The following is a 207,375-nucleotide window of genomic DNA, read 5'->3' as shown; positions in this document are numbered from 1 at the left end:
CTGGGTCATGGGAAGGTGAAGGTGAAGGAGGGGTTGTGGGCTGGGACCCATAGTCTGGGACAACCTAGCCATGAGTTTCAGTGGCTGTGGGTCACTCACAAGGAAGGACTCCAGAGAGTCTACACTTAGACTCAAGATAAACATTGGGCCTCCAAGTCCACTATGAACTCCAAGAGCCACTTCTTCTCTTTACCACTCAGCAGCTCAAAAGGAGAAGGGAAGAGCTCTGCTTGTGCCTTCAGCCTTCACTGCAAGAACACCACTCTGGAGTTTGTTGCATCCATGTGGACAAATGATCTGCACATGTGCAGTGCATCAAAACTGCTGAAAAAAATCCACATAAAAAAATCCACAGCATAAACCCCTGCTCTGGCTGGGAGCAGCACAGAGCAGGCAGGGCCGGTACATGACCTTCTTTGATTAAGCTCTCAGTGGGGGCAATGGTCAGGGCTGTTTACAAGTTCCATGGAGCGAGGGTGCTGTCCCTGCATGCACTGGCTGGCCCAAAGGAGGAAGGGGACCATCTGCTGGCAAACAGCCCCCCCAGGGTGCTGAGTCAGCGCTGGGGCAGGAAAGGAGATTTTTTTTGTGGGCACTGACACTGAGCAGCTCCCTGGGTACTTGGGGTACGTGGGGTAGCCTTGGATGCAGGGGAGGCACAGAGGGGTGGTTATGGTGTCAGAGGCTGGATTTGGGATTGCTGCTATGGAACTTGCAGCTGCTGAGGTCTTCTTTGGGGTCATTTGGCTAAAGTCAAGCAGATCCAGGTTGGTAGCTCTCAGATAGCCTATGGCAACAAGGAACTGGCCACAGGGCACAAAGCCCATGAATCCTGCAAGGCTGAAAGTACACAGCAATGTGTATGTGACATTGGGACAGTATGGGACAGTACTGGAGCTGTGACCGAGTGGCCCTGCTGGTGGCCTGGTCCTGGAGGGTCAGCTGTAGGATCCTGATGGGAACATGAGCCTATGAGCTCCGTCAGGGTCATGCTAAACAGGAAGAAGAGACACTGAGTGACCATAGATACTCATCATGGGGGCTCCTGCTCTCTGGGGACACTGCTGGTCCAGGCCCCTCCTATGTCTTGAGGTGCAGAGCCAGGCCAGTGGCAGCTCTGGAGCAGCACCAAGATGCAGTCAGTCCCACCTGTCTCAGCGGGCAGCAGCAGCAGTGTTCTCCTCTCCTTCTCCTTGCAGGTATCACTGAGCTGCTGCTCAGCAAAGTTGCTCCTGTCTTCCTTTCAGATCTCAAAAGCAGGTCTTAGCAAAGAACTGCTGGGCTCTGTGGGTGAACCCTGGGAGCAGAGATTCATCATGTAGAGCCCAGAGATTCATCAAAAAGGAGCCCAGTTTCATGGTACAGGAATTTGCTCTGCATGCTACAGAAGCTGGGGGGGATGACCCACATGACTGTGGGACCCAGTGCTGGCAGGAGTAAAGTCATGGGGTAAAGACGCAAGGCTGGGGCAGATTTAGGGTGCAATAGGAGTCCAGATGTGCATGACAATCTGAGGGACATGTGCCAGCTGAGAGGGGGGGACACCACCTGCACTGGTGTCAAGTGGTAGGGGGTCCTGGCAGATCCCTTTGGACCTTCTATACCTAGGTCATCAGGACCTGGCTCATCCTCAGGTCAAAGCCTCTGACCATGGACCCTGGGTGTCAGTGCTGAAGGAACTCTGGAATGCATATATCCAATGGAAAGGCCTGATACATACTGGAAAAGAGAGGGGAATGCCTTTCCTTCTATGCCCCTCCTGGCGGCCAGATCCCATGCTCAGACTGTCAGTGTGCAGTGGGCAGTGACACACACAATTCATAAAATCAAAGAATGGTTTGGGTTGGAAGGGACATTAAAGATCATCTAGTTCCATGCCCACTACTGTGGGCAGGGATGCCACTCATCAGACCAAGTTGCTCTAAGGCCCATCCAATCCAGCCCCATCCTTGAACAGTTGAAATCCCAAAAGTTTCCATTCAGCAGCTGCACCATGATGGGCAGGGGCTGCCAGGCTGGGGATGAGGATGCAGGTGACTCTGGCATATTTGTGGCCACTAGTTTGGGGTCATAAAACTAAGTACAAGCTTATATTAACCCTCATATTAAAACAGCTGAACATCCAGCTTTTGGGCCAGCCCATCTGCAGCCTAGCCTGGGGAGAGGCCAGCTCCCTGCACTGTCTCTGTCCCAGCCCAAAGTCACCAAAGCCATTTCCAAGGTCCCTGGCCAGTGCAACTGTACTTGCGGCAGCAGGCCAGGAGTGCTGAGGCCTCCTCCAGCTGGAGGAAGGACAGTGCTGCTTTTGCGGCACCATCCTGGGGCTCGGCACTGAAATTGGCTCCTGCCGTATTGACTTTCTCCCCTGGGCCCTTCTCTGACTCTGCCTCAGTGCCTCCAGCTGTACCCATTGAAACCCACAAGGCCTCCTCGGAGTGAACTGCAGTGGCGGCATTGCCCATGAGTGACATTCACAGCCCAGGGCCCTTCTCCCCTGGCTGGGACGTTCATGGGGCAAGGGCCAGTCTAGTGCCAGCAGCTGCGTGTGTTCATTGTCAGGGGAGGGCTGGCAAGCTAGATGCCACTCCTGGAGAGTGTCATGCAGGGGAGGATCATGTATGGGTGCAAGCACTGACTTCCAGCTGCAGGCCAAGACCTTTCAGAAAGTGGTTTCTTCTCTTTAGTGACCAGTGACAGGACCTGAGGGAATGGGCTGCAGTTGTGTCAGAGGAGGTTTAGGTTGGGTATTAGGAAAAGGTCTTCACCCAGAGAGTAGTTGGGCACTGGAACAGGCTCCCCAGAGAAGTGTACACACCACCAAGCCTGACAGAGCTCAAGAAGTTTGGACAGTGCCCTCAGGCACATGGTGTGACTCTTGCAGGAGTCCTGTGTGCAGCAAAAATTTGGACCTGATAATCCATATGGGTCCTTCCCAGCTCAGCTATTCTATGATTCTGTGATTCTCCAAGGTATGGCCTCAGTGATGGGGTCCCTGCTTCAGAGGAGAGATGCAGACCTCTTTGCACCATGAATACACCTTTGGGAACAGAAATCCCAAATGAAAGAAAGGAGCAGGGTGTAGTGCTACTGCTGTTGGCCTTCAAGCATTTTTGTGACTGGTTTGCAATACCAGGCAGGGGCAAGCGTGTGGCTTTCCACATGCACCACAAGCCTGGGAGGAAGATAGAGAACTGCTCTGGGCAGGAAATATGGGTCGAGCATGTTCCCAGGAAAGGGCTGCCTGCTGGTGACAGCCACAACATGCTTTGTTTCTATGACATTGTGTAATTACCAAAGACTGAAAAATCCAGGCATATCTTAATCAGCATCAAAAAGGGGAAATATGTGGAAATGAGGGAACAGATAAAGCAGCACCGTCACAGTGTCCAGGAAAGAGTTAAGGCAGCCTTTCAAAGTTCCTGGAATCAAAAGGTAGAGACAAAGTAGCAGGAATAACCACCAGGGCCGTAGGTTATTCAAAACAGAGAGGTTCCTTCAAAGAGAAGAAGTCATGTCTAGAGGACAAAAATAGTATCAGAGAGATAAGATGTAAATTCTTGATAAGGCAAACAAAAAAGTGAGCAAAGAACAGCCTGTAGAAGCAGCCAGCAGCCCTTTTTGCAAACACTTCAACTGCAGATCTGCCACAGTGTCTGTAGGGTAGACAAGAGAACATGTCTTCACAGCAGAGTGACGTCCCTGGGGTGACATGATTGCTGCAAAAATGGGTCCAGTGCCAAAGCCCTGGAAGGTTTGTGGTGAAATGGAACACACTGCTGACAGCTTGCCTGGACCCTGGCATTGCAGCAGGATGCAGCTCCTTACCTACATCTGCTGAGATCCAGCCTGCTCATCCTTTCAGCTGAGCCAGCCCTGCTGTGGATGCAGCTGTCTGTGTGGCTTTCAGTTTGCCTGGTGTGACCAGAAGGCATTGGACCCTCCAGAGAAAGCAGAACTGATTTGCAACACCCCTCCATCCTCCCTGCCAGAGCCTGGGTTACACCCAAGGCTGAATTTTTGTGATGTGGAGCAAGGGGAAGTGTGAAGAATTAGAAAGTTTCCTGACAACTTGCTTTGCCCATGGCTTTTGAGGTTTCATGTGGGGCTATGAAGGATTTCCAGAGATGCCAGATACTGGTGACATAGGAGCTGAGAGCCATTGTTCTGTTAGGATTAGTGCAGAGTGGGACCAGGGATGTGATTTTTTAGACTTTTTTAATGTATGGAATTCTCCTACTCCTTTTGCAATGAACTTCCAAACTGAAAAACCTATTCCTACTGACACCATTTGCTTTTGCAGCTCTTTAATTTTTTTCTTGAAAGGCCTAGACACACAAAGGGGCAGGGTGAGGTGACCTCTGAGTTGCTGCTGTTGCTGGAGGCAGAGCAGAAGTTGCTTCCCTCCACTCCCCAAACCTCCCAGACACCTGAGACAGAACACACCAACCTCCCAAGGGCCTCCCAGGCTGTGCTCTGCTGCCATGCCAGGGTCCTGTCTGTGTACTTGCAGCCCCAGGACACCTTTTCCAGGGCAAATATGTTTGAGGACAGTGAACTCTCTGTGGGTGAGCTTCATATTTGAGCAAAGGAAATAAAAAAGCAGGTTCATGGAGGTGGGAACTCCTGGCCCTGCCAGCTCTGTTGCAGGAAGAGGTGAAACATAGACAAAGGAGACTGAGTCTAGAAGGGAATGTGGCTGGGCAGTCTCCTGTTCTGTCCCTTAGAGGTAAAAGACTGCAGGAGTATCTGCCCTCAGGCAGCTCCTATACTGGCAGAAAAAGAAGAAAACAAGAATTCTACCATGATTTGCTCATGGTTAGTTTTTGAGCTGGGAGGCATATATTTGGAGACAGCCACACTGCACTGGCCTGCTCAGTGCTGCTGAATAAAGGTGTGCAAATCAGCAGAAAGCAAAGCCTGACCCCAGGAGTGCAAGCACCAGTCCTTGCTGAGGAGCACAACAGAGGAGAACATCACAAGGGAATGCAGCCTGGCTGTGAAGCCTCAGAGAAGACTTGAGGGCTTGTTTTTCTCCTAATTCTGTGTTTCAGTTGGGATGCAGGCCAGGTACATCCAGCAAGGTGGCTGGTGTGATAGACTTTATGCTGTCTGTTACTCAAATCATAAGATATTGAGAAACCTATGCTGTCTATTACTCAGATGACAAGACATTAAGCAATTTTGTAAAACTTGCAAATGCTATTTTCAACAATTTTATGCCATTGGGTAACCAAATCACAAGTGCTACTTTTAACCGCAAACATTTGCAATATCAGCAAGCCTAATACAGACATACCCAAAAAAGATTGTATAAAATAAGCTGTAATGCGCATGAGCCAGAAGAAGGTCACCCACCGGGCATGTTGAGGAAGACCTCTGCCTTCATCCCCTCGACCACCAGGAGGCAGAAAACGACCCCCTAGCAACAGGAGAACACATGTGCAGAGTACAAGAAGAAATGACATGTAACCAGGAGAAAGAACTGTATAAAAGACCTGAGTCGAAAAGTGGAAGTTGCGTGCTGTTGGTAGAGCAGGAGACTCCCCGGCCGCCCAGCACTGTTTTATTTACTTGCCGCTTGCTTAATAAATTACTTGATTGATTTATACCTAAATTGGGCTGTTGGTCATTTCAATCTATGGTCATTGAAATGGTCTATGGCTGTTGGTCATTTCAAACAGCTGGGAAAACACAATTTCATCAGCTCCTGCCCTGGACCTCCTCTAATGGTTGGGTCTGCTGCTGTGGCCAGTGCCATCAGCCTCCAGATGCACAGACAGCCTCACCAGGCTGCCTGTCCCTTTACTGCCCCACTGCCTGTGCTGGCCTCCCACCCCTTCATGTCATGTCGGCTCCCATCAAGGCTTGACAACACAATGTGCCACAGAAGCTGAGCTTGAGGCCTCCAGGGTTCTTGTCCCCTTCTGCTGAAACATCTGCTCTCAGGCCAATCCTGAGCACCCAACCACTCCTGCCAAAACCTTGGCTTTCCCATCCATGGCACACACTGCCAGGTAATTAAGATCATCTGTGCCCTTCAGAAGTCCCTTTTATCACAATACTTATCACTGCAGTAAAAAGGTGAGGATTGTCCTGATATAGTCACTGCTTGAATATCTGGGTGGGTATGGAAGGCACATCTTCCTGCTAAAGCCCAGCATGAACCAGAACACCTCACAAGTCCCCTTGAGATCTGTGCTGGGAGAGGAGGCATCCCAGCTGTGGTTAATAGCTGGTCCTGACAGAAGACTTAAAAACTGTGACAAGAAATTAGAGACAGCAAAATTGCAAAAGGGTCATGGAGCTGAAAGAGAAAGAAGGCTGTGCTGACACTGGCGGAGTTTCCTCTTCAGTGAGGAAGTTTCTTGCACCATATGTGATTTCTCTGTTTGCCTGTTTCCTTTCCGTGCTCACAACACTCACAATCAGATGGGTGTGCAGTGAGACAGCCAGGGTAGCTAAGACCTCAGTCCTGCCCTGGGAGCATAGGCAAACATGGCCCTGCAATGGATGGTTCTCCTGCTCCTCACACCTCTGCTGGCAGCACAAAATCGTGGTAAGCCCTATCCCAACAATTATGGAAAACCCCAGGGAAGAGGTAAGTAGTGCTCCCTCCTCTGCCCCCAAGACAAGGTTTTACTGTGCTCCTTTTGCAGAGCTGCTGTGCAACTTTATGGCATGCAGGATACAGCAGCTGCATCAGAGAAGTCTGATGTCCAGACTGAGGCCCAAGTCTACCAGTTGGGTTGTGGTTAAGCAGAGCTCTGTTTGGGGATGGAGGGCAAAGCTTGGGGCACTGGGAAAGCCTCTGCAGAGTCTGTAATGTTCCTCCATGGAGCTGCAAATACAAGGTGTCCGTCTGTCTTTGCACAGTGTCAGGGTGCCATGTCCTCACCACAGAGGAGATGGGTGCCAGTGCGTGACAAACACCTGGGGAGCCATGAGCTGAGCCCCTGGTTTTCCAGGCGAGCCTGGGGACAGGTCTTATAATATTCCGGGACTGCTCTTCAGTGCACTTCCTTGGTGCTGGAAGGATCAGGGCACCCCCAGGGTTCTGCTGGGCTCTTCCTTCACTGGCTGCACACTTTGATGTCAGCAGAGTCAGTGGGAATTTGCAGGCTCACATGTTCTCTGTCCTCCCAGGAGGCTGCACTGTCTGGCAATTGAACTGTGGGTCCAGGAATTGTGACCTTGCATTGTTCTCTAACTGTCTTGGAGCATTTCTCTAAACTAATTTTCTTGGAGCTAGGTGATAAGAATCATTAAACTTGGAGCTAGGTGATAAAAACCATTAAACTACCATCTAATCCTGTCATCTTGGTCCGCTCTGGTGTTGTATCTGGGTGGATGCAGGCTAGAGAAAACAGCTGATCTAGTGGCTGTGACAGAGTACAGGGAATGGGATCAGAAACTTTAATTGCTGATGTGAAGTGACATCAGGGTCTGTACCATGTGAGAGGTGTCACGGGAGCCCGTTTCTAGGGAAAATGTGTGTGGTTGCAGAGAGTGTAAGCACAGCACACTGTCATGCAAAAAAAATAAGGGCTAAAACTGCAACAGAGGATATTCTTCTGCCCAGAGTGTCTTCCCATTCCCAGATCCCTGCTGAAGCTGTTCTCCCAGGCCAGCATGTGCAACCATGGCTTTCCTGTTTGTTTTCAAGGTGCACACTAAGACCAGGATCTGTCTGTGTCGTGTACAATGGGATGCAACAGGGACCTGCAGGCCTGCAGATTCTTGTCACACTCTGCAGATCTCAGTCACCCAGCCATCCCCAGAGGAGTCTGGCGCTGCCTGTGACACAGATGATAGTGCTGACTTTGCACCTTGGTGCTTGTGAAAAGAGGAACCAAGCCAAAAACATGTGATGGCCACACCCAATTGTGTGAGCAGTCCCGCCTGCATCCTCAGCATGTGGGCTCATCCCATCCTGGCACTTCTGCTGAGCTCCAACCTGAGGGATCAGGGTCCTTCTCTTGCAGAGGGACAGGGCAAGGAAGATGGCCCGAGTGAGGCAGGAGGGTCTCTCCTATCCCTGCTAGGGTGGTATGGGCTGACAGTGGCAGTGGGGCCAGGTAAAGCTGTTGGACAGAGGGAGGGAACAATAGGCTGGGATCCCTGAGCATATCTCCTGGCAGATACAAAATAGAACCCGTTATGCATAATGAAACAGAGAACAGTGTAGGGAACAGCAGTGCAGTCACAGGTAGACGATGTGGTTTGCATGTGTGGTTGGCTTTGCTGCTCAGCTCACCCCATCATGGGGACCCTGTGCACTGAGCAGGGTGCATTGTGTCGTTGTCCCATTGCCACCTTATTGTCTTGCTGTGCTGCTCTCACAGGGCGTTTTTCCTCCCTGAAATGCCATACCTGTACAAAACTCTCCTCCCCTTAAAGTCCCAGTGCATCTGGAAGGCAGATGGGGAAGCTTCTAGGGCACATATCCTGTGCAAAGGAAGGGTCTGGCATCCAAGCTGGCCCTGACCCCTTTTTCATCAGCCTTGCTGGACACTGTGTAGTGATCTAGTGGCAGCTGACAAGATGTTCTAACAAAGAGCACAGTTGCAATGACCAGGGGTGGGAGAGTGGTGGCTAAAACTAAGCCATAGCCAATCTGAAAGGTTTTGTGTCAGCTGAATTCCAAACAGTGCCTAGAGTAGATCTTATGGGGAACATGAGTGCTAAGAGGTACTGCAGAGGAGTGCCTCGGGCTTGGCACCCAAGGCTGGTGAACTGTGTGTTCCACAATGCTCCCACTTCCCATCACCAGAGCACAGATTCAGGAAACACAAATTTTGCCTTCTGTTCTTAGACATGTCCTTTAGCATCTGATGGACCAGTACAGGTTAAAGTGCCACCATTTCCCAGCTCTTCTCACAATGCCTTGTTCAGTGACTTGCTTTGCCACCCCTTCCCCTGCCATGACTCCCAAGCAGAGCATCCCCAGGGTCTCTCTGCTCCATCACTCTTAAACACCTGCTCAGCAGCTCTGGTGGTTAGTGAGGAGTACAGAGATGGTCTGAGACCCGTGTTTGTGTTCTCAGTGCCTTGCAACACATCTCCCCACTGGTGGAAAGTGTGATTGCTTTTCTTAGCTCCTCTCAGCAAGCACATGGCATCAAACACAGCAAGACTGCAGTGCACTTTGCTGTCACCTCTCTCAGCTGCTGAGCTGCCCTGCCAAAAGGGTTGAACTTTGCCTACTGCTTCTTAGATTTCACCTTGTCCTTTATTCTTTGAGTGTGAGATAATATAGTGTAAAAAAGAACACCCTTTGCTGTTAAGCAAAGGGCTGAACCCAGGAGCCTGACCTGAATTATCTGTTTAATTATTAACTGTTTCTCCTTTCTCCTGACCCTCCCCTTCTGGCCCATGCTAGGGCTTTGTTTACCCTGCCAGGCTCATAACTCCTTGAAGCAGGGACAGGCAGTCCAGACATTTCTGAAAAAGGCTTTCTAAATTCATGAGTAATAAAAAATATCTGAAAGTATTCATTTAATAGCATCAACTAGGAAAAAACTCAAAACAGTAAATATCTGCCTTTGGAGGCAAATAGACCAACCTTTTGTTACCACTCCTGTCTCAGGCATTCAGTATTTCTCATTTCACAGTGAGCACACGTTGCACATTACAAAAGGTGCCTATTTGGTCACATCTACTCTATATTTTCATTGCTGAAATTTCACTTGACTCAGCCTCCTTTCTCTAGCTGGGGCAGAGAGCCTGTGGGCGGCTCTCTACATATTACTGTGCAGGTAAAAAACAGTGCCTGAGAACTGTTCCATTACTCTTAGTTGCTGTTAATCCCTACAAGATTGGAAGCCGAGTGTTTCTTTCCCCTTTCTGTCTGAGTACTCTCCTTTCACCATCATAGCCCCACAAATACATCCAACTGCTTTGCACTAGTGGGGGGTTCCATCTCTCCAGTGGAGGTCCCTTGACAGATTCCCATGGACACCTCCAAAGCACACAAGAAGCCACCCTTGGTTAGAGCACAGGCTCCTTTGCTCCAAGGTGCCCTTTTCTCACAGCAATTTTTATTTAATTACTTGGAAACGAGTGTAAGGAGCATGAAGTCAGAGGTGTCCCTCCCAGACTGTGCATCCTGACTGCACCTAGCAGCCATGGATTAGTTTCTCCCAATGAGCCTCAAGTGATAATCACATGCCTGACAGGCTTGGACTAATTGGAGATATAAGGCCAAGCTGGATTGTAATCAACAGTGTTCTTGAGATGAAAGTAGGCATGGACTGAAAGTGTCTTCTCTTCCCCATTTTGCAGAGAAGCAGAGCTTTCTATGCTTTATTCTCAAACAATCATCAGAAATGCCACAAGGAGGGATTCTGAGCAGCTGTAGATGCCAGGATGCAGATGGTGTCAGTGCTGTGACAGGGGGTTCAGCTCCTCTGCAGCAGTAGGAATGTGGGCAGGAGGCAAGCCCTGGAGGGGCTGTGATGTTTGGACACTGCTGGCAGGGTGCTCTGTGTGCAGGAGGTAAATAGGATTTGGCAGTCCCTCAGGCTGCCCTGCTGGTGTACACTGCCCCTCTGCAAGGCAAGTAAGCTTTTTTTGCTATACCCATCCCTCTGTCAGACACTTAACTCCCAGGATAATTTCTGAGGCTGGTGCATTCCCATGTAGTGGTATTCTCCAGTCACTGGATTCCTTGAGCATGGGAATGATCTGTGGGCTCTGCCTGCCTTTTCTCATCTCTCCCACCCAGCCCTTGGGCTCTGCTCAGCATGGTCCATGTCCCACTTGGATGTGGGTGCTGTATCAGCCTCTGTTTGCCCCTGAGCACAATAGGGGCACATCTGGCAGGTCAAAGGGCACAGGGGAGCCTGTGAGGAATTTAAAAAGTGGGGCCAAATGATCTCCTCCATTCCTAAATTCAGAGAGATGCTGTAAGACCCATGTTTTGTTCTCAGTGGCTTACAGTGCAACTTTCCAGTGCAACTAGAAAAACAGTGTTTTTCTCTGTGGAAACAGTGGTTGTTTTTCTCAGCTACTCTCAGCAAGCACATGGCATCAAGCACAGCTCAGATAACTTGGGAAGGAAAGGATGAGTCGCAGAGGACAAGAATCCCCCTGGTGCTTGCAAGGGACCCTGTGGGCAGAAAAGCAGCAAGGAGGGAGCAAGAGGGTTTGCCTGCAGGACTGCTGTCCTGTGTAGTCTTTGTGTCCGAAGGGCAGACACACTGCTGGCACACGTGTGGTCTTTGCAGAAGCACATTTCACCTGCTTACCCTTGCCTGAGGCTGCACTGGAATCCACGCTGCATCCCAGCAGCATCCCAACATTCCAGCTCAGCACACAATGACAGGAACACTGAGGAAAACCTGGATCAGGTCTGCACATCTCTGGAGGCCTTTTCACCTGAAACAAAGACAACAGAGAAGAGGCCGATGTTCCTGCAAAGGATTAAGTCTGATAAGTGCCTAGGTCTAAGAGAAATTATTGGCTGGAGTCCTGGTGAAGGTGGACACCTCGTCAGAAATGTGTGGCTGTTATGCCCACTCAGTTCATGCAATCCCTTCACACCCGCTTCCAGCCCAGGAGTCGTATGCAGCACCTATTTCCTTGTGCCCATAACCAAGGAAAGGTAACCTGAGTTGCAGGGGACAAAAGAAGGGACTGGCAGAATGAAGACCATCCTGCTGTAGGAAAAGACAGGTTTCAGACCATCTGAGTCACCTGAAGGTGCACAAATCCATGGGATCTGATCAGATGTATGTGTGGGGCAAGAGGTTGGAGGAAGTGGCAGAGACACTATCCATCATAGCTGAGAAGTTGTAGCTGGCAACTTCCAGTAAAGCTCCCACTGACTGTAAAAGGAGAAGCACAACCCCCCTTTTAAAAAGGGGAAATGAGGGAGACCCAGGGAACTACAGGCCAGTCAGTCTCCCTTTGGTGCCGGGCAAGATAATGGAGCACTTCCTGCTAGAAATTATTCTGAGGCACATGGAAATTATTTGTGATGGCTTCACAAAGAACAAATCATACCTGAGTAACTTGCTGGCCTTCTATGGTGGAGTGACAACGTTTGTGGATAAGGGAGGAGTGACTGACATCATCCACCTGGACTTGTGCAAGGCATTTGACACTGTCCTGCATGACATCCTTGTCTCCAAACTGTGAAGGTGTGGATTTGATGGATGGACCGCTCTGTGGGGGAGGAGTTAGCTGCAACACTCAAAGTGTGGCAGTCAGTACTTTGATATCCACTGGCACGGGATGTCCAGTGAAGCTGTGCATGTCCCATCCCTGAAAGTGTTCAAGGCCAGACTGTGGATGGCTTTGGACAACCTGGTGTAATGGAAGGTGTCCCTGTGCATGACAGGAGGGCTGGAACTAAGTGATCTTCCTTGGGAACCTTCCAGCCCAAGCCCTTCTATGCTTTTATGAAAAACTGAATGAGTCCAAAGTGCCTGTAAAAATAATTAGCATAATGCTGCAGATGCCTGATTTCAGTTGTGCAGAAGTAGAACCTTTTAGTAAAAGGAAAAATGACAAACTTTAAACAAGGACTAGCTCTCATTTTTGCTACAGTAAGTCTGCTTTGTATTGCATCTCTAAAGCAGCAACCATGAGGTGTAGTTTTTTCACACACAGAGTTACCCCTGCCCCTGCAAGGAAGCCTGGCAAGTCTAGAGAGCTTCACTCACAGTTATTTCAGCAGTAAGAGCTTTGCTCTATGAAAAGACTCAGGGAGAGCTGCAAGCAAGGCAGACCTCTGTTGTGCAGCTGCAATCACCCTTGCCAGCACAGCATCCATGTTTGTGGAAAGACGCTGTCCCAGATACCTCTTGAAATCTGCACCTGTGTCAGCAGAGTGCCTGCAAAGGAGAATTTATCTTTTCCTCCTGCTTTCCTGCCCAGCAGCTTGCCATGTGTGGTGCTGCCAGTGGGTTTTGAGTGCTGTGGGAGCTCTCACAGCTACCAGGAGGTGTGGAACAGTTACAAAAGGAAAAATGGTGAGGCCTCCTCACACTGAACTCAAGAATGGGGCCTTGTGGGAGAGGCCAGACATGCTTGTGAGCATTCACAACCCCCTCAGCTCCTAAGGCTGCCTCCACTGCAGAGTTTCCATCCCCTCAAACTGCTTCTTGCTTTAGGCCAGGCCCCACATGACTCTTTTCAAGCAACTGTTGTTCACATTTCTGTGGTACCTCTAGCATCAAAGAATACCCATCAGTGAATAGTCTTCCTATAGGCAAAATTCAGTGGCCTGAAATGCAAATTAAAACATGGGACGTGCTTTCATGAGTAACTCTCACCTGCCTGAAATACTTGATGCTCAATTTGCCAGTCTGGGGGTATTTTTTTCCACTAGTTTGTCAGGGGTTCCATCCTGTCTGGGCAGGTGCAGCTGTTGTGGTCCACTACTGCATGAGGTATGCAGACCACTCCTGGTTTCCTAGGGAGTCCTGATGCCACTTGGATGGAAGCAGTGCAAACTCTCAGTGTTTGTTCCTGACTGCACCCTGGTAACTTTGGACAAAGTTTGGGCAGCTACAGCTAAATCTGAATGGTGGAGGAACACTCACAGAGAGTTAAAATTCTTATGTGAAAAGTGGGATCTGATCAGAGGGTAGAGACCCAAATTAGGGCCATGCAGAGAGCCAGCAGCACTGCTGTCTAGAATTTAATGAAAACAAATATGAAGATTTATTTCATGTAGGTTTGGCAATCAATTGCCCAATCTATGTGTCGCAAAAGACAACAAAATGTGCAGCTGGTGTAATACCTATGTGTTGTTAAGCTCCTTCTGCCAACTCAGACGAGGAGATGTCACTCCTCTTGGGTGAGGAGGTAGCTGCTCCTAGGAGCCAGCAGATATTTTGTAAGAGCGTTAGAGCAGAGGAAATTGCCACAATGTCCACCAAGAGTCTTCTTGGTGCTTCCCTGCTAGCTTCGACACAGCAGCTGCAGGGCATGCCCTTCTGTGCTCAGGAATGCAGAAGAGCAGCTAAGGGTTATGAGCCCTTACCTAGGAAGGCACTGCTGGCGACGGTGAGGGAACTGGGAGAAGACAATCCAGGTTGTATAAAGCCAAGGTTTATTGCTAGCTCCGGGGAGCTCCTGGCCTCAGGGGATACAATGCTGGAAAGCCCCTGAGGAGCCCAGAGCAGCCCCTTTTCTTAGGGGTTGGAAACAAGGGAAGGGTTTGGCTATCCACCAACGGGGGGATAGAGGGGAGTGGGACACGAAGTAATTGACAAGCAGGACAACATATCGGGGAGCTGAGGAGGGGAGACCCCTGACCCTTGGCCAATCACTCGATGCCCTACATGGAAGCTTCTAGAGAGATGGGCTGGAGAGTCAAGTGACAGACAAGGTGCCAGAGAGGGGATATGGGGATTGAGAAGGAAATTTCTAGGGATTTGGGAGGAGTGGGGATGGGATTGACATTTAGGGAAGGGGAGACAACTTGGGATGAAACCATAAACGAGGGAAAAACAGGGACAAAGCAAATAATACAATACAACACAACAGGAGATAACAAGTGTAACATCCTAACCAAAAGCAAAGTGGCAACTTGAGTGGGATTTTGCTGCAAGCAAGTGTGCCTGTGGGTGTCAGCAGATCATGTCCAGCAGAATGACAGGAATGCCAATGAGTGGTGCCAGCAGAGAGTCTGGTGCACTGCCCCTTCATCTGTGGGAGAGAGCAACATACCCCAGGCTGCTGGGTCCCTCTGGCTGGGCTGTCTCTGCAGCAGCGGGTGGGCAGGATAACCCTGTGGATAACCCTCCTTCACTGCCCTTGAGGGTGTGAGGAGGGATAAAGCATCTGGGGGATGAGGCTCATCCTGGATGGTGCCACCCCACCGGGTGGAACTCCCTCATCCTCATGGATGCTGCTGGAGCCCAGTGACCCTCAGGCTCTGCCTCCTGGTCATTGCACACAGGAAAATGTAAAGCTCCCTCAGACTGGGACACCAAACTGCGGTTTTCCCCAAGGAAGAGCAACTATGCCTTGAACAAAGTGGTGCAGCTCAGCTGTGCTGGGAAGATTCCTGAGAAGTTTGAACCATCTGTCCCACATATCCAATGCATTTCCAGAGGGGACCAGATCCTGTGGAATGAGACTGCCACCTGCAAGGGTAAGCACAGCCCTGCACCACCCTGACTCAGGGTCCTGAGCTGGTGACAGACCCTCTGTGACTTGGTCATGCACATGACAGTGCAGGAATGGCAGACCTGGATGCCTTGGCTTTCCCCCATGTCCTGGCAGTGACAATGCTCTTTTTGTCTCAGCACCTTGCTGTAGGCACCTGCTGGGCTCTGTGCTCCTGGGAGGGGTTCAAAGGCAGGAACAAGGATCCCTGCACTGGGGGCTACTGCAAGCCCTGTGCCTTCAAACAATGACTGGGTGTATGGCCAAGGTGGTGGGAGGGGATAAAAGTCTGAGTGAAGACTTGGAAGGAATTCAGTCCTTGCCCAGCCTTTTCCAAATGGAGCCTGACTTGGAAAGCCTGCAAGACTGTAGTGGGCATGGATGGAACTGCTCCATGGGTGGTCTGCTGCCACCAATAACTCTGTTCTAGGCTGCAAGAGAGGGATCAGCAGTTGAATGTGGTAACCAAAGGACACGGGCCCTGTCAAAATTAGAGCAAGGGATATCTCAGCAGACCACTTCCCTTCCTGCTTACATGAGCTCCTTCTCCTCTCCTGTGTGCAGAGAGGTGCCAGCAGCCCCAGTGGGACTCACAGCTCCAGTTTAGGCCAAACCAGAGATTTTACTGGGTCAGTGAAGTGGTAACACTGAGCTGCTGGATGAACGACGCTCCTCCCCTTGCAATGATCAGATGTGCAAACTGGAAGGATGCCTGGGAGGTGTTGGACATTTGGGGAACATGGCATAGGTTAGCAGAGAAACTGATCTGCACCACGGGTAAGTTGGGAACCAGTAGGTCTCCCCTGCTACATGCACTTCTCACTCTGCATGGGACCTGGACATCCTGCCATATCTGTGAGACACCTTGGGCACAGCTCAGAGTCAAGTCCCAGTTGGGAGCAGTCTCCAAGGTGGGAGGGTTAGAAGCCTTCAATGTGGGACAGGTTTTCTCTATCCCTGTTGCATCCCTGCATCTCCCAATCTATTTCTGAGTTGTATGTCACCGGGAAGTCAGAGGCGGACAGATCCTGCCCCTCAGTTTTCACCTCTCCCAGTGTCCTGTATCACCTCCTTGCCCAGGCACATGCTTTTTTTCTGCTCTTGGGGCTCCATGGGTTTCCTCATTGTGTTGAGGAACATTAACCATGGTTCATCATGGAAAAGCCTTGGTCCCTTCTCCTGCCTGAGCATTCCCTCACTGAGAAGGACTCTCACACTTTCTCCCTGACAGCAAAATGCCCAAAACCTCTGTGGGATGCAAGACTTCAGTTTTTGGAGAATGAAACCGAATTCCCACAGAATAGAGAACTGACACTGACCTGTGCCAAAGCTCTTGAGCCCTCCTTCCCCGAGGTCAAATGTACAAAGGAAATTCAGGGAGTGAGTTCTGGAAAACCCGTCTATGTGGATGCCTGGTGGGGCAGGAACAGCACAGGTGCCTGGACACGCATTGAGAGGGATGTCCTGTGTATGGGTAAGTGAGGCTGCAGCAGCTCTCCCGTGTCTCCCCTCTACCCTCACCCTCCTTGGGGCTCTGTTGTCTGTGCAAACTGCTGAAGAGGACAACCCAGCCAGGAGACAACAGACCAGGCAAAACCAGCTGGGCTAGCTGAAATCTCCTGCAGTGATTCCTGAGCAGGCCAAGTCTAGGGCTCCCAGCTGGGTGTCCAGGCCATGGGCAGGATCCAAGGCTACTACCCAGGTGCCAATGGAAGTTCCATTATCTTTGCTGTGGAATCACAGATCTGCTTGTCTCCTGCTGGCTCATGGATAAGGGACCTGGGGAACATCTCCTGCACCTGCAGGAACTGCAGCAGAAGGGAATGAAGGGAGCCCTGATGATGCAGGGCTGGTTTAGCCCTTGGCACTGGGACAGGAGGCTGTATGGGATGGACCTGGGGAAGGAGCAATGCCATCCATCAGGGGATGGAGATGCAAAGCTGTCCCTGGCAGAGACAGACCTGTGCTCAGTGGGGGCATGGCAGTACATGGCAGTGCTCTGGAGAGATGCACAGGGAGACATAAGATGGGAATCTCCCTGCTTTGGGCTGTGGGAGGTGGATAGAAGTGTCCACAGCAAGAAGTGGATGGTTAGAGACAGGTTCATCGATGAGTGATCCTTCACACTTTACAAGTACAAGGAAAGCCCCTTTCCAACAAGGCTTGACCTCAGATCACGTCCCAGCAGATGGATGTGTCACCTTCCCTCTCCCTTCATTGCTTGGATGGGTTGCTGGGGATTTCTCTCCCACCACTCCCTCCTATCTCATCTCATCACCTCCAGCCCAAATAACACCCTCTTTCACCTCTGACAGCAATGTGCCAAAGGCCCCTGTGGGACTCCACACTCCAACTGGCACCAGACCAGGTGAATTATAAGAAGAATGAAGAAGTGAAGCTGAACTGCCCTGAAGGTTTCCAGCCATCCTTCACCCATGTCAAATGTTCGAGCGAAGTCCAGTCCTTCACTGGTGGGAAACCTGTATACAGAGAAGTCTGGACTGGAAAAAACTCCCGAGGTGCCTGGGTCCACATTCGGTCCAGCGTGGAGTGCAGCGGTAAGGAAGGGATCCGGAGCCCTCTTGGCTGCCTTGCTTTGCCCTTCCTGAGCAGGGAAACCAGGGTGTGGGGCACAGGAGGTTTTGGGGTCCGTGCTGCCCAGGGAAATGGCAGGTGTCAAGTCCAGCCTGCAGGTCACCCCTGAGAGTGTTGATGATAAGGGTCTCCCTGAGGGCTTCTGGCGAGAGCATGTGCACAAAGGGGAAAAGCATGGGAGAGGGATTTGTGGTGAGGCTTGTGGCCAGCACATGGCACCACTGTTGGAGCAGGATGAGAGGGCTTTGCTGCCTGTGTCCTCTCAGATGGTGTGGCAGTGAGTACTACGGCTTGCTCCATGTGAGCTGGGCCCCTCCAGGTTGTGCAGCATGGTGGGTTCAGGCTTAGCACTCTCTTCTCACAGCTTAGGGCATTCAAGTTCCCTCCATGGTGGAACAGAGCTGTACCTGAGGGATTGTAGAGATTCTGGGAGGCACATACACCTCAGTTTTGAATCAATGGGGAAAATTTCTTGAGCAGTAATAGTCCACTCATTTGCCCACATTCATTCCTGTTCAACTCCTCCTGCTCCCCTTTGAGAGAGCTGCAGTGACCACCTTCAGATTCTTCCTTTCCCTCCCAGTGGGCTGGGTGATGAGCAAAGTTGTCTGACGGCAGCATCCTTGCATGGCTGGGAGTGGAAAGGGAATAACGTGACCTTCTGGCAATCTTTCCTTCACAGAAGTGCTCCAGGTTGACCCTGAGACCTTTGAGATTTCCAGCACCAGCATCAAACTGAAATGGACCTGCAGGTTCCCTGATGCCTGCCAGGGCATGAGGGCCATGTGCCGGCTGGCAGCGCCTTCCTCCCCTCCCTGTGAGGCTGAGGAGGTGAATGGAGAGCAGATGTTACATGGCCAGGAGGGAACATTCACCTGCTCCCCTTTGCAGCCCTTCACTGAGTACAGTGTCACCATTGATTTGCCCCCCAACACAACCCTGTTCTCATGGTTGTTCACGACAGAGGAAACAGGTTCGTGCACAGAAGTATCAGAGACAAGGAACAGTCCAGGGCTGTGTCACAGGGTGGATAGATGTTCCCCTCACCTGTCAGCTCAGCCTGATCATTTGCTCCATGCAGGGATGTGCCTGGGATCAGAGCTGCTTGGGTCCTGTGGAGCTCTGGGGAAGGGGCTGGGAGAGCCCTGAGCAGGGCACACCCCGTTCTCATTGTCCCACTCCACACCACGCTGTTGTGCTTCCCACTGCTGCAGCACACGCAGCCTTTGCAGGGGACAAACCCTTTGTAGGGAGTCCCTTTGCAGCCTGTCCCTTGGCCAGGAGCTGCTGCAGCCTCCTCTGGCCTCAGCCCCTGCTCATGGCCCTGTGTGTGACCCAACTGTCTGTGCTTGCAGTGCCGGACAAACCGGAGCAGCTGTGGCTGGATCCCGACAGGGGCTCTCTCAGGTGGAGCTCGCTGCCCTCCTGCAAAGGGGAGATCATCGGATACCAGGTACCAAGGGACCAGGGCAGACCCTCACCTCCCGGCCTGGAGCTCTGTGCAGACACAGTGGGAAGTGTGGGAAAGGGACAGCTGAGATGAGCCACAGTTCCCAGCCAGTAAATATCTGGCTGTGATGAGCACAAGGATTTTCTGTGTCATTCTCAACATTCTTTATGCTGTGGAGATGCCCAGAGAGGTGTGAGTGCTCCATGTTCTCTGGGCTTACTTCCTAGGTCTTCTTTGCTTTGAGTCTGGCAGGCTTTTGGAGGTTGGTGTGCAACACATGGTGACGTGTCTTCTGGGGTGTCATCCCAGGGTTTCCTGTGCCTCTTGAATACTTATTTCTGGTTCCTGCCACAGAAAAACTTGTGGCTTGAGTAATCCTCTGAAAGTTCCTCCTGAAAGCCCCTTCTCCAGAAAGCTACACCATTCTGTTGAGTTTTCCTCAATGCATGGCTAGAAGCATCTCCTCTGTCTCTGGATTTGGGACATGTTCCACAACAAAACCCTGCTCTCCAGCAGTGGGAGGGGGTGTGACATTGTTCTCAGAATGCTCTAGGTACTCTCTGAGGACAGAGGTCTCCACAGTATGACAAGGACCTTGCAAGCTGTTTCTTAGCTCTGTCCTGGAGAAACTGTCACACAAACTCTTGACAGCACTGTGAGTCTGTTCAGCTGGTTTCCTGCTCCCAGACACCAGTGCTCATTAAAAGAATCCTTTTGTTCCACTTTCAGTTGCCTTCACTTTTGCGTAAGTCCAGAATACATTTCTGTAAAGACAGCAAGTGAGAATGGCCAGGAATCTCGTGACAAATTCAGATGATGCACGGGCAAATGAGGACCCTTCATCTCTATTACTCATGGAAACCTTAGCCATTCTCTTTTTCTCTTAGAGAAAGCCTTCAGAGTCCAGCTTTACACAAGAGAAAAGAGAAGCTTTTCTCTGGTGGAGAATGTCACCACAGTGCCTCTGGTGTTGCAATACACCTGGGGTGCCCTGTCCTCAGGCTCAGTACATGTATCTACAGCCCTTCAAACGAGCAGCCTCCCTCTTCCCTTCTCAGAGGCTCAGCCCTTTGCTCACAGAGGTTGCTGCTCCCACATCCTGAGTGTTGGCTCCAAATTCCTCCTCTCCTCTGTTTTGAGCTCCCCGCATTGGGCCGAGGCTCCTGCCCGTTCTTGTCCGGAGCCTTCCCCAGGCACAGCAGGCAGGCACAGGGAAGGGCAGGCTGGCAGGGACGTTGCCAGCTGCGGGCACCTTCCCAGCGGGCAGCCGCGAGCTGCTGCGTTCCAGCTGTGTCTCCTGTCCGCAGCTGAGCATCACAGCCAGGAATGTCGGGGACAGCAGCGTGCTGGAGACGGAGCGGCTGCGGCTCAATGGCTCCGTCACCGAGCACCGGCTGCCGGAGCACAGCCCTGGCAGCAGCTACGCCGTGATGATCCAGGGACTGACGGCTGCTGGAGCCGGGGCTGCGCTGATGAGGGAGTTTCACGGCAACAGCAGCTCCGGTGAGCTTTGCTGTGTGGCCGGGCCAGGAGCCTGGGCACGGGCGAGCCGTGCTCGGCAGCCTACGCTGCCCGGGGCTGCCCCTGCTGCTCGCCCAACCCTGCCGATGCTCATTCCCCGGCTGTTCCCCTGCAGACACCCCGCGCCCCGAGGGCATCAGCTGCCGCAGCGTCCGCGACATCGCCCCATCGCAAGGGACGGCCGTGCTTCCCCTGAGACCCATCGCCCGTGGCTCTGAGGCCGCCAGGTGAGGGCAGCTCCCCACCCCCCGCCCCCTCCCCGCCGCTCTGCAGCCCCGCCATGGCTCTCCCCACGCCAGCGCTGGCCTGCACACGCCTCCCTTCCACTGGCCCCTGGGCCCGCGTCCCACTGCCTTTGGGCCCTGCAGGGAGCACCAGCTGATCGTGGCCGCGACGCACAACGGCTCGCTGATCGAGAGCATCTGCTCGGGGCAGCCACCGCTCTCCAATGCCAGCGTGTACCTGGCCGCTGTTCTCAACCTCACCAACCCCACGGACTTCGTGCTGGGCGACGGCAGCCGCGGCCAGGGCCAGCACAACGCTGCCCTCCGCCCGGGCCGGGACTACACGGCCCTTCTGCGCCTCGTCCGCCTCGGCCCGCAGGTACCATCGCGGGGCTCCTGCTCTCTGGGGATGCTGCCGGCCGGGGCGGGGCTGCGCCCCTCGCTGCCTCTGCGCTGGCTGGGAGGCCACGCTCCTGTCCCGTGCCTCGGCACGATGGTGTCCCTGGTCTCCTGGGCCACAGCCGGGTCACTGGGTGGGTGTGGCTAGGCTAGTGCTGCAGGAGTGGGCTGAGCTCTCCCTCCTGTCTCCTCCAACAGGCAGAGAAGTTCACCTGTGTCTGCTACAGCTTCTCTGTTGGTAAGTGTCTCCTTGGGCTCCTGGTGCCCAAGCCTCTCTCCTGCCTCTTCCCTTTTGCCAGCCTGGCAGATTCTCTGGAAATGAGCTGACCCAGGGCAGATGTAGTGGGGTATTGCCGTACTTTTGTCCTCACAGAAGTTGTCTATGTCCTGAGGCTATCTGTGGTTGATGGGCTTTGGACATTCTCAGCACTCTTGGATATGTGGGTCCCAGTGACCACTGGACATTGTACATCATCCCTGCCATCACCACATGTTTAGTCCTAGTGCCAGTAGTCCCCTGCTGTATGTACAACCACTAAATGCAGATACCTCACCTGGCAGATCCCTGGGACCTTCAGGGACACCTGGCCCACAACAGAGGGTATCACACCATGGAAGCACCTGCTGCTTTTGCCCCAGCTTAGCTTTTCTCTAATGCAAAGCCTGGGGTGGAAGACAAGGGAAGTTGCTTTTCTCTCCATGTCCCTGTGGGATGTCCCAATGCTTGGTTCAGGCTGTGCAGGAGCCTGAACCTAGGCTGTGCTGCTTGCAGGGCAGGAGCCACCATCTCTGCTGGACAGCAAGCTGGTGGTTATGGCAATAGCACTGACTGTTGCATTCCTGGCACTGGGGATTTTGCTGCTTTTTGTGATCTTCAGGTCAGTATGTGCCTCACCTCTCCTGCCCTCTGTGACGCATTCAGCAGCTTGCAGTGGCCCAGAGTGTCCAAGTGGAGCCTGAGATGAGGCAGGGTGGTTAGATGGGCAACATCTACTCGTCTGTCTCTCTCTTCTGCTGGTCTGTGCACCTGACTTGCTGTTTTGCAGGCTAAAGCGCAACTGTTCAAAAGGCTCGGAGAACAACAGCACTATACCCCTGAGAAGATGTCAGAAAGGTGAAGTATGAGCAAGGGCCCTGTGTGCCTTGTCTAGACAGGCTGTCTGTTAAAAGCACAGGCAGGATGATTGCAGGTTCCACAAGTTCCTTGCAGGAATAAGGTGATCAGAGCTGGCTGGCACAGGGAAAGGGACTCCTCCCAGGAGAAGGGACCTCTGTGGGAAGGGACAGTCTAAGGTTTGGAGAAGTTCTGGCTGCTGCAATGCCATCTCAGCCCCAGTTGCAGAGTTCCAGGACTGGCCAGTTTAGCACCAGTTGGATGCTGAAGTCCTGTCCTTGTGGTCTCTGCAGATGTATGCAAGCCAAACACACAGATCCCAGTGGAGGAACTTCTGGAGGCTCTGAAGATGTTTAAGAGAGAAGAAATAGAGGCAGAACAGACAGATGATGAATCAGTCAATAGGCATGGTGCTGGGCTTCTTAGAGAATATCAGGTCTGGTTTAGCTTTGCTTTCCCACCTGGCTGCACTGCCCACTCCTCAGCCCTTCCCTGGTATGTGATGCAGCTGGCCTTGGCCAGCCCCAGAATACATCCCAGTGCTAAGTGGGTTTGTTTTCTTCCTCTGCAGCAATTGTCCTCTGCTTTGTTGCACCCCTGCACTGCTGGCAAGGAGCTCTCTAATCAAAACAAGAACCGCTACAAGAGCATCATCCCATGTAAGCAGAGCTCTCCAGGGATTGGCTCAGGCTCTTGGAGCTGGCTGGGGTAGCACAGAATGCTGGGCTGGTGTAGGTGCCCCTCCAGCACTTCAGAAATACTGACTGCTCATCTCATCCTCCATGGCCACTGAAACCCAGAGGCATTTCTGGCCCCACTCTTTTATATCCTGTTGGAGCATCCTTGTTCTGCTCTTCAAATCCTCCTGCAAATTTAACCAAACATCATATTCTAATGTTTCTGATGCTAGTCATTGCTGAACATTGCCATGTCCTAACCAGAGGCAGGTATTTTGGAAAAGTGGAAGGAGTGACTAATTTCTTTCAAACTTTAAAGCTCCTCTGGGCCCCACATGGCGTGTACATTTGGCCATTTCAAAATCTTCCTTAAAACTCCATTGTACTTCCTGCTGTGCCATGTCACCCTTTGTCTCATCAGCTGTTCTTTAACCCTGAACATGTCCTGAGGCCTGGGGTGCTGCTGAGGAGACAACAGACAATTACAGACTTTAATAAATTATGCCTTTCCCCTTAATTAGTCTCTTTGTTCCTGCCCTAAAGCATCAGTTCACCTCCCTTCTCTTTCAGATGATCACAGCCGTGTGGTGCTGCAGCCCTCTGACACCGGGAATGGCTACATCAATGCCAGCTATGTGGATGTAGGTAGTGAGGAATTGTTACCCTGGGAAGGGTAGGAAAGGTGCCTGGCTGTGCTGGGTGAGGACAGCCCTGCTCACACTGGGAGGGGGGGGAGCTGAGGTCTGGTACTTTTTGCCCTTAAGCTGGCAGATTTTGAGATGTCACTTCCCCTGAATCCTCTCTGAGCTTCCTGGAGTAGTCTGGGTTTGTGTGCAGTTCTCATCTCTAACAAAAAGGGACCCATGTGAGGGGGCAGGAACTGAGATGCAGCCCCTGGGTACCCACTGTCTGTGCTGGCCAGGAGAGGTGCTGTGGGACACACTGTGCTGAGAGTTCCGGGCTTTGGTACCTGGGGGATGGATCCTTTATTTCATTCCCTGTTAAACATCTAACTCATGTGATCAGAGCAGTTTGAATCTCTCTCCTGCAGACCTACCGAAGTCCACACTTCTTCATTGCAGCTCAAGGTAGGTGCTCCCAAACCTCATCCTCAGGAGATGCCATTCACTGCCCTGAGCAATCTGGGAAATGGGGAACTGGGATAGCAGCCAGGGAGCTGTGAATGGCTCACTCCAAGTCCCTGTATCTCCAGGATCTCTATCCTGAACAGTTGTTACAGGTGCTACAGGGCATGGAAGGTCTCAATGGTAGCTTGGCAGCAGCTGGAGCTGGTGTCTGTACTGCCCAGTATGAAGACATGGTCCTTCCACTCTCAAGCCTAGTTTGTTCCCTTTGTCAGCTGGCATGACAGGGACAATCCTACAAATGCCTGGCATGCCTGCACGCAGTGTACTCAGATACAGTCTCCCTGCAGAGCTGCAGAAATGCTCTTTGGAAAATAGGGCCCCAAATGTGGGAGCAGCTGACAGTCATTTCAAGGGTCTGCATGCTAAAGCCCCTAAAACAGCAGTGAATCCCTGACGTGGGCTCATTTTCTCTCCCTTTCTAACATGATGATGAAGCTGATGTGGCCAGCACCCCCTTCAGGTGCTATGTCCCCTGGCTGTGCCTTTGTGTCTAGGCAGAGGAAAGCCTGGGAATTTCCAAACTGTGCCTGGGAACGCATCTCTATGACTTGGACACTGGCATAGGACTCTCCTCTTCTTTCCCAAGGCCCCTTGGCTGGGACAGTGGTGGATTTCTGGCACATGGTCTGGCAGGAGAAGACCTCAGTCATTGTGATGCTGACGGGCATAGTGGAACAGAACAAGGTAGAGAAAACCTCTCAGCCCATGCTCAGCTTGGGCATTACCAGAGCCCAGGCTTCCTCACCTGCTGTGCTCCCAGTGCAGCTGTCAGTGGGGGCAGGGAGCAGCTCTGCAACCCTGCAATGCTCTCCTTGTGAGTTTTCCTGTGCACAGAGGTTTCACTGCTGTTGACAGACCAAGTGTGAGCAGTATTGGCCGGAGCACGAGCAGGTCTATGGTGACTTCACCGTGACACTCAACAACACCTGGACCACCACAGGTCTTGTAAAACGCATCTTCTGCCTGCAGAAGGTAAGCCTGGCATGGAGCTGAGGTGGGAATGCAGGATGTGTTTGGGTTCCAGCAGCTGGTGGGAGCCTTCAGACATGGACCCAGTGAGGAGCCCAGCCTCCAGCACAAAAAGGAAGGGTGTTAGCATGTTGCTATAAATGGAATCCATGCCAGGGCATCAGTCCCAGGTTTCTGTGGCAGGCAAAGGCAGTCAGTCAGCTCCAGTGGTCACCCCAGACGAATCTGGACTGACGTTGCACATGGGAATATTGTAGATTCTTGAGGGCTTGAGTGAGGTGATTACAAAGGGTATAAAAGCAGATAAAGGGTATAGAATGGAATCTCTGCACATCCAGGATGATGGGACAGGTGCCTGCCTGTCACCTGAATCAATCTGCAGAAGGTCCACACTGAAGAGCCTTGGTCACTTACAGCCCTAAACCAGGGCAGGTAGTTGATGGTTTAAGATAACCTACATAAGGTCATTTCCCAGGATGTGTGCTCCTGCTGAAGTTACACCTCACATAAAGGGCAAAAAGTGAAGGAGTTACAAGGAGGGAAAACAGGTACAATATAAAGAAATTGCAGTTATGCATATTCCTGTCCTTTCTTGTCTTGCCCAGAGCAATATGTAGCTGAAATCTAAAGTTCCAAGAGCACCTGATGGCAAGATGTAGCATTAGTTCATGCCAAGTGAATGTGATGTTTAGAAAAAATCAGAATGGGCTGGTAACAAGTGACTACATTCACATTAGTGTAGTAACAGCCTTAGGATATATCTTTTCTAGGCAAGGCAGGGCTTTTTGATGACTCTGGAAATCAAATCACCCTAAGCTGTGATTTTTATCATTTTCCTCTGGGGCACAAGCTGCTTTCCCTGCTTTGCGTTCACTGTTCATGGTGAAGCAGAGAACAAAATTAATTGGGTGGCTGTGTGATGGATGAATCTGCCCTTTACTGTCTGAGGAGCTGTAGTGGAGCAGTCCTTATGGTGTGATGCTAGAGGGAGCACTCTGTGCTGGTGCCCCTCTCAAGTGGTTTTTTCCACTGCTGCCTCCTTGTTGGCATGCAATCACTTCACACAGGTTTCCTGGTCGCTTCCAGCTCCCTGTTGCCAGCCATGTCTCCTTTTTTGCAGGCAGGCTGTGCTCTCCCAAGAGCAGTAGAACAGTTTCACTACCTGCTGTGGCCGGACCACGGGGTGCCCAGAAACCCATCGCAGCTCCTGTGCTTGGTGGAGGTGGTGAACAAGAGGGTGTTGGAAGCACCTGCTGGACCCGTGTTGGTGCACTGCAGGTGCCGGGCTGAGGGTGTTTGGGTGCTGGGGCACAGCCAGCAGGGCAGCACTGATGTGCAGTTTTCTGTGTCCTCAGTGCAGGCATCGGGCGCACAGGTACCTTCATCGCTCTGGACTTCCTCTTGAAGATGGGGAAGGCTGAGGGGAAGGTGGATGTGTTTCACTGTGTGCAGCAGCTGCGGGAGCAGCGGGTCAGCATGGTGCAGACCAAGGTGAGGAGAGGTATTTGCTCCCTCCGCACCTCGGGCTGCAGATCCAATTTCCACCTGTGGGAGTCGACACAGGCGGGTGGCCAGAACAACCACAAAACCATGGCTGAAATGCCAAGAGTAAATTTGTTGCAATACCTTGCTAGCTGGAGGATGCCAGCAGGTAACACATAAGTGGGAACATCAGCACCATCAGGCTCAGTTCCTCCTGGGGGACAGTGGGGCTGCTCTTTTCACCCATTTAACAAAGGCCCGTGCACGTGTAGTTTACCAGCTGGGCTGTGATCCCCTCTGTGTTTTTGTGATCTCTGGTCTTTTATCTGTCCCAAAACAGGGAGCTCAACCATGTTCATGACAATGGGCTCCAGGTCTCTGTAAACACCTGTGTTCCCTCTACACACATTCTACTCCCCAAAGCAGACAGAGGATAAACAGCAGTAGGCTGTTTATACACAAAACATAGGATTTCTCACACTGTCATTTTCCAGACCTTGGTATTCCCAGCTGTAAGGCCACTTGAGAGAATACGCCCTGCTCCTTCTGAATGAAAAGCCATTCTTCTGCTTTTAACCCTTTGCTGTCAACACCACCCTTCCCAGGGATGTGGCATGCAAAGCCACATTAGCCATGCTGTTCCTGATCTAGCCACAGGGACTTGGGCTACCAGGTGATGGAGACTGAAGGATCTTTTTCAATGCTGTGTCCAAACCTAGCTGGAATCTGCATTTCCCTGAGACTCTCTGAGGTATCAGCAGCATTTGTTTGTATGTGTCACCCTGACACAGAAGGGCTGTCTTGTAGGCATGGATAATGACTGGGAGTCCACCTGTCCCTCTGGCTTTCAGGATGTCTGCCCTCCTGGCAGCTCCTGGGCAGCAGTGTCCTGGCCTAGGGACCGTGTCCTCATGATCTGCCTAGTGCTGGGCTCCTTCAGAGAAAACTCACTTGGGCTGGACCAACCAGCCTCTTGTACGAGGTCTAGTTAGTCTGCAGGTTTTCCAGGCTGCCTTCCCCAGAGCAGGGGTCTGCTCTGAGAGGGAGCATTCAGCCTCAGGAAGATGATCTTGTCTGGGTTGCTGGAGTTGCTGGCTGTGTCCCGAAGCAGGGCTGCCTGCAATGAGAAGTTCCTGGCAGCAGGAAGGTGAAGGATGAACCTGGCTCACTTCTGGCACAGTTTGAGGACAGCTGGTGATCTGGAGTTCTAGGGTTCCTCCTGGACTGGCTCCAGACTGCGCAGCTGACCCGTGTCCTCACACAGGAGCAGTACAGCTTCCTGTACGAGGCGCTCCTCGAAGGCTTGCTCTGCGGCAACACCGGGGTCCCAGTGGAGAGCATCACCACCCTCGTCCACTGCCTTCGAGAAGATGAGACCTCAGGCCACAACAGTGTCCTAGAGAAGGAGTTCAAGGTACCACCAAGAGACAGTACACTGGTGCTGTGAGGGCTCATCTGTGATGCCAGCCCCCTCCCTGCTCCCCTCCCCAGCAGTGGGATGGAGATGGGGGATCATTTCTCTGCAGTGGCCCAAGAAGGTGAGTTGCTGACAGGCAGGACTGACTTGGATGAATCATCTCTACAGGCCCTGCAGAGATTTTCTGAGTTGTTCCAGCTCCTGCCATGCAGAGAAGCAGAGAAACCCAGAAACCAGCCCAAGAACCGCAAGCCAGGGATCTTGCCAGGTAACACTGGCAGGGCTGGGCAGCCTCTTGCTCTAAAACCAGTGCCTGAAAGCAGCACGGGGGGAACGATGCTTTCCTGCTGCTTCCCTCCCTAGCACATGACACTGACAGGTTGGGCTCAGGGTCCAGTCGTTGTTTTCTGCTTAGTAGCTAATAAATACAGATTAGGCTGATTCCCTCTGAGCCTGTTGGAGGTACATGAGGTACACCTGGGATAAATATGTCCCTGGTCTAAACTTTCCCAGTGGAGAAGCTCGGATGAGGCACATCAAGGAGCAATGAGGAGGGTGGATCAGCCTTAGGGTTTTGGGCATCCCTTAATCAGGGTGCCCTGAGTAGTCACAGCCGTGGGTGTAGTGGTGCCTGTCCGTTCAATCTTCTCCAGCCCACTGACTGCAGTTGTTGCAGGAGAAGGGCAGGGGACTTCTGTAGGGAAGAAGTTCTGTAGGACTCTCTGTAGGGAGAGAATGACCCATCATTTCCCTCTCTCTGTGCCTTGCCTCTGCAGCAGATTCCTGCCGGCCCATCCTGATGTCCTCGGTGAACGCAGATGGCTCACCAGCTTACATCAACGCCGTGTTTGCCAGCGTAAGGCTCCGGCCGCGGCGAGAGCGGGAGCTGCTCGGGGCAGCAGGGACCCTCCTGCGCAGCTCTGCTCAAGGGCAGGCTAGAGCACCCCGCCCGGGCTGAGGTGTGACAACCCTCGGACTCCTTCACGGTGACTGCTGGCCCTGCTGCCAGGAGATGGCCCCCGCGATCGCGATCGGCGGAGCACTACCTGCCCAGGCAGCGCAGCAGCGTGTGCCAGCCGCAGCCTGCTGGGAGCTGAGCCCGGCTGTGATGAGCTGAGAGGGCAGCGGGGCGCAAACATGAGCTGCTCTGAGCAGGGCTGGGGTGGCCTGTGTCTTCTCCATCTCAGCAGGGCGGGAGGGAGCCTTTCCCGCTGTGGGGATTGTGGGACTCTCCCCCCACACACATCGTCGTGTCTTTTGCAGACGTACACCGAGGAGGAGAGAATCATCATCACCCAGCTGCCTTTCCCCACCACGCTGGTGGATTTCTGGGCTCTGGTCTGGGATTACACTTGCACATCGGTAGTTGTGCTGAATCAACTCCACGAGCTGGACAAGGTCAGCAGCCCAAGCACAGCTCTCCCCTCTCCTGGTTCCCTGTGGGGCTAAGTAGTGTGATTTCTGCCTTTGCCCCTGCATGGATCTTACCATGAGAACCCTGCTCGCACCAGAACTTACTGCAAGCTTGTGGGGCTCCACCTGGGAGAGCCCTGAGGACAGTGGCAGCACCACAGCTCCACAGCAGTGGGCAGTCCTTGGTTTCACTGCAAATGAGCATCCCTCAGGTTTTGTTGATCCCTACCCAGGTGTCCTCTCTGATGCAGTGTTATTTTCTGGCTGCAGCACTGGGTTGGTGCCCACCAAGTGTCTGGCAGAGCCATGTGCATGCGGCTTATGGGCAAGGGGATGGTGTGAGCCCACCCACGTGAGGGGCCGAGCTCTGCCCTGCGTGCAGGTGGGGGCCATGTGTGATCATGCACCTCTCGCCCTCCCCCAGACATATGTGCACTTCTGGCCCACCCAGGGCGAAGATGACTATGGCCGTTTCCGTGTCCAGCTCATCTCAGAGGAGCCTGGGGCTGGCTTCACAACCTGGACACTTGTCCTCAGCAACAGGCAGCAGGTGGGCCCTTTGCTCAGAGCTGGCAAACTCCTTTGAGAAGAATCTTTGCAAGAGCTGGGAAGAGCAGCTGTCAATAGGCTTTAATTTGGGGTCAAAGTCACAGCTAGAGATGGCAGAGGGATCTGGTGGGGTCCTGGCAAGGCATGGCCAGAGCAGAGTCTTTTGCCTTGGCAGAGAGGTTAATCCCAAGAAAGTGAGGCTGCAGGCAGAGGTACAACTCAGAGGTGTTTTTGTGTACCTTTCCAACTGGAGGACAGCAGCTGTGGATGGAGTTTGTGCATCTCAGTGGTTCATGGAGGAGGAACTACTGCAGGCAGCTGGACACAGGACTAGTGTCAGTCTGAGCTGCAGCTGGTGCTCACCTCTTCGCTTATGCTCTGTCTGTCTGTTGCTCTCAGAGCACTTGGTGGAGAAGAGCAAAATCTGGAGTGGCATGTCCCACTGTGGAGCTGCTCTCTTGATCCAGTGTGCATGGCTGGACTGGCATGCACTGTCCCTCCCCTTCCCTCCATGAAGCCAATAGGTCTCTGCCGTGTCTTTCTTCCCCACTAGCCCAAGAAATCTGCAATGGAAATCCGGTTACATCAACTGACAGACTGGCCCATGCAGCAGCACCTTCCTCCACACCCTGGCACCATCATCAGCCTGCTAGGGAAGGTGGAGACACACCATCGGCAGAGCCAAGACGGACATATCCTTGTCACCTGCTGGTGAGTGATGTCTCCTAGAGGAGCAGCCATGACACAGAGCTGTGTCAGTGACATTGGTGATAGTTCCATCTCGGGTGGATGTATGGATATGAATTCAGCTATGTTAAGGGAGGAAGGCTTCTCTGTGGAGGCTGGTTGGGTGTGGCATCTGTGGCCAAGATCATCCTGAGAGTGTGGGGGTCTAGGGGGACACCTCTGAGGCTCAGCCCTGCCACCTGCCATCGCAGAGCAAATGAAGCTCCCCTTGCCCTCCTCCACAGGGATGGAGCCAGCCGGAGTGGGATCTTCTGTGCTGCTGGTTTCCTGTGTGAGCAGATCCAAAGCGAGGGCATGGTGGATGTATCCCAGGCTGTGAGGATGCTGAAGAGGAGGCGGAGACAGTTCATTAAAAATGTGGTAGGTGCTGACTTCAAACCCAGCTGGTATGGCAACACCAAAACAAGAGCCATATCTTACATTGCCCCAGTAGCTGCCCAAGCCCTTCTGTGCTCAGATCATCCTGACGCCAGGTGCTGATGAGATCTTTGAAAACTCCATTTTCTGCTGCTGGGACATACCCACTCCCTCAGTGGCAGGTTCTGCAGAACTGAACGGGCACCAAAGTATCCTGCATGATGAGTGGCCCCTTTCTGGTCCACCTGCCTACTTAACACTTTGTGTCGTGGAGCTTGGCTCTCCTGCCAAAACCAGCTGGTTCCAGTGCTGGTGTAGTCCATCCTTCCAGCTCCTGGAGCACATGCCTGGATTCCTCAGCAGGGGAAGGTGGACTCCAGCTGGGAGGAGGAGGGTGGACTGCACCTGTGTCTGGCATGCTGTGTGTCAGGAAGCTGTTGGAGACCAATGCTGACATGCCACTGCAGGTGTTGGTCCACCAGAGTCTCATGTGCATCCTTTTATCCACAGGAACAGTATGGGCTCTGCTATGAACTAGCCCTCAGTTATTTGAATTCATTTGAAACCTATGGGAATTTCAAGTAGGGGCATGACCACGGCCTGTCTCTGGATGGGACTTTGACTCCCTGGACAGCCCTTCATTAGTAACAGATGAAGCAAGAGGGGGAAAAAAGGGATGTGCATGACTCCAAGATGCTTCACTCCCCTGAGAAACCACCCCAAGGGTCCTCTGTGGTTGGAGAACACAGACTAGACTGTCTCCAAATTTTGGCCAGGTGTTGAAATGGGAACCTGACCCTGTGCCCAGCATTTTATGAAGGAACTTATCTGAATCACAGCCTGAGTATGTAGACCAGAGCAGAGGCACCAAGACTTCACCTATTCTCCCTTGCCAAGGATGAAGAGAAGAGCTGTCCCATCCAGGTTCCCTTGTGCCCTCAGGAAGCCCAAGGAAAGTGAGGTAGCACCAACACCCACATTGTGTTTGGTCAGAGAAGTCTCAAACTGCTGTAAAATCCATGGTGCTCAGGAGCACAGGATACCTGTCCTACTTTGGGAGAAGCATGAAGCCCAAAGTCAACAAGAGCCAAGAGTGGGAAAACCCATGGTTCTGCAGGGCTAAACTGGTCCTTCAAACCCCACACAATCTCTTCCTGGTGCTGCTCCAAGTGCCACAATCCTACCAGCTCCACAGAGGCTCTCTCATCGGCCTGTGGCTGCACAATGGCAATCCCAGGTTACAGTGGCTTGACCTGAATATCCTGGATGTGGTTCAAGCAGCACCACAGAAACAGGTTCTGTCTTTGCTGCACAAAGGCAGGAGACTTCAGAACCAGGAGTGACCCCGTGGCTTTCTGTCCTGTGTCTCACCAGTAAAGGCCATGGTGGTGGTGACTGTTGATCTTTGCTTTTCTTCCAGGTTTGACCTGGCACAGGGGCAACAAGGGAGCTGAAAGCCCAGAGATGCCACAGCATGGGCACAGAATACACTCTTGGCCAAAATGTGTGTGGAGGGCCATCACCCTTGATGGATTCCCACCACACATCTGCTCCAAACTCACATTAGAACTGTCCAGCGCAGCTCAGTAGGTCAGAAAAGCTGTAAGGTACCTCTAGGGGAATACAGGGTCACAGCAGCCCTGCTTGTGGCTCCCCTCAACAAGGCACTGTCAGCTCCCTGCAGGGGAATATGACCTGACGGGGGCAATGAGGGGACCAGGCAGAAGCTGTGTAGGACAGGCAGCCCCTCCAATCCATAAGCCTTTATTCCTTATTGACAGAACAGGCAGAGTCACAAAGCAGTTGAGCCAGGCCAAGCAAAGCCCTGGGTTTGGCTGAATATCAGCAGAGGGGGCAGAAGAGTTGGGAACCCAGAGGACAGCAGGAGAATGCCATCAACCTGAGCCTGTGTGAGTCTGGGACTGGGAAATCCAGCATACAAGCCCTGCCTCCAGGAAAGCAAAGCCTGAAAAAAAGGATTACAGAAAGCCCGATTCAAAGGCCTTACAAAAGCAGTAAGCAAAACCTGGGAGGTGAAGGGGCTGAGGAATGAAAAGCTCAGCTCTCCTCAGCCTTCTGTTTTCCTCTTGCCCTGCTGAATTTGATGAGTTTCATGGGACTCCCGTGCTGGTCAGAGTCACAGGAGAGCCAGGGGACATGGCAGCCATCAGCACTGGGCTGGGGTCATCCTTCCCATTTTCTCCATGTCCCCTTTGCTCAGGATGTCTCCATGGTCCTGGCTGGGGCTGAAGTGACTGATCTCCAGCCTAGCCAGCTTTACCTGTGGAGAAAAAGGACACCCAGTGTCAGAGACAGGCTGGAGCACATGGCAGTGCCTGACACAGCCCAACCCTTTCATCCCAGCTGTGCCCAACCACAGGGCCCTGGAGGTGCCTGTCAGTGCTGAGGTGAGAGCAGCAGCCCCTCAGCCTGACCCTCCTGAGACCCCTCCCTGCAGATTCCCGGGAGGGATGGCACAGACATGGGTCACTCAAAGACCTGAGCCCTTGGAATGCTCGTCTTCGCTCACCTTGTCCCTGCTCCAGGCAGGGAGCACTACCTGGGACCAGGCTCTGCCTCCATGTGGGGCTCAGTGGGCAGAGCCATCCTGACCATCCCCAGCTAAGGCAAATCAGGAGATGTGTCAATGCAGTGTACAAACTGCTGCTTCTCCTGAAACTCAGGTTCTCCTGGGAGATTGCTGCTCTCATCCCACCTGCCCCATAGCCCGATAGTCCCTTCTGTGATGGTTGTCTGCAGAATTGCATTTTCCTACCTTTTAAATTATCCTCCTTAGTTTTGCTGGGCAAGTACTTCCTTTTTCTGTAAAGGCAAAGGGGAGTCCTGGGTAAGAAACTGGCATTGTGTATGTACCTGCTGAACCTGTCCCCTTCCCACTCACCTGGAGACCACAAGCCACAGGATGACTGCAGCCACAAGGAGGACAGCCAACAGCACAACCAGTCCAATCACAATCCAATGCCACTGGCCCGCAGTCTGCTCTGCAACTAACATAGTGTGTATGCCTGTGTCCTGGATGAGGTTTCTTCTGGGAGGGAGGATCACCCCGTGTGTGGGGAGTTTGTTCTGTTCCACGTAAGACCCAAAAGCTCTTGCATTGGGTCAGCTCATTTCCAGAGAATCTGCCAGGCTGGCAAAAGGGAAGAGGCAGGAGAGAGGCTTGGGCACCAGGAGCCCAAGGAGACACTTACCAACAGAGAAGCTGTAGCAGACACAGGTGAACTTCTCTGCCTGTTGGAGGAGACAGGAGGGAGAGCTCAGCCCACTCCTGCAGCACTAGCCTAGCCACACCCACCCAGTGACCCGGCTGTGGCCCAGGAGACCAGGGACACCATCGTGCCGAGGCACGGGACAGGAGCGTGGCCTCCCAGCCAGCGCAGAGGCAGCGAGGGGCGCAGCCCCGCCCCGGCCGGCAGCATCCCCAGAGAGCAGGAGCCCCGCGATGGTACCTGCGGGCCGAGGCGGACGAGGCGCAGAAGGGCCGTGTAGTCCCGGCCCGGGCGGAGGGCAGCGTTGTGCTGGCCCTGGCCGCGGCTGCCGTCGCCCAGCACGAAGTCCGTGGGGTTGGTGAGGTTGAGAACAGCGGCCAGGTACACGCTGGCATTGGAGAGCGGTGGCTGCCCCGAGCAGATGCTCTCGATCAGCGAGCCGTTGTGCGTCGCGGCCACGATCAGCTGGTGCTCCCTGCAGGGCCCAAAGGCAGTGGGACGCGGGCCCAGGGGCCAGTGGAAGGGAGGCGTGTGCAGGCCAGCGCTGGCGTGGGGAGAGCCATGGCGGGGCTGCAGAGCGGCGGGGAGGGGGCGGGGGGGTGGGGAGCTGCCCTCACCTGGCGGCCTCAGAGCCACGGGCGATGGGTCTCAGGGGAAGCACGGCCGTCCCTTGCGATGGGGCGATGTCGCGGACGCTGCGGCAGCTGATGCCCTCGGGGCGCGGGGTGTCTGCAGGGGAACAGCCGGGGAATGAGCATCGGCAGGGTTGGGCGAGCAGCAGGGGCAGCCCCGGGCAGCGTAGGCTGCCGAGCACGGCTCGCCCGTGCCCAGGCTCCTGGCCCGGCCACACAGCAAAGCTCACCGGAGCTGCTGTTGCCGTGAAACTCCCTCATCAGCGCAGCCCCGGCTCCAGCAGCCGTCAGTCCCTGGATCATCACGGCGTAGCTGCTGCCAGGGCTGTGCTCCGGCAGCCGGTGCTCGGTGACGGAGCCATTGAGCCGCAGCCGCTCCGTCTCCAGCACGCTGCTGTCCCCGACATTCCTGGCTGTGATGCTCAGCTGCGGACAGGAGACACAGCTGGAACGCAGCAGCTCGCGGCTGCCCGCTGGGAAGGTGCCCGCAGCTGGCAACGTCCCTGCCAGCCTGCCCTTCCCTGTGCCTGCCTGCTGTGCCTGGGGAAGGCTCCGGACAAGAACGGGCAGGAGCCTCGGCCCAATGCGGGGAGCTCAAAACAGAGGAGAGGAGGAATTTGGAGCCAACACTCAGGATGTGGGAGCAGCAACCTCTGTGAGCAAAGGGCTGAGCCTCTGAGAAGGGAAGAGGGAGGCTGCTCGTTTGAAGGGCTGTAGATACATGTACTGAGCCTGAGGACAGGGCACCCCAGGTGTATTGCAACACCAGAGGCACTGTGGTGACATTCTCCACCAGAGAAAAGCTTCTCTTTTCTCTTGTGTAAAGCTGGACTCTGAAGGCTTTCTCTAAGAGAAAAAGAGAATGGCTAAGGTTTCCATGAGTAATAGAGATGAAGGGTCCTCATTTGCCCGTGCATCATCTGAATTTGTCACGAGATTCCTGGCCATTCTCACTTGCTGTCTTTACAGAAATGTATTCTGGACTTACGCAAAAGTGAAGGCAACTGAAAGTGGAACAAAAGGATTCTTTTAATGAGCACTGGTGTCTGGGAGCAGGAAACCAGCTGAACAGACTCACAGTGCTGTCAAGAGTTTGTGTGACAGTTTCTCCAGGACAGAGCTAAGAAACAGCTTGCAAGGTCCTTGTCATACTGTGGAGACCTCTGTCCTCAGAGAGTACCTAGAGCATTCTGAGAACAATGTCACACCCCCTCCCACTGCTGGAGAGCAGGGTTTTGTTGTGGAACATGTCCCAAATCCAGAGACAGAGGAGATGCTTCTAGCCATGCATTGAGGAAAACTCAACAGAATGGTGTAGCTTTCTGGAGAAGGGGCTTTCAGGAGGAACTTTCAGAGGATTACTCAAGCCACAAGTTTTTCTGTGGCAGGAACCAGAAATAAGTATTCAAGAGGCACAGGAAACCCTGGGATGACACCCCAGAAGACACGTCACCATGTGTTGCACACCAACCTCCAAAAGCCTGCCAGACTCAAAGCAAAGAAGACCTAGGAAGTAAGCCCAGAGAACATGGAGCACTCACACCTCTCTGGGCATCTCCACAGCATAAAGAATGTTGAGAATGACACAGAAAATCCTTGTGCTCATCACAGCCAGATATTTACTGGCTGGGAACTGTGGCTCATCTCAGCTGTCCCTTTCCCACACTTCCCACTGTGTCTGCACAGAGCTCCAGGCCGGGAGGTGAGGGTCTGCCCTGGTCCCTTGGTACCTGGTATCCGATGATCTCCCCTTTGCAGGAGGGCAGCGAGCTCCACCTGAGAGAGCCCCTGTCGGGATCCAGCCACAGCTGCTCCGGTTTGTCCGGCACTGCAAGCACAGACAGTTGGGTCACACACAGGGCCATGAGCAGGGGCTGAGGCCAGAGGAGGCTGCAGCAGCTCCTGGCCAAGGGACAGGCTGCAAAGGGACTCCCTACAAAGGGTTTGTCCCCTGCAAAGGCTGCGTGTGCTGCAGCAGTGGGAAGCACAACAGCGTGGTGTGGAGTGGGACAATGAGAACGGGGTGTGCCCTGCTCAGGGCTCTCCCAGCCCCTTCCCCAGAGCTCCACAGGACCCAAGCAGCTCTGATCCCAGGCACATCCCTGCATGGAGCAAATGATCAGGCTGAGCTGACAGGTGAGGGGAACATCTATCCACCCTGTGACACAGCCCTGGACTGTTCCTTGTCTCTGATACTTCTGTGCACGAACCTGTTTCCTCTGTCGTGAACAACCATGAGAACAGGGTTGTGTTGGGGGGCAAATCAATGGTGACACTGTACTCAGTGAAGGGCTGCAAAGGGGAGCAGGTGAATGTTCCCTCCTGGCCATGTAACATCTGCTCTCCATTCACCTCCTCAGCCTCACAGGGAGGGGAGGAAGGCGCTGCCAGCCGGCACATGGCCCTCATGCCCTGGCAGGCATCAGGGAACCTGCAGGTCCATTTCAGTTTGATGCTGGTGCTGGAAATCTCAAAGGTCTCAGGGTCAACCTGGAGCACTTCTGTGAAGGAAAGATTGCCAGAAGGTCACGTTATTCCCTTTCCACTCCCAGCCATGCAAGGATGCTGCCGTCAGACAACTTTGCTCATCACCCAGCCCACTGGGAGGGAAAGGAAGAATCTGAAGGTGGTCACTGCAGCTCTCTCAAAGGGGAGCAGGAGGAGTTGAACAGGAATGAATGTGGGCAAATGAGTGGACTATTACTGCTCAAGAAATTTTCCCCATTGATTCAAAACTGAGGTGTATGTGCCTCCCAGAATCTCTACAATCCCTCAGGTACAGCTCTGTTCCACCATGGAGGGAACTTGAATGCCCTAAGCTGTGAGAAGAGAGTGCTAAGCCTGAACCCACCATGCTGCACAACCTGGAGGGGCCCAGCTCACATGGAGCAAGCCGTAGTACTCACTGCCACACCATCTGAGAGGACACAGGCAGCAAAGCCCTCTCATCCTGCTCCAACAGTGGTGCCATGTGCTGGCCACAAGCCTCACCACAAATCCCTCTCCCATGCTTTTCCCCTTTGTGCACATGCTCTCGCCAGAAGCCCTCAGGGAGACCCTTATCATCAACACTCTCAGGGGTGACCTGCAGGCTGGACTTGACACCTGCCATTTCCCTGGGCAGCACGGACCCCAAAACCTCCTGTGCCCCACACCCTGGTTTCCCTGCTCAGGAAGGGCAAAGCAAGGCAGCCAAGAGGGCTCCGGATCCCTTCCTTACCGCTGCACTCCACGCTGGACCGAATGTGGACCCAGGCACCTCGGGAGTTTTTTCCAGTCCAGACTTCTCTGTATACAGGTTTCCCACCAGTGAAGGACTGGACTTCGCTCGAACATTTGACATGGGTGAAGGATGGCTGGAAACCTTCAGGGCAGTTCAGCTTCACTTCTTCATTCTTCTTATAATTCACCTGGTCTGGTGCCAGTTGGAGTGTGGAGTCCCACAGGGGCCTTTGGCACATTGCTGTCAGAGGTGAAAGAGGGTGTTATTTGGGCTGGAGGTGATGAGATGAGATAGGAGGGAGTGGTGGGAGAGAAATCCCCAGCAACCCATCCAAGCAATGAAGGGAGAGGGAAGGTGACACATCCATCTGCTGGGATGGGACCTGAGGTCAAGCCTTGTTGGGAAGGGGCTTTCCTGATGCATGGAAATTCTGAAGAGTCACTCATCCAGGATCCTGCCCCATTCACAATTGTGTCCATGGGCATCATATTCTCTCCTCCAAAGCCCAGAGCAGGGACATTCCTAGGACAATCAGCCCTGCATCAGGGGACTCCCTCCAGCCTCTCATCCAGGCCTGTCACCCAGCCCAGCTCAGGTGGCACTTGCTGGGCCATGGCACCACCACTCCTGCTGGTATGCAGGGCCCTTCAGCCATGGCTCATCCCTCCCACAGGGATCAGCCACGCCCCTGTTACACTCCTGTCCTCCCTGTTCTTGCTCACTCAGTGCCTTGGCTGCTCTCCTCCTGCCCCACACCGCTGGGCAGAGGGACAGGGGTTGAGCAGTGCCTTCTGCATTCACATCTCCTGCTTTACCAATGCCCCTGCCCCTTTCCTCCTGACACGACCCTTCCTTCTTCTCATCACCTCCCCACCAAATTCACCATCCTCCAGGCTCAGTAGGCAGTAGCTGAGCAGCTGGTCCCAGCTGTTTGTCCAGTGCTGCAGGGGTAGGCTTTGTGGCAATGATTCCTACAGAGAAGGATGCTGGCTCCAGGAAGGAGCCCTTGTCTGTTCAAGCCTCTGCAAGAAGCTTTGTGAGGCCTGAAGGGGTTTAAAATACAATCTGCCTTCTGCCAAAGGGGCACACAAGCGATCTCACAAGGTGCAGACCAACTTTGCCACAAAGGGAAATGCTGTGACAAGCCCCTTGTGCTCAGGCTTTGCTCTCAAACAGCCCTGATGGCAGAAGACCAGAGATGCTCAGCGGAGCACCACAACCAGCAGCTTTGTCCCCTGGCACACGGCCATGACCTCCTCATGTTCACGCACCCAGCCACTGATCCTGCCCCTATCCATCTGTTTAGCAAAGCAGCAGCAAGCTCTCTCTTGCACTGCCCTCAGCATGCCCACTGTCTCCAGGGAATGACTGGCAACCTGCTTTTCTGGAGGGCTTGACCCATCACCGCACATCCAGTTCTGTCTATCCCACAGAACCCCAGTGTACACTGTGTTGTATCTCCTGTCCCTGGGACAGACAGAAGCTGCCCCGGCTAACACAGCCCTCAGGGGTCCACGGGGCTCCAGCCCAGGGCTGCAGGCAGTGAAAATGAATAGCCAACATAGAGGAGGAAAGGCAGCAGAAGCTTTCAGGAGGAAGAACCACTTCTTACCTGTTCCCTGGGGCACTATCTGGATGTTGAAAAGTTCTTCCTGGCCATGTGCTGACAGTAGAGATGCAAGGAGATGCAGGAGAAACCTCAGAGCCAGTGACCGCAGGGCCATCCTAGCATGAAGTCCCCAGGCAGGACTGAAATCTCAGCCACACTCGCTGCCTCTGAGCCCAGGCATCTGTATCTGATTGCAAGGCTTGCAACCATAGGAAGGAAACAGATGCGTCTCCTCATGAGATGCAGAAGGCTTCCTCTTTGGGCAGGGAACCTCCCATCATTGTCAGCACTTCTGTCTTTTGATATCTTTTTGGCCCAGGAGCACCCAGGCTCTGGGACTCAACAGAAGGAACCTTGTCACAAGATCCCAGAGTTTCCTCCCAAAACCCTCCTAGTTACTAGGGCATTCAAGTGTTACTCCTGTTACTGAGGTAATATCCAAGTTCTTCCTGACACTTTGTGCATTTTAGAGTGGTGATGAGTCACTTCCCCTCAATGATCATAGGAGTTGGAGGACCTTTGAGAATCTACATAAAGTCCTGGTCAGAAGCACAGATAGGAATGGGGACACGAACTGCAAGGAGTACTTCAATGCCTGAAACAGTCTGTAGCCCTTCTAAAAGAAACATTCAACCCACACCCTCTCTCATTCTTCACCACTTCTCTATCCTCAGCTGCCTCCTCCTCCTGCTCCCTCTCAGCCTGCAGCACTCTCCTCTGTCCCCAAGTGTGAAGACCACGCTGCCCTACAGTGCCAGCTGTGTGCTTGAGAAAACACTCGCAGTACTAAACCATGCCTCTTGCTCATCAGCAGCCACCACTTTTCCTCCAGAACCTCCCATCCACTTTGGATGTCTCAGATTTCAGAAGGCTGGGTGATCAGACATGGGGGGCTGCAGAGGCACAGAGACCATTCTTTTCCCTCAGCTTTCCTGTGGCACATGCACAGGACACACTCCTGCCTGAGGTAAAGGGTGCCCTGCTCATGGCTCCTCTCAATAAAGTGCAGATAGCTCAGCACCCACAGGGAACTGCTCCTCACAAGGGCAATGAGGTGACTAGACAGGAGCTGGGGGCAGCAGGTAGCCGCGTCCAAACCACAAGCCTTTACTGACTGTGGACAGAGCAGGTGGAGTCATGAAGCTGACAGCCCAGGCTGTGACTGGGGATGGGGGGATGGAGTGGGAAGCAGGGTAGCCAAGGAAGTGGCAACCATTCTCCCCTATCCCAAGCCTGCTCATTCGCCTTTCTCAACCAGCAGCAGTCACACAGCATTGAATTTCTTTTCTCCTCTTTGCCCAATACCCACAAAGAGTTGCTCCATCAGGCACACATGTCACACCAACAACAATTCACAGGAAGGAGATATTTTGGTCCCAGGGGCCAGTTGCAGGTACTGAGCTGATGGGCAAGACAGCTCATATGAAGAACTGTCAAAACATGCCTTTACCAGCACATGCAAGCCATGCCAGGCTAAAAAAAAAGCTGGAGAAGAGAGAGGTCAATTGCTCTATGTTCTGACAGTGTACTCCTCAACAAGGAGAGCCTTCAGGCTGCCCCTCAGCCTCCAGGCTGCACTGGGTATTGGCAGGTTTGACAGGGGAGAGAGATAACAAAAAACCATGAGAGATAAGCAAAAAAACATGACAGCTCTGTGTTCAGGGCTGTAAAAAGCACAGTCAGAACCAGCTTGTCACACCGGAGTCCAGGGAGCTCAGGAGAGCCTCTGCGCCCAAGGGCAGAAGGAGGAGATGGAATCATTACAGGCAACACACAGAGCTGGAGGAAGGAGAGGTTGATTGCCCCACTTGCCAGCAGTGCACCCCTCACCAAGGAGAGCCTTTGGACTCTCAGCATCCATGCTGCACTGGGCATTGGCACCCCACAGGATGAGAGACAGTGGCTGTTGGAGGGGATGGGACAGCAGCAGCAGCCGCCAAGAGCCAGCAGATCCCAAAGGCTGCAGGACACAGATTTCCCAAGAGGGCCAGTGGCAGCTGCACCTCACAAAATGGGAGATAAGCACCAACACCCACAGAGGAGGACACAGACAAACACAGAGGCCCAGCTATGCAAGTGGAGATGATGTTAGCTGTAGGATGGGGAGGAGGGAATGCAGCCACCCAAAGCATTGCACTGGGAGCATGCAGCACCTCAGGTGTGCTTCCTTGGAGCTGCCAGGGGCTGGAAAAGCCTACTCCAAGCTCCTCCATGAAGATTCATGGGGTCAAGGCTTTCACACACAAAACAAGGAGGACCCATGACAAGGTGGGAGCTTTTGTGGGCCAGGCACCCCCTGCAAACCAGAAAAATTTATTGGTTGTTTCAGACACAGCAGCACAGTGGCCAGGGCTGTGCAGCTAGGCCATACTCAAACAGAGGACAGGGTATAGATGGGTACAAGGACACAGGTTGGAAAGAGGAGTTGTGAGCTCATCCATTTTCAGGGAACATTTGCAGGCACCAAGGTGCTGGTGAGATAGCTATGCCAGAATACTAAAGAACTACCAGGACATGTCCTTGCTGGCACAAGCAGGTCATCCCATGCCTTAAGCTGTTCATGTGCTGTGGCAGAGGATTCTGGAGCTTGATAAAGAAGAAAATTTTGGGGGAAATCAATAACCCATGAGATAATTCATTGTCATGCTTCCGGTGGTGGAGGACCAAGCCTTGAGAAGGGAAGTGCCATCATCATTGAGCCTCAGATGTCCACTCCACTTCTTTTCTTCCTCACTGCTGACTCTCCTGAACAGGCAGGGGCTTGGGAAAGGGCTCTCCAGCCCGGCCAGACTTACCTGAGGAGAACAGGAGAACCCAGGGCAAAGGCTGCTGCATGCTCTTGGCAACATAAGGAGCTCAGACACACCATCAGAGCTGGCAGTCCCCTCTGTGTGCCTTGTGGGGTCACAGGCAGGACAACACATTTCCTACCTGCATCCTTCTCAAGAAGAGTCTCGTAATTATCCCCATGTACATTCTCATAGGGCTGGAGCTCTGTGGAGGGGACAAGAGGACAGAAACAGCCTAAGGGACCCAGGAGCTGTGGGAGGAGCAGGGCAGCCTCAGGCAGGCAGCATCACTGGGGGCTACAGATCATCCTGGGATGCACATCATCAGGACAGCAGGGTTGGGAAGAGCTGCTGCCTACCCCAGAGAGAGTGAGAAAGACAAGCAGTTCCCAACCCTCACTGGCACCTCAGGGGCACCACAGCCAGGAGCCGCTGGAAGAGGCTACTGAGCAGAGTGTCAGCTGGGAATAGATGTGGGACACGTTGGTCTGACAGGTCAGCCAAAGCCAGGTGGGCTGCCTGGAGCTACCTCAGAATGCCACCCAGCCCTCCTGAAATACACCTGCTCCTCTCCCAGCTCCAGCCCTACAGTCCCCTCTGTGCTGGGGATCCTACCTGTGTAGTGATCCTCCTCGGCTTTGCTGGGCAACACTGCCTTCTTTTTTCTGGGAAGGAAAACGGCAGTCCTGAGTCAGGGAGAGGCTGACCTGGGCCAGACCCTGCTGAACCCAGCAGCAGTAGCATGGAGGGTTCTGCACACCCTCCCTCTGCCCTGGCAGGCATCGCCCACCTACACCCCAGGGGACAGCAGTCCCCTTTGGTGCAGTGGGGGCTGCACCAAAAACAAGGGGAGAGGGCCTCTCAGCACACAAAGCCCCATCCCACCCCTGAAGAAGAGCCCCAGCTAAGAGCCCTAGAGCAAATTTGTGTTAGGACCAGCCAGCTGCATCCTCTACACCCAGAGAAGGGTGGGAGCAGCTGGGGAACCCTCTCTATCCCCACCCACCCCACAGCACCACATGGCCTGAGACGGAACTGAGACTCCAAATCTCCTGCAACTCACCTGAACAGCATGAACCAGATGATCCCGGCAGACAAGGGGATCAAAAGCACCATCACCACCACTACAGTGACTGCTGACCCAGGCCAAGGGCCCACAGGCTGTCCTGAAACTAACACACAGAGAAGAGTGGGTGCCACAGCCTGGGCCGTGCAACAGCAGTGATGCACCAGCCTTGCTGCTGGGTGACTGCATGTGTGTGGAAATGCTGCCCTGGCTGCTGCAGGGACAGGCAGCAAGCTTTCCCCTGCCTGCACGTCTGCTTGGGCAGGGCAGAGGAAGTCTCTGGAGCATAGGGCCTTGTCCCATGGCCCCAGCTGGAGGGTCTGGCAGCCTGACTCAGCCATCCTGCATACAGCAGGAGGACACAGACCCAGGCTCAGCATCCCTAGTGCTCTCTGACCTTGAGACACCTGTGCACCCAAATGCAGGGATGGGTGTCACCTTCTTCAGTGGAAGAGTAGAGGGGATAGGTCTGGTATAAAAGGCACAAACAGTGACCGAAGTGGTGCAGCCCCTCTGCAGACCTGCCAATGAAAGCCCTCAAGGAAGGACTCCCCCAGCTTCACGCCCACTGCTGGGCCAGGGCCCACACTCCCTCCCCCTGTCTGAGCTGGGACAGAGTGGTTGCACACACAGGTCTGGAAGTTGCTCCACACTCAGCACTCACCCCTGAGAGGCCACCCCAACCAGACACAGGGCAGAACAACCATTACCCAGGACGTAGGTTTGGAATTCCAGTTGTGATGCAGCCCCAGCCCCAGCTGCCGTCAGGCCCTGCACTGTCACCAGGTATTTGCTGCCAGCTGTCTGATGAGGTGGCATATACTCTGAGACAGACTGGTTCACAAACACCTGACTGAATTCAAGGAAGCTGCCGTCCTCTGCTCTCATGGTGGTGATGTTCAGCTGGAGGAAGGACAGGGAGCTGCTAGACAGTAGCACCAACATTCTGCTTCTGCACTGGGCAGCTCTGTGGAGAGGGCCTGTTACTGCTGGCTGGGCACAAGAGGGGACCTGGCCCTACCAGGAACACCAGCAGGGTACAGCCTGTGGGTCCTGACCAAGGAGGGTTCCCACCTCTCCTCAGGCTGTCTGCACAGAGCTCCAGGCTAGGTAGGGGGACCACGGGCACTCCATGGACTCCCGGTACCTGGTATCCGATGATCTCCCCTTTGCAGGAGGGCAGTGAGCTCCACCTGAGAGAGCCCCTGTCAGGATCCAGCCACAGCTGCTCCGGTTTGTCTGGCACTGGAAGCACGGGAGAACAGGATCATGCCTGGATAGCAATTATTTGTCCCCAACAAAGGCTGCCTGTGCCTCTGCAGAAATGGTGTGGTAAGGAGGGGGAACACCGTGCTGTAGGGCCCTGCACAGCCCCTTCCCCAGATTCTCACAGGCTGCAAGCAGCTGTGATCCCAGGACCATCACAGCAGGGAGCAGATACTCTGGCTGAGCTTCAGGGTGAAGGGCATCCTGACATTTCATGTAAACATACCCATTTCCTTTGTCCTGATGAGCCGTGTGTATAGGATTGTGCTAGGCAGCAGGGAGATGGTGACACTGTAGACAGTGAAGGGCTGCAGAGGGGAGCAGGTGAACATTCCCTCCTGGCCTTGTAGTATGTCCTCTACCTTCACCTCCTCAGCCTCACAGTTTGAGGAAGAATGCTGCTCCAGCTGGCACCTGGCCCGAATATGCTGGCACATATGAGGGAGCATGCAGGTCCAGTTCAGTTTGATGCTGGTGCTGAAAACCTTCAGGGTCTCAGGGACAACCTGGAGGACATCTGTGAAGGGAACATTCCAAGAGGATCACTCCCTCCCTCCCCCTCCAAGCTTTGACATCAAACTCCATCAACCCCACCATTCCCTCACTTGCCTGTTCCCAGCACAGAGTAGACAAGGACATTCTGCCTTCTCACAGACTACACATGCCAGAGTCACCAACAGGAACTCTGGGTTGTATCCAGATTTTTTTCTGGATTTCTCTGCCATGCCCTGGCCACCCAAAGCACAGGGCACTGATGCTGTGCCACACATGCAGAATTGATCTCCATGCCTGGGGAAGACAGACTGAGAGCACTGGGAGAGTGTCTGGCTTCCTCACTTACCCACACAGGTCAAGTTCGCTTCCATAAGGTGCCAGGTGTCTGTGCCATTCCTCACTATCCAGCCACTACGAGGAATCATGGAACCTTCCCTTGGCTTCAATGTCACACATTTGATCTCCATGGGGGGAGGCCAGTACCCCTCAGGGCACCACATCTTCACTACTTCATTTGGGTTGAAGGTCCCCTGTTCTTGGTCAAAGATAAACCTGGAGTCCCACTGGGGCTTCTGGCATTTTTCTGCACCAACAAGATGGGAAGGTGTTAGCTGGGCAGTGTGGCTGGGCAGTGTGGCTCATGCCAGGGGATGGAGCAGGGCATCCCCTTCCCTGGCCCATCAGGGCAAGAGGTAAGCTCCAGGACACTGCAGAGCAGCCCTTCCCCATCAATTCTTGGAGAGAGGATGATGACAAGAAGGACTCCAAACACCTTCCCCCAGGTGTCCTGGGAAGGGCTAGGAGGAGCTGGAATCAGGGACTGAGGGGAAACCATGTGGGGTGTGTACACAAAGCCTGCCCAGAGACTCTGGTGCCCTGTTTGTCCCTCAGGCAGGATGACAACACCCTGATTCCTCCTAAGGAGGCATAAAGTCTGAGCCCCAAAGCTGACACTGCAGTGACAGCATGCAGCAGGGACAGGGAGGAGGAACCAGCACAAGAGGAGAAGGACACACCTTTACCCTTGTCTCCTGTGCTACAAATGCCTGTCAGACCTACAATACTGTAGCCCTGACTTTTCAGCACATGGTCTTGCCAGAAGCCCTTAGGGAGAACTGTGTCTCCCACACACCACCCAGCCCCCTGTGAAGACAGCCTGAAGCCCTGCATGGCCCCTGACCTCCTGTGCCATGGGCAGTGCTGGTTACTGCCAGAATGGCTACTTTGGTATCAAGGTAGGGACCTTTGTACCAAAACTCCCTACTGTCAGGACCTTCAGGGACTAAAGCTGGCATCAGTCATCTCCTCACCAGGGCACCCCTGGAACCCCAGGGCAGGCACAGAGCAGACTCAGGAGCTGCCTCAACAGTGTCTTCAGCAGCAGCTGCCATTTCTCCAGGCAGCACAGACCCAGAAGCTTCCTCTGCCCCCACAGGCTGCCTTTCCTGCTCAGGAAGGGCAGAGCAGGGCAGTCAGGAATGCTCCTGATGCCTCCTTACCAAGGCACTGTGCCCTGAACTTGGGCTGAATGTTGATCACACTGCCTCTGCTGTCCTTTCCAGTCCAAGCTTCTCTGTGTATAGGTTTTCCATTGATAACAGACAGAACTTTTCCTGTACATTTGATATGGGTGAAAGGTGGCTGGAAACCCTTGGGACAGCTCAGAATCACTTCTTCGTTCTTCCTGTAACTCTCCTGCTCTGGTGCCAGCTGGAGTCTGAAGTCCCACTGGGGTTTTTGGCATGTTTCTGGCAGAGGTGAAAGTGCATGTTAGTTGGGCTGGGAGGTCCCAAGGAGGAGCAGGGTATGTGGTGGGGCCTCAACAATCCCAGCAGTCCTTCTAGCCAATGAAAGGAGAGGGAAGGTGACACATCCATCTGCTATGATGGGACACCTTGGCAAGGCCGGTTGGGATGGGGTTTTCCTTGTGAGTGTCAGCTGGGGCTGGGGCCTGTCCAGGCAGGTGGTGGACAAAGATGTGCCAGAATTCAGTAGGGGAATGGTCTCAGGTATCAAATGCCTGAGATCCAAGCGGCCCTGACATGGCATCAGAATTGCATGCCTGGCCACAGTGATGATGGAAGCTTGGAGATGGATGAACGGGGCACAGATTGACCACAGAGTTCTGTAGGAAGCCCTTCCTGACACCCTGCTTACCAATGCACACTATGTTCCCCTGAACTTGAATCCACACAGCACTGCTGTTTCTCCCCAGCCACACATCTCCCTTTAGAGATACAGAATAATTCGATGGCTGAACCCTATTTGCACATTTGACATGGGTGAAGGATGGCTGGAAACCATTGTTGCAGCTCAGAGTCACTTCTTCATTCTCTGTGTAACTGTCACGGGCTGGTGCCAGCTGGAGTCTGGGGTCCCACCAAGCAGGCCTTTGGCATGTTTCTGTCAGAGGTAAAATTGGGTGAGGAGTACTTTTGGGAGGTTATGAGAGGAGACGTGGGACAGATCTCTCATGACTCTAACTATTGACCCCAACACATACGAGTGTCATGTGCCCAGACATTCTCCAAGCACACAGGGCTCCTCATCACCCCATCTCCTGGAGTCACAAGGCTCCATTGGATTCTGCTCCCTCCATGGGGTGTTTGAGCCCCCATTTTCTTGTCTCCCTCATGCACAGGTGAGCCATGCTGCAGTAACAGCCTCCCACCCTTAGAGAAGCTTTCCAGGCAAAAAAGCAGAACCCCTGCAGCTATTCCTACTCCATGCTGAGGCAGGAGATGCTGGCTGGGAAGGATTCCTCTCCCCAAGAGCACAGAGCCCAGCAGGTGCCTACAGCAAGGTGCTGAGACAAAAAGAGCATTGTCACTGCCAGGACATGGGGGAAAGCCAAGGCATCCAGGTCTGCCATTCCTGCACTGTCATGTGCATGACCAAGTCACAGAGGGTCTGTCACCAATTCAGGACCTTGGGTCAGGGTGGTGCAGGGCTGTGCTTACCCTTGCAGGTGGCAGTCTCATTCCACAGGATCTGGGCCCCTTCACCTCTGGAAATGCATTGGATATGTGGGACAGATGGCACAAACTCCCCAGCACAGCTGAGCTGCACCACTTCGTTCAAGGCATAGTTGCTCTTCCTTGGGTAAAACTGCAGTCTGGGGTCCCAGTCTGAGGGAGCTTTACATTTTCCTGTGTGCAAAAGCCAGAAGACAGAGCCTGAGGGTCACTGGGCTCCAGCAGCATCCATGAGGATGAGGGAGTTCCACCCGGTGGGGTGGCACCATCCAGGATGAGCCTCATCCCCCAGATGCTTTATCCCTCCTCACACCCTCAAGGGCAGTGAAGGAGGGTTATCCACAGGGTTATCCTGCCCACCCGCTGCTGCAGAGACAGCCCAGCCAGAGGGATCCAGCAGCCTGGGAGATGCTGCTCTCTTCCACAAATACAGGGGCTGGGGGAGTGCACCAGACCCAGGGCATCTCTGCTGCCATTCCAGATTCCACATCTTGGTCCCCAAGAAGGGACTGCCAGCAGCAATGGTAAATAGTAGGAGTAAAGTTGCAGGTAACAAGAGAAAGAACCAAGCAATACTGCAGTGGAAGCAGCAATGGTAAATAATAGGAATAAAGTTGCAGGTAACAAGAGAAAGAACCAAGCAATTCTGCAGTGGAAGCAGTAACTACAGGAATGAGGCAGACAGAAAATGAATCGTCTAAGTCCTTGAAAGGGGAAAAACAAAAAAATAACCCCCTTTTCATCCAGGATGTTTACCTGTGAGGTAGAAGACACCCAGTTTTGATGAGTTTTGTTATGTTATTCATCACCCTAGTGATGAATCCTTGCTCTTAATTGTAGTAAAAAACCCACGTTCTCAGTTCATTTGCCTCCCTCTCTCAAAAAGACCACCACTCTCTTAGCATGTACCATGATTTCTTGGAACACTATGCTTTTACAGTGAAGAAGGGAAAGGATGAGTCATAGTAATGCAGGCAATCAGTGACTTCAGTAAGATATACTAATAGCCAAAGATTCTGTCTCTGTCAGTATATCTGCTTTTGTCTGCCTCAGTGTGCGGGATGTGTGGATTTGCCACCTAGCACACTTTTCTGTGCAGAACTGTAAATAAATCAAATACCTTGACTCTGTGTGTTAATCAGCTTTTTCCACACTGGGTGAAAGAAGCTTTCAGTTAGAGTCTGCCCCTCAGACCACCTAAGTTCACACCAGTGGCCACAAAGCTCACACCCTGCTCAATGTACTCAGCCTAGTCTCTGCACTTCACCCAAAGTGAGCCTGCCCTGTCCTGCCGTGGTGGACATGTCACCTAGACTTGCTCACTCAGTGCAAAACAAGTCCATGAGGAGGCAGTGGGCATGGAGCTGGCCTTCCCGGAATGAGGATAAAACACTTCTCTTCAACTACAACTGCTCATTTCCCACCAGCCAGCACTCACCACTTCCCTTTTCTGGCAGCAGGTTTCCACGCCATCATGGCAACCCTCGTCTCAGCTCTCCACCCCAAAGGACAGTGGTCACCAGCCCCATCCTTTTAGACCACGTGGTGCAGACATGAAACTTCTTCCCCTTCAACAGTGTCTCTCCCAGTGCCCTCAGATCACACACCTCACTGACAGAAAACTACCTGGCAGACATAAAACCCTTAACTTGGTCCCAGCCTCATCAGGCACCCCCCTCACACACCTTCCCCCCTCCTGCCATTAAACACCCTGAAGTAACACACACCCTGCCCAAGGGTGACATCCAGGATCCTTTTGGGTCAGTAGACATGAGTACAGACTAGGAGAGAAGAGGTTCCATCCTGCCCTGGATAGCTGAGAGCTGCCCACTGATGGAAGTGCAGCATCCCTTGAGCCTCCACTGATAGGCAGCATGACTCACAACCCATCTGATGATTTGGCTAGCCACTTCTGCTCCCATTTCCCTACAGAAAGAATACTCACAGCTCATCCCCTAGCCATGCCATGCCCCATGGGGACCTCAACAGGTACCAGCAAGCCCAGGGCACAGCACATAATCACCACAGGAAAACCCACATTCTTTGTAGGAAGAGCCTAGCAGAGACCCAGGAGCTGCCCTTAACTCTGCTGGCATGGAGAAAGAATAGAATAAGCCTCTTGATGTGAACAATCCCACCAAACTATAGTTCCCTTAGCCCCAGGGACTATGGGAGAGAGCAGACATCACAGCTAACAGAGCTCACAGATCACGTCTTTGATGAACACCATCATCACCTGTGACAGGGGTGCTGCTTGAACTGCCCAGAAAGGCCATCACTGCTCTGATTGCTCTGGATTCATCTGTCTGCTGCATAACAAGATCCAGCCGCCTCCTGCTCCCAGCAACACTACCCACCTCCTAGAGGGACACTGCAAGTCCCATGGAAGTTTCCCAGCACACCAAGGCTTGCTGCCCTCCATCCCAAATGGAGCTCTGTCCCACCACAACATGAAGGAAGGATGCCTGAGTGTCTCAGGCATATGCAGATATCAGCTCCAGCCCTCTCGTAGCCTCAGCTATGGGCCAAGCAGGGTAAAGCCATGTAGCAAATGTGCAGGAAGAGGAGCAGCAAAATCATTTTTGTAAGAGAGAGGCACAATCTGCTCTTACCTGCTTCCTGATGGACCCATGGATTCACAGGACTGTGGTTCTTCTGTCCCCGTGCCAGCAGCAGAGGAGCAAGGGCCAGGAAGAATGTCAGAGCCAGTGCTGGCAAGGCCATGCTGGCATGAAGTCCCCGGGCAGGACTCAGCATGAGTCGCTCAGGAAAGGTGTCTGCGCAGCCCTGCACAGTAGAGGCACTCACACAGAAGTGAGACAGCCCCACAGGGGAATCACATGTGGTGCAAGAAGCTTCCTCTTTGGAAAGAGAGCATCCCACCAGCCTCAGTGTTGATTCTCACACATCTTCCCACAGACAGTGGGTACAGGCTCCATGCAGTCTCCCAGGTGTCTTAGTCCAGCCTTTTCCCTGCTACCTCAGGCTCCCATAGCCCTGGTCCAAAACAAGCACCTCCAAAACCTTCTCAGGTCTGTCTCTCTCCTCTCTCCTTCCAGATCCAGTGGAGGATGTTGAGGAACACACCCCTGATTTATGTGCCCAAGGCCACCCTAGGCTGCATGCATCACTTTCTCCTTCAAATCATGGAATGATTTATTTTGGAAAACACTTCTATGACAATCAAGTCTAACCACTAAGCCAGCACAATAAGCCCACCACTAAAACATGTTCCTAAGTACGATATCTACTATCTTTTAAATACATCCAAAAATCTCTCTTCTTATTACCTTGAACTGATCTAGCTGCAACATTCTTGGTCTTGAATCCTATCAGTAGAGTTTCCACATCCGACAAGCTCCTGAACCTGCAAGTGTTCTCTTTTCCTTTCTTCTCCAAACCTTTCCTGCTCTGAGCTGCTCTTTGTCAGTGCCTTTTAGGACAGGAAGCACTCAACAAGGACAGCGTGGACAGTATGGGCATAAAAGGGTCTCCTTGGAGATGGATGGAGGTATCTTGTTCCTGTTACTGTTGAGCTCAGGTAGGGTTTTTGGGTATTGGAGAGAATTCCCTAAGTGCTCTTCATATGGAGCATACTCACACTCCCCCAGTCTTCTGTCCCTGCAGATGTCACCACTAAGCTCTTCTCTGAGCCTCTTTTCAGCTCACAAACTCTTGCACAATGTCAAGCTTCCTTGAGTCCTGACTCCCTGTGCTGTTGCAGCTCTCCTGGGCCATTCCTCTTTCAACTCTGTGCTTTACAGAGTCTCTCTCTCTGTGTTTTCCTAGATAGACAAGCACAATTGCCTTGTGGTGCAACACTCTCAGTGTTCTGGGAATGGGTGCTGTCACCCAGTCTTGGGGTTCTACAACCCAGGGTGTTTTTCACCACTCAGCTGGAATTCGTTGGCCCTCAGTTCCCTGGGAGATTCCTTCCCAGGAACCACCATCCTCAGGACACTGCTTGGTATATCTGTATTATCCCAGTAAACCAGCAACACTGAGGGCTTTCTGTAAACTAGATGTCTCCAAAGATCCATTTGGGAACATCATTACATCAAGTCCAGCTGTGTCACATGCAGCTGTTGTGAGGTTAATGAGTGAAGTCTTCTAGAAAGCTTTCAGCAAGAGGAACAGCAGCACTAAGTCATGCCCTTCTTGTTTCTTTGGTGGATCCCTGTCCTTTGGGAACCAGTTTTTTTTTGTTCCTGTGCAGTAGGATGGCCACACCCAGCACTCACTGGGTCATGTTCTGATAAAATCCCAGAGTTAGACACCAATACTCTCACTGACTCTCTCTGGTATATGAAAGAAGCAAAACCAATGGAATAAAACAGTCAAGCTTCAAAAATTCACAAGTGGTACAAAAGGCTTCCTGTTGCCCCCGATGAGGTTATTTCTTTTCCCTGGTCCTAAGGCCTGGAAATCTGTGTTTGGCCTCTCCCTCCTTAGAAATGTATCATTGTTTTGAGATTTGTTCTTTTCTTGGTGTATAGCACCCATTAGAAAAATGCTGAAGAAATACTGAAAGCCAGCACACTCAGCTATATGCATTGAATTCAATTTCATTGCAAATGTGATTGATGGGCTGTTTCCTGGAGGTCCATTCAGTCGTCGAAGAACTACCAGGACTCAAACTTGCAGACTGAAGAGAGAAAAACACAAATCACCTGAAATTTACAATCAGATTTACTTCTGATAGAGAAGAGCACTGGGGGCTCAAAACCATCCACAAAACCACAAGGAAAAGGAGAAGTAGCTGTGGCTTTTGAGAATCAGGCTTCGTGGAAAGCACTGCTAACACAGCCACCATGTTCCCCTATAGTAAAGTCTATTACTGTGTCAGAACTCACAAACAACACCCATATATTAGGGTTTTATTCTCCTCCCTAGCTCACACCTGTCCCAAGGGAGCCCATTGTGGGTTGTACCTATAGACGGTGGTGTCAGATGATGGTCAGGTGGTGGGGTGGGCTGCAGCCAGGCTGGGATGTCAACCCAAAGCTACTGGGTCAGGCTCAGGCCTGAGGAGGGTAGCCTAGTCAGATCCAAGCACATGACCCCGTGTGACCTGGTGGTCTGGGTCCCCACATCGTGCTGGTCCCTCTCCAGGATGCAGAATCTATCTCTATCAGGGCTGCAACCTGTGCTGCCAGAACTTAGAGCATATTCTGGCAGGGAGAACTGGAAAATGCCTACAGGATCCAGCCAGAACCCAATCCTGAACCCCACTGTGGGCTCTTCCTCACTGCTCCAGCAACTTTCCCAGCCCCACCAGACCCAAATTTCCTTCCACACAGGGATCTTGCAGTGCCATCAACATGACAGCGGCCCACACTCCACGCTACCCTGAAATTAGGAACCGTCCAGCCCCTTTCCCAAAATGAGGATAGAACACTGACATCTTAAACCCCTATAGATCATCTACAGAGCTGGGGGTAGAACCCCAGACCTATGGGTAGAAGGAGGGTAAGGGGAGCCCCAGTAGTGCAGGGGTGCAGGGGGATCAGCCCTGATCCTGGCAGGTGACAGCCTGATCATGATCAATTATCATGGTCTGCCTTGAACCCAGTAAAATATCTGGGAGGTCTGCAGGGAGCTTTGTTGGCCTGAGAGAGGGATGGCACTGGGGCACTTTTGTTGTCACCTAGTTGGTGGCAGGGGCAGGGACTCCCTCTTGTGCAACTGGTCACTCAAGGCTACAAAAGCCAGCACAAGGCTACCATCTCTGCTCCTATGGAGGCTTGAGGAGCTGCCAGGTCTGATCCAAGATAGGTGTGCTGAGAGCAGAGCTATGACAGGGGAGAGCCCAGCATGTTGCAGGGCTCCCAGGAGGGCATTCCTGGGTGCTGGGCAGAGCAGGGTTAGGCCCTGAGGGCTGGATAATCCTTTTGCTATCACTGCTACATTGTCTCTTCCCAATGGAGGGAGCAGGACCTGCTGACTGCTTTCCATAGGGAGCATCTCCCCACCTTTCTGAGTCCACTTGCACATGCCTTCTCCCCAGAAGCACACAGTCAAGCTAGACAAGACTCTGCCCTGGAAGTGCCACCATGATTAAAATCCCTCCGGAAATCTGCAAGCCCACTGCCCCCTGCCCAGGCCATCCAGGCCCTCCTGGCCTGGTGCTGCTGCCCACACCAACCCCAAATACATCCCAAATCCCCTTCATGCTCAGACTGCCACTGTCTCCCATTTGGCTACGCATTTGTTGACTGCCCAGAAAGGTGTTTTTAGCACATAAAATTGGACATAAGCAGTTCACAGCTGGAAGCAGGATGGAGTAAGGCTGGGAAGGGTGTGGGGGGGGATGGGGGAAGTGGATGCTGCATTTTGGTTTGAGCGAGATGCACTCAGAAATGGGGTTTACAGCTCTGGCATCCAAGCAGCTCCACATCTGGTCCGGCCATTCCTGTTTCCATCCCCAGAACCATCTTCAGCACATCCCACCCTAGTTTTTGGACAGGGAACATGGCTAAGCCGAGAAGGTGAGAATTTTAAGATCTGGGGAAGTATCTCAGGTCAGACTAGCTTCCCCCCAAACCCTACTGCCTAAAGACTCTCTGCACCAAGACCAGAGCTCCTGATCTGCTCTTTCTGCCCTCGTGCTTTATACCCCCTTCCCACCATCTGCTCTTCATCATGGGTGGCATACTGTGCCCGTGGTCATTGTCTTCAGCTGCCCGAGCAGCTCTCTATCTCCTTGACAAACCTTTCACCCTGCACCTCCTTCGTTATTCAAGCCTCTCTGCATTGCTCTCATTCAAATGTTACACCCCACACCATGTGCTGACCCCACTCATCACAGTTCTCTTTCCTAGAGAACTGATGGAGTGTTTGGTGGAGCCTGGAGTCTCTCCTTCTATCCCATTAAACAAAGGGCTTGGACTTCCCTTTTTACAGTTCTCAGCCTGTACAGCTTCCAAAGAAAAACAAATCCTGAGAAACCACATATGCCAATCAGGTATCTGGGAAGAGAGAAGTGACTTCAAAAGGAACCATATGAAAAGGGAAGAAAAAGTCAAACTGTGGTTTCTCCAGTGAAATTAAGCCACTGGCGTGGTGGAGGGGATAAGGTGTCCCATCTGGTGGTGTTATTTGGTATTCTGTGGTCTTCACAGTCCCATCATCCTGCCTGGTGCTGCACCAATGGTGCAATTGAGGAGGCATCACTGCTGCCAGTGGGACCCCAAGCTGGGACAGCTCCTACCTGACCTATCCTGGGATGCCTGTCCATGTCCTCCTGGCTTTGCAGGTACCATCAGTAGAGTGCTATACCTCCCCGAAGCAGCTTCCTTCACACATGGGATACTGGAAAGGTCTTGCCTGGGCCCATGCTCACTCCTTTCCTCAGTGCGTGGCCTTGCAAAAGCCCTGGGAGCCTGCTGTCTTCCCCAGCACTCAGACCCTGACCAAAGTTTGGCATGGAATGATCCTCCACAGAGGCTGGGCAGGTGGGGACAAGAGGAGAGAAGAGGGCACTGTGTCCTGGTAAGTCAGTGTGAGTGGTGTGAGTGGCACAGTGCCCAGAGCTTAGAGAGCAGCTGCCCTTTGTTATATAAATATGTGCATAAAGCCACGTGTGCTCCAGCCCAAGATTAGTCCAAGGTCAAGATACTGAGCAGACCTACAGCAGCATCACAGCAGACCTGGGGGAAAAGGGAAGGTTCTGTCTCATGCCACAACCTCCTGTGGGGAGCCCTGTGCCCCTTCAGCCAGCAAAAACATGCATAATGCCTTTTATGATCCCTTTTTTGTGAGAGTCCAGGCTACAGAGCATCCACAGAGACGCTCCTGAATGACCCATAAGGAAGGGTCTGCCGTGCATCATGCTGTGACTTACATGTCAGGTGCTGGGCTGGTGGTGACACACTTGGCTCACCCACAGCCTGCAGCACTGGGTGTCTCTTGTAATTAGCCCCCAGAGACCAGTCAGTCCAGGACTGGTGCAATCAGCCACTGTAGAACAAGAGCTCCGCAGGGTGGGGTGACCAGCCACGCATGACACAGGTGGACAGAAATTAGGTCAGGGTAATCAGAGGTATTAATGGAACCAGGTTCCAGCATGCAGGACACAGCAGGATCAAAGCCCTGCGCCATTTGTCTCAGTTCTGCCTTGTGCTGGAGCCAGCACATATCCCACCTGCCATCATTTGTCCTGGCTCAAGTATCCTCTGCTTGTTGTGCTACTGACCTGGGACCATCAGCCTCACATTTGACAGTAAGAGAGCCAAGCAGGACCCACCCTCTTTCCCCATTTTTGACCCACTGTGAAGTACAAGGCTGCTGTCTGTGGATAGCCCTGTGCTCTTGCTGTCATGCTGTTGAGATGTCCCCACTTAGAACACACACCCCCTTCCCTTGCCTTTGTCTTCATGGAAAATCCCAATACATCTTGTCCATGCCAGACCCATCTATATATACTGGGGTGCAGGTTTTTCATCCTAGGCCACATGGAATGTGCTGATGCACTTCCTCAGCAGCCAGCATGCCTAGACTCATGGAAGAAGACAGGACACAAGGAAGGTTGGCAGGGCTGCTCACAGAGCTCGCTAAACATAATGAGATTTTCAACAGCTAGGGGAAGCAATAAAGAGCTGTGATTGAATTGGCTCCACGTGCAGCTTCCACAACAAACACAGCACAGCTGCCTTCCCTCCCCACACTAGGAGGCCGTGCTCCAGCCTGTGCTGCCTCAGCCTGCCCTGCCTGGACAGGGCACAAGGACACGGGAAAGGGCTAGGAAGTGCCTGCAGTCACAGGGAGCTCCCAGTTTTCTACTGCACATGGAACTGATCCTTTGCTTTCCAGTCCTCCAACACCTGGAGACAGCATCACTGCCCACACGTAGCTGTGGCAATGGTGACCTCCATTTGAAGGGCTCCCATGGTCATCTGGAGTACAGTACAGTCACACTGCTCCTCTGTGCCCTGGCACAGAGAGAGGAAGCCAAAGGGAAAGGCAACAGACACAGGAGGACAGGCACACAGAAGAATTCTCTGCCTGGAGGTGTCTGTGTCCATGTTTTCTCTTGTGAATAATGTGAGCAATGACCGCCCTTTAACCTTCCCTATTTAGCGCAAGCTGTAGTTGTGTCAGGAAACAAAAATCCATGGTATGGATGATTACAGGACCATGAGCAGACCAAGGAGTTACTCAGAGAGGTATAGGCTGAGTGACCACTGGCTCAGGGGTAGGGAGCTCCTTGCAGCATCCACCTCTTGCTCAGGCATCTGGGAGAATAGGCAGGGCTTCACCATCTCTACCTAGGGTCAGGAGAGCACTAGGGACTGGGAGCATCTCTCTCACTCACGCTGATGGGGTTGGGGAAGGATGCGGGATCCTTCTCAAGCAGAAGCTTGGTGCTCAAAGGGGAATGGTTCTCCAGTATTGCATTCCCTCAGAAGGTTTTCTTTTTGTGAGTTTTGAGATGGGTAAGGAAGCCAGGGGAAGCAGGAGGATGCTGGTTTGTTAGTGTCAGGATCTCTGGGGTGAATTGTGCTTGTGGGTGTGTTCTGTAGGGTCTCTGGCAGGGACTGTGCTGAGCTATGCATGCCCTTACCAGACTTTCCCTACACATTGCTGTGCTGCTTCTGAGTTCCTCCCTGCAGCAACATTAAGCCATACAGATCAAAGAGCAGTGATGAACCACAGGTGAAGGCTCTGGCTGCCCTGATGTCACAGTTTAACCACAGCTGGCAACTCAGTACCACACAGATGCTCACTCACTCTCCCTCTGCCATGGTGGGGAGGAAATCCAGGGGAAGGAAAAAATTGTGGGTAGAGATAAGAGCAGTTTAATATTTTAAAAATACTGTTGTTGCTGTTGCTGTTGTTATTAATAATAATAAAATTTTAAAACTATAATTGTAATTAAAAGGAGAAAGATAAAACCAGAGTGAATTAAATGAGGGACAACACACTTGCTCACCACCCACTTATTGGTACCCAGCAGTTATCAGCAACTCGTGGGCATGGTGTTCTATGGCATGGAATATCCCTTTGGCCGATTTGGGTCAGCTCTCCTGGCCGTGCTCCCTCCTGGTTTGTTGTGCACCTGCTCCCTGGCAGAGCATGGGAAACTGACCAGTGCTTGAGTTAGGGTAAGCACTGCTGAGCAACAGCTGAAACATCAGTGTGTTATCAACATCATTCTCAACCGAATCCAAATCACAGCACTGAACCAGTTACTAGGGAGAAAATGAATTCTGCCCCAGATGAAGCTAGGATACTTGCTTTCCTGCAACAGGTGCTGTGGGTCACCACCTAGTCTGCTCTAGTATGGCCTCACTTGTCCCAGCACTGCAGCCAGACCAGCTTCTTGGTATCTGTGCTCCTGCCTCACATCTGGCAGAACCATAAGCCCTTCAGGTGTGCTGCAAAGTCCCTGAGGAGTGTTACTAATTGCTTGGCAAGATGCAGGAGGTGAAGAAACACTGACACAACCTCATGGGATGAGTCTGGAGCTGTTGAGAGCCAGATTTCCCAGGTCTGGGTCAAGAGGACAAGGAAAAGCCCTATTATCTGCTGGGCAGTGTTGAAGGATGGGAGCATGGCCAGGTATTGTGAGATAAGGTGTTCAGGCTGGTTCAGGAAGAGGGTGGGTAATGCTGGAGATGGTAGCATTGTCCCTACCTGGCGTGAAGTGACCAGCTCCTGGTGATCTGTGAAGGTCTCTGTAGTGCTTAATCACTGCAAGAATGTGGACTTGGAACTGTTGGAGCAAGTCAAGGAAAGGGTTTTGGAGGTAATAAGGGGACTAGAGTATCTTCCTTATGAAGACAGGCTGAGAAAGCTGGGGATGTTCAAGGTTCAAGAGAAGGTTGTGTGGACACCTCATAGCAACCTTCCAGTATCTTAAAGGGGGGCTAAGGGAAACTAGAGAGGCACTTCATCAGGAACTGCGAAGTGATAGGACAAGGGGGAGTGACTTCAAACTCAAAAAGAGTAAGTTTAGATTAGATATTAGGAAAACATTTTTCTTTGTGAGGGTGGTGAGGCAAAATGGAACAGGTTGCCCAGAGTTGTGGATGTTCCAACCCTGGCAGTGTTCAAGGCCAGGTTGGATGTGGCTTTGAGCAGCCCAGTTTAGTGCAAGGTGTTCCTGCCCATGGCAGAAGGATTGGAACAAGATGATCTTTAAGGTCTTTTCCAACACAAACCATGCTATGATTCTGTGCAGTTGTGCTCACATGGCTGCATGTCACGTCACCCCAGGTTACACGTGGTGCAGGCACAGCCAGAGCTGCCTGTCCCTCCTTTTCAGAGGTGATGGCTGGCTTTCTTTTATCAGTGTTCTCAATGTTTTCAATTTCACTGCCCCCACGGGGCTTCCAGCAGGCACACACTCAGCTGGGTTCAGGCATCAGTGCCCCCCAGGCACAGGCACTGGTGTTTGCTTGAGGAGAAGCAGAACAGGGGGCTGAAATCATTGTCTAGCACTAAGAGACAGGGATGGATGTGGATTCTGTCTCCATGGATGTCACAGCACTGGCACCCAGGCATGAGAAGCATCAACGAGATAACAGGAGGCAGCAAGCAACTGCTGCCAGGTGCTGTGCTGACTATACTGGAAGAATATTAATGACACAACAAATGTTTGCAGCCATCATGTTGCACACAACCCCTCAATGGCTTTGCAGCTGGAGTGACAGGGAGGCAAAGGGGGGCACAGCAATGTGCCTGCACAGCAGGGACCTTGCCAGTCCCTGCTGGCATCTGGACAAAGGCTGCTGCAACCTGCAGCCATGGTGCTGGGTGTGGAACATGCACAGCCCTCCCGGGCTCAGCAGCACACAGCACACTGGGAAATGTAGTCCTGCATCACCTGGACTGGGTGTCACTGGACATCACCAGGCTGGGGCTGAGACTTACTACCATGTACCCTGGGCTCCTTAAACTGACCAGGCCTCCTATCACCGTGTAATGGCCCTTGCTGGGCCGTCATCTCTTATTTCCTACAGAGCAGAAGCATTAGATGTTTTTCAGGGAACAGTTGTCTCATAAACAGGGAGCTGGGGAACATACAGGACTTGGGGGTGGAGATCTGCAGGGTGATGTGTGGTAGTGTGGGAAAAGAGCAGAGATCTTCTGGCACAGAAGGAAAGAGGATACTTGGAACCAAGAGGCTGCACACACATTCTGCATACAAGCACCAAAGGGAGTAATTTGAGTCAGCCAGTGCTCTTTGTCCTGCTCACCCCTGTGTCTGCACAGCCTCTACAGGCTGGAAAACCCTCACACACTTTAGCCTTGTGCCTTCTCTGGCAGCACACCCCTGGCAGCAGCAGCCATTGATTTTCCAGAGCATTTGCAGAGAAGGAATCTCAGGTATGGATGGGCTCTTGCACATGGGTGCAAAGGAAGGGACTGCTCAAGTTCTGGCTCTGGGGCTCTGAGCAGGGCAAGGCTTTGGTCAGGGTGGATTACTGTTGGCTCACTCAATCAGAGCTGTCCTGCAAGGACCCCAGTGCCACAGTGCTGTTGTGGAATAGAGGTGGGAGTGCAGCAAGGACCAGGTTTCCTGTGTGGAGAGATCCTGCATCTCTCACTGCCCTGCACAAAGCCTGGCCACCCCACACCTGTAGTGTGCCCTGTTCCTTACAAGATAACTCTGCACTTCCACAGCTCCAGCCTCCATAGGCTAGCTGAAAGCTCCCACCCCTGCTTTGCCTGGGTGATGCACCATTCCCAGCAGACAGGGTGAAGATGTTTACTAATCCCTGAGCCTTTTGCCTGCAGGAGGGAAAGGATGTAGAGCCCAGAAAGAGAAGGGCAAGGAGGACAAAGCCCCCCTCCTCTCTCCCTTGCAGATCCACGTGAGCAAAGTACAGCCAGGGAGACCTCCTTCCTGCTTTTCCTCACCAGGGATTGAGGAGCTTAATTCAGGGTTTGCTGCAGGCTCAGCCCAGCCTGACTTTGCACTCAGCTGCTTAGTGTACTTGCCTGCACCATGGGAGGGATTTGGGGCACTGGAGACTTTTAGCCATGTCTCAGCTCAGCCCTGCTGTGCCAGGCAGGAGCAGAGCGTGATGGAAATAGCACAGTAGAGTTACCAGTGCTGATGAGAGAAGGGACTGCAAATCCTGCAGCAGCAATTTCCACAGTCAGAGCCATCTCCAGGGCTTTAATTTATCCGTTACAACTTAATTGGATGTAAACCCAGTCACTTGTGAGCAGCAGAAGCTCTGATCAGGCAGTGGTCCTGAGTTTCTCTCTTCAAGATGCCTCCCCAGGCCTCCCCATCCCTGTTGCAGTGCCTTGACCATCAGGAATCTGCTGCACTCAAGTGGAAGGGAGAGGCTCCCCTTGTTGCCCCAGGTGAGCTGGCTGTGCTCCTCTGATCAGTGTCCCACACCACTGAGGAGCTGGTCATTGGGCTGTGGGTGTATCAGTATGCTCACATTTCAGGTGCCAGGGCTGAGCCCAGGTAGGCACCCACTGCCACCCATCTGAGCAGCTCCAGCTGGACACCAGGGTAGGAGGGCACAGACTGCAGCCTCCTGTCCCCATGTGCAGATGCTGTTCTCTCCTCTCCTCATGGAGCTGCTCCTGTCATTTTGTCAGGCTGTTGTCAGCAGGACTGACACGTGAGGCTGAGGAAACCTAAGAACGTGACCTGTTGCACAGCACTCTACCCCATCGCTGCAAAAGCCTCCCTGACACATGCTATCTAATACCCTGACAGTCTGGAGTGGTACTGGTGAGGAAAAGGATGGCTCAGACCCCATGAGACAGGGACTGGCGGAGCCCTGTCCCTAGGCTCTGCCTCCCTACATGTAAGGAAACTTGCCCTGCACAAACCCACTCCCTCTGCAGGCCTGGAAGAGCAGGAATACCATGAATTCCTAGGGGGAGGGCAGGGCACTGTTCCCATTACAAATAAATGGGAGGCTCAGTTCCCTGCTCTAGCCCACAGGGTTATTCTCCCTCCTGAGACAAGGAAGAAAACCCAGCTCATGGTCCAAGGTGTTTATGTTGTGCTTGGTGGCACCTGTAGCCAAGCACTGGCAAAAAAAATGCCACACCAAGAGATATTCTATGTGGCTGCTTTTCCCAGCAGGAAAATCAGCCAGAGTGGTGCAGGGCATGTGCAGTCAGTCCTACCACACAGGGAAACAGCTGGAGCAAAGCTGTTTGAGTGGATCTGGAGAGTCAAGTTTGTGGCAGTGCCCAGAGAGGTGGCTGGGGCAGGGCTGGGCCAGCACAGGCAGGTGAATGCCAAGGAGAGCATCAGCAAAATGTGTGGGACTGAGGAAGGGCAGATCCAGCTGCAGAAAGTCCCTGGGCAGGAAGGACAGGATGGATCAGCCTCAGAGCAGGCAAAAGGCCTGAGGCAGGAAAGCAGCAAGCAGAAGAAAAACCAGGGGGAAGTGGAAGAGCTCAGGAAAACAAGGAAGGCAAAAGGGTGCAACAGGCACCGGGCATGCTGTCACGGAGAGGCTGCACTTCCCTGCTCCTCCGGAGGACAGCTCTACTGCCCCTGGGACACCACCCAGGTTGGGTGCACGGAGAGAATCAGAGCCCCTGATCCAAGGGGCAGGATCCAAGCCTATACCAATGGGGCTCAAACTGCCAACAGCTACTTGTATGGGGAACTGGTCCCACGACACTGTATAGGGTGGGGCTGGCTATATGGAGAGATCAGATCTCCATGCCTTTTGTCCATCCATCAGGGACTGGGTGCTACGAAGACAAAGAGAGTCCCATAGCTAAAAGGGGAATCCCGGCAGGGCCCAGGGAAGAAAGAAAGTTCCGCACCTACAGTGTGCATCCAGGTGGGACACAGGGGAGGAAGACTTCCACGCCTGTAAGGCGCATCCAGGGGTTGGGGACAGTCAAAGCCCTCTGTCCGTGGGGTGTGCCCAAGCCCTGCCCCGGGATCTCAGGGCCTCACAGCACACCCTGGCGCGTAGGGAGACGCCCTCTCGGCACTCACCGGAGGCCGGCGCCGGTGGATGCGGACATCGGGGCGTGCGGGACCCCGCGCTGCCCGTCGGGGCGGAGCGGGGCAAGGCGGTGAGGGGGGATCTCCTGCCGGGCTCGGCGGCGACGCCGGCGGGTCCCAAGGAGTTAAGGGCTGTCTCCGCCCCAGCCCCGCCCCGCCGGTGCCAGCGCTCGGGGCGGCGGAGGCGCAGCGCCGGGCCGCGGCAGGGGTCGGGGGGGCGCCGGCGCCGGGCCATGAGCGCGGAGTGCCCCGGAGCGCCGCCCGCCCCGCGCCGCCGCCGCCGCCGCCGCCGCCGCTAGCATCGCCCCGGAGGCCGGGAGAGCGGCGGCGCCCCGGTCGCGTGGCTGCCCCGGGGAGGATGTGAATGGCGCTGGGGGTGCTCGGCGGGACCGACATGGAGTGGGAGAAGCTGCCGCGGCGGCCCGGGGATGGCGAGGGGGAGGCGGCGGGGCCGTGGCCGGGCTGCGGGCGGCTGCGGCCCTCCTCGTACCGGGCGCTGCGCAGCGCCGTCTCCACCCTGGCGCGCATCGACGACTTCTACTGCGAGAAGATTGGGGCCGGCTTCTTCTCCGAGGTCTTCAAGGTGTGTGGGGCGGGAGCGGGGATGGCGGGCCGCGGGGCATCCCGCCGGGATCGGGCGTCCCCCGGGACCGCGGCAACAGCGCGGCCCCGGCCGCGCCCTCGGCTGAGGACTGTGATCCCCCCCTCCAGCCCCAGCAGCCGGGCGAGGCTGGGGGCTGTTCGAGGCGATGCCGTGCGGAGGGGACGTGGGGACTCCGCCGTTCGCCCCGTCCCGGCCGGGGCGTTGTGCCTCCATCCCCCCGAGCAGGGGGAGGGGAGCGCCGGCGCTGTTTACAGCCGGGGAGTCTGAGCGCTCCGAGCTCTGCCCCGTGGGTTGCGCGGGGGGTCGGGTGGCGGGCAGCCGAGCCCCGGGGACCCATGTCAAAAGGCTGGACAACCGAGCCCGCCCGGGGTGTGCCGGTGGCAGGGAATCCAGGTAGTGTTCCTAGCCACTCCAAGGTGATGTCCGGCGTTGCCGGGCCTGCTGAGCAGGTGATGTGCAGGATTCCCCACGAAGGTGTTTGGATGTGGGACAGGGGTGTGATGCCGTAGAAGAGCACGGGGCTGACTCCTGGCTGAGCCTCCAGAGCTGCCTTTGTCCTCCATCCTCTCTGGTACTGTCAGGTTGGGGATGCTGTGTGCGGCCCATGCCCAGGATAGGGGTGTGTGAGTGCTGGTGGGGAGCTCAGTGTCTCCAACAGTGAGACAGAGGTGCATGGTGGCAATATCCTGCCAGGCCAGTGCACTGCTGCTGGGGACGAAGGGCTGTGCCTCACTGTCACCACTGCCTCTCCCGGCAGAGGGGAGGTGTGTGCATGTGTTGTTTTGAGCCTCAACATCAGTTAAGGTACCATAAGCCACTGGGCTAGGACTGCCCTTAAGTGGTGATCTAGTGGCTTTATGTCCCTCAAAGAGTGGCTTAGGGCTGGGCACAACCCCCGCTACCTGCCACCACAGTCACTGAGGTCACAGGCAGCACAACCATTAGGGCATTCACATCCTGGCAGTACCCTGGGGTCCTTCTCCAGCCCTGACACCATTCCCCACTCAGCAGGGAGACCCCAAGACCCGTTTCCTCTTCAGCCACAAAAGAGGTGTCCAGTGAGGGGCCATAGAGAATGTGCATAAAGGTCCCTCTCCTCCATGCTCCCTCCTGGAGTTCCCAGTGGAGCCATGACCTCCCTGCTGGCTGGGTTCTTGCTATTGATCTCTGGCTTGGAGTGCACAGCAGCACCTTGGAGCAGAGGGAGGCATTTAATAATGTCAAGCGTGGATATGGCTCTTTAATAATGGATATTCCTGTGTCTCAGCAAGGCCATGGCCTCTTCTTGCCTCTTTGTTTTTCCAGTCTCTATGGGAGCCACAAAATGCTCCTTCTCCCATATGTTGTTTAGGTTCTTGTGGGGCCGCTGGCATGTAGGATTTGGGGGATTGGCAAAGGTTGAGGGGTGGGAAGGGGATCAGGATCAATAGTTGACATGTGGTGGCAAGGAAGCAGGAATGGGAGGGGGCCAGATGGGGCTTTGTGCTCATGCGTTGGGTTGAGTCCAAGAGCTCAGAAGGATGGTGGGGTAAGCCTGAGATCTGAGCTGGGGTTTGGCCACCAGAGCTTGCAAGGAGAACAGAGCTTGGCAGGGCAGCCCAGGACCCATTTTCCTCCCACCTCTCTTGTTCCTTCTGTAGCTTTCCAAGGCTGTGGGCACTTGAATCTGCTCTATGTGGCTGCTGAGCCATACGTCATTCCAGCCTTGGTGGGTGAGGGGGACAGGGAGGGGACCTTGACATCTCTGCCCCTGTACAGGTAGCTCAGTCCTGGTGTGAAGCTGAGCCAGGGTCAGGCAGGGTGCTGACAAGCATCTGACTGGCTTCTCAGCATGAAAGCCAAAGGGCTCAGTGTATCCAAGCCCTGGTGTCCCAAGCTAGCCCCTCCAGTCAAGCACCTCTCTCAGAAAGGCTGTCCAGAGCAAACAGGAGACACCAGTGACAAGAAGCTGCTCTTTTTCATGGCGCTTGTTCATAGCTGATCCCCCACTCTGCTGCAGAGCAGGGCTGTTTTCCCTCTGGAGCAGCTGGTTCTCATTGCCTTTCCCTGTGCAATTTCAGAGGCAATAGCCCCCCCATTTTCTCAGATACACAGACATTGCAGGAAGCCACCTCTCTATTTCCAGTTGACTGAGCAGAGTGAGCCAGGTCTGTTTGTGCCAGGCATTTTCTTCAGCCCTTAAACCACTGTTGCATCTCTTCCCCAGATCCCTCTCTTACTTTCCCGTGTGTTGTCTGCAGCAGACACAGGGGCTGTGGGCAGCATCCTTGGGGCTGTATTCAGAGGCCTTCACTCATCTGAATCTCAGCCTCATGCCCTGATGTTGCGCATCCTCTTGGAAATGCCATCTCCCAGGGTGCAGCTCTGTGATGTGCTCTGTCCATCGCCCCATTTCCATGGCATTTTGTGTGTGTGTGTGTGTGTTTGTGTGGTTCAGCAGCTCCCAGCATGAGCAGAGCTCAGGATAGGGTTTTGACATCACTGTCACTTGCCCATCTCTGCTCGCTTCCCTGCCAACCTTTGGGGTTTTCTATTTACTTCCAATTTTCCAGTGCAACTAATGGAGCAAGTCCCTTCCTCTTATCTGCTGCCCTTCATCAGGGACCTTGCCTTGTTTTACACAGCAGAATGAAGCAGTGTGACACTGATGGGGAAACTAAGGCAAGCAGGGAGGAAGTGAATTAGCCAAGGTCAGCCAGCCATGGCAAGGCTGGGAGCAGCCCTGGCCCTGCAGTTGCCACTTGGGAGTCCTGGGCACAGGAAACATGGTGTGCTGACCACCTGGAGAGCTGCCAGCCCCTCTCCTGCTCTGTCACAGGACATGCTCCAGGCTTGCCAGTCAGGCCAGCCAGTGATCTGCCACCACTGTGTAACACTGGCACTGACCCGGCTTCTGCTGTGCCCACAGTGCCGCTCCTGGGAGAACAGGAGGTGGGGGTTGCTGATACTCAAACACCCTCCAGGAGCAGATGCTTTGTCTCTTCCTCAGAGAAAGTCTGTCTTGACTGATTCTGCCTTTTCCATTTGATGAATATGTTTTCCAGTCCTACCCAGTTGTGTTATTGGGATTCCTGTGAGCTCAGATGCAGTTGTTGTGGGTGGCTGTGGGGTTACCAATAGCACTGCTAGTTCCCTTGCCCCCCTCCTGTCTTCCCCACAGAACTCTCTGGGCTGACAGGTGCAGGATGGTGTCCCTGTGTGACTGTGCCTTGCCTGTGTGCGGCAGGGGTCAAGGGAATATGCAGACAGTGGGGCTGTGTGCCAGGCCATCCCCAGTGTGGGCTGCAGGGGGGATGGCTGCTGAGACCTCCAGATGGGGGGATGTCAAGGAGCTTTGCCCCATGTCTAGATGGGAGTGCAGGCTGTGGGGAGGGAGCAGGCCATCTGCTTGCTCTGATTAGCATGCTCTTTAAATAAGACTCTAATTTCCGCTGTTAAAAGAGCTCAGATCCCTTGTGCCCAGCTGGGGCTGCCGCCAGCCCGGCCCATCCCCCAGCCCTGTGTGTTGGTGGTAGATGGGATGGGGACCAACGGCACCCTGGCTCAGCCGCAGTACCCCCGTGAAGTGCCCCGTGGACCAGCCATGTGGGATGACAGGGAGCATCGGTGAGGAGGGAGGACTTGCCTGTTTCCTGCCCTCCCCCTGCAGCCCCACAGGCTGCCCAGCTGAGCTAAGCTCCGGGGAATTTGCTGGGATTCCTGGGCACCATGCCAGAGTGCATGAGAGAGGCGAGAGGGGACACCTTCCTGCCCGAGGAGGTTGTGCTGCCTGCTGCCTTCTCTGGATGTCGGTGAGGGTGGAAACCTCCTTAGTAGCTTCAAGCCCCCTGCAGTCATGGCTCATGCCCTTTGCTGCTGTGTCTGTGTCAGAGGGTGGCCAGGGTGCTATGCTGGTGCTAGCTCCTGGACAGACTGGGTAAACTGGCCAGTGCTTGTGGGAGTCATAGAAAGGGAGTATAACTCCTTCCCTGCTGTCCCAGGTATGGGCTGGCCCTGCAGGGGAGATGGTAGAACGGGGTCTTGCAGGTGAGCTCATTGGGCAGCCTCAAGGACATCATGCCCCATGGGGATGGAGTCACGGAAAAAGACATTGGAGCAGGGCTGTACTGGACAAGAGCTCCTGGGATCCTCAGGATAATTCCTGAAGAAGCAGCTTTCACCAGACCTTCCCTCTCCCAGGCTGCCTCTCCTCCAGTCTTAAGGTGTCCAACCCCATGTGACTGCACTCAGCCTATTCCAATGGCAGTTGGCTTTTTAATGAGGAATTAAGCCACGGGCACCTCCCAGCCATGTGGGGCTGAGCTGATGTCCACCAGATGCTGCTCCCTGATGCAGGGCCGCCACTGCTGGCAGGGAGCTGGCCAGCCTTACGGCACATGGCCACCAAGTGCCAACATTGTGCATGCTGTGCAGCATTCCTGACATGGGCACATGGCACCGGAGCCTTGCCGCCTCCAGTCATCCCAGCGGGGATGAGCCTGCCTGTGCCACTGAGCCAGGTCCTGCTGTCTGGCAGCTGCTGGTGCCAGCCAAACTGACTGAGCCAGTCCTGTCAGCCCCTCATGGCGTGGGAAGGGAAGGAAACACTGCCACCAGGAGAGCTAGGGCAGGAATGATGGGTTTTGCTGGGCAGCACCCAGTGTCAGAGGATTGGCAAGGCTGCGGATCCTGCTGGCCTTGTCCAAGCTCTGCCTTCCTCAACCCCTGGCTCCATGGGGAGCTGGAGGGACCAAGGGAGACTGTGCCCACCCTACTTTGGTCACACAGGCCACCTCCTTAAGCCCTGCACTGAAGTCTGGCTGAGAGCCCAGTTTCTGTTTCTGGTGCTGCCCTCAGCTGCCCCACCTACAGGGATGGGGTGGAGGAAAGATCGGTGAGATGGGGTGGGATTGCCCCTTGCCCTTGGTCCAGGTGTGACCAAGGAGTCCTAGGGTGTCAGGATGGCATTGGCAGCAGTTCCAGGTGCTGCTGTGCAATGGTGAGCAGGGTAGTGAGCACAGGAATTATTTGGAGCACCATTAGCACCTGCTGGGTGCTCCCCACAGCAGGCACTGCAGTTTGACCCTGGGACAGGCTCTCCGTGAGCCCAGGAGCTCAGTATGTCCGGTGCTCAGCAAGGAGGAGGCATGGGGAAATCCACCCTCCCTTCTTCCTGCAGCATGGTGGGGTGCCAGGATAGGGGCCTGTGGTGGCAGGTGTCCAGGGTGTCCCCTTCCCACTCGTCCAGGGTCCATTCTGAGCTCTGCTGTCACGTGGCCCCTGTTGGTGTGTCAGGAGTGCCAGCTGGCTGTCTGGGGCTGGCTGGAGGTGACACAGGTGTAACTGGAGCGGGGTGCCCACAGGCAGGTGTCTGCTGAATTATTCAAAGCCTCTCCATGAGCTCAATGAGCTGGTGGTGGCACAGCTTAGTTATTGCCTCTCACTTCCACTCTGACTGGGACTGGTTTGGCATCAGTGCACACAGACATGTAGAAGGACCTTCATAGAGCATTCATTTTCCCCAGAGCCTTTTGAAGGGATGTGCTGCTGCCCCATCCCCTGGGTATTTTCTGCTGGATAGATCCCCATCATGGCATGCACCCCAGGAGCAGTGCTGGCCATGGGGTGAGAGGAGAGCCCTGGAGGGGTCAGCATGCCAGCCTCCCTCTGTTGTGGTGGGGACAAGGGCCAAGCTGTGATCAGGATAGGGATGCTGGGGATCCTGCCTCCAGCCAACACCTTGTGTTTTGCCTGGGAAGGCAATCCCTGATGTGAGGGGTGTTGTGGGGGTGTTGTGAGGCTGGCCAGGGGCTGGCACTGGCTCAGCAGCCTCAGCCAGCATTGACTAAAAAGGAGAAGAGCAGGGAGTTGACGGCAGCGCTGAGGAATGCCTGCGCCTCTGTGCACAGCTCTGTGTGTGCTGGGGGGCAGCTGGGATCCACTGGGTTGACCCCCAGGCAGCTGCTGCTCTGAGGCAGGATTGGCATCCCACCCCCAGCACCTGCTCAGGAGGGGACCCTCATCACTGGTTTGGCCCCCCCATAACAGTGCTAGGTCAGGGCATCCCATTTTCTTCCCTTGCCCTGCACATGCCAGGGAGCTGCAGATGGATGGGGTGTCTGTGCTTGGCCATGCTTCAGCTGCTGTTCTTGGTGGGGGATCAGGCACCCAGATCACATGACAGTGTTGGGCTGGGGCTGGCTAAATATACAGCTCATCCAGGCTCCATGCCCTGCCAGACTAGGGTCAAGCACTACAGCTGGCCACACCTAGAGTTGGTTCAGAGGGGCAGTGTACCCCCTCTTTTCTCCACCCTATGCTGGTAGGGTCTGGCTTGGTGTTGCTGACCCAAAACAAATCCTTCCTGATGCTCCCCAATACTGTACCTGCCTGTTATTACAGTAGAGCTGGGCTCACAGCTTATGGGAGCTGTTGTTGCCTCTCAAGAGTTCAGGGCAGTGTAGCATGGTGGAGGGAGCATGACAAGCCCCAGGAAGGATGGGGCTGTGTGTCATCAGTACTGGGAGTGCTTGGAGATGTGGGGAAAGTGCCCCCCTAGCACTAGTGGTCCCTGGGGTGTCATGGGATGCTTAGCTCTCCTCTCTGGGCTGGGGTGGGAGCTGGGTGAAGCCTGGTGTCCATGGGGGCTGCAGAGGTACGTGGGGCTCAGCTTTCCCTGCATCCCCCTCCAGGTGCGGCACCGCCAGTCGGGGCAGATCATGGTGCTGAAGATGAACAAGCTGACCAGCAACCGGGGCAACATGCTGCGGGAGGTGCAGCTGATGAACCGCCTCTCACACCCCAACATCCTCAGGTAGGACCTGCTTCCTCACTGCTGGCCCCCCCTTTTCCCTAGCCTGGGGGTTTGGAGCTACTGCTGACACTAGATAAGCTCTTGGGGCTAGTCCCTACCACAGCTACCCTCTATCTCGCAGGTTCATGGGGGTGTGTGTGCACCAGGGACAGCTGCATGCACTGACAGAGGTAAGAGTGTGGCAACAGCCATGAGTCTCGGGGTTCCTCCAAGCCTGGGGAAGGGACAGTGATACCTATGAGGACACATTCTTGGCCTGTGACATGTGCAGGCAAGGCCTACTGGGAGGCTGTGGTGTGGGGTGGTTGGAATATGCATTAGGATGAGAGATGGGTATCCAGTGTTATGGGGGGGAGGGATGCTGTGATGCAATGGCCGGGCTCTTCCCATCAGTACATCAACGGTGGGAACCTGGAGCAGCTGCTGGACAGCCCTGTGCCCCTCTCCTGGTCCATGCGTGTCAAGCTGGCCCTCGACATCGCCCATGGCCTACACTATCTGCACTCCAAGGGCATTTTCCACCGTGACCTCACCTCCAAGGTACAGGATGTTCCAAGGCACCGCATTGCCCTTGTTATCCCATACCCGTGTTGCAGCCTTGCTGCCCCAGACATGGAAGGCTGGGGAGCAGGAGGTTGTGATATGTTGGGGCATCCTGAAACTGGTGGCCAGGGAAGTAGGGCTGGTGCACTTGGTGTGACAGGTCCTCCTGTGCCCACAGAACTGCCTGGTGCGCTGCGAGGCCAGTGGCTACACAGCTGTAGTGGGTGACTTCGGCTTGGCAGAAAAGATCCCCACCTACAGGTACGTGGGCAGCATCCACCTGTCCATCCCCATCCCTGGAGCCCACTCAGGGCAGAAGCTGGAGAGGGATGGACATTGGGGATGCAGCTAAAAGGGTAGAAATGGGGGTGGTGAGATACTTCCTGGCAGGGGGGACTCCAGAAGCAGTTTGGGAATGGCTAGGAGGGGATGGAGAAGGGGGTGGTGTGACCTGGGGAGAGATGAGTTTGTAGAGTGCATGGAAAAGGCTTAGCTCAGGAAGGGAGATGGAGATGGTGATCTGGGCTGCTGCAGCAGGAGGATGGGAAGTTGGACATTGGGGAACTGGGCAGCCTCTGATATTCCACCATGTCTCCCAGTGAGGGCAGTGAGAAGGAGCCGCTGGCCGTGGTGGGCTCCCCTTACTGGATGGCACCTGAGGTGCTGCGTGGGGAGATCTACAACGAGAAGGTGAGGCTCTTCTTCACCTGAGGTACTGTGTGGGGTTTTACTCAGGCTTGTTCTGCCAGTGGTTTGCAGAGCTTGCAGTCCTGGGATGCACCTAGAGGGAAGGAATTGGGCATCCCTCTGGTGAGAAGGTGCCAGACCCCCCGTATGGCTCTAGAGGGAGGAGAAGAGCTGTGGCCTTGCAGAGTGGTGGGCACATCACCTCGAGATTGCAGGGCACCCCCATGACTCCCCACTCTCTGCAGGCTGATGTGTTTGCATATGGCATCATCCTGTGCGAGACCATTGCTCGTGTGCCAGCTGACCCTGACTACCTGCCCCGCACTGAGGTGACTCTCTGGGATGGGAATAGGGGAGTTGTGGGTAGTAGCACTGAGGCTAGGACCACTTCATCAAAAAAGGGGGGGTCATTCTGTGTTGGGCAGAGACCCATGTGCAGGATTGGTCCCACATCTTAGGGCCGGGGTGCTGTGTTCCACTTGCTGCCCAGGGAGGGATGGTCTCTGCCAGTAACCGCAGAACCCATAGTGAGCCTGAAAAGGAGAACAGGGCAGTTGGATTCAGGCAGAGACCAGAAGCGGTATCTGTGTCCTAGTATCCCCCAACCTTAGCCCAGTTTGGGGTGACATCAGTGTGCTCCCCTCCTGTGTCCCCACTGGGGTGCTTCCAGGTCCACCGTCCTGCGTGACAGTGCAGGGGGGAGGGGGCCAGCCATGCTAGGTCCCCTGGGCCTTGTGGTGCCACAGGAGACCCAACCTTACTCTTCTTCCTTTCCCTGGTGCAGGATTTTGGTCTGGATGTCACCACTTTCCGCACCATGGTGGGAATTGACTGCCCAGCGGCCTTCCTCCAGCTGGCTTTTCACTGCTGCAGTGTGAGACTCCCACCTCCACCGACTGCCCTTCCCAGCCAGGGCAGGCAGGCAGGACAGGCTGCCTTGCCTGCTCACAGGGCGAGCAGGGAGCTGCCTCTGCTGTGCAGGGCTCCCTGGGGTGCTTGAGGAGGCACAGACCTGATGTGGAATTCCTCCTGCCCACAGATGGAGCCCACCTCCCGCCCCTCATTCCTGGAAATCACGCAGTGCCTGGAGAGTATCCTGCAGCACCAGCTGGGTGCCGAGGGTGCCAGGGCCACCCTGTTCGGCATTGGGGAGAGTCTGCCTGCATCTGGAACCGCAGCCACACTCAGTGGTACGTGGGCGCCTCGGGGACAGGCCATAGCAGGGTGTAAAGATGGGGGAGTATGGGGTTTCCCATCCCACCCCATCAGCTGTAGGGGAAGGAGACAGGGGTGTGTGAGGTCTGCAGGATAGAGCTGGTCCCTGTTCCTCCCTTGGGGTGCGCCCCCATGTTGTTGGGTGCCCAACACCCGGTAGCACCCCACATGGGCAGCTGCTGTCTGCTGGTGAGACTCTCCTGTGCCCACGCCCAGGAGTGGCCAGGAGGTCAGCCAGCCACACCGAGCAGTCGCCCCTGCATGAGCTGGGGACGCAGCACCTGCAGCCAGACCAGCGCCTGTCCCGCAGCCAGTCTGACATGTTCCCTTCCAAGTCGCCCGCCCTGCTGTGGCCGCTGGAGCCTTATAGTGGGGCCAGGTCCAAGGAGACATCCCCCCGTGTCAACCCCTTCTCCCAGCGTGAGGACCTCAAGGGGGGGAAGATCAAGCTCTTTGATACGCCGAGCAAGTCGGTCATCTCGCTCACCTTCGACCTGCCGCCCCCCGCCCCGCTGCAGCTCAGCAACCCTGTGACACCTGAGCCCGCCGTGGAGGTGCAGTGTGACTTCTCAGCACCCACCACCAGCCCCCGCAAGTGCCACTCTCTGCCCTCCTCTCCTGAGCTGCCCCACCGGGGGGGCCTGGAGCTGGGTATGGGGTCCTCTCATCCCACTGACGACCCCCAGCCCCACACCCTCCTTCCTCCCCCAGCGTGGGGAGGAGCCTCTACCCCCAGCTCCAAGGCGGAGGAGCGGATGGACTGTGGCCCAGACAGCTCTGAGCCGGTGCAGCCCACCCCACTGCCCCTCAACAGCAACTTCATCCGCACCGCATCCTCGGGCACACGGGCCTGGCAGCCAGACGTGCAGGCCCCCAACAGGCTCCTCATCAACAACAACCACATGATGGTCAGCAAACCTCTGGCCTGGGGCAGTGGGCTGGAGCACGGCTTCTCTGAGCTCAGCATCTCCTGTGCAGCAGCACTGGAGCGGACGGAGTGCTCGGCCATGGTGCCTGGGCACAGCTCTGGTGCCATGCTGGAGCAGGACGAAGTGCTGCCCTGCCCTGGCTGCTGCCTGAGTCCCTTCAGCTTCAGCTTTGCCTCCATCTGCCACCGGCCAGCGCCCAGCCCGCCCCGCTACCAGAACCTCAACTGCGAGGCCAAAAGCCTCATCTGCCACGATCGGGGCCAACACCAGAAAGCCCCGGGGCCCGTGCTGGCTGAGCCCAGCCTGAAGCTGCCGGAGGCACAGTCCTAGTGATGGGGACCCTGGGGAGTGGGGCTGAATCCAGCTGCCCCTTGCACCCCTCTGCAGCCACAGCACTGGGCAGTGCAGGAGCCTGGCACATCCCCATGGTCTGCCATCACTCAGCACATGGTGGCCACCAGTGGCCATGGTGCCAAGTGCTGTGGCTGCCATGGTGCCGCCCAGGCACTCAGGCACCCACCCCACCAGGATCAGCCTTGGGGATCTGCAGGGAACCCTGGAGGTGGGCTGGGTCTCTGCTGGGGACCAAAGTGCAATAACACTGATGCCCCGAGCACTGCCCAAGCGGCAGGACTGGTCCCCTGCGGGGGCCACAGGGCTCAAGCCCTGGATCCAGGACCCCCTTTCCCCAAGGGCTCACCCTTCTGCAGGATCTTGCAGAGGGGTATACAATGAGCCTGCTATCTTGGGAGAGCTGGGAGTTCCCTGCACCCAAGTGGGTGAGAGGGACTGGGTTGGGGTAGAGAGGTCAGTGTGTGTATGTGTGTTTTTGGGGATCCTGGGGGGCTGGTGGGTGAACCCATGTGGGTCCACAAGCATGGGGAACACAGCCAGTCCCTGACATAGGGAGAAGAGGGCAGGGGACCATAGAGGGGCAATGCCTGTGGGCAGTGCACGGGGAGGATTGCCAGCAGTGGGGTTGTCCCTGCCTGACCGATGCTGAGGATTGGGTGCTGAGTCAGCACAGTGCCTCACATCTCCCTGGCATGCAGGTTGGGGAGAAAGATGCTGGCAGAGGGGCCAGGATGCCATCCTGGCATCATGGGGATGGGGCCAGTGGGCAGCAAAGTTAGGCTGCCTGGCCCCCACAAGGGTGGGAGCCGGCTTTCCTCCCTCCTGCACAATGCACTGGTGAATGCAGAACTCTTTGTGGTTTTTATTAATAATAATTGCTAGTAATATATACCCAGCTTATTTAAAGTGTTCATTAAAACCTGAATGTCCTAGCAACTCAGACTGCTGGTTCTGTCTCTTGGATGCACATCAGATGTGGGCCCAGAAGGTTGCATGGTCTTGCCTGAGCATTCTGGGGAACTCCTCCAGAACTGTAAACCAGCCTGGCTCAGCCCATTACCTGAACTCCCCTAAGGCACCCACCTTGATTGAGATGGCTTCAGACAAATTCCCTTTCATTATTTAGGTTCTTTGAGTTCATGCCTTTGAGTCTGTGTTTGCTGTGGTGTACAAGAAAACAAAGAGCAGACAAACTGGGTCTCTTTATTGCTATCAAGTGAGTTTAGCCAGCAGACAAGACAGATGAGTGACACATGCCCCCTCCAAAAAGCCTGCCTTTAACACCCTTTTGCTCTTCATGCAAGCTTACTCACACAGCAGTTCATCAACTATATATGGCACACACAATCTTATCATAAACCGAGAGCATTTTCGCCTGGTTGAACATAACTTCCTGTGCTCTCACCTGGCCACAGTGTTACATCAGGGCTGCTTTGCCTAATCTTCACACGCGCACGTGTGTAGCAGCTATTTAAAGTCCTGATGAGTTGTCTTGCAAAGCATCAGCCTGCTACAAGTGCCTGAGTTAACTTTTGCTTTTGAAAGGCCCAATCACACCACGGGACCCTAAAGGTCATTGCTCTATTTTCTAATTAGCACAAAAAAAAAAATCCCTAAACGTCAGCACAGGCACCAGCCAGTTCAGGCTCAGCTTCCCTCCTTGGGTGCTGAGGCTTTGCCGAGGCCATTGAGTGCTGGGTTAAAAAGCCGTGACCAAGCTGCTCCTGCAATGGGGTCAGGTGGAAAATTCCTGCTGTGGGGAGGGGATTGTGGGGGGGTGGGGCTCTGCTATCCCCAGCTCCCACTCCTGACATGCCAGCACTGCATCTCTCTCCATGCTGGGGATGTGGCATGGCTCCAGCGCTGAGTATCAGTGCTTGATCCACTTTGCAGCAGGTTCCAAGCTCCCCACTGCCCACCAGCCATGGTGCTCAGGAAGATCCAAAGTGTCCCATGCAGGTGTGGGGTTGGCTGTGGAGCCTCTACCACTCAGCCAAAGCACATCATCTGGAGGCAAAGGGCCGCAGAGCATCAGTGGGAAGGACCTGGGTGGCCCAGAGGCAGTGAGCTGTGGGAGGGAAGTGGTTGGCTGGAATGGATGGGACATCCTGGGCACAGCAAGGGTGGAGCAGAGGCAGTGCAGGGTGCAGGTGCTGCAAAGGAAAGCAGAGGAGGGTGAGGTAAGGTAAGGGGGAGATGCTGCCTAGCCTCCACCACATGCAACAGGGCTGGGAAAGCACCTCGCCAAGGGTTTTCCCCCATCTTGCCCCTTTGCTGAGCCGCAGCTTCAGCTCTTGACTACCTTGGACCCAGAACGCCCATGACAGCAAAGGGATGGAGGCAGGCTCCATCCAGCACAGGGAGGTGACTGCATTCCTCTCCCTTTACAAGGGAGAGGGGCTCACCATGCCCCAGGCAGAGCTGCAGGCCCCCTGCTTTCCTCCAGGCACACCCCACAGGGCCTGTGTGTGTACCTGACTCAGCAGGACTCACCACAGCAGTGCTGGGGCCAGCAGCCACCATCACTTGAAAGGGAGGCTTGGCCCTGCTGCCTTCTCACAGATCCAGAGGTGCAGGTCACTGGGACCAGTGCACTGGGCGGGTTTGATGCTCCCACGGCTTATTATGGCACAGGTTCCATTTGATTTTGACTGCCATGGCCTGAATGGGGAAACAACACATCAGGCACTAACATGTTCTTTCTACAAACCCTGCTGAGGCAGCTGTGGCTGCTGACAATTGCCTTTTGTACACTGGCAGAGGAGGGGTTGGATGCTGCAAGCAAAAGGGGATCCCCCAGTCCTCCCCTACTGATTTCACAGGCTGAAGCCTCAGCTGAGGCATCCCTGCACTTCCTCGGGCAGGCTGAGAAACACTGTAAAAGGTTTGTAGTGCTTGCGACACTCCTTTAGCCTCCCCCCTCTCAGCTCCCCACTGCCCACCAGCCGTGGTGCTCAGGAAGATCCAAAGTGTGCCATGCAGGTGTGGGGTTGGCTGTGGAGCAGCTTCACTGCTTGGGGTTGTTCCATGCCTGCAGTGGGGAGCGCCAGCTCCTCCCTGAAGGCACGTGGATGACCAGAGGAGCTGGCCTGGGCCCTGGGTGTGTTCTGGGCACAGCTCCCATGGCAGGGCTGAGGATGGAGGGCCAGGTACCCAGAACCTGGCCAGACAGGTTTGTTCTTCCCCAGTGCTCTCAGACACTGCAAGAGGGACTGGCAGCGAGCTGAGGAGGTGGTGCACGTGGCAGGGAGGAGCCCAGGATTCTCCACAGACAGGAAGGCTTGATCTCCCTTTGGAAAGGAATCAAGAAGGCATGTGGGGGATAGAGGTGGTGCTCAAACACCTTGCCTAGGACCCAAATAAAATTTGAGGTTTCTTCTGTCTGCTCTTGCTGCCTCCTGCTTCACATGCCCTGCATTTTACCCACCCTCTAGTCTTGGTTTTCCATTTGTGTGTCCTCTAAGCACCACAGCTCACCACTGCACCCACCTTCCCACAGTCCCCGCTGCTCTGATGCTCTTTGTCTCCCATGGCCTGTGCCTGGAACTGGGTACTGGTGGGATTTAAAACACTTCCTAGAGCCATGACAGAGGAGGAGAGTTTTGGGAAGAGGCAACGCTGTCACGTACCTTTCGTAAAGGGAGCCATCCACCCAGAACCAGGCCTCTGAGGCCCCCTCACCATCTGGGTCCTCTTCCTCCAGCCAGCCATAGTCGTACCAAGGAAAACTGCCCTTCTGCAATCCAATCCAGTATGGGACATCTGCATTCTTCAGGAAGGTCTGGAGAAGAAGAAAAAGTGTTTTTCCATGTTTTATTCCATGGCACCCATGTACAGCAGTACTATATACTTCACAGCAGGGTGATCATCTCCCAAAGGAGCCCCTGGGGCTGGAGCTTCTTGAAGCAGGACAGCTGAGCAGCCCTCCAGCCCTGCTCCAGCTTGGGAAACATCCAGGGATGCCAGAGCCTTTCTATCCTGTGTCAACCACCAGCCATGTGCTCCAGAGAACAGCCTTGCACCCTCCAATGTTTTGGCAGGACAGGGAGCCCCCAGAACCGTGCTAGCCATCTGGGGACCTAATGGCTGGATACACCATCTCCTGCCCTCAGCTCCCCCAGCACCCTACCGGCACAGTCCAACGACTCCAGGATTTGGTGACCAGGAGCTGAGAGTATGTCTTCTCACACTCATCTCTGCTGTCTTCCCATGTCTTCTTCTCTGAAGAGATGAAGAGGCACTTGCCCCTGTACAGCAGCCAGCCCGAAGGGCAGCAATCTGTGGGTAGGGGCACAGCTGAGGGGCTTGCTCAGCCACAGGTACCCTGGGGGGGTAACACGGAACAGCTCCACACCTTCCCAGCAGACATCACAGGCTCAGTGTCTACTCCAGGCATTGCTTCAGCTCTTGAACCACCCTGTCCCACCATGTGGTCAAAAAAGCCAGTACTCGCCCCTTGGCACCTGCTGAGTGGTGCCAGTCACCTGGAGCACCCCCTCCCTGTTCCATCACCACCCTACCTATAACTGTGCAGGAGCGCAGGAGGGCCACGGTACTCTCGCTGTTGTTGAGCCTCCCCTGCACCTCCTGCATCTCCCTCTCTGTCCTGCCCAGGACTGCCGTGACGCGACGCAGCTCCGTGTTCAGTCTGTCCAGCTCCAGCTGGCTGACGTTGCCCTCGTGCCATGCTCGCTGCAGCTCTTCTCTGGCCCATGCCAGCTCCAGTTGTGTCTGCTCCAGGCTCTGCTCCTGCACCCTCAGCTCCTGCGACAGGTGGTCCTGCTCGGATGCGTGCTTGCGGGAGGAGTCCTGCAGACTGCGGGTGACCTGCCAGTCTGGGGACAGGGTGGGTGAGCTAAGATATGTGCATGGGACAGTTCGGATGTGGGACTGACCCTGCTTAAGGGAGGTGGGATGGGCAGGCCAAGGCAGGGAATTATCCATGATGAATTGGAAAGGATGGGAGGGAAGGACACAGCAGGGAAGTGTACAGTTAAGGGTTGGGCAGGATCTGGCAGGGGAGAGCAGGACAAGGCAGGATAGGGTGTAGGAACAGACACAGCAGGTTACGGGCAGGGAGGGTGCAGCAATATGAGGCTGGACAATGCCAGGATGGGAAAGAAAAGGAGCAGAAACAGAAGTAAGGTGAGGAAGAGGGATAATGGGAGGCAAAGGAGGTGCGAGGGATGTGCGAGGGATATAGGCCAGCTTGTGGCAGGCAGGGCACAGGGACTCAGCAGTGAGTGTGCATGAGCATGCCTCTGTTCACCCACAGTGCCCACCCCAGCCAGATGCCTCCCTGACCCAACCACTCTCTGCCCTAGATGTTCACAATCCCCCAACTCACAGCAAGCCCCCAGGGCCACAGTGGCCACCAGCAGCAGGCAAGTTGCCAGCAGACCCACAGGGATGCACCATCGACGGGACCAGCACCCTGCATGACACAACAGACAACAGACATCACCTTAAGAGCTGGAAAACCCGTGACAGTCCCCAGACCTCCTTCCTGGATACAGGTAGGAGAGTGGTGGCATGACAGCACAGATGGCATGGTGTGGGTGATGGGAGTGGGAGGACCCCAAAACACCACCCACAACCCACACTAGAACCATCCTGGGTCTGCTGGAATCCAGGTGGATACTCACCAGAGTTGGGCTCTGCTCCATCCCCATCCTGCCCTGCCAGTGCCGGCTGCGTGTTCTCAAAGGGGCTCTCTGCCTCATTCATGCTGAAAGCTGTTGGAGGAAGGCAGGGGAGAGCAGCTGAGGCTGTGGGGTTGGGCATGGCAGGGACAGCATGGCGGGGCCAGTGGGCTCTCACCTGCCTCCAGCGCCTGGCTGGCCATGCTCCGGCCTCCCATCACTTTGGCAAACCTCAGGTCAGCATAAAGCTGGGCCATGTGGGCAAACGCTGGGCAAGCCCTGAGCCTCGCTGGCTCCCGCTCCACCCTTGGGATGCCTTTCTGAGATGTCCCTGTTCCCGGTGATTGCGCCGTCTCTCGGAGGTGCAAAGGAGAAGTGCAGCCAGCATCTGCAGAAGCAGAAGTTTGGTCTGCACTGTAGTAGATGGGACTAGTGAGGCACGGCTGCGGGGCCCTCTCATTGGTCCCAGAAACACCAGCCCGTCCCCTCCCACTCCCTAAAAGTGCTCATGGTCCCCCTAGGCACAGGGCAGGGTGAGGGCATCACAGCCAGGTGTCACTGCAAGAGCAAAGGATAGACCCAAATCTGTGAACTATGGGGCAGAGCATGGCAATCCTAAATACAGGAGCAAATTGCTGTATGAATACCTCCAGCTTCATGGAGGGCTGGAGGTATTCACAGATAGAGATTTCCTCTCCCAGCCTTCGAGAATGGGACTTTCCCCATCATGTATTTTGTTCCACTACCTCTCATCCCCTCCCTGGACCCCTCCAATGAAGACCCCAGCTTTGGCATTGCTCCAAAAGAGCCCCAAAGAGTTACAAAAATCAGTGACGTCCCCTTTGCCTTCCCTTCCCAAGACCACAATCCCAGCATTCACACCTTCTTGGTCCCTCCAGGCTCTCAGTGTCTCAGAGGTCTCTACTGAACTGCATCCAGAGAAGGGCAGGTTTCAGAAGGGATGCCCCGAAACCCTCCCACTGCTTTCCATTGCCTGCTACTGCCTCCCACTCCATTCCACTGCCTTGCCATTGCCTCCCACTGTCTTCCAGAAGGCCAGATGGGCACATCTGAACACAGCCAGTCCCTGGGACAGCACTGGAGATGCACAGTAGTGCTGGTGGAGGACAGTGTTACATAGCCACTGTCCATCATTTCTGCAAGAGCAAAGGAAGGTGCTCCTCAGTGGAGAAAGGCAAAAATCAAAGCCAGCTTCAAAGGGGACAGGAAGGAGGTTTAGAAAGCTAAAAGTTGGGCAGTCTCTACTCAACCTCCTGGAAGAAAATGGAGCATATCCGCCTGGGCATACAGGGGCCCAGACCCAGGGAGGACATGCAGGGGAAAGGCCAGTGGCATTTATTGGGTGACTGCCCAATGTACCTCCTACTGCTTGGAAGCACTAACCTGGGGTCAAGGGGAAAGCAACAGGGCCATTTATCATGACCCTTCAGTGTCGGGGATGTGGTTTTCCACAGTGTACTTGGTGGCAGAATGGAGAGATGTGGCCATGATGAGAGGAGAAGTGAAAGCTTATACTGCAATGTGGAAGTCTCTTTAGGGCAGCGATGCTCAGATCCTGGAGCAGAGCACCAAGAAGAGGCAACCTCCATCCTGGATGGAGTCAGCAGGAGAGCTATCTGTTCCCAGCTGGAAGCCAGACCTGCTTTCCCCTGCCCTAGGAAATTTGATGAATTCTCTCTAGGCTGAGCCCTACAGCTCTGCCCCATGCTCCAGCCCCGAGCTGCACTGCCCCAACGCCATCCCAGGGGACACTGAGCAGTTTTGGGGGGTGGAAGGAAGCGAGATGGTGGTGCCTGGCCAATGGCAGGGCGCCGGTGCCGTGGCCGTACTTTCCCCTCCGTCAGAACTCAGCACACTTCTGCTTCTGCAGAAACCAGCTGCAGTTTTCCACTGAAGCGGAGCAGAGCCCGCAGGGCCAACGCGGCCGCCCGGGGCATGGCCCAGAGTGTGGTCTATGCCGACCTGAAGTTTACCGCGGGGCCCTCATCCACCGTCCCCGACGACGATGACAGTCCGTACGAGAACGTGCCGCTGGGGCCGGTGACAGCAGCGCCCAGCCCAGGTGGGAAGGGGCAGCAGCCGCTGTCGCGGGGAGGTCCCGGCGCAGGGCGGTGGCAGGGGACCACGGGGTGATGCCTGCGGTGCTCCTCTCTTGCAGGGCGCTGGACCCGGCGATGGCGCGTCCCCACAGCGCTGCTGGCAACCAGCCTGCTCCTGCTGCTGCTGCTGCTGGTGGCCGTCGTGGCCCTGGGGGCTTGCCGTGAGTCGGTGCCTGCCGCGGGCTGGGGGCAGCCGGAAGGGCGGCAGCAGGAGCGGGCGTCGGGCTGGGCGAGGGACTGGCTGCGGGGGGCTGTCAGGGCGGAGGCGTGCCTGGAGCTGGGGTCCGAGGCTCTTGCATGGCTACCACGAGCTGCCTCCCACTGCCTTTCCCACTACCTACCACTGCCTACCACTGCCTACCACTATCTCCCCTTGTCTCCCCTAGTCTTTTCCACTGCCTGCCATTGACTTCCCACTGCCTCCCACCCCTTCCCATGGTCTTGCCCCTTCGTCCTACTACCTGCCAATCCCTCCCACTGCCTCCCACTCTGTGTCACTGCCTCCCGCTGCCTCTCACAGTCTTCTCACTGCCTAGTCACTGCCGTCTCACTGCTTTCCGCTGCTTCTCAATCCCTCCCACTGCCTCCCACTCTCTATGAATGCCTCCCATTTCCTCCCACTGTCTTCCCACTGCCTCCCATTGCCAACCATTGCCTCCCATTTCCTCCCACTGCCTTCTACTCCTTCCCTAATTATTGCCTCCTAATCCCTCTGACTGCCTTCTCATCACTGCCTCCCATTCCCTCCCACTGACTTCCCACTGTTTTACTTTGCCTCCCACTTCCTTCCACTTCCTCCTACTGCCTCGCATTGCCTCCCCATTTTATTCCCACTGCCTCCTGCTGCCTTCCCATTGCTTCCCACTGCCTTCCACAGCCTTCTCATTGATTCTCATTTTCTTCCCACCGTCTCTCATTGCCTTGCAATGTCTCCCCTCCACCTGCCATCATTGGGGCTTCCATTCCCTTCCCACTGGCACCCACAGGACAATCTCCACCCACAGCCAGATACTCTTATCCCTACTCTCACTTGCAAGAGGCATGCCCCAAGCAGGGCCCAATGCCCATGTCCAGCTCACCCACCCTGTCCCCAGACTGGCAGGTCACCCGCAGTCTGCAGGACTCCTCCCGCAAGCACATGGCCGAGCAGGGCCACCTGTCACAGGAGCTGAGGGCACGGGAGCAGAGCCTGGAGCAGACACAACTGGAGCTGGCATGGGCCAGAGAAGAGCTGCAGCGAGCGTGGCACGAGGGCAACATCAGCCAGCTGGAGCTGCAAAGCAGGAATGCTGAGCTGGGGCATACCCAGCAGGAGCTGGCTATGTTGCAAGAGGAGATGCAGGAGGTGCAGGGGAAGCTCGGCACCAGCGAGAGGAATGTGAGGAGCCTGCTTGCCTGCGTGAACACAGGTAGAGCATGACAGGGTTGGGGCACAGGAGATGCTGCTGCGAAGATGCAGAGGCTGAACTCAGCCAGGCTGAGCTCCCCATTCATAGAAGGATGAGCACCTGAGCTGTGCCCCTGCCCCCAGATTGCTGCCCCAGGGGCTGGGTACTCTTCAGGAGCAAGTGTCTCTTCATCTCGGTGACAAAAAAGACCTGGGAGCAGAGCCAGGAAGACTGTGCAGGGAGATTTGCTCAGCTGATGGTCCAAGATGACTGGACACCACTGACAGTGCCGGTACAGAGCAGGGGGGTTGTGATACCCCAGGAGGGTGGCGCTGGGCAGAGCCCCACGGGGCCAGCTGCAGCAGTATCTGTGGAGGTGCCAGGGTGGCACCATGAGCCCCAGATTCCCATCCTGGCAGTCTGATGGGAGAAGCACAGCCAGCCCTGGGGTTCCTGGGCACCTGGCAAGTGCTGGTCATGAAGTAGGTGGTTGACAGCTTCTCTCCCCCCTAGTATTTTGTGCATGCATCTAAGGCATACTACTGGATTGGAGGAAAACCTTTTTATACGGCAAGGAGATCTATGCGGATGGACAGCAAACCCTTGTAAGTGCAGGAGTCCTTGGCATAAGCACCTGCCCTTTTGCCAAACTAAAGAGATGCTATTTTGCCCCTGTAACACCCTTCAATAAAAGGGTTGATGCACACCCATGACCAGTGTCCCAAGGGAGGGGGGATGAGGGTAGAGCCAAGCTGTGGGGTGCAGTGCCAAATTTCCAAGTGGCAGAGAAGAAGAGCAGGAGGAGGAATGTGACACTTCCTAAGGCTGATCTCTGTGCCAGGTACCTTGCCTGCCCCAGCAGCACCAGGATCTATGGGAAGTGGTGTCCATGGTGAGGAGGTTGTCACTGCTGCCCTGAGATGTGCTCTCTTTCCTAGGAAACGCCCTACTTCAAACTGCTGGTCAGTAGTTAATGGGGAAATGTGGGGTATGCGGTGTGACAATCTCTACCAGTGGATCTGCGAGAAATCCCTAGAGCTGAGCAGTGCCTCTGAGACTCGACCTCCTTTTCTGACCAAGGACTGACTGCTGCCACCCCCCTTCATCACTGGACTCAGGAACAGGACCTGGGTGTGCACCCTGAGATCCTGTCCCCGGTGCATGCTTTGCCTCAATTGCGTTGCAAAACTGCTGGGGAAAAATGTCTCTATTTTGAAGCAAGGATTATGGAAAATAGACCTTATTCCCCTCTCCCACACTCATGCAAACATATATTATACTGCTTTGTACTGTGCCACTGCATGTCCCTGTGTGCCCTGGCCAATGCAGCTCTGGCCCAGGTCTCCAGTGCTGAGCCCAGCTCTCACCTTCTTTGTTACCCCAAGGCTGCCAGGCGTGCAGGATCTGCCATTTGCATATTTTTGGAGCTGGGGAATGACACACTGATGTCCTCAAACTATCCATTTTGGGGAGACCTGTGGATTTACAGCCTGTCCCTTCTCTCAGCATTCACAGCTCTCATCCTGCCCTTTCTTCTGCCTTCATCACCTGCCCAGGGCTTTGTGCTGGGTCCTGCCTGGAAAGGGTGCTGACAGTGAGGCCATCAGCATGAGAAAATGCTGGGAAGCCCAGAGACCATATAGGAAGTGGGGGAGTGCTGGGGAGCTTTGAGAACATTGTGGATGAATGAGGAAACTCTGAAATCATGGGAGGAAAACGAGAGCAATGAAGAGCCCTAAGACCGTGGGAGTTGAATGTGGGAATCCTGAGACCATGGGAAAAAAAGGGAGTGCAGTGGAACTGCAAATGAGGGTGGTCCTGGAAAAATTGAGGTGCACTGATAAGACAGTGGGAGAGAGGAAGGAGTACTAGGGAGACTTGGGAACATGGGGAAAAGCAGAGACCCCCTCCCACCAAGGGGAAAGATCCTTAAGAATGTGGTGGGACCTTATCTGCCAGATGGTGATGAGACACCCAGTACAGGACCCATTTGGGGTGTGGGGGGAGTCCAGAAGCAGCACTGACTCTCCCTGTCTCAGTCAGTGTTTCTGCAGAGAGAGGAATGTGTTTACAACCATTTTGCTAAGCTGGACCTGAGACAGCCAGCATGGCTTCACCACAAGTCCTGCCCAACCAACCCAGTGGCCTTCTACAATGGAGTGATTGCATCCGTGAACAAGGAAAGGGCTACACGTGTCTTCTATCTGGACTTCCGTAAAGCCTTCAACACAGTCCTCCTCTGAATTTGAGATAAATGGAGTCAATGATTGAACTGTTCAGTGGGTAATGTTGGACAGCTGCATCCAGAAGATAGTGGTCAATGGCTCAGTGTCCTCATGTGGACACTGCTGATAATGTTGGCCCTCAGGCATCCACCTTGGGACCAATGTTATTTAGTACTTCTGTCAACAACATGAACAGTGGGATCAACTGCACCCTCACCAAGTTTGCAGATTACGTCATGCTGAAGTGGTTTGACACACCTGAAGGACAGGATGCCATCCAGTGGGACTTGGACAAGCTTGAGGAGTGGCCCTTGGGAGCATCATAAGGTTTAACAAGGCCAAGTGCTGGTGCTGCACCTGGGCTGGGACAGGCCCTGGTACCAGCACAGGCTGTGGAATGAACAGACCCAGAGCAGCCCTGCCCAGGAGGGCCTGGGGGTGCTGTGGGTGAGAGGCTGCACATGGCCCGGCCATGGCACTCACAGCCCAGAGAGCCAAACATGTCCTGGGCTGCATCCAGAGCCCCGTGGGCAGCAGGGCAGGGAGGGGATTCTGCCCCTCTGCTCTGCTCTGCTGAGACCCACCTGGAGCACTGCATCCAGCTCTGGCTCCCAGCACAGGAGGGACAGGGACCTGCTGGAGTGAGCCCAGAGGAGGCCACCAAGATGATCAAAGGGATGGAGCTTCTCTGCTGTGAGGAGAATTGAGATTGTTCAGCCTGGAGAAGAGAAGGCTTCAGGGAAAACTTACTGTGGCCTTCCAGTACCAAGAGGGGCTACAGAAAATCTGGAGAGAGACTTTACACAAGGGCTTGTAGCAAAAGCACAAGGGGAAATGGCTTCACACTGAGAGTACAGCTCCTAGGAGAGCTTCCCATAGAAGGAGGCTGGTGGAGCCAGCCCAAAGGTGTGTCAAGGCTGGGACAGGATTGCAGGTTCCTTACAGTCTCAGCTATCATGCAAAACAAAGACTTGCTGTGTCTGGCTTGTCCTGGAGAGTCCAGACATCCTCTCTGCTTCTAAAGCCCTGAGCTCCAGCTCACAGTTGCGACCACAAGGACACAGTGCAGACCCCATCTAGCCTCTGGTCCGTGGTTTCCCTAGGCTGATTCAGCATGGCTACTTATTTGCCCATCTTGATGTGTGGCTTCTCCTTTCTTCCCAGCTGCAGGATTTGCACTTTTACCCACTCCAGTATCAGCAGGCTCCGATCAAGCCATTTCTCTAGGCCTCTCTGTACTCCAGTCCTGTAATGTGTATACTGGCTTGGTATTGCCCCCCAGCTGCCTGAGGCCACCCCCTACCCCTCATCCAGTGCACTGATGAAGGCTCCAAGGAGCACAAACCCCAGGATCAACCCTTCAGCAATCGCCAGGGGAACAAGGGTGTTACTGACACCCACTGCAGGCCTCACACCATTCAGGTTTTCCAACCACACTCTTCTCCTCTTCTCCTGACCTCATATAACCCCGCTTTGCCAGTGAGGAGACCATGGAAAACCATGTCCCAGACCTCAAAGGTTCATGATAAATGTCCCCCATTGCTCTTCCCTTATCCATAGCCCATTGTTCCCACAGCAGCAGGCAGGTCAGTCAGGCATTGCCTGCCCTTGGTAAATCCTGCCTCGCTTTCCCCCATCCGTACTGGATGGTCGCAAACCAAGGAGGTGTGCAACATCTTCTTCCTGGTATCAAGGCAGGACAACAAAGCTCAGCTCCAGATAGGTGATGGAGGGATAAGAAAGGGCAAGACAGGAGCCAGCAGCAAATAGTGGCAGAGGCAAGGGCAGCCAGGAAAACCATCTTACCTACCTTCACAAAACCACCCCCAGTGGAAGGCAGCAGAGGTGAGCTGAAACGTTGGTGCAGACATCCCCTTGTTGAGGAATACCTCTGCTCCAGGCAAGTGGGCTTGCACAGTGCAGCTAGAGATGCAGATGGAAAAGCAGATTGAGCTTGGGGTGGGAGCCCAAGGCAAGAGGCTGTGAACTGCCAACCTTTGGGATAGCAAAGGGCAGAAAGATGAGTGGTGCCAGACAGACACATGGGCACTGAGAGACACAGCAGGAGCTAGGAATTGCTGACCTTTTGGATAATGAAGGAGAGAGGTGATGAAAGCAAGGTGGATGGACACAGTGAGGGGGCAGGAGAAGAGAGGAGGAGGAGCAAGGCTTGAGCACAAGCAGACACTCAGGGAATAAAAGCCCAGGTGTTCCTTTGTTGGGCATCTCTCCTCACAGGAACCATCTCAAACTGTTTCTGTAATACTGTGCTGTGAATAAATGGCTTTGTGGAATGAGACATCTGAGACTCTTCCATGGGAAACCTGTGACAAGATGAGTGCCCATGGTCAACCCCCATGGTCCCATTGCCATCACCAGTGCTCACCCTGTGCTGGGGTATCTCTGTGGCAATGAATGCAGCTGGGTTCTCACCCAGGCTGGACACTGTCAGCACCAGCCCCAGCAGCAGGTTCTTGTAGTGAATGTCATCCTCACTGGGGTCTGCAGATAGTGTGGGGGCAGCAAGCAGAAGCCTCAGCAAACTGCAGGTCAGTGTAGGCCCCACTCTAGGCCATGCAGGCAGCACAGCAGCAGCAGTGCAGGAACCCAGTCCTGTCCTTCTCTATTGTGGTCAGGTGGCAGAGTGTGGCTAAGACCATACTGCATGGAGACACATCTTCATATACAGAAAAGCAGAAGTAGTTGCTTTATTTGCAAAAAGTGTTTTATTTCCCTGCATATGCTCTCATTTTTAAGGGGTGGGGGGTGAATGAGCTCCCTCCTGCTCAGCATCCTCTGCGTTCAGGTCCCCAGGTTGTGAAGAGCCCAAGCCCATGAGTACAGGCCACAGCAGGGCTACCTTTCCCCATGCATCACCTTCCACCTCCCAGTCCTACTCAGGCTGACAGGGTGCACTGGCTATGTGGGCTTGGTCTTTTGCATGTGCTGGGAGGGAGTCCCAGAGAGGTCTGTGCCAGAGCAGCAGGCTGCTGGAACAACCCAGTGGTCTATACCGAAACCAGAGCAGCCTCTGAGACCAAACAACTCCAAATCAAGCCCTAGCAGGACTTTTAGGCTCTCACACATCACCCAGCCTCAAAACAAAGTGAGGGTGTTTGCTGGAACCTCCTCAGACTGGGCAGGCACCAGCAAACAAGCTGCTGCCCAGCAAGTCCTCCATGGGACTGCAGAGGCAAAGGGTCACCTCTCTGCAGCATGCCCCAAGAAGCAAAAGCCCCAGGCAACCACCACGATCAGAAAGTCCACAGCTTTCATGGGATCTGTGCCAGCCTGCACAGGAGCTGCTGCTGAATGCTGCTGTGGCACCATGGGCATGCTTGGATTCCTCCTGGCTCAATGCTGGCTCCTGGCCACAGGATGCGATTTCCCACTTGTGAGTGATACAAACAAGCCTGAGAGCTGGAGGATGCACCTCCATCTTATCACCCCCACACCCCAAAGCCAGTTATTGGCAGATTTTATTGGCAAAATGCAGAGTTCTGGAGGGTAAAGAGGTCTGGGCCAGGAGGCAGCAGAGCCTGGGAATGCCCATGCACTGGGGTCAGGCAGGGAACAGGGTGGTGGCACAGGCTGGGGGTCACCATGGCCATCAGGGCCTCACACAGCTGTAGGTGGTGTTTCCCCAGAGAAAGGCAGGAGGCAAGGACTGGAGCCACTGCATGGTGGCTGCACTCTGCTCGCAGACCCATCTGAGGGCTTCTGTGCATGCACCACCTAAAAGTCCCAAGCTTGACACCCTGCCACAAGCCTGGAAAGACCTGGTGTAGCGCTGGACTAGGAAGATCCTGCAAGGGAGAGAGGGGGCTGAGATGGGATGGGCAGGAAGAACTGAGGCTGTCCCATCAGCAGCTCCAGCAGCCGGGGACCAGACACTGCACAGGGATGCTATGGAGGCAAAGTTCACCCTCCCCATGGAGAACAGTCTCCTGCCAGCCTCCTCCCAATTAGGGCCACATGCCCTGATGCCCCCAGCCCCATCACTCATGACGTACCCCCAGGTCAATCCTAGCAGGGCTCAGCACTGACCAAACTGGAACCCTGCTTTTGCGGAATCTCCTGCAGCCCCTCACCCAGGCAGAGTGTGGGCACTAGGGTCAGGTGCACCCTGCTAAAAATGCCCCTTCCCTAAAATGCCCCATGCAGTCCTGGGAAGAAAAGAGGCAGCCAAAATATGGATCACATCCCTGCATGCCTGCCCCCATCACCACCCCGAGCCCTGATGATGGACCTTCAGTACACCTAGCTGGGAACAAGCTGATAGCCTCACCCTTCCAGTGTGATGCCATCCAGCCACTTCCACTCAGACCTGAAGCCATCCTGCTTCAGCCCCACATGAAAGGCATCCATGTTAGCTGTGTGCACCAGGAAAGCCTAGCATAGGAGAGGACCCACATGAGCCCCCTGGGGGGACATCCAGCCCAGCCACACGATTAGTGATGGGAGCTGTGCTGTATGGGCACAGCATTGCCAGCTCTCTGCCTGGAGGCTTTGCGAGGCTTTGGGCACATGGGCCGGGAAGCTGAGACAATGCTGTGCATGGGTGACTGCTGAGGGACTGTGAGGTGGCCACCAGGACAGGCCACCAGGGAGTGGCTCGTAGGGAGTTGGACAGGCCAGGCTGGGTGCACTCACCAGGGTGGTGTTGGCTTGGATGGTGACCAGCTGTGCCCCTCTGGAGCAGCAGTCCTCTCTGCTCTGCTCCCAGTTCTTTTTGGCAGAGGAGAAGTAGTAGCACTGCCCTGCATCCCAGAGCCAGCCAACCAGGCAAAACTGGCATCGCCCTGCACACCAGAAACACAGCGGGTGGGATGGGGCATCCAGCAGGGGCTGCCACTAGACCCCAGCCCAAGGGACAAGAGAGTGACAGTGGGCAGTGAGGGCACCAACCAACCCATCATGTTCATATGTCTGCCCCACAGAGACCACTCTGCATTTGCCCTCATTTGCAAGCCCAGCTACAACTTTCCAGTCCCAGAGCCCTGGGAAGGGGGGCTAGTTACAGGAACATGCTGGCATTCAGCAGGGTGGGGAGCTGCAGGTTTGGGGAGGTCATACAAAGACAATTTCCAAAGTGCTGGGAACTCAAATAAGGTTTTAGCTGCACCAGAAACTGATGTCATCTGGCACAGAAATGCTGGTGGCATCCAGGAGCCTAGTGCTGGTGGTGTGCCCAGGTAACACTGAGCTATCTGGGGTCATCTCTTCTAAAGGGATCCCAGCAGTTCAGCCTATTCAGCAGTGCTAGGGCAGCTCCCCACACCACAAGCCGGGGGACAGGCAGTAAAGGTGAAGGAATGTGTAAGGATAGAGCTCAGGGAAACATCCTCAAGTACTGACAGATCCTGCTGCTTGAAAGAAGCAGCCAGGAGCCCACCAGGCTCTCTTACCTTCCAGTGTCTGTTTCCCATAGCTGGGACTCTCCTCTGTTCTCCAGAGACTGTCTGTGCAGCTTGTTTGTAGTTGCACTAAATCTACAGCAGAGCACAGGTGTGTCCCAGCAACTCTGGGCTCCTGCTGCCAGCAGCACCCAGTGTCCTCTCCCACAGGACAGCCTCATGGCTGTAGGTGAGGTGTCCCTGCTTTAGGTACACCAAGCCTGCCAAGGTCCTTGCAGATTTTGCTGTGCTTGGGAGCTCTCCATGCAAGCCTTCCATGCAACAGGCTTTTGAGGAAAGTGCTGCTGTCTTTCAGTATCAGTATCAATGCCCTCCCTCCTGCCTTTCTTTCACTGCCATCTGATGGAGTGGCTTTCCCCAAGCCTACACTGTCGCCCCAGCTTCCTTTTCCAGCCATGTAGATGGTGTCTTGCCTCATCAATTTTCCTGCTTGCCCCAGAACCCATGATGCCCACAGCCCCAAGGAGAAGCACCCAGCTCCATGAGAAAGCTGCAGCTCAGGCTGTCAGTACACAAGTGCAGTGATGCCAACCCTGACCCCAGGACCCCCTCTGCAGAGATCGGGGCACTGGATGGCTGGTACTTACAGTGGAAACTCAGGCTGACAAGGATGATCTGTGCCAGTAGGAGCATCAGGGAGAGGAGTCCCAGGCTGAGGGCTGCCCAGCACCAGGGTAGGCACGCTCACTGCTGAGGAGCTGAGAAAAGGAGTTAACATAGACGGGGGTTGGAAGGGGGAGGAGGGGGTAGTTTAGAGGGAGCAGTGGGGAACCTTGAGCCAGGAAATGTCTATGAATCCCAGGTGGGATGTCAGGAGGCAGTGGGGAAGCCTGGGAAAGTAAGGAAGAGCCCGTTTGCAGCAGATTGATTGTCCTAGAAGTTATCTCCCTGCACGAAATGCTTGGTAGGGAGAGGAGAGTGGAAGTGTCTGTGCTGTGGCATGGGTGTGCAGTGGGCATTCCCTGCCCTTGAACCCCTCCTGCCCCCACCTGAGAGCAGGCAGTCTGCAACAGGGCTGGAGAAGAGCTGTTTGAGAGAGGATAAAAAGAGGGAGTGGAGGGAGCAGGACTGGGAGGACATTTCTGGGGAAGGCAAGGGGCTGCAGGAGGGTAGGCAACCCACTGAGAGAGTTGGGGGGGGCATTACCTGGTGTGGGGGGAAAGCACAGCTCAGCATACATGACACCCTCTTCCATCCCTTCCTTGGTCTCCTGCTCTGCAGCCCTCAGGGACAGCGACAACTCTTTCCCAGCCCTGCTTCTCAGACACCTGTGATGCAAAATGGAAAGTGTCACTTCCTGGTGGGGTCCCCAGAGGCACCACCTGGCAGAAAACCCGGGGGGGCTTGTGGGACTGCCAGACACTTGGGGCAAGGGGCAGCCCTTGTGAGGGCAGCATCCCAGCAGGAGGGAACCACACACTCCTGGCTTTGGGTCAGCAAGCAGTGGGAATGGCTGCTGGCTCAAACATGCAGCCAGGGCTGGGCTAGGCAGCCACGTCATGGAGTTGTAAAGGACTTTAAAGGTCGTCTCATTCCAAGTCCCCTGCCAAGGACAGGGACACCCTCCACTAGACCATGCTGTTCAGAGCCCCATCCAACCTGACTTTGAACACTTCCAGGGATGGGGCATCAACAGCTTCCCTGGACAACCTGTGCCAGTGCCTCACCACATTCACAATAATTTCTTCCTAAAACAGGAAAAGTCATATGGGAAGCAGCTGAGGTCACTTTGTTTGCTCAAGCCTGGTAAAAACGAGACTGTTGGAAGACTTCATCACAGTCTACAAGTGGATGCAGAGGGGCAGACACTCTTCTCAAGAGATCTCTTCTCTCTTGTGACAAGTGACAGGACCTGAGGGAATCGTGTCAGGAAAGGTTTATGTTAAATATTAGGGAAAGGTTTCTCACCCAGAGGGTGGTTGGGCACTGGAACAGGCTCCCCAGAGAAGTGATCACAGCACCAAGCCTGACAGAGTTCAGGAAGTATTTGGACAATGTTCTCAGGCACATGGGGGGATTGTTGGGGGTGTCCTGTGCAAGGAACTGGACTTTGATGATCCCAGTGGGTCCCTTCCAACCCAGGAAATTCTGTGATTCTGTGATGAATATCACAGCTAAACCTGCCCTCTGACAGTCTGAAGCCATTCCTCCGTCTCCTATCTCTACACACCCTTGCAAAAAGTCCCCCTCCATCTCTCTTTAGTCCTTCTGGTACTGTAAAGCTGCTTAACGTCTCCCCAGAACCTTCTCTTCTCCAGGCTGAACTGAAACAGAGATTTTTGGAGTTAAGTTAACAAAATGAATTAAGCATTTACAATTTAGCTTGTAGAGGTATGTATTGAATTTTAACCTTTTACTTAAGAAACCTCTGCCTGGTACAAAGGGCATAGGAAAATGCAAATTTTTGAAGCTTCCTGCATAAAGAACAATACCAGAAGAGGCAAAGAACCCAGATAAAGAAGCTCCTCTGTCTCTAAGCCTATCAAGACTGACAGATGTACTCAGATAAGCACCAAAGGACCAAAAGCGCACGCGCAAAGAGGAAAAGTTCAAAAGTTCAGCCATGAGGAAGACCACAATCTTCAGCCTCAGGACCACCGAGAGACCCCCGTACGACCACCACAGCAAACCACGCGTGCCCAGAAGGGCGTGGACTTATTTAGCATGAGAAGCGAGGACAGGCGGGGCCAGGGGTTGAATATGCATGAAAAAGTTGTGCAATGTATTGCATATGGAACATCTTTGGGAATAAAGTGTGGGTCAGACTGAGGCTCGGGGCACAAGTTTTGGAGAGCTATCTCACTTGTGCCGGGCGCTGACATACATACCCACTTCATAACTACCCCAGGTTGTGGAGTCTATTTATTTATTCCGCGTATCGCTTCAGAACAAGCGTGGCTGTCTCAGTGTGATCTGCCCTAGGGACTGCAAGGGAAGACTGGGTATCCTTGTGGCACAGAACACATTCCCTTGCCCCTCTCTCCAAGGAGCATGGCCACGGCGTGTTGGCTTACAAGCCCCTTTTTTTTTGCATGGGGCTACAGCTGCACCTCAGCCCTGGAAAATGGGGGGTTGGGGTGCTCCTTCCCAGCCTCCAGGGCTGCCGTGATGGCCATCCCTGCCGTGCCCTGGCATGGCACCCCTGCCGTGCCCTCGGAGCGGCAGAGTCCCCCGAACCCCCGGGAGCCTGCGGGCAGACAACGACCCCGCTCCGAGCTGGCGGCTTTCGCTGCAGGAGACTATCTCGTCCAGGACTACGTTTCCCAGCGGCTCCTCCCGGGGCTGCACATGCTCGATGCTGCTCCCGGCAGCTCCTGGCGCGGCGCCCAGTGCGGCGGAAGGGCTGCCGGTGCGGCTGCCGGTGCGGCTCCCGGTGCGACCGGCGGCGCGGCGCTGCCCGGCGCGGATCCCGGGGCAGACACCGGGCCGGGTCCCGGCGGTTCCCTGTGCAGCTCCCGGCGCAGTTTCCTGAGCACCTCCCGGTGCCGCCCCCGGCGGGGCATCCTCCCGGTGCGCCCTCGGGAGCGCACGGCCGAGCCCCGCCGCTGGCCCGGGCCCGAGCGATCCCGAGCAGCCCCGCCTCGGGCCGGCAGCATGCCCCGCGGGCGAGCCTGGACGCAGGCGGAGGTCAGCAGCCTCCTGTCGCTGGTGGGGGGCTCGGGGGAGGCCGCGCTGCTCATGGCCTCCACGTCGCGACCCAACGAGGCGCTCTGGCGGGAGATCTCCCGGGGTCTGGCGGCGGCCGGCTACGGGCGCAGCGTGGCCCAATGCCGCTCCAAGTGGAAGGCGCTCAAGCAGGCTTTCCACTCGGAGCGGGAGACGCGCCGGAGGGCAGGACACCACTCGCCCCGGCTGCCGCCGCACTACCGAGCCATGAAGAGCATCTGGAAGGCGGCCGGGCGGCCCGTGTTTGGCGAACGGAGGATGCCAGGTGGGTACCGGGGACGGGCTTGTGGGCTGAGCAGGGTGGCTGGACGTGGGGTGCTGGTGGAGCACCGGTGCTGAGTGGACACCCAGGGTCTGTTGATGGTCTTTCTATTCCCCTAGACGTGGTGAAGCTGCCCTCCAGAGGGCGCAAGTCAGCCCTTGCTACACGCTCTCCATCCTCACCAGAGCCACCAGGTACCCGTGGGCTCAGGCATCTGGAGTGGGGCTTGTCCTGGCTGTGAGGTGGCGGACACCCCTCTTCCCCCAGTTACTGAAGCTCTTTTCTGCACCCCTTCACCTCCTTCTGCAGAGCACGACGTTGGTGGGGACACCCCCAGCACACTGCTGTCACCCGTGCTGCAGTGTGCAAAGGACAAGCCAGAGAGCCATAAGTACATGCTGCACTGAGCTGTATGGCCACGGCTCCAGCCCGAGCCCATGCCAGCATGATAGGAGTGGGAGGCTAAGAGGATCAGTGTCCCTCAGTGGGGATGGTCAATGATTGGTGTGTTTGGACTTTTCTCCACCGGCTTTGGCTCCAGACCAGCCCCAGAGCATGTAGGGATGGTTGGGATAGGCCAGGAGGGGGTCCCAGTCTGAGGGAATGGCAAGGCTGCTGGCTGCCCTATGGTAGATCATGAGGCGAGAGGTCTGGAAGGGGCAGCGCAGGGATCTCGTGGCTGGTGGCATTGCAGGGCACGTAACTCCTTTCCCTTCAGCAGTTCCTGGCTCCTCACTTGCCCAGTAACACCATAAAGCTTCAGTTGAGTTTGGGCTGTGTGTGAGGGCCAGAGCTGCCTGCAGTTCCCCTGCCTTTTAGCCCACCCACATGTGTATCCTGCACACCCCTCACTGCTCACACTCCTGGGGATTTGGCACTGAGGTGATGCAGGATACATCCCAGAGTCTGGTTTGCCTGGGCTCCCCAGCCATCTTCCCACATTGGGTAACCACCTTCTGTCTCCCCAAATTCCCCCTGCAGTTTCAAGTGGATGTGGGATTCTTCTTCTCTTCCAGTCCTAGTCTGTTGTGTAGCGTTGCTGCGCGCTGCTCCGCCGCTGCTGCCTTCCAGCCCAGAGGTGGCTGCATTGCAGTGGTGGGTGAGTGACTCCTGCTTTTGTACCTAGCTCTGAAGTGCTTTGGGGCCCTGCAGGGTGCTCTGGAGCTGTGGCTAGGGCATGTCAGGCTGAGGGGCTGGCCGGGGTAAGCTGGGCAGACCCCATGCTGGTGGTGATCCACCAGCAGGTCCCTTCAGAAGGCATATCTCTCCTCTCTGCTTTCTCCCAGCAGCTGGTGGGGAACACATTGCTGGAGTGCCACCCACACCCCCTGCCATGCCACGTAAGGCTTTCCTTGCTCTGCTCAGCCCAGTAAACCCCCTCAGCCCCACAAGCAGGGTCTGATATGGTTCTCGTTGCAGACACTGGTTGCTGCTTCTCTCCCCTCTCTCTCCTGGGTGAGTACCATGCCCTGGCTACCATGCTTGTGTGCCCTGGGGCAAGAGTTGGCTGCAGCTCACAGGCTGTGTCTACTCTCCTTCCAGGCTGTCACACTGACCTGAAGCAGGAAGGAGCTGAGGGAAAGGCCAGTAAGTGTCTGCAGCTTTGTGTGAGTCCTTGTGCTCCAGGGCACAGCTCCATCCTGTCCTGCCAGTGAGAAAGGCATGGGCTCCCAGAGGCATTGCCCTCCCAGGGCTCTGTGTCGTAGTCAGGTTAAATTTGGGGCTGGGGTGTCTCCATCACTCTTGTTGTTTGCTCCATGCCAAGCTTTCGTGACAGGTTTTCCTGGTGAAACATCCCTGAGGATGGGAAGAGGAAACCGAGTGCTGCCACTGACTGCTGCAGCCATAGGCTCCCACAGGACAGCAGCCATGAGTGAGCAGCCAGCAGCAGGTGAAGATGCATCAGACACAAGCCTGCATGCTGGGTGCTCCCTACAGCTTCCCAGCAGCCTCACAGGGAGCTCTCGGAGCCATGGTGAGGTGCCACTGACCCCTCTCTCACTGCAGGGTCTGGCATGGCAGGCTTGCTCCAGAACGTGCAGCAACTGCTGGTGCAGATCCTGCAGACATCACGGCAGCAGCAGGCACTACTGGAGAGCCTGGCCAGCGACACAGTCTCCCACCTCCACCTCCTCTCCCACAGCCTCGTGCAGGTGGGCGAGACCCTGCACCAACTCCTGCTCTGGCCTCATCCTGGCCCCATTGGCCACTATGTCCCCCACGTGCCCCTTTTTGAGGGTGGCTCCGGAGTGCCCTGCTCCCCTGGTGCTCCCCACACTTCCCCGGACCACAAAGAGGAGCCTCAGCTGTCCCCTGATGCCAGGTGCATCCCACCCTGAGTGCCACCATCACTCACCCCAGGAGCAACAACTTTACTACAGAGCTTGGCACAAATCTTTATATCAGAGGTTCCAGATATTTTGAAAGTTTATACTAGAGAGACATTTTAATAAAAAATTAAAAATAGCTTTTCTAGCAGTGATGGCAACTGACCAATTCTTTCCCCCTCTCTGGGGAATGTTCCCCTTATCACTTTCGAGATGAGCACAAGGGGAACTCAGCTATTTACAGACTTAGAGAAACTCCCAATGCACACAGCAAGGGGCAGATGTACTTTTCCTACCCTTTACAGCAGCGCCTGGGGTGGTCATCACACCCTCTTGGGAGATGTGCAACTGGGCTGTGGAGCAGAGCAGGGCCACTGCCAGGAGTGGAGACCAGGAAGCCCAGGCTGCATCTTTCTCCAAGGGAAGAGGTTAGGGTGGATGATGCTGTGCTGGGGAAGCAGTGTGTGCAGCAACCACAGCCCCTTAGTGTCCAGGTCCTTGACAGGTTTCTTCCAGGGGACAAACTGGGACTTCCACACCCAGTACTGTGGGCTTGCCACATGCTCTGGTGAGGCCCTCCTGGTCCAGGAGGGATCCTCCTGCTTTCAGTACATAGATCATCATCAGGTAATAGTAGCTGCAGACACACCATGGCATGTGCCTAGAGAATGGACCTGTGACTCTCACCTAGACCCCACCACCTTCACCAGTTTGTGCACATCCTCCATGGGGCAATGTGCTGTCTGCCTCCAGAATCTCTTTGCCACATCCAGGGAGTGGAAGTATACATCGTGTAGACATCAGGAAAATGGTCCTGCCATGCCAGATACCACGTGCTGGAGGGCTGGCAGGTGGCCTGCCACTTCTCCCAGAAGCACAAGAAGACCGTGTAGAGGCCAGTCCATGCCAGATAAAGCCCAGCCAGGAAGATGGGCAAGCAGTCCATGTTGAAGCAGTTGTCATCCCGTCTTGAGGACGTGTGGATGATGAATCTACTGCCTCGATGACATACATGACCTTCAGGGTGAGGTTGCAGTACATGTCCCTGTAGCTCACCAACTAGATGTCCCTGAACTCCTGCCCTTTCCACTGCACACCCTGTCCCACCATCTTCCCAGAGTTTGCCAGGGCACCCCACATCTTCCAGGTGCACACACCAGCTGGCTGGAGCACCCCACATGTGGCCAAGCTGTGAAGAGGGACCAGGGTCACAGTCACAGGGCCCAACAGCAAAGTGGCAGGCGGACAACAGGTGTCACAGGAGCAGTGAGCAACAACATCATAGCCCAGACATCATCTAGCAGGGGAGAAACATGGGCAGGTAGTGCTGGAAAGGTCCCTGACCCCACTGGCACTGTCCCTCATCCCATACCAGCTGTGCACCCTGAGTGGGAGAGAAAGGCATGCCACAGAGGCACAGAGGCCTCGTGATGTGGTGGGCAGGGAGCTGGGGTCTGTGGGGGCTGCTGGGAGCAGGGCCAGCCCTGGTGGGCATGATGCTCCCACCACTGCATACAAAACATACTCTGTGCTCCCAAGCGGGAGCAGAAACCGCTTGGCTCCTGGCCAGCAGCTCTGGCCCCAGGCCTCACAGCGACGGGACCACTTCCTGCAAACATCTTTGCCCCGGATTTCTCTTCCTGGGACCTATCAGAGCAGGCAAAGAGAAGAGAAAGGTGGGAGCTCTCTTCCTGAGCCCTGCTGCTTGCACTGGTGAAGTTGCAATGGTTGGGCTGTGGTTGTCCATGCTCCACACTGACCTTGCAGTGCTCCCCATCATTCCACTGATTGCCCTGTCGTGCTCCCAATCAGCCTGCTGTGATCCCCATCATCCCATCACACTCCCCAACACTCTGGCTTGCTCCCGACCATTCTGCCATGCTCCTTGCTTGAGTCTACACCTACTCCTTCAGCCCTGGGGCACCACAGCACCAATCCTTCAGCTCTGGTGTGCTGGGGCAGTGGGGTGAGCTGTCCTCTCTCCGTTCAGGAGGTGAAGGGCAGTGAGGGCTGCTCTGAGATGGGGGTGCAGGAGGGGGCTGGCTGCTGAGGAGGGTGGTGTTGCAGCAAGGACGGGACATGGGGGATGAGGGGGGTGTCCTCGGGGCTGCAGGTCAGGGGTGCATGGGATAGCACCGCGGGTGCCAGTGGGACATAGCAATGTGGGAACCGGGGATTTCAACGGAATGGTGTGCAACGGGTGCAGTGAGAGGTGCAGGGGGTTACAGTGAGGGGTGAAAGGGGTTACAGTGAGGTTGCAGTGAGGGGTGCAGTGAGGGGGGCAGTGGGGGGTACAGGGGGTGTCAGTGAACGGCGCAGGGGGTGCAGTGGGAGGCGCAGGGGGTTGCAGTGAAGTGCAGTGAGTGGCACTGGAGGGTGCCGGGGGTGCAGTGAAGGGTGCCGAGGCTGCACAGCGGCGCAAAGGGGATGCACGGCGGCGCGGGGCGAGCGCAGGGACCGCGGTCTCCGGGGCGCTGCTCCCTGCCTGCCGGTGCGGGGCGTGGTTTGTCCGGAGTGACAGCTCAGCGGCCCATAGGAACGCAGAAAGGAGAGGATGGGCGAGTCTTCCCGGGCACGCCACCCAATCGCAGAGGGTGAGGCGGTGCAGAAAGGGGCGGGGCTCCATGACGTCACGGGCGGGGCATCCCCGGTGGGGCCAGGCTGGGGCAGCCCCCGGGCTCCTGCGGGAGGGCCTGGAGTCCGGTTGGGCCCAGGGGGGCATCGCCGCCCCCGCATGGTGGCTCCCATGCCAAGGGGCTGGCCCACCGCCACGCCCCTGCGGGCTCTGCCTCACTGCCCATCTCCTGCGGACAGGGCCTGCTGGGCAGCGTGGGGTGTCCTGCCAGGGCCGGGCTGTGGCACTCGCGCGGCACCCTGTGCCCGCAAAGCTTCCCGTGCCCCCTGCTCCCTTCCAGCTGGGGCTCAGGGCGGTGCCAAAGGGGCGGTGGGACAGGGCTGGACTCCAGTCTCTTCCCAGCTAGCCCCGATTCCTGGGATGCAGTGCAGGTGGCCGCTCCAGCAAGCGTACCGGGCTGGCACAAGGGGATGCAGGTGTGGAAGGGTCTGAGGTAGACACAGCCGTCGCCTTTTCGGGGGGGTCTCCATCACAAGCCCTACCTGGTGAGACCCTCCCGCTCCAGGCACATGTGATGGGTCTGCACTTGCAGGGCTGGAGTGACAGCCAGGAGAACACAGGAAAAAAAGGGTGGTCTTCTTCTGGGGCATGCAAGATCTTCTCCAGGCTAGAAATACAAGTGAAAGCACCAGCATGTCTCAGCAGGATTTCAGTGTTGCTGTTTAGTGGCTATGGGGCCCTGAGGATGCTGCTCTGGGCAGCCTGGACATACAACTCCTGCCTCCATCACACACAGCAGCTTGCAACAGAGCAGCTGAAACAAAGCAGCCAACTGCCAGGGCAGCTAGAATGGATCCCTGCGGTAGTGGAGGCTTGGCTGGAGGATTTTTCCTTGTTTTTAACCTATTCTGGAACAAGTCAAAGCTGTACCACTCTCCTGATCCTCTCCCTCCTGCATGGCGTGCCCCATGCCCAGAGCTATGTTTAATGTCTAGAAGAATTGAAATAATAAAGTTACCTGCCAGTGGCAGCAAGCTCTTTGCCCTGGTACCTTGCTCCCAGCCAGCACACTGTAACCAGGAGGTGATGCTCTGTTGCCCAATTGAGCCTAGTCCCATCTTACAAAGCTGGAGTACAGCTAGTGTGACCTAAATGACTGCCCTGAGAGCAGCTTTGGGCTGTGTCTGTAGTTGGCTGCTAATAGGTGAATGTTCAGTCCTGTGCCTTCACCACTGTGTCAGCCACTTCTCTTCTCTTTCCTGTCCCAAAGAGTCCCCCAAGGCCTGGGGTGACCTGGTGAGGGGTACAAAAAACTCCTGGCCACAGCTCACCCTGCAGCCCAGCTCCAATGGCCATCCTGACAAAAGCCCCTGGCCACAGCAAAAGCATGAGGTATTGGCATTAGGAACAAGACATGGCTCTTGAGCCTTATGAAATCCTCATAATCTCCAAATATTGGAGGAGAGGTTTAGCATCGTGGGTGTGACTCCCACCAGCACCCTGTGCACACACTGCCCCTGCATCCTCACGCTTGTCCCTGTGCCAGTGGTTAGTGTTCACACCTCAGTCCTCTCTCCCAAGCTATTGGATGCCCAACCTGCTGCCAAGGATGGGCCTGCAGCCACTCGGGGAGGGTGTCCACAGGGATGGATGCCACTGGGCTCTCAGGCAACCCAGCTGGCCTTTGGCCCCTTCTCTATTGCGCTTTCTTTTAAAAACATGATGTTTTTCAATGGAAATAGAATCACTTTCACCAGCAGCTCTTAGTTCTTCATATATGGAACAGAAGGTAATGACAGAGTATTTAGGCTCATTAACATGACCTGAAGGTCTTACACGCCACAAAACAGCGCTCAGAATCTCCCCCTCCGAACCATCCGGATGGAATGCAGCACAGCATGGATTCGGCAGAGGTATAATTCCAAAATCCAGAACTTAAGTGAAGCAGGAGAGGGTGTCTAAGGACAAGGAGAGGAAGCTGCTTTGATGTGTATCAGGATGTTTATCTTGATATCAAAAGCCCTAGTTCTCTTTTTCAATGAAGTGGCTCCTCTCTTTGAAGTGGATCCTCCTGTGCTGTGCATGGCTGCAGCTCAGGGAGATCCTGCACAGACTTCACCCTCCTCAAACGTTAGTTTTTCTCTTGTGATTTGCCTGAAAACTATGAGACCAAAGTGAAAACTCAGGGATGAGAGCAGCCAATCTGCCTTTGGACCTGCCAGACAGAGGATGGGGGTCAGATGGATTTTTGAAGGCAGGCTGAAGGCAGGGTGCCTTCAGGGAGATGCTGTGCCTAGGAGCACTTGGCACCTCCCTGCAGCAGGTACAACCTCGGAGTGTACAAACGTTTATAAGGTCCCTTGAGAGGACATGGGTGTTGCTCCAGGTCCTCCCCCACAAGAGGGAGGAAGCCTCCAGCTCAGATTATTCATCTTCCCAACAGAAGACGACTTCATTTGTTAATTTGAACAACAATCCTCATGGGCTCATCTGGGATTTGTAGTTGTGCTGGCAGGAGATTTGCTGACTGCTGGCAAGCCCTGGGGCAAAGCTTCTCAAAGCTTCTCACGGAGCCCTCAAGGACTTACCTCCCCTCCTGCTGAGCCAGGAGCCTCTAGATTGCACTTGTTCCAAGCCCTTTTTAGCCAAAAACATTCCGCTTCAAAATGCAGAGCCTTGTGTTTTAGCTGTGGAGGTGATGAAGCATATCTATGTAAAGTAAGAATAATCTGTAATATTCCTCTCATTGTAGGCACCTCTCTCAGTCCAACAGGAAGCTTCAATATGATTTCTTTAATGCAGGCTCCATTGAGAGCTCTGTTCATACATAACAACATATTGCTTAGCACTTGGGACTCAAGGGAAATTTTAGTGGTAGTGTTTGAGTGGGGGGAAATTATTTTTAAGGGAAAACTTTAATCCGCAAGCCATAAAGGGAACAGTGGCTTTTCGTCCCACGGACAATGTTCTCAGCCTCTGCTAATACAATTTTATCTTCCTCTGCAGGCTTGCTTCTTAAGATAAATTTATCCAGGATTGCATTTGGTGTAACAGCTTGGTTTCTGTGGGTGCAAGGCTGATTTCTCACAAGAGCAACTGCCTTAATTTCCTACCAGTTGATAGCAAGTGCAGCTGCATTTTGTACTTGTAGACTTTGTCCTTGCAATCCCAGCCCTTCCTCTGCTCACCAGCCAGGATGTGCCAAGGCTGCTCCTTCAGCATCACCCCTCTGGGGGCTGTAGATGTTTGTTTTGGTGATAAAAGCACTTGGCTTCCTTGTCCTAACAGAAAGAGCTTGCAGGACTCACAGATCCTACCACAAGATTCATCCAAAGGGGTAAATCTAAGCTGCACCACTCTGATGCACCCCTGGACATCCCCAAACTCTCATTGCTATGGCAACTATTTAGCAAATTTAGCACTACAAAATTATTTGAAATTTTAAACTGTTGCCAAGATCTTCCTCAAAGGCTCTTTGCGGGTGGTTTTGCTCTGGTTTTTCATGTAACCTTCCCCCCGTTTCATGAGCTCTTCATTTTGGCACAGCTCCCTTCCTTGAGGAATGACCTCTCCCATCCATTTACTCACTCCACTCCTTGCCATGCTGGCCTTGCAAATCTTGTTAAAGGACGTGTTCATTTACTGTAAGTCCCCAGCATGCGGATCTGAGCAGTTCTCATGCTGTCTGCAGGCAGTCTGCCCCCCTGGCTGCTCTATTAACTTCTCTTAGCAAGCTCCCTGATTTCTATGCAGTTCCCTTGATGAAGTTAAGCACGACTCAAGTGGTTTTTCCACTCGACAGAGCAGGTCTTCAACAACCCTCTTCTAAATTGCCAGGGATAAAGTCCTGAGTCTAGCCCCCCCACGGGTTTCTCCACCAACCTCCCCAAGAAACTCAATTAACAGCAGCTGAAAATCGTGATGCTTTGCATCACCAGCACATTTTCCTGATTTCCCATGTCTCAGTGTCCCCCTTTCCTGTCTGCTGCTCCCTTCCAGCCATGTGACCATGGCAGCTGCTGTTTGTCCCTTGACACATTCCCCCTGCAATGCTCTGGTCCCTGTGGGTATAGCCAATCCTTTTGTCCCTCAATTCCATGGCCCCTGGCCCCCTACCCTCATGCCAAACTGGGCATGCCATGCCACCCTTGTGTTTCCTCACTTCTCCAGGTGTTGTGGCATGATGTGTTGTTGGGAAATGCTGGCTCTCGGTGCCCTGGGTCCCCCTGACAACCCCTTGTCATTGCTCTGGGCTGACTTTGTCATGCTCAGCTCTGTCTCAGTTCTATGGGACAGGTACCCATGGCAGGGTGTTTCCCAGGAACAGGGCCCTGGAGAGTCACCCCATGGCACTGGAGCTGGGCTTTCTCCTTCTCTAGCTGTATCTCCCACTTGTGAGTGCCTGGCTCCCACCTGATCCTTACCCAGCATGCAGCACGCTGGGGCTGAAGCTTTGAGGGGTCCCTGATCCCATCCCCTGAAGGCTGGGGATGGCAGCAGGGAGGATGAGACCTGGACCTGGGGCTTGGGGGAGAAGGAGGGGTGAGCAAGCAGACTGTGCATGGGTCCCCCAGGGAAAACAGGGTCCCTTTGCATGCACAGAGCTGCTCCCTCAGGCTGCCGACAGCACAGGCACTGCCTGCAGGGCTGAGGGACAGCCAGGGACCGAGCAGGGCAGGCAGGTCCAGTGCCTGTGAGCTGCACAGTGGTGCCAGCTGTGGGTGATGGATGGGTCTGTGTGGGGAGGGCAATCAAGCCTTGCTACTCTGATAAGAAAATCATTGAGTGGCTGCAGGGTGCTTCAGGCAAGCTGCAAAAATAATAGAGCAGCCAGGGCATTCTCTGAGCCCTTCATCATCCCAGAGCAGCACAGTGACAGCCATGTCTGGCCAGGGAGCAAGCTCTGCATCCACCATGGGATTTACATTGACCGGGGTGGAAAGGCTTTGCCTCCCTGGGGTCCAGCAGCACAGTGAGCAGGAGGGCTGCGAACTTCCAGGGCAGCTACAGGGGATTTGTGCCTCTAGACCTGGGGTTTCATGAGGACATGGGGAGAAAATACTGAGGCAGGCACAGCAGGGTTACACATCCCTCCCTACACACCTGCCTGGGGACTCATCAACCCCCAGGTGACCAATCTGGTGACACCACCAGCCACCCTTCCTCCCACACCTCCCAGACACGGTGATCAGCAAGGGGCACAGCACCTTTGTGCACCCAGAGAGACCCCAAAACCTTGGACCTCTCGCCAGCCCCCACTCACTGCTTCCTGGTCAGGCACACATGGGCAGGGAGAGGAGGAGGGATGCTGGGTGCTGCCTGCGTGCACGCAGTCTGCTGCAGCGCTCAGTAATTCAGGCCTGACACATTAAAGTTGCATGGTATGCAATTGCCATCTGCAACGACAAACTGCGTCAGGGCTGCTGGGTGATGAGTTTGGACAACAGTCATTGGGCGGGCAGTGGTGGGAGGGTCCGGGAGCCCCCGAGGAGGGTAGAGTGAGGGCAACAGACGGAGCACCTCTTTAGTGGGGATTGGGTGGGAGGAAGTTGTGGTAGGAAGCACAATACCAGTGTTTGGGATGCACATTTCCAATAAACTTGTGTTGGAGCAAGGAGCGCTGGCTCAACGGCACTGACAGCCCAGCAGGCAGGATGGAGCTGGGATGCAGGAATCAGGATGATACTGTTCCCGGGGCTGCCTCCTTCTTATGCATCTCCTGTGTCCACTGCATCCTACCTGTCAGGGCAGAGGCTGCAGAGACTTATGCTGCCCCACACACGAGTCAGAAACTCTATCCAGCTGTATCTGTCCCCAGGTCCCTGCCACCACCTGACCTGATATGTCTCAAATCCACCCCATCCCTCTCCAGCATTGAGGAAGCAAAGCTCTTCATCGGCTGTTCCGGGAGTTGGTTGCCATGGGGATGTCAGATGTACCTGGCTGTTATAGGGATACTGTTGCCATGGTTATGTGGTTGCTGTGCCTGGCAGAGGCAGGGATGGAACATCAGGAAAGCTGTTTACACTAGAAGGGTGGGAGTCACAAAGATCCCAACTCTCTGAGCAGGAGGGGAAGGTGGGAGAGTCCAGCCTTCACCCCAAGTGCATCCTCATGGGGCAGGGCTGGAGGCTATGGGGAACCATGAGAGAAAAGCTCACTAGACCCATAGGGATGGACACACTGGTGCTCCTGACCTTGCAACAAGGGAGAGGTGACTGAGGAGAACTGGAGTTTCCCATGGTGTGTCCCAGCTTGCTCCCAGACAGGCTTGGTGGGAGAGACACACACACACCCTGTGCTGGTTGTCCCACAGGAGAGACCTCCTTCTCCATACTTGGTGCCTGGAGCAGTGAGCAAAAAACCTTTCTGTCCAGCAGTACTGTGTGTTCTGCACTTGCAATGCACCAAGCTGTGCCCCGAGCTGTGCCAACCTCCTGGGCAGGGGAATGGGTTTCTGCCCACCCTGGGACTGGGAGATGAAGTGAGAATGGGGATTCCCAGCTCTCAGCAGGCAGCCCATGGGCCCCCAGAGACAAGCTGGGTTGGCAGAGAATGCCTGGATCCCCTGCAGTGCTGCTTGGCTGAGCTCCCTCCTGGACAGTGAGGTCAGATGTGTGGCCTGTCCTTGAGATGAAAAATGCAGTTGCAGGTTTAATTAAAAGAGAGGGAGCTCTGAGTAGCACCAGCAGCCCAGAAAAGCAGAGTCTAGCAGAGTTGGTGTGTTCCTCCAGGCTTCCCTGGGCAGCTCTCCTGGCTAAAACTCTTGCCCACCTTTTCCAGGACCCCTCAAGGGTCCAAACCCATATGTGCCACCCCCGTGGTGTCTGCTGTGGGGCAGGCCATGGGCTGTGCAGCTGCTTGCACAGGGATAGCTCATCCCACCACTGGCTCTGTTATTGTAGAGTCTTCACAAATTTGACAAGCAGCAGGTTTGCACTTCAGCCCTACAGCAGTGAGACAGGGGATGAGGGATGGGTAAGCCTGCTGCATGCAGCCCCGACACCTCCATGAACCTGGGGTGCATTGGTGTAGGACAAGCTTGTGTCCAGTGTGTGCTCCACTCCACCCTCTTGTTGAAGGGAAAGCTAAAGCTGAGCTCCTTATCCTCTGGGGGCTGCTACTGCCAGTGGGGTACAATTAGACTTAATTAAAAAATTAATCCTTAATCTGCCACCTGGCCAGACAGGACATTCTGTGTGGCAAAGAGAAGGCTGGAAAGTGAGCTCAGGGGGGAAGGAAAGTGGCAGATGCAGGTTCCCCAGTCCTTGTACAATGACTGGAGCTCCTGCCCAGGCTGCCCAGCACACTTTCACGCCAGGCTGGCTCCCCATGGGCATAACCCACACCAAGGCCCAGAGACAGAGGCAGCAAATCCCTGAACTCACCAGCACTGCCATGGCCCTCACTAGCTCATCCCTCCTCCTGCTCTACCAATCCCATCCCCACCGTTGTCTCCAGCTGCCCCCACAAACCCTCCAGCCCACCCTGCTCTGGCCAGCTGGGGCCCAGCTCCCAAGAAGCAGTTTTAATTAGATTGCAATCCTATTACATAGCTGCCTGCCTGCAGTTGCTAATCCTGTTAAGCATCCAGTGAATCTCCCTGTGCCGGGCTCTGTCCACAGGGGTACAGGGAGGGGGGCCTGCTGGCAGGTGGACTCTGCTGAGCTGGGATGTGTCTGCTAGGATGCAAAGCTTTGTCTCAGGATTCCACCATGAAGACCCCTGCAGGGCTGAGAAATTCTCAGGAGACTGGGGAAGTCTCCAGAGGGGTGAGAAATGTCAGTGAAACTTTACCTGTCCTCCCTGGACCCCTCTGAGCTGCTGACGTAGAGTGAAACCCCCCTGTCCTTGAGGTACAAACACAGCCCAAGTGTCTGTCACCACACCATGGTCACCATTGGTGGCAGTGGATGCTGAGCCCACAGGTCTGACCATAAGCCAGACAAGGAGCAGGGGCTGAGAAAGGGCTGTCCCAACCGGGTCACAGGGTCCAGTCCATGCAATGCCCCTCCCACTGGAGCCTAGTGTCCTGCAGAGACAGGGCTGGTGGCAACAGCAGGGACACAGCATCACTAGTCTACTGCTCCTTGGGTGTAGCAACGTGTGGGGTGCTGAGGCAGGCTGCCCCAGGTAGTGGGGTGACACTTACAGGCTGTGGGCTCCTGGGCATGTGGCCTTTGAAGGCAGAGGCCTCTCAGACCTGCACATTGCCACAGCAGGCAGCAGCAGCAGCAGCCAATGGCACCCACAGCTATGGGCTCACCACAGTTCTGCAGGCTTGGAGAGGATCCCAGATGCCCTGGTACAGCACAGCTGCTCCCGGGTCAGGCATTACAGCCATCCTGTGAGAGCACAGTGCCCCAACAAAGACATCCCAGCCTTACAACCTGTCATGACAGAAGCCAAAACACTGCAGCCTCTGCTTCTCACTTCTTGCCAGCCACTTTGCTCTGTTGGAGCTGCAGCAGCTCCAGAGCAGCCACCACAGAATAGCAGCTCTGACTGAAAGCCAGAGACTGTTGCCGTTCCTCCCCTCCACACTGAACCATATCCCCTCAGCAACTCCATGACCTGGCAAAGAGAGGAATCTGACCCAGCTCAGCCTTGAGACCCCATAGCTCTGCCCCAGACTGAGCCACAGCAACCCCTGGAGACAAGTTCAATCAGGCTATAATTGGAAGAACAGGTTGGCACAGGTGGCTGTGTGCCTGTCCAGAGGAGTCCTGGCACCCCCAGAGATGGGTGGCCAGCAAAGAGAGTGGGTGCCAAGCCCCACAGGGCTGCTGTCCATGACAGAGGAGTCTGAGCTGGCTTCAGCATCAGCTAGTACAAATACTGTTGATGGAGGCCACAGCGGGGTCGACAAGCCCCAGCTCCTCCTGCTCATTGATGCAGAGCTGGTACCCACATCCCTTGCGCCGGGGCAGGGGCCCCAGGCGCCTGCTGGGCTTGGCACGGGGCGGCAGCAGGAAGCCGACGCTGCCAGCGATGAGCAGGTGCCAGATGCTGTGGATGTAGAAGTAGTTCTCCTCTGTCTCCACAAAGGCGTAGAGCAGCACGGCCGCCGCTGCGATCAGCGCTCCTGGGCAAAGGTAGAAAGCCCAGCGCTTCCAGGTCGGTGGGTAGCAGTGGCGGCGACGGATGGTGCGAGCCGTCTGTGGTGAGGAAAGGACAGGCTGGAACAGGGGGCCCACAGCAGGGACAGGCATGACCTCTGTGCCCTGGTGACACACCCCTCAGGAGCCAGGGAGAGGGGGTCATGGGGAAGGGTGAAAGCAGCAGAGGGGAGATGCTGGCAGGGGCAGGATGCTGAGCACAGCCAGGATGGGGACATAAAGGGGCACCATCTTACCCAGGCGACGGCCATTATCCCCAAAGCGAAAAGGCTGGGCCCCAGAAGGTTCCAGAGCCCGTGACGGTCCATCTGCAGAGCCATGGAGAGCAGCATGGCCCCTAGCAGGTACAGCACCTGTGGGGCAGTGGGGCACCCATCAGGATAAATCTTTTCCATGCCTGCCCTGCGTGCTCTCTCCCCACACTTGCCTGCTTGACTATGGGCTGGAGCCGGGCCATGGCGATGACAGTGACCCAGACAGACATGAGAGAGCCCAAGAAGTCACAAAACTGCAGCACATCATACTCCATGATGCAGAACACCACAATGCCCGGCTGGTCGCAGGCATGGTAAAACTGGGGTAGCAGGGAAAGGGTGTGAGAGCTGCCCTGCACAGCCCCAGCCCCTCACCTGCCCCTCACCTGCCCCACGCCACACTCACAGTGGAGAAGAACATGGTGAAGATGTAGACAGCAGCTTCTAGGAGGTAGTGGCTGCGGACAGCAATGGCCACGGGAGGCACAAACATGACATTGCTGAGGCACAACAGCAGTGTGGAGAGGAGCTGGAAGCCATAGGAGAAAGCCTCAGCGTTGTCCGTGCAGCCCCAGCCGTTCCAGCCTGTGACCAGGGAGAGTTGCTGTCACCAGGGCAGGGTCTGGGGGGGTGAGCAGGGAAACCCCTTTCCAGCACCCTGCAGAGACCTGGCATGAATGGACTACTGGGATACGAGTATTATCCAAGGGGAAGGGGAAGCATGCTGGGGGTCTGTGGGTGCCTGGGTCAGCTCTCACCAGCTTTGCATTCGCAGGCAGCATACAGGTAATTGTTGGTGCGCAGCAGCTTGCACTGGCCGTAGATGCCGCAGTCGTTGATGCAGGGTGAGAGGTAGGCACGCAGGTACACCTCAGCTGTCACGTTGGTGCAGGGCTCAAACCTGTGGGGCAGGAGAAGGGGGTCAGCCCTCACCCTGTACCCTTGAAGAGCTCCTGCCTCTACCAGAGCCACCTGTCTCATGCAGACTTGGCAGGTGATGGGAGACCCAGGGACTGGGCAAACTTGAAAATGAGATTCTTTGGTGCTGCGCGTGGTAGCTGAGAGCTGCACACTCAGCTGGTTCCTATTTCATTTGGGCTTTGCTGTGCAAACACTGTGTCCTGCAATGCCCATGTGTGAACCCATCAGGGAAGGACTGACTGTTGACAGGCAACTCAGCATGAACTAGAAATGCAGCAGAGGAGTCAGAGCTGACGGAGGAGTCAGAGCAGGCACACCAACCCCACTGCCCTGGGCTGCCCCAGCACAGGACCCTGGGCACTGCCAGCACCTCCTCAGCTCCAGCACACCAGGAGCACAGGCAGCCCCACAGGCTGACAGCATGTACCAGCTGCTGGCTGGGCACACACAGGCACCCCAACTCTCACAAATATGCACACAGTGCCAGCTGCACCTGTGTCCACTGCCTGTGTCCTCACATAGTCAGATCTGCACATGCATGTGTGCAGAACATACAGCCCTGAGTGCTTCAGCAAAGCCCTGACTGCTTGTGCAAACCAGAATATGCACACAGAGCTGGCTGCACCCAAACATGCATGCAGTGCTGCATGCACGCTTGCACCAAATGTGCATGCAGCACCATCTGCACTCATGCATCCTTGCATACACACACACACACACACACACACACACTTGCACACCCTAGTCTCACTCTTCCACAAGGCTCCAGGCAGACACAGAGACCAGGAGCAGAGCCACAGCACAGCATCAGTGCCTGGAGATGCTGAGCAGAGCCCCAGCCTGACCAGAGATGCCCCCTCACTCGCAGATAAGAGCTCTGTCCTCCCAGCAACAGCCCGGTCCCCGCCTAGGCATGGGTACAGATGGGCCCTGCGCGGAGGCAGAGAGGCACTGACAGATGCCCAGCGTTTGCGAGCTGACAGGCACTTCCTAACTGCAAGACAGAGGGAAGAGCCGCGGGGACCCACAGATGGTCAGGCAGACGTGAGTTGGAGCCATCCATGCCCACGCAGCACTCACACGGTGACACACGGCCCACAAAGCCACATGCACACACATGAGCAGAGACACGCAGCGCAGGGCACAGGCACACCCACAGACCCACTGCACACACAGACGAAGGTCAGGGTGAGGACATCCCCCCTCGGGGCACAGGGAGGGGATATGCTGGGGCTCTTACCCGTGCTCCGTGGCACAGAGCGAGCGCAGGCTCAGGTACCAGCTGCCTGTCTGTGGATAGGGGATCCGCAGGCGGCTGAGGCTGGCTGTGGCATTAACGGAGAGCAGGAAGCCTGCCAGAGACTCTGTGGGCCAGAAGAGCTCTGGGTGAACAGAGCAAGGTGCAGGCCCTGCCCTGGACAGAGCTGGAACAGGGACAGAGTACCCTGTGCAGGCTCCAGGGCCACATGCCCCCATGGTCTCTGCAGCCTCCCCCCACCCAGCCTCTTGCCAGACACATGGGGTCTTGTGACCCCATGGACATGGCAGAATGGACATGCACAGCCCAGCCTACCTGTCTCACAGGTGACCGAGGTGTTGTCACCGGATGTCAGTGGGACTCCATGGTTTAGACACCCAAACACTGTCACATTCTCACCACGCAGGGAGCTCTGATGGCAGAGGAGATGGCCTTAAACCAGTGCTAAGGATGTCCCCTACTCTGACAGCACTTGGATCACAGCACACCAATTAGCACCACTGCCCTTCACCCAAGAACACCCCGAACCTGGGCCTTGGAGCGCCCTAATCCATTCTCCATCACCCAAAAATTTCACAACCACTGCCTGTGACCCCAAATCCTGTTCCCTGCCCTGCTGCAACCTTGACATCACCCATCTCCCTTCCTGCCCCCGGCCCAAGCTACCCTGCCCCATTCAGGGTGTATGTGGCCACCTCACCACATTGAGACGCAGCTCCAGGTTGAGCACCCCGCCACTGTCCAGCACTGGCAGGAGGTTGATGACGAAGACAGCGGGGCGGTCCGGCGGCACTGACACGTTGGGCCCAAAGAAGATGTAGAAGTGGACAGAGAAGGTGTCCAGCTCGTTGCGCAGCGTGGGCCGGACAGGCCAGCATCGCTCTCCGGTGTGTAAGGTGACAGGGATGGGGACTGGGTGCTTCGTGTCGTTGGGGCTGGTGGGTGGAGGGCTGTTCCCCAGCACCAGCCCACCCGCGGAGCCAAAGGAGTGGGGCATGTTCATGGAGGTGCTGGAGGGCAGGAAGGGTGGCCGGGCCAGGCTGGGTCGGGAACAGTCTGAAGGGACAGAGCCATCAGCCTAGGCACCACACAGCTCCAGCCTACTTTTGGTTCCCACCTTCCCTTCTTGCCCACCATGCATCTCCATTTGCAACCCAGCCCCAACATCTCGCGGCATTCCCATCCCAGGAGAGCTGGGTATAACCCTGTGCCCAGCTGCAGACAGATCCTGTGGGCATCCTTTAGCCCCTACACCAAAGCAGAGTCAAGACCATACCTCCACCCACACCTCCACATGCACCCTCACCTGTGAGCTGCACGGTGACCTGGAAGGAGACGGTGCCCAGCACCCCAGGGTGTTTCTCCACCAGCACATAGTACCAGTGCTGCCAGAAGGGCAGGTCCTGTGCCAGCTGGCAGGGAGTGTGTTCCCGGCAGTCCAGGGTTGTGGAGTTGTGCAGGGGGGGAGCCTTGGCCCGCACACGCAGCCAGAGCGGACAGCCCTCAGCCCCACGGCACCGCAGCACCTCCACGAGCACTCGCGATGTGTAGCTGGGCACAAAGACCCTGCGGGACAGCAGTGCTAGGTTGTGCCCATCACTATGGACTAACAGGGCTGGGGAGGGAAGCCAGAGGGATGGGACACCCTCATCTCCCCACCCTGAGAATGCCCCCTCCTTAAGTGACATTCTCACACTCACTTGTAGAGGCAGGAGCGGTTGTGGGGGGCCATACTCTGCTCGGTGACATGACCGGGATACAGCACGGCAATGTTCACCAGGCGCTGCACAATGAGCTGTGGCTGGAAGAGATACTGGCACTCCTCGTAGAGTCCCTGCAGCAGAGGAGAGTCATCACAGGGCAAGAAGCACAGGGCACTGCCCCCATTTGGGACACCTGCCCTGGGCACTGCCAGCCCAGAGCAATCAGACTTCAGCCTTGCCCCACCATGGTCCCTCCAGGCCCTTCACCTTAACAGAGATCTTGCCCTCATCTTTGGGCAGGTGGGCAGCCAGGAACCAGTCCCCAGGCAGTGGGCTGGTGACATTGAACACGCCTGTGGTGCGGTTGGGCAGAGTCCAGGTGAGGGTCAGTGCGAAGGAGCCAGGGACGGCCGTGTCCCTGGGGAAGTGCGTGTGCAGCGGGTTAATGACAGAGGGAGCCCCTGAGCGGAAATACCTGCAGGAGAGACAGCAGTCAGCAGGGGGTAGGTTGGGCATCGTGGCAGGGCCAGTATGTCCTACATGTGGGTGTCTTCCTCTATGCTTAAATACATCATGGAAGCTGGGACCTTTCTGGAGACTGAGCTTTCCTGAGTGGGTGTTCAAGCAAAGCAGTTCATCTATGAGATGCACAGAAAAGTGGAGCCTGCATTGGTCCTGGGAAGATGAATCATGGGGAGACAGTGTACATGTTGTCTGGGTTTTGGCTTGGATAGGGCTCATTTTCTTCTTAGTGGCTGGTATAGTGCTGTGTTTTGGACTTAGTATGAGAATAATGTTGATAACACACTGTTGTTGCTCAGCAGTGCTTACCCTAAAGCACTTTTCAGTGTTCCATGCTCTGCCAGAGAGCTGGTGCACAAGATGCTAGAAAAGGGCATGGCCTGGAGAGCTGACCCAAACTGACTGAAGTGATATTCCATACCATATAGAACATATTCTGTTCCATATAGAGGCTCTTGCCCAGTGTATAAACTTGGGAGAGTTGGCATGGAGCCACCAACCACTGCTGGGGGACAGGTTGGGCATCAGTCAGCATGTGGTGAGCAACTGTGTGATGAATCACTCATCTTTCTTGGGTTTTATTTCTCTCTCTTCTTTTTGTTACCGTTGTTATTATTATTATTGTAGCTGTTTTATAATTAGTGCTATTGGCATATTTATTTTGATTAGTTAACTGTTTTTATCTCAACCCACGAGTTTTACTTTTTTTCCATGATTCTCCTCCCCACCGGGGGAGCAGGGCGGGGATGAGCGAGCAGCTGTGTGGTACTCAGTTGGCAACCTGCTCTAGTGGAACATGTCCCATGGTAGCAGGTTGGAACAAGGTGATCTTTAATGTCCTTTACAACCCAAAGCATTCTGTGGTTCTATGATTCTTTGACTCCATAGGTACACATGCTTGTGCAAGCAAAGAAGCAGGCAAGAGCAGGCAAGCTGTGGGGCAAATCCAGGCAGGAGGAGCAGAGGCAGGAAAAAAGGATACAGGCAGGCTAGGCTGCTTACTCACACGGTGATGCTGCGGTCTGGACATTGATCCCCAAAGGTGCCACCTTGCTCCTTGAAGGTGATGAGGTTCCAGACGGCGATGACTGTGTCCTCAGGAATGTGGAAGTGGAAGAGCTCGATGCTGGCAAAGGAGCGGAAAGGGCTGAGCTTGCGTGGTGTGCGGGTGAAGTAGTCGGTCACAAACAGCCCATCTGCAAAGGAGACCCAAGGGGCTCTCGGTAGGGCAAAGGATTGGGGAGGGGGTTGTGGAGCACCCCCCCCCCCAGAGCAGGCCCACCACCCAGGCTCTGAATGTGTCACAAGCATGCAGCAGCATGGAGGCAGGAAGGGCTGGGACAGTGCCATTTCAGTGAATCCCCAGGGCTGATGTCAGCTGTCCCCAGCTGTGTCTCCCAGCCCTGGCACAGTCTGCATCATTCCTGGTTCAGCACTGCCTCGAGTCCAGTTCACTAAGCTGTGGGTGCTGATGGCCAGTAGCCTGAGGAGCCCATGGCCCTGCCTGCTCATGCTCTGCTCCCTGCATTTTACCTGTAATAGTAAAGGGATATTCTTCATGGCTTCAGCTATGCCCTAGCAGGTCAGCTCCCACAGGAATACACATTCCTCCTCATCTGCCTGCTGGGGAGGCTCAGCACCGAGCCCATCATAAAGTGCAGAGTTTCATCCTCGAGCCACAAGAAGAAGGAGCAAGCAGAGCACTTCCTGCACCACCTCCCAGCTCTCCCATGTTTTGTGGAGGAGGAACGGTGCACATATGTGTGCACATATGCACACGTGGGTGCTGTCTGCATGCACGGCAGAGTGGAGGCATGCAAACCCATGTCCATGAGGGTGTGTCTCTGTGCACAGTCCCATGTCTGAAAGATGCTTCCTGCAAGCCCACGGCACAGGTGGGGGCCACCTCCCCCTGACTGGCCGCCTGACAGGTCGATTTTCAGGGATTTCCAGGAGCCCCAGCAGCAGTGAGACAGCCACTTCTTTGTCACAAGGGAGAACAGGACTCGAGACAGCAACCATAACTTCACCTACAATTACCACACTACACCAGCGCCAGCCTGGGAGACCCATCCATTTTTCTCTAGACACACAGCAAGAATGAGATACCCCTCTTCACAAGCTGATGGAAAGGGGGAGGCCAGCAGAGGGTGGGCTGGGAGCAGGTCTGTGCCCAGGAAGACTCATCCAGCATGAAGTGGGATAGCTGAGAAAAGGGTATGCTTTGCACCACATGTTCTTGGCCAGGAGTGTGCGCATGTGCTTGTATGCATGTGTGTTTGTGCTGCGTGTGTGCAGCCCCAGCAGGCTGTACACTGACATGCATCTGCTCCCTTGTCTGGAACAAAGGCAGCTCCCCCTCCCCTTCACTCCCAGCCGGCACAAGACAGGCATGAAACACCTGCCTCCTCAATGCAAGAGCATCTGATCCCAATTTCTCCACCAGGAACCACCTGGTCACCCACAGCCCCACGTGGGGAGAGTGACCTGGCAGGGGACCCCAGGGAGGGTGTTGAACACAACTCCAGAAGGGGAACTGGGGGAAGGACCCGGAGCTAACCAGTCCCAGCACAGGCCCCCCACGTTCTCTTGTCCAGGGCAAGGTGAGGGAACTGGTTGCATGCAGAGGGTCAGTCTGAAGCAGCATAGCAGTGCAGTCAGAGCACGGGAAAGGGGTACTGAAGGATGGAGCGGGACTGCTATCCACGGAAGCGGAGTGGATGGAAGGAGAAAAGCCAAAGCCCCTCTGCTTCAGGCCGGCCAGCGGCCTGAGCCGCGGGACCCCAGCCCCGTTGCTACAGCCTCAGGTCGCGGCCGACTGTCAGCACCGCGGACAGCTCCGCGGCCGGCGGTCAGCACCGCGCACAGCTCCCGCTGCCGCCCCCGCGCTGCACCCTGGCACCGGCAGCCCCCGGCCAGCTTACCCCCTTCCCGGGGGATGCTCCCTCGAAGCCCCCAAGTACCCTTCCGCATCCCGGTCACTAAGCCATCTCCCTGCCCCGTATCCTGCTCCTGGTCTCATACTGCTATTGATGTATATCCCCTGCACATCCTGACGCCCCGCTGGACACACACCCCCGTTTCTGCAGGCTGTCCATCTCCGCTGCCCCCTACACGCACATAGCCTTCTGCCCTGCATCTGCAACCCCCCGGGCCCACTCACTGCCCACGCACACGCCTCCCTCCCAGGATGTTCCACTGCCTGTGCACTGCCTGTGCACTGCCTGCCTCCTTCTCGCACGCACAACTCTGCACCCCACTGTTCATCTGCCTCCATGCCTTACTGCATTGGTACAACGTGCCCCACTGCACGCACATCCACGCATCCCATTCCACAGACATCCAATACCCTCTACACAGGCATCCCTCTATTCCATTATGCAAACAGCCCCCTGCAGACGCATCTCTGCACCCACTGCACCCACCTCATGTCCCAGTGTAAGCGTACCCTGTTCCCCATGGCACCCCACACCCAACTGGGGACACCTCTGTACTCTGCAGCATATCTGCCCCAAACGCCACTGCATACTGGCCCCATCCCTTGTGCCACACTCATCGTGTCCCGTCACGGGTGCGCCCCACATCCCAGAATGCCATCCCCCCATAGCTGCGCCCTTGTGCTCCATTCTCACCCGCACCCTGCCCCACTGCATGCCAACCTCACATCCCATTGCTCATGTAGCTCATCCCAGGCTAGGCATGTACCCATTCCAAGTCCATCCCCTGTGCCCCACCACATGGACCCCCGCACCCCACACCTGCAGCCCTTCTCCCCACCGCATCTCACCCACTCCATGCCCTACTGCATGCACACCCTGCATCCCATTGTTCGTGAAGTAGTCGGTCACAAACAGCCCGTCTGCAAAGGAGACCCAAGGGGCTCTCGGTAGGGCAAAGGACTGGGGAGAGCATTGGTTCACACCCATCCCAAGCTCATCCTTCTGCCTCACGGCTCCTCACGGAGCCCTGTGACTCACACCTCCAGCCTTCCTGCCCACCGCGCACACCCCCGTGCTCCATTCTCACCTGGCCCCCTCCCCACTGCGTGCACACCCCACATCCCATTGCTCATGTACCTCACGCCCACTACACGCTCATCCCGCTGCCCCACGGCACGCTGTCCTGTGCTCCGCCGCACGGACCTCCGCACCCCGTCCCTGCAGCCCCGCTGCCCACAGCACACACCCCTGTGCTCCAATCCCACCCGCCCCACTGCGCGCACCCCCCACACCCCACGGCTCCGGTACCTCACACCCATCCCAAGCTCGTCATCCCTCGCGTCCCGCCGCACGGAACCCCGCTCTCCGCTCTACCACCTCTCCCACCCACCACACACACCTCCTCCGCGGCACCGCCTCGCCCCCGCCGCGCCGGCACCCTCGACGTGCGCTCCTGCGCCCCGTCCCGCGCTCGCCCCGCCGCCCCACACCGGCGCCCCCCGCCCCGGTCTCCCGGTGGCGCTCACCGGCGGCGGGCGGCGGCAGGAGCAGCAGCGGCAGGAGCAGCAGCGGGAGCGGCAGCGGGAGGCTCTGCCCGCCGCTCCCGCCGCCCCGCCGGGCCATCGCCGCCGCCGCCGCCGCCGCCGCGGCTGCCGTGGGGCGCGCACCTCCGGCCGCCCCACCGCGCACAGGCGGCCCTGACGTCACCCGCCCCGCCCATCGAGGCCGCCTGCCGCGTCGCCATTGGTCCTTGGGCACGTCAATCATCGGCGGGCGCGCCACGCCCCGCCCGCTCCGAGAGACAATTCCTCCCTTCCATTCTCCCCGGGATGGACCCGGCGCTGACCAGGGCACGGGGGGACAGCGACATGGGCGGGAATGGAGATGGGAGGCTGCGGGAAAGGGGCACCAGGCTGGAACCCGAGATATGGGCCGGGAACTGGGGCACAGGGCTGGTGGCAGGGACATGGCGTTGGGGACAGGGACATGGCGCTGTAACGGAGATAGGAGCTGGGAACGGAGGCACAGGGCACAGAGACACCGTCTGGGGCAGGGACATGGGCTGAGACCAGGAACAAGGCGCTGAGGGCAGGAGCATGGTGGTCGAACTGAGATACGGGCCGGTAATGGGGTCACGGGGCTGGGGCAGGGACATATCTCTGGAACCGAGATATGGCCAGGAAGGGGTCACAGGGCTTGGGACAGAGACATGGTGCTGGGGACAAGGATATAGGCTGGGGACAGAGATTTGGGGCTGAGGGACAGAAACATAGGGCTGCAGACAGAGACATAGGTTAGGGGAGAGGGACATGGTGCTGGGGACAGAAACAATGACTGGGGACAGTGATGTGGGTCTAGGGGATAGGGACACGGGTCTGGGGATAGGAATATGTCCTGGCCACAGAAATATGTCCTGGGTACAGAAATATATCATGGAGAGGGACATGGAACAGTTGGCACGCTCTGGAATTAGGGAAATGGATGGAAGGCAGTGAGGGCTACCTATGGAGCTGCAGGTGGTGGGGCTACCTACCCCACGGGTGACTGTGTAGGGGGGGTCAGGTGGTTTTCTACCAGTGGCTACCACCTTCTTAAAGCAAATTGTAGCATGTATCTTAGAGAGGAGGTGTCCTACAGAGGGGGTCTGGGCACCACCCGCAGGGATGAGATCATCTTGACTGGAAACAATCTCATCACACTTTCCCAAACTCCCCTGACATCATCCCCAGACTCCCCTGGCATCACCATCCTCCTTGGCCATATTGGAGGCAGAAGGTTACTACTAATGGGAGTGCTCCTCTCCCATCCTGTGCTCCCCACGGGGCACCCTGGGAGCTGCAGCAGGAGCAGCCACCCCACCATGTCCCAGCGTGACTGCCCAGCAACCCTCCCCAGAGCACAGACCCCCTCCAGGCATGGCTGGAGTTCCCTCCCCAATGCAGACCTCACCAGCACAGCTCTGGGGCCAGTGGCCTCTGGCACAGAGATGTACAAGGACCGTTGTCCCCATGGCCACACAACTGGGGCCACGGAATACCAGGTGTGCCCTTGGCAGGTCTCACAGGGGGATTTCACTGCTCTCGAGGCGAGCAGAGGGAAACAATATCCGTACTCCTGCCCGTGCTCCGGCGAGGTCCTGACCCGATAATTCTCCAGTGCCAGTCCTGCTCCGGCCCTATCCCACGATTCCCTGTGCCCGGTCCTATCCCAGTTCCACCGCTTCCCCTACCCGTCCCGTTCTGTTCCCATCCCTATCCCACCGCTTCCCCCCGCCCGTTCCCGTCCCGGTCCTACCACTTCTCTTTGCCCGTTCCCGTTCCTGAATGGGTCCCACCTCTTCTCCCGCCCGTTCCCGTTCCCGTCCCGTTCCCATCCCAGTCCCACCGCTTCCCTCGCCCGTTCCCGTTCCCTAGCCTATTCCCGTCTCGGTCCCATGGTTTCCCTCGCCCATTCCCGTTCCTATTCCGTTCCCATCCCGGTCCCGCTGCCGGCCGTGCGTTTTTACCCTCCGGCCGTCAGGGGGCAGTAGCGCCCCGCGTGGCTGTGCCGCCGGCGGCGCTCTGTCCCGTGCTGTTCCCGGGCGCTGATTGGTGCGCGGCGGCAGCAGCGCGACGGGGACGCCATTCGCGGTGGCCGCGCGTCCCCACGGGGTGGCGGGAGCGCCGGCCCGGCCGCGTGCTGCCCCCTGTGCCCGGTACCGCGGCCATGGAGTTCCCGGCCGCGCTCTTCCCCTCCTACTTCGGCGCCGGCCCGCCGCGGGAAGAGGGCGGCCCCGCGCCGGTCGCCGGCTGGGGCGAGCACGGGCAGGTGCTGGAGGGTGTCCCCGGCCGCCGCCAGGTGAGCCCCTGCCGGGGGTTCCGGCCGGCCGAGGGAACGGGCAGGACGCTCATGGGCCGCTCTGACTCTCCTCCTTCGCTCCCCGCAGGTGCAGCCGGCGTTCGTGCCCCACCGCGGCGCGACGGGCGAAAGGTGGGAAGCCGCCGACGCTGCGGCCGTGCCGGTGCTGCTGCCCAGCACGGGTGAGAGCCGCGGCAGCTCGCTGCACGGAGCCTGGGGGAAACATGCCTTCCACCTCTATCGCTGCCGCTGCCCCGCAGTGCTGAGCGGTGTCCCTGTGCTCGTGTGATGCCAGGCGGCCTCTGCCTTCTCCCCACAGGCTGCTGGATCCCCTCGCCTACGCCTCAGGACATTCTGTACCGCAGCAGCCTGTGCAGGAAGCTCTGGGCAGGCAAGTCTGGAGCCACTCTGGACTTCGCCAGGCAGGTGAGATTTGAGGTGTTGCATCCTGGCAAGTACCTAGGGGGCAGCGTGGGACCTTTGCATGCACTGACCCTTTCCCCTTCCTCCCACACAGCTGGGCCATTTCTTTGTGGATCACCCAGAAGACGCTTTTGGCTCTCTGGGACATCTGCTGCACAAGAACTTCTACCTGGGAAACACCAAGCTGAAGGTCACTGTCTGTCCAGGAATAACAGTGCTGTTCCCCACCCTTCCCCTGCCAGTCTCAATCTCTGCCCCCTACTCCTGTAGAGACCAGCCCGGAATAGCACCATCCGGATGACAGCCCTGTTGGAGGACATCGACCGCCTGGAGGCCCGACGGTGAGTGTCCTTCTATCCCCTGCCCTGCAGAGGTCTGGGGGGGCTCCTGCTCTGTCCCCCCACCTGATGCTGTCCATGCCCTGCAGCGGCTGCCCCCGGCAGCACTTGGCCTCCCGCCTGCGCTGGTTCTCCCACCTCTGTCGTGACTGGCTCTTTGAGGTGCCGCTGGGGCTGCTGGCAGACTGCCTGCACGAGGAGCTGACTCAGCAGTGGTCCAACCTGCTCTTTGATGACAGCTTCACTGGGGGGGCACTGGCCTGGTTGCCCCCTGAAGACGTGGGGACACCCGTGGGCCGCCTGGTGCACCCTGGAGGGCATGCCATGAACCGCCTCTGTATCCTTCCCCATGGGGTGTCCCTGGGGAGGGAAGTGGGGGTTGTATTGCACCACCCTTAGCCAGCATCCCAGATTTCCAGGATGTGGTGCTGGAGGAGCTGCCCCACACCCAGGGCTCCCCAGTGCAGTTTGAGCTCAGCGGGCGCATCCGGCAAGTGGCTGCAGCCCGTGTGGATGGACAAGGTGAGCCAGCCCCAGCATCCACATCTCAAGGCAGACAGGATATAGGGAGGAGGGGCAGCAGGGGACTCCTGGGATGTTGCCAGATCACATGCCACCTCCTTCCCCCTGACAGATTTTGTTGGGGTTCGCTCAGACTATCACTGTGGTGTTTGGAGGGTGCCAGGCAAGACAGGGGCAGCTCCTGCCCCATTACAGGTGATCCGCACTGATGTGCCTGCCTCCTGCCTCACTGTCAGGTAGGTGCTGGAGGAAGGGATTGTGTGAGGGGGGTGCTCTGCTGGCACAGCCCTACTCTGTGTGGTGGGTTCTGTTGCCCCATGGTGATGCTGTGCTCCCTGTCCTGCAGCCCTCACCTTCCCGGGGAGCTGTCTGTCTGCACCCAGAGCGGGACCATCTACCTCTGGAGCATAGAGACCGGGTGAGATAGGGCATTCAGGGCTGTCTAGGGGCTCGTGCTGACAGTGGAGTCTCAGGGAGTGGGAGGCCCAAGTGACTGGGGCAGCCCTGCCCCATGCCAATACTGCTGTCTCCCCACAGACTGCAGCAGCTCCGCCATGACCCCCAGACCATGTTTTTTCGGGACCATTCACCCTGGCGCTGGAGTGACTTCACAGCTCACCCACGGGTGCTCAGCTGTGCTGACCGCACAGGTTTGCAGTGTCTGGATGCCCGGGTAAGCTTAGGAGGGTGGGCGTGGTGCTTGGGGCAGGCAGGGGAGAGGGTTCCACAGCCCATAGTGCTGACTGCACCCTGTTCTACTGTTTCAGGCCCCCAAGAGATGCCACTTCGACTTGTTCAAGGTGGGCGAGGAAGCTGGCTGTCAGCAGGGCGAGCGTGTGGTGCTGCCCATGTACCTGGGCAGGGCTCACCCCTCACAGTACCTTGTCACGACCCAGGTGAGTCCCACCACAGCTGGGAGCTGGGGAAGACACGCTGCACAGCTGTGTCTCTCAGTGCTTATGGGGCATGAGAATTTTCCAGCTGAGGGGAGATGCGTTGGGGTGTGTCTTGTCTGAGCCAAGACTTCTGTCCTAGTTCTCCATGTATGTGCTGGATGAGCGGTTGCCACTGGTGCCCATTCTGAAGTGGGCACACATGATGAAGGCCCCTCCACTCTTTGCACACCTGATGCCAGGGAAGCCCGAGAGGAGCCACAAGGTGCTGCTCGGTGCGTCCCGCACCCAGGAGCTGTTGCTGTTGCAATACCGGGGTAAGAGATCAAGCTCCAGGGGTGCTCCAGAGCTAGGGCTCCTCTGTGGCAATGTCCTAGCCTCTTTGCTGCTGGGATCAGCTGCTGCTCTGGCATGTGTGCCAGTGTTTGGGGTGTTTCCTCAGGGGGCAGCCAGTCGGCCTGTCAGCTGGCAGGGACTCCGCAGAAGCTGCACAATATCGCAGGGTGCCTGCAGCACCTGCCCACCCAGCTCCCACACCGCCACCACCTGCTCCAGCAGCGCCTCTCAGCTCCAGCAGCAGGTGAGTGTCCCACTCTGCCCCAGGCTGCAGGTCCTGGTGGGGGAGAAGGTGGAACAGAGTGGAAGTGTAGCCTTTGTCATGGCCTGTCTGGACTGTGGCTGAAAAAGCAAAGCAAAGCCCCAGAATAATCCTGCAGAAGAGATTAATGACATGGAAGAAGATGTACAGGGCAGAAACCAGCAGTGAGAGTGCCCACTGAGGGGTGGAGGCAGCCCCTACTGCTGGCCAGGTCCCTGGAGTATTCCCAGGACTGGAACCCTGGTAACAATGCCTTTTCTGTTCCTGCAGGGCTGGCTGCCATGCTGCAGGAGGATGGACCGCACAAGTCCATGTTGATTTTCCAGCTCTCTGAGGCTGGGGATGTCTTCTGCCAGAGGCTGATCCACAAGGCAGCACAGCCCCCTGTACCCCCATCGAGGGATGAGGCCACAACAGCCCCTGGCTCTTCCCCTCTCTTCGAGGCTCCAGCCAGCAGCCCACATGGCTTGGGCAGTGAGGGAGAAGAGGAGGAAGAGCAAACATTCTACTTGCCCAACCTGGAGGTGATTATCGATGAGGAGGAGGAAGAGGAGGACATGGGCACACCAGCACCCCTGGAGGAAGCTGAACTACTGCAGGAGACATGTGCCAGCCCCCAGCCCTCCCCAGTGGTGCCCAGCCCAGCTGCAGCTCTGCGGTACCGCCGATGGCTGAGGGCCCTTTTCAAGACCTGGAGGGAGCCTGCCCAGCACACCTGTCCCCCCAGCCTCAGCCAGAGGCGCCTCTTCACCCGCAGAGATCTGGAAGTGCCAGCAGGCCCCAGCAGCCTGCAGAGACAGATGCGCCAGCGGCTGTGCCAAACCATGCAGGAAGGTGGCCGCATCCAGTGCTGGGAGCCTTTGGCTCTCCAGCCCCCTCCCCTGCCACAGACCCTGGAGCTGCCAGGGCGTCCAGATCCCCTAAGTACCCGTCTGACAGCAGCTTGGGCTGGGGACTGGGAGCAGTGGTGGGAGGAGAGGACAAGCTTCAGTGTAGCGCAGAGACAGCAGGCACTGCGGGAACGGCGGCGGCGGCAGAAGCGAGCCCAGGGCCACCACAGCCTTTCCGCCAGCTTCACCTCCTCCCTCACCTATCAGTCTGAGCTGTCCGAGCTCAGTGACGTGGGCCCCTCACAGCTCTCACACAGTTGCCCACCTCTTCTCTCCCAGGAGGGCTCACCACCAGCAGGCAGCCCCCCAGTTCGCAGCCCCCCGCCCTCACCAGCACCCGACGAAGCCCTGCTGTCTTCACAGAGCTTGCGCTGCCGCGGCATCCCCAAGGAGCGGCGGAAAACACTGCGGGACTACTTGTCTGTGTGGGCCGAGGGGCCCCTGGAGCCTCCAGAGCCCCCTGGCAGCCAGGCCAGCCAGCTGTGCATCCCTTCTTCACAGAGCCAGCTGTCCTCCGCCTCGCAGCCCCGCCGCAAGCGCCCACGAATGGGCTTCTGAGTGCAAATAAACCTGCTTGGCACAGCCTTCTTCCCAGGGTCCTCAATTGTTTGGTCAAGGCACCCACCCTTAGGAGCAAGGGAGGTCGGACGGGATGCCTGGCCTCGAGACTCCCCTCAGGGAGGGGATGACTATCGTTCCCGGTTGGCGGGTCTCCGACGCGAGGGTCGCCCACTTGCCAGGCGTGGTCGCAGGCGGGCGCTTTAAGGGGGCGTGGAGCGGGGATGGGTGTGTGTGACGGGGGCGGGAGCGGCGGCCATGGCGGCGGTGCTGGCGCGTGGGCTAGTGCGGGGCGCGCTGCGCCCGGCGCAGGTGGGCACGGGGGGACGCGGGGACGGGGTGGGTCCCGGGATAAGGGGGACACACCGGGGTGTACAGGGTAGCTGGGGCACCGGAACGGGTCCGCACCATGCTTGCCATTCCACCTTCGGGCAAAGTCCGCGGCGGGCATGAGCGCCGCTCCGCGCACCCCTAGGCCACGGCACGGGGCCTCGGAGCACCCGTGGGTATCCACCCCCACCCCAGCCTGCGCCCCCGCGGGCACAGCCGCACCCCCGAGGGCACAGATCTCTGTCAGGGTCGTGGACAGTCCCCTGGGAGCACAGCCCACTGTCCAGGCTGTGGACAGTCCCCTGTCGCCCCTGTCAGCACAGCTCGCTACCAGCCCCCTGGGCATCTGCCCCTCTTACCGCTATAAATGTAACCCCCTGTGCACTTCTCTGTTGCCCCATGTTGCACGCCCTGTCACAGCCAAGCATCACCCCTGTGTGCACCCCCAGGGCTTCTGTATGAATCCCACCACTTTCCACATGCATCCCCCATCACATCCCCCATCACTCCATGCATTAGTCTGATTACCCCCACATGCATCCCTCGCCCATATCCCAGCGTGCACTCCATGTCACCACCATGTGCATCCCCCCACGTGTCCCCTGCCACCCCCACGTGCATCCCACCATCACCCCCATGTGCTCCCCTCCACCACCTTGCACGCATGTTCCCCCACATACCCCCACCCACCCCCACGGCGGAGTCCTTGTCCTTGTCCCCACGGGCACAGACTGTAAGCCAGGTATGCTCCTCAGCCCCAGCGGTGCGTGTCAGCGCCCGGCAGGCGGGACGGGGAGGTGGGCAAGGCACAGCAGGCAGCAGCGGCTGGCAAGGAGGCAGGAGGGCAGTCCACCATCTTCAGCAAGATCATTGACCGCACCATCCCTGCCACCATTCTCTATGAGGATGACAAGGTAGCTGGGACAGCAGGACCTGCATCCCTACTGGGGCAGGGGGGCAGAACCCACGGGTGTGGGGCTTACCCTGCTCCCCCTGGTAGTGCCTCGTCTTCCGTGATGTGGCCCCCCAAGCACCTGTGCACTTCCTGGTGATCCCCAAGCGCCCCATCCCCCGGATCAGCCACGTGGGTCCCCAAGACACTGAGGTGAGTCCGGAGAGGTCCCTGGGACATTGGTGGCGAGGGTCATACAGTGCTGACCCTGCTGCTCCCCCTTTCTTTAGCTGCTGGGGCACTTGATGGTGGTGGCGGCACGCACAGCACAGGCAGAGGGGCTGGCTGATGGCTACCGCCTTGGTGAGTTGATATCCCTTCTGCTGAGAAGGCAGGCAACCTGGTTTCAAGACACAGCACGGTAACCCGGCCTCGCCCAGGTCACTCGGGCCACTGACATGCACAGATACCAGTGTGGTGGATGGTCAAAATGGCATTTATTACTTTATCTTGTGTGGTTAAATAGTCAAGGGGCCCTACTACGTCAAAAGGGGGACGGTGGGTCTGGCTAGGGTTAGTAGGGAGTGGAGGACTACTGGTGTTAGGAGGGGCTACATGTCTCAGGGGTGATTGATTACATATCGCAGAATGAGGGGGAAGGGGTCTTGTTTTCCGTTACATCCTGAAATCTTCCGTTCGCCTGTCCCTATCATCCACATATCCCCTACTGTTCTGTGGGGCAGGACCCTCACTGGTGGTCCTGGGGGGCTGGGGACAAAGGGGGTGGCCTGACTTTTGTACTTCTCTTGACAGTGATCAACGATGGGAAGCATGGCGCACAGTCTGTCTACCACCTGCACCTCCATGTGCTGGGGGGGCGGCAGATGGGCTGGCCCCCTGGCTAATGTCCACTACCCACTTGCTCCCCAGTAAAGCATCTCCTTGGTGGTGACTTCAGTGGCTCTGCATCAGGGTGGCTTTTTTGGGGGTGGAGGTGGCTGGCCTGGGCAGGGCCGGGCTGGCCTCCACTGTCACAGCAATAGAGTTGGTACCCTGCTTTTTGCAGAGGGTCTGGGCTCCTCATGTACCAACCCCACAGCTGAAGCAGAAGGGTTTTGTGGGGCTGCCCACAGCTCACAGGCAAAAGACTCATCTTGGTGCTGGGCTGGGGGAGCAGCCTGAGTGCCACAAGGTTGTCCCCAAGGTGGGGAACATCCTAGGGGTGTCAGTAGTGCACCACGTCCAAGACTGCTCAGCCAGCCCCAGCATCCCTGAATGCCCCTGTTCTACCTCAGGTTTCCGTCCTGACAGCCCCCTTGTGTTGCCACCAGAGCCCTGCACTGGACAGTGATGTTTCCCTGCTTTTCAAAACCAGTTAATTGCACTAGATTGATCTAAATGTCCTTGGAGCAGGCTGTTGACTGCACATGTACTTCTTGTCCACCCCAGACGGACCTCTCTGGGAGCTCCCAGGAGGATCATAACCCTGAGCAGAGCACAGGGCAGGACAGGCTGCATGGTGGGTGGACCTGCTGTCCCCTCCATGTACACAAACCTATGTACTCCCCCATACTGCAGCCACTGTACTGCTTGTGTTTGCACTGCCATGCAAAACTCAACTGCACTGCTCATCCCAGACACCCCAGCTACCTCCAAGGGAAACTCACTGTACTGCTCACCCCAGTCCCGCCCCCAAGCGCACGCTGACGAAAACACATCATACCCTTCGCTCCAGACCCCACAGCTGTGAACCACGGAGGGAAACTGCACACCCCAGACCCCCCCTGCACACAAAGGCCAGCCGGCTCCATGCACACACAGCGCTGTTTACAGGCCTTGACCGTGGTCTCGTGCCCGCACGTGTCCGCTCCGGCCCCGTGAGGGGAGCACACGCGGGGCTCGGCGCATGCGGCCGCCCGCTCCCTGCCGCGTGCCTCCCGCGCCGGCTGGGCCGTGGCCGGGTGCCGTGGCTATATTTAGTGGCAGGGGCCGGTGCTGGCGCGGTGCACGGCGCACCTGGCACCGCCGTCGGGACCGCCTGGGCCCCCGCCAGCCGCTGCGCAGGGGACCGCAGCCCGCCGGGGAGAATGGTGGCTCTGTTCATCCCCCGGCTCGGTGGCGCTGGCGGCGGGAGGCCCCCAGGAGCTGTGTGCGGCTGTGGCAGAGCCCAGTCACTTCCCACACATACACACCCAGTATAGTATGGGGAATGTTTTCGGGGTGTAAATGAGCCTTAAAATTGTTGATACTGCTGCTTCCTGTCTCTGAGGCTCCGTGTGGGCTGGGGCCACGCTTGAACTCAGGACAGCCCTGCCTTGGGGATGTGTATCCCAAAGAGGGTTGGGTGTCCCTGGCGAGGTGGGGTTGCTAAAGATGGGCCAGGGATCACCAGGGCATCATCCCCCAGGGCTCGCCCAGAGCAGTTCCACAGGGAGTGCTGTACTGGGCACAGGGCACAGGCTGGCACGAGAGGTCAAGGCCAGTTGCCTGCCATCGTGTTTCTTCCTCTGCCAGGTTTATTTTGTCAGTCCCCGAGCAGCGGCAGGGCAGGACAGTGGGCACAGCCCCATGGGGACGAGGCGGGGGGGGACGGGACGGGACGGGGGACAACGGCTGTTTTGGTTCCTCAGCCGGAGAGGATCACCAAATGACGCAAGTTCCCAAAAGAGCCGGGCGGGGGGGCTGCGAGGGATGTGTCAGCCGGCGGCGAGAGGCAGCCAGATGTACTGCAGCAGCTCCAGGGCTGCTGCCCGAGCTGAGGCTGCCAGAGCACAGCTGCACAGTGATGCCTCATAGACCACCATAGAGTGGTTTGCCCCACAGTGGTTGCGCACACTCGGAGTGTCATCGACAGGCTCCCTGTCCTACAGTGTACTCTGGTGCTGTAGGTGTCCCTTCAGTATCCCTCAGGCACCCATGCCGCCTAGCCAGGCTTTTGGTAAGCCCACAGGTGCTTGGTGGGGAATCTGGGGATGCTCCTAGGAAGACCACCAAGGGATGCAAGCTGGCACAGGGTCCCCAAGCTGCCACCCCTTCAGCATGAGCTGGTGTAGGGGTGCACTTCAGGGACCAGCACAGGGCCCATGTGTTAGTCATGCATGGGGGCATGACTAACAGCATGCAACCGAGAACCCTCACAGTCAGCTGCTAGCCCTGCCCTGCCCTGGCACCACCAACCCCTTGCCAGGGGCAGCAGGACTGATGTGGCCCCAGCATGGGGAAGCCATGAGATGAGCTCAGGACGCGTGTCCCATCTCTCCTTCCTCCCTGCAGCTGTGCAGCAGATGGGCTTTGAGGAGCCCCTGCTTGGCACAGGGCCGAGGGCCCGCAGGGAGGAGCAGTCCCCAGTGGGGGGCCCCCCGGCCCGCCGAGGCCAGAAGGACCGAGCACATCCCCAGCCAGGAAAAACAGAGGCCCCGGTGTGGAAAGCATGGTGCCCCATCGGCGCACACCGCAAAGCACTGGAATAACAGCCCTCACTCCCAAGCCTGCCGCCTGCAATCAAAGGGCCCTTCTTCTGCTTGGCCTCTGCGGGGATGGGGCCAGGGGCCCATCGAGGGTTGGTGGTGAGAGGAGGCTGCTGCTCCATGCCGGCGGGCACGGGCTGCCCCCAGCCAGGCGCCAGGCACTTCCGCCCCATCACCCTAGGGCAGCTGGGGGTCCCTGGGGCAAGCGGGCATATTCCAGTGCCAGGCCCAAGTGGTGTGGGGGTCACTTGGGGCAAGCCGTGAGGAGCAGTGTGTCCCCAGGAGCTCTGGGCACGTCCCTCCTGCTGCCCCAGTGGGGCTGCGCTGGTCCTGCACAGGTAGGATGCACCCCCGAGAAGCCCTGCGGCTTCTTGCCTGTCCTAAGTGGTGGCCCCACGGCACCGGTACAAGATGGCGTGGGGTACACGGACCCAAAAGGGGGGACAGCCTTGATCCTGTAGCGCAGTGCGGGCACCTCTGTGTCCCTGTAGCCCCGCGTCCCCATCCCCCGACATTCCCATACCTCCGCACTCCCGTCCCCTGCACCCCGTCCCCCATACAGCCCCGTCGCCCCTCACCGCACCCCCTCACGCCGACCGCGCCCCACCCCCACCCACTCAATCGAGACCACGCCCATTATCTGTTTAACTAATACTTTTGCCCCGCCCAGTTCGCGATACGGCCACGCCTCTCCTGGTCTCTCCGCCAATGAGACGCACGCACGCGCGCGGCTCCACCCCGGAGCGCGCGGCCGCCGTGCACCGTCTCCATGGAGAGAGGGGCGTCCCGCCGCGCGCACGCGCAATGGAGCCCGGATCCGGCTGCGCCGGGGGGTGCGGCCCAGGCTGCGGGCAGCGAGACCCCGTGGGGTAACCCCGGTGGGGAGAGTCGGGGGCAGGGCCTGTGGAGCGCCAGGGGCCAGGGGGGAATGAGGAAATGGTGGTCCGGTCTGTGGGGAGGTCGCAGCAGGGGGCTGAGCTCAGGCAGGGGGGTGGGAAGCGTGTTTCTGCTGGAGGTCAAGGGAACAGAAGGGAGTTATGCAGGGGGAGACCCCTCGAGATGACAGACCCAGCAGCAGGCACTGCTTCTGTCCCCCAAAAGGAGAGGGATCTCTTGTCCTTTGCCCCAGTGTGGATGTGACACTGCAGAGGACCCGGGGTCGGGACGCTGCCTGTGCTGGTGGGGGCTGGGGACGTGGTTGGCAACGGCGGAAGCGCCCCTCTGCCTTTCTTCAGGGTCTGTTCCCAGCAGCAGGGGCGCTCTGAGAAGCCATATGGGTCCCAGAGGCCATGTGGAGAGGCCACCGTTCAGGGTCCAGGGTGATGAACCCTTGCCGGTCCAGGGTGAGGTGCCCGTGGAGAGGCTCCCCTGCCGCGGTGGTCCGCTGATAACCACCACCAGGAGGCTCCAGGAGATGTCAGACATAGCCAAGCCGCCCCAGGAGATAGCAGACACAGATGAGCTGCCTACTGTGGCCCTACCACTCGTGCCCAGCAGGGTGCCATCCCCAGAGACTGGGAAGGATCCCTCTGGGATCAAGCTGACTCCCTGGCTTGGAAAGTGGGGGACTAGCCCCGAGGAGAAGTCCCCCTCCACAATGCCGGCGCTGCTCCCTACCCCACCCACACCAGCAGAGAAGCCCAGCTAGTCGGTGCCGCAGTGGAGCCGTGTGACCCATGACTGGCAGAAGGAGGTAACTCCATAAGGGAAAATGCCCCTCAAAGTTGGCCCCATCGTGTCCCACATGATGCTCTTGTGAAGCTCCCTGCTCCTGGGCAGACTCATCTCTTTAAATAGCCACCCGGACGACCTTGAGCCCAGCACGATAGAAAAGGCACAGGCAGGCACATGGGGAGTACCAGTAAGGCAGGAGGGAAGCTGGGATCTTGCTACTGGGAAGCAGGATCTGTGTGTCATGGCCCGTCACAGTGATGTGGGGATGGTTGCTTGGGCAAGCCAAGCTGGGGGGCACCTGATGGACCAAACTGTGCCACAGCCTGGAGACTCCATGGGTTGTTCAAGTGCCGTAAGAGCGTTTGCCCAGGGGCAGTCTGGGCACCCAGGTGCTTGTGACTGCCATACAAGGCTGGCTGACCTCCACTAGGCAGGACAGGTCAGCCCTGCCCAAGCTGTGTCCCTGCTCCAGCTTTCCCAGGCTTCTAGCCAGAAAAACCATAACACGTCTTTACATCTTATGCCTCTAAGGCTATCAAAAGCCTAAAAGCCAGGAGCGGGCATGGGAAAGTGCAGCATGGGTTCCTGCCCCCTTCCACAACCCCCACTGTCCATCCCTAGGTATTCATGGATCCCCTGGACTCTTGACCAGAGAAGGATTTGGGCAGCGAGGACTTGCAGTGTGGCTACCATGGACTGCCGATCCACCAGTTTCTCTCCTCGCTCCGCCCTGAAGGACTGCCCACCTCTCAGGGCCGTGCTGCTGGGGCAAGGTGAGGCTGACCCCAACAAGCCAGGTGCACCCCAAAAACGCAGCATGGGAATCTTAGCTGGGAGGCTGATGGCACCTTCCCATCTGCAGGGCAGCAGAAGGCCACACTGGCATCCATGTTCTACGAGAAATACAGGCAAGCCTGCACTCCCGCATGAGACCCACCCTTAGGGCTATGCCCCAGAGGAGGGGACCTGAGAGGTACGGGGTCTGCTCTCACTGCAGTAAGGAGATGGAGGAGGAGATCCGTCCCCGCCCGAGGCGTATGGAATCCATCTCCATCACGCACCAGGACTACTGTGCCATGGGCTTCCAGTCCACACCCCAGCCCATCACCCAGGTACAGGCAGTACACATCCCCCCTGCCAGCTTACAGCAGCCTCCAGGGAGGCTGCAAGGCTCAGCGTGTCCTGCTGAGCATGCCATCCCCACTGGCTCACATTCTGCTTCCACTGCAGCCTCACAACTACTTAACAGAGCAGCCAACCAGCTTCTGGCTGGAGCAAGCCCGTGGACTACCAGTAAGGCCCCCACCACCCTGTCCAGCCAGTACCCTGGGAGTCTCAGCTGCTGACAGAGACCTCTCCAATTCTCTCCTCTCCAGGGTGTCACTGCCTTCTTCAGCAGAAACATTCCCTTCAAGAGGAATGCAGACTTTTCCACTCCCATTACCATGTACTTAGGGCATCCCAAGCCCTTCGACCTCTGTGACCCCTACAACCCCCTGAGCAGCCAGCTCCAGCCCCACAGACAATAAAAAACAAGGGGACACAGGTGGTCCCAGCATCCTTGCCCACCCCAAGGCTGTCCTCAAGCTGGATGTTTGGAGGGGGAGCACTGTGTCCCTGGGATGTCAAATCCCATGAGAGCATGAAGCAAAATGGGAAAACTTTCAGCCCTCTTGCAAATCACTGTTGACCCACTGCTGACCACATTGTGGTCCCAAGATTTCCTCCTTAGGCATGGAGGCAGAGCCCCTGGCACAGCCCCATCCCCTGGGACACGTCCCCTCCCTGCGCACACAGTGGGTGACACGCAGCCATTGTTCCAGTCCCCAGGCACAGGTGTGTTCCAGTAAGAGGCGGCAGCAGGGCGGCCAGAGCATGAGCTCAGAGGAACACACTGCAGCCCTCACGCCAAAGCAAACCCATGGCAGCCCTGCCTTTCCAGCGCCGCCGGAGCCCTCAACAGCCACTGCTGCGACCGCCCAGCATTGGCTCCCCGTGCCCACACTCCTGCCCTATACCGCAGACAGACCCGCAGGATACGATCTCTTGGGATGTTTCAGGCAGCTGTCGCCAGCCCAAGCTGAGTTCCATACTGGCGTTCCCCCAGCCTCCCTCCCCACTTGGCATGCTGGGGCAGAGTGAAGTAGAGGCCACAGGACAGATGGATCTGGGGAAGTTTGTATTTCAACAAAATAGTTGCAGCGAGTCCTATATTTACACCTGGAGGAGGGATGGGTATTTACATGACCTGGTGGGGTTATATACAGGGGAAGGGGAGACTGGGGAGGGGGGGAGCTGCGGCATTGAAGCCTGACCTGGCCAAGGAGTCAGTCTTGGCAGGAATCCCCATTTCCCCCCACCCCAGAGAGGGGTTGACATGGGCACAACTTCTGCTGGGGGCCAGGTACTGAAAAGAGACGGCAAAGTGCCCTGCGGGGCAGCCAGGCCCCGGAGAAGCTCAGAGCCAGCTGAGCCACAGGAGAGAGGGGAGGGATGGCAGACCTCAGAGGGTGGGGGGAATACAAGGTTTCTTGGGCTGGATGAGGGCTGATTACCCTACTCCAGCAGAGATTGTGGGGAAGGTGGGTTTTGCTGGTGCTGATGGAGGGGAGCAGACGGTGCTGTGGCCACTGCCCCACCTTGCCCAGGCTCTGCTGAAACAGGGGGGCTGCAGAGTCAGGTGGATGCAGTGATGGGGGGGGTGCCTGCGCATCCAGGGGTACCAGAAAGCACTGGTGGCCCCATTGAGCTGGGGGCTCTGGCACAGCCACTGGGCTCAAATGACTTAAGGGTCTTTCCTCTCACCCAGCAGCCAGTATGTCCGCATCTTTCCCTTGCCCTGGAGGCAGAGGTGAGCAAGTTAGACCCTGCCTGCCCCTGGAGGTGCTTCTTGGGTGTCATCCCCAGCACTGAGAACAACAAGGGGTCTCAGCCCCAACCCACCTCCCCATCACATTCCCCTGTGGTTGGAAGGGGTGGTACCCCAGTGACATTGCTGTGCCCTCACCTTCATTTCTACATCGCCACGCAGCTCCAGCTCAAAGCAGCCAAATTCATCCAGGACTTCTTTGGTGGCAGATGAGACATGGATCTTCAGGGCTGAGTAGCACAAAGGAGCAAGAGAGACATGGCTGAGATAGGACACAGTCCATGGCTCTGGCCTTCAGCTGCCCTGGCTTACCCTGGCCGTTGGATTCCATGCGGGACGCAGTGTTCACTGTGTCCCCGAAGAGGCAGTACCGTGGCATCTTCAAACCCACCACTCCAGCACACACGGGACCTGCAGGCACAGAGGCACTCGGGGATTCTGCGGGGGGGGGGTGGGGGGGTGGGTAGGTGAGCACCCCCCAGCTGGCTGGCATGGGGGCTCACCGGTGTGTATGCCAATGCGCAGGTGGAGCTGGTCGTTGGGACGGTGACGGATCTTGAAGGTTTTGACAGCCTCGAGCAGGGCCAGGGCCATACGGACAATCTCACGGGCATGAAGCTTCCCATTGCGCACTGGCAGCCCTGAGACCACCATGTAGGCATCCCCAATGGTCTCCACCTGTGGGGGCAGGGGAGTCAGGTACCACCTGGGCTCCTTGCTGCCTGCCTCACTCTGGGGGGCTGTGCTTGCTCACCACACCACTCACCTTGTAGACGTCAAAATTGTCAATAATGGCATCAAAGCAAGTGTAGAGATCATTCAGCAGCATCACGACCTGGATGGAAGAAGGGTATGTGTACATCTGGGAGAGGACATTCCCCAACCCCAGGGATGGCACTGCCAGGGTGTGAAAACTCCACCAGCCCTACAGAGGTGCTGCCCTGCAAGTCCTGCTCTCACCTGCATGGGAGTGCTCTCTGCCGAGAGGGCGGTGAAGCCTACGATGTCACTGAAGTAGATGGTTACACTGTCAAAAGCCTCAGCTCGCACTGTCTCTCCACGCTTCAGCTGCTCTGCCACAGAACTGGCAAGGAAAGTGGTGAGCTCCACCCCAAACCTGCTGTTCCCCCTGCAACCCTTGCCCCACACCACCATGGAAAGCTGGCAAGGGACCCCATACTTGCATAGCAGCAGGTGCATGCTGAACCCATGCCAACCCTCAGACCCACACACCCCCCCTTGTGTCCCCATCTCACTGGGGCAGAATCTGGTAAAGGAGATTCTCTGCCTTGCGCTTCTCCTCCAGGTAGGCCTGTGTCCTCTCTTCCACCAGCTTCTCCAGGTTGTTGGCATACTGTTCCATGCGCGATAGCAGGTTGTCCAGGATGCTGGTGCTTCCCTCCCTGCCAGGGTGCAGTAAGTTGGCACTGTGGGAAGAGGTGCCCCCCCACCACCACCCCCATGGCTGTCCCCACTCCCACCCAGGGCCACCCTCCTCTATGCCAAGCACCCACTTGTTGAATCTACGAATGAAGATCTTGATCTGACTGAAGTCAGGGCGCTCGGCTGGCTCCTGCGCCCAGCAGCGTTCCATCAGCACTGCCAGCTCCTCGCTGTGCACCCCGATGTCGATGGAGGGGCGGAAGAAGGGCTTCTGGCTGTTACGCACCTTCTGCACAATCTCTGCCGGGGTGTGGCCAACAGTGAGCACCAGACTTCCATGGTGGGGCAGGACCTCCACACACGTGCTCTCCATCCTCACCTTTAGGGCTCAGGTCCATGCCCTCGATGTAGAAGGGGCCATTGCGCAAAGCAACCTCCTGCACGATGATGCCAAAGCTGTAGACATCAGCTTTCTGCATGCCTGGGGTGGGCAGGTGTCCCTTTTGCAGCAGCTCTGGGGCTGTCCACAGCTTCTCTGGTGGGACAAAGAAACGGAGCAGTGAGACAGGACCACCCCATCCTCTTGATCCTCCCAGGTAGGCACTCACTGGCATAGAGTGCATGCGTGTCCTCATTGTCGCTGGGCGAGCGGAAGCTGGCCAGGCCATAGTCGGTGATCTTCAGCACGAAGCGGCTGTCCACCACACAGTTGGATGACTTGAGGCTGCCGTGATGGCCAATGATGCTGTTGTGTAGGAAGGCCATTCCCTGGGACAGATGGACACAGTGAAGCTCATATCTCTCGGACACCTCTTCCCATCTCCTCACACCCCTCAGCTGGATACCTTGACAATGTCATTGATGAGGGAGTAGCGAAACATCCAGTCCAGGTTGATGCTCTCGTTCTCCAGGACATCCTACAGTAGCACATTGAGTGGACCCCATCAAGCACCCAGGTCATGATGATGGCAGCCTCACCAAGTGTCCAGACTGGGGGTCTGCAGCACCCACCCCCACTCCTCCACTGGCCTCTGACACCTGCTTGGACAGCTCAGCTGTGAGCATTATTGGGAGGGCTCAGGCGGCCACTAGCATCCACAGCCCTGTCCACAACACGCAGTCCAGCTGGGTCACCAGGAATGTCTAAATGTCATCTGCAGTGTCCCCAAGCCCCGCTACCTGCAAGCTGCCCCGTGGGCAGTACTCGGTGATGATGCAGATGTTGGGGGGGTCGATGCATGCCCCGATGAAGCGGGTCAGGTGGTTGAACTGGATGTCTCGCATCTGCAGGTATAAGTGGACCCAAGACAGTTTTGAGGTCAAAGGGCATGAGCTGCTAGGAGGGTACTCCTGCTACTCTCCCACATGCACAGGACCAATCCCTGCACTCCCAAGCGGGTTGCCCACCCTAGCCCAGACCCCAAACCTACATGCTTTAGCTCGAAGAGCACCTGCCGCGTCAACTCGATGCGCTTCTTGTTGATGTGCTTAATGGCCACAACATTGCCCTGGGGTGTTTGGGAAGGGGAAAAGGTCAATGTCCACTGCATGAATTTGCGAAGGGGAGGAAAATGCCAACATCCTGTGGGATGGGGGTGCAGCCAAGTGGGAGCACAACAGAGCTGGGGCATTTCAGGGGGAGGACTCAGCTCCCTGCCTGATGTGCTGACCTTGAAGTGGCCGGTGTTGGCGAAGATCTGGTACTTGCCATGGGTGGTCATCAGGGAGCCATAGCTGGAGCCACGCTGTGGGAAGGAGGGAATTAGGGAGAGGACCCCTGGGATGGAGGGATGGCCTGCACCAATGGAGCAGGGCAGGGACATCCAAGGTGTTCAGGGATGGTGCAGGATGGGCTCTAAGGGTCAGGACAAGCTCTGCATGCTCTGTAGGCAAGGTGAAGACTCCAGGATGAGGCATGGTGCACTGCACGGAGTGTAGGACATGGATAAGGTATGTCTGTAGGGGATGGAGGGCAACATAGGGGCTTGATGAAGTATGGTGCTACATAGAGGATTCAGGGCTGTGTAGAGGAAGGCTCTACTGTGGCTCTGCAGGGGATGGAAAGTCATGCCAGGGATGGATGGAGTAAGTCTCTATAGGGAATGGAGAGCTATGTAAGGATGAAGGGCTGTGTTGAGAGATTCAGTGGGGCTGTGGCTCTGTAGGAAACAGAGGGTCATGAAAGGGATCCACAGGGGTGGTGTGATGCAGGGAGGGAGGGCAGCACAGGGGCAGGGGTCGTGTTTCAGGGATGGCTTCTCTCACCAGGGATAAGGTGAGCCGGCTGCCTGCTGCCTTGTGGTACCGCTCAGGACTTCCAAACTGCAGCTCATCCCAGCGGATCCTCCAAAGCATGCTGGCAAGCTCCTTCTCCAACATCAGCTTCCTGGGGGACACATAAGGGTCAGGCCCCCATCCCCTCTGCCCTGCCTGCTTGCCCGCCCATCAGACAGAGGTTCCCCCGGTCCTGACTGACCTGAAGATGAGGAAGCTGGAAATGCCAAACATGACAAAGGTGAGGCCAGTGCCCAAAGCCACAATGGCCAGCATAGAGAGGGGGGCTGCAGGCAGGAGAGGATGTGTCAGGGTAGCCCAGCTGGCTATGACAGCCAAACTGACATGCACCCGTACGGAAGCTTGCTGGGGTCCAAGGGATGTGGGGACCCAGGACACCCACTTTTATCACAGGAGGGGTCATCCACATCAAAGACACAGGGAGGATTGTCCAAGGGGGGAGCCCCCTTCACCCAGGGGATGGGTCGTCCCAGCCAGTGGATTTGCTTCTCCACACCTGAGTAGTGTCCCACCACCTAAGGCAGAGAGAGATGAGGCCACCCCCAGACCCCACCATCCCATCCCCCAACCCCAGCCAGGGGGAACCTCCCCCCACCTCATACTGCCCGGTCTTGGGGTCACTCATGGCCCATAGGTTGAAGTCAGTGTCCCGGTCATTGTTGCTGTCCATGCTCACAAGCCCTGTGACACCTGTCAGTAAATTAAAATGCAGGTGGGATGAGGACTGAGTTCCACCACCCCCACAGCACCCACAACCCAGATGCCCCGATCCCAGTGTTACCCTGGAACTTGCGGTCCCGCATCTTCTCGATGATGTGGGTGGCGTTTTTCTTGGAGCCGCCCTCACGCAGAGTCTCATTCAGCACCATGGCGTACAGCAGCATCCCATCATAGAAACATCCCGCCACCAGGTTCATCTGCCAGGGGGAATCTGAGCACACCCACAGCCACGCACACAGGAGCATCCCAGAACCTTCACACCAGGACCATGCACCCACCCACCGCCCCATAACCACTCTGGGGCCAACACACACCCTGCAGGGATGGCAGTGCCTGTGGCTGTTTCCACCAGGGATGACCCCTCTGGCATTGTCTGTGGCTGTGTCCCACCCTCTGCATCCTGGAGAGGTGCCTCAGACCCATGTGAAGGGACCCTACCACCCCAGCATGCAAGGGGACTCACTCACCAGGGAGTAGTTGAGCTGCACCCCAAATTTCTGCTTAGCTCGCAGGATGAGCTGGGTTTGGAAATGCTGGTACTCAGGGTTTTGGGGCTCATAGTAGGTGATCACGAGCACCATCTGCAACCAAGCACAGCACCCTGATTCACACACTGGGGCCAGGCTGGGGAGGTTTGTCCCCAGGCAGGTGGACACAGCTCACCTGGAAAGCCTCACGCAGTTCTGAGTCCTGGCCCGGGCTCTCCTGCCAGGGCTTGAAGGGGTCACGGGCAGAGTCGCCCCGCAGGCTCTCCCCGAAGACATCCAGGTAGAAGAAGACGTAGTCGCCATTGGTGAGGTTCTCCTGTTGTGCCAGCTGCATGATCTGCCGCAGCATCTCTGGTGGCCCACAGAGATACACCACTGCCAGAGAGAGGCAGGGGCTTCAATGGGGCAGGGACACCCCACTGCAGCCCTGGCACACAACCAGGAATGGGGCAGGTGGGGCAGAGCAGCCCTGAGAGCACTGGAAGGCTGTGGGGGTGGGATGGAGCAAGCCTCCCTACGACTCATGGCCAGACCCACAGCTCCTGCTGGCACAGACCCACTCCTGCCCCATCAATCACCTCGGACTGAAGGGAGAGAGGAAAACAGGGAAAAACTTGCTCGAAATCATGAGATGGATGCCCCAGGCACAGACCCTACACACCCTGATCCAGCAAAAGCCAGCCAGAGGATGTCTCCCCCCTGCATCAGCTTCCGGGCTGCTCCATGCCAGCCCTAGCCACAGAATCGGGGGGGGCTGAGAGAGGCACCGGAGGCCCCTGGGGAACCTGGGCTGTGGAATGGGACAAACCCATGTTTGGGTTCGTGGCCGGCTGTCTATGTGGCAGGAATGCACAGGTTTCCAGATTCCAGCACCTTCAGTGGCCACTAATTGGAAACAGAGCATCTCGCTGGTGTGATCCACATGGCAAGGGGGTGCCTGGGCCCCGTCAGGACGTCCCACCTGCCCCCACCCTCTGCTGGAGGCTCGGTCAGCCCCCATGGGATGCCCACCCAAGGGCTATGTGGGGCCGGCATGCCGCTGGCACAGGGCATCACAGGCTGTGCGGATGGGCGCCTGAAAGTGTCCGAACCCCCCGAGCAGGGGCCCTCCGTGCCCTTGCTGAGGATCCTGACACTGCCTCCTCCCTCCCCCCGGAAAACCAGGGCCCCCGCTCCAGCCAGTCTGGCTGGGAACCCAGGATTGAGCAACGGAGGAGGCGGCAGCAGCGGGTGCTGGAGGAATGTCACGCTTGGGCGCTGGCCCCGACACACAGCTCTTCTGCATGGGGCCCAGCGCCCTGGCTGGACCCGGGGAGTGGGGGGGCTGGGGACAGCAAGGAAGTGCTGCGCGCCGGGAAGGGGTCTGCTGCTGGAAGGTGCCCAGCCACGCAGGCACCCAGCCATGTGGGCAGCAGGGCTGGCAGCGTCACCCACGGGGGCAGTGAGGAAGCCCACAGGTGGGAGAAGAGACCCAGCACAGCCACCGTGGGCACAGGGAATCCACAGCAATGTGGGGAGCTGCTTCTGGGCTCGGGGGAGGGAGAAATCACAGCACCATGGGCTGTGTGTGAGCAACAGCCTGCTTCAGGGTTTGAAATGGTTCCCTCTGAATGCTGCAATACTTCAAATAAACACTCTTGGCTTCTCCACTTTGCTAGTCCTGCATCAAGAAATGTCCCCGGATTTCTCATCCAGGGTGGACAGCTCAGCACCTCCCCAACATGCAGAGCCTGAGGGTTCCACCCAAGGACATAGACGGGACTCTCCCCATCCCACCGCAGGCACCAAGAAAAGGGAGCCACAGGGGCTAGGGAGCCACAACAGCTGGTGGCAGATGGTGGGACACTGCAGGCAGCCAGCCCCTGCGGCGGCAGCGAAAGCCTGCCTGGTCAAAGGCCACCGAGAAAGGGGATGGATGGCGCCTAGATGGCTCCCTGGGGACAGGCTGCATGAGCTGTGCAGAAGGAAGGGTCAATGATTTGGGCTCTCCCTGAGGCAGGCAGCTGCCTCTAGCTGGCAGCTTCCCGCACAGCCAGCAGCGCCTTAGGGGGCTCACACACACACCAGAGGCCAGCAAATGGCCAAAGGCAGCCCCAGCATCACCCAGGACAAGGGGAATGAAGTTCTGCAAGGCTGGAGTGCATCCAGACCCCTGACATTTATTTAGGGGGTGTCTCTGGCATAGGTGGCAATGCCAGGTCCCAGGGAAGGGGCAGGACCACAACCATGCAGATGAGGTGGCAGAACACTGCTTGACCCTTGCATGATGGAAGATAACCCTGAAATGAGGGCAAATCCCAGGTTCAGGCAGAAAATCCCAGTTTCAAGCAGTCCCACCAGCACAGGGCACTGCAGCAGAGACCGTTCGTTGCCCTGGCCCAGGGAGAGTGTGGGGGTGAAGAACAAATGCACTCCCCTCCTGCAGCACCACCCAGCCATCTCCCCAGGCAGGACACCTGGGCTTTTTGCAGGCAGATGCTCCGGTAATTCCCTCAACCACAGCTCTAATTATATCAGTGCTTTTGCAAATGGCAGGAGAGACGTGGGCCCCTGCACATCACCCAGGCACCAGTGAGAGGGGCAATCCCACCCCCCGTCGTGCCCATTCATTAGATCTGTGAATGTCAAGAACCAGCAGTGAGAGGGAAGCATAGAGGGGCAGGGAAGCGGCTTTCTCTAGGAAATGTTCACCAAACTCCTGCCAATGACTTGGGTGAAGGAAGGTGACGCCATGAGGGATGATACTGGTGTTATTGCATGTCATGGACATGGATGCAGCTGAAGACCTTGCTTCCGTCTCCACACCATTCCATGCAGGGGTCCCAACCCCTGGGACAGCCTTGCAAGTCTCCATTCCCTGCCTCACACACTTGGGCTAGGAAAGGGCCTATAACCAGCTTGGAAGCCCTGAGCACCCATCTCTGTGGGGCCAAGCACTCAGCCCCACACCCTGGCACCATCTCTGAGCAGTGGCCAGAAAGGCCCAGACCCTCTCCACATCCCTGCCCATGGCAGGGGAATGGAACTAAATGATCTTTAAGGTCCCTTTCAACTCAAGCCTTTCCATGGTTCTGTGATACTATGACCTCAGCTTAGAAAGCCCTCAGGTCTCTGCCCATGCCTGGCCTTATCCTCCAGCAGCCACAACCCCCTGCCTGCACCAGGAGGGATTGATTCCCATTGGCGTGATTTACAGCACCAAGATGGAAACGTTGACGGGAATCACTGATTTCAGCCTTTCTTCCTGCAGATTCCTTTGCCCTCATCCCATAAGAAGCTCCAAACCCCATGGACTCAGCCTCGCTGGCCTCAATCCTGACAGGAACCCAGTCCAGCACTCCAAAGCACCTCCCCCCTGCAGTCTGGTCCTGCCCAGCCTTGGACACAAGTCCTGCTGGCCCATCTGGCTCCACTTATCCGGGCTAGATGTCCTTCCTAATGACACAGCATCTCAGAATCCATTAAGAAGCACTGCAGAGTGGCTGACTCCCGGATTGATACACCCTGTTCATCAATAATGAAAGAGCATCATGCTCTTGCCCTTGCTCTCCAGCTGCCTCTGTAAGCCCCTCCATTTCCTCCCGCTCCCAATATAGCTGCTCTGCTGGGGCACTCGCAAGGCACCAAATTGATTTATCCCTCCATCAGCTGGGTGGGACTATCACAGCCCCCCTGGGCATGCAGCAGGGACAAGGCACAGCCCAGGGTGCCCAGGTGCCATTCTGGGGGGCTCTGCCTGAGCACAGCACAGCCACCTAGGTATGTTCTCTAGGTATATAACCACAGCTGATGCTGTTCTCCAGAGTGCCACATCCCCTCCATCAGCTTCAGCCTCCAAGGACATGCCTGGGTCACCCTGATCCTGCTAATACAGAGGCTGCCCCTCACAGCACGTGTCCCACCAAGCTGGGGGTCTGCCCCAGCTCTTGCTGGCAAAGGCTGACTGGACTGGGGGCCTGGGAGGGAGACACTGTGCCCCCTCCTCCTGCTGCATCCTGGCCCCTCCATTGACACGGTTTTTGGCCTGGGGAGGGGCTCAGGTTCTGTCTTGTCCCCTGTGAACACACCTCCTGTGCAGGTCCTGCTGCTCCTCCAGCCCCTCTGTGACAATATGTGCTCAATCCTCACTGCCCCCACACAGAGCACATTTCGCCCACCTCTCCCTGTACCCCACATGGGTCCCATTGTGTCCTCAGCCCATCCTCACACCCCACACTGGTTCCACTGTGCCTCCAGCCCTTCCTTGTGCTCCACAGGGGTCCCACTCTTCCTCTGGCCCCTTGCCATGCCCTACCACAGGTGTCACTCTGCCCACTCCCTACTGCACCCCACATGAGTCCCACTAGATCCTTGTTCCCTTGCTGTGCCTCACAAGGGCGCCATTTTGCTCTCGACCCCTCACAAGTCCCACTGTGTCCTCAGACCCTCATGGTGCCCCACAAAGGTGCCACTGTCTCCTTGGACTGTTGCTGCACCCCACATGATCACACTCTGTTCCCATCTCCTTGCTGCACCCTATATGTATCTCACTGCCCTCTCTGACGCTGTGCCCTGTGCGGATCTCCATTACCCCTAATCCCTTGGTGTGCCCCAAACAGGTCCCACTGCCACCCCAGTCCCTTTTTGTGCCACACATGCATCCCATTGTATTCCCAGTCCTTTGCTGTGTCCTGCAGCGGTCCCGCTGTATCGCCATCCCATCTCTGTGCCCCAGATGTGTCCTGGTGCTCCCTTAACCCCTTGCTGTACCCTACATGTCGTCCACGGTACCCCAGTCCCCTTGCTGCACCCCATCCTTCCCCCTGCTGTGCCCCAGGCGGGTCCAATGCCCCCCACCGTCCCCCACACAGATCCCATCGCATCCTCAGCCCCCCGCTGTGCCCCGCGGAGGATTTTGCCTCCCCCTCTCGAAGCCCTACGCAGATCTCCCGAGAGGAGCCCACTCCACTCTCCCTTCCTCCTCCCACTCCCACTCCGCCACCCCTGCTCCCCGGGCGCTCAGCCCGATCCCGCCCGTGGTCATGGTGTCCCTCCGGCACTCCATGCCGCGCCACCCCACGCACCGCGCCCGTTGGCTTTGATGAAGTGGACGGCGGTGTCGGGGCCGCCCTCCTCGGGGGAGTAGATGTGGACGGTGACGGTGAGGTTGTTGCCATCCTGCAGCTCCTGGTAGACACCCTCGACGGTGAAGTAGTAGGGTCGGTCGTCGGTCTTGCGGTCCACGTAGAGGAGCACGGCGCGGGCGCTCCAGTTGAAGTGCGCGTGGAGGTGGGAGACGAAGGCGCCCAGTTTGGGTGCCGAGGGCCCGGTGCGCACCGTCGTGCTGTAGTGCTCCCGTTTGCGGCTGAAACCCGCGGCCACCGCCCCTCCGGTGATGAGGGGCAGCCGCCAGTGAGAGGCGAAGCGCCCCACGGACGCGGCGGGGTACACACAGCCCGGCCCGAACAGCACGTCGGGGTCGTGGTAGAGCTTCAGGTCCACGGCGTTGAGCGGTGCCACGTACTCGGAGCAGGCGCCCTCCAGCTCCGAGCTCATGAACTCGACGCGCACCGAGAAGGGCCGTGGCAGCAGCGGCGGCTCGCCCCGCTCCAGCGCTTCCAGCGCCAGGCTGAGCGCCGGACCCACGCGCGGCCAAGCCCACGCGTAGCTCACGTTGCGCTCCGGCAGCACCACCGCCACCGTCAAGTTGGCGGGCGCCCCGTCGGGGGTCGCCGCCCGCCGCCCCGCTCCCGTCGGTACCGGCAGCAGAAGCAGCGCCAGCAGCGGCAGCGGCAGCGGCGGAGCCATGGGCCGCGCTGGCTCCTCCGCCCCGGCCGCCGCCCGCCGCTCCGGCGCCCCCGCCGCGCCCCCGCCCTGCCGACCGCCACCGACCGCCCTCCCCCGGGGGGGCGGCGCCGCCGGTCCCCGCCCGGCCGGACGGGCACGGGGATGGGCGGCACCGCGACGGGGCGGGGGGCGGTGTCCCCGGAGAGGGGGGGGGGCAGGGGTGGGGCTAGCGGCGAGGGGGGCGCTGGTTGGGGTGGTGGGGGGATGGCCGGGTGTTCGGCCTATTTCCTTCCAGATTGGCGAAGTGCTACGCGATCCCCAGCGGGGGGTTAGAGACCGCGGTCCCCAGGTCCGGCGGCCCCTAGTAGGCAGGGACTGAGGGAGGGGGTACCCGTGTTTTAGGGGTTCCGGGAGGGGAGGTAGGGAGGGGCATCCGCGTTCGGGGTGTCCCCAGTGGGTGGAGGACCGAGGGAGGTGTACTTCGGTTCTGGTAAGGTGCAGTGAGGGGGAATCGGAGAAGAGGGCATCGGTTTGGGGCAGGGGAGTGGGGTGCCCGGCTTCTGGGTGGAGGGGTTGGGGGCGAGCTCAGGGGTCCCATCGGGGGATTAAGGGAGGGAAGTCCCCAGAGGCAGTGGCTCCCAGTGGGCAGGGATTGAAGAGGGGTACATGGAATCTAGGGTCCGTGAGGGGAACTGGGGAGGGCACATTAGAGTTTGGAGTGTCTCCATCAGGTGGGGGATTGAGAAAGAGGTACCTGGGTTCAGGGAGCTGCAGTGAGAGAGCATCTAGGTTCTGGGGTACCCCAATGACTAGGGACTGGGGAGGGGATGTCTCATGCTGGGGGTCCCCAGGGTTTGGGGAAGTCACTGGGGTGTGGGGGATGTGCATGATGGTGCAAAGGGGTAGCCTGGGGACGGATGCGAGGATATGAAGGGATACACAGCTGTGGGGTACAGCCAGCTGGAAGGGGAGGGAATATCCTGGGTGTGAGTGTCCTCACAAGGGATTTTTGGGAGGTCTTAAGTTGTTGGATAAAGGAGGAATCAGGCTCTCAGGAGGGGTTGCCCGGTATCTGGCTGCCTCCCTTGTGGGGGCTTCCAGTGCTTTGTACTTGGGTATCTCCCCTGGTGAAAGGGTAGGAGGTTGGAGATGACCTCGGGGATTTGAGATGCAGGGAGGCACCTGGGGATTTGGACCCTGAGAACTGGAATGCCCTGGGGAGCCCGATGTCACCAAGATCCAGTGTGTTTCCCCAACAGTGGAGGGTGCACTGGAACCCATGCCACCGGGACCTGGCCAACGTGAGCCCTGATGGGGCAGGGGGAGCTGAGGGCAGGGGATGGCAGGGAGCTGGATGCCACAGGCATGTCACCAATGCAGCTTTTGGGGCTTCAACCCCTCTGCTATGGGACACAGGCCTGTGGGCTGCTGGGGTAGGAGGGTGGATGCATATGAGTGGAGCACAAGGGAGCGCTCAGGATGCAGTGAGCCTTGTACAAGCCCCCATGGCGCCGTGGGACTGCGATAACACGGGCAGAGCAGGGCTGCCGGTCCTCCCGGGGATTTGGGAAGGACCTAAGGGTACGTCATGGGCTGCCATGGGGGGCCGCCCAGCCAGAAGGGACACAGAGGTGCTATGCGTTTGTTTACAGGATGCTTCAGTGGGGCAAGGGGGGCTTGGTGGAGGCAGCATGCCTGCGGTGCATTCCTGGCATTCCCAGCCTGCTGCCTGCTCCCATCGGGCAGAGGTGGGGGGCGATAGAGACTGGAGGGGGGCGTTGTGGGTGGTGCCAGCCCCTTCCGCACGAGTCAGAGCTGTGTGGGGCAGGATGCTTGTGTGTGGGAGCATGGGGGAGCACACTGGCTGCACGGTGGCCTCACAGGTCTTGCCAGTGCCACTGGCCCTTCAAGGTCCTGTGTGGTTCAGACCCGTGAGGGATGCTGTGCTGAGTGGCAGGCAGGATGTCGCAGTCCCCTCCGGGATTTTGGGGCAGGCCACCAGAGCAGAGCAGCACCATGGGCATGGCACCACAGCATGCCCCAACATGGGTCCCTCCACCTCTGGGGTTGCCGGGAATCACAGTCCCTCTCGCTGTCCCTACACTCACACTGCAGATGTCGCCACCAGGAGTGATGCTTCTGAGGTCACAGAGCTCGGCTCCCCCAGACCGGCACAACTCGAGACAAACAGATTGCATTGCCAGCTATAAATACCTCAGCCCAGTGTGGTATGGAGCTGGCAGCAGAGCCTGAGCCGAAGGACAGTGAAATCCAACTGACAGCGATTACATCCAGAAATTAGAAGCTGGAAAGATCTGGAAGAGCTTCCCCACAGAGTGTGGGGTTGGGCATGGTGGGGTGGTGATGGTCCCACTGGAGAACACAGGGTCAGAGAAATCACCCCTGTTCACGGGGCACAGATGTAGCACACCTTGTACCCTGCAGGTACCCCCAGACCAGCTGTTGTGGTTTGACATGGAAGTGAATTTTCTCAGGAAGTTGGGTCAAACCAATCAGTGGTCAGGTTTGGATATTGGCACCTGGAGTGACCACTGAAAGTATGGACACGCCTCTGAGAACACAGCGGGCTAAAAGCAAGAACTCCCAGGGGAACTCTCTCTTTGGTTCCAGTAGTCGGAGGGTGCAGACTTTCCCCTGCCCAGCCACAGGCTGGGCGGGGGAGAGGAAGCCATGCGGCCTGGTCAAGGTAGGCCGAGGGGGATGAAGGACTGGAATCAAGCCAACTCCTGCAGACAGAAGGGTGGAGAGAAGCGGAGATGCCTTTGTTCCCCCCCCCCCCCCCCCCCCCGCCCAGAGGGAGACAGAGCTTGATGGCACCTGGAGATTTGCCAGCAGAGGAGAAGGAGAAAGGGGGCGAGATGCCCAGTGGGGGAGTTGGAGTTCTGGGCAGAGATTTCAGGTGAACTTTTAACCCTTTCCTGGGAAATTAAGGCTTTGTAAAATATTACTCCTCCTGGAAGAGAGACAGTCCGGGACCTGAGATGTTAGAAGAAGAAATTTTTAGGTGGGAGGAGATGATGGAGTAGCTTTTGGCTGGACTTTTCTTGTTAGCCATAGACTGAACCAAATTATCCTGCAACAGAGACTGCATTTCAGGGGGATGCACTGGTGAATCAAAGAGACCTGCTTCAGCAACAACCAGCACAGGAATGGCAAGAACGGAGAAAAGCTGAGGAGGGAATGGTGATACCCTCTGTCTTCAGGAAGAAGATGATCTCTGTTCTTAGACCCTCGGCCCCAGGGGAAAATGGGGGGGACTGTAGTCCCAAGATGAGAAGCTGAACTGTTGTCTCTTTTGGTCTGTGGCAAAGCATCCTTAAAGGAGCCCTATGAGCAGTCTGTCCATGCACGGTGGTGAGAGCACTGTGACATGGAAAGGAGAGTGTTACACTGGCAGATTTTTTCCGGGCGGTTGCCATGTGTGACATGGAAACACAGGAGGTGGCAACTGTGTTTCCTGGGGGGTCTGTGGTGCAAGAGAGACTTCTCTCTCCCTAGGTAGACTGAGTATTGATTATCTGAAGAGTAGCAACTTAATCAGAAAGCCCGGGTGATGTTTCATAGTAGTTGTTTTAGAAATTAAGTGGGAGGAGGAAGGTTTTAGAAGGTCTTCATCCTAGATTTAGTGTGTGTGTCTTCTATAGTAGCAGTAGTTTAATAAAGTTTTTTTTTCCTTTGTTATTAAGCTTAGGCCTGCTCTGCTCTGTTCCTGATAACATCTCACAACATTTATATTGAAAAAGTGTATTTTCATAGGGGCACTGCCAGTGTCAAACCATAACACCAGCCCTGTGGGCAAAGGGGACACAGAGGGGCTGATAACAGACTGAGTGGGAAAAGCTCCCGCAACGACCTCCCCGGGAGGTGGTGCTGCTCCTGCAGGACCTGCGGCGGGCGGGATGCTGCCAGCGGAGAAACGACTCTGGTAAAACAAAATAGAGATATGGGGAAGAATAGCAGAGGGAGTGGAGGGAACGAGGGAGAAGCCGGTGGGGATTCGCTTATGGAGGGATGGAGTGCGTCAGATGCCCGTGACGGGGAATGTGGGTGCGGCGGCACCCCGTGTGTGCAGGTGTGAGCCACCAGAGGGGGCCCGGCCACCGCCAAGGGGCCGCATACCAGCGGCGACACCGCGGGGACACCGCGGGGACACCGCACCGACTCCGCACACGGACCATACACACACCATACACACACACCATACACACACACCATACACACACACACCATACACACACACACCATACACACACACCATACACAAACCATACACACCCCATACACACACACCATACACACCATACATGCACACACACTATACACACACCATACACACACCATACACACACACCATACACAAACCATACACACCCCATACACACACACCATACACATCATACATGCACACACACTATACACACACCATACACACACCATACACACACACCATAAACACACACCATATACACACACCATACACACACACCATAAACACACACCATACACACACCATAAACACACACACCATACACATCATACATGCACACACACTATACACACACCATACACACACCATACACACACACCATAAACACACACCATATACACACACCATACACACACACCATAAACACACACCATACACACACCATAAACACACACACCATACACAGACACACCATACACACACCATACACACACACTATAAATACACCATACACACACACTATATACACCATACACACAGACCATACACAGATCATACACTCACCATACACTCACCATACACACAGACTTATCACGCCTTAGGGTTTTTCTAACTCCCTTGTACATTCCCTATCCCATGGTCTCACACTGAGTTTTATTGGCATCCCAATTGGGATGACAATCTTCCTTCCACTAGGCTGTACCTAGCACCGTGGTCCTGTTAGTCTGTAGTGGTACATGGCTATCTGTGGTGGTCCATGGCAGTCCATCACCAATATGGTGATGCATTCCCCCTTTTCCAGGCTGCACTGAATTCTGAGAAATGCTCGTTAGGCCTGAGCCTTGAAAAACAACACCTGTGCTCAGCCCTTCTCGAGCTTATCAGAAACACTCCCTGCTTCCAGGAACTGCTGGAGCAGTTAGAGCTCCTAGGTTTTTGATGAACAGTGCTGGCAACTGTTTTTCTTCCTGGAACAGAAGAACATTGCTGTTCTCAGATATTTAAATAAAGTGCAGGCTGAAACTGTGGCAAGGATGAAACATTGTTACAACTAAAGTCCACTCTCTTGCCTCCCTGCAAACAGCAGTCCAAAATGAGACCCTTTGAGCTGCCCTGGACCACAGCAGGTTGTGGCCAGCACCTCCCTCTGAGTGGGGCCTCTCAGAGCCAACAAACTCAAGTCTGCTGTACTTGAGCGTCACTTGAACAATGATGGATCTGGGGCTGATACCCTCACTCCATGAGGCTCAGCCCTTTGCCTGTTGAGGAGATGCAAAGGCATCCGAAGTGAGCATTTCACTGACCTCTCAGGGGAATTTTTCACAGATACCTTGATTGCACTGTCTCTGTCTGTGTGCATGCCCCTGTGCATAGGCTATAGCAAATCTGGGAGAAATGCTGCTCTCTTAGGTGTTTAAGTACCTCAGATCTAAGTAATTTAGGCCTGTAAGTAAGGTAAAGTCATAATTTATAAGCTAAGTTAAAGGCTGCTAAAGTGTTGTTCTTTTGCTAAGTTGTTAAGTTGCCCTCACTGGCCTTTTGTCACATGCACCTAAACACACACATACACACATACATATGCACAAACACAACTCTAGATGGTTCTCGCCTCATTTCTCTTTTGATTGCCTGGATTTTGTTTGTTGTTCCATTTTTTCTCCTCAATGTGCCTTAACTGTCTAGTAATAAATCTTGCCAATGAACTTTGCTACGTTGCCACTTTATATTAAATTCGGTTTTTGCTGATACCCTTGCCAGTGATTTTTTAAGTGATCTCAAATATTTGTTTGTGACACACATGCTGGTCCTAGGACTGCACCAGATCATGATGGCACCGAGGACACAGCTATGTTTGTTTGCCCTGGGGGGCTCACACCCCTGAGATTCCAGTCTTCTTTTCCATGTTCCCCTGGCAAGCATAACCAAACCCCTGATCCACAGAGATGACAATTGTTTTTCCACTTCCTGGCATGCAGCAGCACAAGGCCATGGACCTTGCCAAGCTGCTTCACTTCCATACTGAAAGTAGAGCCAGAAACCTGCCAGCCTCAGGAGGTGACTGTAAAGAGCATGGCAGGCAACACAAGTGAGTGCCTGCAGCACAGTCATCACTGCCAGAGCCAGGTGGAGTTGTGCAGACACTGCTGTGCCAGGGCACAAACAGCACTGGGTCACGGGGAGGTCTGGCATGGGTGGGCAGTAGCCCCTTCCTGCTGGAGGCTGTGTGGAAAGAGGGCAGGGATGGAGAAGGCACCACCGAGGACTCACATTTCTACTCAAGTGCAAGTCAGGCTTCTGCTGGAGTCTCTATTGCCAGTGCTCACATTGCCACTCCATCCCAAATAGGAGAGTAACACCTTCAGAAGGTCAGAGAGGCTTTGACCAGGTGGGCACAAAGCACCCAGGACTGGTGCATATACATGGGGTGACCTTTTCACATATGGGCCTCCTGTGCTCCTGCTGTCCAGGGAGTCTGAAGGGCTCCCTTGTTCGGATTTGAAGTTCGCGTGCCAATAATGGAAAAAATAGAGCAAAGGCAAATATTTTAAAGGGAAAATTGTGGATAAATATGGCAGCTGTGTCACCTCCCTGATTCAGGACAAGGGTTGTCACTGTATGTCCGTGGGGAGAGCCTCTAGAACTCACACCTCTCTGTGCCACAGACCCATGGTGGGACCCTAGGAGTGTCTTTGCAGGGCACCAGGACAGGAAGTGTCACCCATGAACCCCTTCAGGTGGGTGCTGCCTGTGCCAAGCCAGACACAGCTCCTGCAGTGCTTTCCCTTCCAACTTCTCTGGGATGCCCAGGCGGAGTATGTCGGGTCCCGGTGCCATGCCTAGGTAGTCTCTTCCACCATGAGGCCACCAACCATTCATGGTTTTTCCTGTAGAGTGTCCCTAGAGCAGGGTATCACCCCAGCATGGCCCTGTGGGTGCCAGTAAAACAGCCAATGCACCGTGCAGGAGGATCCCTGTTTCGGATACCACAGTGAGGCCAGAGATCTGCAGGATCCACCCAGGACATAGAAAGCCTCAGGATCTCCTGGGGTTCTCTCTGTCCCTGCATCCCAACGAAGCAATGTGCCCAGGACCAGTATGGCACTCCCCTGTGAATCCTCATGTTCCAGGCCATTTATATGCTGAGGTCAGTGCTGGTGGCATGACACTGCCACAGCAAAGTCTCCTCCAAGACGAGGGACCTGGACCATTGACCTCCCTGGCAAGTCCTCAGGCCAACAAGTGCCTGGCATTTTTTGGCTGGTGCGGTTTCTGCGTGGCCTAGGAATGATCTCCTAGGGTTATTTCTGACTCACAGGACAGGAAACATTTCGGGGTTTAAGCCAAGCTGAATAATATGCTCATTTCCTTGTGCCGACTACAAAGCACCTGCTCCAGGGGATTTATGGAGTGCTGGCCTCTCACAGTCACTGTAAGGCTGCCTGCCCGGATGTTTTTATTTTCCTGGTATGGCCAGCAAATGCCAAGGCCTGTTTTCCTAAACACCCTGTGACCTCCTGGCATGTTTCTTTGAGAGGAGCCCAGGCAGAGCCATGGGCTGCAGCACGTCCATGCTGGGATACCCAGGGTGCTGCAGAGCCAGGGTGGGTGCCGGCAGCCTGCCAGGGCTGAGGGTAGCAGGAATTCATGGCTGACCCACTGATGCTAAAACCTGGCCTGATGCAGAGCAGACACAGCTATGATAAATGACCTGGGAAAGTCTCAAAGGAATGGAACATGGGCATGAGCAAGGGAGGATGAGACTATGCGAGAGAGGACAAGAGGGCATGAGAGCCTGAGTGAACCACAGCATGGGACTGCCCAGGACATAAGAGCCTATCCCATGACTGGAGACCTGCAGACACCATCCCACAGCAGGTCCTGTCCCATAGCAGGGAACCCACACCCCCCCTCCAACCAGGGCTGTAGAGCCCCTGTGAAATGCTGTGTCTAGCCTCTAGGGTCAGAACACCTCTTCCTTGCAAGGAGGGTCAGGGTGTGAGTGCTGAGGCCAGGGACACCCATGGAAAACACAAGGCATGCCAGCATGCCTTGCAGCCCATGCTTCTCCACCGGCATCGAGCTTCATCCAGCAGGCAGCCAGTCTGCAGAGTAAGACGACATCAATTTTTTCTCACATCCCCTCTATTTTGTCCCCTTTTTTGGAGCAACAGTCTCATTGCTGGTGGGGCTGTACTCCAGCCTCTGTGAGCTACCCTATCTGGCTTGCCAGCTGTGGGATGAAGGATGCCACGAGCCAGGTGTCATTCCCTACCTGCTCTTCCCTTCCTAGCTCCTGACTGCCTATCCCTTCCTCATCCCTCTGCTCACCTCTCCCCAGGTGAGGAGAGGTGAGCAGACCCCAGGATCTGGCCATGTCGGTGAGCAGTGAGCATTCATGAATGGTCATCACTCAGAGCCAGCATCTACCTGCACCTGCCCTAGTGCCCTGGGTACTCTGTTGCTTGCATCCTCAAGGTGTTGGGTAAGGAAAGGTGCCCACATCCCAAAGCTGCTTCAGGGTTCACAGCAGCATCAATGCAGTTTGGTCCAGTGATAAACTGGGGTTGTGGAATTTTTTTGTTGGTGGTTTTTTTTTTTTTTTTTTTTTTTTTTTTTTTTTTTTTTTTTGTTGTTGTTGTTGGTTTTTTTTTTGTTTTTTTTTTTGTTTTTTTTTTGTTTTTTTTGTTTTTTGTTCAGAGAGAAAATAAAATACCTTGGGGCCACCAGGAGCCAAGCTCCCCAGTGCCTAAAGCAGCAATCACAGCACTTCTTCGGATTTATGGTGTTTGCTTTCACAATGCCAGCCAGGATCCTGTTTGCTTCCTGCTCTGCAGCTGCAACTCCAGCTGAAGGCTCAGGAGATTCAGGTTTTATAGCCCTCCTAGATTCTGCTGATGGCAACTTGTCCAGCATGATTTATTACCCCCTGAGCCTCCTGCGGTGTTGGGGTGGGCTGTTGTCACCTCATCCCAGCAGCACTGGCTTGGGTGCTCTTCCTCAACCCCCATCCATGGGGTCCCATCCCTGGCACTAGGCATTCCGCTGCTCTGCAGAGGGATTGCTGGGAGAGGAGTCCAGCAAACCTGTGCCCTCGGTGGGGTGCAGCACTCAGCTTTTCTCAGACACAGCTACAGTGAGACCCAGCCCAGGCAGGAGAGCTGGGTCCTGGAGGGAGGATGCTGACACATGGATGTGACCTTCTCTGTGGTCCTGGGATACTCAAAGATGGTGACTGCTCCTCACTGGCACACATGTAGACAGGCAGTGATCCCTTCTCTTGGGCTCTGCCTGGCAAGTCAAAGTGACTGAACTTCTAGAGAGGCACTTTTTCCAGCTCCTTTATCCTTTCTGCGGCTCTTCCCTGGGCCTCAGCTGTTCCCCGAGATGTGAGACCAAAAGCAGCTGTTTTCTTTCAGTCTCTGCAGCAAAACCTCCTCCAGGCTGGCACAGCTCCTCCTGCCACAGTACTCTCAAGAGCCCAGGCAGAAGCTCTGAAGCACCAAGTCCAATTGCAAATACTGCTTTCCAAATTACAAGCTCCCTCCTGTACAACCTGGACCAAAATGCTCAGGATCACCCATGGGGTTGTGTGTGCTGGGGACAGGTGGGTGCCCAGGAATGCAGAAGTGGAGGAAGAAAAGTGGTCAGGAGGGGGAATAGCAGGGTCAACAGGCTATGGGGGACCATCAGCTCCTTTCTTTATACACAGTCACAGTGTGGACAGTGCTCCACTGCCCTGGTCCCTCTGCAGTGTGCCAAGAGGTGTCCTGACACTCCTCTTTTTCTCTGCATTTTCCCAGCAAAGCTCTTTGATGAAAAATCCAATGGCCATTAATGGACTTGTAGCTTTACCCTTCTATTTAATGAACCATCATGGCTACAGAAATCCTGAGAATGCGTCTCCATGTCCCTGATGGAGCAGGGGCAATGCCGTTCCCCACAGCCAAGAGATGCTCTCACCCCAGGTTTTGAGCACTCTTCTGGAAGCCTGTCCAAATCCTGTGGGCCTATGAGTGAAACTCACCACTTCTTTTTTTTTAACATTTGCTGTTCTTGTTGATGAAACAATGATGGATTATTTCATTGCAGTTATTAACATGCCAGACTTCTTTTTCCAAACATACAATAGGAATATTAATTAACTGCTCTGACAACGAGCGCTTTTATCCTCCTTATATAGTAACAACTCAGCACCAAAGGGCAAGTTCCATTTTTCACTGATACACTCCACCATCCCAGCTCATGGCCTAGCAGTCAGCAGGGCATTCCCAGCATTTCTCTGATTTGTTATCAGCCTTTCCTAAGAGGTCCCACACTCGCTGCCATCCAGCAACCCCACCGATGGACACAGAATCATCCGTGGCACTACAACAGGGCTGGGGTAATTTTCTAAGGGGAAGAAGGGATGCAAAGCCAGGGCTTCTCCCTCAGCAGTGAGAGCACAAGCTGCAGGAGACGGATACAATGGGATGGCAAAGGGGCCCAGAGCACCAAAGGGAAGGAACTATGCCTTCAAATCCAAAGGTGGTGAATCCAAAGCGGATAAAGCGGATAAAAGGAAGCATTTTTCTTTCTCACTCTGTGCTTAATTAGACTGCCACAGGAAAGTGCTCGGGCCAAAATTTAGTAGGATTCAATGAGGGATTGGGCACTTACAGGGATAAGAAAAATATCCAGCTATAATAGTGAATGCCAATTCAAATTCTGGAAGGGATATTGAGCCTCACGCGTCAAGGTGTAAATTTGTCCCAAACTCTCAGAAACAGGGAGCTTAATGCAGGGGCAGATGACCCACATATGCTACCACTGCTGATGCTGCCTCATTGCCAGCATGGCCCTGCGCTGGCTGAGCCCCCGGCTGGACCATCCCCAGAGCCCTGTTTCCTGCTGCTGGCAGCACCTCTGACAAGGGCTGTGAATTTCTTTTGGCAAGTCAGCCCTTTGCTTGTAGCTCTCCGGGGCCACGTGGCTCCCAGGGCTCTGACCTCCTCCCTCTTGCACATCAGCTCACTTTGCCACCTGATAACAGCCTTAGCATTCTATACAGAGGCAGCCCCTCTGGGTGAGGGTCTGTGAGGTCCACCTGCACAACCCTGGGTGATATGGCACCTTCCCACAGGTCCTTGCTTCCAGCCAAGTCCCTTGTTTACCTCTCAGGTTACCTGTTGCCCAAAAGCACTTTTGCCTTCCAATTTTATCCCTCCTGTTTCCTGCTTCTGCTGGGGCCAGTCTGCAGCTTCTGGAAGAGGATGCTCAGCCCCAGTACGTTGTGAGTACTCCAGGTGCACAGGCACAGTCCTCTTTCATGGACACTGCTCAGATGAGCCCCGGTTCATTCTCTCCTGTTCTGCATCAAAGGCAGTTGCTATACTGTCTGCTCTGGTCACAGCACCAAATATGTCAGAGCTCAGTAAGCATTTGGACAACACTCTCAGGCACATGCTGGGATTCTTGGGGTGTCCTGCACAGGGCCAGGAGTTGGACATGGTGATCCTGATGGGCCCCTTCCAACTTAGCATATTCTATGATTCTGTGATTCTGTGATTTTAAACCTGCTCTTCCCATCCCCTGCCCATGCATGGCTATGAACCTGGCACAGCTCCAGTGCAGGCTGGGGTGAAAGTGACATGATGTTGTACTCAGTAGTGGGTGCCAGCACCTCCATCCCCAAACGAGGATGGTGCCATTTGCATCTCACACTGTTAGCAGAATGCTTGTGCTGCTCTGGTCACTGCAAGATGGGATGGTCCCAAAACCTTGGCTTGCTGTGAAGGAGCAGTGACGGCTCAGCATGACCAGAGGGGAACCTGGAGCTCTCCTGGTCAAGAGCCAGGGTCTCCTGTGCTTGCTGCTTACGTGCTTACCACACTGCAGAGGGCAACGCTGCTGGGGACCTTTGGATATCCCCTTGCTGTAGAGCCTTGCACCCACAGGGGCTTCCAACTGGAGAAATTTCTGGAGGGCATGAATCAGCTTTTCACAGCTTGTTAAAAATCTTGATCCTACCTCTTGTTTTCATGGCTTTCAAATCAGGAAATGAGTTTTACAACTTTTCCAGAGGGGCACAGCTGGTGGCCAGGGTCGTAAAGCTGAACTTTATAAATATCTCTCATTGGGATCAGGGGAAGAGCATTAAAAAGGCACAGAGAGAGAACGAGAAAGAGAAGGCAAAGGAGCAAAGGCAATAGAGAAGCAAAGATAACAAGTCCAGCTCAACCATCTATGGCCATGCAAGCACAGAAAATGAGGTGTGCTTGGGGCAGGCTTTGCCTGCTCCTTTCCCTCCTCCTCCAGCTGCCAGGCTCCCAGGCCAAATGCTACTTCCAGGCTAAAGGTAAGTCGGGAGGTGAGATGGGAAGAGGCTAATGGGAAGAGGAGGCCTCAGCTTTCCCAGCATGGCAGGGCTCTTCCCTAAGCCTGAGAAGTATGGAAGGGACTGTGCTGAGCTCAGGAATGGGATCATGGGCCAGTGGCAAGTGGAAGGAGCAGTCTATAAACCACAGAACAGCTCCCCAGGGCTCTGGCTGAGAAACAGCTTTCTGGGCCATGAAGGCTCCTGGCAGGTGCCTGGCTGGGGCCGAGTGTGGAAGACTAGTAGCAAAGGGAGGAAGGCGGCTCATCATCCCTCTGTTGTCTCCTCCCATGGCTGCAGAAATGCCCAGACCCTAAGGGGCACTGAATTTATCCTGTCCAGGGAAGCAAGAGACATTTGCTTCTTGCTCTAGACCCACTGGGTAGTGGTGAAAGTCACAAGGCAGGGCCAGGACAGGATGGATGGGTACAGCACCATGAGATGATACCATGAGATGGGTACATCACCACGAATAATGACAGGGCATTCCATACCTGCAGGATGGTGGATAGACCACCCTATATCTTCCATAGCACAAGGTGGTCATCATGATACTTCTGCTCCTGTTCAGGGCACAGGGCTGTCAAGGAGGTTTCCAGTTGCCCTCAGCACAGACCCATGTGTTATCATTACCACTGTTTCCTTTGCAGCTCCCTGTGAGTACGAAGGGAAACAGTTCTCCCTTGGGGAATCGTGGCTGAGCACCAACTGCCTGCTCTGCACCTGCCTGGACCCCATTGGCGTGGGCTGCTGTGAGACGTGAGTGAGGGGCCGGGCTGGAGTGGGCTGTCACCTCCCACCACAGCACCCCTGCATCTACAGCAGTGGGTGTCTGGTGGCTGCAAATGCAGCTGATATCAGAGCCTTGGGAGGGCAGTGGGGCACCAGGTCCTGGGGAACAAGAGGCAGAGGTAAGCAGGACCCCACCAGGGTATTGAGGGTGGTGGCGTGAGCTGGGGCAGTTGGAAAGGGCGTTTCGGCACAGCAAGATGCCCAGATGGGCCAGGAGCCGTGTCTCAGTCTGCCTGAGCTGGTCTGGAAGACACCCTGTGCATGGGGCTGGCAGTAGGAAGCCATCCAGCCCAGTCAGCAGCCCCCTGGCACTAATCAGGGGTACTGATGGCACCGTGTCCTCTCCCACAGCACCCAGCACCCGATCGACTTCCCTGACTGGTGCGAGGCCCACTACGACTCACAGACCTGCCAGATCTCGGTAGTGCAGAAGGCCAACCCCAGCCTGCCGTGTGTGAAGAGCGTGGAACAGGAGTGGGGCTCGGCCAGCACCCCCGAGCCGCTGGTGAACAAGGTGCTGGGTACGGGGCTGAGCAGATAGAGAGAAGCTCGGCAGCGCCCCGCGCCCCTCGGCGCCGCCCTCCCCCCTCCAGAGCGCACCGCCCGCATGCTCCAGACCTGCCCCACCCAACCTGTAGAGGCACCACCGCCGGCACCTTCGAAGGAAACCACTATCCACGCACCATGGTACCAAGCCTTGCTTCTGCCTTCAGCTTCCTGAACCAGGGCGTCCTCCCTGCGAGGTGTTCTGCACACTGTGGAAACGCAGATTCTACAGTATGTCCTCCAGGTGGGCAGAAAACCTTTAGTGACTAAAAAAAGGATACAGGACTAAATCAGCCAGCTCCATGGCAGTCCTGCATTCCGATATCCAGCCCCAAGCAAAGCAGCTCCCTACTCCCTCCCAGACCTGTACTCCTCTGCACAGCAGCCGTGGGCAGCTCGCTGGGGTCACCATAGCAGCTTGTGCAGTATCCCCACAGCCTGTCCAGCCCGTTCTCTGTTCCCAGAGTGCAAGGGGCACAACCCACCTCTGGAACCACTAATGCCCCTGCTCCAACAGCTCCTGGGGTCCCTGGTACTGTAGGCCAGCCCTGGGCAATACTGTAACAGAGCCAGCCCAGGGTGGGTGGCAGAACAGGATGTCCCCAGGGGACACCCTCATCCCCACTGGCAGGGGAGCAGGGTGGAGAGGGTTCAGGAAGCAGAAGCAATCCAAGTGTCAGAGGGGAGGCAGCCACCCTGGCAGCTGCCCCAGCTGGTGCCATGCCTGTGTTGTGCAGAGCCTTGTGTAGATGTTTCTGTTCTTGCAATAAAGATACTGAACAAAGAGGTCTCCGGCCTGTGACTGCTGTAGAAGGTGGGATGTGTCCAGCACTGGGAACAATGTAGGAATAAGGCTCTTGGGAAAGCCGAGTTTCACACATTCAGATGTTTATTACATTTCCATGCAAAGAGGAAAGCTCACTGGAAAGTTCTGTAAAAATGGGGAGTTGCCGTTGCTCGGGGAGATGCTCTTGGATGCACAGCATGCATTCCTTACAGCACCCCAAGGATCCAAAGACCACCAGGATGCTTTCCCACCAGGAGCCCAGGGGCTCAGTGCGGCTCAGTTTTGGATCATCGCGATTGTACTGGCACACCACAGGCCTGCATCCTGCTCACCAGCACATGCCAGCAGCACAGGGCTGGCCTGCCATGACCTGCCTCCTCCAGGTGGGGGTGACTGGGCCACTGGACTGTATGTGTAGGACAACTCTCCAAGAGGCAGGACACATGCCAGGTCTCACCCAGCCCAGGTGGCCACTGTGTTTCACCTGGATGCCAGACCTCTGCTTGTAGGGTCTCTGTAAGGGCACAGCCATCACCCAAGGGTGGTATAAAGCTTTACTGGAAGAGGTCCCCTCTCCCCTCCCTGGGCTGGGTCCTTCCTTCTTGGAAGTCCCATATGAGATTAAGGCACATCAGCAGTTCCCTGGGAAGGCAAATTCCTTTTTGCTAAGTGCTGGGACCTGCACCTTCACCCGGGCAGGAAGGCTCCAGCTGCAGCTGGGGCCTGCAGCCCAAGACACTGCATCAAGCAGTGTTTTTCCACCCATGGACGGACAGACATGCCTGATGCCCACCTGGGCATCACAGATGAATCCAAGGGGACACTGGATGCGTGCACCACAGCACATTGGTGACAGTCCTGCCTGCCATTCCCACCAGTGGCACATGCTTGCATCTCTGCAAGCCAACCTCTCCCTACATCAGATGGTGATGGAGTTAGTGCTGGAGAACTGAGATACGTAGGAAGCCAGGATGGGGTTGGTGGGAAGAACTTTGATGGGCAAGTCCCAGCTGAAGGTATCCACTTCCATCTGCTCCACCCCAGTCCAGGTGACAGCCTCCGATTGGCTCCCAAGAACCAAGCAAGTCGCTGCTGACTCCCCAGAAGTCACAAACTCAAAGTGCAGCCTCCACTTCAGGGACACTGTGGACAAGAGGATAGTCAGCACATAACACCCACAAGATCCATGGACAGCAGCTACCTCAGCACAGTCTGTCCTGGCAAATGGACAGCAAATGACCCCACTCACACAGGTCAGCTCCCTTCCAAGGGACACATCTCTGCTGAGCAAGGGCAGGGCTGGGGACATCACAGTTGTCCTACAGAGACAAACAGGGGTGGGTCCCTTCCTTGGTGGGTACTAACCGATGTTGGTGGTGAATCCTGGGGTTGAGCTGAGTGGGATGGGCAGGCTGAAGCTGCTCTGTGTCGTGTGCAGGCAGGACTCCTGATGGCGGGCGTGCACGGTGAAGGAGACAGGCTGCCCCCGCCGGCGCTGGAACTCCTCCTGGATGCTCTCCTCTGTCTGCAGGCTCACTGAGAACTGCAGGGCAATTGGCAGAGTGCTTGCTCTCACAACCTCATACACACCTCATGCAAAGCCTTGGGGGGTCCATTTCCCAAATGAGCTCAGGACTGGACAATTGTCTGCCTCACACTCCAAGGAGACCCCAGCTGTGTCCCACTAGAAACCCTCACAGCCCAGTGCTACCCCAATCCCTTCTCCACATCCCTCACTCTAAACCCCTGCCTCTCCCCAGTAATCCCAGAGACAGCAATGACCTGCAGACAGGGGATATCTCCTTCTGAGAACTTGAAGGTGCCAATGACATCCTCTCCAATCTTATACACAGTCTTAAAGATGCAGAACGTCCCCACCTTCCCACGAGTGTTGCTGATGTTATACAGGTCTGTGGAGCAAGAAGAGGGGTAAGGGTTGTGGCAGCACAGAGCACTTGTGCAGTGCTCTGGGTTAATGACATGACCTCATGCCTCCTGTTTGGGTATGAAGGACAGTCCCTAGAGGTGGCATTCCCTCTGGGAAATTTCTGCAGTGAGCAAGGGCAAACCCTACACTGGCTGCCATGTGCTGGGCAGAGGGTCTCTTGGTCTGAAGTAGGAACAGCCTGAGACTGGCTAGGAGACCCTGACCCAAGCAGGCCCTGATAGAGCTGCTCCACAACCACAGCTGGAGCTTCACTTTGTCAGTGAGAGATATTTTGCAGCTAGCCCTGAGATGTTCTCCATGCCCAGCTTCTTAGGAAGGACAGCAGGCTTGAGCAGGGAACATGACCTACGCAGGCTGCGTCGGGAGGTGGCCACCATGAGCAGTTCTGTCGCTAGGTCTGCCAGGCGAGAGTCTTTCTTCAAGCCCTCCTCCTCCTCCAGGAAGGGGTTTGAGGGTGCAACAGCCTCATCCTGTGGGAACTGGTAATCCTTGAGCCCTGGGAAGAAGGTGAGTGTATCAGCAGGGCACGGTGCAGCCTGGCCTACCTGTGCAGGGAAGGTAGTGTGTGGCCTTACCGTGCAGCACGAGGACACGGAAGGGCACGCGCAGGAGCTTGATGGGGGAGTTGACGCGCTGGCAGCCAACAGTCAGCTTGTACACGTACTTCACGGACTGTCCCCGGAAAGAGGGGGGGGCATCGACAGGCAGTGTCTCACAGTATGAATCTGCAATGAGTGCAGAAAATTTGCTTTCCAAAGCCAGAAGGAAGATCCTGCAGCTGTTGTGTGCAGGCTCCCTGCACCAAGTGTTACGACCAGCAGTGTTGAGGTAGGGACAGAGCCTGGTGCTTTCTGCACAACCCAGCTCCCCTGCACCAGGCACACTGCTCCCCACATCACATGCACCATCACCCAGATATTGCTTCCAGCACATACAACCACACACACAAACTCTGTGTCCAAAGAATGTGAAAGATGTAAAATCCAGGAATACAACCACGAGAGCTAAACTTACTCATCACGAGTTCAACCCAAATTTGCCTCTGTGCACTCCTTTGCCCAGTGCTCTCACAGCACAGCCTCCTCCAGGCCCTGCCCCATGTGGATATTGATCAGTACTTCATGACTCTTTTGCTTTTGCTTTACACAAACCCTCAAACTCAGCAACAAGTAAGTTTCTTCCTGTGTTTTTCTTCGAAGGACTGCAGCTAAATGATCAAGAAACAATTCCTGACACCTTCACAACGACCTGTGGTTTGTCCCCCTTGACAAGCTGATGCCTTAGATTGCAAAGTCTCTGACTCTGAGGACTCTGAGATACTGAGAGCCCCTTGACCACCACACAAACCCCAATGTCTCTTGACACACTGTGAACGCTTCTGCAGCTTTCCCAAACCACACGGTGTATAACAAGAAAGACACAGTGAACTGTGGAAAATCTCCACCTCTCTGGCTTGCCCACCGTAATGCAGATACGCCCTGCCAGAGGAAGGGCAGCATCCTGCTCTGAAACCACAGATCCTTCCCCATGTCTGGCACACACTGAATGCTGAGGCTTAGATTAAAAGTTAGGGTTACATTTTAAATATAACTTCTGGATTTCAAGTAACAGGACTGGAAGAAAAAAAAAAGCTTGTGCTAGTGTGTAGTGGCGACAGGATGTCACACCTTAAAACACAAGCTTCTCTTTCTGGACGAGGCTGCAGATAAAGCAGAAAACTACCCTGACGGGGAGGAAAATCAGGTATTTCCAAAGGAAAGAAGCAGACTTCTGCAACTCCCATACCAGACTCAACAAGAGGACTCAACAAAGACCTTCCTGCCCAGTGAGGATAATATCAGCAGAGACCATCAGAGTCAGAGAAGGATGGACAGTTTGCTACCTGGCTCAGGAATGCCAAGACTCAGGAAGTCCCAGCTTCCATGCATATCCCAGAAGGAAGCACATTCCTGGCGCTACAGATACCTTCCTTACCCCTTCTGTGCCCTCTGGCTGGCCTTCTGGCCTGTGTCCAGGCTGCTTCCATTTCCTCCCCTCTCTGTGATCTACCAAATTTTTAGAAGTCTTACAAAACCAGAGTGGAGGCAAAACAGCCACAGAAATTATTTGAGGACTTGAGAAGAAGCTTTGTGGTGACAAATTTAAAGAGTTAAGCCTGTGCCATGTGTCAAAGGGCTGGAAGGTGAGTCAACTTCAACATATAGGCACCATTACAAGAGTAAGGTATTGGGGAATAAGTTGGTCAGCAAATGAAAACAAGTCCTTTTATCAAGAGACAGTCTGGCACAACCTCAGCTGTATGGCTGCAGTTTAATAACATGGTATATTGCTGAAGCAGAATTAAGATTTCTTGGGTTTTCTGGTTTGGTTTTTTTCCCCCTTCCCAAACTGCGTAGCAAAACTCAAAACTTCTGAAAAACAGGAAATGAAGAATTAAGATATACACGCACACAGCCTTAACTCTCTTTCCATGGAGCTGGCAGGAGACCCCAGGAATGGTTTGCAAGTGTGCCAGCTGCAGTCTCACGTGACAGCAGCAGCACCACAGGCTGATGGGATTGGTGCGAACAGCCTGCCAGGAACGAGACCAGGGCTGTGATACAGGGATTTCAGTGCTAAAAAAACAGTGCAACATGCAGCCACATCACATGTGATGCATGAAACAGGCAGGTGAATCACACAGTGAAGAGGAAAGGCTGGACCAAACAGCCAAAGAAACGCAAAGAATAGAAGAGTTTGTGTCCTTCCAGAGGAGCTGCATCCAAGCACCAGACAGATGCAGGCTGCTTGTGCCAGTGCCACCCAGAGGCAGAGAGGACACACACACATCATGATGTAATTGGAAAGGGTAGACAATCCCCAGCTTAGCTGGGGGTTGAACAGCTTCTGCCTGTTAAGCCAGTGCACAGTCAATCCCTCAATCCATCCCAGCCACCTGGAACTTGGGCTGTCATCACTAATCTGTTATCCCAGAAACTACCCAATCTGCCTAAAGCATGCCAGGAAAAGGGACTTCCCTCTGCTCACAGGGAATGGATGCTCCAGCCCCACACCTGCAAGCAGCAAGGAATACAGGACAATCCAGGTGAGCCTCAGGCCAGCTAAGATTTCTGCCTCCTCCTCCTTCCTCCTGGCATGGCCACCTCCTTTCCCCAACATGCTGCATTAGAATAAAAAGTGAATAACTAAATGCCTTCAGACAGCAGGCTCTGCAGTTTAGGGGCACAGCCCCAAGATGACACTGCCCCACCCCACTAACCACCAATAAAAACCAGCCTGGTTTCACCAGGTCCACCTTTCCCTCTAGTCAGACCCCTCCAAAGCCAGAAAGGCAGGAGACACCAGCTTCACAATCAGCATGTCACAATCCCACAGCTGCTTGGTCTCCTTGCAGCTTCACTTCCAGCTCTGCAGAGCTCAGTGATCCAGCAGAGCCTGCCCCAGCATAGGCACTGTCTCTCCACTCCCTGTGCTCTGCAGTGTGAGAGTTCTCCATCAACTGTTCCCAGCATATCCCTGGGACAATAACAAAGCTCTCCATGCACAGCCTGAGAGGCCTAACATCACTGCTGCTAATCACAGGCCACTGGAATGCAAAGGAGATCTGATATGACCTGAACAGACTGGGTCACACAGCCACAAACCAAGAGAGAACAGCGCATACTCAGCTGTTTCCACAGCTATCTACTCAGAGATGGAGAGCTTTGAGAGAGAAGACGAGGAGTGCTCACTTTCACAGCAGTAAAACTAGAACATCCAGAAGACTGTTATTTCCAGGACAGCCACTGTCAGGAAAGCCACTGCTTTGCTTTGGAATGACCCCGAGACTGTAAAGAGTCTTTGCTTCCTAGCCTTCCGCAGTCAAAAAAGGAGTCTGGAATGCTTTGGATCGCATTCTCAAGGTTGCTTATTTTTTCTTATCTATAACATTCTTTCTCTGACCTGCCGAGCTCCGGCTTGCAAGGAGGCCATGGCATTCTGCTCTGCCCTCTCAGGCAGTGTTTACCTTTTTTATCAGAAGTTACGTATAGTCTGTTTACAATATTGTGCCAATATCTAACATCTATGTTGGACAGTGTGTCTCTACCTTAAACCAATAGAAAAGTGTCACCATCACAGCAAGACATGGAGGGCAAGAAGAAGGAAAAGAAGGCTAGGACACGCCCAAATTCCTCCATCTTGACCCCCTGAACTACATTCTAAAAACCCCTTTTTTCACTGTGTTAATCCAAATATCACACTACTCAAACCCTTGTGGCTTGTAATTCTTCATACAAAGCTTGGAGTTTTTTACACGGGCTAAAATCAAAGCCACAGCTGTTTTTGACTTCTTGCCAGGGTCTCGAGACAGCCAGGGCAGCCAGAGAGATGTCCTGGACTCTGACAAGCCACAACTTGAAGAGGAAGCACAAACCTTTGGAGAACACCAGCTTAAATTCCAAGAATACATCAGTGTGACTGAAGAAATAAAGGCAAGGAAATGCAGGTAGCCATTCCTCCTGCTGCAACTAAGTATTTCAAAACTTTTATGCCTTGCAGCTACACAGTGGACCTGCAGCAAAGGCCACAGGCCAGGGGCAGAACTGAGGGACACGCTGCAGTACACAGCCCTAGCACAGCAGAGAACAGACTCTGGATGATGCAGCAGCTCCTCAGCACTCATGCTCCAACCAAAGCACCCCAGCTTTTGTGAGCATCAGGATCTTACACTTGCAGCACTCAGTTTTGAAAGCAGAGCTCCCCAGATATGAGCTCTGTGAGCAGGGGAAGAGAAGACAGGACTCACAGGACTTGGACTCCCCAGGATCCAGTCGCAAGTCACAGAAGAGGATCTTTGGTGGGGTGGACAGGATACACTGACCCCGCTCTCCTGGAAGAGAATAAGAAACATGTGAATGCTGCACAGCCTTAGGCTGTGTCCAGGTCAGTCAAGCTTCAGCCCCATGGAGAGGAACAGGAAGAAGAGAGCCAAGGACGAAGCATCTCTTGCCCTGGTCATATTATGAGACATTGCCACTGCAGCTGGACAAACAACTGTCGTGTTTCAATCCAAGATACTGTCACTGTGATTTCAGTATTTACAAGGTCCCACAACAGCCATCACCAGGAAAGCAACACAAACTTCACGCTCACTTCTATGCACGCTGCATCAAGACACACACATTATGGTCTGCTTGACTCCTGCTCACTGTGCTCTCACTGTCCCCACCCCGGTGACAGGCAGGAGTGGCACTCACCTCTGTTGGGGACAAAGACGGTCTCATTCTCTGCCTGCACATCGTGCTTGCTGCCATCAGAGGGAGGGAGTGCCACCCGGTTCTCGCTGGCATGAAACTGGCAATGGATCTGGGCGCTGGCCCATGCCAGCATCTCACTGAAAGCAAAGAGCAACACTCATATCTCTGCTTTAAACCTGAATTACAGCAGGCAGGAACTGGGAGAAGAGCAACTCTGTCAGCTCAGATCCATGCAGGACTGCTTGTCTGGAAGGAAGAAGACTGTGAGAGTAGCTTCAGTGACAGTGAAGCTACTCTCACAGTCCCCTTCCAAGCAAGCCTTGGGAGTAAGCTCAAGCTGGGATGCTGACTCAAAGCCACTTCCACCCCAGCTGCTGACAACAGCTTTACCCAAAGCCTGGCTCTGCAGCCCAAGGACTCTTTTTAAGCAGCAATAATTGCAGTCTGAGCCACAACACCATTGGCACAGCGCTGACACGACATGAGAAAACACATCTGCCCTAAGAAACATGCTGTACACTCATGACAGAGGACAACAGGCAGCAGAGGTCAGCAGTCCCTGTCCCCTACCATGAGGGCAAGAGACAAAGTGGCTTGTGCAAAACTTCACAGGGATCTTTCAGCCAACATGCTGAGATCAAATGTTCCAAGATACAGTCCAAAGCCTTACTCATTTGTTCATCTTTCTCATCATCCACAGACTGGGACTGGCCACTCACTGCACTCTTGGGAGGACACCTTGAGCTGCTGCGTGCAGGCCCTAGCAGAGGACTCTCAGCCATGAGGAGTTAAATCCCAAGCCAGAGGTGACACACAGCAGCACTCTGGTAACACAAGCATTAGGGAAGTGAGCAAATTCTAAAGCAACAAATTCCTGCAACCTGGGCTCAGCTGCCCCTGGCCATTGCACAGAGATGCCCCAAGTGCAACACTCCTCAGGACAGGTGGGCACAGACATGCTCCCTCTGGCCCCACAGCACCATGCCCAACAAGAACATCAGCTGCTGTTTGTGCCAGACCAAAGGAGGATGCTTATGGGTCTTTCATTAGGACCTACTTACTCCTTCTTATGCAAAGACTTTGCTGACGGCAATACAGGAGGCAAACGTGTAATTTTGACCCCTCTCTGTACAGCCTCAGGAATTAATGTAGGGCCACACATCCAGCACAAAAAACAGTCTCATGTTTTGGACTCTGCTGTGACGTTGGCCATTCCATAGGGCACTTCCCATGGTACTAGTGACACTTTTCAGTTTCCAAATAACTCCTCTATTTTTATTTCAATAGTGGTCTCTATAGTTTAGCCAGTGAATAGTTCCTCTGGTGTTTTCTAACATCATGATCTGATTAGTAAGCACCAATAACAGAGCTTTAGGTGGCAGAGGGATTTTTCTGTGGCACACGAGTGTCCCTTCATGTGACAAATCAGAGTAGTTAAAGGTCTAGATGAACTAGGGAAAAAGGTGTGCTGTATTTGTGTCAGCTGACTAATGATGTGCTATTTGATCTTTTGCATGCGCTGGCTGCCCTTACCCAAACACACCTCAGTTACTATACCAAGTTGCTTTGAGCCCTACAGTTGTAATTCTACATTTTCCAAAGCACCAGCATGGCTTTTCCATCAGGGCTGACATATGGTTTTTTGTTGTAAGGTACCTGCTGTTTGGAAGCAGAGAACTGCTCTTGCTCAAGGCAATGTTTGCTAATTTTATATAAGCTTAGAGTGATTACAGTACCTTCAAACACCATATTTTGAGTATTTTTTTATTTTTTTAGTATAGCTTTACAATGTGCCACTGGATTGTTTTCATTTTTTCTAGCCAGGTGTCCCAATAAAATTTGCATGTCCCTTCCTGCCAGCAGAGCTGGCTTGCTCAGCTAGTGCTTGTTCAGCAGTGGAGGATCCTGCACTGGTGCTGAGGTCACTTCCTTCCAGTCTCACCTTACCCCACAACTCCTGTAGCCTACAAGGGACCTGCTCTGTGCAGCCTCTGGGTAGAAGAGATTTGTTTCTTGTACTCCACCATCAAATTAATTTCCTGCCTTTCTTTCAATTCTGTCCCTGTTCTCAATTGTGTGGCCTCTCTGTCCCTCCACCTGTCACCCAAACACCTTCCAGGCTCTGACAGGCCTCTCTGCCTGTTGCAGTCACAGTGCTTTGATCTGGCTCCTGCTTTTACGCAACCCACAGCTTCATTTTCCAAACCACCAATCTATTTGCTGTTGCCACTCATTTAACTTAGCCAGGTCTCATCCAACTGATCACCTGGGGCTTTTTTTATTATTTTAAAACCTTTTCTTTTCCAAGAGGCAGTCTTCTACAGATCACAACACATCTGAAGTTTTAGATGAAGCTCTCATAAATGCACTGAAACGCCCCCAAACCATGCCACCTGGTACCCTTGCAGTCTCACATGTTTCAGAAGCAGACAAAACACAGGACATCTTGTCATCACACAGGACAAAACTCTGGGAAGCTGGTTGCTTATGCCACAGCTGAATTTGAAACCTGATCTAAGCAGTCAAAAGGAAACAGGAAGAAAAGATGGAAAGTTAAGGAAGGAAATAAATACAGAAGCCCTCTGCTGCTGAGACTGCAGGCACTGTGAGTGGGCCCACCAAAATAATCACATGTGAACATCATACTGGCGATGAAAACATGCTGAACCTGACAGGGCTGGAAACAGACACTTCCCAGGAAGGACTTGAGATGAGAAAGCACTCTCCACTCCCTAAAGAATCAGACAAGGCCACACACTCAGCGGACATGAAGGCTTTGGGTGATTACTCGTGACATAGAGTCACCCCTGTGAGCCAATATGGGAAGCTCCCATCCTCTCACATTTCCTCAGCACTGAGAAGGGGAGATGCAGGGCTCAAGGGCTGGGCCACAGAAAATGTGGCCGCAGAAGGTGCCCCTTTCAGACTCGACCCCTTGTCTGCCATCTCTGGAGGCAGGGTACACACTAATCTGTCCAGCACTGCTGGATAAAAGAGAGGTCCTTCCACAAATGCAGGAAATAATAATGTTGCCTGGATGTTGCTCTGTGGGACTGTCACCCTGGTGTGACCAGATAGCTGACTTTGGCAGCAAGTTTGGCTTTATTTTCTGCTAGTCACTGTCACTGAGGGCTCACCTGAGTGACAGAGAATCTCTAACTGCATACCTCCTTCCTTGCCTACTTCTTGGGGGCACAAAACCAGCATAATTACCTCGTCTTTGCCCCCAAAATTTAGAGATGACGCAAGGCTTCCTTAAGGGAGTGCCTTGAGTAGGGAAGTCACAAGGGGCTGAGCTGGCACCATTGCCCTACAATGCAGCCATGACTACTACCCCAGAGAGGGGAGAGAGGGTGGGCCACTCCCTCTGGAGGGACCCAGGCAGCTCCAACATTTGGAGGCTCCGTGCATGGACTAGCACAGTCTCCTGTACCTGCTGGCAGAGGTCGATGAAGCCGATAATGGGTTGGTGAAGGTGATCACACATTCCAGCACCTCCCCTGCCAGGAACACGGGCCCACGGCCCAGCTTGGCCAACACTTCGATCATGGCTTGGACAATCCTGCTGCACACCTGCCAAGAAAAGCCAACATTGGGCATGTTATCACAGAATCATAGATTCAAGGAATCACAGAACGGTTTGGGGTGGAAAAGTCCTTAAAAATCATCTTGTTCCAGCTCCCCTGCCATGGGGCAGGGACACCTCCCACCAGAACAGATTGCTCAGGACCCCATCGTGCCTGGCACTGAACATTTCCAAGGATAAAGCAACCACAATTTCTCTGGGAAACCTGTGCCAGTGCCTCACCACCCTCAAAGTAAGGAATTTCTTCTTAATATTTAATCTAAACGTAGTCTCTTTTCAGTTTATAGCCATTCCCTCTTGCGCCGTCACGGAAACACGGAGAGAGGGCTGAGCCATATAACTGAGGGGGAATGAGGACACCGATACATACACATACAGGAGGTGTGGGGGGAAACACGCACAGCCCCGTCTTTACAAACACATACGTCTTCTTCATACAGGTAAGGAGGTGGGGTCAGGACACACCGCGACGGTGAGGACAGCCCTGACACCCCAGCCCTGCGGTCCCTAACGTAAACACGCACACGGATAGCTCTACCGGGGACATAGGGCCGCAAACTTTCCGCGGCTCCCGCCTCGGGCCCACTCACCACCCGCACAGGCCGCGCTCGCCGTCCGGCACCACTGCAGGCCCGGCTCCCTTCAGCCGCTCGGTGGGGATCGGCAGCGCTCGGCCAGAGTTCGGCAAGACTCGGGCCTAGTTCGGCAAAGCTCGGGCAACGCTCGGGAACCCTCGGCAACACTCGGAGAGAATTCGGGCACCCTCGGTCGGCTCACGGGCAGCTCCCGGATAACGCTCGGCACGCCCCTCAGCAGCGCTAGCTCAGCACTCGGCTACTCTCGGAATGTGCTCGGCGGAGCTCGGCCGGGCAGCCCCGGGGACCGGCGGCGGGGCGGGTCCGTGCTTCCGCCGTGCCCCGCGGGCGCGGGCGGGGCGGGGCGGGGCGGTGAAGAAGAGGGCGCGCACGGGGTGGGGGGTGGTGATGGCGGCGGCGGAGGAGGAGACGGTGGAGTGGCCGCTGATGCGGCACTACGAGGGGGCAGCGCAGGGCCGCGGCGTGGCGGCGGACGGCTGGCGCGTCTGCCTGGCACACAGCTTCGAGGAGCTGCGGCAGCCCTACGGCGCCGGGGACGTGCCGCTCCGCGATGTCCTGCGGCACGTCGGCCTCGCCTTGCGGTACGGCGGGGGATGGAGGGGGCCGGGAACATGCCGGGACGAGGGAGGGCGTCCCGCGGGGGACACAGCGTTGCGCTGGAGCCGCTCGGTTCCGCGGGGGCCTCGCCCCGGGGAGGCAACGGAGATGTCCTGGTGTACGGAGCGGCAGAGTCCGGCGGATCATGGAAGGCCCCGGGCTGGCGGGAGCCGCCCTCCTACCGCCCGGAGGCGCCGGCACTCTCCAGCCTTCCTGGCGCCGGTACTGGGCGCAATTGGTGCTAAAGTGGCAGCACCCGGCGCTTGGGCTCCTCAAAACAGTGGGAGCTGGGAGGACTCGGGGCTTCGCTTTGGGATGGGGACCCTCATTTCCCACCGCTAGGGCTCATCGCTGCCGCATCCTGCCCGGCATAGTCCCCAGTGCTGGCAGCTGGAGGTTAAACTAGGGCCAGGTGGCGGGGGGTTGGAACGCTGTGTGATGCGGCAGGTTTGTGAACGGGGCACCTCTCTCGGCTTTGTGTTGGGGTGAGGTGGAAGTAACGACGGAGGGCACGCGTGGAAAGCGGGAATGTCGTTTTAACGCTAGAGTCCGGGTGCTGGCAGTGTTTGTGCACCCGTCAGGCTGAGCGCTGGGACGCGCGACGGCATGGATTATTTCCTTGTGCTGGATTTATGACTCCTGCCTCCATTTTCTGCTGGTGTCCTTGGAGGTTGCCTCTTGCCAAGCTGGTTCCTGCAAAGCTGGATGAAAGGGCAGGTTCTGGATTGCTTCGGGGTGCATGGCATGCTGGCCTGACCTTAGACACCCCAGTGTGAGCCTGGGCAACAGGGAAGGGAGAGCATGGGTCACGCACCGGAGATAAATAAAGGCTGCTGGAAAAGCTGCTGTGGCAGGTTGGGATGAGCTGAGCATGTGGAAAAGCATGAAGTTCTGGTGGGGTGAGCAGTGAGGAGAGCTGATTCTGGCCTTTTTCTCATTGAAGTCTGGAAGTGCCTTGTGTCAGTCCTAGGAGAAGGTCTTTGAAAGCAAGAAGCTTGAAGTAAAACTACTCCCTCTTCTCCTGTTCAAGTTTAGGAGGTAATTTGGTTGTCTTGTGAGGAGATTCCAGTCACGAGAGCAGAGGAGACAAAGTGCTAGGGTCACAAGAAATATCTGTGTGGTTTTGATTTAAAACCCAAGGCCAACATTGTTCGTTGAAAGGGCAGCCCATTCAGGGATGCGAGGGTATATGGGAGGCTGTATGCTCCAGGCATTGGTGGACATCTCAGCATCTGCCTGGCTGGGGCAGCCAGCTCATGGAAACCTGGGTGCTTGTGCTGTGAGAGGAACCTGGAGTTCAGTTCTGTGTCATGGTGCAAGGATCTGTGAAGCTCTGCAGATTGGCCTGCCCTTTCCTGAGTGACCCCTGGTGAGTGGTCCCTGTGCCAGGGATGTTCTCAAAACTTGGCATGGATTGGTGCATCAAGTGCAAAGTCACCTAGTGCAGGTGCTTGTAGCCACTGGGAGCACTTTGGGGTCACTATACATCTTTGGCTCAGGAGGTCCAGGACCAGCAGAGGAGCCACAACATCCTGGGTTGATGTTGTTGCCTCAAATTAAACATGATGATGGGTGCCTTCTTCTGCAGCACCAGCCCTAGGTGCAGGTGACATGGCTGGGGGTGTTGACAGTCCCTGGGGCAGGTTTTTTTGTTACTCAGTGCTCATCAGGGTAACTATGGGAGACATGTGCATCTGGAAAGAAAGGGCTGTGCAGAGGGCTCAGCTGGGGCTGGCAAGACAGGAGAAGCGGTGCAGGTAGGTTTCTACAGGGGTGGCTCATGTGTGCTGAGAGGGGTCACGGCATGAATCCAGATCAGCTGAGTAATGTTCAGCTAGGTTTTAACTCCACTGCCAGTTTGAAAGGGAAGAAAAGCCCTCCAGCCCTGGCAGGGCTTTTGGTACTACAGAACACAAAGTCTTTTTCCTTGTTATTCTTCAGCCCTGGCAGATCTGTTAATAGCCAGCAACTGGGCATTGACCACAGGGCTTCCTATCCTGGCTTGCGTGATTTTGGGAGAAGCTGGCAGGAGAAGAGTTTGCATATTGAGATGGTAAAATTACTTTGGCAGTGGCAAAAGATCCCAAAGTTTTTCTACTGTGTTCTCCTATAAAAACTGCTTCCTGAAATCCATCTCTTGCCTCCTTTCCAAGAAGTCAGGATGCCCCGCTAGGCTGTGCTGCAGCCACTCTGCCTGAGCACCTAATTTCCTGTTGCCAGAAACCTGCTGGGGAAGCATCTGGGTTGGTTCCCTGGTGCTGGGTTGAAAAAGAATTATGATCATTTCCTTGAGAGAGAGAGCACTGCAAAAACCTCACCTTGGTGGTGTAAGGCTGGGACTGTCCTGTCTGGAAAAGAGCAGTTGCAGCAGATATAGCTGGAAGATAGTGGCAGGCCCTGGTTCAGGGCAGTCAAGCAGGACAGGCTGGTTCTCATCATGCCCTGAACCTCTGTGAGCAAAACATCCACAGTAAGTCAGACAGAAAGCTGGGTCTATAGGAGTGGAGAGCAGGCTACAGTTAGGTCCTGTGGGATCGCAACCCAGAAAATCTCACCCTCTGAGGGATTTGGAGACCTTAGATGTTGGTGAATAAAGGTGAATGCCCAGTGAGCAGCTAAAAAGTCAGCTGTGGGTTGTTTCTGTTTGGGAAGTGTAGTAGTAGAGGTGTCATGGAAGAGCCTCTCCCCCTTGCTCCTGGGTGTACATGTCCCAGGGGATTATTGCTCATTGCCCATCACCTGTGCTCTGCATCCTGTACAACCAGGGGCAGGACAGGCTGTGTGCTCCTGTTTTTCTGCTCAGCAATATGCCATGGGTGTCTGCAGGTAGCTCAGGGACATTGCTCACTGTGGGGGCTCCTGTGTCCCCCCTGCCCACCTGGCACCCAGGGCCATGGAGCTGCCAGATGAGTCTTACCTGACTGTTTGCTGGGCAAGGTTCATCAGCTTCTGGTCCAGTAGCTGGTTTCCAAGTGCTAATTGTCTCTGTATAGAAGGCTTAACTTGGGGCAGTTTATTAGCCAAAGCCAGTACTTTACAAGCATTGACTCGGAGCTCAGGCCTGCTCCTCTTGCCTGGAGTGGTGCTGGCACACTCCGCTGCAGGTGTGCCCCTGTTTGGGTGTCTTGATTCCCAGACCTTTGGGTGAGAAATTATCTGATGGGGAGTGCTGGTCTGCGCAGCTGGTGTGCAGATGGAGACAAATCCCCAGGATCCTGCCAGCTGCAGACAGCAACCATCACCACTTCCAGGGCAAGACTGCCCTGTGCCCTCTGCCCCTGATGATGTGGCACAGGGATGTGGTAGTGCATGGCAATGGGGAAGTGGAGGTAGAAGAGCAAGGCTCATGTCCCTGCAGCAGTGTGTGTCTCCTCTGGGCTTGCACCTCTGCTTGCAGGCCTTCCTCAGCAGGACACTCTCAACCAGGCACAGAGGTGGTGGTGGCCCTTGTGTGCATTCCCACTTCTCCATGAATGTTTGGGAAAGTCTGTGCTACATGAGCTGGGAGTCCTGCTCTTGAGTTGCCCTTGCTGTCAGTCCTGAGCCGCCTTAACTCAACCTGCTTGTGCTTGCTGAGTGATGCATGCTCCAGATGAGTGGTAGAGCCTTATCACCCCTTGAGCCGTGAGCATGGGGACATGGGTTCCTGTTGTACACCTCTACAAGGAGGGAAAGCTCAACCTATGCTCATCCTGCCTAGTGACACTGGAAGGATGTGTTGCCTGCTCCTGATTTCTTCAATAATTCTCTTTCCCTTGCAGATACTTCAGGTGGTGGGTCAAGAAGACCTTCATAGAGAAGAAAACTGCCTTCATTGACCTCTTATGTGCTGTTCCTCTGCAGCAGATCTATGGTCAGCCTCCACTTTAGGCACTGGGGTGGGCAGGGATTCACATGGGGCCGTCAGGGTGCTAGATGGAATGAGTGAGTCAAGGAGCTTTTGTGATTTGGGTGATACTGAGTGGCTCTCCCCAGCAAAGATGCATGGGGAGAGTTCTTGAGCCAGGTGCCACCTGGGGGAGGAATGGGGGTGCTAACTATTGGTTTCTTTGCCAGGGTGCCCGCTGGGCGGGATTGGGGGAGGCACCATTACCCGTGGCTGGCGGGGAGAGTTCTGCCGCTGGCAGCTGAACCCTGGCCTTTACCACTACGAAACGGTCATCGCCAATCAGGTAGGGTCTCGGAGGGGAATGAGAGTCACTGCAGCAGCCTGGGCGGTTAGGACATCTGCCACAGGGCTCATCTCATCCGCTGCATATGCTCCTCTCCTCCACAGTTCACAGTGTGCCTGCGGTGCAAGGGGCAGACCATTTACCAGCAGGTCTTGTCCGTGGAGAGACCCAGCAGCCTGCAGGGCTGGAACTGGGGCTACTGCGGCCACTATGCCTTTTACCATGCCCTGTACCCCCGTGCCTGGCTGGTCTACGAGCTGCCGGGGCAGCAGGTGGTGCTCACCTGCCGTCAGGTCTCTCCCGTCATCCCCCATGACTATAAGGTAAGGTGGTGACTGGGACGGCATCCCCAAGGGCAGAGCTGTGTGTCAGCTGGCTTTCCCAGCATTTCCCCGCGGCTGCACTCGGCAGTGGTCCGGGCGGGGGAAGCCCCGCAGCCGTGCGGGAGCTCGGGATTGCAGCAAGGGATGGCTCAGCACTGCCCGTGCCGGCTGCCAGCCCCAGGCGAGGGTGGCAGCTGTGCTGCTGACACATCTGACCTTGCTCTTACCCTGGCGCAGCACGTGAACCTGTATCAGCCTGCCAAGCAGAGGAGCGATGAGACACCCGGCTGAGCCCTAAAGGCCACTTTCCGTCTCTCCGCTGCCCGGAGTGCTGGTTGCCAGCCCAGGGCTGCTTCTCTTTGGAATTTTGTCTTGCCTGCCCCCCCAAATTCCTCTGCTCCTGCTGCTGCTGCTCCTCAGCTTGGCAACAGACTCCAAGACCAAGTTATTACTGCCAGTGCTCTCGCTCCCACTGCATCCTGCGTGCTGTCCCCAGCGGTGGGGAAAATGATGCTGGGGCAGCTGCCTGTGGAGCAGCAGCCCTGTAGACAGCATTCTGCATTTCTGCCAGGACTCCAGCTTGCCAGTGGGAGTGTTCATCTGGGAGGTGGAGAACGGGAGGGATGAGGACGTGGAAGTGTCCATCATGTTCAGCCTGCAGAACGGCACGGGAGCGAAGGAGGACAGGAGCGGTGGGCACTGGAATGAGCCCTTCACCTTCCACAAGGATGGCGAGCGGGTTGCTGGGGTCCTGCTGCACCACTGCCCGGCTGTGAATCCCTTCACCCTGGCCATCTCTGTCTGGGAGAAGGTAAAGGGCTGGCCCTGCTGCTGTGGCTGCTGCTGGGGAGGTTGTGCAGCCCTGCTGGATGTGGGGGAGCTGCCTGCAGCCAGCTGGTAAAGGATGGGGATGCAAGGGCTTGGGGTTGGCACTGTTTCTCAGTGCTTGCCTGACACCAGGGGTGGGGACACGACTTCCCTGAGGACAGCCTCTTTGGGGATGGTGTCAGGAGAGTGACTGAGGCAACAAATGGAGAGATGCTGGGCAGCATGTGAGAAGTGAGTGTGATGTCCTGGTGGTGGTACTGGGGAGGGGACAGCATTAATCTTCTCCTCCAAAGGAGCAGCCCCTGATGATGCTCTTCCCTTGCTCAGGCTGGCACGGGAGTCACCCATGTTACGGCATTCAATCCCGTCGGATTGGGTAGAGAGGTGTGGCAGGACCTCCTGCAGGATGGCAGGCTGGATTCACCCACTGGTGAGTGCCTCCATCCTCGGTGGGATGGGTAGAGGGGGTGCAGGAGAAGTGGGTGGCCACGGTGGTTCTGGGCACCCAAGCCAGAGCAGTGCTCATTTCTCCAGCCTCATTGGCTGTGAAAAATCTCTCCAGGATGCTGTGGCTTGTTCCCAAATTTAGGCTGTATCCAAACTTCCCATTGCTAGTTCTTGCTGTGGTTCTCCAAAAGCTGTTCATACCACTTTCAGACTGTTCTTGGTTATTGGTTACACATGCCAGTATCTCATTCTGTGTGTGGTTGCACACTGAATTGAGATTTCTGCCAGGGAGCCAGCGTGCTGCCCAGCCCCCTTCCCTTAGTTCCTGTTTCCAGATAAACGAGCTGTGTCCTGTCAGAATTGTTACTTCCAGTGTTTAACAGTGCTTGGGGTTTAGTGCTGCTGTCTCTTTCTGTCCTCTTCCTACTGTAACAGTTCTCTAAACGTCTCCGGTATTGTTCTGATAATTCTGCATCCATCCTCAGGTCTCTGCTCACTCCCTTGTCTCTGCTCACTCCCTTGGGAGGAGCCTTGAAGCAGGGTGGCATCTCCAGCCTTTAGTACTCACCTCCTATTGCCATAAAAGGTGACCATTTCCCTAATGTCTGTCAGTTTTTGAACAAGGATGATGCTGACAAACTAGTGATGCTGGGTATTTGCAAGATTTCTTGAGGCTTAAATTACGTTAATGAAGTGTTTACTATGTATTTTTTTTTTCCAGAAAAATATGCTTCCTGCCTAGATGCACTTAGAGCTCTCCAGGCTATTGGGATGTGGTTTTTCTTCATGCATGCCAGACATTATCATAGTCAGGATCTGTGCTTATGTCGCTCTAATGAGTTTACCTTGTACACATGTCAGAACCAGCATATAATTATCCAGCCACCTCAGGGCTTTCCTTAAATACCAGTATGGCTCAAGCACCCTGCAAAAAGCTGGAAACAATGACTGTCCATAAAAAGTCATGGTGTTTCTGACTGCAGCGCAGATACAGAGTCATGGGATACTCTGTAGCTTCCAGTCATGCCTAGTGGCTTTTCCGGACTGATCTGTTCCTGTTCTTGGATGACTGAATCCTTTTAACCACTCCTCCCATGGAAGGTTTTTTTTTCCTGTGGCAACATCATCCCTTAAAGGCCTAGGCTGCACCTTCCAGGTGGTACAGGAGCTTTGGTATGCCCACTGTCATCTCCCTCGAGGTGTGTGTGAACTTCAGTTACTCTCCCTTTGGTCTTCCTTGGTTGCTTAAGAATATCTTAATTTTTCCTGGCAGGTAAAAGCAGGCCGACAGAGAAGGGGGAGGTGACAGCAGCAGCAGTGTGTGCCAGCTGTAGGGTGCCTGCCCATGGGCACAAGACGCTGGAGTTGGCCCTGGCTTGGGACATGCCCTGTGTTCACTTTGGCTCCAAGGAGAAGTTGCACCTCAGGTAGGTGGGTTGTCTCCAGTGGTGTTTGGCTCATGCCCCCAAAGCCCCATTTTCCCTCCTCCCTGACTTGTGTACTGTGAGGGGACCTTTTGCCACCCACTCCATGTGGTTGTGGCCCTGCCAGCTCAGGGAGAGACCCTGTGTCCAGTCCCTGCTCCCCAGTGCTGCTGCAGTAGCAGTTGAGTTCCGCCGTTCTCTGTAGTTCAGTGTCCCTCTGTGGTGTCCGTGTGGGTTTCCCAGGGGGAGCCCACAGGGTGCTCACCAAACCTTCACTTGGCAGGCGATACACCCGGTTTTTTGGTAGTGAAGGCGATGCTGCTCCTGCCCTGTCCCATTATGCCCTGACGCACTATGAGGAGTGGGAGAGGAAGATCGAAGGGTGGCAGAATCCCATCCTGGAGAACAGGTAGGGCAGATGAGAGCACCTTCCCAGTGGCCTCCTGAGCTTGGATGCCAGAGGAGCATCACCACCTCGGCCTCTGAGGGTGAGCTTCCCTCTTTGCCACAGCCAGCTGCCTTCCTGGTACAAGTCAGCCCTCTTCAATGAACTCTACTTCATGACGGATGGAGGGACCATCTGGATGGAGGTGTCCCCTGATTGCTGTGCCGAGGACCTGCAGGGGCTGGCGGGGGCGGGGCTCTCCCACCTCCTCCCTGTCCTGCGGGAGTACGGGAGGTTTGCTTATTTGGAAGGTAACTCCCAAGGATGTGAGGGATTCTCCCAACTCAAGCCCTCCCATTACTGTAGCCATGTGTTTTTTAGCCTGCCATGGGGATGTTTTTCACACTGCAGTGTGTAGGGAGCAGTGCTATTGCCAGGAAAACCCCTTGCAGCCCTGAAGGATAGGGCATGGAGTGTTCCCCACATCCCTGGTGCTCTATGTAGAGAATGAAACCCACTTTGAACGGGAGCCCCTGCCTGTGCTGGGAAAGATCCCCCTGTCCTGGGCCATGTGGAGGGAGGAGCTTTCCCCTTTTCCCCTCCCCATGGCAGTCTCCTTTCCCTCACCACCTGCCCTGTCCTGCCAGGCCAGGAGTACCGGATGTACAACACCTACGATGTCCATTTCTACGCCTCCTTCGCTCTCATCATGCTGTGGCCCAAGCTACAGATCAGCCTGCAGTATGACATTGGTGAGTGTCCCCAGAGCCCTGCCTTGGTGCCTGCTCAGGGCTTCCCCTTGGGAAGAGACGGAGCCTTTGGGGCAGCTGCAGATGCAGAGATGTGTGCCATGGAGCCAGCATCCCCCTCCAGCTGCTCTGCTGTGCCCAGGACTTGCAGCCCTGGAATGCTGCTGCCCCAGTGCTCTGGCTCGGTTTGGTGGCTGCTTGGTGGTGGCCTGGGTAGGGGTATGGAGTACAGCCCTTTGGTGGGCTCTGGTAGGGCTGAGCCCACCGAGTTCCCTTCCCAGCCCTCCCTTAAGCGGGTAGTGACAGTTGCATGTCCCCTGCTGAGTGGGGGATGGAGAGCAGCCTCTCCCCTCAGCCCTTTGCAGCAAGCTGTGTTCTTGGAGCTCCAAAGGGCAGCCTAGTGTGCTGGTGTTGGTGACCCTGCCTGTGCTTATGCTTGGACCTTTCTGCAGCAGTTTCTGCTGCCCTGCTTACGTGTCCTGCTTACGTGTCCTGCTTACGTGTCCTCTGCAGCTGTCACTGTGGTGAATGAGGATGTCCAGCCCCGGCAGTACCTGATGTGTGGTCAGACAGCCCAGGTGAAGATGAAGAATGTGGTGCCACATGACATTGGGGACCCAGGTGAGGGGTCTGTTGGGCCTGTGGGGGAGCAGAGGGGATGCCAAGCTGTGGGAAATGGGTATGGTGCATGAAATACATGAAATACATGTTTGTTGTTATCAAGCATTGGAACTGGCTGCCTGGGAAGTTATGGTGCCACCATCCCTGGTGTATTTAAAAGAAGTGTAGATGTGGCACTTAGTGATATGTTTCAGCACTGGACTTAGTAGTGCTTAGAGGTCTTTTCCAGCTGAAATGATTCTGTGATTCTATATTTTCTGGGAATGGAAAGCTGGATGGTGTGGGGTGGTGATGAAGACAGTTCTGCATGGATCTTTTACAAGGGAGGCGGAGGGAAGTAGCAGGAAGACTGCTGTCGCTAGAGATGGCACAGGGTACAACATATTATTTCAGTGCTGTTTGATCACAGTACCCTTGGGTCCTTGCTCCTTTGTAGGAGGAGGGATGTTTGTTGCTTGCTGCCCTGCTGCATCTGGTCTGTCCTGGTTTAGGTGATGAGCCATGGCAGCGTGTCAATGCCTACCTGATGCACGACACTGCTGACTGGAAGGACCTCAACCTGAAGTTTGTGCTGCAGGTGTATCGTGACTACTACCTGACACATGACTCCCTGTACCTGCAGGACATGTGGCCAGTGTGCCAGGTACTGGGAGATCAGACCGTGGGGCATCACCCTTTCCCGTTCCCCACTTCAGGAGCCAAGCAGCTTCCTGAGAGGATGGATGCTCCTGAGCAGAATGTGAGGAGCTTCCGGGATGTGAGGACTGCGTGACCATCTCCTGCCTCTCCCACAGGCTGTGATGGAGTCGGAGCTGAAATTTGACACGGACAATGATGGGCTCATTGAAAATGGTGGCTTTGCTGACCAGACGTACGACGCATGGGTGGTGCATGGAGCCAGGTGAGCAAGAGAATTCCTCACCTGGCTCCATGCACCATGCTCCATGAGGTGGGGGTTGGAGATGGGGGCTGTGGGGAAGGGACATAGCTCAGAGCTGGGCCCTTGTATCCCATTTGTCACGGAACTCTTGAGGTGTCCCACATTCCTGATGCTTCTCTTGTTTGGCTCCGGCAGTGCCTACTGTGGTGGACTGTGGCTGGCTGCCGTCTGCGTGATGTGCAAGATGGCAGAGGTGCTTGGGGATACTGAGATCCAGCAGAAATACCTGGACATCCTGAACAAGGGCAAGGAGGCATTTGAGAGGATGCTCTGGAATGGTAGGTGCTCAGCAGTGGGGAACCACACTCAGCTGGTTGTGCATCCCTTGGGCAGGAGTGGCTCCTCCTTGGATCATGGAGCCTTATGAGGAATGGGGGAAGGAAGGGGCACTACTGTCCCTGCAAGCTGGGGGGAAGGAAGGGAGATGCTGCCCCTCTAAATGGAGGGGAAGGAGCAGGTGTCTAGGAGGGAACAGGTGTGGGAAAAGAAGAAGAATCTTGTGGAAAAACCAGCTGTGGTCCTGCCACACAGGGAGGTGTGTAGGGACAGCTCACAAAAACCAGTATCTTAATCTATTGATTTTATACTGTTTCCTGCCTTTTCCAGGAAAATACTACAACTATGATAGCAGTGGAAGTGACACGTCCAGCAGCATCATGTCAGACCAGTGTGCTGGGCAGTGGTTTCTCGGAGCTTGTGGTCTGGACCAAGGGGAGTTTGAGGTAACAGAAGGGGCTGCCTGGTGTGGTTGTGGCAAGATGGGACCTGTGTTAGGAGGGAAGCAGCAGCAGGGCTGGTACATGTTGGGGTTGCACTTTAGGGTGAGTGTGGGGGGCACCTGCCTGCTCTCTCACTCTGCACACCATAGTGGAGGCTGTTGGATGGGTACAGTGGAATACATCCTAAACCAAAACCCTCTCACAGAGAGGGCATGAAAGCAGGGATATGTAACTGCAGATAGCTTTGGCCCCAGTGGGGTTTGCTGTGGGTAAGGTGCTATTTGTTTAAAAATGGTAGAAAATGGTGTATGAAACTTTCCATGTTAGTTGCTGCCCTAAAAAGTGGCATTAATTAATTAATATCAGAAGAAAAATTAAATCAGAAGAAACTATATTAATTAATATCAGAAGAAACTATATTAATTAATATCAGAAGAAACTATAGGTTATTACAAGTCCTGAAGGCTGTTGCTCTTCAGTTGCAGGAGAAGAATTGGCTGCAGCCTCATAATGTCTGCTGGGATAGTCAGAGCGACTGCTGGTACTGCAATAACTTAAAGGGAGAGGGGCAGTGGAGAACCACTAGGTTATTTATACCCTGTGGCAGTTGTCACAGCAAAGCTTTCTGGTGGACATGGACAGGCAAAGGCATCAGCTGAGTGAAGGGAGCAGTGGCTTTGTCTGTGGGAGGGTAACAAACCACTTCACGGTGTGTTGGGAAATCAGAGGCGAGCTTCAGGTGACTTTAGCTGGTCTTTCCCTCCTGTGTTTAACCCAATGTGGGGCTGCATCTGTGTCTGGGGCTCCAGGCAGGATCTGGCCCAGCCCTCCTGCAGTAAATCCCTCCTGCAGTTCCTTTTGGAGAGGAAACAGTAGATGTGGTGCAGTCCAGGATGTGGCCTGCCTTTCCCCAGCCTCAGCCTGCTTCTGCTGAAGGTGACACTTCTCCCTGCTCTCTGGTGAGCTCTGAGCTGACTGCAGGTGGGGCTGGTGGATTCCTCTCCTCTGTTACTATGACATTTCATGGATTTTTCCCATGTATTTTGCTCCATTGCCTGGCTGGCATCACTGCTGTCTGTAAGCTCATTGACGTGGCCTTGGTGTGTGCACAAGTCAGCAGTGAACAAGCCAGAAATGGGATGTAAGAACAGCCTGTGATCCAGTGATGAAGAAAGTGCACAAAAGCTTTTGACAGAGAAGGGCACCAGCCCTTCACTGATGCCCACAGCACCCCCTGGGCTTATCTCCAGAGCCACACTGGGGAAAAATGTCTGCAGGGATGCTTGGCTTGAGCATAGAGAAGGGATTTCCTGCTTTTGCTTTGAGTGTGCCCAAGCTCTCTGGTTGGACTGCCCAGCCTTCCCTGGCAAGATCCTGCCTGGCGTCATCCCAGCCTCTGCTTCCCCTGACTCTGGTGTCACCAGATGGAGAATAAGTGTCTGGCATGTGCCCAGGCTGTGCTGATGAGCCTCATGGCTCTTGTCTCTCTTGCAAGTGACAACCATAAAGCAGATGAGGATGGTGTGGTTGGCCAGACCCCCAAAGCAAACCCACAAGCAATGGGGAAGGGGCTTGGCCAGTGATTGTGAGAAGCTGGTTTTGGAGAACAACAAGTTAGGTGAGCTGTCAGGGTCCTCTTGAGGAATGTGGTTCAGCACGTCTGTGTAAATTATTTTGGGGGCTTTTTTATCCTTTTGGGGAAAGAGACATTTCACTTCCTCCTGTTATTTTTCTGAGGTGGGAATTTGTTGCTATTGACTCAGCGAGCTGTGTTGCCCTTTTCCTCACGGAAAATTTAATCCTGCTCCAGACCCAGCCTGAGGGGTCCACATGAGCACTAAGCCCATCTCTGTCCGCCCAGGTTTTCCCCAAGAGTCATGTTCTCAGCGCGCTCAGGACCATCTTTGAGAAGAACGTGCTGAGCTTTGCGGGCGGCACCATGGGTGCCGTGAACGGCATGAGACCCGACGGCGTGCCCGACACCTCCAGCGTGCAGTCCAACGAGGTCTGGGTCGGCGTGGTCTACTCCCTGGCTGCCACCATGATCCAGGAGGTGAGCGGGGATGCTGCTGCCGCACTCACCAGCCTGTGCTCCTTTGACATGCTGATGGTCCTGTTCCCTCTCATGCAGGGCATGGTGGAGGAAGGCTTCCGTACGGCAGAGGGCTGCTACCGGACGGTGTGGGAACGGCTGGGAATGGCTTTCCAGACACCCGAGGCCTATCGGGAGAAGAAGGTGTACCGCTCGCTGGCCTACATGCGGCCCCTCAGCATCTGGAGCATGCAGCTGGCCCTGGAGCGCCGGGCTGGCCAGGCACCCGCACCCGCACAGCTCCCCCAGGGCTGCACTCACCCTTGAGCCTCGTGGCACTGGGCAGGGCACCGGGTGCACCACGGGCTGGGGGGTGCAGATGGCAGGTGGGGACCCTCCCCTCCCTCTCTGTGCTAGTACTCGCATTACTGTTTTCCTTCCCTACCTCCACTATGTGCCCTTGACCTCAGGGGGCTTCCAGCCGCTGATGCTGAGCACGGGGGGACCAGAGGTGTGGGGGATGTCTCCTCAGAGTGCGGTGGCTTAAGGAGTTGCTGCTGGAGCCTGTGCGTCCCCTTCCCCATTGCTCAGGGCTTTGACAGCCTGCGGGTTCCCCAGCCATCCCAAACTACAGCTGGTACCTTGCCCAGGGGCACAGGAGACATCTCTCCTGCAGTCACTGGGCTGGGTAAGGTGGGCAGCTGTCCTGCAGGGAAAAAAAAGGGTGTGGGTGAATGTGTGTGTGAGGATATTGGAGTGGTGCACTCAGGCATATGGATGCTGTAGCTGTCCTGGGGTGACACTGCACATACTGACTGGCTCTGCCCCAGGAAGGCCTGTGGCAGATACAATCCCCAGGGGAGACCCGGCTCCCTGGACAGTGACAATCTGAGCCCAAGAAGCAGGTCCTGGTCTGGTACCATGGCCCCCTCCCTGCTGTTGCCGGGGGCAGGCAGTGGAGCACATTAAAGGGGATCAATCACTTCAGTTCTTAATAAATCTGTCCAACTGTCTACTCCTGTTCTTTGGTGTCTTCTTTGGCACAGGTCCAAACTGGAAGAGGGAACTCATGCAATTCCCCTTTATCTTCCTGGACATGGCTGAAGGGCTAGGGAGACAGGGAGGGGACAAGTCCCACTGGTAGCTGGTTCTTGTGGAGTTTTGCTGAAGGGAGCAGGATGAGCCTCCTTACCTACTTCTCCACATGTAACGGCATGAAAGACAAGTCCCTTGCTTTCTTTTCTGCTGCCTGCAAGGCACGGTAAGGCCAGGAGCCAGAAAATACCTCTGTGGGGAGCAGCTGTGCCAGTTAACCAAACCCTGTGTCCTTCTGCCCTGGGCTGGGCAACTTGCTTCCTTTTCCTTCTTTCTGTGCCAATGCAGCCTTTGAAAGTTGCACCATCCTGGTTAGGGAGGCGTGGGGATTAGGGAGGTCTACTGCCCTTCCTGTTGTGTTCCCAGACAATGCTGGGAACTGTGAGTTTTGACGGATGCCTTGGTAACTGCTGAGTCACAGCTACTGCTCCAGCCTCCCGAAGCTATGGGACATGGGTCCTGCATGTGTGGGGCCAGCATGGCCCCTTCTTGTGGCACCAGGGAGCAATGGCATGAGCACCAGTTGAGATAGCACCTCTCCCTCCCTGGGCAGAGCAGGACAGGGCTGGGAGTGCTGAGTACTCCCCTATACCAGGGGTAAGTCATCAACAGTACCCACAGAGACAGCACAGCCAGAGCTGGAAATTCATGATCATGGATGCTGCATCATGGGATAGCACTGGAATGGGGTGGGATGATGTGGGATGGCATTGGATGGCATTGCAGGGCTCAGCAAGAGCATACAGCCTGTTAGACAACATGGCACAACACAGCCAGGACCTGCAGCCCCTCACCCGGGACAGCACAGCATGGCTCAACTCGGCACAGCCAGATTCTGCCCCAAGGCTGCCCTCATCCCCCTGGATGCAGCAGCAGCCTAGGGTCCCCATGGTGGCTGTGCATGGTGCCTGGGCTCTGCCTGCACTGCTGCCCTATGCTCACTCAGCCCCTTTTTTATAGCAGAGGGGGCTGAGCCTCCTGCCAAGGGACACCCATGGGGTAGGACAGCCCCATTCTCTCTGGGGATGCACAAGGGACCTGTGCAAGGCAGGGACAGGGAGCTCACCTGATCTCAGAGCTGGACAGAAAAAGAGCATGAAGGACATCACAGGGAGGGCAGTGGAGCCATGTGAACACTGCAGACAGGGCAGGGCATCTCTGAGCACATCACAGAGAAGGGCAGGAGGGCCCTGAGGACACCACAGGAAGGACTATCAGCTCTTTCTGTCCACTTCAGAGCTTAGTGTTCCCTAAGTCATTAGCGGCCTTTAGGGCTAGGATGGGAAGCAGCCTATCCTACTTGCTGTGAGCATTTTCCCCCCACTTTTCTGTCGTGGGAACTGGTGCAGGCAGGGGATCACCACGGTGGCCCAGGGCTGTCAGTGGGTGACAAATGGCCTTTTCTTCACTCCCCAGGGGAGTGTTCCTGCAACCACACAAGTAGACAAGTAACAATATCCAGGAAGGACAGGTTGTCCTGGATGCAGCACCCACAGAGCAGCTGGTGTTATCCTCTCATGGCAAAGCCCACAGACAATGGAAAGGGATGGAGACCCAGTCCCTTAGGGTCACTGTGGCAAGGTTAGTGGGACAGGAGCGCCAGCACATCAGTGAGGAACACCTGGGGTTCCCACCTCCATCCATATCCTGTTGGCAGCTTCCAACAATAGCAGTGATGTCCCAGTCCAGCTGGCAAGGAACAAGAGCAGGCACTGAAGACAGCACAGCTTCTGACTGGACTGGTATTGCTTTGATGCATCAATACTGTTCCTTAACCTAGGCAATGTGCCTTCCAAAGATTGGGGTTCAGTCTGTATAAAGGGATATTTCTGATTTCTCCTTCACTCTGGGCTGTACCACCTCAATAAGTCTTGTATCTGATAGCTCAGCTTTCATCAGCTTCTGCATGGATGTAGCTGAGGGCTGAGAGGACAGTCCCTGGTCACAGACATTTTGCCTGTACCACTGTTTTTCAAGGCTGACTCAACCCCAGTTTGAGCAGCAAGTTAAATTGTTCATTAACTGTTTCCTACTATTATTCACCAGCCCTTATTTTTCACAACACCCTGAACGTACATGGGTTTTTAACCGCAGCCCTGATAATTTTTGACTTCTTCAGTGCTTCCTGCTTTGGATTTCTTCCCTGCCTGTTGGTTGCCCCCAGTTCCTGCTGTGCCAGGGCTCAGGCATGGCATTGCAGAATTTAGTCCTGCTGATGATTGCGAGCTCCAAGCCACTTTACTCTCTGATGTTTGGAGGGCACAAACCCCATGGAGACACCTCAGCACTCAGCTGAGATCAGCCAAGAAATCTACCTGCTTGAGCACTGAGCTGGACCCTGAACCTGTGAGATGACCCACAGGGATTGTTAAGTACAGAAAAAACAAAGATTATGTGAACAAATAAACAATATTTTTTGTGTTATTCTAAAATAAACCCACGCCTGTGAAGGAGCTGTGGGCTGCCATCAGCAGCACGGAGACTTTGTGTTGTCCATCTGCAGGATCCGGCAGGAGCCCCCTGCACCGTGGTGATGGTGAGGGGGTGATGGAGAAAGGGTGATGACTGCCTCTCCTGTCCCCCACAGCCTTCCCAGACTGACCTTACTTGTTATCCCAAACATTGGCAATGCCCTGGGCAGCACCTGCTTGCCAAAAACAGTCAGAGCAAATGGCAGCTATGTGGGAAAACACAACTTGTTATGCATTTGATTTCTGAAACAGAAAACACTGGGGCAGGAATGTGCAGCAGCCAGCCAGCTCTCTAGACAGAGATTTCTTCCAGGCAGGGTGCAAGAGGGCTGTAGGACTCCTGAAGGGAGGAGAAGGGGCTGTGGAGATGCCAGCAGCTGAAATACAGTGCTCTCCAGACTGGATAGCAATGAGTTTTACTGTCAGAGATAAACCAGGGCTCAAATGTGAAATTTAAGAGAAAGCAAAGACTGAGAAAAATAAAAATAAATATTGTTTATTTCTGAGACATTGCAAAGAACTGCCTTGTCTCCAGTATACAAAAAGTATTGTTTTCTGGTGAATGGCTCCATCGGCTTTTGCTGTGATGACTTGGGGAACAAAAACATGTATTTTAGGAGACTGTCATGAAAACCATTTAGAAATGGGTGAGAAACTCTGGGCTGAATCCATTCACTTCAGCCTCCTTGGCCAGCAACAAGTATAATGTAAGGGGAATTATGAAAATATGTTCTTACAGTTATCTAAGAATCCCTGTGTAAATACAATTTTGTCACTATTAAGATCCAATGTCCCAGATATTCAGTGAATGCTGGCTTTTCATTAAGTAAATAATTCTCTTCCAACACAAAAAAGGTTGTAAAAACAACAGCTTAACATGCACATCAGACCTTTGCAGACCCATCAGTATGGGGCTGGGGGGGATGGGAAAGCTGAATCCCAAAATAATGTAGGGTGGTTGGTGAGTTTGCATGAGCATGCCTGGTGAGGAAGAGCAGGGTGAGCTGTGTCATGCAGCCAATCCTGAGATCACCAGGCTTAAGGAGTCTCAAAAGCTGGACACAGAAGTGATGTAGCAAATGGGTGATAAAACGGACAGCAGCTCCATAGAGGGGTTTTCCCCACTGACCATTTCCTACCAGTCACTGATCAGCAGGAGCCAGGGCCTCCCCGCAAGGTGCCAGGGGAGCGGGAATGGACATTTGCAGCACTCAATTCTGGGAATGTTTGCTGTAATTACTCCCTCTTACGGCTAGGAACCACAGATTTGGAAACACTCATATTGCACAACACCCTGGCCAGAGCTTCCACCCACCCATCTGGCAGCAATAAAAAGGAGAGGGAGCAGGAGCATCAGCACAGACCTGCAAGGAGCACATCCCCAGATATATCAGCTGTCCACCTGCAGCAGAGATGGTGCAAGTAACTCCCTTCCTCCTCGTGCTCCTCTTGGCCCTGGGGGCTCATGGCCTCTCTGTGAAAAAAAAGGTACTGTGAGGGTGGGATGCACAGGGTGGGGAGGGCAGGGGGCTGTAGATGCAGGCACCAGTGCTGAATTCCCTGCTCTCCAGTGCTCCCTGCCTGGGCGCTGGGTGAATGACCTGGGCTCCAACATGACCATCACGACCGTGAATGGAAATGGTGTCTTTGTTGGCTCCTATCACACGGCTGTGACAGCCACCTCGAATGAGATCCAGCTGTCACCACTGCAGGGATCCCTGCAGAAGAGCCCTAACCAGAAGAGCCAGCCCACCTTTGGCTTCACCGTCAACTGGAGCTTTTCAGGTACTTCTTTTCCAGCCTCCTTATGGTATCCTGAGCCTCCCCTGCTCTCCCTCTTCTGTTCTTGAAGTTTTTCTGCCCTCCCTGCAGTGTCCTTGCTGATTCCCTGCCTTGCCCTGCACTATCCCCACTGCTCTCCCTCTCCCCTCCCTGGAGCTCCCCCATCCTTGTCCCTGGAGCTCCTCAGTTGCTGTCAAGTCCCAGTCCCAGGGTGCAAGAGAGGCAGCAGGGGCTGAAGCCTGCATTGTCTGCCCATCTCTGTGTGACACCCCAGCCCTCTGAGTCCTCCTGCCTGCTTTCCCCATCCCCTCTGTCCCCAGAGCTGGGGACAGCAGGGGTCTACTGTCCCCTGTGCTGGGGCAGCCACTGACCTGCCACCTTGGCCATGCTCCCCTCCACCTCCCGTCTTGTCCCCACAGATTCCATCACTGTTTTCACGGGCCAGTGCTTTGTGGATGAGTATGGAAAGGAGGTCTTGAGGACCATGTGGCTTCTGAGGTCCCATGTGGAGAACATAAAAAATGACTGGAAAGCCACCAGGTGAGCCCCCTGTCCCTGCCCTGCACAGGTCCCTTGTGCATCCCCGACGGGTTTGGGCTGTCACAAGTGGTTTAGGTTGCTTGCAGAGCCACTCTCATAGGTGTTGGCAAAAGGAGGTTTTAATATCTGTTTTAAAAGCACAGCTTAACGAATCTCGATGGCAAGGTTCACTTGATTGCTTTGTGCATGGGTAAAACACAGAAAGGAAAAATACCATTCCCTGGGGTCCTGCCAAGGTGCAGATGTGGTGCGGGCATATAGGGCTGGGTGCGTGTTTGGACATTGTCACGTCCCTCCCTTACATCTCCTGTGTGTCCCCACAGGGTGGGCACCAACGTCTTCACCCGTCTGCAGTCACAGGAGTGAGAGTCGCAGAGGGGCCTTCCCAGGCCAGCAGCAGTGCCAGGGGTGTGCCCCTGCTCCTGCAGCACCACATACTTGTCCCAATAAAGCTTTGCTGCAAACACTCACAGTCTCCTGTCACGTTGTTGCAAAATGTGGGATAAGTAAAACGTTTCTTAAAAAGGTTTGTTCCTTGATGTTTGAGGTTTTTTATGCTTTCAAGCCTAATCAACAAGAAAGGGCATTTAGTCTGTGAAACTGAGAGCAGCAAACAAGCTCAAAGCTATGTCCAGGCGTTAAAAAGAGATCTTACTTGATAGAATTGCCTTATTATGGTTTAGGTCTTGATGGGCTTTAATGATCTCAGATCGGGGTGCAGGTTACAAAATTTGGGATGAACAATATACCATTGGTAATAGACACAAAGAGTGCAGAATTTACAGGACACTTGGTAAAACCCTCAAGATAAGAAAAAAACCAATAAAGACAACTGGATCAGGAAAAACTCAGTGCTGAAGCAGCTCTGACTGGGTAGAAAGTAAATTCTGGCAGGGGTAGAACATGACTTATGGCCCACTGAGTCAAGAAACCCACTAACTCAAGAGAAGAGAAAGGCGGAGCCTGCAAATTAATTAGCATCAGATGCAAGAGAATTCTTAACCAGCAGGAGAGAGAATAGTAATTAATAAGAGAACTAAATAACTCGTAACCAATTGTCCTGGTTCAGGGCAAATTTGGGAGAGACCCCCCAAGGGATTCCTCTAGAAGGCAGATTCAATTGGCACCCCCCCAACTGTTTTGGGGAAAAAAAACTTCCTTGGAGAAAAGTGGAAAAAAACTGTTTATTAAACAAGAAAACTTAAACAATATTAAACATTGAAACCTCTTGCTGATCCAAAAGAGGGACAAACTCAGAAAAATCCCCCCCTGGGCTGCAGCTTGGTTCACTCAGTCTCTTATCAGTCCCTCTGGCGCTGGAAATGCCGCAGCCCTGGCCCGGCCTGCTGGGCCACAGCTGCTGCCAGTGCTCTTCTGGGTGTTCAGTCCAGAGCAGGTTTGAGCAGGTCCAAAGAAAAGGGAAAGACACAGTCCAGGGAACTTCTTTGCCTCAGTTAGCTAAAACTAACTAAAAAGCAAAGGCGAGCTCTGTCCTGCTGTCTGTCTGTCCGCAGACAACAACAATCCAGGAGAACGAATGTGGAGGAGTGAGTGCAGTTTCTGAAAACAAACTCTGCGCTTCTTCTCCCCACCTTCACTCCCGGAACAAGTCTTAAAGGTGCAAAACTTATTATTCAGTATAAACAGAACAGACAATTGGGGATAAAAGCATCATACAGTCAACCTAGGACAACAATGAAGATTAATGCTTTTGTTTGCTAGATGTGTAAATAGCAAAATGTTTTGATAGTTGGTGTGCTTGATCTTTGGAATAACACTGAGGACTCAGGCTTGTGGAACTAAAATAAAAAATTAATGTCTGTCTTGGGCGTGTAATTACTGCCTTGTTATGCACTGTTATGGACAAAGTCAATTGGGGAGGCTAATTATAGATAAATCAATTAACAAGAATTTATTAAGCAAGCGGTATTAAGCAAAAAACAGCGCTGGGCGGCCGGGGAGTTTCCACTCTGCCACGGCGCACCTTCCCCCTTTGACCTTTTTGTTTTTATAGTCCCCCCTCTTTTTCGGTTGACGTATTTTCTCTCGATGCACTCTGCGCCGGTGCAATTGGATGCTAGGGGGTCCTTTTTCTCTCTGCCCTTGGTGATCATAGGGATGAAGGCTCCTTATCTTCTTTGCCGGTTGTCCTTGGTCTAAAAGTTAGCTTGTATATAGTTAGTTACACAGTCTTCTGTGCTAGCTGCATTTGCACAATTCTTAAGCAGAATACTTGTTGTTTATCAAACCCCCCCCTTTTTTTTTTCTCCTCTTTCTCTTCTCACAGTCTGAAATTCTCTATTCAGTTTAAATTCTTATTTTCTTTCAATGTTCGTTTTGATGAACAAAGACCTTTTTATTACAATCCCTCCTCTTTCTCTTTACCAATTTGTTCATTAAAACGCTTTAACTCTTGGTGGCTTAAGACCAGGGTTTCATCTGCTTCTGAGTCCCTGGGCAATGCTTCGTACCTCTCCCTAATAAGCATTAGATGAGCTGCCTCTAGTCTTCCTTTTACAATGTCTATGATTTTATTAAAAATGCAAGGTCCGAAAGTTAAACCTAGTAACAACAATATCACAGGACCTGCAAGTGTTGATAGTAGCGTGGTAAGCCAAGGGGAGCTGTTGAACCAAGTCTCATACCAGCTTTGCTGTGACTCTCTCTCCCTCTTTCTCCGTTCGAGGCCTTCCCTTAGTTTAGTCATTGTATCTCTCACAATTCCCGTGTGGTCTGCATACACACAGCATTCCTCCCTAAGGGCAGCACATAATCCTCCCTGTTGCAAGAATATTAAGTCCAATCCTCTACGATTTTATAATACTACCTCTGACAGGGATCTTACAGACTTTTCAAGGGCTGAGATCGACTGTTCAATGCGGGCTAAGTCTTCATCTACAGCAATCCTCAAGGAATTAAATTCTTGATTCTGTTTTACTAATGATGCCACCCCGGTGCCAACACCTGTTCCACCTACAATCATTAGGGTAGCCACTGTCAAGGCTGTGAAGGGTTCCCTTTTTGATAAGTGATGTTCAGAAGTGACTTGAGCATTAAACACATATTCCTCAGGATGATAAATGATTTTAGGGACTATTACCACTTGTATGCAAAACTCAGAGACTTCGTTGAATAGGTCAAGAGCAATACAGGGTGTAAGCCCCCCTCTGGAGCATATCCATTTAGTATTTTTGGCTGGAATCAACCATTTTGCCGGGTTACTCCTATGCTGTGCTTTACTGACTGTTTTACACAAATGTTTCTTTTGCCACGGGACTCTCCCTATGCATCGTCCCTTTCCAGTTACTGCTGCTAACGTTATCCCTTGGGTTTGGGGGTCTTTCCAGTTACATTGTGGCGGATTGCTCCCATTAACTCGCTTGGGTTTCTCATTGAGCCCTACTGCCTCATAGAAAGGAGGTTTAATATCAAAGCACAGCCAGCATTGTTCAGTAATGTTAGGTCGTGTTACATTGAGGACTTGGTACGCTGCCTGCATAAGTTTCCAAAGGGTACTTTGCTGGGGATCCGGGGTCGGGAGTATGAGGGTCCCGTTTCCGGGCATTGTGGTGTCACTGGTCCCTATAGCTGTCTCGGTTAACTTCTCCTCAGCAATTACAGAGTTAGGGCCTATGGGTAGAGGATCATGTGGTAGGATTTCCTTTTTTATTTGAATGTACCCTCCACGATCCTTACCCGGTTCCCAACACCTTACTCCCCAAGTTTTTCCTACCAGCCATCCTGGGTCCAGGGGGTTGAGCACCTGTATTTTTCAAGGACCTACAATTCCCCATATACAGAATTTCTCCTTGAGTGCCATACCATGGAACTTTGCATCCTTTAGGATACCATGAGACCTGTAAAAATTTATCTGGATGGGTGACAGCCCAGGCAGTTGCTATGGTTTCACAGCCCCAATATCCACATAGATATTCCCCAGGGTAATTACAATATCCCCTCCCAGGATTGGAGCTAGGACACCAATAGATAGCGTGGAAGTCATGTTTACTCCATCCCCACACAGAGTTCACCAAGTCCTCATTAGTAACTAAAAAAGTAGGAGCTACAGTGGTGGCATTTTGCTTAACAACTTTCCCTTGGTCTATTTTGGTCAGAGTCCAATTAAATGGCTGGTGTGCATAGTCCCCTTGTACAGGCCAGGTACAACATATAACTAATATGTACAGAATTTGCCAGCAAGGGTGGAGTCCAAACCGCCCCAGAACTTGATTATCATTATTTCCCCCTTCCCGCTGTTTGGTTTGACATGTTATTGCCGGGCTCACCTTTACCCTTGGGAGATCAGTACCCTTGAGGCAGTTCTTGAAATACCTTTGAATTGTCCCAGTTTGAGGGCTTTTTCCTCCACTGCTTCTTATCCCTCTGCCTCGCTCGCCGACCCGGTTGCTTCGAGCCGCGAGGTGTACCATCTTCTCGGCAGCAAGGATATTCTTCAGGAGGACCCTTACTCTGTTTTTTGCTGCCTCTTTTTGAATGATTCCCAATTCTTATCCTTCACTTGCGGTGAATTACACTGAATTCCAGGTAAAGTCTTCAGGCAATTCCCTTTTATAATTTGAACAATTAGGGGAATTGGTTCATTAGAGTGGTAACAACAATTTTCAGGCCTAGCCCCCTTAGTAAACACCTCCCACCACTCTTGGGATTCCCTTGGTAGGGTCCCGTTCTCTTCTCCAATCTTTAGGACTGACTTTGTCAGTTCTCTTTCTAATTGGTAACACCCTTTACAAATAGCCCTAGGAGGGGTACCTCTATAACTATGGACCCACCACCGTTCCTGGCAGATTTTACAAATATAGCATACAAAAGGGTAACAATCACAATCCTTATTTGTACAATAGACTCTAAAATCATCAGTTACAGGATATCCATAATCCAATATCTCACTATACCAGCTGGTTTGTACAATTTTTACTGAGTCCATTAAGTCCGTTTAAATGTGACCTTAAGATCTCCGGGTTGGCTGGTTATTCTCCAGGGGTCTTCGGCAGCAGCAGCAGTAATCGGTCCCTTTATTCGGCTCGCATGTGTCCATCCCTTCTCGGCGGTTCTGACTGCAGTTTCTGTAGTAAGTAAAACAACATAGGGGCCTTCCCAGTTTGGGATTAGTGAGGTTTCTTTCCAGGTTTTTTTATTAACACCTTATCACCTGGTTTTATATTATAAAAGGGCCTTTTTAAATCAGGAAGACTGAGAACCGGTGCATTTACTAATTCTGCCTTGAGGTCCTGTAGTTTTTCCTCATCTTCCCAAGTCCACTTAAGCAAGCCTTCTTTTGTTAGTTTCTCATATAGGAATTTTACTTTCCCGCTAAATCCCTCTATCCATTGTCTACAGTACCCAAATAGTCCTAACAGCTGTCTAACCTCCTGCTTTGTCCTTGGCCCTGGCATAGCTAAGATTCCCTTAACCCTTTCTGGGTCTAGTTTCTTCGTTCCTTGATTCAGTCTATGTCCGAGATACTTCACCTCTTTTTCCACAAATTGTAATTTGGATTTTGACACTTTGAGTCCTTTCAGGCTTAGAAAATTGAGTAATCTTTTACTCTCTTCCCTGACAATTTCCTCTTCTTTCCCAGCTACTAACAAGTCATCTACATACTGAATCAGGACAGCCCCTTCTCTCAACTGAAAATCTGTAAGCAGCTGCTCCAGTGCCTGGCCAAATAAATTAGGGGACTCTGTAAACCCTTGTGGGAGTACCGTCCAACGGAGTTGTTGTTTCCTGTGGGTGTCTGGGTCTTCCCATTCAAAGGCAAAATAGTCCCTACAACTTTCTTTAAGGGGACATGCCCAAAATGCATCCTTTAAATCTATAACACTATACCACTGATTTTCGGGGCCTAACTGACTTAATAAAGTATGAGGGTTAGTTACTACAGGGAATCTTTCTACAGTCCTTTTGTTAATTTCTCGTAAGTCATGTACCAAACGGTATTTCCCATCGGGTTTTTTAACAGGAAGGATAGGAGTATTAAAAGGGGACATGCAGGGTTCTAATAACCCTTGTGCTTTTAATCTTTCAATTTCAGGTTTGACCCCTTTCCTTCCTTCATTTGGAATTGGGTACTGCTTAACTCTAACTGGGACTTCAGGATTTCTTAATATTATCTCAAAAGGTTTTATGTCCAATCGGCCAGCTTTTTCTGGGGTATACCACACTTCAGGGTTAATTTTCTGTTCGTCCTCTACCCGAAGAGGACATAATTTAATATTTAGCTTCTTGTCATTTATGTCGATTCCAATTCCTAATTCAATCATCAAATCTCGTCCCAGTAAGTTATAGTCAGCCTCTGGAACTAACAACAGTGACCCTATACCTATTTTGGAGCTGGTTTCAAAAATCACGTCTTTGATTACAGGCACTTTAAAGGCTTCCCCTTTTGCCCCAACTACCTGTATTGTTTCTCTTGATAATTTACACCCTGAGGGAAGGGTTTGAACCGTTGATCTCTCAGCTCCTGAGTCCACAAGAAACTCATATTCTTGCTGCTGGGGACCAATTTTTAGTTTTACCAGGGGCTCTGTTTTTTCCTGGGTCCCCAGCAAATAGAGCCCCTGACCCCCTCAATCTTCCTTGAATTGCTTTTCATCTGCCAACCTTTTTCTGCATTCCCGCCGAAAATGCCCTCTCTTACCACAATAAAAGCAGCTTCCTTGTCCACTCTCCTTTTCTCTTCTCCCTTCTTCTACCTTCTGGCCCTTCAGCTTACTTCCCTGGAACTGACTAAACGTTCCCCTCTGCCCTTCACGTACCACAGCCATCATCACTCTTGCTTGTTTCCTATGTCCTTCCTCCTCTCTCCATACATACACTTTCTGAGCTTCCCGCAACAATTCATCCAGGCCTCTACCATGCCAATCCTCAATCTTTTCCAATTTTCTCCTAATATCAGGCCAGGCTCTGGCCACGAACTGGGTCTTTAACAACATCTGTCCTTCCGGAGTGTCAGGGTTTGCTCCGGAGTACAGCTGAAAAGATCTCCGGAGCCATCCTAACCATTCCGTGGGGTCCTCATCTTTCTTTTGACTCTCACAAAAAGCTTTATTCACATTCTGCCCCTTAGGGACTGATTCTCTGATCCCCTGGATAAGAATTGTTCTTAAGTCTGCCATATGTGTCCTATGCAGGGGATCCTGCTTATCCCAATTAGGACGCTGTAAAGGCCATTTAGTATCTGCTTGGGGTCCTGCCTGATGGTCTCTATCCCAAATCCTCAGACCGGCCGTCCTGATCATCCCTCGCTCCTCAGATGTGAATAAAATCCCCAGTATTGACTGCATTTCATCCCACGTATACACATTGGGCCCCAGAAACTGATCCACCCGCTCTGCAACTCCGAGGGGGTCTTCCAATAGATGTCCCATTTCTTTCTTGAGCTCCCTCACATCTCCTGAATTAAGAGGTACCTCCACATAACCTATTCCCGGAATTTGGGCTGGTTGTCCCTGCTGACCAGCATTAGGATTAGGGATCATTCCCAAAGCTACTTCCCTTAATGGATATAGAGCTTGCCTTTCCCTCTCGCTTTTCCCCCTTGTTAGGCTACGAGTAACACGACGATTTTCCTCAGGGACCGGTTCCAGGACTTCTACTTCCTGGTTTTCAAGATCCCCCCCTTGATCTAAATTGGGGTAGACTACTGGTGGTGCTGGTGGAGGTGGAGGAGGGGGAGGTATGTATGGTAGAGGGGGTGCAGTTGGAACCTCCTCAGGCTTTTTATTTTTCTTCTTTTTTTTTTTTTTTCTCCCTGGGTGCTTAAGGCAAAAAGTTTTGCTCTTGTTTCCCCCACTATCCAGAGAGCAGCGTACTTGCGCTCTTCCATATCAAAAGGTTCTTTAGAATTTACATAAATGTTTAATGACTGGCAAATCCAGTCCTCGAATCTTCCAAACACTGGCCAAAATAAATTATCACCACAGATTTGTTTCCCTCCCCATACTTCCATACAATAATGTATCATTTTTGCCCTATCCTTCCCTTTTCTTGAAGGGTATTCATCCCAAGATTTTATTATTAAACCTAACGGACTGTCAGGTGGTATCTGAGGAAACTTTACTGGGGTCCCCGTCCCCATGGAATCAGAGGGCTTGCTTTTCCTCTGTCCCATCTTCCAGGACACCTTCACACACACACACACTCGCGGCCCCCTGTTCGTGGCCCAGCCCCTCTCGGGGTCTGGAAACCGCACTACTTAGAGGTCCACACTTGCCTCGTCCTAAAAGGACGTCTCGTACGTTATGTCCTGGGATCCCAACCCCAACCGAGCGGATCCCACTTTTATACTCACGCTGTCCTGCGTCTTCGCCCGGGCTTCGTGCACAAAGATTACGGGGTTACCGGTATCCCTTTTGCTTAATACCGAATTTAGGTTCGTCGGTAAGGGCCCGAGAAGGAAAAGCCTGCACCAGGGCCGCTGAAAAGGCAGCGGGGCGCCTCCCTGATTAGGAATTCCTGCCCGTTTGCCCTTATCCGAGTCACGGCACCAAATTTGTTATGGACAAAGTCAATTGGGGAGGCTAATTATAGATAAATCAATTAACAAGAATTTATTAAGCAAGCGGTATTAAGCAAAAAACAGCGCTGGGCGGCCGGGGAGTTTCCACTCTGCCACGGCGCACCTTCCCCCTTTGACCTTTTTGTTTTTATAGTCCCCCCTCTTTTTCGGTTGACGTATTTTCTCTCGATGCACTCTGCGCCGGTGCAATTGGATGCTAGGGGGTCCTTTTTCTCTCTGCCCTTGGTGATCATAGGGATGAAGGCTCCTTATCTTCTTTGCCGGTTGTCCTTGGTCTAAAAGTTAGCTTGTATATAGTTAGTTACACAGTCTTCTGTGCTAGCTGCATTTGCACAATTCTTAAGCAGAATACTTGTTGTTTATCAAACCCCCCCCTTTTTTTTTTCTCCTCTTTCTCTTCTCACAGTCTGAAATTCTCTATTCAGTTTAAATTCTTATTTTCTTTCAATGTTCGTTTTGATGAACAAAGACCTTTTTATTACATGCACCAGGTAACAAATGCAATTTTTCTGGACAGCTCTGTCCTGGCTCAGCACACACATTCCCAATATCCTCCATGGTGTCTTTCAGTCCCTTCTGTCACCACACCCGAGGCCTCATGAGTGTCTCCTGCTGTGACCCTCCATGGCACAGAGTCCTTCTTTGCAGCCCATCCACCCCACCATGATCCTTGGGATTCTCCCCGGCCCAGGGGAACAGGGAACACTGTTCCATTCAGCCTGGAGCAGTGCCCAGTTGCCCATCTCCCATTGGGTGTTGTTCTGGTTTGAAAGCAAAACCAGTGAGAGACTCCAAGTCAGAAATACAATTTATTGGGAAAAGGGAAAAAAAAAAAAAAAAAAGACAAAAAATACACGCAATGATACAAAAGGAAGACCACTGGCAAAGTCAGAATACAACCTGACACCCCTTTGGCCAGCGTGCTGGTAGCAGTCCAAATTGGAGTGGCTGCAGTCCTCCTGGAGTGGCAGATGTGGTTGCTGTGTCTTCTCGGAAACCTGTGGCAAGGCTGCTTTTCTGTCTAGAAATCCCTGGATTTATCCAGGTGGGAATGCTTAGCTTCTCTCCCTGGGCAGAGCATCTCACAATGGGCTGATGTTATTCTGAGTTATGGGATGTGTCCTTAATCACCTGTTAAACAGAACTGGCTCCTGGAGAGTGTTATCTCTGAGTCATGTGGCAAGACATTGATGGGCCCATTAACAGGAGATAAGGAAAACTGTCCAGATGCAACTGCTACTCGGATGGTAATAGGAAACATCTTGGTGCTCAGTCTTGGACAGGTGTCCTTTGGCAGGAGGCCCAGTTTCGGCGGCCACTGCCCGGCCACAGCCCCCTCTGCTATAAAAGGGGCTGGGCGGGCACGGGCAGAGCCCGGGCACCATACACAGCCACCACCACCATGGGAACCCCAGGCTGCTGCTGCTGCTCGCCCTGGCCCTGCTCGTGGCCTATGATGCTGCATCCAGGGAGGTGAGGGCAGCCCTGGGGCAGTCTGGCCGTGCCCAGCCATGCTGTGCTGTCCCGGGTGCAGGGTGGAGGGTGAGGGGCTGCACGCTCTGGCCCTGCCATCCCTGTGGGGCACTGGGAATGACCAGGGGGCTGCCTGCTCCTGCTGTGCTCTCTGGTGCCATGCCGTGCCCTGCTGTGCTGTGTCACTCCAGGCTGTGCTGTGCCACACACTGCTGTGCCATGCTGTCCTGTGCCATGCTTTGCACCCCAGGGGCACAGTGTGCAGGGCTGACAGGGCTGCATGTCTTTACCATGCCATGTTGTGCTGTCCTGTGACACCCCAGCACAAAGTGTTTGTCCACTCCTCTTGTGTCCACCTGTGCCATGCCACACCACAGTGCAGTGTCCATGACCAAGGAGACTCTTCTGTCCCCAGGGGTACTGTGGGCCTCCTATCCCTGCTGTAGGGGGGTACCCAGTACTCCCAGCTCTACCCTGCCCTGCTCAGGGAGGGAGAGGCACTGTCCCTGCTGGTGCCCATGTGCTGGTCTCAGTTGCCACACAGGGACTATGCCGTGGGACACATATGCCACTGCTGGTGGGGGGAGGGAGAACTGTGGCTCAGCACTGCCCAAGCCACCCACATAACCCCCGGTCCCCAGCGTGACCTGCAGGGCCTGTGGAGTAATCAGTTGGGCTCTAATATGACCATCTTGGACATGAACACAGCTGGGACCTTCTCAGGCTCCCACCAAACTGCAGTGGCAGCCACCAATAAGCAGATCCTGGTGTCACCCTTGCGAGGGCTTCAGCAGCATCCCAGTGCCAAGAGACACCCCACCTGCGGCTTCACTGTGCAGTGGCAGTTCTCAGCTCCAGCAGTGACAGTGATTCTCTGCCCATGCTGGGAATGGGTACCCCCCTGTCTGGTGCCCCAAATCCCCTGTGGCACCCAGAGGAACCCTGGCTGTGGGCACAGATTGGCCACATGCACACATTCGTGCCATAGGAAGTGGTAGTGGGAGAGCTTGTCTGTGGTGGGTTTCAGGGTTGTCTGGAAGAGGTGATGTGGGCGTCCATCTGTCTGTCTAAGCAGGGCTGATGCCCAAACTCTGTGTCCAGGTGATATGGAAGCAGTCCACCTGGCCAGTGTGGCAGGGAAGTCCATCTCTCTGTCCAGGGCATGCTTGTCTGTCCATCTGCCAGGACCAGGTGGCCCAGGCTTCCCTGTCTTAAGGTGCAGGCTCTCAGTCCGCTCTGCCTCTCTCGAACCTTGCCAGACTTCACCAAGTGCTGGCGGGGGGACAACAGGGAAGTGTTTTGGAAGGGCTGGGAAAGATGGGGTTGGGGGCAGTAGCTGGGTAATTCTGCTTCCTGATCATGGCTTCAGGCCTCAGCAGGGGCCTTCTTGCCTGTGTACCCATTTGGGACATTCACAGTGCTGGGTGGCTCCAGACACCACCCCCAGTGTGGGGCAGCAGGACACCCCAAACCTGAGGGTAGGGGTGAAAGCTGCATGTTTGGCAAGCCAGAACTCTCACCTGGCCTCATCTGATGTCTCTGCATGCCTCTCTGCCCCATCCTCTCTTCAAACTCCATTTCCAGATACTGCTCTGGTTGGGAGTCTCGGTGCTGCATGCACATATGGGGGAGAGCTGGCTGCCAGCCCTCACAGAGGGAAATCTGGGGTGTTGAGATGGTTCAAAATCCAGGCTGGATACTGGGGGGATCAGGAGAGAGTCCCCCTGGGACTCCAGGGGGAGCTACTGGGCAGACCAGGTGGCTAAAGCCAGATACTAAAGGCGTGCCTGTTGTATATATGTATATATGTATATATGTATATTTGTATGTTGTACAATGTTCTTCCCACTGGCTGTCATCTGATCAGCTGGGGGGTGGAACAGGATACAGATCCTTTCTGGTGTTCATATTCACTCGATGTTATCTGAACATTAACCTTTATCAGCTCCATCGGAAAGGAAACAAATCAAACGAGGGCCTGATGCCCTTTTTACCAGGGTCTGACACTAAACCTCACTAATCCATCATTTCAGCAGCTCATTAAGTTTCTAACTCATTAGTTATGTAATCCATGATGCACAGCTCCTAACTGCTGCTCCTGAGCACCACAGGGAGAAGCTGTGTGGGCACGGAGAGGTGCAAAGGGTGTGAAGGACAATGCTGCCTGGGGGCTGCAGGGATGCTGGGGCATGCAGCTGCTGAATGGGGCAGAAAGCACACAGTGCTCCAAGAAAGTGTCAGTGCCTGTCTGCCATCCTCTTCCTCTCACAGTGTGCCTGTCCTTCCTCAGCCTTTGCTTGTCGCGGTGCGCTGTTGCAGTGTGCCTGGCCGCGTGCTGGGTGTTAGTTCCATGTCAGCAACAGCAGGGGTGCAACACTGCCCCTGCGAGCTCTGCAGATCCCAGTTATTTGGATCGACTGGCCCAATGCAGGAACAGAAAACAGCGACACGGGTTTGGGGTAGAACTGGGTAGATTTATTAGATGGACGACACAAGGACCAAAGACCAGGGCCCAAACACCACAACCCCAAGACTTTAGACCCCAAGACCAGACTTAAGCAGTAGACAGAGGTTTTTATACAACAAATTAGGAGGCGTGGTATAGGACAACTAACCAATGCGGGCATGGCAGGGGAGGAGTCTAAGGCGTGACTAACATTCTATAAACCTATCAGGGAAAACAGGGGAGGGGAATAATACAAAGAAACAAATGGGATATCGAGTACTAAAAGACTGACAAAGAAGGTTCTGGAGAAAGGGGAAGGGATAGGGAGGATTGACAACTTGGGAGGGGAGGAGATTAGGGAAGAGAATAATGGGCAAACAAAAACTTAAAGCAAAACACATCACAACATTTGCTCTTTTCCCTCATTCCCTCCTGGGCTCTGGGGCTGCACACAGAGTGCACAGACCTGAGACTCTCCAGGGACTGAGCACAACTGGTTGATGTGCCTGGTGGTCCAGCTTTTGGTCAAAAGTCACCCTGCGTCCTCATCCTCACCCTTGCACCCTCATCCTCATGCCTGCATTCTGCACAGAGTCCTCAGTTCATCCCCATTGATCCTTGGCACTGCCCTGGTCATGCTGGGGTCATTCTCCTGCTTCCCCTCCCAAATGCCCACTGTGGCTGTCACCAGCACCATAAGCACCCAAAGACTTCTCTGCGAGGCTAAAGCCTTAGGACCTCAGTGTGAGTGGAGGATGAGACTGGGAGTCCTGTACAGCAGGACATAAGGCCACTGAGAACCATCTTAGTCCAGGACATAAGATTAAATTTAATTTCTGTCATTTCATTACCCCCACAGCTGCAAATTCCCTGGCTCCTGGTTCCTCCTAAGAAGGCAGCCAGTGGGATAGAGAATGATCTAAGCATTGTGCTTACTTAACAAGAAAACTGAAAGTAAAACTGTAGAGTTTACAAGAAATCAGCACTGGGGGTGCCACCCCCTCTGCATCACAATCTGTGTTCATCAGCTGTCCTAACTTTCCCATGTCCTGTCCCTGACCTTGATGTGATCCTGCCCTTTTATTGACATTTTCCTTTTTCTCTTGCCTGGTACTTGCAACCTGGGCTGCTCACCTCCAGCCTCCAATGCCCTATTCAGAGGTTTTCCTGTTGCTGTTGGGGCAGGTTTGCTTCATTCATCTCCCAGTTCCCTGGACCCACATGCAGATCACCTGCTGTACCTGCACTCTCTGTCCTTCTGTCCATCCCCTGCAGTGACCAGAGGGTGCTTTGGGACACAGGAGTTCCTGCAGGGCAGGATGGAAACTTAGACCCAGCCCTCAACCAGTAGACATGGGGCTAAAGACCCCCAGGTTGGGTGATGTCAGTGGGCAGCCCACACAACCCCTCCTGCACGCCTGTTTTGCCCATCTCCATCCCGGTGTCCATCCCAGTTTCTAGTCCCTATGCCTATCTCCATCCCTGCCTCCAATCCCTCATCCCTGCCCCCATCCCTGTCCTATCCCTGTGGATATTCTCAGCTCAGTCAGAGAGAAAGAGAAAGGTTTTCTAACCAGGTGAGAGCCTGGGAAGCAGTTGGGAAAGAATGTAAATAATTCTCTAATCTACCTTGTTATTCACATTGTTTATAGATATGTTCTGCTACCATGCATCATTCATTGCACACCAATGGTGTGAGGTGTTTTTACTCTAAGACCAATGAAATTAGTCTGCACTATGTTCTCTATCTATAGAGTGATGCATTTGAAATAAATCGGAGTTCATTCTCTTTGCCTTCTAATTTGGAGTTCTTCATTCCCATCCTGCTCAACAGCGTCACATCCCCATCCCTCCCACCCTTGCTTCCATCCCCATCCCTCCCCCTGTTCCCGTCCCCATCTATGTGCACATCCCCCATCCATCATCCTTGCCCCATCCCCACCCCAGTTCCTGTTCCTATCCTACCACACCTCTTCCTGTCTTCATCCCCAGCTCTTTCTCCATCCCCGTTCTTACCCCTCTCCCCACACTTCCCCCCGTCCCTTGTCTCCTCTCCCTTTCTTGTCCCAGTACCAGTCCCTCCCTCAGGTACGGCTCGGGGCTTTCCCGGAAAGCAGTGGCGGAGCCGAAGAATAAAAGTCTGTGAGTCACTGGAGCGGTGTGCCAGTGATTCCTTGCCGCCGCTGCATCCCGAGCTGCTTTCCCGATGAGCCGCCGCGTCCTCTCCATTCTCTCCCTGACTGCAGGGGTGTCCGTGGCCATGGCTTCAGCAGGCTTCCAGGTGGAGCTCCTGATGGGAGGCACGTGTGGGAAACTCGGCTCCGGGGAAGTCTGGGTTGGAATATGCCTGGGGATCCCGGTGTTCAGGGAGGGACACGAGTGGGAGACTCGCCAGAGGGGTGGAACATGATATGGGAGCTGCAGCTCTTGTTAGGGGTGGGACACGCGTGGAAGACCCCTCTGCGGGGGAATACTCGGCAACAGGAGAATCCCCTGCTCCAAACGGGAAACCCTGCCGAGGGAGATGAGGGAAGTGATGCTCCAGAGTTTTCCGTGTGCCCGGGAGTGATGTGCATGGAGATTTCTTCCCTGTAGCAGGGGCTATGCATGTGGAAATCCTCCACTTCCCTCCTAAAGACCAAGGGGAATTGGGGCAGGGGAAGCATGGGGACCCTGCCCCAGGGGGTGACTTGCCGCTGTCTCCGACGGTGCAGTGTAGGAGTGCTGAGGCAGCGCTTAGAACTGCAGGTGGGATGTGCAGGGCTCTGGCTGAGACGGAGCCCACTGTGGACCTCAGGGCTATGCCCATCCCAGTGAGCTTCCCTGTTGTGCTACACGTGTCCAGGGCACAGCACGGGTACCCATAAACATGGGCAAATCTGCTCTGGATTCACACAGCTCACTTGCCAGGGCTACAGCAGGGGTCCCGCCCATGTTCCTGCCTGTCCATGGCTCCCACCTTTCAATTTTCCTCTTCACCTCTCCCCCTTGCTTGGCTTACCCCAGCTTTTAGCCCTCTTGACATAGCTGAGATAGCAGCAACTTTATGAATCATGTATTTTAAAAATGAATGCTCGAGCACTCTCAGAACTCTGGAAGCACTCTGCTGTGCCACCATCCACAGACTCACCTTTGTTTGTGTTCTTTTCCAAGCTCCTCTGCCAGGGAGGTGAGCACCCTGAGGAGAAAAAGGCCAGCGAGAAAGAGGAAAAGGCAACCATGAGCTGCCTGGGGAAAAGCAGAAGGCATATCAAGGTGAGTGTCAGCACCCATTGGGCATTGGGAATTGTGGCCAGGGGGCTCAGCCTGTAAGGGCTATGTACAGGCAGCCCCCAGGGACAGGTCTGCTTATCCCCAGCCGTGCAACCTGACCGCTGGTGGGAGAATGATCTGGGCTCCAAGATGCAAGTGTTCAAGGTTGGCAAAGATGGAACCTTCTCTGGCGAGTACCACACTGCCGTGTCAAGCACTGAGGAACCCATCCGGCTGTCCCAACTGACTGGCTTCCAGCACCTGGATGAGGATGAACAGTGCACCTTTGGCTTCACTGTCAATGGGAAGAAGTTCTCAGGTCTGTAGCTGCATGATGGCTGTTGTTGGATGGAGTGGTGGGATGGAGAGGGGAGCTCAGGCAGGTCCTAGTGCTCATCCCAATTCCTCTGTTCTCTCTGCTGTCCCTTGTCTGACCTTCCTTGACCTCTCCCCACTCTGGATGGTGTCTGCAGACAGCAGTACACCTCCCAAAACTAGGTCTGGGTGAGGCAGCACCAAGGGTTGCTTTGACAACGCCTCTGACGCACAGCATTTCCCTGCAAATATCAGGATCTGCTCGAGCTCCATGAGCACTAAACCCACTGATGCCTGTGAAGCTCCAAAATCAACTAGGGTCCTATTGGGATGCTAACAGCCACCACTCCTTTAGACTCCACAGCTGTCTTCGTGGGCCAGTGCTTCAATGGGGATGATCGGAAGGAGGTCCTGCACACCTCCTGGCTGCTGCGGGAGAAAGTCGACTCGGAGTCAGATGACTGGAAAGCCACCAGGTGAGTCAAGGTACCCCCCATCCATCTGGGATCCCCACCCCACTGCTGGCTGGGCACCAATGGGCTCCTTGCTTCCCCACAGAACAGGCCGCAACACCTTCAGTCGAATAGGCTGAAAGGGGGGAGAAGCATCCTATCCTGGACACACTCAGGAGACAGGAGTCCCCTCAGCAGGATCAGTGTGTACCAGCCTGCCCTGATGTTTCCAGCTCTGGAGGAAGATGTCTCAAAAAACACAAAATAAAATTAAAGATATGTAAACACAACCTTGTGCAGTCTGTGGATATGTCCTGGGAAAGCTGGGCAAAAGCACGGTGGAGGGTGGGTGTGGGGTGAAACTCTCATTCCCTTATTCTGGGAAGAGACTGGTCCCAAGAAAGCCTGTTTTCCAGCCCAAACAGGATGGTGCATCTCCAAAGTAACCCTCTGACACTGTGACCAGCACTCACTCTTTCCTGCTGAAAGCCTGGTGAGTGTGATGGGAGGGTAAGCTGGGGAGCTCTTCTGCATCTCAAAAACCTGGCTGGGAGGCCCCTGGCTCTAAAACAGCCCTTAAGCAGGCAGGTAGGGGGCCTTGGCTGCATCCACACTCCTGAAAAGTGCCAAGGACTGCTCTGTACCAGCCACACATGGTCAGTAGCTGCAGTACACCCAGCCCAAAACTCTTCCTGGAAATGTGATTTACTGAAAAGCTAATGAGCAGCAAATACAGCCTCTCAAATCTCTGCCCAATGGACTATGTGACTGACCAAAACAGGAAGCGCCTGTTCTGCCTTAGAAGAAAATGATTTCCAGGAAATCAGCTCTGGGTCTGAATCTGACACTTAGTCCTTGTGTCTTTAATTCTCAAAATAAC

At 55.1% G+C, this 207,375-nt stretch overlaps 18 protein-coding genes and 2 long non-coding RNA genes across 25 annotated transcripts; 11 read left to right on the top strand and 9 right to left on the bottom strand.

Moving 5' to 3' along the window:
• Positions 1-6,424: 6,424 nt before the first annotated feature.
• LOC128821521 (receptor-type tyrosine-protein phosphatase kappa-like) lies at positions 6,425-32,569 on the top strand. The gene is made up of 29 exons (XM_054002651.1): positions 6,425-6,556; positions 14,912-15,106; positions 15,685-15,897; positions 16,352-16,594; positions 17,436-17,678; positions 18,398-18,688; positions 19,071-19,168; positions 20,473-20,668; positions 20,802-20,913; positions 21,055-21,289; positions 21,508-21,547; positions 22,082-22,187; positions 22,356-22,423; positions 22,717-22,859; positions 22,995-23,082; positions 23,671-23,741; positions 24,152-24,188; positions 24,835-24,932; positions 25,104-25,220; positions 26,338-26,495; positions 26,573-26,708; positions 27,964-28,113; positions 28,285-28,384; positions 28,893-28,972; positions 29,380-29,514; positions 29,954-30,079; positions 30,632-30,789; positions 31,050-31,185; positions 31,693-32,569. The coding sequence occupies exons 1-29, from the start codon at positions 6,496-6,498 to the stop codon at positions 31,765-31,767; spliced, it is 3,909 nt and encodes a 1,302-aa protein (XP_053858626.1). The 5' UTR covers positions 6,425-6,495; the 3' UTR covers positions 31,768-32,569.
• Positions 32,570-32,927: 358 nt separating this feature from the next.
• LOC128821526 (uncharacterized) lies at positions 32,928-40,032 on the bottom strand. 3 transcript variants are annotated; one of them, XM_054002658.1, is made up of 11 exons: positions 39,880-40,032; positions 38,265-38,507; positions 37,255-37,545; positions 36,775-36,872; positions 35,275-35,470; positions 35,030-35,141; positions 34,653-34,887; positions 34,395-34,434; positions 34,085-34,190; positions 33,959-34,005; positions 32,928-33,463 (listed from the first exon to the last, which is right to left on the bottom strand). In XM_054002658.1, the coding sequence occupies exons 1-11, from the start codon at positions 39,989-39,991 to the stop codon at positions 33,450-33,452; spliced, it is 1,494 nt and encodes a 497-aa protein (XP_053858633.1). In that variant the 5' UTR covers positions 39,992-40,032; the 3' UTR covers positions 32,928-33,449. The 3 variants fall into 3 exon arrangements, with proteins under 3 accessions (XP_053858633.1, XP_053858634.1, XP_053858635.1); XM_054002659.1 differs by having other exon boundaries at positions 34,085-34,179; XM_054002660.1 differs by lacking the exons at positions 32,928-33,463; positions 33,959-34,005 and having other exon boundaries at positions 34,149-34,231.
• A 4,624-nt stretch (positions 40,033-44,656) lies between these two features.
• On the bottom strand, positions 44,657-51,191 carry LOC128822303 (uncharacterized). Its single transcript, XM_054003996.1, has 5 exons — positions 51,080-51,191; positions 46,992-47,240; positions 45,224-45,514; positions 44,806-44,976; positions 44,657-44,724 (listed from the first exon to the last, which is right to left on the bottom strand). Exons 1-5 carry the CDS (start codon positions 51,189-51,191, stop codon positions 44,657-44,659), a joined length of 891 nt encoding a protein of 296 aa, XP_053859971.1.
• Positions 51,192-63,715: 12,524 nt separating this feature from the next.
• Positions 63,716-75,479, top strand: TESK1 (testis associated actin remodelling kinase 1). The gene is made up of 10 exons (XM_054002656.1): positions 63,716-63,997; positions 70,690-70,811; positions 70,933-70,981; positions 71,205-71,351; positions 71,533-71,615; positions 71,954-72,044; positions 72,287-72,370; positions 72,826-72,915; positions 73,081-73,231; positions 73,473-75,479. The coding sequence occupies exons 1-10, from the start codon at positions 63,779-63,781 to the stop codon at positions 74,513-74,515; spliced, it is 2,079 nt and encodes a 692-aa protein (XP_053858631.1). The 5' UTR covers positions 63,716-63,778; the 3' UTR covers positions 74,516-75,479.
• A 1,149-nt stretch (positions 75,480-76,628) lies between these two features.
• LOC128821529 (B-cell differentiation antigen CD72-like) lies at positions 76,629-80,438 on the bottom strand. The gene is made up of 8 exons (XM_054002664.1): positions 80,360-80,438; positions 80,185-80,274; positions 79,887-79,973; positions 79,060-79,374; positions 78,669-78,817; positions 78,169-78,320; positions 77,033-77,200; positions 76,629-76,692 (listed from the first exon to the last, which is right to left on the bottom strand). The coding sequence occupies exons 1-7, from the start codon at positions 80,436-80,438 to the stop codon at positions 77,062-77,064; spliced, it is 1,011 nt and encodes a 336-aa protein (XP_053858639.1). The 3' UTR covers positions 76,629-76,692; positions 77,033-77,061.
• A 1,564-nt stretch (positions 80,439-82,002) lies between these two features.
• Positions 82,003-84,775, top strand: LOC128821528 (B-cell differentiation antigen CD72-like). The gene is made up of 6 exons (XM_054002663.1): positions 82,003-82,264; positions 82,361-82,462; positions 83,396-83,710; positions 83,833-83,981; positions 84,203-84,294; positions 84,628-84,775. Exons 1-6 carry the CDS (start codon positions 82,003-82,005, stop codon positions 84,773-84,775), a joined length of 1,068 nt encoding a protein of 355 aa, XP_053858638.1.
• A 4,749-nt stretch (positions 84,776-89,524) lies between these two features.
• LOC128821530 (natural killer cells antigen CD94-like) lies at positions 89,525-92,526 on the bottom strand. The gene is given in 6 exon segments (XM_054002665.1): positions 89,525-89,720; positions 90,203-90,306; positions 90,568-90,716; positions 91,323-91,406; positions 91,919-92,029; positions 92,478-92,526. Coding segments are annotated over 6 exon segments (693 nt in total).
• A 1,913-nt stretch (positions 92,527-94,439) lies between these two features.
• Positions 94,440-97,697, top strand: LOC128822302 (uncharacterized). The gene is made up of 10 exons (XM_054003995.1): positions 94,440-95,262; positions 95,379-95,453; positions 95,569-95,659; positions 95,801-95,816; positions 96,079-96,358; positions 96,546-96,599; positions 96,679-96,714; positions 96,802-96,846; positions 97,037-97,150; positions 97,267-97,697. Exons 1-10 carry the CDS (start codon positions 94,440-94,442, stop codon positions 97,596-97,598), a joined length of 1,866 nt encoding a protein of 621 aa, XP_053859970.1. The 3' UTR covers positions 97,599-97,697.
• Positions 97,698-102,143: 4,446 nt separating this feature from the next.
• Positions 102,144-106,095, bottom strand: LOC128821535 (uncharacterized). Of its 2 annotated transcripts, none has more exons than XR_008441146.1 (4): positions 105,999-106,095; positions 105,732-105,900; positions 102,750-102,848; positions 102,144-102,322 (listed from the first exon to the last, which is right to left on the bottom strand). It is a non-coding gene; the product is annotated as an uncharacterized LOC128821535 (long non-coding RNA). The 2 variants fall into 2 exon arrangements; XR_008441147.1 differs by having other exon boundaries at positions 105,732-105,915; positions 105,999-106,076.
• Positions 106,096-108,816: 2,721 nt separating this feature from the next.
• On the bottom strand, positions 108,817-118,621 carry TMEM8B (transmembrane protein 8B). Its single transcript, XM_054003994.1, has 14 exons — positions 118,560-118,621; positions 118,404-118,477; positions 114,945-115,134; positions 113,684-113,891; positions 113,414-113,547; positions 113,020-113,279; positions 112,414-112,769; positions 112,029-112,125; positions 111,696-111,819; positions 110,293-110,435; positions 109,941-110,119; positions 109,708-109,854; positions 109,517-109,633; positions 108,817-109,319 (listed from the first exon to the last, which is right to left on the bottom strand). The coding sequence occupies exons 1-14, from the start codon at positions 118,619-118,621 to the stop codon at positions 108,984-108,986; spliced, it is 2,427 nt and encodes an 808-aa protein (XP_053859969.1). The 3' UTR covers positions 108,817-108,983.
• A 1,895-nt stretch (positions 118,622-120,516) lies between these two features.
• Positions 120,517-124,965, top strand: TAF1C (TATA-box binding protein associated factor, RNA polymerase I subunit C). Of its 2 annotated transcripts, none has more exons than XM_054002654.1 (14): positions 120,517-120,684; positions 120,803-120,896; positions 121,034-121,140; positions 121,232-121,327; positions 121,408-121,478; positions 121,565-121,812; positions 121,887-121,997; positions 122,110-122,233; positions 122,344-122,415; positions 122,535-122,670; positions 122,765-122,893; positions 123,033-123,207; positions 123,333-123,470; positions 123,759-124,965. In XM_054002654.1, the coding sequence occupies exons 1-14, from the start codon at positions 120,583-120,585 to the stop codon at positions 124,934-124,936; spliced, it is 2,781 nt and encodes a 926-aa protein (XP_053858629.1). In that variant the 5' UTR covers positions 120,517-120,582; the 3' UTR covers positions 124,937-124,965. The 2 variants fall into 2 exon arrangements, with proteins under 2 accessions (XP_053858629.1, XP_053858628.1); XM_054002653.1 differs by having other exon boundaries at positions 120,517-120,714.
• Positions 124,966-125,181: 216 nt separating this feature from the next.
• Positions 125,182-127,115, top strand: HINT2 (histidine triad nucleotide binding protein 2). The gene is made up of 5 exons (XM_054002667.1): positions 125,182-125,248; positions 126,022-126,180; positions 126,267-126,371; positions 126,449-126,521; positions 126,972-127,115. Exons 1-5 carry the CDS (start codon positions 125,195-125,197, stop codon positions 127,061-127,063), a joined length of 483 nt encoding a protein of 160 aa, XP_053858642.1. The 5' UTR covers positions 125,182-125,194; the 3' UTR covers positions 127,064-127,115.
• Positions 127,116-132,018: 4,903 nt separating this feature from the next.
• On the top strand, positions 132,019-132,873 carry SPAG8 (sperm associated antigen 8). The gene is made up of 4 exons (XM_054002669.1): positions 132,019-132,072; positions 132,162-132,411; positions 132,530-132,592; positions 132,676-132,873. The coding sequence occupies exons 2-4, from the start codon at positions 132,226-132,228 to the stop codon at positions 132,826-132,828; spliced, it is 402 nt and encodes a 133-aa protein (XP_053858644.1). The 5' UTR covers positions 132,019-132,072; positions 132,162-132,225; the 3' UTR covers positions 132,829-132,873.
• A 590-nt stretch (positions 132,874-133,463) lies between these two features.
• Positions 133,464-144,841, bottom strand: NPR2 (natriuretic peptide receptor 2). The gene is made up of 22 exons (XM_054002652.1): positions 144,118-144,841; positions 139,230-139,429; positions 139,034-139,147; positions 138,628-138,763; positions 138,442-138,536; positions 138,229-138,361; positions 138,028-138,112; positions 137,817-137,937; positions 137,222-137,296; positions 136,982-137,059; positions 136,731-136,835; positions 136,397-136,468; positions 136,160-136,319; positions 135,931-136,086; positions 135,683-135,851; positions 135,425-135,571; positions 135,129-135,252; positions 134,935-135,003; positions 134,672-134,846; positions 134,481-134,579; positions 134,307-134,398; positions 133,464-134,138 (listed from the first exon to the last, which is right to left on the bottom strand). The coding sequence occupies exons 1-22, from the start codon at positions 144,839-144,841 to the stop codon at positions 134,085-134,087; spliced, it is 3,183 nt and encodes a 1,060-aa protein (XP_053858627.1). The 3' UTR covers positions 133,464-134,084.
• A 12,430-nt stretch (positions 144,842-157,271) lies between these two features.
• MSMP (microseminoprotein, prostate associated) lies at positions 157,272-158,734 on the top strand. The gene is made up of 3 exons (XM_054002670.1): positions 157,272-157,383; positions 158,052-158,160; positions 158,545-158,734. The coding sequence occupies exons 1-3, from the start codon at positions 157,272-157,274 to the stop codon at positions 158,732-158,734; spliced, it is 411 nt and encodes a 136-aa protein (XP_053858645.1).
• An 876-nt stretch (positions 158,735-159,610) lies between these two features.
• RGP1 (RGP1 homolog, RAB6A GEF complex partner 1) lies at positions 159,611-171,182 on the bottom strand. 2 transcript variants are annotated; one of them, XM_054002661.1, is made up of 9 exons: positions 170,836-171,182; positions 170,145-170,284; positions 166,712-166,848; positions 166,261-166,344; positions 162,050-162,199; positions 161,824-161,970; positions 161,309-161,436; positions 160,892-161,069; positions 159,611-160,669 (listed from the first exon to the last, which is right to left on the bottom strand). In XM_054002661.1, the coding sequence occupies exons 1-9, from the start codon at positions 170,842-170,844 to the stop codon at positions 160,446-160,448; spliced, it is 1,197 nt and encodes a 398-aa protein (XP_053858636.1). In that variant the 5' UTR covers positions 170,845-171,182; the 3' UTR covers positions 159,611-160,445. The 2 variants fall into 2 exon arrangements, with proteins under 2 accessions (XP_053858636.1, XP_053858637.1); XM_054002662.1 differs by having other exon boundaries at positions 170,822-171,058.
• Positions 171,183-171,265: 83 nt separating this feature from the next.
• GBA2 (glucosylceramidase beta 2) lies at positions 171,266-185,143 on the top strand. Its single transcript, XM_054002655.1, has 17 exons — positions 171,266-171,474; positions 175,252-175,343; positions 175,547-175,662; positions 175,767-175,985; positions 176,557-176,796; positions 177,141-177,243; positions 178,534-178,687; positions 178,968-179,093; positions 179,196-179,380; positions 179,717-179,821; positions 180,332-180,439; positions 180,931-181,082; positions 181,234-181,340; positions 181,515-181,657; positions 181,986-182,101; positions 183,960-184,151; positions 184,230-185,143. Exons 1-17 carry the CDS (start codon positions 171,281-171,283, stop codon positions 184,455-184,457), a joined length of 2,580 nt encoding a protein of 859 aa, XP_053858630.1. The 5' UTR covers positions 171,266-171,280; the 3' UTR covers positions 184,458-185,143.
• Positions 185,144-189,048: 3,905 nt separating this feature from the next.
• LOC128821532 (avidin-like) lies at positions 189,049-190,479 on the top strand. Its single transcript, XM_054002668.1, has 4 exons — positions 189,049-189,184; positions 189,268-189,481; positions 189,898-190,018; positions 190,342-190,479. The coding sequence occupies exons 1-4, from the start codon at positions 189,110-189,112 to the stop codon at positions 190,382-190,384; spliced, it is 453 nt and encodes a 150-aa protein (XP_053858643.1). The 5' UTR covers positions 189,049-189,109; the 3' UTR covers positions 190,385-190,479.
• Positions 190,480-194,935: 4,456 nt separating this feature from the next.
• Positions 194,936-198,713, bottom strand: LOC128821536 (uncharacterized). Its single transcript, XR_008441148.1, has 2 exons — positions 198,330-198,713; positions 194,936-195,102 (listed from the first exon to the last, which is right to left on the bottom strand). It is a non-coding gene; the product is annotated as an uncharacterized LOC128821536 (long non-coding RNA).
• Positions 198,714-204,473: 5,760 nt separating this feature from the next.
• LOC128822575 (avidin-like) lies at positions 204,474-206,770 on the top strand. The gene is given in 6 exon segments (XM_054004324.1): positions 204,474-204,757; positions 205,630-205,731; positions 205,835-205,847; positions 205,850-206,047; positions 206,399-206,519; positions 206,602-206,770. Coding segments are annotated over 6 exon segments (543 nt in total). The 5' UTR covers positions 204,474-204,682; the 3' UTR covers positions 206,636-206,770.
• Positions 206,771-207,375: the final 605 nt, after the last annotated feature.

The sequence above is a fragment of the Vidua macroura genome, chromosome Z, assembly GCF_024509145.1.
Source record: "Vidua macroura isolate BioBank_ID:100142 chromosome Z, ASM2450914v1, whole genome shotgun sequence".
Taxonomy (NCBI): Eukaryota; Metazoa; Chordata; class Aves; order Passeriformes; family Viduidae; genus Vidua; species Vidua macroura.
The sequence above is the reverse complement of the archived record's forward strand: the minus strand, read 5'-3'. Positions and strand labels throughout refer to the sequence as shown.

Excerpts from the sequence above, each read along its gene's own strand:
- NPR2 (XM_054002652.1), bottom strand. The coding sequence starts at position 144,841 with ATGGCTCCGCCGCTGCCGCTGCCGCTGCTGGCGCTGCTTCTGCTGCCG. Across the intron at positions 135,852-135,930 it reads CATGGACCTGAGCCCTAAAG|AGATTGTGCAGAAGGTGCGT; the intron begins GTGAGGATGGAG and ends ACACCCCGGCAG. Across the intron at positions 135,004-135,128 it reads CAGAGAGCACTCCCATGCAG|GTCGTGATGCTGCTGAATGA; the intron begins GTGAGAGCAGGA and ends TCTTCCATCCAG.
- TAF1C (XM_054002653.1), top strand. The coding sequence starts at position 120,583 with ATGGAGTTCCCGGCCGCGCTCTTCCCCTCCTACTTCGGCGCCGGCCCG. Across the intron at positions 123,208-123,332 it reads GTTGCTGTTGCAATACCGGG|GGGGCAGCCAGTCGGCCTGT; the intron begins GTAAGAGATCAA and ends GTGTTTCCTCAG. Across the intron at positions 123,471-123,758 it reads CCTCTCAGCTCCAGCAGCAG|GGCTGGCTGCCATGCTGCAG; the intron begins GTGAGTGTCCCA and ends CTGTTCCTGCAG.
- LOC128821529 (XM_054002664.1), bottom strand. The coding sequence starts at position 80,438 with ATGGCCCAGCTTTATGCTGACCTGAGGTTTGCCAAAGTGATGGGAGGC. Across the intron at positions 80,275-80,359 it reads CAGCCAGGCGCTGGAGGCAG|CTTTCAGCATGAATGAGGCA; the intron begins GTGAGAGCCCAC and ends TTCCTCCAACAG. Across the intron at positions 78,321-78,668 it reads GGAGTCGTTGGACTGTGCCG|ACCTTCCTGAAGAATGCAGA; the intron begins GTAGGGTGCTGG and ends CTTCTTCTCCAG.
- TESK1 (XM_054002656.1), top strand. The coding sequence starts at position 63,779 with ATGGCGCTGGGGGTGCTCGGCGGGACCGACATGGAGTGGGAGAAGCTG. Across the intron at positions 70,812-70,932 it reads TCACACCCCAACATCCTCAG|GTTCATGGGGGTGTGTGTGC; the intron begins GTAGGACCTGCT and ends TCTATCTCGCAG. Across the intron at positions 72,916-73,080 it reads TGGCTTTTCACTGCTGCAGT|ATGGAGCCCACCTCCCGCCC; the intron begins GTGAGACTCCCA and ends TCCTGCCCACAG.
- MSMP (XM_054002670.1), top strand. The coding sequence starts at position 157,272 with ATGGCCATGCAAGCACAGAAAATGAGGTGTGCTTGGGGCAGGCTTTGC. Across the intron at positions 157,384-158,051 it reads ATGCTACTTCCAGGCTAAAG|CTCCCTGTGAGTACGAAGGG; the intron begins GTAAGTCGGGAG and ends TTTCCTTTGCAG. Across the intron at positions 158,161-158,544 it reads GGCGTGGGCTGCTGTGAGAC|CACCCAGCACCCGATCGACT; the intron begins GTGAGTGAGGGG and ends CCTCTCCCACAG.
- LOC128822302 (XM_054003995.1), top strand. The coding sequence starts at position 94,440 with ATGGCCATCCCTGCCGTGCCCTGGCATGGCACCCCTGCCGTGCCCTCG. Across the intron at positions 95,263-95,378 it reads TGGCGAACGGAGGATGCCAG|ACGTGGTGAAGCTGCCCTCC; the intron begins GTGGGTACCGGG and ends CTATTCCCCTAG. Across the intron at positions 96,600-96,678 it reads CACACCCCCTGCCATGCCAC|ACACTGGTTGCTGCTTCTCT; the intron begins GTAAGGCTTTCC and ends TTCTCGTTGCAG.
- SPAG8 (XM_054002669.1), top strand. The coding sequence starts at position 132,226 with ATGAGACCCACCCTTAGGGCTATGCCCCAGAGGAGGGGACCTGAGAGG. Across the intron at positions 132,412-132,529 it reads CACCCCAGCCCATCACCCAG|CCTCACAACTACTTAACAGA; the intron begins GTACAGGCAGTA and ends CTTCCACTGCAG. Across the intron at positions 132,593-132,675 it reads AGCAAGCCCGTGGACTACCA|GGTGTCACTGCCTTCTTCAG; the intron begins GTAAGGCCCCCA and ends TCTCCTCTCCAG.
- LOC128821521 (XM_054002651.1), top strand. The coding sequence starts at position 6,496 with ATGGCCCTGCAATGGATGGTTCTCCTGCTCCTCACACCTCTGCTGGCA. Across the intron at positions 15,898-16,351 it reads GAAACTGATCTGCACCACGG|CAAAATGCCCAAAACCTCTG; the intron begins GTAAGTTGGGAA and ends TCTCCCTGACAG. Across the intron at positions 23,083-23,670 it reads CTACAAGAGCATCATCCCAT|ATGATCACAGCCGTGTGGTG; the intron begins GTAAGCAGAGCT and ends CTTCTCTTTCAG.
- TMEM8B (XM_054003994.1), bottom strand. The coding sequence starts at position 118,621 with ATGGCGACGCGGCAGGCGGCCTCGATGGGCGGGGCGGGTGACGTCAGG. Across the intron at positions 113,280-113,413 it reads AACCGCTCCTGCCTCTACAA|GGTCTTTGTGCCCAGCTACA; the intron begins GTGAGTGTGAGA and ends GCTGTCCCGCAG. Across the intron at positions 110,436-111,695 it reads CTCTGTGCCACGGAGCACGG|GTTTGAGCCCTGCACCAACG; the intron begins GTAAGAGCCCCA and ends CCTGCCCCACAG.
- GBA2 (XM_054002655.1), top strand. The coding sequence starts at position 171,281 with ATGGCGGCGGCGGAGGAGGAGACGGTGGAGTGGCCGCTGATGCGGCAC. Across the intron at positions 179,094-179,195 it reads AATCCCATCCTGGAGAACAG|CCAGCTGCCTTCCTGGTACA; the intron begins GTAGGGCAGATG and ends TCTTTGCCACAG. Across the intron at positions 181,083-181,233 it reads ACATGTGGCCAGTGTGCCAG|GCTGTGATGGAGTCGGAGCT; the intron begins GTACTGGGAGAT and ends CCTCTCCCACAG.
- LOC128821532 (XM_054002668.1), top strand. The coding sequence starts at position 189,110 with ATGGTGCAAGTAACTCCCTTCCTCCTCGTGCTCCTCTTGGCCCTGGGG. Across the intron at positions 189,185-189,267 it reads GCCTCTCTGTGAAAAAAAAG|TGCTCCCTGCCTGGGCGCTG; the intron begins GTACTGTGAGGG and ends CCTGCTCTCCAG. Across the intron at positions 189,482-189,897 it reads CGTCAACTGGAGCTTTTCAG|ATTCCATCACTGTTTTCACG; the intron begins GTACTTCTTTTC and ends TTGTCCCCACAG.
- LOC128822303 (XM_054003996.1), bottom strand. The coding sequence starts at position 51,191 with ATGGCCTTGCCAGCACTGGCTCTGACATTCTTCCTGGCCCTTGCTCCT. Across the intron at positions 45,515-46,991 it reads GTTCAGGGCACAGTGCCTTG|ATGTCCTCCAGGTTGTCCCT; the intron begins GTAAGGAGGCAT and ends TTCCCTTCACAG. Across the intron at positions 44,977-45,223 it reads CATCAGGACAAAGGAAATGG|TGCCAGACAAACCGGAGCAG; the intron begins GTATGTTTACAT and ends CCGTGCTTCCAG.
- HINT2 (XM_054002667.1), top strand. The coding sequence starts at position 125,195 with ATGGCGGCGGTGCTGGCGCGTGGGCTAGTGCGGGGCGCGCTGCGCCCG. Across the intron at positions 126,372-126,448 it reads TGGGTCCCCAAGACACTGAG|CTGCTGGGGCACTTGATGGT; the intron begins GTGAGTCCGGAG and ends CCCTTTCTTTAG. Across the intron at positions 126,522-126,971 it reads GGCTGATGGCTACCGCCTTG|TGATCAACGATGGGAAGCAT; the intron begins GTGAGTTGATAT and ends TTCTCTTGACAG.
- RGP1 (XM_054002661.1), bottom strand. Across the intron at positions 161,070-161,308 it reads GAGATATCCCCTGTCTGCAG|TTCTCAGTGAGCCTGCAGAC; the intron begins GTCATTGCTGTC and ends ATTGCCCTGCAG. Across the intron at positions 160,670-160,891 it reads AGGATTCACCACCAACATCG|TGTCCCTGAAGTGGAGGCTG; the intron begins GTTAGTACCCAC and ends TCTTGTCCACAG.
- LOC128821526 (XM_054002658.1), bottom strand. The coding sequence starts at position 39,991 with ATGGCCCTGCGGTCACTGGCTCTGAGGTTTCTCCTGCATCTCCTTGCA. Across the intron at positions 37,546-38,264 it reads GTCCAGCGTGGAGTGCAGCG|AAGTGCTCCAGGTTGACCCT; the intron begins GTAAGGAAGGGA and ends TTTCCTTCACAG. Across the intron at positions 34,006-34,084 it reads CTGTGGCTTGTGGTCTCCAG|AAAAAGGAAGTACTTGCCCA; the intron begins GTGAGTGGGAAG and ends TTGCCTTTACAG.
- LOC128821528 (XM_054002663.1), top strand. The coding sequence starts at position 82,003 with ATGGCAGGGCGCCGGTGCCGTGGCCGTACTTTCCCCTCCGTCAGAACT. Across the intron at positions 83,711-83,832 it reads GCTTGCCTGCGTGAACACAG|ATTGCTGCCCCAGGGGCTGG; the intron begins GTAGAGCATGAC and ends CCCTGCCCCCAG. Across the intron at positions 83,982-84,202 it reads GGACACCACTGACAGTGCCG|TATTTTGTGCATGCATCTAA; the intron begins GTACAGAGCAGG and ends TCTCCCCCCTAG.